The sequence below is a fragment of the Engystomops pustulosus genome, chromosome 3, assembly GCF_040894005.1.
Source record: "Engystomops pustulosus chromosome 3, aEngPut4.maternal, whole genome shotgun sequence".
In the NCBI taxonomy this organism is placed as follows: Eukaryota; Metazoa; Chordata; class Amphibia; order Anura; family Leptodactylidae; genus Engystomops; species Engystomops pustulosus.
This window is the reverse complement of record NC_092413.1, coordinates 195626103-195861197: the sequence shown is the minus strand read 5'-3', so window position 1 is coordinate 195861197 and position 235095 is coordinate 195626103. Positions and strand designations below refer to the sequence as shown.

The 235095-nt window shown below is 43.0% G+C and overlaps 2 protein-coding genes across 5 annotated transcripts; one reads left to right on the top strand and one right to left on the bottom strand.

Annotated features, from left to right (window-relative positions):
• Window positions 1-693: 693 nt before the first annotated feature.
• TRAPPC12 (trafficking protein particle complex subunit 12) lies at window positions 694-75289 on the bottom strand. Of its 3 annotated transcripts, none has more exons than XM_072143506.1 (12): window positions 75132-75289; window positions 72297-73474; window positions 63730-63846; window positions 53154-53267; window positions 50592-50730; window positions 34957-35069; window positions 34263-34335; window positions 18114-18187; window positions 9784-9882; window positions 3851-3960; window positions 3461-3548; window positions 694-1104 (listed from the first exon to the last, which is right to left on the bottom strand). In XM_072143506.1, the coding sequence occupies exons 2-12, from the start codon at window positions 73467-73469 to the stop codon at window positions 862-864; spliced, it is 2343 nt and encodes a 780-aa protein (XP_071999607.1). In that variant the 5' UTR covers window positions 73470-73474; window positions 75132-75289; the 3' UTR covers window positions 694-861. The 3 variants fall into 3 exon arrangements, with proteins under 3 accessions (XP_071999607.1, XP_071999606.1, XP_071999608.1); XM_072143505.1 differs by lacking the exon at window positions 75132-75289 and adding an exon at window positions 75040-75126; XM_072143507.1 differs by lacking the exon at window positions 75132-75289 and adding an exon at window positions 74917-75042.
• On the top strand, window positions 75214-207178 carry EIPR1 (EARP complex and GARP complex interacting protein 1). 2 transcript variants are annotated; one of them, XM_072143508.1, is made up of 10 exons: window positions 75214-75483; window positions 89827-90013; window positions 110284-110367; window positions 113825-113957; window positions 144825-144981; window positions 171620-171719; window positions 187904-188040; window positions 199620-199787; window positions 202315-202482; window positions 206769-207178. In XM_072143508.1, exons 1-10 carry the CDS (start codon window positions 75452-75454, stop codon window positions 206941-206943), a joined length of 1341 nt encoding a protein of 446 aa, XP_071999609.1. In that variant the 5' UTR covers window positions 75214-75451; the 3' UTR covers window positions 206944-207178. The 2 variants fall into 2 exon arrangements, with proteins under 2 accessions (XP_071999609.1, XP_071999610.1); XM_072143509.1 differs by lacking the exon at window positions 89827-90013 and having other exon boundaries at window positions 75226-75483.
• Window positions 207179-235095: the final 27917 nt, after the last annotated feature.

The following is a 235095-nucleotide window of genomic DNA, read 5'->3' as shown; positions in this document are numbered from 1 at the left end:
GTATGCGTGATTACGCCAAGTGTGAAGGTGTTTTCTTGCTGAGAGGGGAATAAGCCTCTTCAAAAATCCTTATATTTGCAAACACATGTCGGAATCTATCATTCCTGATCTTTCTCTCCCAGACTTCTGCTGTAGATTTCTGTTTTAGGTCAGTGGGGAAGATTTATCAGATGTTCTGAGGTGAAACTGTTCTAGTTGCCTGTGGAAACCAATCAGAGCTCAGCTTTAAGATTATTAACAGCTTTGAGAAAATGAAAGCTGAGCTCTGATTGGGGGAGATTTATCAGAAGTGTTTGAGGTAAAACTGTTGTAGTTGTGCATCGAAACCAATCAGAGATCATCTTTAATATTAACAGCTGTGGGAAAGTGAAAGCTTAGCTGTGATTGATGGAGATTTATCAGAAGTGTCTGAGGTAAAACTGTTCTAGTTGCCCAAGGAAACCAATCAGAGCTCAGCTATCATTTTCCCACAGCCATTAATAATATTAAAGCTCAGCTCTAATTGGTTTCCATGGGCAACTAGAACAGTTTTACCTCAGACACGTCTAATAAATCTCCCCCAATGTTTTCATTCTGTGTTTGGGGTCCGATTCTAGAATTTTTATCACACTATAGGCTGCTACATGACCCCTTAACCCTCACCCAGAGGGGTTACAAGACAAACACAGGACACCCAGTAACACACGCGGCGTGTGAACATACAAAGACGGCATTGCCTAATATTTATTGAGATTCGGAAGCTTCAAATTCCATTCTTGTATTTAACCTGGGAATAACATTTACATTTTCCAGCAGAAATATGTACAGGGGGAGGGTTGTGCAGTGTCTCCTCGCTGTGCCGAGATGTAGCGGGTAAAGGAATTATAGCAGCTTCAGACACTGAGTGTTAAAGCTGTCACCTTCCTTGACAGCTACCGCCTCCAGCAGCGCCTGCTTCTTCTGCATACTGCGCGAGGACTCCAGCTCATACATAGTTGTCAGATTGAAGAGAACGCTCTCGTGGAGATAGTGTTTGGGGTCCTGCTGCACCAATCCTTCCAGATGCCGGAGGGAATCCTTTAATTTGCCCAAATAAAGCAGGCAGACTGCGGCATTGTTATTAGCCTGGAAAATAACAGTTTGGGAGTGAGACGGAACAATAAGGCAAAGATCGATATCCTCATCGATGATGCTGACTGCAGCACGCGGCTACGTGTCCTCCCCTGGATTCTCCATCCGCAGGAGGAATTTTTTAACCATTGTTTATCAGAGCGAAGGGGGGGGGGGGATGTGATAAATTATCTCACAAACAATAGATCTGTAGGTAATTAAAACTGAACCCAGAACAATATAAGCTGGGATATGTCTGGGCTGCAATACCACTCACAGCCTGTAGTAGTGGTGGCGCTACATACCATCCTGTAATACGCTGTAAACATTTTACTGCTGTCTAGAGACAATGTGAGACTCTACATTACATTTCTATTCTGCAGGGGATGAGAAGTAGAGGCCTTTAGGACTCCATCTATTAGCCGGAAGGTGTCCGGTGCTACAAGATCTAAGTCTTACATTATAGTCAGGGCTACCAATCAGGATTTATGTTCTTTCTTAACAGGGTTGTGCCAAATTTTCAGGTTATATAACCTGATTGATGCTGGTCTGTCTGCTGGTACCCCCTCCCCTACACTGATTAGAAAAATGCCCCCATGCAATCCAAAAAACAGGAATTTCATTCTCACTTAATGAATAAAGAGGCAGGTTGAGCAGGTGTCCTGTCATTCCATTTAATGCCACTGGAGCTTCAGAAATTGACAAGGAAAAGCAATAGAGAGTGAATGGGAGTGCTGGAGATATCAGAACGCTTTGCTCAGCAATTTTTAACACTGCCATAACATTGAATAGAGCGACAGGACACATGGGACCCCTGTTCTCCTCCTTGGTGGGGGTCTATTCCCATCAGTTGGGGTCCCAGCATTATACCCCCACCATTCAGATTAACCCCTTATTTGTAGACAGTAGATAAAACTCTTGTCATTCTTAAAGGGGTTTTCCCACAAAGACAAGTTAGGCCCTATCCACGGTGATCAGCACTGAGACCCCCACAGATCGTGAAAATGAGTCCGACCGACCCCTCGCCGCTCCTCAGACTAATGGAGCAGACGGCCGCGCTTGGCAATTTCTGTCTGCTCCATAGAGATTAATGGAGCAGAACGGTCATGAGCGGACGCCTGCTCCATTACCCTACGGAGCAACGAGGGGTCGGTCGGAAACTTGGTTCTCACGATCTGTGGGAGTCTTGGCACTGACGACCCCACTGATCAGCAGTTTGTCTTCGTTGGAAAAACCCTTTAAAGGGGTGTCCCAAATATGTTGACACAACTGACCCAGGTTTTATAGATGGGTAGCCATCTATGTTATGGTTAAAGAGAACCCGTCATGCAAAATAACCCCCTTAACTAAATATTATTTTCATAAACTGCCATTAGAGAGCATTGCTTCTATCCCTTCATTGTCCCTCTACATGCCTGTAACCCTAAGCAATGAGATCCTAAAGCTGTATGCAAATGACCTGTGAAATGTCCAATGAGTCATTAGCATATTCAAGCTGTCCACACCCCCAGTGCATGACTGACAGCCTGCATAATGGAGTGAGGCTGTATAATGATGTGCTTCCTGGTGCTGCTGGCCCCTGCAGCCTGGGTGTGCATGTGTGTGTGTATGTGAAAGATACAACAGTTCCAGGCAGCCATGTTATAGCAGAACATGTCAGGTACTTGTGTAGCTGATGTCTGTGTCTCTCACCTGTATATTAGGAGGATGCAGCATGTCAGCAGATGCAGCATAGACACTAGAAATGTTTTACTATACATTACACACAGACATGAGCAGGGGGAGGAGAGGGGAGGGGTAACAGGGGTGACATCACTGCCTCTGACCATGTGACCAGCCTCATTTACATGATAAAGAATAGATGATTTTACAATGAATAATGTATGAAATAACTAGATAAAGGCTGGGATGGGATCCTTGTGAGCTGCTCCAACAGATAATAGTGACAGGACAAGTGACACAGACCTGATGACAGGTGTCCTTTAAATGGGTTTTATCTGCAAAATGTAAGCTTCCATAGCTGCAGATAGACGGCTGCTGCATGACTATTACTGGAGAGGACTCATTACCGCCGGCAGTTGGGGGCGCTCTCCCTTACAAGTCTAACTTTACTCAGCCCCCCACATTGTGCACGTCCTGTACCAAGCTACTAGTAAACTAGTGAAGGAAATGGGGTGACTGCAGAGGGACGTGCTGTGCGGACATGTGGGGAAAGTGCAAACACTACTCTTACCCTATACAGTGTTTACCAGGTAAATCTTATAGGACTTTTCCAAAGATAGTTGTGCCTGGCCCCTGGGTACTCTAGTGTTATCCACACATTCATAACCCATCTACTGTACCAACAGTTTAGACAAAGCCTTCAGCTTACCACAGTATTTGTAGGGTCCAACGTCAGGACCTCGGTGAAGAACTTATGAGCCTCTGAAAAGTTATTCTGGCCAAGATGTAGAAAAGCCCTGGAGGGGAAACAGTGAGAACATCAGTCACCCTGGGGCTGGGTGCAAGTCAAATCATTCAAAAATGACAAATAGTCCCATAAAAACAAGCCCTCATGCTCTTTTGTGTTATGCTAGAGGGAAGCAAGATTCACCATTTTCCTTACCTGCCCGGCATGAGAACACCTTACATGCTTTATGGTTATATGAACATTCAAGAGGGACCCCCAGAGCCCAATACCCATGTATGACCCCACCACTGACCACCCTAAAGGATGAATTTTGTTCCACACACTTCCCTTTTAGCCTCACGCATCCCATACCTGTTCATCAGAACCATGATCTTTTTGTCTGGGTCGTCTTTATTTGTAAGATTCTGGATGACTTTCTCTACGTCCTGGAAATACTTCTCCGCGGTTTTAATGTCTCCGATCTGTAAGATAAGGGAAACCTATTAGGACATTTAGGATTGTGTAACAAAGAAAAATCTAACCCCTCACCACTCTGGAGGACCCGTACATACACAAAACACTCATTTCTATGGGGGGAGTGTAATACTCCACATCCCCTCATGTGGCGCTAGAGGTAACGTGAACAATTGGGAAATAAATCTTCCCACATATTATAGTTGAGAGCTGGAGGTCTCATAACCCCAATTAGTGGATCTCAGTATCATCTGACCCTTAGCCAAGGGATTACCTATCATTATTGATGGGGTATTGGACAGACACCCAAAACATGTAACATGATAAACCTTGTGTAAACCAATAGTACAGTTTTTGTAGATGAGGAATAACAACATTAAATTCTATATTTTCTGACTACCTTCATCAGGGTCTTTCTAATTCTCAGTTATCTGGGAGCTGGTGGCTGGAGAGCGGCTGCTATGTAGTCTCCCATACACTGCATTCATAGCTCTCTCACCTACACGGATCAGCAGGATTGTATAGCATAGTATAGAGAAGTGATGACAATAAAAAGGTCTGTGCTTGTGTCTCTCCGATCACCATACTCCGGCTCATTCCTCCCCTCCCCCTCTCCATAGACTGTTATGTAATTTGATAACTTTACCAGCTTACAGTAGAGGCGCTATTGATTGGAAGTTTGTGTAATGAATGTAAGTTTTGCCAGGTGTCAGACCCAAACCAATTTGATCTGAAAGATCAGTCATCAATATTTATAGCAAAGAAAACCCCTTTAAAAAGACATGAAAAGATATTTTTTAGATCATCCTGTTCCTCCTGGTTCATGAATATAATAATATTCATAAAGGACAAAAAAAAAAAAAATCAGTCTTGCATGAGGAGAGGAAAGCAATCTGAAGTGAAGAGTCGACCCGAAGTTGGGTGTCCGGTCGCAAGACCCAGACGTATTCTCGGGTTAGTGGCCGAACAAGGTGGGATCCCGTGGCCAATCATAGCCATAGCTAGTCGCTAGTGCCAGATTGGCCACCGATCTGTCAATATGTCTGGCCAAACCCCATCATGAACATTGGATCGTAACAAAATACAGTAAATATGTGCATTTTGGATCTGAGATCGGTGAATTGTGTCATTCCCGTTATTCCTCCTGAATATGTGGATGGTAACAAAGATGAACCAAAATTTGTAAAGTGTCAAGGTAAATCTTAGCTATAACCAGCAGGTGAGGAGTGGGTGATGTGCAGAGCCCGGGGAGCCTGTGCCCTGTACACACATTGGTACATGTCTTTGCCCGGATTGCATGATGTATGGGCTTGTCTGTTCAGTGATTTCGGGTAACCGTCTCTTTAATATGCGGGCGCAGAGATTGCCTTTATCTGCTAGCAACCAAATGAGAGGAGGAATCAGCAAAGCCGTTCTCACTTTCAATCATTTCGCTGTGAATTAGAGAGCAGCGGGAGGGAGAGAGCACAACATCCACGATTAATGAGCCAATATAACGGCTGCACAAACTTCTCCTCTTCTACAGTTTTTAGAAAAAGACGAAAGCCCAGGACAAGAAAACGCGGCTACTAATGACCGGCACAACGCCGCCAGCGGGTGGCGCAATATGCCCAGATGATTTGGTCTATCCACCGCATTTGGCTGACCCCAGGTACACACGGTAACAAATGCTGCCGCTTACCATCAAGGTTTCTTTGTGGAAAATTCGGTTTTACTAATTTTTGTTATATTACCAACAGATTTTTTCCGTATACAAGTCCTATTTGCTTATACACCGTGCAGATGGCACATATGTACACGTTGGTGTCGCACATCAAATGGTCGTATCTCCTGAAACCTGGCGCAACTCTGGTGTTATATTAAAGAGAACAGTCTCCCCTTTAAAATAAAATCAAGATTGTGTTTCTAGGTGAAACAGAACCAGAGATATCCACTGTTAAATTTACAGTACAAAAATTTGATTTTTACCATAAAAATCCATTATGATAAACCAGGGACATTACTCATAGATCCAGGCACCGGGACTGCGGTAATCTCCTTATATTTCTTATCCATGGCCTCCTTCCTTCTAAATCTTATGAGCCTTCGGATCTACCGTGGGCCCTCAGTGTTCTGCCATTATACTCACCCTCCCCCCTGCTCCCTCAGCAGGAAGTGCACAAATGTTGAGGAAGCAGGGAGGTACCAATGAGGCTCAGTCAGAGATAGTCAGTTATAGAAAAATCTGATTGTTTTTAAGTGGGTGACTATGCCACTTGTTTCCTTTAGAAGTTGAATTTTTTTAAAAGCAATAAGATTACCATATATACTCGTGTATAAACTGAGTTTTTCAGCACAAAAAAATGTGCTGAAAAACGTCCCCTCGGCTTATACACGAGTCAATATAAAGTAAAAAAAAAAAAATACTTTAAAAAAAAAAAAAAACTTATATACTCGCCCTTCGGTGGCCCCGTCTTCAGGCTTCTGTGCCGTCTTCTTTCTTCTGCTGGGCGCCGCCATGTCTTTCCCCCGTGCGGCGCCTAGTATGACGTCAGCAGCGGCGCGTCATACTAGGCGCCTGCCGGGGAAGATCAATGGCGGGGCCCAGCAGAAGAAAGAAGACGGTGCGGAAGCCTGAAGACGAGCCGCGCGGACATCGGGGGAGCAGCGGTGCACAACGGGGCCACCGGAGGGTGAGTATATAAGTTGTTTTTTTTTTAATGCTGGGCTGAGCTGTATACTACTGGGGGCAGGCTGTATACTACTGGGTGCAAGCTTGGCTGGCTGTATACTATAGGGGGCTGGTTGGCTATATACTAGGGGGGGGGGGGTCTGTGACCAATGCATTTCCCACCCTCGGCTTATACTCGAGTCAATAGGTTTTCCCAGTTTTTGGTGGTAAAATTAGGGGTCTCGGCTTATACTCGAGTATATACGGTACAATTTCAATTTAGATTTTGGACAATAACCATGATCACATGACTTCAAGAGAGCAGTCGCTGAACCCTTGAAGTCATGTGACCTGTGTTGTCAAATCCAAAAATGGGGGTTGGGTTTCTGTGCAATCCCTAACCCATCCCCTTGCAATCACATGCCTGGAACTAGACAGGAAAGGGATGGAGGCAGTGATGCAGAAGGAACCGGAGGCAGAGCAAAGCAAGAGAGAGATGGATCAAATATGGCTACACTAATCCCCACCCCCCCTTAGATGACCCCTTTAAGACCCTTAGAAGAAGTCAGGAAAGAAGCATAAGCAACGTCCCTCATCCTGTTGGCATTAGTGCAGACACACTGAGCGGTTGAAAATGGGCTGATCCTCATCTGCAGCAGGATGGTTATTTGTAATGCAGATGAGCATGTGCTGGGAATTCCTACTGTGAGAGAGGAATAAAGATCTGCCTCTCATTCTGGTATAGAAATCTTTCAAAATTATTTTTATTATTCTGTCCTGCAACTAACATTAGTTTAAAAAAACAAACAAAACAAAAACTTATATTTGGGGACTGGTGGTGAATGTTTACAACCCCACTTTTTTTTGGTAACTACATCTAATTCATTACGAGAGCGGAATAAAAGACAACAAGTGATGATATCTATTGAGTGAAAATAAAGCATTGCTCCGCTGTATCCATCTCATCAGGTCCGGTGTGATAGTGCTGACTGGATGACAAGCCGGTGACATATTGCAGCTCCCGCCTGCCAGGATGAGAGATGTGCCCATTGCATTGCAGCGCTTGTCAGCGGTGAAATCTCACAATCTTGTCAGCCCGGACCTGACCACATGTACAGATAACATCCACAACCACATCGCACTTCTTTTCTTTTTATACAATCCTGATTTCACGTGTTCCATCTTATAATATTTCTCCATCATTATGTTAGTTTATGGTTCTAAAAACTCAGTTTCCCCCTTGGGCTTTTTAATGTCTCCTTAGAGAAGAAGTAACTTTCGGCACGGATATACATTTGGGAAAAACAACGACCCTACCCCAAAACACACAGCAGTAAAAGACAGACGGGAGCAGAGGCGCCCCCTCCTGGGGAGATAGCCTTATATGAAGGGACTAGTGCTATTGAATATTAATGTCTGTATATACAAAACAGGAAAACACATGCGTTAGTGTGTATGAAGCCTTAGGATGTATACGCCATGACATGAGGTGTTCAGAAGTACAGCCAGGAGGAGAAGAGGTGGAGTGACCTTTGTGGTGCTGGGGTAAGGTCACCTGATAACCATCATGTGCCATAGTCTCATCAGTAGAGCCATGTATGGAGCAGACTGGTCCATAAGTCACCACAACCTGACTACATGCAGGAGGAGAAGAGGTGGAGTGACCTGTGGTCCTTTGTTGTGATGGGGTGGGGGTGGGTGGGGGGAAGTAATCAATTAACCCCTGATAAACCATCATAATATAAGATTAATGTGCCACAGTCTAATCAGTGGAGCTGTTCCTGGGGGAAGACTAGTCGGTAAGTCACCATGACTTGAGTACAGCTAGGAGGAGGAGAAGAAGAGTGGGAAAACTATGGTCTTTGAGGTAATGGAGACAAGGTCATCTGATAACCTCCATGACCATCATGACAGAAGATAAATGTGTCGGAGGATCCATTCCAGGAGGAGTCTAGTCAGTGAGTTAGCACAACATGACTACATGCAGGAGGAGAAGAGGTGGAGTGACTGTAGGACCTTTGGTCCTGTGTGGTGATGGCCGAGGGGGGTCATCAGATATGTCATGATGGTTATTGGGTTAAGATAAACGTGTCATAGTTTTGGAGCGTTTCTGGTGGAGACTAGTCGGTAAATCACTACGACAAGCCAGGAGAAGAAGTGATCCTATGAGGTGATGGAGGTTAAGGTCACCCGATAACCCAAATTACCATCAGTACCAACACCCAGCCTGACAAGGTAACCCCAACACCAAGAACACAGCAGTACCCATCAGCCAGGGGTAGCAGGTGTGAGGAGTCCTCCATCACGTCCTCAGGCTTATAGTACGTAACAGTATTCAGCCCCTACTCATACCCTGGTGGGATCCTTCTCTCTCCCGTGCTCCCTACCTACAAACATCCTGACATCCTACCGTCATTCTGGACCCACTGGAGCCTCCTCATCATTACCTGATAATTCTAATGTCAGATTAATGAGGTCTCCTGTGGTTTTCCCTGTTCTTGCCCAATATTTCATTCCTTCTCTGCTGCAGCCATTACACAGGTTGTGGGGTGAGCGTTGCACTTTTCCCAGCTTTGTCATTTCCATTGCACCTTTAAGGAACATGGATCGGCTCTTCTAATAACCGAGTAGTGAATGAATAATGTGAGTAACTTAGCATGGACCCGAGTCAGGGCTGATCCAGACCAGCGCACACAGCCCGGACTCCATGGCCTCGTATGGCCCGCTGCAGCCAAGAAGAAGGTCACAGTCAGCTGAAGGCCTCCAGCATTCACACAGTAATACATGATATTCTGGACACCTGTCATGACCGATATGCCAACCAGTGTAAGGACGGAGAGCGGCTCTGACAAGGGGATTACAGCAGAGATTCCTAAGCCCTGGGCTTACACTTCCCTGTAAGACGCCAGCGCTCGCCCCCTCCTCATACTCCGGTGGGAACCTTCTCTCTCCTGTGCTTCCTACCTACAACCATCCCGACATCCACCCGTCATTCTGGACGCGCTCCCGGACCCCCCTCATCATTGCCTGATAATTCTAATGTCCAATTTACAGCGTGAACACTAAAACAAATGAGGTCTCCTGTGGTTTTTCCCTTTTCTTGCCGAATATTTCATTCTATTTAATGACCACATGACTAAAGGGAAGGAGGAAGCGTCTTGGTCGGCTCGTCGGCAATTACCTGAAGAAAAATCCTGCCGATGCCGCTCAGCAGCTGCGGCTCCTGCTTGGGATAATACTCCATAACCGTGTGATAGGCGTCTACAGCCAAAACGTAGTCCTGGAAGAGCAAACAGAGCATTAGTCCATAACCGGCAACATAGAGGCCATCATACACCAGACGTGGAGGGCCATCATACACCAGACGTGGAGAGCCATCATACACCAGACGTGGAGAGCCATCATACACCAGACGTGGAGGGCCATCATACACCAGACGTGGAGGGCCATCATACACCAGCCGTGGAGGGCCATCATACACCAGCCGTGGAGGGCCATAATACACCAGCCGTGGAGGGCCATCATACACCAGCCGTGGAGGGCCATCATACACCAGCCGTGGAGGGCCATCATACACCAGACGTGGAGGGCCATCATACACCAGCCGTGGAGGGCCATCATACACCAGCCGTGGAGGGCCATCATACACCAGCCGTGGAGGGCCATCATACACCAGCCGTGGAGGCCATCATACACCAGACGTGGAGGCCATCGTACACCAGACGTGGAGGGCCATCATACACCAGACGTGGAGGGCCATCATACACCAGACGTGGAGGGCCATCATACACCAGACGTGGAGGGCCATCATACACCAGACGTGGAGGGCCATCATACACCAGACGTGGAGGTCATCATACACTAGACGTGGAGGCCATCATACACTAGACACGGAGGTCAAGCTACAACCTTCTCAAGATGGGGAGGTTGATCAGCAATGGAGCAAAAGTAACCAAGAGCAACCAATCACATCTCACAATTAACGAGCAGCTAAAATAAATAATTAAATGGAGTGTACAATCTGCTGATAATGTTAGATAATGTCCCTGGAGATCTGTGTAACCTGTGTGTCTGTTAGTAGCAGCAGAACTGTCAAAAATGCATTTATATTCCAGGTCTGCACCATAATTGTTATTTCATGGTGAATACAAGCACCTTATATACTAAGGCAGACGTGATACCTGGACAGGAAAATAAAAGTCTGGCTCCTCATCATCTGGCGATGAATTTTTCATCTTTCTTATGTTTTCCTTTCTATTGCACTAATGTCCTTAAAGTCTTAAATCTACATAGTTTGTAAAATTGTGTTATTTGATTTAATTAGAAATTCTGCATTTTTCCTTCTTGATAAATCCTCTCATTTAACATCAGACGATGATTTATTTTAGAAAGAGATTAAGGCCCTGGGAGATGCGGCACATTGTGTGATTACAGGAGAAGGAAGAAGAGCGGCTCCGTCTTAGCACCCAGCATCTTCTCTGGGACATGCATGTTATATAGGGATAATGGACCCTCTCCTATGTGCCATATGGGGCCAGTGTATAGAGAGTGAGATGATAGATCTAATCTATTATGTCCAATCCTGTATTGGGGTAAAGTTGGTGTCCCAATGATTTGAATGGGTGCCCCCTTCTTGGCGACACCAATGCATGCCACTATTATCCCGTCATCTCATTTCTGTATGTTCTATAAAGAAGTCCCATACACTGCACAGGGGTCCCAGCTGGTTTTAGTACCACCGTGACCCCACAATACAGTACAGATGAGCGGATCCAAACTTTAAGTCCAGGTGCATGTCCCAGACATACTGCCAAAGTGGTGGCTGTGTAGACAAACTGGCAAATTTACGCCCCTGCCTACTAGTCATCATGGCTGTGATTGGCAAGGGTTGACCACTCTGACCAATCACAGCCATGGTAAGTAGGTAGGGGCATCAAAAGGGTGATCATAATAAAACAGCCTGTAATTAGAGATGAGCCGGATTCCTTCGGGTGCATTCGGCAGTATGTCCGGGACGTGCCCGAAGCAATCCCGCTCATCTCTTATTATAAGCCTTTTTATTATGATCACCCTTCCTGCTCTTGTCCACCAGGGATGTAGACTTTAACCTCTTCACGCCCATAGACCATTCACTCGACACTAGACTAGGACTATCCAGGTCTTTCACAGAGAAAATTAATCTGTATGAATATGCAAAGATGTTATTTGCAGGTATCCTGACAGTAGGGGGAGGGGGACACATGTACATACACAGGGTCCCACAGGTATTTTGCCTTCAGAATATGATTAAAAAGGCATCATCTCATCACAGACGACACCGATAATCTCAGGTCTGGCTCCTGGGAGTCCCGGGAAACATCTGGGTATGTCAGTTTTATGTATGAAATATATGTCCTGTAATATGTATGCATTCAAGACCTGCTGCTAGTTAGCGAGTCTGAACTAGGGTTTATACATGGAAGTCCAGATCATATAGAGCTCCTTATAGAGCAGCTAGAAGCTCGATTACCACCTAAAGCCTGCATATGTTCTCATGGGAATACCACTTTTCAGCTAATTTCCAAATCTAGGCAAACCAATAGCGTAACATGAAGCGGATGGGTCCCAGTGCAAGGTCTGTGCCAGGCTCCGGACTATATTGTATGGTTTATAGTACTAGTCTTCTCATATAGGAAAGCGACACCTTATGGGCCCCCTAAACCTCTTTGCCCCATTTGTGACTGCACCCTTTGCATCCCCTCAAGTAACGCCCTTGTATCAAACCTATCACCCGCTATGAAATCCCTATTCCAGAGCAAGTAAAAATACAAGGACTGCAAAACCGCAATCCAACTAAATGCCTCTAGATGGCGACAAAGCGCACAAGTTCAGCAGCCATGTGTGCGGAGACAATGAAACCCCCCTCGTAGAGCCGCAGCAATTGTCACCACAGACTTTCATGTAAACCCACCTTGACTATCACATTACACCAGGTCTGTGCTGAAAACACACACAAGTCACGTCCCAGACAGGGATTAACGGGACCAATTATTAACTCCTGAGGCATCCACTGCAATTTTGCATAGCAAAACCGTCCGCGGAGGTGGTGATAGGGGTACTGAGAAGCCGAAAATAACAGGTCATGGGGGTCACAGAGCAAATAAAGATAATAATGTCTCTGAACAAGTTGTCTATAGAGAGAAAAAAAATACATGTACTTCACCGTGGGCAGGGTTATAGTTATGGCAGTGCAAAAAAGGAGGGACATTGTATGTTATTTATAGTCCTCAATTTGAGATTAGATTAGGAAGAAAACTGTATGTTTATGGCTGGCGTTACTTCATCACAAAATACTATTATCAATCCCAGGATGCCTCTAGAGCAGTGGTGGCGAACCTATGGCACGGGTGCCAGAGGTGGCACTCAGAGCCCACTATATGGGCACCCAGGCCATCACCCCAGGGCAGGGTTTGCCAGACAGGACTCAACTTCTCTTGCAGTAACAGGAAGCCCAGGTCACCTAAAGGAAACTACAATGATAATCCCAAACTACTTCTTCTTTCTATCGTACTGGTGTCCTCGGGTGCCTTTACAATTTAAACCTGTGACACAGCAGGGAGTAATAAGTTACTGCATAATTTGTCGCATTGGTACTTTGCAAAAAAAATGTGGGTTTTGGTTGTAGTTTGGGCACTCGGTGTAAAAAAGGTTTGCCATCACTGCTCTAGAGAATGAGTACATAGGGGCCCTCTGTCATGGATACCATACTATGGCAATGCCAGGTAAAACACGCAGACACAATAGACTAGTAGCCAAAAGACCAGGAACCCACTCCTGTAGGTGCAACAGGGGATCTATAGGTATGTAACATTAGAGGAAGCAATGTATAGATTGGAGGATACCATCCTAACTATTCATACCCGTAGTGGATTATAATATAGGTGGTTTGGGTGGTAGCCCTGGGACCAAGCTTTATAGGGGACCCATAGGAACCTAAACCCCCCACCAAATTTTATACCCAGAATTTTATACCGCCACCCATGAAATCCTCGTACATCTGTTCCTGTTCTCAATACACATGTACACAAGAGCCATTTCAGGACCTTTTAAGGTCCTCCAAAGGTCCTGAAACTGCAAGTAGAAAGGAAACATGCTCCATTCTCTGAGAATCTTGATGCTAGAACCAGATGTGGGAAGTGATTCCAGACTTGTAGGGGCTATAATATTCATACAGCCGAGGAACCACGGCAGGCTTATTCTGCCCCCGATTGATACTTATTCCCTATCCACAGGATTGCTGGGAAGTCCTGAATGTGTAAGAAAGTAGGATTGCAAGTGCCCCATATGAATGATGTGCTAGTGTATTGGGTAACCATAAATTATTATTTCTTTGCAGCATCTTTTGTGTTGTCAGTGCAGAGGGATGGAGAGACAGTGTAACAGTCTGTAAAGCCAAAATCAGAGAGGGGCTAGGGTAGCCCCTCAGGATCATTAGCATACTTTTAAAAGTAGGATATTAGGTAATTTACCCAATATCTTTCTTGGTATGTAAGGTGAAGCCTCCTGTCTTTTACCTCATCTGCCGGACATTCCTAATCATAAAATGGCCGCAGATGGAGGGTCATGTGATCTTATCTGTCCATGAACAATCGCCAGTTAGAGATCACATGACCCTCCATCTGCGGCCATTTTATGATCAGGAATGTCCGGCTGATGAGATAAAAGACAGGAGGCTTCACTTTACATATCAATAAAGCGGAGCAGAACTATTACTAGATGTATATTGTCAAATGACCTCATATCCTACTATTAAAAGTATGCTAATGATCCTGAGGGGCTACCCTAGCCCCTCTCTCTCGTTTGGCTTTACAGACTGTTACACTGTCTCTCCATCCCCCCTGCTCCCTCTGCACTGACAACACAAAATATGCTGCATGGAAATAATATTTAAAGGTTATCCAATTGAGGTTTTGTAGAAAACAGGGGATGTGGATGTTGTTATGGTTGCATTTCAGCATCTCTACTCTAGGGCCCATTTCCCACTGCAGTATATTCAGTAAATGTAGAAAAATAGAGAAAGAAAACTCGGCACTCTCAACCACGTTGGATAGAAAATATTTTTCCTCTTGCTTTATTCCATTAAAACGCATGGCGATACAGAGCGGGTACTTATGAAACGTCTAGATCGACGCGTTTCGACAAACAAATGTCTTATGTCCGACTAATGAGACAGTTGTTTATCGCCGTGCGTTTTAATGGAATAAAGCAAGAGGAAAAGCACATTTGTATCCGACGTGGCCGAGAGTCACAAGTTTTCTTTCTCTATATTTCTACAAGTTTGGTCCATGGACTTTGGGCGATTTCTCGTGCACGTGGCGTAGACTGGATAGGAAAGGGTGAGCTGGCTACATTTCAAATAACTTCCTGGTGTATAATACAGTAAATGTGGTATATGCAGGTTCCCCAGGAGGAGATAGACCCCTCTAATAATATTATTAGTAATTAGGCTTAGATCCTACGACCCCCAGCTGCTTGAGATATACTAGCTCATGTACTTGTATAGAGATATATATATCTATATATATCAGAGCCCAGCATATCCTGATCACCAGGGAGATGAGATTCCAGCGCTTAACCTCAGATTCTGAGGCCTAAACCTTATAAAATGTGAGACAATGCAATCATCACTACATTTAGAGCAGGTTTTCGCCATCCTCCCCACCACATCCCCGGCCACCTGACTCCACGTTACCACAGACCGGAGGGAGACGCTTCCTTGTCCTCTCCTAACCACCGGCACATTAGACTTTTTTTCCGAGAATACAAACTAGAAATCGGTTTATTATTAGTAGAGGGCGATGGTTTCTTATAGTGGATTCAAGGTAGATATCCAATATATCATTATATAGCGGGATGGGGGTATCAGTGGGAGACTGATATAATACTGGATGTAGCTATAATACTGTATTATTGATCCATAATAGACAAAGAACTAAATTTTATGCAGTTTATATGTGCCAAAACCTCATTACTGCACACTAAGTAATATGCTTTGAGCCAAATAGAGTGCTTTTTGAAATGAGTCACTTTTAGAGGCTATGATATGCACTTATCTGAACCATAGTTCTGTTGTCATTTTAAAGACGAGAAATTTAATCTTTCAAAGTGAATCAGGATTGTGGTTCTTTCTTACACAGGAAAAACCAATACAAACAGTAGGAAACACAGTTGGAAATGCAACTAAAGATCTATTTCTCTCCCTAAGTTTTTGACGGCCTGTATCTACAGGTCAGTAGATCAAGCCTGATGTGATTGGACATATGAGATTCTTATCCTTAATATGATCTCTAACATGGTTCTAGCAGATGACCTGACACAGCTTTCATTTTGTATGATGCTCCTAAAAATGTAATTTTTCTTGTGATTGGTTGCTTCGGTCTTTAATCTTAGAAAATTTTCACAATTATAATATCACACTGGAAGTGAATTTAGGAAGATCCCCCTCACCCTTTAATATACATTTAGCATTTTCAAATGACACTTGCTTTATATTTCATAAAATCTATTGGGAGCACAGCATTATGGAAGCTGTGACATACACGTGGCATTACCACAGATGACCATTAGGGGTCAGGACTGGCTGCAGGTTTACTATCTGTCAGCAGACCACCAGTGTGTATTCCAGTATAGGGAAGATATATGTGACATTATATACGGAGCATCCCTATACACAACGGAGACTGTATAACAAATGCATAAAAAAACATATTAAATCAGTGTCATAAAGGAGTATTAATTGCTATAAAATTCCATAAATTCAGGTAATGCATAAAATAACCAGATACATGCAATTCCATACTCTACAGAAATCAAAAATAGAAAAAAAAAACCCTTTAAAATGTGGATGACTATTAATGAATTTATTTTCTTAACAGAGTCCAGTGTCCCTGGGGTTAAAGGGGCCGGCCACAATTTTATCAAAATAAGTACAATGCCATATTAACCAGGTGACCCTAGTAGGGCATTATACTTACCCTGGTAGACTTTGGAAATTGTGGACAACCCCTTTAATCTGTTTTTGGTCAACCTCTGTTGCAACTAAAGTCCCACAATTAAAAAGCCTGTTTTTTCATATAAAGATTCGGGATTATTTCATCCGGTAAAAAAATAGACTCATTTGAAGTCAATAGGATTTACTGACAGCCTTCATTTCAAAGGGAAAATGTCAGCAGAAATTGACCTAACAAGCCGCTACAAGTATGTTATCCAGCAACAAAACACCTTCCAGGTCATCAATGAGACAACCAATTTGAAATTGGATGAAAATTGGTTGTATAAAGTCACGGAAGTGGAGAGTGTATTACTCAAGTCAAGCTCTCTTGCCTCAGAATATACCCCTTTCATTGTTATCAATGTCCCTTTTATTCAGAAAAATCAAACTTGGCTCTCTAGAATTCTGACAAATAATGTCAAGTAGAGCAGACAGGACACTCTGAGGTGAGGAGAGCTTGACTTCAGTGCTAAACACTCCACCCACATGACTTTACACAACAAATTTACCTCTCACTTCAAAGTAGTTTTTTTTTGATGATGCCACCACACTGGGCCGTGAAGGAAACAGGTTCTGAAATGTGTTAACATGCTCGATAACAAAGTAGTAGTGGTTTATTGGGTCAATTTCTGCTGACAGGTTCCCTGTAAGGGAAATCTACTATCAAAATCCATCATGATAAACCAGGGGCATAGATTCCATAGAAACCTTACTCATAGATCCAGGCACAGTGACTGTGGTAATCATCTTATATTTGTAATCCGTGGTCTCCTTCCTTCTAAAATGAAGTTTTTAAATTATGCTAATTAGCCTAAAGGGTTTATGTAGGCGTTTCCAGTTCCCCAACATACTGTAGCTTCACATGCTGTTATAGTGTGCAGGAAGCACACTTTGAGTTTACATCAGGCAGATGGAGGGAGAAATGCTAATGGAACAGGGGGAGGGTGGGGCCAGAGCATGGAGGGGCTTTGGTAATGACCACAGAGCCCTTCTTTATGGATAACAAATATAAGACGATTACTACAGTCACGGTGCCTGGATCTATGAGTAATGTCCCTGGTTTATTATGATGGATTTTGATGGTAGATTATCCTGAATCGTTCTGCTGCTATATCAGAAATAACACAGCTCTGCACGTGGCCTAAGGCCGGTGTCACACGTGTGGCTGTTGATGCAAATTTCCAAGACAAAACCAGAAATCAGTCTCTTCAATTTGCAATTTTTAGAGCCAATCCATGGATTTGGTTTAAAAATACAACTACATGTGTGTGTGAAATCCGCCTATAGGGAGCATTTTGGAATTGCCACCTGAAATTTAGTCTTAACTTGTAAAGTCTAGAAACCCTAAAGAAGTCATAGGAATAGTAGAGCAGGTGATTCCACAATAGACATAAGTGATAGGGAGCGCTGCATGGAGAGGGTGCCGGGCCGCTCTTCTCCCGTATATACGGTAGCTCTGCAGTTTGCTGCCGCCCACGTACCTTCATCATTAGCAGACAGTTTGCCATGGAGTACATCAACCGGCCCAGACGTGACCTCCACAGCTGAACAGAGGCTGCAAAATAAGATCAGCTCGTGAATGTGCACAAATAAATTACAGCTCCTTTCTAGCCATCAATCATTGCCTCCTATGAATTCTGATTTAAAAGATCCCCCCCCTTGTTAACACCGCTGGGTTTCAGGCTAGAATTTTTTAATACTCTGTAGGCTGCGAGTCAAGACAAAAGGAGAGAGAGAGAGGGTGGGAAAAAATAAATTATAAAAAAAAATAAAAATAAAAACCTCAAATTTAAATTTTTTTTTCACCCTGGGTTTTTCCACTAAGGGACTGCCTGGGATAGTTCACGGATTAGGAATCCTGCATAAATGATGTAGCCGTGCAAAACATTCCCCCCCGCTCCTGGCACTAATTCTAATCACAAAAATTTGGAAAAAAAAAAAAAAAAGGATTAACATGCGTACAAGGAAGAGGCGAATCAGGATGTGTGGATGCTGGTGGCATTTGTGAGGTATTGTAATGGCGCTGCAGACAGGGATGGGGGCGTCTGAGCCATATAGTTGTCACCTCCTGGCAGCGTGAAACCCAAGAGAAACCGCTGAGCTCCACTACATCCCCCCATTGTTCTGTAGCTGGCAGCCTGCGTACAGCTAAGCATCTGCCAATGTTACAGGATCAAAGAGGCTCAATAATCTCCCCCGCGCTGAGGGGACCAGCAACAAACTGCTGCACAAGATTACAGCACGTCCTGCAGACCAGTCATCTGCACACAGCGGCACCCAGTGCTGCGGGGGCGCTCACTAGACTGCAAGCTCTGGGGGCAAGACACCTCCCTATGTGTCATCCCGTTTCTAACACTAATCAGGAGGGCTTAGATTTCATATATACAGTTACATAAATTTCAGTATATACATACATCAGCTTATCTCCTCCTCCTCCCTGTACAATGACCTCTATATAGATAACACTGACCCATCATTACATCACTACTGACAATAGATGATGTCACAGCTTATCTCCTCCTCCCTGTACAATGACCTCTATATAGATAACACTGACCCATCATTACATCACTACTGACAATAGATGATGTCACAGCTTATCTCCTCCTCCTCCCTGTACAATGACCTCTATATAGATAACACTGACCCATAATTACATCACTACTGACAATAGATGATGTCACAGCTTATCTCCTCCCCCTCCCTGTACAATGACCTCTATATACATAACACTGACCCATCATTACATCACTACTGACAATAGATGATGTCACAGCTTATCTCCTCCCTGTCCCTGTACAATGACCTCTATATAGATAACACTGACCCATCATTACATCACTACTGACAATAGATGATGTCACAGCTTATCTCCTCCTCCTCCCTGTACAATGACCTCTATATAGATAACACTGACCCATCATTACATCACTACTGACAATAGATGACGTCACAGCTTATCCCTTCCCCCTCCCCGTACAATGACCTCTATATAGATAACACTGACCCATCATTACATCACTACTGACAATAGATGATGTCACAGCTTATCTCCCCCTCCCTGTACAATGACCTCTATATAGATAACACTGACCCATCATTACATCACTACTGACAATAGATGAGGTCACAGCTTATCTCCTCCTCCTCCCCGTACAATGACCTCTATATAGATAACACTGACCCATCATTACATCACTACTGACAATAGATGATGTCACAGCTTATCCCTTCCCCCTCCCCGTACAATGACCTCTATATAGATAACACTGACCCGTCATTACATCACTACTGACAATAGATGATGTCACAGCTTATCCCTTCCCCCTCCCCGTACAATGACCTCTATATAGATAACACTGACCCGTCATTACATCACTACTGACAATAGATGATGTCACAGCTTATCCCTTCCCCCTCCCTGTACAATGACCTCTATATAGATAACACTGACCCATCATTACATCACTACTGACAATAGATGATGTCACAGCTTATCCCCTCCCCCTCCCTGTACAATGACCTCTATATAGATAACACTGACCCATAATTACATCACTACTGACAATAGATGATGTCACAGCTTATCTCCTCCCCCTCCCTGTACAATGACCTCTATATACATAACACTGACCCATCATTACATCACTACTGACAATAGATGATGTCACAGCTTATCTCCTCCCTGTCCCTGTACAATGACCTCTATATAGATAACACTGACCCATCATTACATCACTACTGACAATAGATGATGTCACAGCTTATCTCCTCCTCCTCCCTGTACAATGACCTCTATATAGATAACACTGACCCATCATTACATCACTACTGACAATAGATGACGTCACAGCTTATCCCTTCCCCCTCCCCGTACAATGACCTCTATATAGATAACACTGACCCATCATTACATCACTACTGACAATAGATGATGTCACAGCTTATCTCCCCCTCCCTGTACAATGACCTCTATATAGATAACACTGACCCATCATTACATCACTACTGACAATAGATGAGGTCACAGCTTATCTCCTCCTCCTCCCCGTACAATGACCTCTATATAGATAACACTGACCCATCATTACATCACTACTGACAATAGATGATGTCACAGCTTATCCCTTCCCCCTCCCCGTACAATGACCTCTATATAGATAACACTGACCCATCATTACATCACTACTGACAATAGATGATGTCACAGCTTATCTCCCCCTCCCTGTACAATGACCTCTATATAGATAACACTGACCCATCATTACATCACTACTGACAATAGATGAGGTCACAGCTTATCTCCTCCTCCTCCCCGTACAATGACCTCTATATAGATAACACTGACCCATCATTACATCACTACTGACAATAGATGATGTCACAGCTTATCCCTTCCCCCTCCCCGTACAATGACCTCTATATAGATAACACTGACCCGTCATTACATCACTACTGACAATAGATGATGTCACAGCTTATCCCTTCCCCCTCCCCGTACAATGACCTCTATATAGATAACACTGACCCGTCATTACATCACTACTGACAATAGATGATGTCACAGCTTATCCCTTCCCCCTCCCTGTACAATGACCTCTATATAGATAACACTGACCCATCATTACATCACTACTGACAATAGATGATGTCACAGCTTATCCCCTCCCCCTCCCTGTACAATGACCTCTATATAGATAACATGTTCTCTTTAATATTTCTCAAGCACCAACATTTTTATCAATTTAGAAAAAATCCAATCAAAGTTATAAAAGTTTATTTATTGTATGTACATCCAGTATTTTTTTCCCACTACTTTTAGCTTCCTCCTTCACCCACTGTCTCTGGTAGGATTCACCATCTGGATTGTGAGTGTGTCGAGGTTCTGAGCTCTGAACTGCACTTCCCACAATCACTTTGTGTACTAGGTCTTTCATGCTGTGCTCATCTTCATGAGAGGAGGTTTATATTGCATTTTGGGATCTGTTCACACAAGCGTTACTGTTACTACAAGAATCACAACCAATATCAGAAATCTGTAGAATAATACAAGCAGTCCCCAGGTTACATACAAGATATGTTCTGTAGGTTTGTACTTAAGTTGAATTTGTATGCAAGTCGGAACTGTATATTTTATAAATGTAATCCCAGCCAGAACTTTTTTGGTCTCTGTGACAATTGGATTTTAAAAATGTTGGGTTGCCATAAGAACCAGGAATAACACTAAAGCTTCATTACAGACACCTGTGATAACCGTTATAGCTGATTATTGTAGCCAAGGACCAAAGTAAAATAAAATTACCAATATCCAGAGGTCCGTTTGTAACTAGGGGTCGTATGTAAGTCGAGTGCTCTTAAGTAGGGGACCGCCTGTTATCTATATTGATCTGGGAAAGAATATCACAAACGCCTAGCTTTACTAATCAGGGGTGGGTTCCCATCTATGAGACAATGCCATCAGATAACTAGCATTCAGTAAGTTATTGGTTTGGATCCAATCCGGAATTCCTTGCTAGAAAGCACAATGCCAGGACCACAGTACCATGTATGTCCATGTCCCCATCACTCCTTACGTGGGCACACAAGTCTCAACGTACAGGCAGCAATGGCCGCGACATCTTTACAATTGGGCAATTACGGTACCATTCAACAGAACCCCCCAACCCCAGCAGTTCACCAGTAAATTCCACTATATAATTACTACAGTCATGGCCAAAAGTTTTGAGAATGATACAAGTGTTAATTTTTACAAAGTCTACTGCATCAGGTTTTATAATGGCAATTTGCATATACTCCAGAATGTTATAAAGAGTGATCAGCTTAACAGCATTTAAGTCAATATTTGCCTAGAAAATCAACTTTTTCCCCAAAAACACATTTCAACTTCATTGCAGGCGCCTTAAAAGGAGCAGCCAACATCGTTTCAGTAATTGCGCCAGTAACACAGGTGTGGGAGTTGATGAGGACAGGGCTGGAGATCAATCTGTCATGATCAAGTAAGAATCACACCACCGGACACTTTAACCCCTTAAGGACGCAGGGTTTTTCCGCTCATTTCTCGCTCTCCAACTTCAAAAATCCATAACTTTTTCATTTTTACGTGTACAGACCTGTGTGAGGGCTTATTTTGTGCGTAACAAATTTTACTTTCCCGTATTGATATTTATTTTAACATGCCGTGTACTGCGAAGCTGAAAAAAAATTCCAAATGTGGAAAAACTGAAAAAAAAACGCACGTTCTTGTGGGCTCAGTTTTTTCGACTTTGACTGTGCACTCAAAATAACACCTCAGCTTTATTCTTTGCTTTGGTGGGATCGCGGTGATACCAAATTTATATAGGTTTTATTGTGTTTTAATACATTTTCAAAAATTAAACGAATGTGTGATGTAAAAAGGTGTAAAAGTCGCATTTCGGACATTTGGGCGCCATTTCCCGGCTCGGAGGTCACCGCTGGCCGTAATCGATTTTATATTTTGATAGATCGGGCATTTTGGGAAGCGGCGATACCTAATATGTTTGTGATTTTTACTGTTTATTATGTTTTATATCCATTCTAGGGAAAGGGGGGTGATTTGAACTTTTAATATTTTATTAATTTTTTTTATTTTTTAAACTTTTTTTTTTTCTTTTCTTTTCCACTATATTTTAGACCATCATGGGTACATTAACCCTAGATGGTCAGATCGTTCCTACCATATACTGCAATACTTCTGTATCGCAATATATGGCATTTTTGCAGCACATTCATTACAGTGAGCCACTGGCTCATTGTAACGAATCTGCAGAAGCCGTGTAGCCTCGTGTCAAAAGAAGACCCGAGGCTACCATGGCAACCGATCGCCGCCCCCGATGACGTTCGGGGGCGCGGCGATCGCAATAAAGATGCCGGCGGCATCGACATGGTTAATAGCCGTGATCGGTGCAAGCGCCGACCGCGGTTATTAGCGGTGGGGGTTTTCTGCAAAATGCAAAAACCCCCACCTTTGTATGAAGAGGACTCAGCCCGTGAGCCCTCTTCATACACTCCTTATACCAGAGCGTTAAGGGGTTAAAAGGAGTCTGGTGCTTGGCATCATTGTTTCTCTTCTGTTAACCATGGTTATCTCTAAAGAAACACGTGCAGTCATCATTGCACTGCACAAAACTGGCCTAACAGGGAAGAGTATCGCAGCTAGAAAGATTGCACCTCAGGCAACAATCTATCGCATCATCAAGGAATTCAAGGAGAGAGGTTCCAAAAAGGCTCCAGGGCGCCCAAGAAGGACCAGCAAGCGCCAGGACCGTCTCTTAAAAGTGTATCAGCGTGGGGATGGGGCTACCAGCAGTGCAGAGCTTGCTCAGGAATGGCAGCAGACAGGTGTGAGTGCATCTGCATGCACTGTGAGACTGCGGAGACTCTTGGAGCAAGGCCTGGTGTCAAGGAGGGCAGCAAAGAAGCCACTTCTCTCCAGAAAAACATCAGGGACAGACTGATATTCTGCAAAAGGTACAGGGAGTGGACGGCTGAGGACTGGGGGAAAGTCATTTTCTCTGATGAATCCCCTTTCTGATTGTTTGGAACATCTGGAAAACAGCTTGTTGGGAGAAGACAAGGTGAACGATACCACCAGTCTTGTCTCATGTCACCTGTAAAGCATCCTGCAACCATTCATGTGTGGGGCGGCTTCTCAGCCAAGGGAATCGGCTCTCTCACAGTCTTGCCTAAAACACATCCATGAATAAAGAATGTACCAGAATGTCCTCCAAGAGCAACTTCTCCCAACCACCCAAGAGCAGTTTGGTGATCAACAATGCCTTTTCCAGCATGATGGAGCACCTTGCCATAAAGCAAAGGTGAGAACTAAATGGCTCAGGGAACAAAACATAGAGATTTTGGGTCCATGGCCTGGAAACTCCCCAGATCTTAATCCTATTGAGAACTTGTGGTCAATCATCAAGAGACGGGAGGACAACAAAAACCAACAAATTGTGACAAAATGCAGCAGTGATTGTGCAGGAATGGACGGCTATCAGTCAGGATTTGGTCCAGAAGGTGATTGAGAGCTGCCAGGGAGAATTGCAGAGGTCCTGAAGAAGAAGGGACAACACTGCAAATATTGACCTGCTGCAGTAACTCATTCTGTCAATAAAAGCTTTTGTTACTCAGAATATGATTGCACTTGTATTTCTGTATGTGATACAAACATCTGACAAACCAGAGGGCAACAGATCATGTGAAAATATAATATTTGGGTCATTCTCAAAACTTATGGCCATGACTGTGTATGTTGCCTATAGGAATGTGTGAATGCACTCTAATAGACAGAATCAAGACCGGAAACACAGGTCCAACTGAACTTTAACCAGCTAATAATTCTAAAATGTACAAAATATTTCATCATCTGCTCCAAAAACGTAATTTCCATTCTATAAACGTCTCCGCTGGTGACCCAGTGCAAATAAGGGAGCGTTTACCAACATATCCCAGATCCATATCCACCATAGCAACCAGATATTCCCATTCTCTGCCTGACGAGCTTCCTGTCAATCAGCGCTAATTACTGGGAGCACATGTGCAGTGCAGCGTGGTCCTTCCTCAGGCCGGCACGGAGCGGTCAGGAGGCGCCCGCCACCGGCTATGTCTAGACACCGGCTTATATCTAGAGTCAGGGCCGCGCACATTGCAGGTGCAGGTGTCTACAAGTAATTGCCAGTGCGACTCTTATCAAATGTTCTCAGGCAACGCTGTCACTTCGCTTTTTCCTCTATTTCTACCTTCCCGTAAGGATGCAGGCAGCGGCTTAACTCCTGCGCTGCCTGATAAAAAAAAAAAAACACGGACACAAGGCCGAACAATGGCACAAATGGCCTCAATTCACTGCGCTGTTGGAGAGGCGCGGATATAGCATTAGCGAAGAAGAATCACATCTATTCATGGCTGCGTTGGGTTAATGTGTCGCTCATTAGACCAGTGCAGAGTAGACGTAGGCAGATCTATCATCGTGTCTGATGCTGGATGATTAATCTGGTGCAGTATAAAGACTGGCGGGGCCTCCTCTGCGCCTCCTATTAGTTGTATTCGTAATATTTGTACTCACAATAATGAGGTTTTTTTGGTGCACAGATTTAAAGGAAACGCACCATCAAAATCCATCATGATAAACCAGGGACACTTACTCATAGATCCAGGCACCGAGACTGTGGTATCTTCTTATATTTGTTACCCATGGCCTCCCTCCTCCTAAAATCAACTTTTAGAATCATGCTAATTAGCCAGAAGGGCTCTGTGGGATGTAACCAGAGCCCCACAGCTTCAAAAGCTATTACATTGCAGGAGTATAACCCCTTCACACTTAGTGTTATAACATCAGACAGAGGAAGGTGGTGGTGGGGGAGTGTAGGAGTCGGTGAAGCTGCAAAATGGAGGGTCTCTGGCAACACACCCCAGAGTACTTCTGGCTCAGAAGCATAATTATAAAAAGAAGAATGTGGTTTAGGATAACACATCTAAGAAGTATAATAAGGATGTGGTCACCAGCACCCGATGTCTTGCATTTAAACAATACAAGACGCTTAGTGCCGGTTACCGATCACATGTCCCTTCACAGAAATCGTGCGCTTTGATCCGGGGAGTAACTAGAAGAGGCTGGGCCCCATAGCAGATTTCTACATGGGGACCCCCGTCCCCCCCCAAAAATATATACATATTTAGGCAGCATTCACATAAACGTGTGCCCGCCAGGCTTTAGCGTGGCAGACACATGTCTGGCGCGCTGGAGAGGAGGAGAGGCGATAGCGGCTCACCCCTCCCCTCTCCATAGAGAATAGAGCCACATGGTCGTTCTTACAGCCATAGATACACTCTCTTTCTTTTGCAGCCACGGCTTGAAACAGTGAGTACTCGTTGTGCTCACCGTACCGAGCCCAGGCGCTATAGACACCGATGAGGGAATTATATCCAGCAGCAAATTTGCAGCCAGATATACGTCCCTCACACGTTCTTGTGAATGTACTCTTATACAGACATGTTTATACAATTAGACACATTTCTACACTCATATATACATACATTTATATACACACATAAATTTCTACACTCATATACTCGCCCCTATATACATACAAGTATACACTTATACACACACATGCACTCTGTTACACTGTATATACAAACTCAAAGTATATACACACATACTGTATATATACATCACACATACTGCATACACATTATATACTATATATTAAACACACATACAGTATACACTGACTATACATACATGTAGTATAAAAACGCCATATACACACATGCTGCATATACATATAGAATATACACACATACAGCAAATACACACACATTCAATATATACAGCATATACACACACATGGGAAATAGACACACACACATTCAGTATATAGAGCATATACATACATACCATATACACAGCATATGCAAAAACACACATACATCATATATGTGCATTTATATATGTTTATATAAATATGTGCGTGTAGAAATACAGTAGATGCATATATACACAGTATATACTCAAGGAAAATACAAACAGCACACGCAATATATAATCAGGTATACAGACAGCACTCCAAGACGTCCAGCATTAGGTGAAAAAAACATTCTTTATTCCATGCTTGAAAAAGGCTCCTAGCGAGACGAAATGTCGCTGTACTTTGTTGTACTTTTTAAACATGGAATAAAGAAGAAAATTTTTTTCACCTAATGCTGGACGTCTTGGAGTGCTGTCTGTATACCTGATTATACACAGTATATACACACAGTATATACATACATAGACACACTATATACATACACACACATACTATATACATACACACACATACTATATACATACACACACATACTATATACATACACACACATACTATATACATACACACACATACTATATATATACATATATGTATGTATATACTGTGTATATATAAAGATTGGGTTGTCGGGCGGCAGCTTGTTCGGTCGTGCGGGGTTTTTTCGGGCGGGCGCTTGTTCAGTCGCCGGGGTGGGGGGTTTGGTTAGTAGGATGACTGCTCGTTTTGCCGCGGTGGTGGGCTGTAGAGTGGGGAGGAGGGGCATCCGTCCGCTCTGTCAGCGGCCGGCTCCAGCATGCAGGGGGATGGGCGGGAGGTCACCTGTGCAGGGGGGGCGGGCGTGCGGCTCACAGAGGGAGGGGGTGGGTTTACGAGTGGACACAGAGGTAGGGGCCCGGGGGCACAATCCGGCAGGCACCGACACTACAGGGACACACGGAGTCCGTGCATCCCTGGGCCCCTTAACCTCACGGGCCCCGTAGCAACCGTTTCGGCTGCTACGGTGGTTGTTACGCCACTGGCTTTGATTCAGTTTTAAAAAGTTAAAGCGCTACGGTTGACCTCACCTTAAAGGAAACCTACCATTTGATTTGATGCATTATGAAGCAAACATACCTTGAGAATGCTGTAGCTACACTGATGCAGGATCATATCTTTGTCGATCGGTGTGCCGAGTGGTTTTTCTGATAAAACAGATATAACATTATGATAATGAAGCTCTGTCCCTTGTATGGCTACTTCAGCACTTCTGCTAGCATCTACGTTTTTCTCTGCAGGTGAGGATGATACAATCACTTTTCTCTCTGCCAGACAGAATAATCAATTGCTGCACCATCCCCCAGCTGCTGTGTATGAGTGATACAGCTCAGTTCGACTAACCTCTATTTGTTATTACAAGCGCAGTGTCTAATGTGTTGCTCGTGGCAGCCATATTGACCCAGCTTTTCCAAGTTCCTGAATGGTATAACTGTTTTTACAGCAGCACCACTCAGCTCAGGGATTAACCAAGATATGATCCTGCATCAGTGTAGCTACAGCATTCTCAAGGTATGTTTGCTTCATAATGTATCCAATCAAATGGTAGGTTTCCTATTTGTATTTTGCTATATTTCTTTTAACTTTGTGGTGCACAGACTTTTTTTCCCCCGAGACCACTCCCTTTTTTTGTGCGAGTCCGAGAAGGGTCTAAAAATGGTCAAACCCTTAATGTATGAAGTGCAAGGAGTTTTAGACAGTCGTTTGCTTCAGAATCCTCGCACAGGCAGCTTGATACATCTCCATTGTGTTTACAGCGTGGTTATGTATATAGATAGACTCAAGAATACAAAGAGTTACACTGCTGTTAGGCTATCCTAGTAAATACTCGTGTACCCCACGAAGTGACAATTTTGAGAAGATTAAGGGGGGGGGGGGTTGTTCATATTCTTTTGCCTTCCCTGTCAAAATCTTGTCACATTGACATAACATTCGCCCTCTCTCCAGCTCGATTGGAATGAAAAACGTAGTTTTAGACTACTCTACACATAACAAGAAGTTGACCACCACCAAGTTCATTTCCGTTCAGGTCTCACTCCGGCAACACTTCTTTACCGCGTTTACACTACAGTACAATACCGCAACGATGCTACAAGCTCATGATCAAAGGAAATTGAAAAGACGGAGTGAAAAGTGGCAGATTATTTCATAATGTAAAATTAAAAAAAAAAAACTAAATAAAAAAAATGACATCATTAACAGCCCCCAGCTTTAATCGGAGGAAATCTCGAGTGTGCACCCGACAGCGAGGAGGAAGAACTCTAATAACATTGATTGTAAATCTATGGAGAGAGGAGAGTATTATGCTGCCATCAGCTCGGAGGCAGCCAGCTGTGCCGTGATGTGTCTGAGAGGTGCTGCCCTCAGCTGCCCCCTCCTTCAGCATGACCTTCCCATCACAATGTCCCCGTCTCTCCAGAAGACGCTCCACCACTTCAAGCATCGCTCCTAATGAGGTCTGGAGCGGAGCACAGTGCACGCCAGCCACACATCAGCAGCTGCTATTCCTATTGTTCTGCAAAATAGCACATAGACCGCACTGCGGGCACTAACCACACCAAAGCTAAAACACCCGAAGAAACCACAACCCGGGTAAAATCCAGGGCCAGGGGGCATCACACACTCATAAGGGACCAGGGTTACCACCTCCATACAGCTTATTTGGATTATCTGGAAATATTTTTAATGGAATTTTCTTTTCTTGGAATTATTTTTGATTTTCCAGGATAGGACAAGGAAAACAAACGCCTCTTAGCTACCTTGTAAGGCATCCCCCCCCAGCCATCAAGCATGACTTTGAGGAAGCCTAATGACATGATGCCGGATTAACATTTATCCCACATCATGCTATTAGGCTTCCTAAAAGTCATGCTTGATGGTAAGGGGGGCTGCCTTACAAGGCGTGGTTTTCCTTGTGCCATTCTGGAAAACTTATTTGTATATTTCCCAGAATCCCCTAGTCTAGAAATCAATGGCTATAAGTCTCCACATGCCTACAAGGCCTCCATACCAAAATATCTTACTCCATGACCTCCTAGATATTCTAGTGTTTACCTAAAGCAAAAAAACAGATGAAGCTTCTTAATGGGATATTCTGGTTATATCATACAGTCATCCACTATCCACAGGACATAGAAGTTGGATGATCATAATAATGTGGGGTCCCCTGGGCGTCTAAATGATTGGGACAGCATGTTGCAGAAACACCTGGACACTCCAGGCTCATGACCTAATCTGCATTCTGCAAGGGCTGTGGGCGGGTCTTTCAACCTGTAGAGCTTTCTGCTCTCTGCATAGCTACACAGCCACGCCCCTCTGCTTTGAGTAGGAGCTGTATCAGGCTTTTGGGAGTCACTCAGAGCAGAGGGGAGGGGCTGTGGAAAAATCATTGCAAAAAGCAGAAAGCTCTTCAGGCTGAAAGTACTGCCCAGGGCACCTGCAGAAACTCCAAACCTGGATTAAAAATTCCCTTTTCATTGCTTCTTCTTTCCAAACTTAATAATGTGTGGTTACACAGCTCTCCAGGGACAATACCTAGTACTGTCTGTAGTTTATTATGGTCAAAACGGTTGACTGATTCCCTTTCATTTATATTATAAGCAGGAGTTGGCAGTAACCTATTGGGGTTTCTGAATTGTACATGCATCCCGCTTGCTCCGGCTTCCCCTCCTCTGCCCGTCATTTGTATGCAGATGGAGTCCTGTACTCTGCTGTATGATTTACCATCCGGCCCAGTCGCTAATGCTCATGTTTCATTCAATAAATCACAAATAAATTAAAATATCTTTTAGGAAACCTTCCAACCATCTAATGTGCAGGAGGCAATTTTCCCAATTAGATAGAAGAGAGATATTTGGAAGCAGCGAACCCCAACCCCTCCCCCCCTCCACTCCCCACCTCCCACCATCCCCGATCCTGCCATTTAAACTTTACTATGTTCTTAAGGGATGCGTTGTGCGGGATGATTTAAGTGACGGCTGGCCAAACCGGACCTCGGATGGAAGGATGTTTCATAATTTATAACCAAACATCGGAGATATATGCACCGCAGATTTCAATTTTGAAGCTCCGCTAAGCCTCTGGTTTACAAGGGGAATACTTGCCTAGAGAATTTATTGACCTTCCATACTTGGCTGACCCAGAACTCATTTTCGGAATCCACAAGTCTTCCAAAATGACTTCCAATCTATTTTGTGACTCTCAGTGGGTGAGACTGTTATTGTAGTTGGCTCTCCGATCTATCATTCTGCGTGCCCTCTCCGGCTCCCCGCAGTCCATCTGTATTACGCGCTCGTACGGGGGCACGGCACCATATTATAAATGGTTAATTTTTACCATCTTGTAATCTGCGAAACTACCTAAGAGTAAATGCATTAACAGCTCAGATGGGATTTTGGGGCTTTTGGAGAAACAGAAACAGAAAAAAGTTAATCACAAAAAGGAACATTAAGGTCCTTGTGCTGAAATAACTTAAATGGTCGGAAACGGTAGTAGAAAAATAAGTCTAAAACAAACGGCTTAGCCGTGGCCTCGTCGTGTCCAAAGGGCTAGTAATAAAGATTTCTGCATCGGAGAAACACAAACTTTAAAACGGGGGAACATAGGTTTTGGTTAGCAACAAAAATAGGGTTTAAAGGGAATATTCATTAGTCACCGAAAACGAAGGGAGGAAAAAGGTCTGAAGCCGTTTGAAAAGACAAAATGTACAAAACAATGTAATATTATCAAGACCACCAAAAGAAGGAACGGACTCCGCAAGACAAGGGTCTGATACCCAAAGTGATCATGAGGGATTAAAGTTCTCTTAAAGGGGTTCCCTAAATTATCAGGTTATTCGGTGGATAGGGATTAACAAGATGACGCCTCATGCCAACTGTGAAGCCTCCTGCAAACATTCATGTGTGGGGCGGCTTCTCAGCCAAGGGAATCGGCTCTCTCACAGTTTTGCCTAAAAACACATCCATGAATAAAGAATGGGACCAGAATGTTCTCCAAGTACAACTTCTCCCAACCCTCCAAGAGCAGTTTGGTGATGAACAATGCCTTTTCCAGCATGATGGAGCATCTGCCATAAAGCAAAGGTGATAACTAAATGGCTCAGGAAACAAAACATTGAGATTTTGGGTCCGTGGCCTGGATACTCCCCAGATCTTAATCCCATTGAGAACTTGTGGTCAATCATCAAGAGACGGGTGGACAAACAAAAACCAACAAATTGTGACAAAATGCAGCAGTGATTGTGCAAGAATGGACGGCTATCAGTCAGGATTTGGTCCAGAAGGTGATTGAGAGCTGCCAGGGAGAATTGCAGAGGTCCTGAAGAAGAAGGGGCAACACTGCAAATACTGACCTGCTGCAGTAACTCATTCTCGCTGACAATAAAAGCTTTTGTTACTCATAATATGATTGCACTTGTATTTCTGTATGTGATAAAAACATCTGACAAACCAGAGGGCAACAGATCATGTGAAAATATAATATTTGGGTCATTCTCAAAACTTATGGCCATGACTGTACAGGTAAGCAACAATCGGGCTTCAGATAAGCCCAGCCTTCTCCAAAGCTAGCTATCATGACCAAGTGGGCACTGTTACTTACTGGGACACACTTTTTTGTTAGACATTCTTTTATACGCAAACTGCTTGCACATGTATTCAAGAAGTGTCCGCGCCACATGTCGCACGAGACTCATTTGTGGCGCGGCTGCACTAAATCCGACGCAACACAAATTTCTGCACATAGAGAGGCGTTTCGGTGCTCAGTCTGCCCGTGCGCCACATTTATCATGCACAGATAGACAGAAGTAGACAGACAAAAAAAAGAGCACGAAGAACAGGAGCCGCAAATCATGAATCTGGCGCCCCCTGCACACTACACAGGCAAACTGCACATAGTACACACTGTACTGGTTGTAGTAAATGTGCCCCATTATGTCTGCAGCTGTAGACCCCCATAAGTAGTAGGATAGCATGCATAAAATCCTATGCTTCAATGATCCAAAGGGTTATATAAACGTCCCTAGAGAACATTTGTTCTTCTCTTATTTCCAGAAGCCAATCTCCAGATGGGAGGCAGGTTGCTAAATCAGTAATGGTAGACCACCCAAGATGGACCCTCCATACTGTGCACACTGACATAATAATATATTTTCTTTATTTTCTGTTGTAGTGTTTCTTTAAAGGAGTTCTTCAAGGATTTTACCATGGATGGCTTATCCTTAGAAAACCTCTCTCTCTGCTCAGTCATAGGTAGATGGTGTCTGCCATCAATACACACAGTGAAGGTTGGGATCTATCAATTTATTGCTCAGAGGAAGAAAAAAAAAATTTCTCTGCAGGGTCAACGAGCGAGCGATGAATTATCCTCCAGAGAATCCATTGTACTAGGGAAATAAATTCACCTGCTGTAGCCCCATGTTACACACCAAGGAGCGTCTTGATATGGACACTGAAGATCCTTACACGTGGCAGCCCAGACCTCAGCTTCCTACATACATGCGAGCAGGACTTGCAGTGAAGGGCAGTAAAACCTCATTTTGGGTGGAGTTGGCCTTAAAGTGCACCTCATGTTTAAATAATCAGCAGTGCATACATCAGGAGTGACCCTGTTTGCGGCTATTATGTGCCATGTGTATATATTTTCCAGCAGCTCAGGCTCCATATCTTATCTGCTGTGCAGACCCAAACTTTTGGATTGTTGTCCACCATACGGCAGCTCCGCCAAACCTGGACGTGTTGTTTGATATGCTCCAGAGCAGCCAATCAGGCAGCTTTATGCCCCGATCAACTAGGCTGGACACCCTGTAGACACACCTGGCCAATCACAGCCATGCTTAGTTGCTAGGAACGAAAAGCTGCCCGATTGGCTACTCTGCAGCCCATCAAACAACGTGTCCAGGTTAGCCGGAGCTGCCGTATGGAGGACGCCAAATTTATAGTTCGGATCCGCTCATCTATAAATTTTGAGTTAAGATCTAGATGCGGTAAGATAATAATAAATATGAAATGTATTTATATCTATTCATATATTTGAGATTTCTTTGTATTGTTGAAAAATAATAATAATACATTTTGTTAAAAAAAAAAAAAAAAAGTTCCTCTTCTCCTGTATGACTGACTCATGGAAAGTTTGGTGAAAAGTTAGAGACCATTTAAGGCTACAGATAACTCACAGAAGCACCGCGGTGTCACAATCATATAAACCCACTCTAGACTCCAGGACCACTAACCCCTGGCGTTACGATACATGTACAGGACGGAACACACTTACCCTGCCGGTTACTGCTCGTCATGGTGATCATGCTTCCATCTTCTGCAAAACCCTTTTCTAAATTGTCTAGAATCTGCAAGAATCATACACAAGTAAATCAACAACTAAAAGGGAACAGTCTTTAAACTTTAGTAACCTGTATATAGTTTTAACCTCTTAAAGGGGTTGGCCACTTAAAGGAAACTCTTGAAGGGTAAGTCCGTATCATCCTTACCCTGATAGTTTCCTGTTCGCCTTCCATTGGAGGTTTTACATCGGCTCCAGCAGGCTATGTTAGTAAGAACCAGCCGCCATGCCAAGGCGAGGACAGCAACCTCAAACTCTATGGAGAGCTGCGGCTATTAACTACACAGAGATTACTGTGCTAATCAACTTGTGCAGAGTTATTCTAAATGTTGTGGCAGGGAGCAGGGACTGATATAAAGCAACGCTTACTGCTGTCCTCCTCTGCGGTCCAGTATGGTGCCCTCCGTCACTGCATGTAACCCCTGCAGTCCAAAACCAGTCTCAGCCGAGTGAGGTCAGTATTAGATTGGACCAGGGGAGCGCTGTAGCCTGTGTTACCAATGGCAAGAGGCCCAACGTTGGACCAGAGGTTCTGTGGCTACAGATCAGTCCATGCAGCCTACCACAAGACTGATAGTCAGCAGTATAGGAGATAATTTGTAAAAAAAAATTTCTTTTTTTGTTTTACCTTTAAACAAATAGTCTTCATACTGTGTAGTCGGTCAAGAGTCTCCTGAGGACAACCAAGGTACTGGCGCAGCTCTGCGTGTAAAATACGCATGGAGAAAGGAACCATCGAGCCTAGAAGAAGCATGGAACTGTCAAAATATATTTCACTTATTTATTATCCTTCAGTGCTTCCCATATACTGTACTATGGAAATAAGCATAATGACAGGGACACAACATGAAAACTATGAAGAAAAAGCATGGCCCTCATCCCCAAATGGTTCCTTTCCATGGAAAAATGTTAAAAAAAAAACAACAGTATGGAATTGCTGGAAGGGAGAGAGGGAGAGGGGTTGTGTGTGACACTGCACTGCTACATCATTAACCACTCCCTCAAGAAGGAGGGGCTGAGAAAGACCTGGCTAAATGAAGAAATATCAACCTCACCCTGCCCTCTGGAATTCTCTTTAGAAAGTTACATGTCTCTCTCATGGATAAGAGGAGGTGGGAGTGCCATCAGGGATTAAGGCTTTAGTGAAACATGTATAAAGACATCTAAAAGGGATTGGGGGGGCTTGCCCTATTATGAGCACATAAACAGAAGATGGCGGCATTTGTGTGCATTACCTAGGGTATGGATAATGCATAATAATAATAATAATTCTTTATTTATATAGCGCACACAGATTACGCAGCATTGCACAGAGCTTGCCATATGTATGATGGTGTTACGTTAACACATACCACCTGCCTAATCACTGCATATTTGGTAACACAAAGGTGATTTTATGTCCGATCTGTTTATGTTAGGCTATATTCACATGACCGTTGGGGAACTTATATACGGCCCCAAGCTTGTGGCCATACATACGTCCCCCATAGGCGCATGGAGCGATATGGTGCAGCACACGTGCGGCATCGTACCGCTCCGTACATGGGGAAAAGATAGGGCATGTCCTATCTTTCCCCGTGTTATGGCACAGTGCATCTCTATGGAGAGGGGAATGATCAACCCTCTTCCTCTTCATGGCTGCGGACATACGTTCGTGTGAATGCAGCCTTAGAAAGTAGATGACAGACATGAGAAGGAGGATCAGACAGCGCATGGATAGTTTGTAGTCTGTTACCATGGAGACACAGATCTAAAGTCGACATTGGAAACAAAACAAAAAAAGTAGAATGAATATTGTCTAGAGTACGGTGTCTGCAAATATCTTTTCTCTTTGGCCTATTTTATCTATACCTGTGCTTTACTATTGGAAAGTTTGGAAAGTAATATAAATAATTTTTAAACAGAACTAACAGCACAAGATATTCCACCTGCTGCTAATCTAGAAATCTTCTAAAAATAGCGTCACACTTGTCTACGTATTGTGTGGTATTGCAGCTTGCTTCAAAAAAGCTGAGCTGCAATAACACACACAGCCTGCAGACAAGTTTGGCGCTATTCTTTATAATACAGGAGGCCCCCGACTTAAAGGGGCTGTCCACTTTAAGTACATTCCAGCAAATAATTAATATTGCTTGTGTAAAGAAAAGTTATTCAATTTTCTATTATACAGGCAGTCCCCGGGTTATGAACAAGATAGATTCCATAGGTTTTTTCTTAAGTTGAATTTGTATTCAAGTTGGAACTGTATATTTTATAATTGTAGCTCCAGACAAAATCTTTTTTTATTTTGTCAAATTTTTTCTTGCAGCTGATCATTGCAGCCTGGGACTGAAGTAACATCCAGGGAGCTTCAGCAGAGGTCACAGGGGACAGATGGGTCAGTCTTTAACTTGGGGTCGTTTGTAGGTCAGGTGTTCTTAAGTAGGGGACCACCTGTACTTTCTGTATCAATTCTTAAATTGGGGACAGGGACTGAATTGACAAGGTCTGTGTGCCGCAGCATAATCTGTGTGCGCTATATAAATAAAGGAATTTATTATTTGGTTTTCTCGATCTCTTCTTCCTGTACATAAACACCAGTCCATGGTCATGTGATATCACACAGGTGCATGTCTAATTAGCATCACATAGCTTTGATTAAACTGTGTGTTATAAAGAGCCGTGCACCTGTGTGACATCACATGACCGTGGACAGGTCTTTATTTACAGGAAGTAAAGAATGAAGCTTCCTGTTGCACGACAGCAAGAAGAGATCTACAAAACCATGAAGAATTGAAACAGAAAGTACATTGTATAACTTTGCATTACACAAACAATTCCAATTTTTTGCTGGAATGTGCTTAAAGTGGGTAACCCTTTTAAGGGCACCCGACTTACAGACGGACCTCTCTGCCCCCTGTGACCTCTGGTGACCTCTCTGGATGCTATACTTTATTCCTGCAATGCTCAGCTGTAAGGTGTCTGTAATCAAGCTTTATAGATAATCTTTGTTCATATGGACAGCACAAAATTTTGACACTGGGACTACAAATTATAAAATATACCAGATCCGACTTACATACAAATTGATTTTAAGAACAAACCTATCTTGTACGTAACCCAGGCTCTGGTAACCCTGCCTGTTTATGATGCCCCTGAAAAAGAATGTAGATGTCGGCATTGGGGGAATGAGGTAATGTAATATCTTGTAGCTTCCACTAAATCGGGATGAAGCACTTCAGCGCCCCTAGGTGTGATAATAGCGGATGACTTCACAATTCAGACAAGTCATGTATAAAATATGAATACGCTCAGCTCAGCCTTTTGTCTTACTCCGCGTCAGAGAGGCAATTTTGTTTCTTTCTATTACAAAATACACAGAAAAAGGGGCATCTTTCCCCTATAATATATTTGGAGGCTGCAGGACAATGTAGTGGGGTCAGGACACGTCTCACCCAGGTACATGGCCGATGATAAAACGCTACAAAACACAAGGGGCTTTGTAAGAAAACTGAAGAGGCAGCCCTAACCCCTGCCATAACCTCGGCACAGCTCATCTTAATGAGTGCCCGCAGTGACGATCCGGCCATCCAAAACGCAGAGAGATGTGTCATGACAGCTCTGCCATAAGAGCTCATGGGGACAAAGGTCAGGCGTACATGTCCACACACGGGCGCCCAACACAGAAAGGCTACATTCACACACATGTATGGGGGACTTATGTATGGCCGATATACGTCCCCCGTACACTTCTATGGGCTCACGGCCCTGTACGGGAGGGGTACGGTGCAGCATCACACAGGTGATGCGGCGCCGTATCTTCCTATGGAGAGGGGCGGGGGTGAGCAGCGCTAATCCCCTGCTCCTCTCCGCAGCGCCGATGTATGCCCGCCCTAATACGGTACGGCGGGCATACATCGTGTGAATGTAGCCAAAACACAGAAAATTGCACAGAAAAGCAAAAAAAAAAAAACCACACGGTTTTCTAGATCTCTGCTTGCTGTCGTATAGAAAGCTTCATTGATTGCTTCCTATGGATAAAAACCGGTCCCTGGTCGTGTCATGTCAGACAGGTGCACGGTTCGTTATACCCCTGGTGATGTGATGTCACACAGATGCACGGCTCCTTATATCCCTGATCATGTGATCTCACACAGGTGTGCGGCTCGTTATATCCCTGGTCATGTGATGTCACACAAGTGCACGGCTCGTTATGTCCCTGGTCATGCGATGTCACACAGGTGCATGTAAAAAGGTACCTGCTGTCAACCTGATTCCCGGCTTACCTCCACTTACAATAGTCTCCCATATTAGATAGTGGAGATGGCAATGGGATCTTTGATCAATAAAATGTATACATAGATTCATGGGCAACCTTCATTATCCTTAGACATTCGGAGGTAACTTCGCTGGATGCCCCGCAATCAGCCCATTTTGTTTATCTCCACCGCCAGGGGCAACACAGAACAAAGTAGAAGAACAGCTCCGTCCTCTGTGTAGTGGTCGAACTATGTTACTGCAGCTCAGCTTCTATTTACTTGCATGGCAGCTGAGCCGCAGTGACCCAGCCCCAATCCATATTGAGCACATATCTGCAAGTACGACATTTTTTTTAATAGTTTCTTTAAAAATAATTTCTAGGTACAATTCCAGCTTCAGTTAAGACAAGTACCTTCAAGACGCAACATAAATACTAATTCAGCCCCTAATCAATGTCACGTCAGAGGCGCTGCCAATAGTCATTGGTCCATCCTAGATTCTTATCCATAATGAATGTGGCTGTCAGTCATCCATCTTATTCCCCACTACTGCTATACACATCCCATCCATATATCGACTCCCTATCTCAGACAGAATTCGATGCTAAGCTCTGCGCCCGACACTGATGTCACCTGATGGAAAAGTCTAGATACAAAGCACTTTTCTACTATTCTGTTCTCCGATGGACATATTCCACCATTCTCCTATCACTCTCAGGACACAGAAGAAGCAATGGCAGAGGACTGAGTGTGAGGACTACTTTTTGCCAATCAGCCAATATCAGGGGTGTAAATGTCACATTGTAGGACCCTTTTAAAGTTTTAGAATTGGGGCCATGTGGAACTTTAAGTTACCCTTCTGTGTCTCTTGGGTAATGAAAGTCTACCGATCATCATTTAATGATTTAGAAAACAATTATATAAATTCGACCTGTTTTGCTCAACAGTGCCATATTTTTCTACAGGCCATGTTCCTGAATGCAAGTCCCCCACCTCCCACTGCGTGTCAGATCACCAGGCTGTGACCTTTGTGAAGGAGCAGGAGGGAGGAGCTGTACAGGAGCACAGAGGTGGGGGCTGAGAGCTGAGCAGTCTGCAGCACAGACAAGTCATGGGTTGTTTTTTGAAATGAAACCAAACCAAAGCCCAACCCCTGGGACTACACAAAGGATTCTGTCAGGATGGAGGGTAAGTTATAACACACAATTAAATTGTAAAGCAAATGCTTAGAGAAGGTAGAAAGACTTTCAGTGAAGGTGTAATGGGCTACTGTATCCTGTCTTTAGTGAAAAGGATGTCCCTGCTGACAGGTTCCCTTTAAAGGTACCATGACTGTATGTAACTCTAATCCCCATTGGATAGGGTATGAAATATCCTTTCTAGAATTCCCTCTTACGGGCTACTGGTGTTGGACATTTCATCAGTGAGGGGAGGCAGCGGCTGCTGGACAGTACATACAGGCGGGTTATGTATTAGATAAGAACAAACCTATGGAACCTAAGTTGAATTTGTCGAAACTGTATATTTTATAATTGTAGTTCTATACAATTTTTTTTTTTTGCCCCACTGACAATTGTAGACAAATTTTTTTGTTGTAATGGGACCAAGGATTATAAATAAAGCTTCATTACAGGGACATTAAAGCTGATCATTGCAGCCTGGGACTATAGTAAAGCATCCAGAGAGCTTCGCTAGAGGTCTCCTTAAATGTGTGTGTCTGTGTGTCAATAAGGGTACATTCACACGCGGTTTGCCCGCCGTGCGAGCATACCACCGTGTGCTGGAGAGGAGGAGGTGGTGACCTCTCTTCCCTCCATAGAGAATAGCGGCGCACGGCCGCACACACGCCGAAAGATAGAGCATGCTCTATCTTTTTGCAGTGTGCGGCCCGGATTGGTGGCATACATGTGTGGCACCGGATCCCGGCTGTGCCGCTATTGCCGTCTATGGGGACGTACATGCAGCCGCAAATTTGCGGTCGCATGGACGGCCCCGCAGACGGCAGTGTGACAAAGCCCATATATATATATATATTACGGGGGCGTGGTTTGGCCATGGAAGCGTGAGGCTGTGTCTCCTGAGAGCTCCCACGCTGGGCCCAGAGAAATCGGCTCAAAATCAGCATTTCCACCCACATCTTACCTCCTGCATGGGTGCCAAGAAGAGGAGAGGTGCCAGGGCTGCTTCCACCCCAATATCCAGGCCAGCGACCCGCCACATCGCAACATATATGACGGGCCGCTCTTCCCCTGCAGCTGCGGCCGGCACTCCGGCAATGGCGGCGGACCTCATTGTCCTGGGCACATCGGAGGCGGGGACCGCTGCGCGGCCAGGAGCTCCGGAGGCCCCGCAACCGGAAGGCTCCATCCTGGACTCCCCTAACCCGGGCCGGGGAGAACAGCCACTAATGCCAGCTACCCCGGGCACTTCGGGGTCACCACGTGGCGCGGCCAAGATGGCGCCGCGGGGCGCGGAGGAGCGCGAAAGTCTGGCGCATCAGGACCGGACCGGGAGTGCAGGCGCACGATCCCCTGCGCCACAAAGAGATGGAGGGACCCTGACCAGCAGCTGGGTAAGCGACTCAGCCCTGGCTGAAACCGAGGCTGCAACCTCAGACAGGCCCCATAAGCACACAGTGCAGGCCGTCAAGTCACCTGCTACAATATGCCCCCCTCAGGCAGCTGAGCAGCTACCCTCACCATGCCAATCATTGGCGTTATCGCCCCACTGGGGTTCCTCACAAGACTCACTCTCTCCCCCTGTGGACGCGGTGCCCTCGACTCTTTGGTCCATGTCACCTCAGGGACTGAATCCGATGGCTCCTGAGTGGTCGGGACAACAAGCCAATTTTGAGGTGTCCTTGCCCTCTCCAGCATCGTGCCCCTCCTCAACGCATGCTGCTGGCTCTATTTCAACTACCTTAGTACAATGTGGCGTTCCTGTAATAGATCAAGCGTCCCAACATCATATGTATCCTCAGAGAATCTCATTGGATATGGAAGTGTTGGCGGACATCAGAGCCCTGCGAGCACACATCCACACAATACCCACTAGAGAGGACATGGAGTCCTACGTCTCCAGGCTCGAACAATCCTACAGATCTGAAATATCTACCCTCAGAGACGAAGTACATCATATTGAAGAGAGAGTGTCCACAGCAGAGACCTACCAACGCAATGTTGAAGAAAGGCTGGCGGCTCAATCGGCGCAGTTGGCTTCGCATTCCTCCCAGCTTCTGGCGTTATCTGACCACCTCGACGATCTGGAAAATCGTGGCCGGAGGAATATTATTAGGGTCAGGGGTCTCCCCGAATCCATTGACCCTTCTGCTATACATTCAAGCCTGCAAGAGCTCTTTAATGTGGTCCTGGGCGTCCCGGCAGATACACCATTAGAGCTGGACCGTGCCCACAGGTCCCTTGGTCCTAAATCCCCTGATCCGAACAGACCACGGGACATAATTTGCAGGGTCCATCGGTACCAACTTAAGGAATCCATTATGAACTGTGCCAGGGAACAAGGGGAAATACGCTTTAGGGGTTCTGTGGTGCAATTCCTCCCAGACCTATCCAGGCTAACCTTGATGAAGCGCAAAGCATTGCGTCCTGTGTTGGATTCCCTCCGGCAGAGAGCACTTCAATACTCATGGGGATTCCCCTTTCGCCTACAAGTGCGTCAGAATGGCCAGACGCATGTTCTTCGCCATCCTAGCGATATCCCGGCTTTCACTGAGGCCCTGGGTCTCCCTCCCGTCAATATTTCAGATTGGCCGGTTGAAACCTTGGGGGCACCACCCCCGAGACCACAGAGGAACCCACGGCGAAGGCAACGCAGGCGATCCGTGGATCACCGGGATAACCATCGGATGGGCCCAGACCCGCAGCCCCCAAGATAAGGCTTCTTCTGGTGAGAGTCAAAGTTTCCTTCTTCTGGCCTCTTGACCTCCACATCCCGATGACCCGGCCTGCCTCAGCTATGGACGTTGTAAGTTATTTCACAGGGTTGTTAATACCTGATTTATCTAATGTTCTTTAATTTCATAGCGGGCTTCAGGCCTTGGACTGTCATTGATGATACCGTCTCGAGAGGTCTCGCCGTCGTTCTGGTGTTTGAGGATGTTTATTTTGTTTAAATGTCTTTGTGTTTTGCATTTGTACTAACGGATGTTGGGTATAGATACCTGGTTACCTTTGGGTGATGACTAGTTCAAAATATGTTCTTTCAAAATATACGGGCTGGTGGCTTCTGGGCCCCGGGAGCGCCTTCCGTGGAAACTCACCGTCCCTTTGGGGTGTTACACAGGTTGGCATCACAGTGCCAATCCAGATGCTCGCTCTAAAGGCGTTTCTATTGGCCTTCACAGGTCCCTTCAGCACACAGTCATGGACACTAGAATGGACCCCAACGGAAGGTACATTTTTATTAAATTGGATATTCATAATACAATTTTCACAGTGGCCAATTGGTATTTGCCAAATACCCAGGCCATACCTGCCTGTCGATCTATCCTGCGCTGTCTGTCAGAGTTTGCTGAGGGCACACTCATTACAGGGGGGGACTTTAATTTCCCAATGAATCCCACCTTAGATACCTCATCGGGACGTAGCAATGTCTCTGCTAGGCACATGCACTCCTTAAAACGCGACCTTCATGCTCTACGCCTCATAGATGTGTGGCGTATTCTACACCCTGTAGACAGAAACTACTCTTTTTATTCTTCTGCCCATGGCTCCTATAGCAGAATCGATGCATTTTTAGTCAGTCACAGGACGTTGGAATGGCAGCCCACGGCAACAATAGGCAACATAGTTCTCTCCGACCACGCTCCTATCTTCTTCACGGTGTCACTGCCTAACTCAATGCGCCGGTCTTGGAACTGGCAACTTAATGATAATCTGCTAAAAGACCCTTTATGTGTCGCCGAACTTAAGTCCTCTATGGATAATTTCCTAGCAACACACTCGGGTGAATCAATACCTCTTCCCTTGGTGTGGGAAACTCTTAAAAGGGGAGTTTCGCGGTGTAATCATTAGGCATGGCACCCGTTTGAAGAGGGAGAAGGCGGCGAAAATTACGTCCCTAGCACGGGAGATTAGTGATTTGGAGTCCCGCCATAAATCCTCCTTGGCCCCTGACCTCTTGGCGCAACTTACGGGGAAAAGGGAGACATTGAGGGGATTACTCGACCAGGCCCATCTTCATCACAGAACTCAATTTTCCCGCTATTTGTATGAATATGCCGATAAATGTGGAAGGCCACTAGCAAGGCTTCTACACCCGCGCAGTGCGGCAACGTTCCTGCCTAAAATAAAGACAGCCAATGGGGGGCTTACGCATAACCCAAGGGAGATTGTAGAGACCTTTCGCAGTTATTATGATGCGTTATATAACATCCGGCCACAGTTTGCAGATATGGGTGAGGGGGCCCTTCTAGATCGCATGCGGGAGTATATTTCTGACACCGCGTTACCGGGGATCACTAGCGATTCTAATGAATCATTGGAGCAACCAATAGGAGAGGGGGAGGTGCATCATGCTATCAGGGAAACCCCTTCAGGCAAGAGTCCGGGACCTGATGGGTTCACGCCCGCTTTTTATAAACTCATGAGAGAATCCCTCACCCCATTTCTCACCAGGGTGTTTAACTCTATATCTACTGGCACCCCATTTGCCCCTCAATCATTGGAGGCCCATATAAGTGTATTACCGAAGCCGGGCAAAGACCCTACGGCTCCTAGTAGCTACAGGCCAATCTCTTTGATAAACGTGGACATCAAACTATACTCCAAAATCCTGGCCAACAGATTAGGCCCACTTCTGCCATCAGTGATACATAACGACCAAGTCGGCTTTGTGCCTGGACGGGAAGCACGGGATAATCTTAATAAAACAGCCTTGCTGATCTCTTGGGCCAAATCATCTAAAACCCCATTATGCCTCCTGTCTATTGATGCGGAGAAGGCATTTGATAGGGTCCACTGGGGGTTCATGAAAGAGGCGCTGAAGCAAATGGGTCTAGGACCGGGATTTGTGGACAAGGTAGCAGCTCTTTATACTAGTCCATCGGCTAGAGTGAGGGTTAATGGATCTCTTTCGGACCCTCTGTTGATTAACAATGGCACTAGACAGGGGTGCCCATTATCCCCTTTGTTATACGCTATCGTGATGGAACATCTGGCGGTAGCAATTAGAAAGAACCCGAACATCCATGGAGCATGCATAGGGGACACGCAATACAAGGCGGCCCTATACGCTGATGATTTATTATTGTACGTCTCACAGCCCCGAATTTCTCTTCCGGCCCTACTCCATGAGTTCGAAAGGTACGGTCACCTGAGTAGTTTCAAGATAAACTACACTAAATCAGAAGCACTAAATATCTCTCTGCCGCCAGATGAAGCACAGCACGTGGCTGATAACTTCCCATTTCGATGGCGTACCGATCACATTACATATTTGGGAATAAAGATCTCCCCTTCCTGTGATGAGATATATACTCTTAACTACGCCCCTCTATTGGAGCGCACTCTGAGAGATCTTAACAGCTATGATAAAAAGAGGCTTTCCTGGTTTGGAAGGATAAATGTGCTCAAAATGGATATTCTTCCTAGATTTTTGTATCTCTTCCAAGGCGCTCCAATAGCACCCCCCCCCCCTTCCTTTTTTAAGAAGTTAAGATCAGCAATGACTCGGTTTGTGTGGGGATCCAGCAGGCCAAGGATAGGGTGGCGGGTACTTACTAGGCCTAAATCAGCTGGGGGGGGGCAGGTCTCCCGGATCTTCAGATATACCACTGGGCTGTTACTCTTCAACGTCTTGTAGATTGGCAATCTCATTCCAAGACAAAGCAGTGGGTTGCTTTGGAACAGAAATTCTCCTCAGTCCCCTTGGGATATCTTCCCTGGATAGGCAAGCATGCACTTCAATCCCTAGCAAAACATGCAAGGTTCTCCCGTGTAGCAATTGAAGCCTGGCACAAAATTTTGCGCAAGGGCCTTTTGTCCCGTAATCGTGGTCCCCTCACGCCACTTCTTCACAATCCCGCGTTCGCCCCGGGGAAGGACAGGGACTCCTTCTTGATTTGGCACTATACAAACGATCCTCGTATGGGTAGCATAGTTGAGAATGGGTCCCTTCCCACATTTGAGGCTCTGCAGCTCCAATGTCCGGATGTTCGGTTATCCTGGTTCGAATATACTCAACTGCGATCATTTGTCGACAGCGAACGGGCTGCATTCGATTCGAGCAGGACGCCCTTTGAGGATCTTCTCAGTTCACGATCTCCCCAACCCCATGTCATCTCACAAATCTATTCCCTATTACAGTCGGAGAGACTCACAGGCGACCCGGGATACATCGGCAGGTGGGAACAGGAGCTGAATACGGAATTTACTCCCCAAGATTTGGTAAAGATGTACACCTTCACACATAAACTGTCCATTGCCTGTGCTGCACAAGAAAAAAACTACAAAATTCTCACCCGATGGTACCGTGTACCCGAGATGCTGCATAGGTACTATCCTGGCGTTCCGGATGTGTGCTGGCGCTGTGGGAGTGATGGTGGATCCATGCTTCATGTGTGGTGGGAATGTGATAAAATTAAGCCTTTTTGGGAGAAAGTATCTAGCACTTACACTGCGGTCACCAGACGTAAGGTCACATTCACTCCTAAGATCGGCCTATTGTCCGTTCTTCCGGGAACTATCCGTTCCCAAAAAAAGGGGCTTCTGCGCTTTTTCCTAACCGCGGCCCGCTCAGTTATTCCACGCTACTGGAGGTCCCCCCTTACCCCGCCATTCGTTGATTGGGTGCGGGAGATGAGTCACATATGCCGTATGGAGGAACTTACCGCAGAAGTCAACCAGACAACGGGGAAGTTCGGGGAATTATGGCAGCCGTGGATCCTCTTCAAAGAGACCCCGGAGTATAACAGCTTATTTGTTTAAGGACCGGGTCGATTCGTAGTTCATGTCTTCTGGGAATTTGTCTGTGTCAATCCTTAGCCCTGGATGTGTGTCCCTGCCCCCCCCCCTCCTATCCACTCCTTTTCCCCCTTTTTTCTGAACCTTTCCTTTATCCTTCTTTTCTCCCCCCCCTTTTTTTTTTCCTCTTCTCTCTTTTTCTTTTTTCTCTCTTTTTTCTTTTTCTCAAAACTGTTCTTATTGTGTTATAGTAGTTCCTATATATTTGTTGGATTATCAAAGCCATATGGGATGATGTTATTAGAGAGCAGCATAATGAATGGAGCCTTATACGTGGGCCTCCGTCGCTGCCATCCACACCTTCGACAACAATGTTACTTCCCTATTATGGCTTCAGCAATAAACAATGTTACATTTTCCGCATAATTTGTGGGGCGGAAGTTATGCTTGACCTCCTATGTATGATTATACTATCCACAAACATCTCAGGACGGACCTTCGGGCCCGAAACAGGATATATTTCTAATGTCTATATACTGTGTGGTCCTGCGTGACCCCTGCCTCAGGGTTGTGTATTCTCTTTTCTTACATGCTGAGTACTTTTATCTGTATAACTGTCTATTTTTTCTGTGTTGTTATAATCAAAAGAAAAACCTAATAAAAATATTTTGAATATATATATATATTACAAGTATGGTCCTGTGAGTATATGGGTACGAGTCTTCATGGAGGAAGCCACAGCACCTCAAGATTAAATCCCAAAAAGTTTTATTCACAAGTTATCCAAGCATGATAAGCGCAACGTTAAGATCCTCCATGAAGATTGTCTGCTCTTGGGTTTTGGCATCAGAACCTCTGGCTGCAAGCACCACCATTTAGAAATCGTTACTCAAGACTGGAGATTGCTGCCCTACTACTCTGTTTATATGGGTATGAATATTATCAGGCGTGACGTGCAGGATGGTGGTTTTTTACAAGACTGTTGGAAGGTATCTCCCGTATAATACAGTAGACACCCACAGGTAAAGAGATGGTTCATCTCATTGTTATAGTACGGTGCATAACAAGCGAGTGAGTGAGTGAGCTAGCAGGGCTTTGTGCACTAGGTAGGTTTTTATCTTTGGGGTGCAGGGTGTTCCTTGTGGGCCCGATAAGGTTATTATCAGCTGAAGTCATGATGTAAGAATATGCAGGTAGAATTGCTACCAGATAATTCCCTCTAACAGGAGAAAATGCAGTCAGAAGTGAGAAGAGAGACGACTTGCAGGATGCGGAGACTTTGTATTGTCAGGAAGAGGAATCGCTGGAGGTTGCACATGAATGGGGGAGAGAGCGGAAAATCAAATGATTCCTGCGCAGCCCTCGGAAGAAAGCAGACAGGGAAAACTAGTAATTATAAGGGAAGGAAGATGCAAATGAAAAGGCAATGGCTCCCAGACGGGCACTTTAGGTGAAGGAGATTTTCCCCCGCAGTATCAGAGTGACAGAAAGAGGTCTCCTGCCATTATCCAGACTCTCACCTATCACTGCGAGCCTGAGTAATGCACAACAACTCCGCCATGAAAAATCACTTCCAGCCATCAAGGAGGATAGAAAGCACAGCATACACTGCTATACCACCCTCCTGTATATACACACACCTATACACCAAACCTATGAAATATGGAAATCAGAGATAAACCTCTGCCCCAGCATTAAGGGGAACCTGTCTCCAGGTATTACCCCACTAAACCAGCAGCCCCCTCAGGTTGGGTATGACATGTCTTTTCTAGAATTACCTCTTTTATGTGAATCTCACGATTTACCTATAAAAAGTCTCCCCCAAATATGTCAGGCAAATATGACTTATCCCATTTTCACACGAGGTGAGTCAAGTTTAGTGGTTGCGGAGGGCAGGGGGGAGTACTGTCCCTTCAGGCACTTTTATCTTTGGTATTTTAATACCTAGAAACCTATGACACCTTTTTATGCCATATAAAAGATAAGAATCTCATCTTTCAGATTCTATCAAGCTTATGGTTCTGGAAGATACGGAAATGGACCTACAGGCAGCTAAAAAAAATAGTTAGGAAATGCCAGCTGCACATTAAGATCCAGTTCCCACCTATGTCCTTAGCTGTCTGTATCTTTGGTCCTTTCGGTCACAGAGCCTTATGTGAAAAAGATGGGTCAGATTTCACATAAAAGAGTGAATTCTACAAAGGACATTTCATCCCCTACCTGAAGGGGCTACTAGTTTAGAGGGGTAAAACCTGGTGACTGATTCTCTTTAACAACCTGTATACCCGGTTCTGAAAGATTAAATTCTCATCTTTAATATGACACCAGCAGCAAGTTTCTAGCGGGAATTCTAGAAAGACAATTCATCCCCTACCTTAGGGGGCTAGTAGCTTAAAGGGGTTTTCCCACAGGATAGGGCCTAACTTTCTGATGGGACCCCCTACAGATCACTAGTACGAGGGGTCGGATGTACCCCAGTCAGAGCCCTCATCGCTCCCCCAGATGAGTATGGCGCTGAGCAATTTCTGCCATGTCCATAGAGATAAATAAGGCAGCCTGGCCATGGGCAGCTGGCTGCTCCGCTCATCAACAAGGGTTCCAACTGGGGTACATCGGCCCACAACTTCTCGTGAGGTATTGTAGTCTACTGAGAGCTACGGCATCTGATGGAAGCTTTTCAAAAGCAACGATAAGAAGATATTCAGGCTGTACATATGAAATCCTATGTTCAAGAACACCCAGAACAAATAAATTGAGGAGAAGTCATTTCTTTATCCTGGATCACACCCTCACTTTCTGCCTGTGATATTCTAAGTGATTAGATTAAAAAGAATTGTCAAAAGAAGAAAAACTTTACTACACTTTTTCCTTTCGGCATGTCTTTTTTTTTAGAGTTTAAAGTGTAAACTGTAAAGTTACTTAACAAAAAATGGTTTGAGCACAGCTGGAGAGAGCCTTTGACAATTCCAACGATACCAGAATCAAGCTGTGGGCTTCTTCCTATCCTGAGATATAGCCTCATATATCAGCTGAATCTGTAAAATCCTCTCAGCTTCTCCTGAAGTGGGTGGGGACTTTTTTGGTATATCACCTAAGGACAGTGAGGCCAGAGCACTGAGGGCATTCCATGCACAAACAACCTGGCCAATCAGGACACAGAATCAGTGTTACTGCTTGTACAGAGATCTAATGAAGAGCAAGGCACGGGAGACAGAGCACTGGATCTCTGCATCATACAGTAATCTAAAACATGTCCAACTACACTATGAAACACCTACACAGGAATAAAAAGATGAACACATGGCAGTATCACAGTATGTGTACACTAATATACACATATATTATAACCTCTCCAGAAGACCACCTCTCAAAGAGGACCCCCTCCATAAAATATATTTTTTTCTTTCAATCACAGATTTTTTTATATTTTTCTTCCATTATACTGTATGGACACTGCCCCCTATCTGCAGATCACCACTTTCCTGTGTAAAGAGGTTTCCCTGTATCTACACTGTGTGCAGGATCTGATACCATTCATAAGAACTGATGGGGAGCCTGAGCTCTGGCTTTATTTGTGCATTCAAACTTTCGAAGACAACCGGCTCGGCTGCATACCATTGGTCAGTATGCTATGCAGAGACTTCCATTCAGACTGCAGCAGGTCCTGGAATTTTTTTTTTTTTTACATGCTGCCAGCAATAGTTGGGACTTGTATTCTCTCCTATTGCCCCTCCCAACAAGATCCACCCTCTACTCCTCTCCAGAGTACAACCTGATTCCCACGGCAACCCGGCAAGGTAAAACCCCTGCTAGCAGGCAAACCACTGCAGATAGCTAATAGTAAGATAGCAGATAGTAAATTCGAGAAATGTTCATTTAAGCTTAGTGCAGAGTTAGGCAAACGTTTTTAACTCTATCGATTGTTTGTCTTGCCAGCAAGATGGAATTCAGCAGAAATTTTAGGATTTGATTGTAGAATAATTTTATGTTCTCCATGTCAACACCCGAACAGCGAATATGAATCTGACTTCTTTTCAATATCGTTATGTTCAAGACTAGCGATCCAACCTATGTAACTGATTGCATGCACTTAGGCCTCTTACCTCTGCGCCCCGGATAGACATGAGGGTAATATTCATAGTACAGATCCGGCTGGTCAAGGTTTTTGAATGGTTCGAACTCCACTTCAGCATTCTGGAAAAGTCCAAGCTTCACCAGCAAGGAGAGCCGGAGAAACCAGAGCTGGAAAACACATCAATGTCTGGTTACATGATGTATAGAATAATATTTAGTAATTTATCAATGTGATCTTTTACAGAATTCACTATATAAGGCACCACAGTCTATAGGCTCAAGCCACGAATAAAAACATCAGATTACAAATATTCCCAAGTCTCTGTAATGTGTAACATTAGTCCTGGGGAATGGGAACTGTAGTGCATGGGCGCTAAATAACCCAATATAACAGGAGCCCTAACTTCTCTCCCTACCCATGTGTCACTTGTTATACGAGTGTCAGCAGGTGGCGCCAATGTCACTTTACCTATAGAGTCTAGCACAAAATAAAGAAAATTTACCACTAATCCATATATTTTAGCAGAGCAGAAAATAAAAAGACAATAAACATCTAGTTGGTATGTTTCAACATATGATTGATTGAAAGAGGGATGGGGGACAAGTCTGGTGGAGTGGGGTCCTGCTGCCCATCTCTATCAGTCCCTAACAAATACAGATGAAGCAGCAATACATATACAGGTAGTCGCCGACTTACAGACGACCCCTAGTTACAGACGGACCTCTCTGGATGCTTTACTATAGTCCCAGACTGCAATGATCAGCTGTAAGGTGTCTGTATTGAAGCTTTATTAATAATCCTTCTTTCCAGGGCAGCACAAAAAAAATTTAAAAATCCAATTTTCACAGGGACCAAAAAAAAAATAAAATTTTGTCTGGAGCTACAATTATAAAAATTACCAGATCCGACTTACATACAAAGTCAACTTAAAGAGGACCTGTCACCTAAAATTTCGGCACTAGCTCCTAATGCTATATAACACTGTGGTGGGGTACAGTGTAATTGTCGTACCGCTCGCAAAACGGTCCCATGTATTCATGAGGGGGCGGGATTGGGGTGTGGTTAGGGGCGGTGACTGCCGCGTGGGAGTCACTGCCGGCCTATGGAGCGAGCAGGGCGGTCCAGGGTAGAGGCAGCGCCTCGGACCGCCCCCTCATGAATACAGCGGACCTATTTGCGAGCTGTCCGATGATAACATTGTACCCCGCCGCAGTGTTAGATAACGTTACCGGAGGTTTCCGGTAACGCTACCCTTCTAACACTGCAGCATTTGTTAAAGCACTGGCTCCTAGTGCCGAAATTTTGGGTGACAGGTCCTCTATAAGTACCAACCTATAGAACCTATCTTTTATGTAAACTGGGGACAGCCTGTACTTGATCTGCTGTTTCACAAAAAAAAAAAAAAAGGAATTCTGAATGAATTCATATGAAAAGGAGCTGAGAAGAGTCATATTTCCCCCCTCAAATGAGTCAACTTGAGAGGCTGCATTGGGAAAGTCAGAAGTCCCCATCTTCAGTTCTATACCACTTAAAAATATGGTAAAGCTGTCATAAAAGGAAAGCAACCACAATCCTGATGTGATTTCAAAGAACAGATTCTTTTCTTTGATAGAACACAAAATTAACGGTTCTAGGTACAAAAGGACCAAGGATTCCGAAGTAACTCTCCCCCGGCAGCCTCTACACTTGACTCGTTGAAGGCAAATGTGACTCTTCCCATGATTTTGGAAGACATTTTTGTATAATTAAACAGGCAAAATTTCACATAAAATAGGTAATTCTATAAAAAACAAAAAAACAAAAACAAAACACATTTCATACTCTAGCTGACGGGGCTGGTAATTTAAAGGATGAAAGACTGTATTCAAATGAGCCCGAGGGGCTCCAGGCACCATTAACATCTATGGAGCCTGGAGCCCCTCAGGCTCATTTGCATACAATCCTTCCGCCTGGTGGTAGATACCCTATAAAGGAAATCTCCCTTGGTAAAACAGGGACACTCATAGATCCAGGTGCTGTAACTATGGTAATCTCATTATATTTGATATCCATGGCTTTCTTCCTTCTAAAATCAATTTTTGTAGCTAATGAGCCTGAAGGACTCAGGTGGGAGCGTTACCAGAGCTCCTCACGGCTGCAGCTTTACAGGCTGCTACAGTGTCTCCCCTTCCCTCTGCCTGCTGTAATCTCACACAGTGGGATTAGGGAAGTGTTCCTGCAGTGTAACAGCCAGTGAAGCTACAGCACAGAGGGGCTCTGGTAACACCCTTAGAACCCTTCAGCATCATTACAATAATTATAAAAGTTGATTTTAGAAGGAAGGAGGCCATGGATAACAAATATAAGAAGATTCCCACAGTCATGGGGCCTGGATCTATGAGTAAGTGTCTCTGGATGATTGGGTTTGTATGGTAGATTTCCTTTAAAGGGGTAAAATCTGGAGACAGGTTGCAAGACAATAGAGCTGCGGCTTCTGCTCTACATTCAGATCCCCGCATACTACAACAATATGACATCTAGTCTCCAGAACGTCTCCAATTATTCTTTGCACAATTAGCGTTGCACTTGGAGCCATAAGCAGCGCCCTCACCTGCAGGGAGTCGGTGGTGTGGTTAGTCGGCTGACCGCTCTTGCCATACCCTTGCCCGTGGGCACTGAGCAGCCTCCCACTCAGGTCGACGGCCGCCCGCCAGTTCTTACTATTCTGTGGGAAGAGAAGAGGAGATGGTTACTAATAAATGACGCCAATAAAACGCTCAGCTGCTTCATTTGCTTGAAGCGCCGGGATCTAGTCATCAGTAATGATGACAAGGTCAGGAAAGATGGCCAGAAAAGCCGGGGATGTCATTTGTCAAAGCCGTCCGTATAATTAGGCGGTAAGTGAAGCCAAGCGTGAGGCGCTGCTTAGACACCAACAATATTACAAACACCGCACCCCCCCCCTTCATTTGCGGAGATGTTAATGGCCTAAATTTTACCGAGGGTGAAAGCCGCCGCACGCTGCATTTATAATGGAGGGCGAGGCGGCTTCGTTTTGTCATACGCTCGCAAAGTAATTTAATAACAGAATTGAAAAGAACTTGAGAATTTTCAGACTTAATAAAACACTCAAAGTATATAAATCATTGATGGAGGCCATTACAGGGAGCCTGTCAGCAGTCCTGACCGAGCAGGGTTAGGAAGACGCCATGGAGATCTATTTATTCCCACCTTAATGGACTTCTTATCAACAGGAAAACTGCTAAGTGCACTGGGGGAGTGTCCTCACACTGCTGTGCTCTGTGCCTTATACTACTGCACAGCTCCTTCCCTCTGCTCTAAGTGACTGTAGCAGGTTTCTTGTTGAATACTACAACAGAGTGAGCTCAATGTATAGAGGTCAGCTACATATACAGCTCCTTCCCTCTGGTCTAAGTGACTGCTGTAGTATTCAACAAGGAAACCTGCTACAGCGTGTGAGGACACTCCCCCAGTGCACTTAGTATTACCAGGAAAACTGATTGCAGCATTTTAAAAGTACACGCTGTAACAGGTTTCTTGTTGAATACTACAGCAGTCACTTAGACCAGAGGTAAGGAGCTGCGCAGCAGTATAAGGCACAGAGCACAGCAGTGTGAGGACACACTCACAGTGCATTCGGAAAAGCCACAATCCTGAAGTATGAATGCATTTTTTTACTGTTCTGCTGTTTTTTTTTTTTTTAAACTGCGGCGGTTTTTCCCGACTCCATCAGGTTTTTGTTTTTTTTGTTTCTTTTTGTTTTTTTTTTACGGCCACGCCCCCCGATTTCCGTCGCGTGCATGCCAGCGCATGCGCCAAAAACCCGGGGCAATACAGGGAAAATCTGCGCAAATCGGAAATATTCGGGTAACACTTCGGGAAAACGTGAATCGGGCCCTTAGTAAATGACCCCCTATATGTCACTTTCAATGGCCAAGTCTGTGTATATTCACCCTTTAAAAGAAATCTGTCAACAGTTTTGACCATAAGAAGCTGCAGACAGTGTTAGGTATTGGCCCTAGAGATATGAGTAATCATACCTTTATGTGTGTTTATGTAAGGCTGTGAAAAATGCATTTCTATTCCAAGATTGTAGCTTGATGCACTCGTGTGTGACATCTGCTCCTCACACTGCTGTGCAGGGCTGTGCTCAGTGAAGAGATCTTACACCCCAGTGCATCACTGTGTCATCGCTACAAGATTACTCCTTGCTTTTTGTCTTTATTATCAGCCAAACATCATTATTTTACAACCCATGCTCTATGTATAAGTCTCATTATTTGATGTTGTGATTTATTGTAAGGCATTGGGCTGTGTGCTCTACATTAATGTGTAATTAGACTAATACCACTATTGGCTTTGCATTGAAGTTACTGCTTTATTTTATTATGTAAGGGGTTAATTTGGTTTAGGCCAATACACGATACGTTACTCACATCTCCTCTTATTTTAAATTTTGTGCGTTTGTGTGTGTGTGTGTTTAATGTTTCAATCAGACCACGGATAAGACCGTACCTGTCGAAACTTGTTGGTTTTATCACTATTTCTGTATGTTTCAGTAACAATGAAATAAAAGTGACGCCAGTTTTAGAATTATATTCGGTCCCTGAGAGCTGGATAAATTTTTCCTACTTCTTGGTCCAGCTACAATCCTGGAATATAAATGCATTTTTTTTTTCCACACTCCTGCATTCTACTAACACACCGAATGATTACACAAAGCTCCAGGGCCTATACCCAACACTGCAGAATAGTATGGTCAAAACTGCTGACAGATTCCCTTTAGGATTGTAGTAGATTTACCACCCACCAAAGGTTCCACCCTTGTATTATTATCATTACAATTCCTTTATTCATTTATTTATATAGCGACTGATTTGGCAAACTCTGTGCAGCACTATGGAATCTGTGTGCGCTGTACAAGAATTATTATTATTATAGCGCACACAGATTCCGCAGCGCTGTACAGAGCTTGCCAAATTAGTCCCTGTCCCCAATGGGGCTCACATTCTAATCAACCTACCAGTATGTTTTGTAGTGTGGAAGGACCCGGAGGAAACCCACGCAAACACGAAGAGAACATACAAAACTCTTTGCAGATGTTGACCTGGGTGGGATTTGAATTCAGGAGACCAGCGCTGCAAGGCTGTAGTGCTAACCACCGAGCCACCAAGAATATCAATATTAAATATACTGGACAGTAGATAACACCACAGCGGCTTCTATTTCCTATGCCCTAGTAAAGCTAGATCACAGCACAGGAATGCAGGAATACAATCCCACCTTCCACCCCTGTGTAGATCCGCTATCTAGTAATATACTGTGTCTACTAATGGGAGAAGTTATTGCGGAGGCAAGAAAAGTTTTCCAAGACTGAATTTAGGAAATTCTTTATTTGGAGGAAGCAGCGCATCTCTGCGCTCTTTACATGGCTGCGGAGGAGGGGGCGATTACCCGGCTGTAACGGAGATGCGTCCCAGCAGCTGCTGTGTTACCAGTCACTCCAGGACACGGGAGCGCTGATCAGTAGCAATACGGGAATGAAGACCCATCCCAAACCAATAACAGTGCTATCATAGGAGCAGGAACACCCATCAACACCCACCTACCCATAAAGCGAGAGAATCATCATATCATGCACATGCAAGTGCAACAGAGGCGGGCTCAATTGGCTTACCTTATGGAACTAGAAGCCCCCTTAGATGGGGGATTAAATGTCTTTTATAAAATTCCCTCATGTATTGATATCTCATCTATTTACCTATGGGAAGAAAATAAAATCTCGCCGAAAGTTATGTGAAAATGAGCAGAAAAAGAGTCACATTTAGCCTGGAATGAGTCAAGTTCAGAGGCTGCAGAAGTAGTGTCACTACTTCCATCTTCAGTTCTATAGTACCTAGACAACATAATGCTGGTGCCATATTAAAGACAAGAATCTCCTCTTTCAGATGACATCAGGTCCATGGTTCTGTGATCTACAGGCAATTAAAGACATTGGGAATATGAGCTGCAGATAAAATTCCAATTCCTGCCTCTCTCATCTGTTTGGATCTCTGGTTCTGTAGCTCACAGACCCACACACCGGATGTTAAATGAAAGACAAGTTTCTTATTTTTACTACGACAACACAAATGTACTGTATAACCGAAGATAGTAGCATCTGAAGCGACACTTCCCCTGCAGCCTCTAAACTTGACTCATCCCTGGCTAAAATGTGACTCTTCTCTGCTCATTTTAATCTCATGTGAAAATGGAATGAGAAGAGTCATATTTGTCTGACATTGGGGGTAGAGATTTCACATTAAAAAGGGACTTCTAGAAAGGACATTTCATCCCCTACCTAAGGGGCGAGTAGTTTAATGGGGTAAAATCTGGTAGGAGCTTGTGCTGTGTGCACAGACCCTGTACAAAATAACAATGAAGCATGCTCCGATCTTTGCTTATTCTTTACTGATCTTTTCTGAAACTAAATTTGTTGACGCGGAAAAATTATTAAAAATAATGTCCTTTTATTTAAAAAAAAAATCAAAATATAAAAAATTTCACGGAAACAAAAACCTCATTCCCCCTCGACAGATGAAAGGTAGAAATACAGTAGGGCTCGTCTCCTCGTGCACAGGAGTGGCGCACTCTCCGCGGCTAATAGTACCTGTGCCCAATCCCTCCTCAGAAACAAAGACTCAAAGGGGGCCATTAACTCCACGTGTGACACCATTAAGGTGATTAAAATGTCCTCCTCCAGCAGCCATGACATTCTTCTCCATCATAAATTACGCTGCTACAGCACATTGGCGCGGCGCGGGAAAATGCATTTATTAACCCTTCCCGGGGACGTACCTCCAGAAACGAGAGTGCGGAGCTTCTCCATTATTACCATTAAAAGCTTTTTAGCAGTCTGCGGCAGTCGTCTATTCCCCGCTCAGCTCCAACCCCACAATTGACCCTTCTAAGCCTGACAGATGCGTCTGCGGGTGATTAACACGTGATATGCACAAGCGCGCTCCATGGAGAGAGCTTCATCGTCAGGCTCCTCTGTGTATGTAATAAAGTATGGCGGCCCCAACCGCAAGCCGCTGCGGGGCCTGACGTGACCGTCGCCAGGCTGCCACGTTTTGATTACTGTGGGATCAGTGGTTTCATAAGCCACCACCTCCTGCCCAACCAAGGGAGCCTCACAAGGTCCTCAGCTAAATATTCTGGAATTATCCAGTCTATCTTAACCCCTTAACGACTTGGCCTTTTTTTTAGTTTTTTCACTTCCATTTTTCACTCACCAACTTCAAAAATCTATAACTTTTTTATTTTTCCACATAAAGAGCTGTGTTATGGCTTATTTTCTGCGGAACAAATTGCACTTCATAGTGACGGTATTTAATATTCTATGGCGTGTACTGGGAAGCGGGAAAAAAATTCCAAATGCAGTGAAAATGGTGAAAAACCACATTTGCGCCATTTTCTTGTGGGCTTGGATTTTACAGCTTTCACTCTGCGTCCCAAATGACATGTCTACTTTATTCTTTGGGTCGGTACGATCATGTGGATACCAGATTTGTATAGGTTTTATAATGTTTTCATAAATTTAAAAAAATTAAAACCTCCTGTACAAAATAGTTTTTTTTTTTATTTTGCCATCTTCTGGGGCCAATAACTTTTTCATACTTTGGTGTACGGAGCTGTGGATAGTGTCATTTTTTGCGAATTTTGATGCCGTTTTCATTACTATAATTTTTGGGACTGTGCGACCTTTTGATCACTTTTTATTAATTTTTTTATATTTTTCAAAATGGCAAAAAAATGCCATTTTCGACTTTGGACGCTATTTTCCATTACGGGTTAAACATAGTGAAAAAACATTATCATATTTTGATAGATCGGGCATTTTCGGACGCGGCGATACCTAATGTGTTTATGATTTTTACTGTTTATTTATTTTTATATCAGTTCTAGGGAAAGGGGGGTGATTTGAATTTTTAGGGTTTTTTTATTATAATTTTTTTTTTTTTTTAACTTTTTTTTATTTTTACTTTTAGTATTTTTCAGACTCCCTAGGGTACTCTAACCCTAGGTAGTCTGATCGATCCTATCATATACTGCCATACTACAGTATGGCAGTATATGTGGATTTTACTCCCCATGCATTACAATGTGCAATTAGCACATTGTAATGCATGGGTTAAAACGAAGTAGCCTCGGGTGTTCGGAACACCCGAGGTTACCATCGCGACGGATCGCCGCTCCCCGTGACGTCATCGGGGAGCAGCGATCCACAACAAGATGACGGCGCCCATGCGGCGCCATCTCTTTGAAGCCGCCGGCAGCATTGCTGGCGGCGATCGCGGAGAAAACACCCGCGATCGGTGCTCGCACCGATCGCGGGTGTTACCGGTAAGCCTTTGCTGCAATATGCAGCAAAGACTTACCGGCTATGGAGAGGGCTCGGCCCGCGAGCCCTCTCCATGCACTGGGACCCATGCACCGGGAAGGGGTTAGAGGAAATCTACCATCAAAATCCATCATGATAAACCAGGGACATTACTCATACATCCAGACACCCTGACTGTGGTGATCTTCTTATATGTGTTATTCTTGGCCTCTTCCCTTCTAACATCGACTTTTAAAATTATGCTAATGAGACTTTAGGAGCTGTGTGTTTTCAAAGAACCCTTAGTCCTGTTGCTTCACAGGAAGTTACAATAAGCAGAGCAGTGCTCAAAAATTGTCACCATTTTTACCTGATACAGATACAGATTTTATTACGAGAGCAGACACCTGTGAATCCGCAGCACTGAGGGGTTCTGGAAACAACCCACAGAGCCCCTCAGACTCATTAACATAATTTTAAAAGATGACTTTTGAAGGAAAGAGGCCATGGATCACAGATATTAGAAGTAGATTAGATATTAGGGTAAGGCAGGACAATTTCAATACTGCACAAGAATTCTCCCCCCCCCAATAAGTTTCCTTTAAAGGGAACCTGCACCAGGGACATAATTTTCACTAAACACAGGTTGTAGAAGCCCATTACAGCTGGATTGCAAATATGTTTTTCTGCCTTCTCAAAGCATCTACATTACAATATAATTGTGTGTTATAACTTACCTTGCACCCTGACAGAACCCCCTGTGTAGTCACAGGGGCTGGGCTTTCGTTTGTATGCATTTCAAAAAACAACGTGACTTGTCTCTGCTGCTCACTCCTCAGCTTTCATCCCCCACCATTGTGCTCCTGTACAGCTCCTCCCTCCTGCTCCTTCACAGAGCTCACAGCCTGGTGAGATGACATCAGTGGTAGAGGGAAGAGCTGTACAGGAGCACAAAAGGTGGGGGCTGAGAGCTGAGCAGTCTGCAGCACAGACAAGTCACATGTTTTTTTGAAATGCATCCAAACAAAAGCCCAGCCCCTGGGACTACACAGAGGATTCTGTCAGGGTACAAGGTAAGTTATAACAATTATATTTTCATGCAAATGCTTAGAGAAGACATATTTGCACTGCAGCTGTAATGGGCTTCTGTAACCTGTCTTAAATGAAAATTATGTCCCTGGTGACAGGTTCCCTTTAAGAAATTCTCCTGAAAAGAGCCAAAAACCTTCTTATAGTTAATCATTACAATACTAACAAGAAAAATGAGACAGCAAAGAAAAGTCAAAGTAGCACACGAGCAGTAATTATGTCTGTATTTCAATCCGTAACGCAGAAAACGCGGCAGCTGCCTGCGGATTATGAATGAGCGCATAAAACGCAGCGGGGCTCAGAGCACACAGGCAAGAGGAGGAGAGAAAATAGGGCAGAGAACAAATAAATGGATGATGTTTATACACAGCGGTGAGCCCCGCACTAATACAGCAAATCCAGGTCACTGTATACCCAGACGCACTCACAACTCACTGCTTAATATTTAACGGCTCTCCTTATTACATACTGGAGGTTTCTAGCCCTCTGCAGAAGAGCTCATCTCCACACTCGTCTGTGGCAAAAAAAGCAAAACAAAAAAAACCTTGGGGTATAAAAGAAATAAACAAATAAAAAGCCACCAAAAATATACCTACAATAAATAAATAAAAATATATATGTAAAAAAAAAAAAAAAAAAAAAACACAACACACACTGCAATCCCTTCTTCGTTTTACTGAATGTATAGGTATATTGCTCTCCTTCTATTCTTCAAACTGCATTACTTCTGGAATCCTGACAAATACTTAAAGTGTAACTCTAAAGGTACTAACAAAAAATAGTTTTGGCACAGCTGGAGAGACTGACAACAATTCCAACGATACCTGTATCCTGCTGCTGGCTCATTCCTAGCCTGAGATACAGCCTGGTATATCAATCATCCCTTCTTATAAAATTATATTCAGCTATTCCTAAAAGATGGCAGCATTTCCTTGTTGTGACCAGGGCACTGAGGTCAGAGCATTGAAGGCATTCACATGAATCAGAACACTCATGATCCAATTTTCGTGCACTCCTCTACTACAGCCACTGCCAACAAGCCTTCTCTTGTCTTGCTAGCTAATCTATATGATTTCCCATGGTTACCAGGAGGCATGGCAAATAGAGTTTAGCCTGGAGGGACAAGTTCAAACCTCTTCTAGCAGCTAAATACCTGCAGATAGCTAATTAGAGTAGATTACTTGCTTATTTTTGTTTAGTGCAAAGTTAGGCAAAAGTTTTTCTACTTTACAGTTGAACTTTAAAAAGTGTAACTTCTCTTTCATAAGGATTTATACCAAATTGACATATGTGATTCCTCTTTTGAAAAAGAAACCGAACAATGTTCACATTGTATCGCTCGCCCTTTTCTTTACACTTAGGCTATATTCACACTGCCGTTGCCCGCCCGTACCGTACCGTACCGGGCAACGGCAGTGTACGGGGAGAGGAGGAGGAGGTGAGCGCAGCTCACCCCCGCCCCTCTCCATAGCAACCTATGGCGCACGGCCCCGTATTACGGGAAAAGATAGGACAGGTCCTATCTTATTCCCGGGTACGGAACGGTACGGTGCCGCACCGTACCGCTCCCGTAGGGTGCCGTGCGCCCATAGGAGTGTATGGGGGACGTATATCGGCCGTATATACGTCGGCCGTATATACGTCCCCCATACGTTCGTGTGAATGTAGCCTTATGGCATTTTTCTGTTCTATGCTACTTGTCAGAAATTCTCCTCAGTAGCAAAGTGGGCGGAGACTAAACACTTCCTGTCTTTGCCATCAAGCCAAGCAGAGTCTGTTATAAGCTGCCCTCATATTGCAAAGTTGTGCTTTAAAGGGGTTTTCCAGTAATCTAGATGGGAAAAGGGTAGGGTATGAAATGTCCTTTCTACAATTCCATCTTTGATGTGCAATCTTGCGGTGCTCCGCAATCTCCGATTTCTTGCCTTATAAACGGTGTTGGGACCATCATTTATGTTGTGCAGACGTCAGGTGGATACACGGCTGATAGTCCTACTGAATAGACTGGTAGAATTTGTATTATGGCTAGAAAAAAAAGCAGCTAATTAAAGGAAAATGAGCGGCCATAATTTCCTTAAGAAATGAAGGTCAGTCAGTCCGAAAAATTGGGAAACCTTTGAAAGTGTCCCCAAGTGAAGGCAAAAACCATGAAGCACTACAAAGAAACTGGCTGACATGATGACCACCCCAGGAGAGGAAGACCAAGAGTCACCTCTGCTGCGGAGGATATGTTCATCCGATTCACCAGCCTCAGAAATCGCAGGGTAACAGCAGCTCAGATTAGAGACCAGTCACTGCCGCACAGAGGTCTAGCAGCAGCAGGGGGGTTGGGGATTAATTCAAAATTGCATGGTTACCACAGAATATTTCAGCAGCTGCTATTCCATAAAGTGGGTTGTGTTTAGTGGGACCATCATTTATTTTTCAAAAATATTCCAAAACGCACTCCTCAGACCATTGCGGGTGCACAGAATCAGAATCCTACTCCAACGTACAACTAATAAATTCTGGCACACCAATAGTAGAATGCAAGATGAGTAGGTTTTATTGCAACAAACTGTGAACGTTTTTTCGGCTGTACCACAGCCTTTTTCAAATGCATGGAGCCGCTGGTAGACAGGAGCGAGTAGATGAGAGGACGGCACAACAGTGCCTGCAGAAGACAGACCCAAGTCCTCAGCTGTAAGAAAACGGCACCCTGGGATGACCAGGTACGTACAATGCTGTGACCACGGGATCTAACGGGTTAACAGTTAGAACGGATGTCATTTTGATCGGGATGGTTAGAGCAGGGGCCTGGCTGTCATATGACAGTTGGAGCACTGCGCTTTCCTGCACTGGGGGCCTGTCCTAGCTTAAGGCCCCTTAGTGACTGTCGCAAAAACCTGTATGGGTTGTCACTAAGGAGTTTAAAAAAATTATGGAAATTAACCTGAGGGGCATGATTTTTAAGCGTTTTTTTTTTTTTTTTTTTTAAGCTAAAAGTCGAGCAGATTCTCCAAGAGGGATCTGCCAGAGTGCTTGGCTTACAATCCTTCATCCTGGTGTCAGATGTCCTATAGAAATATATAACTTACTGTAGTATTCCTGTAAATTCAGAATAAAAATCCACTTATTAAAAAAAAAAAATATATATATCACTAAGTAGTAATGAAACCTTATATGTATGTGACGATACATGTAAGTAATGATAATATTAAAAGAAGAAGTTATTGGAGAAAACTGTATGACTAGAGGGAGGCTCTAGGACCCTGTTGGGCCTCAGCTAGCTTGGATACAAGATGAAATATGATTGGGCATGGAGAGGGGCGGGGTTCTGCATGAAATCCTGTATGTCTGTAAGTTGCTGCTGTCCCTGTAATTGCTGAAATGGTGATAAATCTGACAACCGTGTAGGCCAAAAGCAGCACCGCTGTCTCGTAGAGACCCAGGGACATCCTAGGCAAGAATTATTATGTGAAACATACCCAGTAGGGGGCAACGTGTGGCTCCACAGCGAGGATGGATCACCATTAGAACCTAACCATCCGCAGTTTCGACATAGAAATCTGATCCGTCACTGCACACATCCGCAAGATGATTCTTGCCGCAATACAACTCGTATCTTCTTATCTGTTGTACACATATACTAATAGATAGACCTATAGATTTACTATGTATGGTAACTATTGACCCAGCAAGCCCTGCGCTGCTGTATACCCCCACCTCTACTTACCAGGAGCTGCTTGAGGCCCAGGAAGGTCTGCTCTACAGAGTTGGCGGTGAGGACCTGTCTTTTCATGGCGGCTTGTTCTCCCAGGAAGCGCAGCATCAGTTCCCTCACTGCATCCCCCTAGAAAGAGGAAATCACACTATTCATATCATCATGGCGGCCACTTACCTGAGTTTCTACAGATATAAAGCATGGCATACATGGCACAACTCTAGAATACAGGCGTCATATGCGAAATGGCGCTGACCAAGGCGACCTTCAACAAAAAGGAAATGTATGAATGTGCAAAGGGGGAAACCAAAAGAAGGACAACCAAGAACGAGACATCCACAGCAGAAGTAGCCGGGGAGAAGCCCGTGACGGCATACATAGTGTTAACATATTTTGGTAAAGTTTTTTTCAATTATACAGCTTAAAAAACTGCTAATGGAAAAAAAAAAAAGAAGATTGTGCAGAAGCACCGCCCCCGTGTCCATGGATTGTGTCAGGTACCACATTTCAACTGCAATACTAGATAGGAATACGGACACATTGGGCGGGTGGTTTTTAACTATGCCGATACTTGTGGGGATGGGCAGGACTTTTGACTACAGTCTTATAGTATCAAGCAGAATACTGTTAGGCCCCTTTCACACTTGCGTTTTTCACGCGCTTTTTCTGCGTGTGCTTTTGACGCGCAGAACTTGCATTGCACTCTGACCCATTGGAATCAATGGGTCTTTTCAGACTTGCATTTTTTTTAACGCGTGTTTAAATCTCGACATGCTCTACTTTTGCAAGTCACGCGCGTGAAAAACGCACCATACAAGTCTATGGAGATGCATCAAAAACGCATCGCACTCTGAGACACATGCAAGTGCAATGCGTTTTTCACGCATCAATTGCCATAGAAAAGATAGCATTACCTGCGCGTGAAAAACGCATTGAAATTGCATTGAAAACGCGCGTGCACGCGCACGTGCGTTTTTCACTGACCAAACACTGATCGCACCCTGATCAGACTCTGACGTGATCTGCAACGCAAGTGTGGAAGGGGCCTTAGAGACCAAAACCAAAATATCCGCCAGGTCAGCCCGAGGGAATATTAGACTAGCTTCTTTTGGGGTTGGCACATTTTAGAAAACTTTAACAAGGCAAGTATAACACCCTAATAGGGTCACTGATATTAAATTTACTGTTCATTGCTTGGATGTGCAGGTCACATGACTCCCAAGGCAGCAGGACTCTGGACTTCCTGTGTCCTGCGGACTTATGGAGGAGGCCATGCAGTCATTACTGTATGCACGCCCCCTCTGTGGTAACCACTCCCATATCAGTGGTTGGAGGGGCGTGGGGAAACATTGGCACACCCATCTAACCACTGATATTGGAATGGTCACCATAGAGGCGGCGTGCATACCGTAACGACTGCTAGTCCTCTCCATCTGCCAGAAAGCAGCAGGACACCAGACCTCACAGGAAGTCCTGAGTCCTGCAGCCTGGGAGACATGTGACCTGAGGCTCTTAGTCACAAACAGGAATGTATGTATAATATGGGCGACCCTATTAGGGTGTAATACTTGCGCTGTTAAAGGCATTGGCCACTTGTACAAAACTTCAAGTTCCCCTAGGGCAAAATAAACCTGAGCCTTCCCCATTAAACATACATATATGGATTTTCAGCGACTTCTTCCTAAATAAAGCTTCCCCTGAAAGTATCTTTATGCTGAACTTCCAGCTTAGTAGAAGTTTTCCTGTGAAAGGTAGAATTTGTGCCGTCTCCGTGACAGGTTGTATAGGAAATTTTGCTGACAGAAACTTTCCCGGCGCTATATAAAGACTTGGAGTAGTGTATCCCAGTGACAGTAGAAGACAGAGCTGCTGAATTTCTATAGGAACAGCTTGGGAAGTGCCAGACAGTGTCTGCCCCCATCACTTTATCACTGTCACTCATAATATTACACTTCATTACTCACAGGAAGCCTGAAAAACCCAGCCACCAAAATTATCATTCTTAAAGAGACCTTCCCCCTAAATGTAACATTCACAAAAACATCATTCAATTAACTCTGCGCTTTGTCAAGATTCACCAAATCAGACGTCACATGTTACAGAGAGTCTATCTGCTCCGAGATTCACCCCACAGATAAAACCAGCATTGTGCAGTAATAATAATTCCCTTATTTATACAGATTACACAGCGCTACACAGAGCTTACCAAATCGGTCCCTGTCCCCAATGGGCCTCACAATCTAATCATCCTACCAGTATGTTTTTGGAGTGTGGTAGGAAACTGGAGGACCCGGAGGAAACCCACTCAAATTTGGAAAGAACATACAAACTCTTTGCAGGTGTTGAGCCTGGGACTTGGACCCAGGACCACAAGCCCTTTATTATATTTCTTGATATACCAGTCACCAGGTATAATAGGAAAATTCAGTATTTTTGCCCAAAAAATTTATAAAAATTCTCAATGCCACACGTTGCACATGTACTGTGGAACCTGTTTATGTCTATGCTCCCCGGTTTTGCCAATATCCTGCATAGAAAGAAGGAAGTGAGTGCACCATGTGACATGGCTCCGCCCCCTGATGCGCAAAAATATACAAATATATTTGCCCGACTTGGCAGTTGGTAAAAGAGAAAGTGTACCCCTCCATCACACATAAACCTACCATAGTGCAGGGCACTTTACAGGCTTTCCAGACTTATCTTTCCTGATTCCCCGTGATTGTCATTGTAGAGAAAATCGTGGATTTTATCTTTATGCATATTAGCTTCTCCGTGCACCAGGGGCGGAGCTTTATCTGAAGCTAATTTGCATTAGAAGAAAAACAAAATTTTCTCTAAAATGGCAGGTAGCGTGGAACCAAGAAAGGGAACTCTACAAATCTTATAACCTGCACAATGCTGGTTTATTTTTCGGACTGTAAAGCGCACAAAAAATCTTATGATTTTCTCAGAAATCAAAGGTGCGCCTTATAGTCCAGTGCGCCTTATATATGAACCGCACTTACAGACAAGAGCTGCCTTGAACTGTGCACAGGTCTGCCACCTGCTGGTCATTCATCCTTATCAGGTGCGCCTTATATATGAACCTAGACGTTTTAGCATGCATTTATTGATGGTGTGCCTTATAGTCCGAAAAAAATACTGTACTTATCAGGTGATTTGGGAGGTGGCTGACCTGCCAGCTAGGATTTCCATCACCCATAAAATACCAACTCCAAAAAAGTTAAGTTCTGCTGTTCGACCTTGCGGAAATAAATGAATACACTTTAAAATGTCCCCTCCCTGTAACCTGTCGTGTCCATGCACGTTCTATGCCGATTGGATAATGGCAGACTTTTACAACTTTGAGGGATGCGCCCTACACGTTCAGTTTCTCAGATGCAGTTTTTGATTCCCAAACCAGGAGTGGAGTAGAAATGGAGGAGGAGCAGCAATTCTTAAAGATAATCCTCACCCATTATGATCCATACCCATGTTTGGCTTCCAAAACGGTACAGATGACCCTCCATCTGCGGCCATTTTATGGTCATGATTTACTGGCTGATAAGGTAAATGACAGGAGGCTTCACTTTATGTATGAAAAAAGCGGAGCAGAACTATCAATAGATGTATATTGGTAAAATTACCTAATATCCTGCCCCGCACACATTACAAAAAACATAATGGTATAATGGCCAACGCCTTTAACCACGGCCTCCTGTACCGCCTGCCTCTGTTTGGGCAGCGGGACAGGAGGCAGTGGATGAATGGGCTCTTTATTTTTTAATCACAAAACCTTGAGACACAGTATGTGTAGAAAAAGTGCCTAATAAGAAGAGAAGGGCTATTTGTTCTATTGCATAGTTATTTATCAAAGGCTCATTAGGGCCAGGAGAACACTCAGAGCAGGAGCAAGTCTTTCCAATGGGTGTGCAGAAGTAGGGTATAATAGAAAGTCCTGTTATGGGTGATCCACCACTCCTGGTTTTGGCTTATAACTGGAAATGGGCCAATAAAATATATATATATATATATATATATATATATACACACACATTATATATAGTACAAGATTCACACCTTTAGACCTCGAAAAGATTAAACATTCCTTAGGATTGTCCTAAAATGTCAGGTCTATCAGCACCACCACTATATAGCAATGATTCGACAATTGCGGTGCTCTCCACTTATAGCGGGACACACACATATTACTTGTACCCTTTCCCCTCCATGGGACTGAACTGCTATAAACCACAGAACCAGGTATGGGCCTACAAAGTGTACAGAGAATGAATCAGCAGAAGTGGTTGTGATGTTGTTATATGTGTTCTGCTAATATGTTTACTGTTAATGTGTTTTGCATGTTCTGCCCAGCAACAGTGATGTACTGAGGAGGAGGAGCAGTCTAAGTTAGGGCAGTTGTTACAGACAGAGCAAGGAGAAGCATGGAATAAAGTTGTCTCTGAGTCTGCAGTCCAGTGATCCGGTGTTGGTTCCTTCTGCATCATACGGGTTCCTACCACGACATTACAACTGGCGACGAGGATAAACTATTATCAAGTAAAGGTATTTCAGTAACTCAGAAGAGCCACCCAGACTGTGATATAAGCATCCACCATGGCCTGTCTACCTGCATTCCCTTCCTTTGATGTGCACCAGTCCCAGGCAAACTTAGGAGCATGCTGGAATAAGTGGCTGAAACGCTTTGAGATATTTTTGCAAGCTATGAACATTACTGACAATGCAAGAAAGAAAGCCATGCTGCTGCACTATGCTGGAGAGCAGGTCTATGATATTTACACCACTCTGCCTCACACAGGAGATAACACTGACTATGAGCCATGTAAAGCAGCAATAAGCAAGCACTTCTCTCCATATACAAATCCAGCTTTTGAGGTTTTCAAGTTTAGACAGTGCAAACAGTCCCCATCAGAAAGCATTGCTGAATATCATGTCAGGCTCAGACATCTTGCTACATACTGTGAATTTGCAGACATTGACAATGAAATTCAAATGCAAATCATACAGGGCTGCATCTCTTCTAAACTAAGGAAGCAGGCACTGAGAGATCCCACTATGACTCTTACAAAGCTACTGGAGACTGCACATATAAATGATGCTGCAGAGAATCAGGCTAAACTCATAGAGACCAGGGCAGGGCCAGAGCAGCCATCGTATGTAGCAAAGCTCACCCAGAAACCGCACATGCCTCCTACACAGGGTACAACATGCTACAACTGTGGTGGTGCATATCCTCACCAGAAAACCTGCCCAGCAAAGGGAGCAGACTGCCATAACTGTGGGAAACAGAATCACTTTGCTAAAGTCTGCAGATCCTCAGCTAAACCACAAGGTCCTGTCCCTTATAAACAGCCAGTGTCACAGAGAGTCCATGCAGTGCAGCCAGTGCTACCTACTGATGAATCCAGCAGTACTTACCTATTCTCTGTCACAGAAGAGGGCTCTCATACTGTGCATGCAGTTACTAATCCCAAACAGGTCATCTTCATAAATGGCAGTCCTGTGGAAATGCTTGTGGATACAGGGGCATCTGTTAATGTCATTAGTCAAGGTGTCTATGATTGTCTTAAGAACAAACCTGCTCTGCAAAGTGCCAATCTGAAAATATTTCCTTATGGTTCAGCTACTGCCTTACCCCTGTGTGGTAAATTTCAGTCAGAACTGGCAATTGATGGGAAGTCCATAAGAGACACGTTCTATGTAGTGGACTGCACCGCAGACACGCTTCTCAGCTGCAGTAGTGCAGTGGCTATAGTTTTAGTAAAGCTGGTGAACAATGTCAACAATTCAAATGTTTCACAAGTTGTAAAAGCTAAGCAACTACTTAGAGACAAAGTATGGTCTCCAGGAATTGACAATAAGGGGGAGTCCCTCATCAAAGCATGCATTCCTTGTCAAGCAGCGACAGGGGTCCATACACAAGCTCCACTACAAATGACAACTCTGCCTGAAAGTCCATGGACCACAGTTAGCGTTGATTTCTGTTCATTGCCTGATCATTCTCACCTTCTAGTAGTCATGGATGATTTTTCTAGATTTCCAGTTGTTGAGCCTGTGTCCACAACCTCGGCAAGGGCAGTTATACCTACATTGGACAAGATCTTTTCTGCATATGGCATACCAGAAACAGTAAAAACTTATAAGGGGCCACCCTTCAATAGTGCAGACTTCAAATCTTTTGCCACTTATCTTGGGTTTACACACAGGAAAACAGCTCCATACTGGCCTCAGGCCAATGGCGAAATGGAACGTTTCATGCAATCTATTAGCAAAACTCTCAGGATTGCCACCATGGAACACAGGGATCTGCAACAAGAATTGTACAAATTCCTTAGAGAGTACAGAGCCACACCGCACCCCTCTACGGGCACACCGCCAGCAACTGCACTTTTTAACAGGACTTTGCGCATCAAACTCCCAAATGGCCCTTCAACTCCCATTGAGTCCCCAATGGCTCTCAAGGATTCCTTATCAAAAGAAAGGATGAAGAGATATGCTGATAGAGGCAAGGATCGCTACAAAAAGGTAGTAATAAATGTGGGAGACTGGGTCCTAGTTAAGAGGTTGAGATCTAGTGACAAACTGTCTTCCACATATTATCCTGAACCCTTTCAAGTGACTCAAGTCAAAGGTACCAGGATCACTGCGCAACACCATGGTCATCAGGTTACACGGAATGTGTCCCATTTCAAAAAGCTTGAAGGATATGATCCAGGAGTAGCTAGTCCAGAGTTGGACGAAGAGGAGTTTATTCCAGATAAAAGTGTGGTCCATAGTCCATCACCGGATTTGAGATTGGTTCCTGCTTTAACAACTCCACCAACATCTAGCTCAGAAAACTCTCCAAGTAGCCCTGACAGTGGCATAGCTCAACGCTATCCTAGACGAGAAAACCAGACTACATTCTTCAGTGAATCTTCTAACCACTTCTTCTAAGTTCTTCTAAGAACTCTAAACATTTTTTGCGGAATTGGACTGTTGTATTTATGGTCAATATAAGTGCCATGTTTATGTTTTTCTAAATTTTTGTAAGGAGGGGAGGGATGTGATGTTGTTATATGTGTTCTGCTAATATGTTTACTGTTAATGTGTTTTGCATGTTCTGCCCAGCAACAGTGATGTACTGAGGAGGAGGAGCAGTCTAAGTTAGGGCAGTTGTTACAGACAGAGCAAGGAGAAGCATGGAATAAAGTTGTCTCTGAGTCTGCAGTCCAGTGATCCAGTGTCGGTTCCTTCTGCATCATACGGGTTCCTACCACGACATTACAGTGGTCACATAAATAAAGATGAGCTGGTCACGCTAACAGCACATCCGCCAATATCCAATTGCTCCATCTCTGTATGTAGGCTGCTCAACTTACAGGGAACCTGTCATCAGCCCTTTTTCTGGCTCCCCCATGTCCCCATAGAAAATAGAGTGCACATTGCCAAAGAGTTTTTATAGTGTCCCTGGTCCCATGGGAGTGGCCAGTGAGGAGCACCCCCCCCCCCCACCCTCGGAAAACTGCTCCGTCATGCATCGATCGCTGATCACGCTCACTAGCGCAATGCTTGGTACCCAACTCTGTAGCACACCAAGCGTAGTGTGGTGCATGCGCAGATGGATGCGGAGACGGGGTGGCTGGCTGCACTTCATCTGCATATGTTCACACACAGGCAAAAAAAAAAAAAGCATTCAACAAGAAGAGGACGAAGCAGCATGTATAAACGTATGATCTCTTGACTGGGGGAATCAAAGGAGGGGGAGATATGAGGGACATGGGAGGTTTTTTATATTTGGAACAGACCCATGGCAGAACGGTTTCCCCGAGGGTGGGGGGACCGCTCCTCACTGGCCACTCCCATGGGACACTCGCTCCAGCCAGCTAGGTAAACGGTCAGCAAAAATTAACCTAATAAACCACTACCAGTATGTTATCAAACAGCTTAACATATTCCGGATCAGGGTTCTTCCATGGCCTAATGCGATGGCATCACCAAGAAAACCAACTTTGATGTAAGATGTAAACTGGCTGTATAAAGTAAAGGAGATGGAGAGTTTAACACTGAAGCCAAGGTCTCTCCATCCCAGAATGTCCCCCTCTGCTGTGATACACATTATACACTAGGCTTTAGGAGAGCCAACTAGAGATGTCCCTGGATGCAAAAGCTTCAATTATAATGGAGGGGACTTTCTTAGGTGGGGGGAGCTTGACTTCAGTGCAAAATTCTCTGCCTCTGTGACTTAATGCAACAAATTTACATATGATATGTAAAGGTGATTTTCTGGATGATGCCATTGTGCTGGAACATAACTGAAACTTGATCTGGGTGGTGGATGGTTAAGCTGCTTGACAAAATTTTGCTCATATTTTATTTATGTCAAATTCTTGCTAACAGGTTCCCTTTAACAACAGTAAAAGGGGTTGTCAAAAATAAGAAAAACATGGCTGCCTCCTAAGAACAGCGTCTCACTAGTCCTCTGGGTGTGTGTGATATTCACACTCGGTCCCCGTCACTTTGAGGAGGTAAGGAGCTGTTGTATATTATCGCTAATCCTAAGCAGCACAATTATCCCCACTATTCGGTAGAAGACGTACCTGAATGTTATCAAACTGCAAGCCTGGCATTGTCAGTTTCTCCTTATCGATAAACACAGGGTTGTACTGTTGAGTAGCTACAGAGATGAGTATGTTCCTGGTCTCCTCTGAGGGCAGCCAGGCGTCATTTCTCCTGTCCATCTCACTCATGTTAAGAGCCGTGGCAAAGGGGTCATCACTTCCAGCAAACACACTGTGAATTTGGGAGAATGGCTTAGGGGATTGGGGCACTTCCACTGAGGCTTGCGCTCCACTGGAATCAAGGTGCTTGTTCCCCATAAAGAAGCTGACAGCAGCGGGATCCTGGGTGGTGCCAGTATCTGGAGTTATGGGAGCAGGGCTCCGTTCAGGGGCGCTTGGTGCTGCATTTGGGTTACTAACAGAGATGAATGTGGATGAAGTGGTGAAGGAATCAAAAAAGTCTGCGGCTGGAGAATTGGTATTGCCGTTATCCGAGAAGAAGTTGCTCAAGCTGGGACTTGGCTGGACAACTTGTGTTTGAGACTTAGCAGCATTTCTCATCTCCATTCCGAAACTGGGAGATTTGACCATCTGAGATTCAAAGCCGTCATGGACCAAAAACGACTGCTGGGAATTAGACTGGCTGAAGATGGTGCAGACTGGGATGGTCTCCTCTGCTGGAGAGGACTTGGTGGCCGGAGTGACCAGTTCTTCCTTGTGTTCTCCTTGGGCCGTCACATCCACAATCTGCTTTTCTACCTGAGGCTGGATAAAGTCACTGCTGACAGTCAATGTCTCTGCTCCAGAGGCCTCAGGGCTGACGTCAAGCTCCGTATTATTCTTACTGTCTACATGGTCACTGGTTTCTCTTCCTAAAGTATCGCTGCTTTCTATTTCATCCACAATGTCCTGTAAGCAGCCAACGTCTCCAGCGTCATCTTCGCTGATGTTGGGAGAGTCAGAGATGATGACGCTCTCCATCATTTGCTCATTAATTCTGTCCAGCAAGTTGCCCGACTCTTCGGAGAGGGTGACATTTTCCTCCAATCCAAAAGTGTCGGCATCAAGATCAATGGTTTCATCCTGCAGGAGAATTTCCTCTTGCTCTCCAGAGGGATTGGTCTGTGGGAGCCCAACAACGGTGGAGTCTGATTCCGTTACATTGCCGGAGGACGACAGCTCATTTTCAGGGCTGGTATCAGGGTTTTCCATAGTTCCTGTTTATAAACAAAGAGCAGAACATGTGACTAAACAGATGTTAGAGGCAGAGCACATCTAACAAAGAGGGAGCAGAACATATGATCATACTGTGTCCTATGATCCCCATATCATCAATAAAGGAAATATACATTCAAAATCCATCATGATAAACCAGGGACACTTACTCATAGATCCAGGCACCATGACTGTGGTAAACTGCTTATATTTGTTATCCAAGGTCTCCTTCCTTCTAAAAACTACTTTTAGAATGATGCCAATGAGCCCGAAGGATCCCATTGCCCATCCATGCTGCCAATTCACAGGCTGTTGCACTGTGCAAGGAGCACTTCCCCCTCCCACTGTATACTGAAACTACCTGTTTTGCGAGAGATTGCATCAGGCACAGGGTGAGGGGAAAGTGCTGAGCATGAGCAGAGGGGGAGACAGTGTAACAGCCTTTGAAGCTGCAGCACAGAGGAGCTCGGATAACACCCCCAGGAGCCCTTCGGCTTCATCAGGATAATTGTAAAAGTTGATTCAAGAAAGAAACAGCATAACAATCACAGCGCCTGCATCTACAGTGAAGGAAATAATTATTCCATCCTTGGCTGATTTTGTAAGTTTGCCCACTGACAAAAAGAGAGATAGAATATCAAAAATAAAATCCAGTAAATCACATTGTATAAATTATACGGGGGAAATTTATCACTGCCTCTTTGCCAGTTTTCTGGCAGTGAAATAATTGAAACATTTTTGCAGTGCAAGAATTTGCAATTAAAGTTGTGAATAAGCAAGGGGGCGTAGAGGGGAGTAACGGCCGGTGGAGCGGGCAGGCATGGGGGGGGGGGGGTGTTCCCTCCCCATGCCTGGTATCTTATGAAAACTACACCTCATCAGACCTGGTGTAGTTTTACTTGCCACCCGCCAGATACATCAAGAGAGACCTAAGCCTATTGATGTATGGGACGCAACAAAGGGGACGTGGCCGCTATCATACACCAAAGCAGGAGTGCCAGCATATGATAAATCACTTTCTATATATTTATTTGCATACAATGTCAGCACATACAATATCAGTGCTGCTACTCAACTGGCAGACAGGGAGTCCTTGCATCATACATGTGTATGCACTGCGCTAGATCCAGCACATTGGCACAAGGCTACATGTACATGAACATTGTGTATGTGACCTCATGTATTTCAATGGGCTCATACACACAGGTGTGTGTGCGTGGGTCAACTGCTCTGTCTCCAAGTCCCATTCCTCACTGATTTGTGGACAGTTTTCCTACTGTCATTGGCGCGGGAATGGACCTCACACATTGACAATGTACATGTTCATATGCAGGTTACCCTTTATAGTGGCATCAGGATTATCTATTGATCCTATGTGTCTCAGTATTCCCTACTGGAAGCAATGGCAACTGGAAAGAGCAGGGTAATGTGTATGGAGCCTTACTCAATTATCAGCCTCACAGGCGGATTCCATTCACTGACAGAAAGCAGAGATGTTCACAATGGAGAAGACGTTGCATTGAAAGTAAATCATACCACAGTAGCATTGCTATGCAATTATACTAACCGGACTGACGTACACAGAACCATAAACCATATACATCATACAGCATACGTGACAACAAGGGTGACGTGTACAAACCCCCACAACAGACCTACCTGACACCCTGCACCGGGCTCGCCCACCTCAGATGATACCGGCACCCACTGCGCAGGCGCAAATTCTTGCCGAGCCCTAGGGCAGCAGCACGCAGGCGTCAATTTTTAGACAGACGTGTATACGCATGCGTGACTTGCAGTGCGCAAGTGCAGTAGTTGCTCTGTGGAGCGCAACCAACTTTATTTACAAAGATCGTCAGCTTGGAAACCAGGAAGAAGAGCTTGTACGGGAGCCGTAGTGAGTCAAAATAGATCATTGAATGTAACGCATAAGGGAGTTATTGACAGTGCAGTGACTAGTAGGATCGTGATGGAGGACGATGCACCTGTTATCTATGGGCTGGAGTTTCAGGTAGGTACTGCTACTTACCTTAGGTGGATATGTTTATATTATAGCAGCAGTGATGCGGTGGTTGGAGAATTTGCCATCTTGCAGACATAAAGGACCCGGACCTTCTGTTACTTTGTATTAAAAATCTTTATCAAATTGTTATACAATAATCCATGAATCAATTTCTTCTGTTGGGTCTATATTCTGCATTGTCCTCAAGAGCTGTAATCATAATTCTGCAGGGGATTCTGTAATTTTCCTATGATGGAGGAGACACTTATTTCTTCCTACACATTGCTGTACAGTCCCTTATATATAAACTACAACTCCCAGAATGCAAATCGTCAAAGCAGAAAATGGGAAAGTGGGGCAGAAAATGGGATAGCAAGGAATTCTGGGAGATGTTGGCTCTGAAATCAGTTCTGCAAGTTCTGTGATTTAATTCTCCAACCAATTAGCCAGTTGGGCAGGGAGAGGGCAGTGCTGTATCGTGCAGTGGGGCATTGCTGCTCAGCACCTTTGAGCTGTCTATAGTCTGCACCCATTTAGGCGCAGGATATGGTGCACTTCTGCTCCAGGTCAGACCTGGCGTAGAAGAGCCCCAGCGGCGTTGAGCATTAATGCTCTTCTCTGACGGCCAATGGGATTTATCAGGAGACCAGAGCCTCCTGATAAATCTGGTGCGTGCCAGGACAGAATCATACGTTGGCACAATTAGAGCCAGTGTATGATAAATCTGCCCCATGGAGTTTTTTATTTGACTGTACAGTATATGATCTTTATTACAGTCCAGGTCAATACCGTGCATACAATGTTCTGAGACGCAATGAAGACTGAAGTACCGCCCACAATGATTAAGATGCATTCATAGTATTACAAGGAAACACAAATTACGGGCTAATATACCAGCAATTCTGCTCATGTAACACAGCAAAGCATACAATACAAGTCACGTGGGAAGAAGGCGATAGGGAGGGGAGATCACAGGCCCCAAGCTTTATTGAAAGACAGACACAACAAGAGGGAGAGGGGCTTAAATTAACACTCAAGTCATAACTAATTCATTGAATTATACCTTGTTCAGGACCTGAAGGGGGGACCATGACTCTAGGTTCCAGCAAGGATCTAGGAATAGAATAAAAATGTGTCATGCTCCTCCCTTCAGGCCCTGCACCATGTATTATTCAATGAATTAGCTGAGTTCCTTTTCTTCACTGACATACTGGCTGTCACGGATGTTGTAGTCCATCCGCATGACATGGACTAACCTACTGCAATTCCTGGACAGACGTTTCCATCGTATAAATAAGACGATAAGTTCATAAAGATCCAGGCTTTCTGCATAGCCATAACATTGTCCCATCCTGGAGTAGACTATAGAACACAATATAACACAGCATGGTTGTTCCAGGGGATCCAATGGACATTGTGTAAATTGGCACCCCCAAGGTGTAAAGTAGTCTCCTCCTCCTTGTAGGTTAGTGTGGGGGAAGTAATGGGTTTGACACAAGTTGCAGGTGTACATGAATGACTGGAAAGGCAAGCCCCTGATGGCTTTCCATGACAAGTACTTGTGCCTGGTCAACCCGTTGCATGACACCTCCTTATAGAGTTCATAGTGACTGCAATGAGCACAGGAACATACTCAACAACAACTTTAATGACTTTGTGGATTGTCTTAGACTTCCACAAATCGGGGTTAAGGCCCCCCAGATGGTGCACCTTGATAATCTTGCCAGAGTACCAGGGGTTGTCCCAATTGTAGGGGAAGGAGCTGTCCCAATTGTAGGGGAAGGAGCTGTCTCACATGTCCCTTCTGAGACCTCACCAGAGGAGCAGGAGCATAAACATTCCATAAATCAGATAGGGGAGGGTTCCACTTCTGGGGTCCTTCCCTCCGATTCTAACTAACAGGATCCATGCACAGTACTCACTTGGGCACCACATACTTACCTGTAGGCCACCTAAAGTATGGCATGTTTTGCTGTGGCTCACCTGTAAGAATTAGCATACAAATTTTGTTGCAAAATCTCATTCACGCTTGTTGTATATTGCATCCACCAGCGATCTCACATGAGAAAATCAGCGAAAATCAACAAGGGGGATCTTCTTAGAAACCATTCTGTGTAGGAGACTTCTGCATCCACAGATGTGCACAGACAAAGCTCTCCTAGTAGCTACACACAGAGAGTTTCACATGACCTCACCCATCCAGGGTAACAATTTATGTTCTTACAGAGGTAAGCCAGGGGAGACAGCTACTGCTGGGACAGGCTAAACTGAGCAAAGAAACTGGTGGACATCGGTAATGAAAGTAGTTGTTTTGCATCCCATGAGCTATTGATTTAGAACAGAAGAGTATGGGCCATACAGATTGTAGCGCCATCTGGTCAAAGCCATTGAAGTCCTCTCTGCACTCAGAACACTGATTTTCTTGGTTGTGGGTGTTGTACTTCAGTCATTACCTACATGGTGCACTGACTCTTTATGGTGATGTATAAACCTTTCAGATTGTTTGTAGCCTGTTACATTTCACACATGGTCTGGCAACAATGCATTGTCCAACCTTAGGCCAGGGATGTCAAACTCATTTTCTCAGGGGGGCTACATCAGCCTTCTGGTTGCCTTAGGGCAGTGATGGCAAACCTTTTAGACAACGAGTGCCCAAACTACAACCAAAACCCATGTATTTTTTGCAGAGTGCCGATGCGACAATTTAAGCAGTAACTTATTACTCCCTGCTCTGTCACATGTTTAAATTGTATAGGCACCTGAGGACACAATACAGTAGAAGGAAGGAGAAGAAGTTTGGATTATCATTGTAGCTTCCTTCTAGGGTCCTCGGCTGCCTGGGACTGCAAGAGGCCTTGAGTCCTGTCTGGCGAACTCTCCACTGGGGTGATGGGGCGGGTGCCCATAGAGAGGGCTCTGAGTGCCACCTCTGGCACCCGTGCCATAGGTTCGCCACCACTGCCTTAGGGTGATGGCACACATGGCGTTTTTGGTCTGTTTTTAAGCAGTCCGTCAAAAGATGCATGTGTTAAAAAAACAATTTATCTGACCATGTGACCAGTCTCATTTACATAATAAAGAAAAGATGATTTTACAATGATTAATGTATGAATTGACTAGATAAAGGCTGGGATGGGATCCTTGTGAGCTGCTTCAACAGGTAGAGGTGACAGGACTAGTGACAGAGACCTGGTCGACTGCCATTTTAATTACAATCAGCCATTTGAGGGCAACCATAAAGCTGAACTCTCCCAGCAGCCACACTGTCTCCCCCCCAGAAGTCTTATTTCTACCAGTAGCCACACAGTCCCACAGTAGCCGCTGCACCCAGCAATCACAGTAACCCCCCCCCCCCCAGCAGTCACAGGCCCACTAACAACACTGCTCTCCAGTAGCCACTGTCCCCCTAGTAGCCACACTGACCCTCAGTAGTCACACTTCCCCCCCAGTAGCCACTGCCACCAGCATTCACAGTACTCCATTAGCAACAGTGCTCCCCCAGGAGCCCCACTACCCCCCCAGGAGCCCCACTGCCCCCACCAGCAGTAACAGTGCCCCACTAGGCACACTTCCCCTGCAGGACTCGCTATGCCCCCAGCACCCACTGCCCCTTCCGTGTCCCAGTGTGAGAAAAAACACACTCCCACGAAGCAGTGCCTGCAGCCATCTTCTTTTGTCCACTGCACAAGCCGGGTCTGAAACCGGCACACATTATGTGATGAAAGCTCAGTGAATAAAAGCTCAAGGAAGAAGATCAGGGTCAGAGACACAAGATCTGGGCCAGATAACACAAGGCCATGGGTTGGAAATGGCCCGTGGGCCTTGTCTGCAAACTGTGCCCTAGGCTTATACGCGAGTCAATAGGTTTCCCAGTTTTTGTTTTTTTTTGTAAAATTAGGTACCTCTGCTTATGTTCTGGTCCACTTATACTCGAGTATAAATGCTAAGCAGAACTTTTTGTGTCCCAAGAAGGAAAATATCATGGGGGAATAGGCATGGGGCATTTCATTCATTCACTGTCTGGGTTTCTGTCTGCATATGACTTCTACCTCCTCTTCCCCTCTCCCTTAGGCTGCATTCACACGACCGCAAGGGGGACGTATATACGGCCGACATACGTCCCCCATAGACGGCAATGGGCGTGCGGTGCCCTACGGGAGCGGTACTGTGCCGCACACGTGCGGCACCGTACTGCACCGTGCCCCGTGAAAAAATAGGACATGTCCTATTTTTCCAGGGCATACAGCGCCGTGCGCCATATATCCATATGGAGAGGGGCGGGGGTGAGCAGCGCTCTCCCCCTCCTCCTCTCCCCGCACGCTGCCGTGTGCCCGCCGTGCTACGGTACGGCGGGCACCAGTCGTGTGAATGCAGCCTTATTCCTATATCCCCCCCCATCTACAGTAATTATGTTTCCTTCACTGAACTGTATTAACTATTACTGTTCTGGCTTGGCTGTTTGACCAGTAGACGGGACATCCTTTGTGTGATCGAGCCACCGTTCATGTGAAAGAGCCCTTAACGCAATTAGAATTAAAAGTGATCAAAGGGTTGTACGGTCCAAAAAAATTTACCAACGAAAACATCTTACCCCACAAAAGTTGACACCTTACATCATGTAATAGATTTAAATTCTATTACAACCTAATAAAACCTATAAATATGGTATTACCGTATTTTCCGGACTATAAGGCGCACATAAAAACCTAGGATTTCCTTAGAAATCCAAACTGCACCTTATAGTCCGGTGCGCCCTATGTATGGAGGAGGGCAGCGGACCCTACTTACATAGGTCCCCGCTACCGGAGACAGCAGATCTCCAGCGGGAACTGCAGACCACGCGGCACGAACAACAGACGCCATAGCGCAAACCAACTTCTGCCGCGTGGTCTGCAGTTCCCGCTGGAGATCTGCTGTCTCCGGTAGCGGGGACCTATGTAAGTAGGGTCCGCTGCCCTCCTCCACCTGAAGGGACCCCCTTCCCCGCTCACCTCTCCAGTCTCCGCTCCGGTCGGTCTCCACTCCGGTCGGTCTCCGCTCTGCCACGCCCCCGGACCCTGCGCCTTATAGTCCGGTGCGCCTTATATATGGAATTATTCCATATATAAGGCGTTTAGTACTGATGCGCCTTATAGTCCGGTGCGCCTTATATATGGAATTATTCCATATATAAAGCGTTTAGTACTGATGCGCCTTATAGTCCGGTGCGCCTAATGGCCTGGAAAATACGGTACTGTGATCATACAGATGCAAAGAAGAAAGTAGAGGTGTTCTTTGGAGTGCATAGTGAAAGTCATAAAAACAGAGCCCAGCATTGAATATTAAATACTGTTACTAGGGAGTACAATTTGTTACACAGAAAACTAGCAGCTATAAAGCTGTGTATATGGAAATATATCTAAATCTATCAAATCAGTACGGAAAAACCAACTAAATCAAGCATGAACAACCAGGGACCCTTTCTCATAGATCCTGGCACCATGACTGTGATAATCTTATATTTGTTATCCATGGCCTCCTTCCTTTTAATCACCTTATTCTAATGAGCCTAAAAGGCTCTGTGGGCATTATCAGAGCCTCTCTGTGCTGTAGCTTCACAGTTTGTCTCCTCTGCTCCCTCAGCACCTCCCCCCTCCCTCACAGCAGCAGAGAAGGTTTCAGCACCCCCAGTGGGTGGGGGAAGTTCTCACTGCACAACCTGTGAATCTGCAGCATCGAGAGGCTCTGGGAACACCCCCAGGAACCCTCTAGGCCAGTGGTGGCGAACCTATGGCACGGGTGCCAGAGGTGGCACTTCGAGCCCTTTCTGCGGGCACTAAGGCCATCGTCCAAGGACGAAGTTCACCAAACACTGAATCTTCCTGCAGTCCCAAGAAACTTAAGAGATGCTGCTCTCAGCGCTATCTTAAAGCGACACTTCATTGGCTGTTTGGAACTGCAGGGAAAGTAAAAAGGTGTTGACAGAACTGCCTTATCTTTGGAGGTCATCCTGCTGGACCCATCGTTCTTCCTGTACAGAGAGTCCCTGGAGAGAAGCTACAATGATAGTTTGAATTTGCCCTCCTTCTGTCAACTGTATTGGTGGCCTCAGGCGGCCGATACAATTGAAAGATGTGGAAGAACAGGGAGTAATAAGTTACTGTATAAAAGTCCATGCTGGCACTTCACGGTCAGTAAGTGATTTTGGTTGTAGTTTGGGCACTCGGTCTGTAAAAGGTTCGCCATCCCTGCTCTAGGCTAATTAGCATCATTTAAAAACTTGATTTTAGAAGTAAGAATGCGGTGGATAAGATTACCTTTGACACATCTTTGTATATGGAAAAATAAACCAAGGGGTTAAAACATTATTATTGGAGGAGGTCTTTAGAGACTGTGGGGGAGATTTATCAGGAGTGTCTGAGGTAAAACTGTTCTAGTTGCCCATGAAAACCAATCAGAGCTCAGCTTTCATTTTAAAAACAACTGCTTGAAAAAGGAAGATAACCTCAGATTGGTTGCCATGGGCAACTGGAACAGTTTTACCTCAGACGCTTCTAATAAATCTCCCTCTGTGTATGTATATACAGAGATATAAATCTCCCCTGTGTATGTACACTCACCGGCCACTTTATTAGGTACACCATGCTAGTAACAGGTTGGACCCCCTTTTGCCTTCAGAACTGCCTCAATTCTTCGTGGCATAGATACAACAAGGTGCTGGAAGCTCCTCAGAGATTTTGGTCCATATTGACATGATGGCATCACACAGTTGCCGCAGATTTGTCGGCTGCACATCCATGATGCGAATCTCTCATTCCACCACATCCCAAAGATGCTCTATTGGATTGAGATCTGGTGACTGTGGAGGCCATTTGAGTCCAGTGACCTCATTGTCATGTTCAAGAAACCAGTCTGAGGTGATTCCAGCTTTATGACATGGCGCATTATCCTGCTGAAAGTAGCCATCAGATGTTACAGGGTACATTGTGCTCATAAAGGGATGGACATGGTCAGCAACAATACTCAGGTAGGCTGTGGCGTTGCAACGATGCTCAATTGGTACCAAGGCGCCCAAAGAGTGCCAAGAAAATATTCCCCACACCATGACACCACCACCACCAGCCTGAACCGTTGATACAAGGCAGGATGGATCCATGCTTTCATGTTGTTGACGCCAAATTCTGACCCTACCATCCGAATGTCGCAGCAGAAATCGAGACTCATCAGACCAGGCAACGTTTTTCCAATCTTCTACTGTCCAATTTCGATGAGCTTGTGCAAATTGTAGCCTCAGTTTCCTGTTCTTAGCTGAAAGGAGTGGCACCCGGTGTGGTCTTCTGCTGCTGTAGCCCATCTGCCTCAAAGTTGGACGTACTGTGCGTTCAGAGATGCTCTTCTGCCTACCTTGGTTGTAACGGGTGACGATTTGAGTCACTGTTGCCTTTCTATCAGCTCGAACCAGTCTGTCCATTCTCCTCTGACCTCTGGCATCAACAAGGCATTTCCGCCCACAGAACTGCCGCTCACTGGATGTTTTTTCTTTTTCGGACCATTCTCTGTAAACCCTAGAGATGGTTGTGCGTGAAAATCCCAGTAGATCAGCAGTTTCTGAAATACTCAGACCAGCCCTTCTGGCACCAACAACCATGCCACGTTCAAAGGCCTCAAATCACCTTTCTTCCCCATACTGATGCTCGGTTTGAACTGCAGGAGATTGTCTTGACCATGTCTACATGCCTAAATGCACTGAGTTGCCGCCATGTGATTGGCTGATTAGAAATTAAGTGTTAACGAGCAGTTGGACAGGTGTACCTAATAAAGTGGCCGGTGAGTGTATATGTGCTATATGTAACCTGCACGCTGTCTGCCTTTGCTCTGTCTTTGTGGCAGACGCTCTCCTCATCCTATTCATGTCACATTGCTCTCCCGATGCTTCACCAGGACTAATTACCTCCAGATTATGAGACCTGCTTGTTAGGCGTCTCGCTATATCAAAATACACAGCTCAATGTGGATCAGCTGCTTTCTAAGCAATTATTTTCCCTGGATTCATGTAGGGAAAGCTAAATTATTTCAGGTGGTTTATTACCATCTTCATTTTTACCTATGAGATTAATTCTATAACACCTAGGGTGTAATTTTATCAGTCCCATAACTAAGCCTGTAATAAAATACCCCGCTACACGCCATGATTTGAGTGTGGCGTCGGAGTGGAGCTGTAAAGATGCCAGACGCTTCTATGCATTAGAGTCGGGGATGGCGGCTTTTTTTAGATTCACAATTTCATTGTTTTCAATGTCTTGTTTACTCCCGATTCCCACCGGACCCGTATCTATGGGACTAAAATTTGGATGGGTTTCTTATCTAGTAAAGTCAAACTTTTCAGGAAAGTTTTGGGTGATTAAATGTCGGCACCAGATTCCCTAATTGCAGGCTTTGCGTTCTCTTTGGAAAGATAAACTATGAAATTTTCTGTCATTTTGTGCCCCACTTGTGGGGTTTGCGTTGCTATATTTTTTCAGTGTCTCCTCTGTGACGGTAAGGGATGGGTTTTGACGCCCGAGGCTGTATATTTTGTTATTGATTTTATCCAGGTCGTAGTTACTATAATTTAATGCTCGAGTTGAGGGACTGAAAATTTTATATTATCATACTACTATCTATACTGTATAGATGAAAACAGGGAGTCGTGCCTTGGCTAGGCTCTGGGGATGGCCACCAATTTACAGTTAATAAAAAATGCTTATCTAATAAATGCCCTGTGTACGCTTATCTTGTCACAGTATGAGTACACAGATCCTGTGAACTTCAACCCTTCAGCCCTAAGGGGCACATTTACTAAAAACACTGCAGTCTGTACTACGTGCAGTTTCCATGTGTAGTGTGCAGGGGGCGCCAGATTCAGGATTTCTAATGTCCGTTCTTCATGAATCTGGCGCCCCCTGCACTGCTCCGACACAGTGCACCATTTTTTTTTTTTGGAGGGCTTGTGACACACTTCTGTAGGACTTTGCATATTAAATCTGGTGCACGGTCCGACTGTTCACCGGAACGCACCCTTCAGTGCAGAAATTTCTGTCTCATGAAGAATACAGCTGCCGCAAAGGGAGACACAAATGTGGCACGGACATTTTTTAAATACCTGTGCAAGCAGTTTGCACTAGTAAATGTGCCCCTAAAGGTGGTGGCACACGTGCCGTTTGCGTTAATTTAATGCAAAACACCGGCGGTTCCTGTAGAAACGCCGATGCGATCGGGCCGCGGGCCGCCCCGGTGGGTGCGGCTTTGTCTGCATTTGCAAACTCAGACAAAGCAGCACGTCTGACATCACCCTCAGCATCTTGTTAAAGGACCCAGGCCTGAATCCAAAGAATTTGGAAGAACCAGTAAATTGGAGAAGAGGAAAAGACACTGGTGGGCCATTGTCCCATTCCGGATGAAATGAATGTATCTGAAGATGTTAGTGGATCTATGATAGGAATTTATTAGTCTGACATTGATGTGTTTTGGCCAAGGCTACGGTTTCGCTGTGTGCACTTTGTCCCTTCTTGCTGCGTTCTCAGTTCGTAAGTTTACATTTTCACAGCAGCTTACACTTCCAGAAATAACGAAAAATGGATTCAAAGCAGCTAAACACATGGTAAACCTGTAAAAGTGCATGCCTTTTCAATATATTTAAAAACGCATCATGAACGGCACCATGTGACCGCACCCTTAAAGCCATTCTGCAAATAAGATCTACTGAAAAAAAACCATAGAAGTCTACGTCTTTCCATCCCCCGAATATGCCACTGTCCATATGAGGACAGCGACATCACGGGGTAAACCCCCCAACCACTGGCTGCTGCTGTTCACTCCTCTCCCTACATTCAGGGGAGAGGATGAGTCCTTACCACGTATGGCAAAAATTTTGAACCCAGCCTTAGCATAGCTTGGAGCAGTGTGAGAATGGAAATTTTTTATATATGCAGAGGGCAGCATGGTGATAATGGGTAAAGGCTGGAGCTCTCAAAGGAGGCAAAGACACAGGTCCATATACACACATATACACGCAGAGACATGTCTGATGGAACAAATTTAGTGAAAAGTGGCCAACCCCTTTAAGGATAAGGATTTTTTTTTTCCCTGACCATGGGGGGAAAAAAATTGACTTTGATGTTAGCTACCTATAGGTGGCACTACAGACATACTGGGGCACATTTACATATATTCCTGCAGGAGTTCACCGAAAGTGTGTTGTCCGACGATAATGTACTGTGCTGCTATTCACTAAGATTGTGCGCCCGATATCCTGCATGTGTCGCTTCCCCGCTCAGGTCCAACAGAGCTCAACTGCTTCTTCCTGGTGTATGTAAGTGCTTGATCTTGAAACACAATTTGAAAGTTAAATCCCGCGTTCAGTCCGAATCAGTCGGATCATCTGACGGCACACACCCTAATTTTTTTTTTGCAGCTGTGCCAAAAAAAAACCGATTGTGCGCCACAATCCCAGCGCAGACACTTAAAATAAATACCTGTGCAAGCCGTGTAATCCCCAAAAAATGCAAAGTCTAACAAAAGTGAGCAGATGGTTGTGATAACTCCTGTCAATCTAAGATTTCGTTTTCAGTTACTGAACACCCAAAACTTAAATCGATGGTGGTCCATTAGGGGTTGCGGCTCAAAAAGCGGACCCACGTAGCTGTGACATCTCTATTCTATATGAAGACCATGGTGCTAGCTTGCACAGAGTATTAGTTATTACTTTTTGATGTGAAGACATCTCTGTAGCTTTAAAATAGGCAATTCCACAAAAAAAAAAAAAAACCCCTACAAAGGCGGCTTGTGATCAATATTGAAGCAGCCAGCAGTGTGCGGGACCCCTCGCCGCGTCTGTGTGTGGTGTCTGCTGGAGATGCGGAGCGAATAATAACGTGGAAATCAAGATTACTTGCACTCATCCTGCCCTTTGCCTCCAGCAGAAACCCAGTGACCCGTTAAAGAGAGCTTGCTCATGTTATTTGTCAGAGAAGCATCTATCTATTTTTCTATGGTGAAAACACTTGTTGATTAAGTAGATTTGATACGGTCGTGATTGTGCGGCTGGCGGAGAGGTCAGGGATGTGCCGGCGAATTGATTGAATGGCTTCTTTCCTTGATTAAATTGCATAACAGACTAATATTTGAGATGCTTGTAGGGTTATTGCGATCCCAAATAAAGTTTCATGTTGATGGTTTTTCAATGTTATTCTTTAATGATGTTTTCTCAGCTCTCCGCTACTTCATATTTGCCTCGTCGGATCACTTTGCCATTTATCTTATTTTAATTTTTCTTGTGTTTTATAGACGCACAGGGAAGCGCTGAGATGAAGGAGAAGGAGTAGATTAAAAGCACATTTTTGTGTAACGCTGAAAAAATGTTCAGAATAGAGGAGACGATTTTAAAGTGTGTGGAAACTTTTGAAAAGCATTTGTATGTCCTTAGTGCAGATGATCCTAGTAAACTTTGTAAGGTTCTTTATTATTTTACCTCTTCCTGTCTTCCTTATTTAAGCAGTTTGTGTATATTAGCTTTCTGTCCCGTAACCACACAGCTCCCTATAATTACCATATACACCCCCTATAATAACTATATTAACTATATACAGCCCCTATAACAACTATATACACCACCTATAATAACTATATACAGTCCCCTACAATAACTATATACACCACCTATAATAACTATATACAGTCCCCTACAATAACTATATACAGTCCCCTATAATGACTATATACACCACCTATAATAACTATATACAGTCCCCTACAATAACTATATACAGTCCCCTATAATGACTATATACACCACCTATAATAACTATATACAGTCCCCTATAATGACTATATACACCACCTATAATAACTATATACAGTCCCCTACAATAACTATATACAGTCCCCTATAATGACTATATACGTCCCCTACAATAACTATATACAGTCCCCTATAATGACTATATACACCACCTATAATAACTATATACAGTCCCCTATAACAACTATATACACCCCCTAAAATTTTTATTTTTCGGACTATAAGGCGCACCGGATTATAAGACGCACCGTCAATAAATGCCTGCTAAAACGCCTAGGCTCATATATTTATATATAAGGCGCATTGGGTAATAAGGCGCACCTGATTATAAGGATGAATGACCAGCAGGTGGCAGACCTGTGCACAGTTCAAGGCAGCTGTTGTCTGTAAGTATAAAATGCGCACTGAACTATTAGGCGCACCTTTGATTTCTGAGAAAATCAAAGGATTTTTTGTGCGCCTAATAGTCTGAAAAATATGGCAACTAACTATATAGAGACTCCTATTATAACTATATATACACACACACACACCCATAATAACTATATACAATCCTAGGTTAAATTATAAAATTGTACTCACCTTCCATCGTTCCCCCAATGCGCGCCAACCTCCTTCCCTTCCCTTGGTGTCAGGGTGGATATTGGAGGTGTACCAAGATGGCGGCGCTCTGCTGCAGGCGGTGCCGTGACATCACACGCTGCACCACCAGTGGCAGGGCGGCGCCATCTTGTTGAAACTCTGATCGTTTTGGGCAGTGAAGGAAACTTATTGTTCCCTCACTGCCATAGACTGTATTCGGGGCAGGTCTTTTGGGTATGGCCTGGGCAGCCCGGACCCACTGCGGGCAATTCTTGCGGTTGCATAACGCCCACATTTGGTGGGGGTCCCTTCAAGGGCAAAGTGGTGGGGGCCGCGAGGCCCCCCCCTATAATCCGGCCCTGAAAATATGCTAATGAGCCGGAGGCTTTGAAGGATAATTATATATGCACACCTCTGCTATTTGAAGTTGAGCTGCACACTGCGGGTGATGTCACAGGGACAGGACCAGGCTAAACCTCAGAGAGTGGGGTCGTTGGGGTCGTGCATATTTCATTATTCTTCGTAGCCAAGAGGCGCTCCGGTGACAGACTGGGGCGCTTCCAGCTCATTGGCGTGTCCTAGCTTGTTTGTGCAATGCTATGGAGTTCCCAAAAGGCTGCTCACCTTAGGACTATATTGAATAAATGCACGTCTTCAATCATGGGTTTCAGATTCTCAGGGGAAAATTGGTACATATGGGCTTGCTCTTATTAAGGGGGTTGGGTTAAGGTTTGCATGCAGGTTTGAGCATGCGTCTTGCTGCTCCATTCAATAGAAGTGGAGTGTCGAAAATTGCAGAGTACATAGACACTGAATGGAAGTGCTGGCACCGGCCTCTTAGTAGATTGGGCTCAATCTATGCGAGTTCGGACCATAGATCCCGCTTCCCATCTGACAAGTGATGTGAGGCTCAGGGAAACTGGTGGGGATGGGGAGATGTATGTGACTTCTCCACCAGAAAACTAAAAGAGAAGGTATAATGAATTTCTGCCGATGTCTGTTGATGGGGGTAAGCCCCTCAAATCTTTTAAATAGAAGTGAGAATACAGCAGGAAGTGCTCACACCAAAAGTGCTAAGGGAGCAGGAGGAGGGTGATCTGTAAAGCCAGATGACAGAGGGGCTAGGGGAGCCCTTTGGACTTTTTAGCATAATTTTAAAAGTTGATATGAGATGGAAGGAGGCCATGGATGAAAAATATTACCATATGATTACCACAGTCACGGTGCAGGGATCTATGAGTAAGTGCCCCTGGTTTATCATGATGGATTTGATGGTGGATCCTTAGAAGATCTCATGGCCTTGACAGTGGTTATAGTTGCATGGACCCAAAGTCTATGCTAGATATGAAATCATCTATCGGTGAATAAGTGTTACTGCACAGGACAGGTGCCTTCATCAGGATCATATATATAGATAGAGAGAGAGTTAGATATATATACAGGCGGTCCCCTACTTACGGACACCTGACTTACTGACAACAGATAGTTACAGACAGACCCCTCTGACCTCTGGTGAAGCTCTCTGGATGTTACTGTAGTCCCAGACTGCAATGATCAGCTGTAAGGTGTCTGTAATGAAGCTTTATTGATAATCCTTGGTCCCATTACAGTAAAAAATTTTGAAACTCCAATTGTCACTGGGGCCAAAATTTTTTTTTGTCTGGATCTACAATTCTAAAATATACAGTTTCGACTTACATACAAATTCAACTTAAGAACAAACCTCCGGACCCTATCTTGTACGTAACCCGGGGACTGCCTGTATATATATATATATATACCTAGTAATGCTAGTAGTAGAACATCGGCGGTTACCTGTGTTTCCCCACGCGGTGTACACTATGCAGGGCCATGGTTTTCTCTCTGCAGTGACTGATAATAATGGGATCCATGATGCTAATGTGACCGGAGTCTACTAGATTGCATTTTAGCTTATTTTTTTTCCCTCCTAGTCTGCATTCCTGCCAAAAGATCCGAATTTCTCTGACGACCGCGGTGATTAACATGCAAATGAAAGAACTCAATCACATCTGCTTAAAGTCTTTAGATGTCACACTTGACTTGGTAAACTGTTGTATGAGCCGGTATGGGAAGTCTCATGTGATCGCCCAGAGACTGAGTCTCTTCATATTTTTCAAGGTATTAGCGCATATGTTTTTCTGAGGCCTAATGAAAGGAACAAATAAACCCTGCTGGGTTATCCGTTGGTTTAGTCAACGTTATATCCATTGCCTACTTTCTTCTGATTTATTTTTGTTGGGTCATTGTGTATTGAATATATTATTAGTTCTTCTGGGACCCCATTAAAGGAAACCTACCATCGGAATCCATCATGATAAACCAGGGACAGTTACTCCTAGATCTAGGCACCGGGACTGTGGTAATCTTCTTATATTCGTTATCATTCTTCTAAAATCAGCTTTTAAAATTATGCTAATGAGCCCTTTGCCTGATTACTCTCTTGATGCGCATGAACTAAGGCATTTAGCTTTTTATAGTGTCACCCCCTTGCCCGAGTACTTGCCCCTGGACATTCATGAGAATATAAAATTGTAGCTTTTCTATCCCATTTTGTATCCCATAAGTTCATTTGGTCTATTATTAAATTATTTATTCATTGACATTGACCTATCTTGTCCCCCGATCTCTGCTTTAGGCAGGACCGCTTGCCCATCTGTTGTAGTTCCTGAACTCCTTCCCTGATCTTAGCCTTTCTACTGTTGCACATGGATTCAACCAACCCTGATTATCGTCCCACTATGATTACTGCTGATTATATGATATATATGATGCATGATATCTACTGTATTTTTAGTACCCTCTATCTCTAATTTCTTGAAAAATCATGAACAAAAATCATGGGCATATTGTACAAATTGCCCCAAAAATCCTATTTCAAATCCAATAATAATGGTCTATCAGGATCTACTTGTGTCCATCATATAATGGCCCATCAAGGTCTACTGTTGTTCATCATATAAAGGTCCATCAGGATTTTCTTGTGTCCATCATATGAGGATCCATCAGTATACTTGTGTCCATTATATGAGGGTCAGTCACAATCTACTTAAAGGGAACCTGTCACCAGGGACCTCATTTTCTCTAAAGACAGATTGTAAAAGTCTATGACACTTGCAGTGCACAGATGCCTCTCTGCCTTTTCTATGAATTTGCATTACAATATTGTGTGTTATAACTTGCTCTTGCATCCTGACAAAATCCTGGGGTAGTCACAGGGGCTGGACTTTGGTTTGGATGCATTTCAAAAAAACAACATGTGACTTGTCTGAGCTGCAGGCTGTCTCCATGTTTGTGCTCCTGTACAGCTCTGTCCCTCCCCCACTGTTGTCAGTCTGACCAGGCTGTGACCTCTGAGAAAGAGCAGGAGGAGGAGCTGTAAAGGAGCACAAATGTGGGGGCCAAGCTCTGAGGAGTGAGTAACACAGACAAGTGTTGTTTTTTGAAATGCACCCAAACCAAAGTCCAGCCCCTGTGACTACCCCAGGATTTTGTCAGGGTGCTAGGTAAATTATAACACACAATTACACTCACCGGCCACTTTATTAGGTACACCAGGCTAGTAACGGGTTGGACCCCGTTTTGCCTTCAGAACTGCCTCAATTCTTCGTGGCATAGATACAACAAGGTGCTGGAAGCATTCCTCAGAGATTTTGGTCCATATTGACATGATGGCATCACACAGTTGCCGCAGATTTGTCGGCTGCACATCCATGATGCGAATCTCCCGCTCCACCACATCCCAAAGATGCTCTATTGGATTGAGATCTGGTGACTGTGGAGGCCATTTGAGTACAGTGAACTCATTGTCATGTTCAAGAAACCAGTCTGAGATGATTCCAGCTTTATGACATGGCGCATTATCCTGCTGAAAGTAGCCATCAGATGTTGGGTACATTGTGGTCATAAAGGGATGGACATGGTCAGCAACAATACTCAGGTAGGCTGTGGTGTTGCAACGATGCTCAATTGGTACCAAGGGACCCAAAGAGTGCCAAGAAAATATTCCCCACACCATGACACCACCTCCACCAGCCTGAACTGTTGATACAAGGCAGGATGGATCCATGCTTTCATGTTGTTAACGCCAAATTCTGACCCTACCATCCGAATGTCGCAGCAGAAATCGAGACCCATCAGACCAGGCAACGTTTTTCCAATCTTCTACTGTCCAATTTCGATGAGCTTGTGCAAATTGTAGCCTCAGTTTCCTGTTCTTAGCTGAAAGGAGTGGCACCCGGTGTGGTCTTCTGCTGCTGTAGCCCATCTGCCTCAAAGTTCGACGTACTGTGCGTTCAGAGATGCTCTTCTGCCTACCTTGGTTGTAACGGGTGGTGATTTGAGTCACTGTTGCCTTTCTATCAGCTCGAACCAGTCTGCCCATTCTTCTCTGAACTGTGGCATCAACAAGGCATTTCCGCCCACAGAACTGCCGCTCACTGGATGTTTTTTCTTTTTCGGACCATTCTCTGTAAACCCTAGAGATGGTTGTGCGTGAAAATCCCCGTAGATCAGCAGTTTCTGAAATACTCAGACCAGCCCTTCTGGCACCAACAACCATGCCACGTTCAAAGGCCTCAAATCACCTTTCTTCCCCATACTGATGCTCGGTTTGAACTGCAGGAGATTGTCTTGACCATGTCTACATGCCTAAATGCACTGAGTTGCCGCCATGTGATTGGCTGATTAGAAATTAAGTGTTAACGAGCAGTTGGACAGGTGTACCTAATAAAGTGGCCGGTGAGTGTATTTTGTAATGCAAATGCATAGAAAAGGCAGAGAGGCAGATTTGCACTGCTGGTGTAATAAGCTTCTGCAACCTGTCTTTAGTGAAAAATGAGGTCCCTGGTGACAGGTTCCCTTAAAGTCTGTGATACGAAGAACCATAAGGATCTACTTGTCTGAATTACATGAGGTCCATCAGGGTCTTCATTTGTCTATTATATGAGGGTCCATCAGAATATACTTTTGGGATTCATATTTGGGTCAGTCCCAATCTACTTGTGTCCCTCATATCAGGGTCCATCAGTATCTCCTTTTAGGAATCATATGAGGCTCAGTCCCAGTCTTCTTTTGTCCGTCATATGATGGTCCATCAGGATCTACTTTTGGGAAGCATATTGGGGTCAGTACCAATCTACTTGTGTCCATTATATGAGGGTCCAACAGGATCTCCCTTTGTCTATTGTATGAGGGTCCATCAGGATCTCCCTTCATCAATTATTTGAGGGTCCATCAGGATTCACTCGTCTTAATCCTATGATGTAGTGATCTGAGGCTTCCCTATGTAAAATCCATGGTTTGTTGTGGGGTTTCCCGTCAAAAGGGTTCTAGTTTATTATCTGTAATCGATTTCCATCAAATATGACGAAATCTCTAATGGTGGCGTCAACGTGGCCTTTGTAATAGGCAAGTGTTTTTGGTTTATTTTTTAACCGTTGAATATGTTTGTATGTTGAATTATATTTTTTTATATTAATGTGTTTTATTCCTGGGTACTTGGGCTCCCATAGAAATATGCTCTGCAATAGTTTCCCAGGACATTGAGTGTTCTGTGGGTTTCTTTGCCTTTTGACTGTGGATGTTTTCCACCATTTGCATTGTTATATCTACAGTGAATGGCGGTGAGTTTCTGTATACATATAATTGTTATTTGAGTTTTTTTTTAACTTTTTTTTTTATTATAAGTAGAATTCTAAGTCATTGACCTTGAGTCCCTTTGTTATCTGTGTACTAGTTGTTTTTCTCTGGCCTTGTCTCACTAGACATGTCTAGCTGTGTCAATAATATAGTCAAATTATTGCTAGTTCCTATTGTTGACCTTGATACTATCACGTTATTTGTATACTGTATTTGCACTTCCTAAGTTGTATCGGATTATAATAATTACCGCATATACTCGTGTATAAGCCGGGTTTTTTTTTGTGCTGAAAAACCCCACCGTGGCTTATACACGACTTTTATAAAAAGAATAATCTTACATACTCACCTACCATGTTCCCTGCATCTCCTCTTCCTTTCTTTCTGCACAAGTAACAGAGCATGGACGCGCTCTGCCTGCTGGGGCACACTGTGATGCGGATGTGTCGCTGCTGCCGTTATAGTGTGCAGGGGCGGGCAGAGTGCTTGGACGCTTCTCTGCCCACTCTGTTACTAGTGAATAGAAGAAGGAAGGTGAGTATGTAAGTTTTACACACTAAGGGGCTGCAGGGTATTCATGAATGGGGGGGCTGCAGGGCATTTCATGAATGGGGGGGGCTGCAGAGCATTTCATGAATTGGGGGGCTGCAGGGCATTTTATGAATGGGAGGCTGCATGGCATTTCATGAATAGGGGGGCTGCATTGCATTTCATGAATTGGGGGTCTGCATGGCATTTCATGAATGTAGGGGCTTCAGGGCATTTCATAAATGGGGGGCTGCAAGGCATTTCATGAATAGGGGGGCTGCATGGCATTTCATGAATAGGGGGCTGCAGGGCTTTTCATGAATATGGGGCTGCAGGGCATTTCATGAATGTGGGGGCTTCAGGGCATTTCATGAATGTGGGGGCTTCAGGGCATTTCATGAATTGGGGGGCTGCAGGACATTTCATGAATAGGGGGGCTGCAGGGCTTTTCATGAATATGGGGCTGCAGGGCATTTCATGAATGTGGGGGCTTCAGGGCATTTCATGAATTGGGGGGCTGCAGGGCTTTTCATGAATAGGGGGGCTGCAGGGCTTTTCATGAATGTGGGGGCTTCAGGGCATTTCATGAATTGGGGGGCTTCAGGGCATTTCATGAATTGGGGGGCTTCAGGGCATTTCATGAATTGGGGGGCTGCAGGGCATTTCATGAATTGGGGGGCTTCAGGGCATTTCATGAATGGGGGGGCTGCAGGGCATTTCATGAATGGGGGGCTGCAGGGCATTTCATGAATGGGGGGCTGCAGGGCATTTCATGAATGGGGGGCTGCAGGGCATTTCATGAATTGGGGGGCTGCTGCAGGTTATTTCATTACAGGGTTGGTGCATGGAGCATTTTTTTTTTAATTGGAGGAGGGCTGCATGGGGCATTTTAGAGGGGAAGGGCTGAATGGGGCATTACATTACTTGGGGAGGCAGTGACCAATGCATTTCCCACCCTAGGCTTATACTCGAGTACAGGTGGTCCCCTACTTAAGGACACCCGACTTACAGACAACCCATAGTTACAGACAGACCCCTCTGACCTCTGGTGAAGCTTTCTGAATGCTTTACTATAGTCCCAGGCTGCAATGATCAGCTGTAAGGTGTCTGTAATGAAGCTTTATTGATAATCCTTGGTCCCATTACAGCAAAAAATGTTTAAACTCCAATTGTCACTGGGGCCAAATTTTTTTTTGTCTGGATCTACAATTATAAAATATACAGTTTCGACTTACATACAAATTCAACTTAAGAACAAACCTCCAGGCCCTATCTTGTATGTAACCCGGGGAATGCCTGTATATATAAATTATCTGATTATTATAAGAAGCACTTCAGTTTTTCATTCTGCTGGTCTAGCAAGAGCACATGAAAATTTACAGCCACCAATAGTGACTGCAGCATACGGGAGGCTCCACCTCTCAGCCCATCACACTAGGTTGTGAATATGGCTTTGGTCTTAATGATGACATTCTCTCCCAGCCCTGATTATTTAGTTCACTTTAGGGACCTAATAAGATTCCAGTTTTGCTGTCTTATGTAGAAAATATAAATACAGACAGGCCTCGACCTAAGGACACCCGACTTACAGACTATCCCTAGTTACAGACGGACCCCTCTGTCCACTGTGATCTCTCTGGATGTTACTATAGTCCCAGACTGCAATGATCAGCTGTAAGGTGTCTGTAATGAAGCTTTATTCATAATCCTTGGCCCCATTACAGCAAAATAAATCCAAATGTCACTGGGACAAAAAAAAAATCTGAACAATCATTAACTATACAGTTCTAACTTACATACAAATACAAACGAATGGAACCTTTACTGTACGTACTGTCTGTAAAAAGACAGAAGGGCTGATAAATGTCCCCCTGTGGGAAAAACTGGTGTAGAAGCCCTGGCGAACCACCAGCAATTATAATTATTATCACCGCGCGGGCCCCCGTGGCGGGCCACGAGTGCGCAAGTGGATTCATCGGGGGAAAGTCCGTTTGACGAATAGAGGTGCAGAATCTTTTCTCAAAATCCTTAAATAAAAACCCAAATCCAATTTCCTAAGTAAATTTTATCCTTTTACAAAATCCTCCGTGTGAACCGGACCTTACATATTTGTAGGGTTATGAAATGAATGTCTTTGAATTAAAAAATAAACTAAAACTTTTGGCTGATTTGACACTAAGAAACTTTAGAAAAGTATCTGGAAACCAAAGTGTTCTGAACCAAGAAGACGAACATTCAACCTGTGGAGCGCTAAATCACAAAACAGAAAGGTAAGCATCCGTGTGCACAGCCTCCATATGTTTGTTAGGGGTTTTTTTTTAGCACTGGGCCTTTGAGGGCTATATAATTCTGCAGAGAACATTTAATTTGTAGTAAAATAGTAGAGCTGGATTTGACTTTCATCCGTGCAGGCGTTCCCTCTCATGGATTCTGCGGTTATCAGCAAATCTGTTGTATTATAAGTAACTTGGCCTTTTCTGTAATCTACTATCTTGTTCTAACAGGCTAAAATTTGGGATTTATTTTTTTTCATAAATAAAACTTTTTGCACTCGGTTGACTTGAGATAATTGATGTAATTTATGAATGTAGAAGTAGAGAATATTGAGAAATTAAAGGAACAGTAAAAATAGAACATGCCCCTCCTACAACCCCAAGAAGAAGACGAGTCCCTTATTCTCTTGAATTGTTTGTATTTTGTCTCGTATTCAAAATGTTAAAATTTTTTGTAGGTGAACTATAATTTCTGCCAACACTCCCCATCTTATATTCACAGTTTCCGAGCGCATGGGGCCGTGCCTTTCCAAGCGCATGGGGCCGTGCCTTTCCAAGCGCATGGGGCCGTGCCTTTCCAAGCGCATGGGGCCGTGCCTTTCCAAGCGCATGGGGCCGTGCCTTTCCAAGCGCATGGGGCCGTGCCTTTCCAAGCGCATGGGGCCGTACCTTTCCAAGCACATGCAATTTCACTGCAAATGTATTAGGCCCGAGGCACGCACGTGTGACCGTGCCTTAAAGAGGGTTTCCTATGAAACAGGATCAGATTCCGGCAATTTAAAGGGTATATAGTAGGTACGGAAAATTTTCATTTATTGTTTCATTGCAGCCAATTGGTAAGATTAAAAAAAAAATCCTTTTTTTTGCTCGTTACTGTACTTCTATAGCCCAGAAGAGAAACAGAAATGTAGATATTTTTGCTAATTTATTAATCAATAAAAAATAAAATATCACTTGGTCATAAGTATTCAGACTATTTGCTGTGACACATACTGGTATTTAACGCACATGCTGTCCATTTTTTTCTGATCCTCCTTTAGATGATTCTACTCCTTCATTGGAGTCCATCTGTTTTTAATTAAACTGGTTGGACTTGATTAGGAAAGGCACACACCTGTCTGTCTAAGACCTCACTGCTCACAGTGCATGTCAGAGCACATGAGAATCATGAGGTTTAAGGAACTGCCCAAGGAGCTCAGAGACAAAATTGTGGCAAGGCACATATCTGGCTAAGGTCACAAAAGAAATTCTACAGCACTCAAGGTTCCTAAGAGCACAGTGGCCTCCATAATCCTTAAATGGAAGAAGTGTGGGATGACCATAACTCTTCCTCGACCTGGCCCTCCAACCAAAGTAAGCAATTGTGGGGGAAGAACCTTGGTGAGAGCGGTAAAGAAGAACCCCAAGATCACTGTAGATGAGCTCCGAGATGCAGTAGGGAGATGGAAGTCACTATCACCGCCGCCTCCACCAGTTGGGGCTTTATGGAAGAGTGTGCAGACAAAAGCCTCTCCTCAGTGCAAGCTGTATATAAGAAAAGACATGAAGGAATCCCAGACTATGAGAAATAAGATTCTCTGGTTTGAAGAGACAAAGATTGAACTTTTTGGTGTTAATTCTAAGCGGTATATGTAGAGAAAACCAGACGCTGCTCATCACCTCCCAAATACAATCCTAGCAGTGAGATGTGGTTGCAGCATCATGTTATGGGGGCAGATACAGGACCACTGGTTGTAATTGAAGGAAAGATGAATGCGGCCAAGTACAGAGATATCCTGGATGAATACCTCTTCTAGAGTGCTCTAGACCTCACACTTGGCCCAAGATTCATCTTCCAACAACTCTGTGCCCATTCCCGTCATCCAGACAGAGCCCTGAGCTCAACCCAATTGTGCATCTCTAGAGAGACTTGAAAATGGTTTGCACCAATTTGGTTTACTACTCTTCTGAATGCCTTAATACTTTAAAGCTGGGAGCATGAGGTATGAATTCGTGCCTGTCGCGTGACGTCATCTCCTGCTCCAAGCTCGGGAGGGAGACGAGCAGGGACTTGCATAATTAGCAGCCTGGAGCTCTGGACATCTTGTTCCCGCACTCCATGCTGCTAATTAAAAGTTTCTTTTCTAGGTTGTCCCGCGTGTCAAGTTGTAGAGTGCCGGAATCAAGATGAAGTGTAGCAGGGGTGAGTATTAATAGGCTGCTAGCTTTATACTAGGGGCATGGTCTGGCTAGCTATATACTAGGGGGCATGGGCTGGCTAGCTATATACTAGGGGGCATGGGCTGCTAGCTATATACTAGGGGGGATTATCTAGCTAGCTTTATACTAGGGGCATGGTCTGGCTAGCTATATACTAGAGGGCATGGTCTGGCTAGCTATATACTAGGGGGCATGGTCTGGCAGCTATATACTAGGGGGCATGGTCTGGCAGCTATATACTAGGGGGCATGGTTTGGCTAGCTATATACTAGGGGCATGGTCTGGCTAGCTATATAGTAGGGGGCATGGGCTGGCTAGCTATATACTAGGGGGCATGGGCTGGCTAGCTATATACTAGGGGGCATGGGCTGGCTAGCTTTATACTAGGGGGAATGGGCTGGCTAGCTTTATACTAGGGGGCATGGGCTGGCTAGCTTTATACTAGGGAGCATGGGCTGGCTAGCTTTATACTAGGGGGCATGGGCTGGCTAGCTATATACTAGGGGGCATGGGCTGGCTAGCTATATACTAGGGGGCATGGGCTGGCTAGCTATATACTCGGCGGGGGGGGCATGGGCTGGCTAGCTATATACTCGGCGGGGGGGGCATGGGCTGGCTAGCTATATACTCGGCGGGGGGGCATGGGCTGGCTAGCTATATACTCGGCGGGGGGGGCATGGGCTGGCTAGCTATATACTCGGCGGGGGGGCATGGTCTGGCTAGCTATATACTAGGGGGCATGGTCTGGCAGCTATATACTAGGGGGCATGGTCTGGCAGCTATATACTAGGGGGCATGGTTTGGCTAGCTATATACTAGGGGCATGGTCTGGCTAGCTATATAGTAGGGGGCATGGGCTGGCTAGCTATATACTAGGGGGCATGGGCTGGCTAGCTATATACTAGGGGGCATGGGCTGGCTAGCTATATACTAGGGGGCATGGGCTGGCTAGCTTTATACTAGGGGGAATGGGCTGGCTAGCTTTATACTAGGGGGCATGGGCTGGCTAGCTTTATACTAGGGGGCATGGGCTGGCTAGCTATATACTAGGGGGCATGGGCTGGCTAGCTTTATACTAGGGGGAATGGGCTGGCTAGCTTTATACTAGGGGGCATGGGCTGGCTAGCTTTATACTAGGGGGAATGGGCTGGCTAGCTATATACTAGGGGGCATGGGCTGGCTAGCTATATACTAGGGGGCATGGGCTGGCTAGCTATATACTAGGGGGCATGGGCTGGCTAGCTTTATACTAGGGGGAATGGGCTGGCTAGCTTTATACTAGGGGGCATGGGCTGGCTAGCTTTATACTAGGGGGCATGGGCTGGCTAGCTTTATACTAGGGGGCATGGGCTGGCTAGCTATATACTAGGGGGCATGGGCTGGCTAGCTATATACTAGGGGGCATGGGCTGGCTAGCTATATACTCGGCGGGGGGGGCATGGGCTGGCTAGCTATATACTCGGCGGGGGGGGCATGGGCTGGCTAGCTATATACTCGGCGGGGGGGGCATGGGCTGGCTAGCTATATACTCGGCGGGGGGGCATGGGCTGGCTAGCTATATACTCGGCGGGGGGGCATGGGCTGGCTAGCTATATACTCGGCGGGGGGGCATGGGCTGGCTAGCTATATACTCAGGGGGGGCATGGGCTGGCTAGCTATATACTCGGCGGGGGGGCATGGGCTGGCTAGCTATATACTCGGCGGGGGGGCATGGGCTGGCTAGCTATATACTCGGCGGGGGGGCATGGGCTGGCTAGCTATATACTCAGGGGGGGCATGGGCTGGCTAGCTATATACTCGGGGGGGGGCATGGGCTGGCTAGCTATATACTCGGGGGGGGGGGGCATGGGCTGGCTAGCTATATACTCGGGGTATGGGTTGTAGTAAGGCAATGCAGGTAAGCTTAGGGTGACATACATAAATTATTGTAGGGTATTTGCTGTGTGTATGGGGACGAGTTCCTCTTTATAATACTATAGGGACTTTCTGTTTTTTCGGTTTTGGGATTCTTTATGACTTGTGGCTTGTATAGACTGCAGCATTATTATTCCCTGCTCATGCCTGGAAGATGTCTAACCCACTCGCTGCAGCTGTGTGTGCACCAGCATGTGGCATCGGCCTCTGCGAGTTAATATTCTGCCAGCGTTTGCTCTTAGCGTGTCATGTTTTTGACGTGCAGTCTTAGGCTGTGCAGTAGGATTGCAGGCTGCTCCCCAATGCTTCAAGTCTGATACCACTTACGTGTCTCAGTAGGGTTCAGACAGCTTTTGTTTTTCTGATCAGAGGCTGATGTACAAGGAGTGGGAGGGTGAAAAAGTGTGAGGCTTTGACAAGCCGTGTTGTGAGACAGCCTGTGCTACCTCCTTTTCCCCATTTTATATATTTTTTAGCTGTAAATCTCTAAGGCCTGCCAGTTGAAAACCCACAGAATCCATTCCTTAAAGGATTAAAATCTTCCTGATCCCTGAATATTATGTATTTTATGTGTGGCCTTGGCTACAAAATTATAATATTTTATATTTAAGACAACCCTGTTCACATAAAGAGTAGGGATCAGGGATTCAATGTTCTAATCCAGTAATCTAGTCCATTGCATCCAAAAATGGTATTTTAGATTTTAGGACCGTTTCCCCATCGCTCACTGTGTTGGCCATATTTAAAGGGCTAAATCTAAATGAGCTTATCTAAACCTTGTAAGGCAGACTCCTTAACATCCAGGATGACTTATAGGAAGCCTAATGGCATGATGCGAGAAAAAGCCAACGCAGTATATCCATTCCCAAAGGAACAGATCCCCTATTGTAGGCAGCGCTGTTTTATTGTCTTTGCATCTCGTCAGTAGAGTGTAGGGAACTGGTTTAGATGAGTGAGGGGAGGATCAATGGCTGGAAGTCTCCACACACCCACAGGCTTTAATTAGAAAAGTTTCCGTAAGTTGCATTAATTTCCAATCACAGTGAAAAGTTTTTAACTCAGCTAAACCAGTTCCCTACACTATACTGACGAGATGGAAGGACATTGAAGCGGCACTGCCTAGAGTTGGGAATCTGTTCCTTTTGGAATAGATTAACAGGTTTGGCTTTAATCCCACATCATGCTATTAGGCTTCCTGAAAGTCATGCCTGATGTAAAGGGGGCTGCCTTACAAAGTACCTAAAAGAGGCATTGTCCATTCGCGATCCAGCGGCGCGTTCTCTGCGGTGGATTCGGGTCCGGCCGGGATTCATTAAGGCAGTTCCTCCGACATCCACCAGGTGGCGCTGCTGCGCTGAAGAGCATCGGAACGCCCTAAAGTTCACCGGCCTATTCCTAGTGAATAGGCTGCCTCATTCCAGTGACTGGCTGTCGCTGGCTGCCTCATTCCAGTGACTGGCTGTCGCTGGCTGCCTCGTTCCAGTAACTGGCTGTCGCTGGCTGCCTCGTTCCAGTAACTGGCTATCGCTGGCTGCCTCGTTCCAGTGACTGGCTGTCGCTGGCTGCCTCGTTCCAGTGACTGGCTGTCGCTGGCTGCCTCGTTCCAGTGACTGGCTGTCGCTGGCAGCCTCGTTCCAGTGACTGGCTGTCGCTGGCAGCCTCGTTCCAGTGACTGGCTGTCGCTGGCAGCCTCGTTCCAGTGACTGGCTGTCGCTGGCAGCCTCGTTCCAGTGACTGGCTGTCGCTGGCAGCCTCGTTCCAGTGACTGGCTGTCGCTGGCTGCCTCGTTCCAGTGACTATCTCTGTTCCCGACTGTCACTTTGTCTATGGGAGATTTATAAAAAATGTCTGAGAGCAGAACTGCTTTAGTTGCCCATGGCAACCATTCAGAGCTCAAGTTTCATTTTTGCAAAGCTGTTTATAAAATTACAGCTGATCTGTGATTGGTTTCTATGGGCAACTGGAACACCAGACAATGGCTCCTGTATATGGTGGGTAAAAAGTGGATTTTGGATAGTGCGGGGTGAAAATTTCGGCTCAAAACCATCATGGGGCAGATTTACTTACCCGGTCCATTCGCGATCCAGCGGCGCGTTCTCTGCGGTGGATTCGGGTCCGGCCGGGATTCATTAAGGCAGTTCCTCCGACATCCACCAGGTGGCGCTGCTGCGCTGAAGAGCATCGGAACGCCCTCAAGTTCACCGGCCTATTCCTAGTGAATAGGCTGCCTCATTCCAGTAACTGGCTGTCGCTGGCTGCCTCGTTCCAGTGACTGGCTGTCGCTGGCTGCCTCGTTCCAGTGACTGGCTGTCGCTGGCTGCCTCGTTCCAGTGACTGGCTGTCGCTGGCTGCCTCGTTCCAGTGACTGGCTGTCGCTGGCTGCCTCGTTCCAGTGACTGGCTGTCGCTGGCTGCCTCGTTCCAGTGACTGGCTGTCGCTGGCAGCCTCGTTCCAGTGACTGGCTGTCGCTGGCAGCCTCGTTCCAGTGACTGGCTGTCGCTGGCTGCCTCGTTCCAGTGACTATCTCTGTTCCCAACTGTCACTTTGTCTATGGGGAGATTTATAGAAAATGTCTGAGAACAGAACTGCTTTAGTTGCCCATGGCAACCATTCAGAGCTCAAGTTTCATTTTTGCAAAGCTGTTTATAAAATTACAGCTGATCTGTGATTGGTTTCTATGGGCAACTGGAACACCAGACAATGGCTCCTGTATATGGTGGGTAAAAAGTGGATTTTGGATAGTGCGGGGTGAAAATTTCGGCTCAAAACCTGGTCTGTTACGTTCCCTGAGTCACAAGCAACGACTGTGCAAAATTTGGTGATTGTAAATGCAACGGTAGCGGACATACATACATACATACATACATACACACTCACTCAGCTTTATATATAAGATGTTATTAGTAGAAGCAGGACTGTGAAAGATGATTTATATTCCATTACCGTATCTGGGGGAGTCTCCACTGACTGCTCTGTTCTTTGATCTCTGCATTCAAACTGCTCCTCAACCCTTCCCCTCTGCTGTAAATCCTAACCAGAAGCCTGATACTGAACTTACTATGGGAAGTACTGTGCTGTTTTCAGAGAAGAAATCTCAAATGGGATTGCACCTCAGTGCTTCAAGTCCCACTATATTCTTGGAATATAAATAAATTTTTCACAGTCCTGCTTCTAACAACACAAAGTTATGATTACACAGATTGCCTTAGGTGCGTCGCATATAAACCAAATATTTGGCCTTTAGTTGAAGTATCCTGCATCATAAGCAAGTCTTTTTCTTAAAAAAGCATTTCAGTGCGCTATGGGTGTGGCTATTAGGTTTTGGTAAATATGTCTTTTGCTATCTTGAAAGGCAACCCCCTTATGAAGCCCAATGTCATGGTGTGGTTTTAAAGACAAACCAGGATATCTATAGGAACAGAAGGAACAGATTTCCAACTCTAGACAGCACAGTTTTGACTTGGTTGCATCTCATCAGGACAGTGTAGGGAACTGGTTTAGCTGAGAGAGAGGCTCTTGCCTATGCTCAAGTAGTAAGAGTTCTCCTTACGAAGGCTTCTCCAATTAAGGCCACTTTGTAGGGATGTGGAAACTTGGAACCATTGATGCTCCACTAGGGTATTCTGGGAAATATGCAAATCAGATTTCGGAATCTGTTCATTTTGTAATGGATATACTGGTTTGGCTTTAATCCCGCATCATGCCATTAGGCTTTCTTAAAATCATGCTTGATGTTAAGGGAGCTGCCTTGCAAGGTTACTATAGGCAATGTTTTCCTTATCCCATCCTTGAAAATGTATTTACATGTCTCCCCAAAATTCCCTACTGGAGCATCAATTGCTATAAGCCTCCACATGCATACAAGGCCGCTTTAATTGGCAAAGTCTCCGTAAATGTAGCTATTACTCACTTAACATATTTAAGCCTCTTACTCAGCTAAACCAGTTCCCTACACTGTACTGAAGAGATGCAGCCACATCAAAACAGTGCTGTCTACAGTTGAGAATCTGTTCCTTCTAGAATAGATATACTGGTTTGGCTTTAATCCTGCTTCATGTTATTAGGCTTCCCAAAAGCCTCAAGGGGGCTGTCTTACAAGGTAGCTAAGAGGCAATGTTTACTTCTCCCATTCTGGACAATGTATTTGCACATTTCCCAGAATCCCCTTGTGGAGCATCAATGGCTAGAAGTCTCCACACACCTGCAAGGCGGCCTTAATTGGCTTAAGTGGACTCAAAGGCATCTGTAAGGAGAACCCTTATTTTCCAATTGTATTAAGTACTTTACTTAAGTTCAGTACCAAGTTATATAGAATACGGGCCAAATAAAGTTTCCAGTTCCGGATGGACTGGTGGTGTCTCCACTTTCTCTCTGATGAAACATGTTGAGTGAAGGAAGGATCAGTCATGTTGGTTGTTTCTCTCTCACAGAAAATACAACACTCACTTCCCTCTCCCTACTTGAACACATGCATACTTTACCATCATGTTATTGGATCAGAGGTCCAGAATAACTTTTGAGTGTTCAACATTTATAAATTGGATCTCAAGGTGGTCCCACCAGTGCATACACCTTTAATATAGATGACAAATGAGGGAAATGTAAATCGCTGAACTGGATGACACTGGACTAACTACGGAGGCCCATCACAGACTTGAGTGTAAACTCTTCTGTTTAGTGTTCCTTGAAGCCACACTTCCACTAAGGGCCCCCTGTCAATAGCAGCTGAACATGAGGACTCCCAACAGCAAGACAAAAACCCTCGAGATCAGCTCCTGGCAGACGGACCCACACACAAGTGCTTCTTCAATCAGGCAGAGGAATATGAAGCTATTTTGCTACAAGCTTCTCTTTATTTGCATTTTACATATGTTACTGTATTATCACTTCTTATGGAACCCTGGCTTATTTTTTAGGGAAATATACATCAGTTTTTTTCATTTATTTTTCTTTTGTCTAATAAAAGCTTAATTATACATTGCTAGAAAACGGAGACTGCTGTGATTTCATGTGATCAGATATATACATAGATGTTGCAAATGTAACAGGACCCTAGATGATGTCATCCTGGTCACAGAAGTGACCAATGAAGTAACATAGCTCTATTTACAGCAGAATATTATAGCCTGTCAATCAGGAACAAGGAGGCAGGGCAATGCAAGTATATTTTAATATGCAGGATTTAATTGGTGTGATTGTACATGTTCATCAATATGTTGCCATTAAAAGCTGTTTCTGCAGGTATGTGGAGATATGTTACATCCATTCCTGCTCCACTGGAGGATTCTGGGAAATATGCTAACCTATAAGGAAAACGTTGCCTCTTGTTTGCCTTGTAAGGCAGACCCCTTAACATCAAGCATTAAACCAAAAACTGTATGACTCCATTTGCTTTCATGTAATGCTTACGACCACCTTTAAGTGGTTGCCCATGTTGTTAATAAAACCCCCTGTTCCGTGCTTGTGTAGTTCATAGCCAGCTCCTATGGCTACCCTTAGTCTGTCTTGATATGAACACCAATAGGATTTTGTGACCGGTTGTCGGAAGTCATTGATTTTAAACCCTACCCCAGTGATGGCAAACCTTTTAGATCACGAGTGCCCAAACTTCAACCCAACGCCACTTATTTAAGGAAAAGTTCTATAGTGCCTCAGCAATTGAGGCAGCAATTTATTGCTGAGTAAACCATGACAGTTGAATGGAGGAGGGCACATTTGGACTATTGCAGCTTCTCTCCAGGGTCCCCATGTACAGGAAGAATTGTTGGGCCAGCATTCTTTGAGCCCTGTCTGGTGAACTCTATTCCGGGGTGATGGCTTGGGTGCCCACAGAGAGGGCTCCGAGTGCCGCCTCTGGCACCTGTGCCATAGGTTCGCCACCACTGCCCTACCCCTTTCCTGTGCTGGCACATCCCCTTGTGAATGACCTGGTAGACTCCCCTATAGTCTACTTGCCTCCTTTGCTCTATAACCTCAGCAGCGTTGCATTTACCAATAGAACTTGTATGAAGGAGGCGTATGATGGAGGAGGGGTGTCAGACTGGGGATGTTTGGAGAAATGTTTGTTAATTAAACCTAAAAAAGAAAACCCACTACAAAGGGAAATATTAAATTGGAAGTAACTCTCTGGAGAGCCGCGAAAATCCTGCATCCTGTGATTATGTTTTTCTATGCCGAAATCTTTAATTGTAGGAATAACATCAGTAATGGAGCGTATGTTTCTTCTTATATTGTTGCCAAGCTCTGTATATTTACATGAAGTAGCAATTAAAATGGGGTTAATCAGTTTTTAATAGAACGTTTTTTACTGCAGGAGAAGAAGTTTTCTTTATAAAATCCTTGTTTATAATGGGTGCGGCAGGTTTATAGGAAGTACAGTACTGAGCGGTGATGATGGTGATAGAGCTCACCCACTAGTGGTAGAGTCAAAATATACACGAAAAAGGGTATTCCCACAAAGACAAGATTCTTTAATATACGCAGTATAACAAAATAACACATTGGGGCAGATTTACTTACCCTGTCCATTCGTGATCCAGCGGCACGTTCTCTGTGGTGGATTCAGGTCTTCCGGCGATTTTCTAAGGCAGTTCCTCCAACGTCCACCAGGTGTCGCTGCTTCACTGAAGTCCGCCAGAGTTCACGATCCTACCCTGGGTGCAGGTAAGTGTGTGTCCAGCGACAATTCTTTTTTTAAAAATGCGGCGGTTTTTCCGAATCCGTCGTGTTTTCTTTCGGCCACGCCCCCCCCCCCCCCATTTCCGTCGCTTGCACGCCGGCGCCGATGTGCCACAATCCGATCGCGTGCGCCAAAAAACCTGGGGCAATTCAGGAAAAATCAGCGCAAATCGGAAATATTCGGGTAACACGTCGGGAAAATGCAAATAGGGCCCTTAGTAAATGACCCCCATTCTCTTATTCACTGTTATTAACCAAAATACAGCATTTCACAGATACCCTATAATCCCCGTTATCAGTCCCGCTATATACAATTTCGGTTGCCACTGGATCCGACCGTAAATCTTCTGATTTTTATGGTCAAGCAGAATAGATTCTTCTCATGAATTGCTTCTCCTGTCTGCTCGATGCTGTGTGATCTGTGTGCCCCTCCCCCTCCATTATAAGACAAGCTCACACATAGATACTTACAGACACTTCCTGCCGGCAAGCAGCAGTTTGCAGAGATTTACTCTACAATCCACAAGATTATAGCAGAACTCACTGTGTGTTATAACGGAGTTAGCAGAGTGTCACTGTGGGTTATATCCATCTCATGGATCTCATCTCTGATCTGTCTCCTCTCTCTTTTTCTATGTGTCAAATACTAGTACAATGTTCAGAAGCTAAAACAAATTTTTATTTACTTATTTTTTTTAAAATCGGTAAAATGTGACATTGATTAGTCCTGTCACTCCACAGTAATAAAGGTACACGGAACTACGCCCCAAAGCAGGTGCCCAAAACGCAAACTTGGAAAAGCACTCCATTAGATAGTAAAAATCTGCATTTATTTTGTATAGATTTTTTTGAAGAGTTTTTATTTTTTGCAATTTTATTTATTTCGTATAGATAAAAATCATAGTGCTTAACCCACTTAAAAAGTGACACTTGTATGGATTCCTCTACAGATTCTGCATTGCTGTTGCACTATGGACAGTGGTCCTAAAACCATTATCCAAACCTAATTCAAAAACCTTGTGGAAAATTCAAACTAAGTTTCAACATGATTCCTCACCATCTGTGGATTTATTAACAATACAGTCAGTCCCCGGGTTACATACAAGATAGGGTCTGTTGGTATGTTCTTAAGTTGAGTTTGTATGTAAGTCGGAACTGTATATTTTATCATTGTAATCCCAGCCAGAACTTTTTTGGTCTCTGAGACAATTGGATTTTAAAAATTTTGGATTGTTATAAGAACCAGGATTAACAATAAGGCTTCATTACAGACACCTGTGATAACTGTTGCAGCTGATTATTGTAGCCTAGGACTAAAGTACAGTAAATTACTAATATCCAGAGGTCCATTTGTAACTAGGGGTCGTATGTAAGTCGAGTGTTCTTAAGTAGGGGACCGCCTGTAGTTTTAACTTAAAGGGGTTGACTACTATTGAAAACTATTACTATGGTATATGGTCACCCACATAGTACTTACCCTGCTAAAGTTTCTGTAAAGCTGCTGGACTTCCTGTGACATCCAGTTTCCTGGTGCCTTCCGGTGGATGGGGGGTCCAACCAATGCTATGAGAATTGTTATAATAGAGAGGGCGTACGGACAGTAATGACTGAATGGCCCTCTCCATCCTCCGGAGGGCAGCAGGACACAAGACGTCAGAGGAAGTCCTGAAACTCACCAGTTTTGGCAGCTTTATACATTCTTTACCATGATATGTACAATATGTGTGTCTTGTACATGCCTTAGTAAAGTTTTTTTTAATAATGGCCAACCCCTTTTAACCGTTTGTATGAGTTAAAAGATTGGGATAGATGTCAGAATGTCGATGGTCCAACACCAAGCACCATCATAGATGTTTTTTAGCTGCTGATGAATAGAGAATGAAACAGGAACCAGACTGCGCCATTCACTGTGTAGTGGTCAAATCAAATCCTTATCTTACACCAAGGATGGCACCGGCACCAAATGGAACTCATAGGCTTAAAATGTTGTCTTTTTGGTTCCGACAAGATGTCCTTAATTTTCGCAGCAAAAGTTTGCATTAAAAGCCGCAATATCAAGTGGAATGCCAACACAGACCAGATTATTTCAAGCAGTCAGCTCAAGGATACCCTTCTTCTTTGACACCGAAGACGTAACATCCTCCTCACTGCAAGAAAAACCCATCTCAGCATTGCCCACCCAACGTCGTCCTCCCCCCCCCCGAACCTCCCTTCCCCCTTTTACCCCTCCACCCAACTGTTAATAATCGTCTATGCGGTGCGATTATATATATGCCGTATATTTAGCTCATGTGTGAGCAAATTCATGCACGAGCCTACTCGACCTGTCCGAGTGATGTAAGGCTATATAATGTATTTATCCCTGTTATAAATAAAACAATAAAAAGATTAAAACCAAAAAAAAGCCGCAATATCAGGTTGTCTGTGGCAATGTGAATATATGCCACTGGGTTTGTGTTTCAGGGTGCTTTAAATCATTTGAAAATCACGAATCCAAGCACACATTTAGATAATTTCTGATTAAAAAAATGTTATTTACCTTTTTCTATGATCCCTGCTGTGTTTACATGCTAAAACTACATTTCCCATGAAGAATTGCAGAGCAGGCTGTGTGCAGCCAAGCTTCTCTGTCAGTATCACTGCATCATTCCTCTGTACCAGCAGGAGCTGTACGTCTACTCACTCCAACTCACCCCAATTCATATGTGGATCAAGCAGATACTGCCAAAGCTGCACATTGATGCCAGACAGCCTGAAGTATCATCATGTCAGCTTCTTCCTTTCTCATGGCCTTGTTGCATTATGACACTGGGAAAAATTGACATGCTACTTGCTCCAGTTCAACCCCACCCAGCCGGCAGCCTTGAGTGCAAGGAGGACCTTCCTCCCCAAATCATTAGCATCTATCCTTGCACAGCTGTGGACATGACATCACAGGAAGTAGTCTAATCTGGTCCAGAAGAGGTCACATGACCAATCAAACTATCCAGAATCTGAACAGAATTATATAAAGTGTCCTATGACATGCATAAACCACGCATTATATGTGTTTATGGTATGCACATAATATGGATTATTGTCTGCAAAAAAAACCCTTATATGCATTGTGCATTTTCTGTCCTTTACTTGTTATATTGACTATTTCTTTCCTGTTTTTAGGCCCGAGCTCTTACTGCACAGACGGCAGAAACAGATGCTATCCGATTTCTCGTTGGGACACAATCTCTCCGATTCGATAACCAGGTCAGCTGACTAAACACAGAACTTAAAGGGAACCTTTCACCACTTCTTCACAAATATAGCTAGAGACAGGTTCCCATGGAGCCCTATTAACTAATTGACACCATTCTTATAGCTAAAAATGGTTTCCCTCTCTATTATAACCACTCCCATAAATCGAATTTATCTTAAATACCTGTAATCAGAGGGGGCATGGCCTGCTCGGTCGGCCCCTCCCATCTACTCCACATGCCTCATGTCTCCTTACTATCCAGCAGTTCATGTCATGTCACCAGGGTGATGTCATCTAAGGTCCGATGTATGTATCTGATCACGTGAAATCACAGCAGCCTCTATGGACTTTACTTTGCTTCATCCCTCCATGGAGACATGGTGTGATTTCATGTGATCAGATATAAACATGGGGTACATTTTGCAAATGTAAAGGGTATAGGACCTTAGATGATGTCACATCACAGGAATGTAACAGAAGGCACTGTGTAAACAAATAGACACAACATTTCCTACAAGTAAATAGAGCTTTATATGTATAAGAGACGCTGAGCTGTCAGTCAAAATAAGGGGGAGAGGTTCACTGACAGCCTGGGAGAGGAAAAGAGTAAAACGCAGGAGATAAGAGTCAAGAATGCTCATTTATATTTAGGAACAATGGCTGTAATTAAGGTACAGTGTCTCACTGACAGCAAATTTTAGGTGATATGGGAAGGAATTGTAATCCTTAATTAGGCATTAGTTTGGGGGCGTAAAATTCTGGTGACAGAAATTCTTTAATTGTGACATTTTTTTTAAATCTAGAGCTTCCTGATCAATTCTGTCAAAATCATTGGCCATACACAGATTTTAGAACTTTTATTGTCACATGGCCCTGGCTCAGTTAAACTCCAATTAAACGAATAGCATTACCATAGCTGCAATACCAAATACAGCGCTCTACATGGTTTGCACCGAAACAGTTGTAATAATCCTCTAATGCTTTGGCCTCTTCAATCAAATGATTAACAATGACGGAAGACCCCCTTTGCTTATCATTATTTATTAAACATGCGCCATTTAGACCTGCCATTTAAAAATGCCCTTTCTGACCCACAAATACCTTTAGACAGGTCAGGATGAGCTGATGCAGGAAGATGGCTTGAATAGTGCCAGAAACCGCTCTTTTTGTTGTAAAAGCGATTCTTATATTATGCTAATTAGCCATCAATGCTTCTGTGTCCCTCACACAGCATGCACCCCAATCCGGCTGTAGCATAACTGTGCACGCACTTTGCGTGCATCATCGCCGCTCTCTTCACTGATTTTCGCGTGCCTGAGAGCCAGTGACGTCACCGAGCTCTCGGACACACTAACGCATATATTTAAAACATTGGTGTCAGGGGTTCAAGTGAAATAAAAGATTTATTAACATTGGTGTCGTTGGTGGGAGTGGCGAGCATAGGTATTTTTATGTAAACTCAACCTCAACGATCTACTGTAGGAAGCCTCGTGATACTAGGAGGCTTCGGCGGTAGTTTGCACATCCGCCCTGCAAGACTGCCGCTGTGCGATCTAAGATGAAGATGCACATGTGCTAGTGTGCGGCTCTCGAGTGCGCAAAAATTGGTGAAGGGAGCGGCGATGCCACAAGCAAAGTGCATGCAAAGTTATGCTACAGCCGGATCGCGGTGCGAGCTGTGTGAGGGACACCGCCGATGGCTACTTAGCATAAAATAAGAATTGCTGTAACAACGAGCGGTTTCTGGCACTATTCAAGCCATTTTCCTCCATCAGCTCATCCTGACCAGTCTAAGGGTATTTGTGGGTCAGAATGGGCATTTTTAAATGGTTGGTTTCCTTTAAGAGAATCTGTGGCCAGAATGTAGAGACATTTCCATTTTTATCTGTATGCAAATGAGCAACTTTGTGCTCCATGTGAGTGGCTTCAAGATGTACCGTTCCATGCCTATTCTCATCACCCACAACTTCCCACTAGAGATGAGCGGACCTGCCGTTCCCGTTCAGGTACTCCCTCTGGCCAATTATAGCCATTGCTAATTGCTTTGAGCATTAACTTGCTGTTTGGCCACCAATCCGGCAATATGTCTAGGTCACGCCACCTATCGGGAACAGCAGATCCGCTCATCTCTACCTCCCACTCAACCTTCATTGGCAATGATATTCTATCCCTGTGAAAGTGGACAACAGGGAGTGCTCCGTCTTGGGACCTGCTTTGGCCAATCCTTTATGCCTTCAGACCACAGGACACTAATTTCTCTATTGTTCTGTGGAGGCCATGGACTGACAGAGGCGGGTCCCCCGCGCAGGTGCCAAAAATGGTAGTCACACAGCCCCTTTAGAGTCAGAGCAGAGTAAGAATTTTTTGCTCTTGTTTTCTCTTTTGCCACCACTACCCTAAGAGATTTTCCACATTTCCTGATGATACAGAACATCATGGGGCAGATTTACTTCCCCGGTCCAGTCGTGATCCAGCCGTGATCCAGCGGCGTGTTCTCCGACACTGATTCGGGTTCTGCCGGTATTCACTAAGGTTGTGCGCCCGATGTCCAACAGGTGTCGGTGCTGCGCTTCAGTCCGTTGGAGTTCACCTGCTTCGATCCGGTGTATGTGAGTGATATTCTTGTGACACATTTTTTTTTGAAATGCCGCGGTTTTTCCGAATTCGTCGGGTTTTCCGGCGGCCACGTCCCCCCGATTTCTGTCGCGTGAAAGCCGGCACCGATGCGTCACAATCCGATCGCGTGTGCCAAAATCCCGGGGCAAATTGGAAAAATTCCGGAAACCCGACGAAAATGAGAGATTGGGACCCTTAGTAAATGAGCCCCAATGTGTTCATTCGAATAAAAAAAAAAAAGTGAGATGTTTGCATTTATTCTTTTATCAGCACCTTTACAAATTCAATAAATGTACAATATTTTGTTCTACTCGTCAGATGATTTGTTGTACAGGCAGTCCCCGGGTTACGTACAAGATCGGTTCTGTAGGTTTGTTCTTAAGTTGAATTATGTATGTATGTAAGTCGGAACTGTATATTTTATATTGTAACTCCAGACAAACTTTATTTTGGTCTCTGTGACAATTGAATTTTAATAATGTTGGGTTGTCATAAGAACCAGGATTAATAATAAAGCTTCATTACAGACGCCTGTAATAACCGTTCTAGCTGATTATTGTAGCCTAGGGCTAAAGTACAGTAAATTACCAACATCCAGAGTTCCGTTTGTAACTAGGGGTCGTCTGTAAGTCGGGTATTCTTAAGTAGCGAACCGCCTGTATTTGACTTTTTTTTTTCTCTCTTTAATTCTTATGTATTGTTAGACGTTATTTCTTTTATGCATTTTCATCACTTTCCCAGTTGGTACAAATTAATGAATTCACTTTCTATGTTCATCTGTTTTGTTTTTTTGCTTTGTGTTTTTTTTTTCTGATGGGGGAGGCTCATAAATTTATTCTTCCATATGTCTAGATTCACGTTATAGACTTTGACGATGAGAATAATATCATCAATAAGAATGTGCTACTGCACCATGCGGGGGAAATCTGGCAAATCTGCGCCAGCCCAGCAGACAAAAACGTGCTCGCAACCTGCTACAGCAAGAGTAAGTCGATCTAATTTACATTGTAATGAAACTGCAGATGATGAATTGTATTAATTTGGATTATTCCTAAACTGTATACATGAGCGAATTGTGGAACTCTAAAAAAAAATGGCTGTATAATAAATAGAAAAATAATAATCATGATAATAATGAGAAATTAGCAATTCATCTGCCCCTAGTGGTGGTAGATTGCTTGTATGCATATTTAGACCTATGGATCAGTCAGTTGACAAATTATTGTTAAGATTTATGTCTGTACAGTATTATTTAACCCCTTTAAGGTGTATTCATGTGAAGACAAGTTCCTTAAATGTAGTCAGGATAACAAAATAACACATTCTCTTATTCAGTGTCATTAACAAAAATACAGCATTTCACAGATATAATCCCAAACTGTCTCTCTCAGTCCTGGTGTTTATAATTTGGTTGCCCCTAGATATGACCATAAATGTTCTGACTATAGTCAGATTCTTCTCATAAATACTTGTATATACTCGAGTATAAGCCGACCCAAGTATAAGCCGAGCCCCTAATTTTACCACAAAAAACTGGGATAACCTATTGACCCGAATATAGGCCAAGGGTGTGAAATGCATTGGTCACAGCCCCCCAGTATATAGCCAGAAAGCCCCCAGTAGTATATAGCCAGCCGATAGTAGTATATAGCCAGCCTGACCCCTGTAGTATGTAGCCAGCAGCCCCCCAGTAGTATATAGCCAGCCCCTGTAGTATGTAGCCACCTGCCCCCAGTAGAATATAGCGAGCCTGCCCCCAGTAGTATATAGCGAGCCTGCCCCCAGTAGTATATAGTGAGCCTGCCCCCAGTAGTATATAGCGAGCCTGCCCCCAGTAGTATATAGCCAGCAGCCCCTGAGCCCCAGTATATAGGCAACCCCCCGCCCCGTTATGGAAGTTATGGAGCCAGACCCCCGCCCCCTTATGGAGCCGGACCCCCGCTTTGTTACTCTAAACTTAACTTTCCAGCTGTCGGTCAGAAGCAGGACCGTGCGGCGCACAGCTCTGTCGGCTTCTGCAGCTGCTGACATCAGAGTGTGTCCCGGCTGCCGGCACACACAATACTATTGCAGCGGCGATGACTGACACCAGTGCCTGTGACAGGGTTTAGCTACACTTTCATGAAGATTCTACTAGAAAAAGAGTCATGAGATGGATATCAGACACAATGACACACTCTGCTCTGCTATCTGAAGAGGTGCTGCTGTCTCCTCTACACGCTGCTGCTGGACAGAAAGTGCCTGTGGACGCAGGCATGCAGAGCAACAAAAATGATAAGGGGTATGGAGGGCCTCGGTTATGAGGAAAGATTAAAACAACTAGATTTATTTAGTCTCAGAAAGAGACCACTAAGATGGGGTATAATTATTTTCTATAAATATATGAATGGCCCACACAAAAAAATATTGTGGAAAGTTGTTCCAATTGAAATCAAATCTGTATTGGGAGAAAGCAAGGCTTAGTCACCAGAAGCGATAAGGCTTCTTCTACTGTAAGAACTGTCAATCTGTGGAATAGTCTGCCTCAGGCGCTGGTCACAGCAGGGACAGCAGAGAGCTTCAAGAAGGGTCTAGATGCCCTTTTACACCTAAATAACATTGATGGTTATTTTATATAGAATTGTTTCCCCTAAATCCCTTCCTCTTCCAATCCCTTCCCTTCCTTGGTTGAACTTGATGGACAAGTGTCATTTTTCAACCATATAAACTACCGTATATACTCGTGTATAAGCCGAGTTTTTCAGCACAAAAAAAGTGCTGAAAAACGTCCCCTCGGCTTATACACGAGTCAATACACACATACATATGCTCCCCCGCGGGTCCTCTTCTGGCTTCCGTGTCCGTCTTCTGTCTTCTCTAACTTCGTGCCGGGCACCGCCATGTTTTTCGCCCGGGGGGTGCATAGTATGACGTCAGCAGCAGCGCATCATACTAAGCGCCATCGGGGGAAGAACAATGGCGGCGCCCGGCACGGAGTATATAAGTTTTTTTTTTTTGTTTTTTTTTTTATGCTGAGCAGGCTGTATACTACTGGGGGCTGTGCTGTATACTACTGGCGGCAGGCTGTATACTGCTGGGGGCAGTGCTGTATACTACTGGGGGCAGGCTGTATACTACTGGCGGCAGTGCTGTATACTACTGGCGGCAGACTGTATACTACTGGGGGGCAGGCTGTATACTACTGGGGGGCAGGCTGTATACTACTGGGGGGCAGGCTGTATACTACTGGGGGCAGTGCTGTATACTACTGGGAGCAGTGCTGTATACTACTGGGGGCAGGCTGTATACTACTGGGGGCAGTGCTGTATACTACTGGGGGCAGGCTGTATACTACTGACGGCAGTGCTGTATACTACTGGCGGCAGGCTGTATACTACTGGGGGCAGTGCTGTATACTACTGGGGGCAGTGCTGTATACTACTGGGGGCAGTGCTGTATACTACTGGTAGCAGTGCTGTATACTGCTGGGGGCAAGCTGTATACTACTGGGGGCAAGCTGTATACTACTGGGGGCAGTGCTGTATACTACTGGGGGCAGGCTGTATACTACTGGGGGCAAGTTGTATACTACTGGGGGCAAGTTGTATACTACTGGGGGCAGGCTGTATACTACTGGGGGCAGGCTGGCTACATACTGGAGGGTCTGTGACCAATGCATTTCCCACCCTTGGCTTATACTCGAGTCAATAGGTTTTCCCAGTTTTTGATGGTAAAATTAGGGGTCTCGGCTTATACTCGAGTATATATGTAACTATATGTACAGATTTACCAATTTAAGTATTATTTAGGCAAAGTTTACACTTCAATCATTTCTTATTTCTTATTTTTGCGTTATTTAATACGTCGGCAAGCTTTTTAATATAAGGAATTCTCTTTGAGCTTTTAATGGGTTTGTATCCGTTCCTTTCCAATAAGGTTATATGAGAGCCTCGAATAGCCACTGAATAATGACGAGGAAACTCTTGGTGTAGACAAGGAGCGAGATGGCCCTAGCGAGTGCCGAAGAAGTTTTGTGACAGATGAGGTCAATTTTGCCAACAGCCTGAAAGAATATTTCACCTAGGTATTCATGAGGCAGGCTGGATTTAATATCCCACTGACTAGGATAAATTATTCAGTTGAGGAAGGTGAAATGCCAAAAGGACTGTAGATCATTCCAGAACGGAGTATTTAGGAAATTAAACAATGAGAATCAGACGACGCCTCAAACCAGGAGAAACAAAAAAAGTGCTTCTGTAAGACTGTACATGTAATATTGGGGGGTTACCAGGAAGCACAATATTCACAATATGTAGTAACGCATTCCTTCACCGGCCAAATTCATGTCTTCATTTATTTTTTATGTTTCTTTGATGCAATATTATTTCAGATTTTAAATATTTAATTCATTTTTTGTTAACATTTGTATGGATTTATTATAACTACTATACAGCATTTGTTCAATATTCATGTCCTCTGATGGCAATATCTTGAAGTTGCTAATACAAATATTTAAAGGGGTTGGCCACTTTACCGCATGATTTTTGTAATGTGTGGGGGGCAAGATATAAGGTAATTGACCAATATGACTTATATACTGGAATATAAGCCGACCCGAGTATAAGCTGAGGCCCCCAATTTTACTGCCAAAAACTGGAAAAATCTATTGACTCGAGTATAAGCCGAGGGTGGGAAATGCATTGGTCACAGCCTCCCAGTATATAGCTAGCAAGCCCCCAGTAGTATATAGCCAGCACCCTGTAGTATACAGCCAACCTTCCCCCAGTAGTATACAGCCATCACCTTTATTATATAGCCAGCCAGCCCCCTATAGTATACAGGCAGCCAGCCCCCTTTAGTATACAGCCAGCCAGCCCCCACTAGTATACAGCCATCCAGCCCCCTTTAGTATACAGCCTACCCCTGTAGTATACAGCCATTCCCCGTAGTACACAGCCAGCCAGCCCCCTTAGTATAAAGCCAGCCAGAGTATATACGGTACATCTATTAAAAGTTTTTCTCCTCTTTCTTGATATGTAAAATTAAGCCTCCTGTCTTTTACCTTATCAGCCAGATATTCCTGTCCATAAAATGGCTGCAGATGAAGGGTCATTTGATCTCTAACTGTCCATGAACAATCGCCCTGCCAGGACCTTATGATAGTGTTCATGAATATAAGATTATATCGTCATGGCAATTTTGGACACTAAACCACCCACAAGTCCTTAGGACTGGTGGTTTAGTGTCCCATTATGATTTTTTTTTCCTTGTGAACGAAAAAAAACATACTTAATACTCCCCTTGTCCCTCGGTGCTTGTACTTTTTAGCAAGTGCATTACACCGCAGCTTCACTGTGCAAACACCATAGGTACAGCTCATGCGCAGTAAAGCTGGGATACTGTCCCAATCACAAGAGGTGGCTTTGGCGCAAGATCTTCTCATGAGAGTCCGATGTGCCTTATCAGACTCGCATCTAGTTAAAGGGAACCTGTCAGAAGAAATTGACCTATTAAACCACTACCAGGATGTTGTCAAGCAGCTAAACACCTTCCAGATCCTGTTTCTATAATGGTCCAGTGTGGTGGCATCATCATCCAGAAAATCAACTTTGAAGTGAGATGTAAATTGGTTGTATAAAGTCATGGAGGGGGAGACTTGAACACTGAATTCAAGCTTTCCCTGTCTCAGAAATCCCCCTTCACTGTAATTAATGGTCCTGCACCCGGAGACATCACTAACCAGATCTCCAGAAGTCCGGTGCAAAGTGCAAAATCAAGGGGACAAGCCGTTCAGAGTCAGGGAGAGATTGAAATCGGTGATAAACTCTCCGCCTCCTTGACTTTATGCAACCGATATACATTTCAATTCAAAGTTGATTTTTAATTTTGGGTTGATAGAGACACTATGATGGCCTTTCAATATGGTGTGGAAAGTGTAAAGCTTCTAGACAACATATTGGTACTGGTTTATTAGGTCAATTTCTGATGACAGGTTCCCTTTAAGTTTGAAAGTTTATTTATTTTTAATTTTTTTTTTTTTGACATGTAAAAGACTAAAAAAGTCAATTTGGGACCCTCAACCATAGTTGGTTTGGGGTCCCAAACAGGTTTTGGTTGGGTGATTGTTCATGGACATATAGAAATCACATGACCCTCCATCTGCAGCCATCTTATGGTCAGGAATGTCTGGCTGATGAGGTAAAAGACAGGAGGCTTCACTTCACACATCAAGAAATATACGGTACTTGATATACTAATAGATGTATATTGGTACTGTTACTTACCTAATATCCAGGATGTGGTGTCATTTGCGTTGGAGCACAATACTATACAGCACCAACAATTATAAACTGTATATTATGACCCATTTTTATGTGACTTATCCAACCTATTATTCATACTAGGTCCCAAAAGGTAAAAGAAGAACATTTCATTGATTTTCCGGCCTAGGTAGAGGCCTCTGTTTTTCTGTTCAGTCATTTGACACACATAATACTGTGGACCTGTACAATAGATACGGATTTTACTCCAGACTTGGCCCCAAAACCCCTATTATTAAAATATTGTAGGCTTCTCCCAGGCCTTCATAAACGTGTCCTGAGCTGGTGGCTTAATAGTGGGCTGTCACAGGTATGAGATTTTACAGATCGGTTAGATATCATATTGTTTCTTTACTACTTGGTTCATATTCTCTGTGATAGCAAAATCTTTTGTTAAACTGATATATTATAGTTTTCACAATGTTTGCATGATGATGGCAAGGTAAACCTTCAGACGTCTAGCTGTCCTTCTAGAGTTTGTTGTCAGCTTATTCTATACTCTAGGAACAAAAAAAAATACGATGAAGCATTCCCATCTCTTGTTACAGAAGATGTCAAAAACTTAATCTATTTATTAAGCAATCCTGCCATATTAGATGGTTCCCATGATTCCAGGTGTTAAAGTAAATCTACCACCAGGATGAAGGATTGTAAACCTCAGGTTTTTACAAAAAAAGGGCTTTAAAAGGCATGCAAATGAGCTTGAAGGGCACCAGGCTTCATAGGTGTTTACTGAGCTCATTTGCATCATTTTGAAGCATTTTTTATATAAAAACAAGGGCAGAAGAAGCTAAAAGAAGGACCTCATTTTCACTAAAGACAGGTTGCAGAAGCCCATGACACCTGCATTGCATATATGTCTTATGTAAGCATTTGCATTACAATATAATTGTAATCCCAGTCCCAGGATTTGCTTTGGTTTGGATGTATTTAAAAGAAAAACAGGTGAGTGTGCTCCTCACTCTTTAGATCCTGTACAATTCTTCCTCCCCCACTGATGTCATCTCATCAGGCTGTGAGCTCTGTTCCTGCGTGAGTAAAGGAGCAGGTGGGAAGAGTTATACAGGAGCAGAAGGGAGGGGGCTGAGAGCTGAAGAGTGAGCAGCACAGACAAGTCACATGTTGTTTTTTAAAGTACATACAAACCAAAGCCCAACCCCTGGGACTCACCAGAGGATTCTGTCAGGATGCAAGGTAAGTTAGAACATACAATTATATTGCAATGCAAATACCTAGAAAAGGCAGAATGACATATTTGCAATCCAGCTGTAATGTGCTTCTGCAACCTGTCTTTAGTGAAAATGAGGTCCCTGGTGAAATGTTCCCTTTAAGAACCTGTGAGTTATATGACTGTAAATGTTATTGGATTTTAATGCACGTAAGTGGTTAGTCAGTGGGATGGGCTTTATTTTCCACATTCTGTTTTAATCTTCCAGTCCTTCATCCTTTATCTTCTTTTCTTTTTTTTGTAATTTTTAGAGGGTGTGCTCAGTATTTGTTGTATTTTCCGTACAACAAATTTATTGTTTTGATTCACTTCAACTAGGAAAATGGAACACAAAAAAGTGTAAAAAGGACAATCTTAGTGTTGTAGACTTGGGTTCTTTCTATATTTTACCACTCTGAACTGCTGATGGCGCTACATAGATGATATATTACATCTGTAGTGGGCCAGTAAAAATATCCAGGGACATTTTCGATGTCTACACAACTTCCGATTTCAGTTATGCTACAAGAAACTATCGGAGGGGTAGAAGTTTCGTTTTTTAAATAGTTTTTAAAGTTTTATAGGTTTTTTTCTTCTTATCCTGATGTGGTAGTGCTTGTAGCTTGCACTCTCACCACTTACAGTATATTTGAATCGACTAACACTGCATTCAAGGTTACTTATGTTAGAGATCTGTTGTTTTTAAACCCTGTCCTCTGTCAAGCCATTACGTAGTATGCTATTACTCGTTACATACAGTATCCTTGACTCTTCTTCCTATTGTATACATAGAACTTGTATAGATGCCTGTATCCAACTGTGGATTTTTACTGTTTCTACTGCACTTTTCTGTAGCATTAAAAAGAAAAATCAATAAAAGCAGAACAAAAAGATTGTCCTCAATGACATTACCTATAGTCTGGCTTGGCGTTGCAGTTAACTAAGGTTCCACATGATAACAGGATTTCAAATGCACTTTGGTGTGTCATAACTTGTAAAAGCCGAGCATAACTCGGGTGGTGTCACTTCAAGAATAATTCATATTTTTGTGAGCTATAATAACAAAAAGTCCCCCCCCCCCCCATATATATCTGAGGCATATCTGTGGTGGGTACACTGGCGGCAGGTGAGATTTTGGTAACTGCGATAAAGGGAACCTGTCATGAAGGAGGTCCTTTTTACATGATGACAGATTCTAAAAGCCTCTGGCATGTTGATTTAAAAAAAATCCTTTTTCGTGCATCTAAACAAATACACTAATTGACAAACATCAACTGGCTCCCTGCCAGCAGTGTGTGGTGAGTCCCAGGGGTGGGCAGTTCAAACGGCACAAGTCGACTTCTCCTCAAAACCTCTTCCTCACTCAATGCCCTCCTTCATCCTCTCTCCGGTTCATCCTCCATCTTACATCAGCTCTCCTCTGCAAGCAATTCAAAGCAATGCAAACAAAGGCATTTTTAAATCGATGTACCAGTAACTATTGGAAACTGTCTTCATGTAAAAAATACCTTCCTGACCGGTACCCTTTAAAGGGGAACTTGTCAGGCACGCATTTTTTAGCCTCCCCGATGCCCCCACAGACAATTAATAGCACATCCACAAAGTTTTTTTTTTTTAAAGTCCATTTTGGATGAAATTATAACTTCTATAAAGTTTACCTGGCTCCCTGCCAGCTGTGTCTCTGGGGCGTGTTCATTATAGAACCCCATCCCACGCCCTTTCTCTGTAAACACCCTGCCTTCACCCTCCTCCTAGTCACTTCTTTCCCTGCCTACTTCTTTGTCTCGCAGATAGTAGTGGTGACAGCTGGAACTTCCCCACTGCTATCTACACATGCGCCGTATTGTTAGACAGTGAGCCATGCACGCGACCTCCATAGCACGTTGCATACACTTCTCACTGCCAAGCAACCTTGCACTATCCTGCTTGTAGGACTGCTAGGCATTGAGCCAGGTATGCAGCCCACTATGGAGGTTGCATGTCTGGCTCACTGTTGGGCGATGCAGCGCATGCGCAGATAGCAGTGGTGGCATCCGGCTTTCTTCACTGCTATCTGCAAGATGAGGAAAGCAGTGACTGGAAGGAGGAAAGATTTTATTTTCAAACTGAACGAAGAAGAGTGTTTTACAGAGAAGGGGCTCCGTGATAAACATGCCCCAGGGACACAGCTGGCAGGGAGCCAGGTAAATTTTAATATAAGTTATAATTTGAGGACATAATTTTTATAAAAACTGTTTGGGGATGTGCTATTAATTGTCTGTAGGGGGCATGAGGGAGGGTAAACAAAGATTCCTGGTTACAGGTTCCCTTTAAGATAATGGCCTTGGTGTGAGGAGCACACTTGCCTTCTTTAGTCCGCTTCTTACACAGCAACTGTGGGACACCGTTGTCTGGGTGCAAGTCCGCAATCAATTTAGGGGGAACTCTTGTTTTACTGGTAAGTTGGCCGCCATTCTGATCGCACCGTCAGCAGGATAGTTGCCCTGCCTCCGGATGCCGTCAGCTTGTTGTGTTTCAGCAAAAACATCTCAGCGTGTCATAGGTTATCCATCACCGACATTGGTGTTAGGGGTCATTGTCATTTGATCTTCTTCTTTTTTGGGAAGTCTCAACAAAAATAAAAGAAATCTTTCGAGCCTCGTTTTAGGATCTCTATCACGTACACTCATTCTCTGCCTACTAGTGAGACCTGCCAGGTATGAGCTCAGTAATATCATGCGTCAGGGAGGGAAGACGGGACAGACCTTGACAGGGATCAAAATTTTGAAACACCTAGAAATGTACAAGTTAGAATTTCTGAAAGCGAGATCACGACTGACATATCCACTGGAGATCTTTGAACATATTGTCAAGCCGATAGACAAAGGAGAACCCACGGATATAATTTAAGTGGATTTTTTGAAAAGCATTTGATATAATGAGCTGCACAAAGGGCTCATCTACAAAGTCAATGGTTGAAATGGAGAAAATTTGGCTCGAGACAAAGAGTTATTGAAACGGAGAAGGGGTGCTAATGCTGAGTATAGGGTTTTGTGCATTTTTTTGTATTATTATTTTTACCTACCTGCTGTGCCAAGTTATGTAGAGGTAGCAAGCCATAGGAGCAGCAGTTAGCAATATGGATGATCTTGGATGACTAAATTTAGCCAACGTGTCAGATACATTGGGATTTTTGAAGTCACGTAATTCCCACATCGGAATATATTGTACAGCGCCCGTGTAATTTCATCTTCAAATCTAGCAGTATGTAATTATATCGCAGTGTTAGAATTTGCTCTCCAGAAAAACAATGTCAGGAATTCATTCAGACCTGTTCCCCAATTAATGGGAATCCAGATTGCCTGGATCATAGAGATGGCATCTCCTGTTGAGAAGCAGAAATTAATTATAGCAGGAGAGGAGAATATTTTAGTAAGACTTGGATTTCAAGGGCTGTCATTGGGGGCTAATATGTATCGGTCCTATGTTTTCCCCTTGTTTCGGGTTGATTGAACATCATTCATTAAAGGTTCACACACTTTTTAAGATTTAATCAAAGAATAGCTGTTCGCCCTCTGAAGTCGTGTTATGCCTCTCAGCAATCTGCTCAAGCACATACCTAGACTCTGTGGGTTGTCATAGGATTCCTATTATTGTTCTTATCCTTACACTTGTTAGTATGTCCGTAATTATATTATTTCACACTAAATATTCGGGCGGATTGTGGATGTGTGTAGTAGACCTGGACATGTAGACTATACCTCCCATTCGTTGTATATATTTTCCTCAATTGCCAAAAGACAGCAGTGGGTACTATTATCTCTTTGAACCATCACGCACCATCTCAGCGTCATGTTTACCACCTGCCGCACCATCTTCTCCAGTCCTGACAGGCTGCCATTTGTTTCAAGTCTTTTCAGAAAATCCTTCACTGCTCTGCTACTTTTCATTAATGTGCATTACTCAACCATTCCTAGCTGTTGCAAGTTGTGCCTTTGTGTACCTTTTGTGCCATGCTCCCTGTGGATATGCAACACCAGGCTGCCTCTGTTGATGATGACATCAAGTCTTGCTATTTAAGGATAATAGTTCCTTAGTAATAGTTCCTGATGTTGTATTTCAGTCCGCTGCTACCTTGACCTTCTGTTTGATCTCTATGTAATGCTTCCGAAACAATAGGTTCCTTGATATTCACTTGGCTTGGCCCCAATGTCTTCTGCTTCCCTGACCTGTTTGATCTTTATGTTGCACTGCCGGAGCAATAGGTTACCTGATATTCATTTGGCTTGGACATAATGTCTAATGCTTCCCTGACCTGCTTGACCTGTTGCACTGCCTTGAGCAATAGGTTCCCCGATATTCACTTGACTTTGCTCTAGTGTCCGCTGCTTCCCTGACCTGCTTGATCTTTATGTTGCACTACCTTGAGCAAAAGGTTCCCTGATATTCACTTGGCTTGGTTCTAATGTCCTTTGCTTTCCTGACCTGCTTGATTTTTATGTTGAGCTGCCTTGAGCAATAGGTTCCCTGATATTCACTTGGATTATTCCTGATGTTGTACTTCAGTCCACTGGTTTCCTGACCTTTCGTCTTGATCTTTATGTTGCTTTGCCTGAGCAATAGGTTCCCTGATATTCACGTGGCTTATTGTGGCTGATGGACATTATTCTTGGAGAAGCAGCCAGTGGACACACTGTGGGATAGACTATACTTTCTCATTGTGGTACGAAAAGCAATATGTCCCAGATTTCACAGTTTAGTTGAGCCATCCACCACTGTTCCTGAGCTAGACTATCTGATGGCAGGCTATTTAGCATATTGGGTTCTGAAGCTACCCTAAAGCTATGCTAATAAGGCTCTCTACTGGAAAATGGGTGGTCTTAGGCTGGAGTATTGGGGTTGGGAAACGGTGGTGAAATGTTGTTTACAGCTGTATGATGGGAGGTGCACCACCCAACATACGGCTGTTCCATTGTGCACAGCTCTTCTAGAAGTGAATAAGAGTTGCACCTCTAGTACGTCTTGATGTCCTACTTTTGAAAAGTTGCAGCATTGGCCATGTAATTCAAATTGGGGATACAGGAGCCTTATTGAGATTAAGGTTGGGGTACCAACAGCTGAAACCCCACCGATCAGGTACTTTTCACTACTAGCCCCTTCGGGTTTGGCAATCCTGAGAAGCAACTATACCAGCCGAATTTTCATCCAAGTCATGTATCACAAAAGTTTTGATGTAAGAGTTAAAATTGGTGCCATATAAATGTAGTGTTTACAAACTTCTGTGAATCGTGGGCATGGATTTTGGACATAGGTGGCGTTCTGATGGTGAATGACTATCAAATAGGAGTCATAGTGTCACCCCTGAGGCTAATGTCTCCTTACTCTCTCTATAATCTGTCCCTCTAACATGTAATCTCTGACAAGACATCATTCCTCAGCGGTAGAATCTGACCTACAAGCCCATAGTTATAAAGATTTTACCAGTATCATAATGGTTACCTATAGTCTCTGACACATGTCAAGTAATACTACAATGTAGCGAAAAGTGAAATTGTCTCTGACTTCTTGACTTACAGACTGGGAATACCTGGGTGACAAACTTCTTCTGGGAATACTTATATAAGAAAGTCTTACTTATAATAAAATGTTACACTTATGTTATGGCTTAAGTTGTACTGTTTTAAATATTTGAATCAAGGGTTCATCTTTGGTTTGGCTGCACTTAAAAAAAAAAAAAAGTGAATTGTCTGTGCTTTTCACTCTTTAGAGCTCAGCCCCCACCTTTGTGCTCCTTCAAAGGAAAAGAGCTCACAGCCTGGTGAGCTGACATCTGTGTGGAGGGAGGAGCTGTACATGGGCACAAAGGGGCTGAGAGCTGAGGAGTGAGCAGCACAGACAAGCCATGAGTTGTATTTTGAAATGCATCCAAACCAAATCCCAACCCCTGTAACTACACAGAGGATTTGTGTCAGGAAGTCTGATTAGTTAAAACACATAATCAGAAAGGCATATTTACAATGCAGGTGTTATAAGCTTCTGCAACTTGTCTTTAGTGAAAATAAGGTCCCTCTCCTCTAGTGGCTCTCCATCATCTCCCTGCACCACACTGAAGCTTCTACTCTCCTCCATCTGCCGCTTTGTTCTGCCTCCTGTGCTGGTTGTATGTGGCAGCATCAGGACCCAGAGCAGAACTGCGCAGGCGCAGGAGAGGACCTGGGAGAGGTGCAGTACAGCTCACAAGTACTTACCACTCCTGGGTCCCCTCCTGCAGGCGCTGCGCTCTGGGTTCTGGTCTCGACCAGAATCAGGACACAGAGTTGACCTGGGAGCAATAAGAACTTCTCAGCTGCACTCACTGCTACCCAACCTCCTGCACCAATGTATTCTTCCATCAGTAATGTTACATCAGTTATGAAATTGTTCATTGGACTCTGTCAGCACAGTGCGGACCACAACTCATGGCTTGACAGGCTACTTGTGGCCTGTCGGCTTGGCTTGTGCACCCCAACCCCTCTTTTAGTTGAAATGCTCAGGAGTGAAGCTCCTCTGCTACAAATTAGTGGTATAACCACTGAAAACGAATGCCCACATTCAGACATGTCTAGAGTGACTAGGAAAAATGGGGGCGTGGCCTAATGTCATGTGACCAGGGTGACATCATCAAAGGTCCTTGAGCTACTTAATATGAAAACTATACCCCATGTACATATCTGACCACATAAAACAATCACAGCAGCCTCCATGGACTTCTACTCCTCTGCATGCAGCCTGCTGTGATTTCATGTGATAAAATATGCTGTGATTTCATAAAAAATATGCGCTTGTGTACAGTTCCTAATGCTACAAAAGCTATAGGACCGGCGATGATGTCACCCTGGTCACATGACATTATAACAGCAAACAGCAATAGGGATGGAGAGGAGCTGCTGGATTCAGCCCGAGGAGGCCACACCCACCTGGACTCCATGTAGCCATGCTTAGTTACCAGATAAAACTATAAAGTTGAATATATGGGAATCTCAGGGGCATAATTTTTAGCTACAAGCAGGATGTCAAATAGTTATTAGAGCTCTATAGGAACCTGTCACTACCTGTATTTGTGAAAATAGTGGTGACGGGTTCCCTTTAAGGACACCCGACTTACAGACAACTCATAGTTACAGACAGACCCCAAAAATTTTTTTGTCTGGATCTACAATTATAAAATATACAGTTTCGACTTGCATACATACAAATTCAACTTAAGAACAAACCTCAAGACCCTATCTTGTATGCAACCCGGGGACTGCCTGTATATAGAAAAGAGTAGGGTTAGTTGGACATAAAGTTTGGTCCACAAATCGGTGCAATAGTATTCAACAAACAAAAGGAGAAGATGATGTGTATGAAGGACAACATTTTATAAATGGAAAAATTACATCACAAAATACATTAAAAGCATTAAAATGCTTAAAGCTTTTAATGTATTTTGTGATGTAATTTTTCCATTAATAAAATTTTGTCCTTCGTACACATCATCTCTTTTTATTTGTTGAAATTTTGTATTGGTAATATGGGAGAAAAAAAAGAACAAACCTGGCAGCTATACTTTTTCTACTTGGTTTTGACATGGTTTTAAACAGTTTTTTTTTTTTTTTTACATTGAATATCATCCAATCTTCAAATCTGACCTGTGTCACTATAAGTGGTTATAGTTTTGGAACGCTATGAGATATCCATGGGATTTTTAGATTGTTTTCTCGTGACACATTGTACTTCAAATTAGTTTAAAAATTTGGATGATATCTTTTGTGTTTAGTTATGAAAAAAAACAAAATTTGGAAAAAATTTGGAAAAATTCTTTATTTTCAACGTTCTAAATTCTCTACTTTTGATGCAGATAGTCATAGCACCCAAATAAATTCATAACTTACATTTCCCAAATGTCTGCTTTATGGCATGGTTTTTTAAGATTCCACATATTTTACTAGAATGTTATGAGGCTCAGAATTTAGGTATCATTTTTCACATTTTTTGTAAAATCACCAAAACCTGTATTAGATGGACCTGCTCAACTTCTAATTGACACTGAGAGGCCTAAATAATAGCGAGACTCGTAAATTACCCCATTGTGGAAACTACACACCTCAACGTATGAAAAACCACTTTTAAGAAGTTTGTTAACCCTTTACGTGTTTTATAGGGGTTAAAACAAAATGGAGGTGCAGTCTGCAAATTGTAATATTTTTTCACAATACACCCATTTTGGGTGGAAAATTAAACATTTACAATGGATTAAATAAAAAAAGGCTCCACAAAGTTTGTTACCCAATTCCTCCCGAATGCACCGATACCCCGTATGTGGTGGTAACCTGTTGTATGGGCGCACGGCCGGGCATAGAAGGGAAGGAGACGCCATCCAGATCAGATTTTCTATGTCACATTGTACAGGCTATAATTTTTTTCTTTTTTTTAATGTGGACCTATAGGGGCTTATTTCTTTTGCCACATGAGATGCACTTTTCTGGTACGTAATTTAGGGGAATCTATAGGCTAATTGGTGAGATTTTATTAACTCTTTGTTGGTGGAGGAAATGAAAATCATCACTTTTCAGGAAGATTTTTATGGGTTTTTTTTTTTGCCCGTTTACCATACCATAAAAATAGTATATTATTTTTATTCTATGGGTCGCCACGATTACAAAAAGACCTCATTTATATAGATTTTTTATTTTTTTCACATTTTTACTGCATAAAAAGTAATTTGGCAAAAATGTTGTTAATTTTAGCATCACCGTCTTTCATATGCATAACTTTTTTATTTTTTGCCTCACAAATCTGTTTAAGGGCTTATTTTTTGCGAGAAGGATTGTTCTTTTTAGTGGTCTTATTTTAGAGTGCATAACATTTTTTAAATCCCTTTTTAGAGCATTTTTATAGGGTATTAATTGAAAATGATCTTTTTTATGGAGCTTTTTTTTGTTTTGTTTTTTACGGGGTTCACTTTGCGGAACTAATAACGATTCTGTTTTATTATGCAGATTGTTACGGACGCAGGGATACCAAATATGTGGGGGTTTTGTGTATTTTATTCAATTGTACTGAATAAAAACCAATTTGGAGAAAATCTTGTTCATTTTAGCATCACCATCTTTTCATATGCATAACTTTTTTATTTTTCGGCTGACAAATCTGGTTAGGGGCTTATTTTTTGCGAGAAGAGTTGTTCTTTTTAGTGGGCTTATTTTGGAGTGCATAACATTTTTTAAATTACTTTTTAGAGCATTTTTTGATAAGGTATTAATTAAAAATTATCTTTTTTCGGAACGTTTTTGCGTTTTTTTTCTACGGCGTGTACCGTGCGGGTCCAGTAACGATTCTGTTTTATTATACAGATTGTTACGGACGCGGCAATACCAAATATGCGGGGTTTTTTGTGTTTTTGTGTTTTTTATACTTTATTAAGTGTTTTTATGGGAAAGTGACATTTTAGGGGCTTATATTTTTATGTATTTATTTTTTATTTATTATAATGTGTAGTGTTAAGTGTTTTTGCATATTTTTACTTATACATACTTGAACTTGAACCAGTGATGCTCTGATCACTGGTTTAAGTTCAATACACTGCTCTACAATACTATTTTATTGTAGAGCAGTGTAAACTGTCTGAGCAAGCTTGCGCATGCTCAGACAGTTTACAGCCAGACCCGGAAGGGGTCTGGCTGCCATGGAGACCGGGCAGCTCCGGGGCACATGCCAGTCCTCGGAGCTGCCCAGAAGTGGATCGGATCCCCCGGTAAGCGGCACGGGGGATCCGATCCACAGCGCAAACACCCTTACACGCCGCGGTCATGTTTGACCGCGGCGAGTAAGGGGTTAACACCCGCGATCGGAGCCGGCTCCGATCGCGGGTGTTAGCGCAGGCTGTCAGCTGTACTAGACAGCTGACAGCCGCTGCTTCTGGTACCGGCTCAGTTCGTGAGCCGGTGCCAGAAGCAGGACGTTATAGAACGTCCCCGTGCGCTAAGCATCTAGCGCCGGGGACGTACTATAACGTCCTGGTGCGCCTAGGGGTTAAAGGAAATCTACCACCAGGATCCAGCAATATAAGGCAAATACGCTTACATATTGGGGTGTGCCCCCTTGGTCAGGATCCGCTTGACTTTAAGTTTCTTTTATGTCCTCATTTTGCCGAAGAACAACTTTTAAAATAATCCTGTGGAGCTCTGGGGAGCGTCAACAGAGCCCCTCTGGGCTCTGACGTCTCTTAATCATGCTCTCCTCTTAGCCGGCTGATTGCCCCTCTCCCCTCCCCTGCCCCTCGTGTGCGTCATCACTGGCTCTCTGGCTGTGGCGGGCAGTAAGTGCCCCTCAGGCTCATTTTCTCACTTTTAAAAGAAGTTTTTTCCCAAAATGAGATCCTAAAAAACTTAAAAAAAAGGGGGCACACATCAGCATGTAAGTGTACTTTGTTTATATTACTGAATCCTGGTGGTAGATTTCCATTAATTCGATAAAACTTTGCCAGATTCGGTTTGTGTTCGAATCTAGTCTGCCAAAACTAATGTTGCAATTTTTCTCAAACCTTCTTGTTTTGTTATTTTTTCTTTTGTTTTTTTTTTATCCTTGGGGATTTTACTAAAGCAAAGCAGAAAAGTATTGACTTCTATTCGGTGGCTGAAAAAGGGCAGATTTGTACCGAGTATCCAAATCTCCAAATAGATCTGCTCAACTAATGAAAAAGACATACAAGAAACTAGCCAATGAGCGAGTTTTTGAAGTTAGAAACACCAAAAATTGGTTAAGTTATGAGTATATCCAAAAACAGCAGATCTTGTAGTCAGCAGTATTCAGTGGTTCTTACTGACTATTGGATGGTAGCCCATGACTACCCAAACAACCCACCAAATTTTATACTGAGAAGGGCCTTCACCCGTGAAACCCTTGTACATCTGTTCCTTCTCTTAATACACATGTACACAAGAGTCATTTCAGGACCTACTCAGGACCTACTCTATTCTCCATCAATCTTGATCCTAGTACCATATGATAAAGGGATTCCTGACTTGAAGGGGCAATAATATTCGTACAGCCCAGGACCCACGGCAGTCTTAATCCGCCCCTGACTTTCTAATTCTATACATTCGGTAAACGTTAATGGATTTGATATTTTGTTGATGGATCTGGACATGTTGACTTCTTGCCTTTTGTAGTGCTGGTGCCATCTTGTCATTGTCAGGATTGGGTACGGTGGAGGTCAAGCTTTCGAAGTATCGGTATGTCTGGCAGCCAACTGTTGGTAGATTTTAGCTCTAGATATGGCTGAAGAGTGTGTCATATTTTCAACATTCTAAATGCTCCAAAAATATTTTGAAAGATTTTTTGGTAGATCACTGCCCTCGTAGCAGTTACCTAGAGATGCTGCACGGAAAGTTTCCTTCACTTTTTTCAGTGTGTCAGCAGAAAACCGAGCTTGTTGACTTCGGGGGTCTCTTTTTACAGAAATGTAGCTGAAGCAGGTTCCTATATAACTCATTAAATTGCAACTTTTACAAGTCCTGGTTTTTATTTTTCGAGACCCATAAAACTTCTACAGTAAAAGAGACTCTTAATAGCCACATATCTCCGCATTATAACTTACCCTACAAGGGCAAATGTCTTATAAAATCTAATAATTTGCTGCTGCTAGTTTCATGGATATTAGACTTTGTGCTGGCAATGCTGAAAATGTTCTATTTAATGTGCATGCGACAGAGAGATATAACCATATATTAATGACATATAATAATCTATTTTTGATGATTTTGGCTGCTGAAGTAAGTAAGAAGTGATTAGACCACAAGGATACAAAAAGGAAATAACATAGCTACAACATAGTGAATGGAGCTATGTACTTCCTACAGGCCTGGGATCCAAAGCTTTTGGGATCGGCTAATCAGCGGGTTCAGAATTTTGGACTCCAGACGATCTGATATTTTAATAATAATAATTCCTTTACGCAGAGCTGCACAGAGCTTCCCAAATCGGTCCCTGTCCCCAAGAGGCTCACAATCTAATCGACCTACCAGTATGTATTTGGAGTGTGGGAGGAAACTGGAGGACCCGGAGGAAACCCATGTAAACACGGAGAGAACATACAAACTCTTTGCAGATGTTGACCCTGGGACTTGAACCCAGATCCCCAGCGCTGCAAGGCTGTAATGCTAACCACTGATTCACAGTGCTACCCGGTATTTATATATTGGTAACCTATACAGTACTAGAGGAAGGTCTTCTTTATAAAAGAAAATCAACCGCTCAAAAAAAAACAAAAAAAATAGAATAGAAACACTTACTTACACTTACTTCTTCATCTTGATCCCGGCACTGTCAATCAATAGTCCTAACATGCCGAGATCACCTAGAAAAGAAAGTTATAATTAGCAGCACGGAGCATGGGGCAAGATGTCCGGCTCTCCGGGCTTCTAATTCTGCACGTCCCCGCAGGGGCAGGGGTGTGCATAATTAGCAGCCCATAGCGATGGACACCTTTCTTAACTAGGTGATCAGACCAAAATCTCAGCCATTGACCTACAAAACCTGTTGTGTTGATATTCTACAGCCTTTACGGGTTCTTTGTTCAAATTTTTCTGGTCCTTGAAAGCAACGCTAGAAATATCTTGAAACAGAATGGATCAGGCACAGGATCAGATTCCAGTGATTTAAAGGGGTGTGTGAACCTGTTTGACTACCCTTCTGAAAGCTGTAATATTTTAATGGAAAATCAAGCTAAACCAGGGACACTTACTCATAGATCCAGCGTGGATGACTGTGGTAATCTTTTTATATTTCTTATCCCTGGCCTTCTTCTAAAATCAACTTGTAAAATTATTCTATTGATCCAGAAGGGATCTGGGGTTGTTACCAGAGCATCACTGTGCTGTAGTTAGACCGTCCAAAATGTATCTTAAAATTAGGGTATAATCAACTGTAATAAAATCTGAGCCTTTCCTTGTTTTGTGCTCATAGAATTTGGTATTTACCATACTGAGGCGTAAAATAGAGTTATTAGAATTAATAGTTATCGCCCTGATATCTTTCTTTTCCTTCTCTTCTACCACTTGACGTGTGATGCACAGGAAATGCACAGTTGGCCGATCATTGGTCTAGGATGTGTACTTCCTGTCGGGAATCGGTAAAGGAAGAAGCAGCTGTCGGTGGGGAATCAGTGGAGCTTATTATTTTATGATGCCCTGTTTAGTGTGGTTTTATAACAACCCCCTTAAACTATAGTGGATTACAATGCTCTTTTTAAGACCAACATACATGTCTTTCAAGACTTTGCACAGAAATTTTATAGGCTGGTCTGGAAGGATCGATTTATCTTATTTAGTGTCGGAGCGCCAAGCGAGGCTGCCATTTTTATGAAGAAGCGCCCCCTGTGTTCCAGGTTCATTTTGGCTCATGCCTGGGGAGGTGGCAGCATCCTGAGACGAGGTGTTTTAATTCCTGCGCAGACTGGAGGTATGAATCTCATGCTTGGAAGAGGCCTGATGATGTGAATTAGCAGCAGTGCGTAAATAATGGTCCCCTTGCACTACACATAATCCACATTAAATCCCGGTTACCAAATTTCCTCTGCTATAAATTCTTCCACATCTCATTTTAGTGATTGTTGTGTTTTGCTGATGAGAACGGGGGAAAAAAAAATTCAAGCAATCACGAAATCCTTTGCATTTCGCTATTTCAATCCGCCAGGCGTGGGGTTTGCTGCTCATTACAAGGAAAGAAGGGGGGTCTTGGGGGGGGGGGGGGGGATAATAAGCCCCTTGGTTTGTCAATGGAAAAGAATGAGCTTTTTAAAGCTGGCTGCCTGTTCCAGTCACACAGGGAGCATTAATGGGCACCAGCTGTGCTGCAGCTATAGCAGTTCCAGCACTTGAGCTCCTCACAGCGAGATGCCGTGTGGCGATGGCGCGGGAGGGCCTCCTGTGCTGTATCAGGAAGTATACACTTCACTTGTCGTTCCCTGGGCAACAGATTAACCGCAGCCAGCTGGCCACGCACCGCCATAGCACATCAAAGACTCGCCTCTGCTCCTTACGGCTCCAGTGTGGATGTCTGCAGGCACTGGGATGTAGGATGCATTGCAAGTCGAAATTTCAAGGTTACAGACGGGTGGGTGAAGAGATGTTGGGGAAGAGGGGGGAGGGCATAGCCACATAAGGAAAGGTCGCCTGATATACATTGAGCGTAAGTATTTTCCATCATAACAATGCTTTCATCTTCCCCAGCTGATGCACAGTCGCAACGTACAGCTGGAGTCGCAATTACACATACCTGTACGTAAGACGCTCCCACTAGGATCAACGCTCGAGATGCCCATAAATTACCAGCTACGGCTCATGACCTTGTCTCGAGCACGAAGACGACCGTCCTTAATAACAAGCTATCCTATGGTGAAAATATCCACTCTACACACGTGCTACGCATCCCGCGATGAGTCTGGTCCTTGGCTCCGTGTAATTGTGCAGGTTTCATCCAGGGCGGCCGCACGGAGACGTTAATGAGAGCGCACACAATAGAGGTTTTCTTCACGTTATTATATAGCAATATACATCTGCACACTGCTTAATACCCTAGAGGGAAAGCAAAGGTGCCTAAGGATTGGAGTGAGGGAACATGCAAATTACCGAGTACAATGGGTTCCTGGGAAGTTTAGGGTTTATCGTGTTCTTTTTTCTCTAAAGCTGGTGGATGGGAGAACATGTGGCTTCTTGGAATTAGAAATGTATTGTACTTTACTGGAAGAGGCCATAAAACATCATCAAGCCTATACTTACCTTCCCCTCCAATTCAGCAGGGAACCTCCCATTAATACCATTGTATTCAAAGCTGCAGTAGTGACCTCATGTCTACAGCAGGTGCCCAATTTGGCCTCACCCTGCTATGGCCAGTAATAGGCTGCAGCAGTGACCTCATGTCTACAGCAGGTTACACTCCGACCTCACCCCACTATGATCAATAATAGGCTGCAGCAGTGACCTCATGTCTACAGCAGGGCACACTCCGGCCTCATCCCTCTGTGATCAAAAATAGGCTGCAGCAGTGACCTCATGTCTACAGCAGGTGCCCACTTTGGCCTCACCCCGCTATGGCCAGTAATAGGCTGCAGCAGTGACCTCATGTCTACAGCAGGTTACACTCCGGCCTCACCCCACTGTGATCAATAATAGGCTGCAGCAGTGACCTCATGTCTACAGCAGGGCATACTCCGGCCTCATCCCTCTGTGATCAATAATAGGCTGCAGCAGTGACCTCATGTCTACAGCAGGTGCCCACTTTGGCCTCACCCCGCTATGGCCAGTAATAGGCTGCAGCAGTGACCTCATGTCTACAGCAGGTTACACTCCGGCCTCACCCCACTGTGATCAATAATAGGCTGCAGCAGTGACCTCATGTCTACAGCAGGGCACACTCCGGCCTCATCCCTCTGTGATCAATAATAGGCTGCAGCAGTGACCTCATGTCTACAGCAGGTGCCCTTTTTGGCTAACCCCTCTCTAGCCAGTAATAGGCCACAGCAGCAGGGCACACTCTAGCCTCACCCGGCTATGATCAATAATATTCTGCAGCAGTGATCTCATGTCTACAGCAGGTGCCCACTTTGGCCTCACCCCGCTATGGCCAGTAATAGGCTGCAGCAGTGACCTCATGTCTACAGCAGGTTACACTCCGGCCTCACCCCACTGTGATCAATAATAGGCTGCAGCAGTGACCTCATGTCTACCGCAGGGCACACTCCGGCCTCATCCCTCTGTGATCAATAATAGGCTGCAGCAGTGACCTCATGTCTACAGCAGGTGCCCTTTTTGGCTAACCCCTCTCTAGCCAGTAATAGGCCACAGCAGCAGGGCACACTCTAGCCTCACCCGGCTATGATCAATAATATTCTGCAGCAGTGATCTCATGTCTACAGCAGGTGCCCACTTTGGCCTCACCCCGCTATGGCCAGTAATAGGCTGCAGCAGTGACCTCATGTCTACAGCAGGTTACACTCCGGCCTCACCCCACTGTGATCAATAATAGGCTGCAGCAGTGACCTCATGTCTACCGCAGGGCACACTCCGGCCTCATCCCTCTGTGATCAATAATAGGCTGCAGCAGTGACCTCATGTCTACAGCAGGTGCCCTTTTTGGCTAACCCCTCTCTAGCCAGTAATAGGCCACAGCAGCAGGGCACACTCTAGCCTCACCCGGCTATGATCAATAATATTCTGCAGCAGTGATCTCATGTCTACAGTGGGTGCCCACTTTGGCTAACCCCGCTATGGCCATTAATGGCCTTTAGCAGTGACCTCATGTCTACAGCAGGTGCCCACTTTGGCCTCACCCTGCTATGGCCAGTAATAGGCCGCAGCAGTGACCTCATGTCTACAGCAGGGCACACTCCAGCCTTCCCTGCTATGATCAATAATAGGCTGCAGCAGTGACCTCATGTCTACAGCAGGTGCCCACTTTGGCTTACCCCGCTATGGCCATTAATGGGCTTCGGCAGTGACCTCATGTCTACAGCAGGTGCCCACTTTGGCCTAACCCTGCTCTAGCCAGTAATAGACCGCAGCAGTGACCTCATGTCTATAGCAGGTGCCCACTTTGGTCTAACCCCGCTATGGCCAGTAATAGGTCGCAGCAGTTGCACATAAAATTAGTTTGTCGTGAAGTTAATCTTCTGAAGTACACACAAGTATGGATAAAATACAAATAAGGAAGAAAGGGCTAAAAAAAGTATTTTGTTGGTTAAACTAGAACCTGACTAATAAAACGTCTTGGTTCTGTATATAAGGTACCCCAATCTATAAATATATATACATCCTATGAGTGGCCTCTTTTTGGTTAGTACCTATGGATACTGTTTTACCAATCTAAGTTGGCTTCATGAATCTTGGTCCAGGATACCTCCTCCCACTTATTTTGGTTTTCCTATCAGGTAAGTGGCTGTGACTCAACGATAGGGTAAACTACTGGACCATCGTTGATGACCTCAAAAATGTGTTACTGTTAGGTAACCCGTTGTGACATCATGAGTAGATTTCATTCTGATGAGCTGCTATGACATCACTACTGGTTTTAGTCTAGTAACTCAACTGTGATATCATAACACTATTTAGGTCATACAAGTGTCTGTGACCTCATTACTAGATTTTTATTAAGGAAAGCTGCTGTGACATCACAACTATATTTCTATAAGGTAAACTGCCATGACATCATAATAGGGTAACAGACAGATTATGTGCTGTGATATTCCATAACTAGATATAGTAAAGTACACAATTGTAATATGATGAGTAGGTTAAAGGACATCCACCACCAGGATGAGAGACTGTATACAAATAAGCCTGTTGGGCTCCAGGCTCCATAGGTGTTAATGAAGCCTGGAGCCCATCAGGCTTATTTGCACACAGTCCTTCATCCTGGTGGTTGTAACCATTGAAGAGCTTTTCCTAGAATTTATAGGTTGTTAATAGTATCTTTGGATTATTCTGTCTTTGGACAACCCAGCAGATCAACTGATGGCAAGGCACGTCCTTCAATGGGTCCAACTATGCAGTGTGCCGTCTACAAATACAGAGGCATAAATATAGTCTAATCACTGCTGCTCAGTCCTTATCCCTGCAATCAACTGATTAATGATGATGCTTGGAGAAAGACCCCCACCCGTCAATGACCCATCAACCATGTTAAAAGTTGTTAATCAAAGAGCCTTCTCTATAGGTTGGCACTGACACATGCAGTTTCTAGTAAATAATTTAAGCAGTTTTTGAGCCCCATACACAGTAAATAAATTATTTATTATTTGGTTGGACACAAAAAAAATGTGTCAAAATCGGCTTGTAGAATTCCAGCCACATATGGTTCTTGCATAGGGACCTCTGTTGTTGGTGTATTAGCCATTTGTGGGGAAGAAGGGTGACCTGGGTGGTTGATGGTTGAGTCTCCAAGAAGAGGGGTCAAGGCGAGTGTCCACCGTAATTAAATCGGCTGCAGTAAGTGGGTATTCCAGGAACAAGCTTATTTAATATTTAAATGGGTGATTAAAATATAAACTATTATGTAATAAGTTATTCGAAATTTTGCAAACACCCATACATTTCAAGCTCACATCTCATTACTTGACCCAATTCTGTTGCATCTCTCTCATCCCCTATCTCACCACTGTACCCATCACAGCGCTAACTCATTGTTTCATCTTTCTTTAAACACACAACTGTTACAACCATCCTAAAGAAACCATCTCTGGTTCTAGTGAGAGAAGCGTGTAGTTTATCATCTGCCATTAGTGTGGACAGTCTGTTAGATCATCACTGGGAACAGGGTGTGAGAGGGAGGAGCTTTTTCTGAGAACTGAGGGCTCATGAGAGTTGTTGTATCCTGTGGTGGCCATATTGGAGATAACTCCATGTACTTTAGAAGTCCCATAGAATTTTGTGAATCATAAAAACAAACTATTTAAGCTCCATTTTGTGGTTAATGACATTAAGTTTTGTTGCACTCATTTATTCATATCTTTATGGGTTTTTGTATCAGACTTTCATATTCCCAGAATACCCCTTTAATATATTCGAAATAGTAAGCAGAAGGAATGACTTTTCTTTGTCATTGACACCCCCATACTACGACAGTGGGGTGCCAATAGTTGCCATGGTGATTGGGGCTTTCAAAAAGACCCCCTGGGCTTCTATAAAGTTTGGAAAACCAACACTGTAGCAACAAAATAAAACCATTTTTTTTAATGAAAATGTTATAAAACAGAAAAATCTATATGTAGTTGGTATCTCCATAATCATTGCAACACCTTAAATAAGGTAAAGAACAACAGTATGAAAATAAAACTGCAGATTTTTCAATCCTCCTACGTCCCCCATAGACGGAAATGGCCGCACGATACACATGTGCGGCACCGTACCGCTGCATACACGAGGAAAAGATACAACATGTCCTATCTTTCCCCTTGTGCACAGCTGTACGCTGTGCATCTCAATGGAGAAGGAAGGAGTCACCCCTCCTCCTCTCCAGCGTATCCAGACGTATGCCCGCCTGGCTACATGCTTAATCTTTTTATATTTTCTCTCAATTTCCCTCTTCATCTTATAATAAACTATGTATATATGATGGTGGCCATAGAATCAGTGATAAATCGTCTACAAGGGTGAGTGTCCTTATTACCCCACCCACACACACTGATTCACAGTAAGAGTCCTGATTACTCTGCCCAAACAGAGTGATGACAGTGAGGGTCCTGATTACTGCTTGTGGGTGGCATATCCGGACTCTTACGATCTCTCCTAGGAGTCCTCTCAGTTCCTTCTGCAACTCCTATAAACCTCTATATCACTGAGCAGAGCTTTTTCTCATATCTATCCCTTTATAGCCCAAATTATTGTTATAGGGCAGTGGTGGCGAACCTATGGCACGGGTGCCAGAGGTGGCACTCGGAGCTCTCTGAGGGCACTGAGGCTGTTGCCCCAGCACAGAATTCACCAGACAGGACTTGAGGGATCCTCCTGCAGGTCCATGTAGCCCAGGACGTGAAGCATTTGGGTCTACCTGAGACTGAAGGAAGAGAACGTGTGGAATATCATTGGAGCCATTGAAGCCCACAATTCTTCCTGTTCAGGGAAGCTCCAATGGCAATCTGAATTTCAATGGTGTCCTCAGGACCGTTGAAAGCTGTGGTATAGCATAGAGCAAGAGGATTTTAATAATTTAATGCTAGTATTGCTGTGTTGGCACTTTGCAATAAATAAGTGGGTCTAGTTTGGGCATTTTGGACACTCGGTCTCTTAAAGGTTCGCCATCACTGTTATAGGGGAAAAAATGTCTAACATGACATATAAAAAGCAAATATGTGAATGAGATTGAAGCTTCAATATTTGGCGATTTTATGGGTCCAGTCATTTTGGAGGTATCTCTGACACAAAAATGTGCCCATATTACTATTGTTTCTCGTCCTACGCCCCTCTACAGTGACCTTTCTATTCTCTGTGATAAATAGGGGATCCGGTGGTTAACCCTTTTAGATCTTCTGTTGTAGATGTCGATGATTTCCTCACCCATCCGATAAATCATTGACAAGCAACAATCATTTCGTAAATCGTTTTCACACCAGTATTGAAATCCTTTGCTTTCGGCCATTATAATATATCCTTCTTTTTTTTTTTTTCCTTTACCGGCACCAGTCTAGACGCAGTAACTAGGAATGTGCTGTATGTTGTACCTGCTCTTTGTATAGAGCGGAGTGGCGCTCCGCCATCCACCCCTCACTGCTGTAATGTGGATAAGATTAGACAGCATTGACAGAAAATTGCTTAGCTCTTGCATTCCGCCACCCCCGCCGGCTCGGCAAGAGCTCCAGACCACGAATGCATTGAGTGGAGCGGCGTCTGGCAGTCATAGGGTTACCCAGCATGAGGGGCTGTAAGGAACAAAAGGCGGATGATTGAACAGCTGTGAGTGGTAATGCCAGCTAACGAGTCCCCGCACAGCTATAATCAGAATCCAGGCCGGTTATCCAGCATATTCTTCATGTAGAATATTCAACACAAAACCCTTTAATCCTTTCTGCCGGAGCGAGAGAAATAAAGAGGGGGGGGGGGTGGCAGCCTACCACTGTATGTTTGTCCAAATCTTCCACTTCCTATTCCTAATTCATGGTGGGAGCCAGCAATAAGCATTTTTCATAATTATAATTTTCAGCATTATTATAACGTACGTGACTGGAGCGCTCAACGCCGGCCACGGATGGAGCGTAGTCGGCGGCTCGCCACACAAGGGGATTTTTTATGACGGATAAATCGCTACATGTAGGCCGGTGATGAATGAAGAAGAAAAGTCACATATTGATAGTTCGAGGAAAGATGGGTGGAACATGGGCGACAAGAGATCGAATACGGAGCAGATGTATGATTGGGGGAGTGGGGGACGTGCATCATGCTCATCACCGCTGTGATACTTGTTAGTGACTCTGGGGACACTATGGAAGTTGTGTTGTTTTTTTTTTTTTTTTTTGAAAGGTGCATTACATGAGAGAAAGGGACTGCTAGAGCATTCTGGGAAATATCTATATGGAAATGACCCCCGCAGCATATAAACCCAACATAGATTTTCCAATATTTACTTGTGGGGAACTGGGAAACGCTGCTTTGTGTTCCCATAGGGGACATGTTAGATGTGCTGACGTGTGCGCATTGGGCCACATTCAAATGTGGCGTTTGAATTGTGTCTTGAAATGCAATTCAAAGCTACAGGGAGGAGTTAATCCTGATTGCATACGCTTTCAGACCTACATTTGTGCGATCAGGATAAGCAACACATGCGTTGAGTTAGTTACATACGAAACACTTGCTCCCGATCGCATACGTTTTTGTGTAATCTGGAATTAGAAGTGTGTTTCAAAATGCAAATCCAACTCCACGTGTGAACAAAGCCTCAGTAGGTACTTGAATTAGCAAGAAATAATCATTTACACTTTTAGCTCTGCGTTATACTGTTCCTCCGGTATTCCTTTAAGAAGTATATGAAAAAATTGTCTACTATGTGTTAATGTTCCCCTTCACTGAGGGTGTGCATCCACATCAGGTTTTCAGATGCAGTTTTTGAAGCCAAAAGCAGGGGTGGATCATAATGGGTGAGGACTTATAATTAAGAAGTGCCTCCTCCTCCTGTATTTGTACTCTACTCCTGGTTTGGGCATGAAAAACTGCATCTGAAACACGTGTGGACGCCCCCTCAAGGGTGGGTCCTTACACTATCTCGTAATGAAGAATTAGCATATATAGATGAAAAGATGTGATGTAGGCATTGAAAGACTGCAGCAGCACATGGGATAATGTCCGCTCTTAACGGACTGATAGATCCACCCTCTAAATACCCTGCAAGGAATGTGGGAAAACCACTTTAGGGTCAACTCGATGATAAAGTGCATTGCGCTACCAGATTTCCCGGATACTAGAGGGTGCACAGTGTTGGGTGGAGGTTGTCTAATGGATGTGTCTCATCACCCAACATGAGAGACTGGTAGCTGAGAAGAAGACTTTGCTGATGAGGTTTGTGGCTCACCCGAATGATAAATGAAATATGCGAAGTCCTTATGACTTTATACAATTACATTGGTCATGTTCCCATTTCCAAAATGTACATAAAGCACAGAAGTCCTTAAAATTATTAACATTAAAGCAAACTGATCACTAGGTTTTACATCACTTAAAGGTCATCTACTACCAGGATGAAGGATTGTAAACCAAGCACTGACATACTGGTGTATGCCCCCTTTGGCAGGATTTGCTCTTCTTTAAGCTTCATAAGCCTTTGTTTTTGTTTTTTTTTGCAAATGAGCCTGAGAGGCTCCAGGCTGCATTAACATCTCCCTCTGACTCATTTGCATAATTTTAAAAGCCTTTTATAGTAAAAACAAGGGGCAGACACCAGTATATTAGGGTGCTTGGTTTACAATCCTTCAGCCTGGTGATAGATGTTCTTTAAATGGCGACCACAAATTTTCGCCCGAGAACAATAATGTCATTCGGGAAGGGGGAGTGCTGAAGGATGAGGTAGGTGGGTTAGAAGTGCTTCTGGGGCGGAAGCTGGACCTGCAATCCCTGGGATGAAATGTACAAGGGAGTAGTAATGTTACTACAGGTTATATGAGATGATGGATTTCCCTTAAAGGAAATCTTTCAGCAGTTCGGACCAAAGAAAACAGCAGACAGTACTAGGTATTGTCCCTTGAGTTGTGTGTAACCATACCTTTGTATGTTTTGTATTCCAAGATTGTAGCTGGATTCAGAGAACTCTGGTGCACTGGTGTGTGAGATCTCTTCACTGATCACAACACTTCTTCTCTGCTTTGAGTGACCACTTTAGTATACAAACAGAATCCTGCTATAGCAGTGACTCCTTGTTGAGGGGAGATCTCACACTCCAGTGCACAAGAGTGCTCCAAGTCCAGCTACAATCTGGGAATATAAACTGCTGACAAGTGCCCTTTAAATATATTCAATTTAATGATTGAGGGCAGCACGGTGGCTTAGTGGTTAGCATTACAGCCTTGCAGCACCAGAGTCCCAGGGTCGAGATCTGCAAAGAGTTTATGTGTTCTCTCTGTGTTTGTGTGGGTTTCCTCCAGGTCCTCCGGTTTCCTCCAACACTCCAAACCATAGTGGTAGGTTGATTAGACTGTGAGCCCCATTGGGGACAGGGAGTGATTTGACAAGCTCTGTGCAGCGCTGCGTAATCTGTGTGCACTCTATAAATAAAGGAATTATTATTATTATTGTCATTTAAAAAATGATTCCAAAGTCAAATGCAAATGAGTTTTGAAGAATCACTTTTTAATCCGAGAAGGGTTAAATGCCCCATATGTTTTGTTCTATAGTACCTAGAACCATGCTTCTGGTATCATATTAATGATTAGAATCTTATCTTTGGAACTGCATTCACAGACAGTTAAAGACCTGTGAGCTGCATGTAAAGATCATGACCTAAACAGGCTGTGTTTCATGTTCTGTAGCATTCAACTTGAAAGTTTAGATTTTTATCTTTTATATAACACCAATTCATGTTTCTAGGCGTTATAGAAGTGACTCATTACCACTGTTTTCTAAAAGTGACTTGTCTGTGGCAAAAAGTGACTCCTCTCAACTCATTTGCATATGACATTTGAGGTTTTTTTTATTTTTTATTGGTGAACTTTAACAAAAATGAGAAAATTCTCGAAAGAACCTTCCATATACCGATTGAAGGGGCTAGTAGTTTAGTGAGTTTAATATCTGTGTTGGCCCCAGGGCTTTACAGAGTTCTGAAACTTCTTGTTCTATGGAGATCACTTTTCATCATGTGCTGTGTCAGTACACCTCTGAGCACAGGGTCATGCGCTGTATTACAGTGAGTGTATATGCTTTTTCATTTCTTTTACTGCACAGGTAGTAATTGAGTTATAAGTCTTCTCCAAACCATTTGCTTGACAAGAGCCAATTTAGCATCCGGGTTCATTTGCATAACAAAAATGAGGATGATGGTTGGGAATTCTGTTTCCCGATCACCCCCCCCCCCCATAAGAATTAAATTTTCATCAAGACATGAGCACTGGTTTCAGAACATGGAGAAACTGGGTTAAACATATGCAAATTACGAGTTCTGCTCAGAAGTGATTGGCGACTCCAGGCTTTTCCTCTCTATCTCCTCTCTGCATTCTGCGCTTATTAAAAAAATAAGGCCTTAAATATTTCAAGCAACAGCTGTGCCCGGCTCCTGCGCTTTGTGCGAGCGCGGCCGTTCCAAGTGTGCGCTACATCTACTGATCTGCGATTTTTTTTTTAATTAATTTATTTTTTTACTTTCTCGTTTTCAGCTTCAGACAGCAAAGTCACGTCTTGTGCGGCGGTGTGGAGGATACCAAAGGAACTACAGGCGGGTAGTCATGAAGTCCCCGATGATTCATCAAACAACACCCAAACCTTGGAGCTTCTGTGTCACCTTGACAATGACGCCCAAAGCAATATGGCCTGGTAATGTTCTGCTCTCGCATCAAACAGCATAGCACTTGAAGAGTTCTACAAGGATGATCTGAGAATCAAGTGGAAGATAGGGAACATCCAAATGGGTTACTTCTCCCGTAGTCTGAAGAAAGGTTCTTGTTTCCTTTCTTGTTAAGTGGTTGTCACTCGTGCGAGTTGAACTTTTTTTTTTTATAGCTATTTTCTTAAAAATAGCTCAGGGCTAGAGGGAGGACATGGGGATTCTCCATTTGGTGCTCTTTGATCACCATTGTCGTTCTAAACACTTTACAAAAAAATTGCATAGATATTTTATGATTAGTATTATTATATAATATATTTGTTATTTTCCATGCACAAAGACATGATATGACCCTGACATATTCTCTGTAAATTGAATAGGGGAAGCATATTCCGAATGCATTGACCTATAATGCCCTACAGCCTGGAAAGGTGTACTAGTTACTAAGGATAATAAGCTTAGATATTCAGTTAGTACTGGAAAGTTCCATGTCATTGTCATTGCCCTGGCCACAAAGTGTCCAACTTACCAGTTACTTTAGTCGAAAACATGTCCTAATTAACATGTCCAACCAAAAAGTGTCCTACTAAACTGTCACCTCAGTCAAAAAGTGTCCTACTTTAATAGAACCACGGTCAAAAAGTGGCCTACTTAAGTAGGCCACTTTTTGGCCAGGGTGACAATTAAGTAAGATACTTTTTTGGCTGGGTTGACCGTTAAATAGGCCTACATAACTGTCACCCCACAGAAAAGGTGGCCTACTTAGCTGTCATCCCAGACAAAAAGTGCCCTACTTACAAGTTGGCCAAGTCAGGAAGTGTCTCCCTAACAATTACTCCAGCCCTAACTTGTCCCTATTGATGCAGTCCCTATTAAACGCTGGTTAACCCAACAGAATGTGCCCCTTTAACCATTGCCCCATCCAAATATGGAACATATTTTGGTTAAGCTTATAGTCTGGCTTGCAAAGCGCACCCTCGGGCTCACAGGGCGGCTGCGTGTACTATTACAGAAGTCTGTGGGTGCACTTTGCAAGCCAGCGATGCACATGCCCTAATGATCCTGAGGGCTCGGTGACGTCACCGGCTCTCAGGAGCGAGGAAGGGAGGGTGGGGATAAGCGGGGACAGCACGCTACATGCCTGCCCTATTATGCTAATGCCCAAGCACTATGACACACAGAGCGTTGAGTGGTTGATGAGGAAATATTAGAATCTATTTTTATAACGAAACGGCTGGATTATATGTTCCTGCATCACCTCAGCCACACTTATGTGCAGGTATGTGTGGTTCAGAACGACCCCAAATGGTAGGTTTCATTGATGGGGGTTTTCCCCACAAACTAAAGTTAGGCCCTATACACGGGATAGGGCATAGCAAGAACGGATGTGTCCAGGTATTAGTGCATACCACAGGGGACAATACACAGGGGGAGATTTATCATGAAGATTTTGAGGTAAAACTGTTCTAAATGCCCATGGAAACCAATCAGAGCTCAGCTTTAATTTTATAAACAGCTGTGGGAAAATGAAAGCTGAGTTCAGATTGGTTGCCATAGGTTACTAGAATAGGCCTGCTCTAAGAGACTTATGATAAATCTCCTCCACAGACTATAAAAAAAAAAAGTTTCTTCTTATATAAGAATATTTGCTAATTCATTGGTATATATGTGAACTATCACTACCAAATAAACAATCAATTTTAGGGTGTTGTAAACCAGAATAATGGACTGGTGTAAGGATCTAAGCAGCATTATCAATGGATAAATTGTGATAGCTAGGGAACTAGGTCAGAGCATTTCCTTTATGGTAGGTCTTTTGAATCTCATTGGCTACCAAAAGTGGTGCAGGTAACAACAGTTGATCAGAAGTTGATCAAGTAGAAAGTGAAGACCGCTCTTTCTTCTGCTTTCTGCCCATGTTTATAGGTCCTGCCATCTTGCCACAGCATGTAGGGATATGTTTTACAGCAGCACCATAGCGATAAAAATAAACTGTGACATTAACACAGTGGGTCAGTATTATTTCTATATAGAGGTCATTGTACAGGGAGGGGGAGGGGATAAGCTGTGACATCATCTATTGCCAGTAGTGATGTAATGATGGGTCAGTGTTATCTATGTAGAGGTCATTGTACAGGGAGGGGGAGGAGATAAGCTGTGACATCATCTATTGTCAGTAGTGATGTAATGATGGGTCAGTGTTATCTATATAGAGGTCATTGTACAGGGAGGGGGAGGAGATAAGCTGTGACATCTATTGTCAGTAGTGATGTAATGATGGTCAGTGTTATCTATATAGAGGTCATTGTACAGGGAGGGGAGGAGATAAGCTGTGGCATCATCTATTGTCAGTAGTGATGTAATAATGGGTCAGTGTTATCTATATAGAGGTCATTGTACTGGGAGGGGGAGGAGATAAGCTGTGACTTCATCTATTGTCAGTAGTGATGTAAGGATGGGTCAGTGTTATCTATATAGAGGTCATTGTACAGGGAGGAGGAGGAGATAAGCTGTGACATCATCTATTGTCAGTAGTGATGTAAGGATGGGTCAGTGTTATCTATATAGAGGTCATTGTACAGGGTGGGGGAGGAGATAAGCTGTGACATCATCTATTGTCAGTAGTGATGTAATGATGGGTCAGTGTTATCTATATAGAGGTCATTGTACAGGGAGGGGGAGGAGATAAGCTGTGACATCATCTATTGTCAGTAGTGATGTAATGATGGGTCAGTGTTATCTATATAGAGGTCATTGTACAGGGACAGGGAGGAGATAAGCTGTGACATAATCTATTGTCAGTAGTGATGTAATGATGGGTCAGTGTTATCTATATAGAGGTCATTGTACAGGGAGGAGGAGGAGATAAGCTGTGACATCATCTATTGTCAATAGTAATGTAATGATGGGTCAGTGTTATGTATTTAGAGGTCATTGTACAGGGAGGAGGAGGAGATAAGCTGTGACATCATCTATTGTCAGTGATGTAATGATGGGTCAGTGTTATCTATATAGAGGTCATTGTACAGGGAGGAGGAGATAAGATGTGACATCATCTATTGTCAGTAGTGATGTAATGATGGTCAGTGTTATCTATATAGAGGTCATTGTGCAGGGAGGAAGAGGAGATAAGCTGTGGCATCATCTATGGCCAGTAGTGATGTAATGATGGGTTAGTGTTATCTATATAGAGGTCATTGTACAGGGAGGGGGATGAGATAAGCTGTGGCATCATCTATGGCCAGTAGTGATGTAATGATGGGTTAGTGTTATCTATATAGAGGTCATTGTACAGGGAGGAGGAGATAAGCTGTGACATCATCTATTGTGAGTAGTGATGTAATGATGGGTCAGTGTTATCTATATAGAGGACATTGTACAGGGAGGGGGGAGGAGATAAGCTGTGACATCATCTATTGTCAGTAGTGATGTAATGATGGGTCAGTGTTATCTATATAGAGGTCATTGTACAGGGAGGGGGAGGAGATAAGCTGTGACATCATCTATTGTCAGTAGTGATGTAATGATGGGTTAGTGTTATCTATATAGAGGTCATTGTACAGGGAGGAGGAGGAGATAAGCTGTGACATCATCTATTGTGAGTAGTGATGTAATGATGGGTCAGTGTTATCTATATAGAGGTCATTGTACAGGGACGGGGAGGAGATAAGCTGTGACATCATCTATTGTCAATAGTGATGTAATGATGGGTCAGTGTTATCTATATAGAGGAGGCGCAAAGCACTTAGTAAAAGTGCCGCAATGTCATTAATCACTAAATGGAGTTTAAATAGTTTACTTTTATGATTCACAAAAAATTACATATTGGCTTATATTGTAATGGCCCATTATACTATGAATTATTTTTATTCCTGGAATACCCCTTTAAAGGACACCTGTCATAAGGTCTCTGCCACTAGTCCTGTCACCTCTACCTGTTGGAGCAGCTCACAAGGATCCCATCCCAGCCTTTATCTAGTTATTTCATACATTAATCATTGTAAAATCATCTTTTCTCTATTATGTAAATGAGGCTGGTCACATGGTCAGAGACAGTGATGTCACACTTGTTCCCCCTCTTCTGTCCTCCCCCTGCTCATGTCTGTGTGTAATGTATAGTAAAGCATTGCTGGTGTGTGTGATGCATCTGCTGACATGCTGCTAATACTAAGAGACAGACATCAGCTACACAAGTACCTGACATGTTCTCTATAACATGGCTGCATCCTGGAGCTCTTGTATCTTTCACATATACACACACACACATGCACACACAGGCTGCAGGGGGCGTGGCCACCAGCAAGCACATGGAGAAGCCATTACATGGAGCAGCTGTCAGTCAAGCACTGGGGGTGTGACTGTGCCTCCCACTCATGAATAAGCTGGACAGCTTGAATATGCTAATGACTCATTGGACATCTCACAAGTCATTTGCATACAGCTTTAGGACCTCATTCCTTAGGTTTACAGGAATGTAGAGGGACAATGAGGGGATAGAGGCAATGCTCTCTAATGGCAGTTTATGAAAATATATTTAGTTTAGGGGGGTATTTTGCCTGATGGGTTCTCTTTAAAGGACACCTGTCATCAGATCTCTGCCACTAGTCCTGTCACTACTACCTGTTGAAGCAGCTCACAGGGATCCCATCCCAGCCTTTATCTAGTCATTTCATACTTTTTTTAAATCAGAAAAGTCATTTTCATCATTGCAAAATCATCTTTTCTTTATTATGTTAATGAGGCTGTTCACATGCTCAGAGGCAGTGATGTCACCCCTGTTACCCCTCCCCTCTCCTCCCCCTGCTTATGTCTGTGTGTAATGTATAGTAAAGCATAGTTAGTGCATCTGCTGACATGCTGCCTCCTCCTAATACATATGTGTGATACACAGACATCAGCTACACAAGTACCTGACATGTTCTGCTATAACATGGCTGCCTGGAGCTGTTGTATCTCTCCTATACACACACAGGCTGCAGGGGGCGCCAGCACCAGGAAGCACATCATTATACAGGCTGTCAGTCAAGCATTGGGGGTGTGGCTGTGCCTCCCACTCATGAATAAGCCGGACAGCTTGAATATGGTCATGACTCATTGGACATTTCACAGGTCATTTGCATACAGCTTTATGACCTCATTGCTTAGGTTTACAGGTATGTAGAGGGACAATGAAGGGATAGAGGCAATGCTCTCTAATGGCAGTTTATGAAAATCTATTTAGATTAGAGTTGTTATTTTGCATGACAGGTTCTCTTTAAGTCCATATTGTATCCGTTTATTTTTTCACTTCTGTACGTCATCCGTTTTTTGTCACATATGCCAATAAAGCTGATGGGTTTCCAATCTACTTCTTGTCCCGTCCAGTTGGTTGCTTAGCAACATTTGAAGAAAAAACACTCTGCATACGGATGTCATGCATGTGGCATACATTTTTTTTCGGTTCCATTGACTTCTATGGATGTACTTGGTCTTCATGCTGCTATTTTTTTTCTCAGTGTCTGCCTATCCATGAAAATAACAAACCTGTGATCGGGCCCATAGGAAAAATATAGGTCCTTTTAAAAAGGATAGCACACGGACATCAAAAACGCCCCTCTACATGAGTCTTAAAGGAAACCTACCATTTGATTTGATGCATTATGAAGCAAACATACCTTGAGAATGCTGTAGCTACACTGATGCAGGATCATATCTTGGTTAATGCCTGTGTGAGTGGTTTTGCTGATAAAACAGATATAACATTATGATAATTAAGCTGTCTCGTCTCTAAGGCTCCTTCAGCGCTTCTCCTAGCCTGTGAGTTTTTCTCTGCAGTAGAATATGATGCAATCACTCCTCTCCCTGGCAGACAGAATAATCAATTGCTGCACCATCCCCCAGATGCTGAGTATGAGTGATCCAGCTCAGGTTGATTAGTCATTCTTAGTCATGCCGGACTAACCTCCATTTGTAATAACAAGTTCCCGTGTGTAATGTGTTTATGTCAGCCAGTCTTACCCAGCTTTTCCAAGGTCCTGAATGTTAGAATTGTTTTTTCAGCACAACCACTCAGGGATTAACCAAGATATGATCCTGCATCAGTGTAGCTACAGCATTCTCAAGGTATGTTTGCTTCATAATGCATCAAATCAAATGGTAGACTTCCTTTAAATTATACAATTTAGTATACGATTTTATACATTACCAGACCAACCTTTACAACACATATACTACACATTCATAAAGCACTAAAGCTTCTCCTCGTAAATCACTGGCTTGACTGTTACTGATTGCATGTGTTTCAAAGGAAATGCAAATGCGATCAGGCTGAGCCTCGCAACGAGACGTTTGCATTGCATTTCTAAACTCAATGTAAACGCCCCATGTGACCGCACCCTTAACATTCAGAAAATACTTTTTGTTTCTTTTCTTGAAAGTATCGTATCGGTATCGAGTATCGTGATACTTTTCTGGGTATCGCACTCAAAATTCTAGTATCGGTGCAAACCTAATGGAGTCATTGAATTGTTCAAAATGTTGTATTTCGTAACAAATAGGTTATTTTGATTTGCGGATGTGTTGTAGCTGCCTTTTGTTGTGTCTTGTATACTGAATGTCCTTTATTCATTCTGTAGTACATAAAGCTTTATAGATGAGTAAACCCTACAATGCAGTGAGCGGGAATCGTTCATCAGAGTTTTGAGGGGGGGGGGGGGGCTGTGTGTGTCACCCAGCATTTTTAATAATTTTCTAATTACATTTGGGTGGCTGGTGCTGGCTTGACCTGCGGAGGCCTCCACATGATGAGCTGTCCCCTCCCTGCAGACTAATGCTCTGTGTGGCCTGGTTTCCAATGCGTCTGATCTCCGCTGGCCCTTGCACCATTGCTGGAGCAGAGAAGAATAATGACACAAGAATTGTGCTCGGAGTCCCAGGTGTATTGTCACATCATGCAGACACCGACCTGGCGGGGACAGGTTTTTTTTTTTTACCTGCTCTGTTTGAATTTCCAAAAAAAAAAGAAAATGACAAAAAAACCTGCACAGCAGGAAACAGGAAAAGACCCGGCAGCAAAGTAATTGTGGAGAACACATCGCTGTTCCTATGGTTTCCCTTTATTGCTGTCCTATTTTATTTTTAAAATATCTCATTCTCTTGTCACTGTTAATGGCCAGGACTAGGAAGGAGCGCGTCCTGTTTACAGCCGTCCTTCCCATCGGGAACCCTTAACCCTTTCCACATGGAACTCGACGCACAATTTACTATTAATAAAGCACTGTTCGTAAATTTCATACTTATAATTGTATCACTGAAACCTAAATAGATATTACCGTAAAAACTCGAGTATAAGCCGACTTGAATATAAGCTGAGGCCCCTAATTTTACCACAAAAAAACGCGAGTATAAGTTAACCCTAGGGTGGGAAATGCGTTGGTCACAGCCAGTATATAGGTAGTCAGCCCCTTTCCCCCTAGTATATAGCCATTCAGCCTCTGCCCAAGTATATAGCAAGCCCCTGCACTCAGTATATAGCCAGCCAGCATTCCCCCAGCATATAGCCAGCCCCCTGCCTCCATAGAAAGCCATCCCCTGCCCCCATAAATAGCCAGCCAGCATTCCCCCAATATAACCATCCCCTGCTCCATAAAATAGCCAGCCCCAGTTTGCCCAATTCCTAAAAAAAAGTAATCTCAAAATTCGCCTTCCGACGCAGGTCTTTCTTCTTTGGACCGACCTGCTTCTGCCAATGGAAGAAGAGAAGACCTGTGGGGCGTCCGAAAGGTGAGTTTTGACTTTATTTTTTTTTCTTGACTCTAGTATAAGCCGAGTTTGAGTTTTTCAGCACATCTCTCGAGTATATACGGTAATTCAGTATTATTATATTTTTTTATTTTGTTGCTTTTTCTATCTATCTATCTATCTTTTAAATATAGGATAATTATTCCGTCCTTTAAATGGGTTATGATGACTCATAACCCAGGGAAAAAGGCCTGTCTTTTGTCTCAAGTGGGTCACTGTTTCAGGCTTCACGATCACTCTTAACACTGCACAATACTGCTTTTATGATTAGTGCTGCCTTTCACTTTTAAAAGTTATCTGGCTACCTCCCAGAAAACTGCATCAAGTCTCAGGGAACCCTGTTACAAGGTTGCAATCATCATCATCATTATCTGCTCTCTGCTCTCATAGATCTTCCTCTTTTGATGGTGCTCCAATGCTCCTTAATCTGTGGAGCTGAAAGTGGACAGAAGGAACTTAAAGTATCTTTATTCCGGTACCATATGTAGGAAGTAAATCTTGGGGGGGACGGGGAGGTTTACAATTTTCATACAGCCCCGGGCCGTCCTAATCTGCATCTGATGTTCACTCACACTCTGAATACTATTGTACACACTCCAATCAGGTAGGTGGTGCAAGGTTGAAAACATGTTTAAAGGGAACCTGTCTTCAGAGATTGGCCTAATAACCTAATAGCAGTATGTTGTCAAGCATCTGAGCAGCTTCTAGATGATGTTTCTTTCATGGCCCAGTGTGGTGGCATCATCCAGAAAGTCACATTTGAAGTGAGATGTAAAATGATTTTATAAAGTCAAGGAGGTGGAAAGTTAAACACTAGAGTTAAGTTTAGAACACCCCTCTTTAATGTAATTGAAGGTCCAGGGACATCATTGATCAGATCTCCTGAAGTCCAGCGCATAATGTCAATCACATGGTTGGAGGAAGGGAGAGCTTGACTTGAGTGTTAAACTCTCCACCTCTCTGACTTTATACATATAACTTACATCTTACTCCAAAGTTAATTTTCTGGATGATGTTACCAATTTGGGCCATGAAAGAAACATGATCTAGAAGCTGTTCAACCTCTTCACAACATATTGCTAGTGGTTTATTAGGTGAATTTCTGATGACAGGTTACCTTTAATCTTTTATGTTTCAAATCGTATGTTTTATTTAATTTTCATTGCTTATGGGAGTGTAAACCTATATCAGACTTGTGCTGCAGTTTGGAGCAGGTTATGTAGGGAGTCTTGTGGTTTAATGTTAGACATTACAGTAAGGTTTCCCAAAGCTGCCATTTTCAGGACCAGACTACTATCTTATTTGCATGGGACCTTCCAGAATTAGTGGAATTAAGGATTAGGCTTAGTGAATGTCCGATCATTCAGCATGCCAGGCAGCAGCTTGCTTCCTTTTCTGCACATGCATGCTCAGCCAACTTTCAGCTGAATAGGAAAACCAGGTGTCGCCATACTGTGTATATTTACTTTGTATATCGGTGTGTTTGTTATAATTCCTTTATTTATATAGCGTACAGAGCTTGTCAAATCAGTCCCTGTCCCCAATGGGGGTCACAATCTATTCAACCTACCAGTATGTTTTGGAGAGTCGCAGGAAACTGGTGGACCCGGGGAAACCCACACAACCATGGAGAGAACATACAAACTCTTTGCAGATGTTGACCTGGATGCTCCAAAACTGTAGTGCTAACTACGGAGCCACCATTCTGCTATTTGTTGAATGTCACTTAGCTGAAGACTGGTCATGTGTTGGCTCCAGACCTCTACTAATCTGATATTGATGACCTATACTTTTGGCGGACTCCATATACAAACATTTGTTGTAGCGATATGGGGGTGAGGTGGGGGGCAGCCTTCTGCTTTCTCTTGGTTACGGTATTTCTACATCCACGCTTTGTGATGATCATTTGCAGGCAGAAGTTTCCCAGGAGTGAGCTTGTGCCTTTGTTCTTCATTGTCATTTGGCATTTGAGTGTGGAGACATCTCCCTCTCCCCCACAGGTTTTCTGAGAGAACAGAGCACTTGGCTATTTTAAGAGACTATGTAATTCCACAGAAATACAATCCAGGCACGAGGGATCTACATAGAAACCATTTGCACCGGTGGCTCGTAGGAAACTTGAGACAATGGTGGAGATTTATCATATGCTGGCGCTTGTGTGCCGGAGTATGATGGAAGTCCTGCCCCTCCGGTGCCGCCGGATACATCAAGAGGCTTAACCCTCCTGATGTATCCTGTAGGTAGCTGCGTCACCCTTGATAAATGCCCCTCAATATTTCCATTGTATTCTAATAGCACCAGAATGAAGGAAGGAGGATTGTCCCTATGTGATGTGAACTCTATTACAATTCACATGTATCTAGATACAAGGGAGTTCATTTTAAAAACAATATAGTAACTTTTGCGCTGATTCTAAAATGCGGAAGGAATTAGTGACAATGTGGGTTTTTTTGATGTATAGGACTATCATCATGGGTCCCTAACTTTTCAACAAGCCACAGTAAGGTAACATTCACTTCACATACAGTCATGGCCAAAAGTTTTGAGAATGGTACAAATGTTAATTTATACAAATTCTACTGCTTCAGGTTTTATAATGGCAATTTGCATATACTCCAGAATGTTATAAAGAGTGATCAGCTTAACAGCAATTAATTGCAAAGTCAATATTTGCCTAGAAAACACATTTCAACTTCATTGCAGGCGCCGTAAAAAGAGCAGCTAACATCGTTTCAGTGATTGCTCCAGTAACACAGGTGCGGGTGCTGATGAGGACAGGGCTGGAGATCAGTCTGTCATGATTAAATAAGAATCACACCACCGGACACTTTAAAAGGAGGCTGGTGCTTGGCATCATTGTTTCTCTTCTGTTAACCATGGTTATCTCTAAAGAAACACGTGCAGTCATCATTGCACTGCACAAAACTGCCTAACAGGGAAGAGTATCCCAGCTAGAAAGATTACACCTCAGTCACCAATCTATCGCATCATCAAGGAATTCAAGGAGAGAGGTTCCATTGTTGCCAAAAAGGCTCCAGGGCGCCCAAGAAGGACCAGCAAGCGCCAGGACCGTCTCTTAAAAGTGTTTCAGCTTCGGGATCGGGCCACCAGCAGTGCAGAGCTTGCTCAGGAATGGCAGCAGGCAGGTGTGAGGGCATCTGCACGCACTGTGAGACTGCGGAGACTCTTGGAGCAAGGCCTGGTGTCCAGGAGGGCAGCAAAGAAGCCACTTCTCTCCAGAAAAACATCAGGGACAGACTGATATTCTGCAAAAGGTACAGGGAGTGGACGGCTGAGGACTGGGGTAAAGTCATTTTCTCTGATGAATCCCCTTTCTGATTGTTTGGAACATCTGGAAAACAGCTTGTTCGTAGAAGACAAGGTGAGTGATACCACCAGTCTTGTCTCATGCCACCTATAAAGCATCCGGCAAACATTCATGTGTGGGGCGGCTTCTCAGCCAAGGGAATAGGCTCTCTCACAGTCTTGTCTAAAAACACATCCATGAATAAAGAATGGGACCAGAATGTCCTCCAAGAGCAACTTCTCCCAACCGTCCAAGAGCAGTTTGGTGATGAACAATGCCTTTTCCAGCATGATGGAGCACCTGCCATAAAGCAAAGGGGATAACTAATCTCCATAGAGATTTTGGGTCCATGGCCTGGAAACTCCCCAGATCTTAATCCCATTGAGAACTTGTGGTCAATCATCAAGAGACGGGTGGACAAACAAAAACCAACAAATTGTGACAAAATGCAAGCATTGATTGTGCAAGAATGGACTGCTATCAGTCAGGATTTGGTCCTCATTCTGTCAATAAAAGCTTTTGTTACTCATAATATGATTGCACTTGTATTTCTGTGTGTGATAAAAACATCTGACAAACCAGAGGGCGACAGATCATGTGAAAATATAATATTTGTGTAATTCTCAAAACTTATGGCCATGACTGTACATAGACAAATCTTGGCATAGGCAAATACATTCATCCTTCTCCATAATCTCAGCAGATGGCATTGGAGGCAATGGTGGACGGATGTAAAGTATGCATCCACCCCCGGCCTCCGCTGAGCTTGCGCTCATAAAGATCCATAAAGGACATTCACATCACTGAGGGAAACACCCGGAACATTGTCCATAGCAAGGGGTAGGAACAGGACGACAGATTCCACTGTATATGTATACAGTGATATATACGTATTAGCCCTTCCCTGTAAGGATACCTCAAGAATCCTCATGACTTATCTCTCTGTATGAGCATACAGTGGGATCCGTCCCAGCCCTCCATTGTAAAGATATGTTGGGAGTCCTGCTGGTGTATCCTTAGGCCATATTCACATGGACGTATGCCAGGCATATGTCCTACGCGCTGGAGAGTGACACCTCCCCTCTCCATATTGATGGATGCTGCATTTCCAATGTGTACTGAGCAGTATGTGTAGCACCGTATCGCTCTGTGAGCCTATTGCCGTCTATGGGGACGTATATACGGCTGCAAGCTTGCTTCCCTGTATCTGACCCCAGTATGGTTGTGTGAATGCCTTACATGAACTGCAAAACGTTTTTGGTCCTTTTTTAAGGATGCGTTTTCAAAACGCATCCGTTTTTGAAAACGCCTCTGTCTTTGACCGTTTTGGATCGGTTACCATGCATGTTGCTGCTCACAACCTGTTTATCTATTAAGATAACTGGGAAATATGGACAAAAACGGTCAAAAACAGATGTGTTTTAAGAGAAATATTAATATTAATATTTTAAAGCAAAATACAGCAGTATTATCCTGCATGTAGCGGTTTCTATAGTAAATCCTTTTGTTCAGTACATGAGCACATCGAGGCTGAGTACTAGTGAAGCCGCAGGAGCAGGTGTCGCTGGAGTCATTAACCCTGAATGCAGGTTACTTCATACGTATCCATATTTACCATTCTGCATCAGTGCCATTCAGCACAAGATTGTCACAATTTAGTGAATTTCTGCTATCGGGGGTTGATGGCAGCGTTACTAATAGCCCAAGTCTCTGATTCTCCTTGAACGGCATTGTTCAGACTCTGCCATTTAAATCATCATGTGGAAGGAAGTGGAAAAACAGGTTTTCTGCTGATTTTAAGTAAAAAAAAAAAAAAAAATAGTCCTAGAAATTGATTTCTTCTCTTTTTGATTTCAAAATAGTCAAGCGAGATAAATCCATTGTGTCTTCCTCCCGTCTCCTGGGGTTTTATTCTACTATGTATTGTTACATTGGAGAGAGAACCCCATATGAAATAAAGGGCCCCCCCAAAGGCAAGTTGATCTTAGGGGGGGGTTCCGTTCCACTACTGGCAGTCAGCCCTTTTTAGCTGCTGACTCCTAGGAAAGCGCAGTTAAAGTCCTCACCAAAATGCAGTGTTTTAATGTCCCTCATGAACAAGGGACATCAATCAATGTTCTTACTAATGGATGGGGCTCCCTTTTTAAGTATTTCATTGTTGTGCCGATATTTTTTTTTTCCACTAAACTTGCACCACAAACAACAAATTTGTGTATTTGGTGTGTGAGGTCCAGTTGTGCCACAATGACAACAGTAAAGACTATTCTAGCCGAAAAGCAGGCAGGAATAGGACCCTCTCTAAGTTTTGTGAAGCCGGATTTATATGTAGATCTTGTACTTTTTCGGTTGTTAGCTATTATCATTTATAAAGCAACATCAATTTAATGGTGATGCTCATTGATTGGTTTACATACATTAAATAAAGACAAGAAATAATAAGTACAAAAGACACAAAACTAGAGTAAACCGGTAGAAATAGAAGAAAGTCCCGGCCCATAAGGGCTTACAATATTTATGGGTGGGTAGATGGAGACAATAGGTGAGAAGAAGATTGCTAGGGATTTGGGAAACAAAATTGTGAAAGTTCAGTCCTGGTACTTGAACCAAAGCACTCACCCCCACCGGTAACTATGTGTATGGTGACAGCCTGGCAGCTTCCATCACATGGAGAAGCAGGGAACATGTAATAAGTGGAAGAAATCATAAGTAAACCAGTTACATGCAGTCTATATATAGTCTGTGCTGTGTGAGCACTAAGGATACTGCCATTGACGAGTTGGGGGAAGGGAGCAGCATAAGGCGCAGAGAGAGACAGAGAAAGTTCTATAGAATTACAGATTGGGATGGAGGGACTGATAGGGTACAGGGGAGATCTTGTACCTCACTATTCTATGCAAGAGAAATCTGCATTCACACATCCAGCTCTACTGCATTCACTGTCACATGACCTGCTCCCTTGTGATCAGGGAGCAGCAGATCCTTCCCTCCCATGAAACCGACCAAGAAACTTAGTGTAAACAAAGTAGGGATTCATAGGGCTTATCAGCACATGTAGAGAAAGCAGCCATTGCAGCAAAGAGGTGATCTGAGGGGGATAGCAAAGAAACTACTGCATATAGGTAACAAAGATAATAGGCAAAGTTGGTTCACATCCTAAGGGCTATTTATTTGTGGGATAAAAAAACCTTTACAGTTACTCTTTAAGACAAAGTCTTCAGGTTACTTCAAGGCAGAAGACATTTTGGACTCTTGAGAGCCATTCATTGGAAGTAACGGGGTCCAGGTTCAACTATATTCCATTTTTAGGTCTATTGTCCTCTTGTTGACTACAGTTGACTCCTGACTTGATGCTAGCTACATCCTGTTTTGATACTGTGATACAACAGCCAATCCATAGCTGTTTCAGGGTATGTGACCCAGCCCTCTCTGTAGCACATTTTAGAAAGATGGGAAACCCCCCTGAGGTGTGGTAAGTCATTGTATTGTAACTTACTACGAAACGAGTTTGGTCCACAGGGCTGTGGTTGTATCGGGGAAATTCACATGACACATGAATGGTTTTTTTAGGGTGGTAAAACCTTCCTTACTCCGTTAAAAGTAAAAGTAGGGAGATTTCTCATAATTCTCATAGAGCAGAACTGTTCTAGTTTCTCATGGCAACCAATCAGAGCTCAGCTTTCATCTCCCCACAGCTGTTTCTAAAATTAAAGCTGAGCCCTGATTGGTTTCCATGAGCAATGGAAAACTTGAACAGTTTTACCTCAAAAATGTGATAATAAATCTCCTCCATAACTTCTATATTTATTTCTTGCCTTTGATGGGGGTCGAAAGAGGCTTTTTTTTGGAAAAAGTTTTTGGGAACAACCCTTTAATGGTCCAGTTTGCAGCTAGAATAACATAAAAGATGATAAATCTGTATACATTTTGACACCACAACATGTGATATGACTTTGTAGGTTACTTGAGTTGAGATTTAATGAATAGATTGGATGTAACTCTTTTATGAAGAAGATATTCTCCCCACTGTCACGGTAATTGAAGGCTACATAAGCCTTTAGAATACAAGAAGATTGGTCTTGCACTGATTGGTCCCAGGATAAATGACATCTTAATAGGCAGCCGTGATGTTACATGCATCGACCGCACAAGGATTTTCCTCAGGACACTTAAAAAAAAAAAATTGGGCTAGCTGATTTCTAGGGCTATCTGCAGGAAAATATCAAGAGGAGTTCTATGAACAGACTGAAGGCTGTGAAATAAAAGGTGATAATTTACGCATCTGGATACGAAATGAAAGAGAAGAGGTGAAAATGGTATGGACTTCAGCAGATGGCGAATAGAGCTCGGAAATAAAATAGAAATTCAGAACCGATTTTCGTTTACGTGTCACGTTCCTTCCCATGGGGTGTTCCTGTATAGGGCGGCACACCTGCAGGGACCCCGGATGGAGTGATCAACGCCATGTGTAAAGACACATGTACGAGTTACGTCTCTCTATTTCCATATTTATTGGCAACGTGTTATGTCCTAAAAAGCAAACTGTTCATTACCAATTAAGTGTAAAAAACAACAGTGTTAAATTCTGTTGTCGAGACACCTCGTGAAATGTACGTGTTAATAGGCTTAAAACGAGAAATACGTAGAAAATGTGGTTTCTAGACTGTCTGGAGCAGAAATTTCACAATTCTACATTGCTTAACCCTTTAAGGACCAGGCCCTTTTTCATTTTTGCGGTTTCATTTTTCACCCCATCCCCCCTTCAAAAATCTATAACTTTTTTATTTTTCCGTGTAAAGAGCTGTGTGAGGGCTTGTTTTCTGCATAACAAATTGCAATCCGTAGTGACTGTGCTTAATATTCCATGCCGTGTACTGGAAAGCGGGAAAAAAAATTCTGAATGCAGTGAAAATAATTAAAAAACTGCAAATGACTAATTTTTTTTTTTATATATATTTTTCAAAATGGCAAAAAAGGTGCCATTTTCGACTATGGGTGCTATTTTCCATTGTGGGGTTAAACGCAGTGAAAAACAATTATTATAATTTGATAGCTTGGGCATTTTTGGTTGGGAATACCTAATGTGTTTATGATTTTACTGTTTATATTTATATGACTTCTAGGAAAAGGGGGGTGATTTAAATGTTTAGGTTTTTTTAATATAATTTTTTTTTACTTTTTAAAATTTTTACTATTTCCAGACTCCCTATTGCACGTCCCAAATTGCACATCGTAATAGATAGCCTAAAGCCCTAAAACATGACAGCCTTGGATCTTTGTGTGACCCAAGACTGTCATGGCAACAGATCGCTGCTCCCCAATGACGTCACGGGGGGTGGATGCGATGATCTGAGTCGAGATGACGCCGATGGCCATCAAAGTGTTAACATCCGCGATTGGTGCAAGCGTCGGGTGTCTGCTCCTTTGTGAAGCAAACACTTGGTGAGTATGAAGAGGGCTCAGCCCGTGAGCCCGCTTCATACTCCCCCCTACACAACAGAACCTACAGGAACGTCTTTTTGCATTAAGGGGTTTAAGAGACATAGAGCTCTGTAGGAGGTTACGTTCTGTAATCCAAGGACTATAGTAACAAATCTGGACATTGGAGAAGTTTTATAAAAAAGTGTCCTAAGGTCAGACAGTGCAGAGTTAGACTAGACAGTCTAACTCTGCACTGTGATAGTGGTACAAACCAGCACAAACTTAGCACTAACGTTTGACACCAGTTTTGTTTGATTCAATTAATGTGGGGGGGGGGGCTGGTTGACCTTTTGACCTTTAATTTTTTTGTTCATATATTCAAAACAAAAGCAGCACAAACTAAAATTTGAGCAGCACAAATGTAGCAGAATTGTTCTGGGGGGGGGGGGCAACTTCACTCAGGTTCTCCCCCATTGTCTTCTTTAAATCTGTGTTTTGGTATATCGATGTGTGACCAGTAATCTGTAAATGGCGGTGATCTGACAGACATCATTTCGTCTGGACAACACCATTGAACATTTTGTTGATGGTTTTTTTTCCCCTCTCCTTTGTACTGCATATTTTTCCCATGAATGGGGTGGAAATGGGATCTATATCCATGGCAGGTTCCATGCAGCAGTCACATTAACAGGACTGTCCACTTTTAATAAATAATTGAATTGTTTGTATTAGGAAAACTTATAAAACTTCAGAATATACTTTCTCTATTATAATAATAATTCTTTATTTATATAGTGCACACAGATTTCGCAGCGCTGCACAGAACTTGTCACATCAGTCCCTGTCCCCAATGGGGCTCACAATCTAATCAACCTACAAGTATGTTTTGGAGTGTGGTAGGAAACCGGAGGAAGCCCACGCAAAGACGGAGAGAACATACAAACTCTTTGCAGATGTTGACCCTATGACTTGAATCCAAGACCCAAGCGCTGCAAGGCTGTAATGCATCACTAAGACTAATGCTTTTTAAACTAAGCTATACTTTACCTAATATGCAAGTTTCCTGCAGAGGCTATTGGGGGTGGAGTAACCTCTCCGGACAATAGAAGCAAAAGTTACTCCACACCTCAGTAGCCTCTGTGATCCCTACCTGTGCATTCACGGCTCGCTCTTCACCCTGCTCCTGCTGTTCGCAGCTCCATCGGAGCTCTGCGTATGCATATAGCTCCGGCATCAGTTCCAAAGCGCATGTGTATAGCAGTGCTCCCATTGGTACTGACGCAAAATACAAGCCCTCATCTTATTAATGAAAAATATAAGAATTAGGGTTGTTAAAATAGTGACTTTGCATCTAGGTGGTTCACCTGTGGAGATTGGAGGGGAGGGAAGCACGAAAATGGGCCACAAACCCAAGGTTTGCTGCCTGTTTTTGTATATTGCTGCCTACTTTTGTTTATCAAAAGTGGTATGGACTTTCGTGATAGGGATGTAATATTACCACTGTACAAGGCATTGGTTCGGCCACACCTGGAATATGCTGTTCAGTTCTGGGCTCCGGTCCATAAAAAGGATTCCCTGGAGCTGGAGAGGGTTCAACGAAGAGCCTGCCTTTGGCGCTGGTCACAGCAGGGACAGCAGAGAGCTTCAAGAAGGGTCTAGATGCCTTTTTACACCTAAATAACATTGATGGTTATGTTATATAGAATTGTTTCCCCTAAATCCCTTCCTCATCCAATCCCTTCCCTTCATTGGTTGAACTTGATAGACAAGTGTCTTTTTTCAACCGTATAAACTATGAAACTATGATATGGTCGTAAGTTTTAGCACAGTCCATAGGGGACATCCGTTACTTGTATGCAACTAATTGTATGCAGTGACTGGGAAACACATTGCTCCCTGGTCTATATTATGTATTATTCTATTTTCATACAATTAATGTGTATAATAAATATATATGTAAAGTTCTCACCAAAAAAAACTGATGAAATTGTGTGAACTTTGAGAAGGTAAGACATAAGTTCTAATTTTGTGATTTAGACTTCTATTTGAAAAGTGGTTTTAGACTTTTTCTCAGTTTATAGATAAATGATGTCTAAGAACAGGTGCTAAAGTAAACTGGACCATTATGTTCACCACTTTATGTTCTCACATTACAGCAACGTACCAAGTGCGAGTTACCATAAAGTATAGTGTACAGCCATGTTTAATTGCCAAGAGCCATACAGGAAACTTTGTAATGACTTGCACCTGGTTCACTGATGAGGCGTTCTTAAAATAAATCCAGCCAGAAAATATCCCGTAAACAGGGTGATAATGCACATTCCCTCTCATTGACCTCATTTCAATGTTTAGTTTGTTGAACCACATCTGTATTGATCAAACTCTATGGTAGTAGACCAGTCTGCGGTTTAGAACTTGCCTTTAGTACAAGATATGAGCAAAAGTTTGAAACTGGTTTACAATGAGTCTTCTTGCGGCATTAAACATTTTGATAGCATATGGCCTGCCGGACCTGTGGCTCAGGACTTTAGACTTCCCTCTCATTTTGGTGGTCTTAACACCCTCTGCCTCCACCACTAACAATGTTCCTGCATCTACATTATTTGGTTCACTCAACCCCTTGTACCCATAGGAGGAGGACCACTCCTTTGCAAACTGGAAAGATTCAATGCAACCAAAACTTCCCAAACAGTCCTTAGGACCCCCCCATCCCCCTACAGGGTGGTGCCCGAGCAGTAAATTCTTAATATACTCGTTCGTTGTAAAGGATTTCTGTGTTCCTGAACTCTGGCTTTGATTCAAGATCTGACACCAAATCTTTGCCGTCCCCTCTGACTTTGACCCATATCTCAGCATGCACCCATCTCCCCTTGTTCCTGATCAGTCTTAGCCTGAGCCTCTGTTGTTTCACAGGGGGGGTCTGTTATTCCCACCCTGGGTCAGGACTCAAACACAAATTGGTTAGATGGATAAAGACATCTTTGACATGGAAAGCGGAAAGAGGAGATTTTTCATAAGAAGAATTGCACCTGTTTTATTATATGCCAAATGATTGTATACCAACAGAGACCAGGGGTGATGGAAAGTCATATGGCGAATTTATCGTATACCAACAGAGACCAGGGGTGATGGAAAGTCATATGGCGAATTTATCGTATACCAACCTATACCATGGGTGATGGAAAGTCATATGGTGAATTTATCGTATACCAACCGAGACCAGGGGTGATGGAAAGTCATATGACGGATTTATCGTATACCAACCCAGACCATGGGTGATGGAAAGTCATATGGCAAATTTATCGTATACCAACCGATCCCAGGGGTGATGGAAAGTCATATGGCGAATATATTGTATACCAACCCAGACCAGGGGTGATGGAAAGTCATATGGCGAATTTATCATATACCAACCCAGACCAGGGGTGATGGAAAGTCATATGGCGAATTTATCGTATACCAACCTTGACCATGGGTGATGGAAAGTCATATGGCGAATTTATCGTATACCAACAGAGACCAGGGGTGATGGAAAGTCATATGACGGATTTATAGTATACCAACCGAGAGTAGGGGTGATGGAAAGTACCTTTGATGGATGTGAATAAAGAACCGATATCCTATGTCCGATCCTAGACAACCTGTTTAACTTGCTAAGGGATTAGAAATAGTTTGCTGATGACATCCCATACCCACATACCCATTTGGTGGTCATCCTCCTAGAAACTTGCATGATTGTAAGATGGTCTGTACTCGCATTTACTATAAGGTTGCAAAAAAAACCCCCAAAAAACTGAAATTTGTGAACGTATACAATACTAGTTATACTCATAAAATCCTAGAATGGATATTGTAAAAGTGGAAATCCGGAAGGACTTTCTCGCTTTGCACCTTTTGTACTATATTTGTTTGGGAGCACGAGTTTCTCCAGACTGGTAGACTTGTTTTGTAATTTTCGGTAAAGTTAACGATGAAAGGAATATGTGTGACAGAGGAATACGTGTGCCGGATCCAATCAGTATGCTTTTCATTCAGTCCTGAGGAGCAAATGGAACGGAGGGGTTTTAAAGCTCCGTCTGAGGAAGGAACAGCTGGGAACCTGGTAAATTGCAGGTCTCCTGATAGGAGCCGTGCGAGCGGAGAAACTACCGCAAAATAATGTGTGCTGATGGCCAGACACTGATACAAGGTGACCTCCGAGGGGATGTCTGGCTTTCTACACTCCTTCCTATGTGTGTACCAGGGACATTACAATAAAAATAATGTACAGCACATAAACATCAGTTTAACTCTTTAGCTGGTTGGGTGTTTTTTGGTTTCTAGAGAAGACTTTACAGCTTTTCTTATGTGTCTGATGTAGTGAATATAATATTTATACAGTATTCCCTATAAAATAGCAAGTCTAGTCCTCTTATTAGAGTATCATGCTTCACATTGTACAGGAAGTACCATTCCTCTTGTTGGTGGTAATAATAATTTATATAGCGCACACAGATTACACAGCGCTGCACAGGCATGTCAAATTAGTCCCTGTCCCCATGGGGCTCACAATCTAAACAACCTACCAGTATGTTTTGGGGTGTGGGAGGAAACCGGAGGACCCGGAGAAAACCCACGCAAACATGGAGAGAACATACAAACTCTTTGCAGATGTTGACCTGGGTGGTAATCGAACCCAGGACCCCAGCGCTGCAAGGCACAAGTGCTACTCACTCAGCCACACTTTTAGGCTGTACAGAAAATATTGACGTCACTAGAATGATGGGGCACAATCCATTAACAAGCATTTGATTAACCTTAAGATTGATGGCATCTAAACTGATGAGCGATCGCCCTCCTCCGATCTGAGCCTCTTTAAAACCGTTCTGTCACCTTGATAACCTTATTTTATGTATTAATTTATTTCACTTTAAAACTTTCCCTTCCTATTATGTTCATCCATTTCCCTTGGGACAGTTTCAGACTACCGTGTTTCAGGGTCCTGTTTTACGTATCCACCACACTGCCTGGGACAGCATCAACGGACTGTAATATTGATGCTTGGAGTCCCATCCCCGACATACTGGTGTTTGCCCCCTCTTGCGGGATCTGATCTTCTTTTAGTTTCTTTTTTCCTGTTGTTTTTTTTTTTTTTTTAAGAAGATTTTAAAATTATGCAAATGAGGCTGAGTGGCTCCAGGCTCCATAGGTTTTAATGAAGCCTGGAGGTCCTCAGACTCATTTGCATACTGTTTAAAGCCTTTTATTCTTAAAAGCATAAACAAAAAGTGGATGCTGGCAGAGGGAGCACACACCGGTATGTCAGTAGGCTTGGCTTTACAATCTTTGATCCTGGTGGTAGATGTCCTTTAAGGTCTACCACCATGGTACGGTAGCTAATGTATGTCACATATCTCTATCCTTATGAACATAAATGTAAATGGTATTGGCCTATGTATTTTTTGCTGCATTTGTACTAACAAGATACTTTTTGGAAATCTACCAAGGAAACCTACCATAATGGATCTACCTAATATAATACCTCCGGGGCAGGTATTATAGCTCCATGCTTTTTTTTTTTTTTTTTTTTTTTTAAATAAAACTGTTCATGGCCCGGAACTTTATAAAACTATAATCTAATCTATATGCAAATTTTGTTTAAAGGCTACTGAGGCGTAAGTAGGTGCCCCGTGGAGTGGGAACCACGGCTACTCCACGTCCCAGAGGCCTCTTCCAATCCCTCCTTCCAAGAAGTCTTCAGCATGCAGCTTGTGGTACCTGTGCACACAGATTACGCAGCGCTGCACAGAGTTTGCCAAAACAGTCCCTGTCCCCAATGGGGCTCACAATCTAATCATCCTACCAGTATGTTTTGGAGTGTGGGAAGAAACCAGAGGACCCGGCGGAAACCCCACGCAAAAACACGGAGAGAACATACAAACTCAGATGTTTGCAGATGTTGCACATGGGACTTTAATCCAGATCCCCAGTGTTGCAAGGTTCTAATGCTAACCACTAAGCCACTGTACTGCCCCATAGTCTATGTGGAGCCAGAGCCACTGCACATGCGCAGAACTCCGGCTTCGCAGACGGGTGCGCACAGCTATGACGAGCTACGCCCTGGAGACTTCTTGGTAGGAGGGATCGAAAGAGGCTACTGGGGCGTGGAGTAGCCGTAGCTCCCACTCCACAGCACGCCTATTCCACGCCTCAGTAGCCTCTAAACAAAAAAAATTTGATTATTGCTTTATAAACTTCTGGGCCACTAATAGTTTAAATTAAAAAAAAAAAAAGCATGGAGCTATAATACATTAAAGGAACCAGCCACCAGATCTAACTTATTGGGTAGATCCGTGATGGTAGGTTTCCTTTAAGCCTCCCCCCAGTTCCCTCCGCCAGACATCCGTACACACAGTGCTGGTGACCTATATAGGATTAGGGGGTGTCAGGGATAAGTATTAGTTTCCTGGCTGGGTGCACCCTGGTAAAGTGAGCCAGTACATCAGCACGGCTTTTCGTGCTGTGCCGTGTGGTAAAACCGAGGCTGTTAAGGACAGAAGAAAGATGAAGCGGCGTTCTGGTTATATGCACGGTGTAAGCACAGCAAGACAGAGAGAGACAGCAGGCACTAAAATCCTTTGCAGGAAGATAAATTAGAGCAAGAAAGCACTCAGTGGAAATCCTGTGAACAGCATCAGCAGCATTTTCAGGAGAAAACAGCGGCAGCGAGAACAGCCTGGCGGGTTTTAAAGGTCACATCATCTTTCGGAAATTATAAATCAGTCAGAGAGAATTAGCCATCCAGGATGCTCTTGTCTTTCCACAAGAGTGCTTTCCTGCTGCAGTGCATTAAATTAAGGGGAAAAAAAAAAAAATCTCCCCCGGTTGGCTGGATAGTCATCTGAAACGCTGACAGGAAGCGAGCCGCGAGGAGGAAAATATGGATTGTGCTATCTCCAGAGCGTACAGGTGGAGCTCAAGCGTTAGCAGGCGACCACCCATTAACCGCGGACCTGCCCACCGCTGGAGCATGTCATATTGTATATTTCATCCTATTTTACCGCTCTGATGTACTCGTCTGATGTCATAAACATTAGGAAATTACTTCCTCCGTGATAAATTGGCTCCGTTGCAAGATCGCGTCAATTTTCGCGACCGAGTGTAAAAATTAGGGGTTCCTTTTTTTTTTTTTTTTTGAAAGAATGAGAGTCTGATAAAATATTGAGTTCTGGTGTTTGAATAACATTACAAGTCTGCCCGCGATAGTTGGGGAAAAAATAAATGAATGTACAGTTCTGTGCAAAAGTTTTAAGCAGGCGTGGAAATGTTTTCTTCGGGCGTGTTACTGCTTGTCACAGAGTTTGCGCCACATTTATTACTGACGTGCACAACAATTATGCAGCATGAACAAAGTGCACCAAAAAAAAAAAAAAACAATGGTGCCCACTTCCCCAATGGTGCCCACAGCCTGGACTATGTGCAGTTTACCTGTGGAGTGTACAGGGGGCGCCAGATTCATTGCAAAGTGGTGCCCCCTGCACACTCCACAGGTAAACTGCACATAGTCCAGGCTGCACCAGTTTTGATAAATGTGGGCCTGTTAAGTCTTATTTTGATCCTCTTGATGGCAGCTAAATGTCTTATTGCAAACATTGGTGGCAGGTTCCCCCTCCCTCCACACCCTCTTTTCCTCCCTCCTTTTTTTTTTTATAATAAAGGCTTCAATAACTTTCAATAAAAATGACAATTACCGAAAGAAATGATTGTAAGACTTAATATACTTCAGAAAAAAAAGAAGAAAAAAAAAATATATATATATTATAGGTGACCCTTAAATAAATGTTTTATAAAGTAATTACTTATGGTGGACTATAAGTACAAGTCTCACAAAAATAACTTTTATTGTTCGGAGTTTTGCTTCTCTGTGACCCATCCACACAGTTGGTAAATTAATAGGAGTACCGTTACCTGCCTCTCCTGTACCGTAGATTTGTATCACATCTTTCTCAGCCTCGTGTGAGAGCGGTGACCTGTGCACTTGGCTTATTCTTTAAAGGGAACAGAACTACAGGCAGTCCCCGGGTTACATACAAGATAGGGTCTGTGGGTTTGTTCTTAAGTTAAATTTGTATGTAAGTCGGAACTGTATATTTTATCATTGTAATCCCAGCCAGAACTTTTTTGGTCTCTGTGACAATTGGATTTTAAAAATGTTGGGTTGTCATAAGAATCAATATTAACACTAAAGCTTCATTACAGACGCCTGTGATAACTGTTATAGCTGATTATTGTAGCCTGGGACTAAAGTACAATAAATTACCAATATCCAGAGGTCCGTTTGTAACTAGGGGTCGTATGTAAGTCGAGTGTTCTTAAGTAGGGGACCGCCTGTATATGTGATGGGAGTGCTGCAATTATGGGGCTGGTAGCCTGGAGAACGTTGGGGAGCAGGGTCACCCAGGAGCCGGGTCCCCAATCACTTCACTGTATGGATGTGTGAGGCTCCACGGCTGGTTCATGAAGATCGTGATAGATCACACTCTGTAGTAAACGTCGTCCATATATTATCTTCCTTCCCATGGAAATGTTAGGGTTACTGAAACTTCCAAAAAAAAAAAAGTCATACTCCGCACTGTTATTGCCTAAAGAGAGTTTTACTTTTCCTTGGCCTAGATTTGATGAAAAGAGAAAAAGTCTGTGACTTGGAACATATAAAGCTGCTGAAATGTAGTTTTTATTTCAAAGGGTTTTCTGAGATTATACCATTGATTTAGTGGGTGGTCTTAATCACAACACCCTACTTTCACCAGGATAGAGGGGCGATGGCATTGGGTTACTTTATGGTACAGACAGTCCCCCGGGTTACGTACAAGATTGGTTCTGTAGGTTTGTTCTTAAGTTGAATTTGTATGTTAGTCATATATTGTATATTTTATAATTGTAACCCCAGACAAATTTTTTTTTGGTGACAATTGGATTTTAAAAATGTTGGATTGTTATAAGAACCAGGATTAACAGTAAAGCTTAATAGCAGACCTCTTTAATAACAGTTATAGCTATTTATTGTAGCCTAAGGCTAAAATCCAGAGGTCGGTTTGTAAATAGGTTTCGTCTGTAAGTCAGGTGTTCTTAAGTAGGGGACCACCTGTATACATTTGTGCTATACTCCAGAATACTGTACATTGATCGGTGTGATTTACTCAAATGGAACACAGAACAGCCACAGCTAAGTGTCGCTGTGTATAAATTGGAAGAGGCTGTAGCATCGATTTTTTTTAAAACAATTGAACTCAATTTTGTCTAAAAACCGGTCTAAATTTCCGATCGATAAAATCGATTTTACTGGAAATTTTTTGTTGTTCCTATACTAATCTCATAAAACTCATATCCCTGTGAAGATGTAGTTTTCAACTAAAGAAACAATATTGACTATAAGCTCTGAATCGTGTTAAGAAATCCGAATACTCTGCCAAGTTGCACAGGAATTGTAGGCCGGTGATTGGCCGAGAGAATTGAGAAGAACAAAACGATGACTGATTGGTCTCATCCCAATGCCTATTTCATCTGATCATGTCTCCAATTTCCTCTGATCAAGTTTTCTGCTTGGTTGTTTAAAGGGCATCTCCCACCAGGATGAAAGACTGTATGCAAATGAGCCTGAAGGGCTCCAGGCTCCATTAACACCTGTAGAGTCTGGAGCCCCTCAGGCTCATTTGCATACAGTCCTTCATCCTGGTCGTAGATGCCCTTTAAAATCTGTCCACCTGTGTAAATGGTATTGCCCTCTATAATTTTATATACGAGTAGGCACATACAGACCAAGCGGACGATGACCATTTATTTTCATCACCTAAAGACACATCCCAAGATAGAATAAATCTAATTTCCTTACATTTACATTTACATATAAAAAGTTGAATAGGTGGACGTGTAAGTAAAAAAAACAAAACTCAAAAACAAGGACATATGGGTAAAGAAATGAGCATGTTCTGCTTTAAATGACATTTTTAACTCTGTAACATAAAACCTGAGACTGATTTTAAAAAACATAACAATAACCTTTTTCAATTATTGAAATAAAATACTTAATTTCTCAGTTTTTGCAATGTTTCTGTGCCTTATTTTTTGATCTTTGTTTCCTCTAGTGTCACTTGGGAACCATTGGGCAATGGAAAAAAAATGATGTCTCTGGCCGACAACTATTTGATGATCTGGGATTTACAAGAAAGCTCTACAACAGCTGTGGTAAATAAGCATTATAAAGCTGGACTTCCAGTTTCTATTTGTGTTGCACTTGTCGTGTTTCTTGAACAAGGATGGAGGAAGGGAGGGAAGGTCTTAAAGGAAATCTAGCACCAGGATGAAGTGTTGTAAACCAAGCACACTTACATGCTGGTGTGTGCCCCCTCTGGCAGTATCCACTTTTCTTGCTGTTCCAATGCCCTTATTTTCAAGAAAAATAGGTTTTATAAATTATGCAAATGAGCCTGGAGCCCAGAGCCCTTCATTATTTGATATGGTTTGTGGAAGGAAAAGTTATCCAATTCACCAATATACTTTCTGTATCAATTCCTCACAGTTAGATCTCTGCTTGCTGTCCTGCTATAGAAAGCTTCATTGTTTACTTCCAGTGAATAGAAATCTGTCCATGTGATGTGATGGACTTGCATGAGCACAAACCGTTTTTATCACAGAGAGTAATAGGAGCCATGTGATAGTAACGGCTCGCACACCCGATTCTCCATCACATCACATGGGAAGATTTCTATCCACTGGAAGTAAACATAGAAGCTCTCTATAGCAGGACAGCAAGCAGAGATCTAGAAAACCATAGGGAGTTGATACAGAAAGTATATTGGAAAATTGTATAACTTTCCCTTACACAATCCATATAAAATATTTGCTGAAAGTGGACAATCCCTTTTGATGACCAACACCTTTAAGGACTAAAATGATGCTTTACTGTCTATAGTCTTATTTTAACACCTTGCCGACCGAGGACGAACTATATCGTCCTTGCGCGGCAAGGGGTGTATGGAGAGAGCTCACGAGCTGAGCTCTCTCCATACACAGCGGGTAACGGCTGTATAAAACAACCAACACCCGCCTGTCACTGCCGCGGTCAGTGCTGGCACTGATCGTGGCATTTAACCTGTTAAGCGCCGTGGTCGAACCCGACCGCGGCACATAACATACCGTTATATGGGCGCCGCCATCTTGGATGGACGATCGCCGTCCCCTGGAATGTCATCGGAGGGCGGCGATCGGTTGCTATGGCAGCCTAGAGTCTCAATGAGAGACTAAAAATCATTGTAAAATTGTACAGTAGTATTGCAGTATATAGAATTAGAAATCGGACCCTGCAGGGTTAAATTACCCTGGAGGATCTTAAATAATGGTAAAAAAAAAATTTTAAAAAATATGAAAAAATAGTAAAAAAAGTAAAAGTTTAAATCACCCCCCTTTCCCTAGAACTGATATAAATATAAATAAACAGTGAAAATCATAAACACATTAGGTATCATCGCGTCCCAAAATGTCCGATCTATCAAAATATATTAGCAAATTTTTCCGCCGTTTAACCCTGTAACGGAAATTTGCGCCCAAAGTCAAAAATGCCACTTTTTTGCCATTTTGAAAAATATAAAAAAATTCTATAAAAAGTGATCAAAAGCCCATACAGTCCTCAAAATGATAGCATTAAAAATGTCATCAAAAGTCGCAAAAAATGACACCACCCACAGCTCCGTGCACTGAAGTATGAAAAAGTTATTAGTGCCAGAACATGGCAAAATGAAAAATTTTTTTTGGACAGAAGGTTTTAATTTTTTTAAATGTATGAAAACATTATAAAACCTGTACAAATTTGGTATCCTCGTGATCGCACCGAACCAAAGAATAAAATAGACATGTGATTTGGGGCGCTCAGTGAAAGCTGTAAAATCCAAGCCCACAAGAAAACAGCGCGAATGTGTTTTTTCATCATTTTCACTGCATTCTGAATTTTTTTCCCGCTTCCCAGTACACGGCATGGAATAAAAAATACCATCACTATGAAGTGCAATTTGTTACGCAGAAAACAAGCCCAAACAGAGATCTTTACATGGAGAAATAAAAAAGTTACAGATTTTTGAAGGTGGGGAGTGAAAAATTAAAATGCAAAAACGAAAAAGGGCCACGTCCCTAAGGGGTTAATGGCTTTAAGAGGTCAAATAGGTCCTTTTTAGTGTACAATATTGATAATTCTTAGAAAAGATCAGCAGTTAAAGATTTGTGAGAGTCTGACTCGGGCTGACTGTAGCACTGTGCATTACATAGTAGGTTTGCCTGTTGTTGCAGCTCAATCCTATTCACTTAATAGGGCTTGTCCCTAATCGGTGATGGTCCGACAACTGTGCTTCCTACCAATCATGAGAAAGGGGATCCCTTTCTCACAAATGTGGGGAGTGGCTTGCCAAGCCTGCCACTACATGGGATCGGTCGGAGATAGGGAAGTCCTGTCACTCTCATAGAGTTCCAGCTTTTGGAACTTCACAGAATGTCTTCCATTTTATGGTTTGGGGATAACTTCTGAAGTTGGGACAACCCCTTTAAAATAGAAAAAATTGTGATAAATCTGGTGCAGTACCTGATGCCGAATGATAAATCCAACAGACTGTTGTCCAGTGTCGGACTGGCCCACCAGAGAATCGGAGGATCCTCCGGTTGGCCCAGACTTAATAGTGAACTTCAGTGATACAGTAGAATCCGTCTTTCTCACAAATGTGGGGAGTGGCTTGCCAAGCATGCACCCTGCCACTCCATGGGTTTGGCCTGAGATAGGGACGTCCTGTCACTCTCATAGAGTTCAAGGGAGCGGCATAGCGCATGCCTGGCCTGCCGCTTCACCTATTACTGATCCCACAGAATGTCCTCCATTCTATGGTTTGGGGATAACTTCTGAGGCTGGGACAACCCCTTTTAAAACAGAAATGGCTTCTTAGAAGAGGCAATATCCACAGCAGTGCACCCCATCAATCAGCTGATCAACAGGGGTGCTGCCTATTACATCCCCAGTAATCTGCTACTAATGAGCTATTATTAAAATAGGTCATCGTAATTGAGGCCTTAGAAAATCCCTTTAAATGAGGGAACTTGATCTGCATTCAACAACATTAATCCTTTGCACCCATCTACACATATGTTTAGAAGAGACGGACTGAGAGCGATTCAATGAAGCTTGGCAAGTCCTGAGAAAAGACAATAATATCCTTACATATGTAAATCGAGGAAGGATTTTTTCCCGTGCATCTGAAATGATTTTTTTGGGTGAGAATTTCTCATTAATTTTTCAAACAGACAAAAAATACTTTCATAGCAGAAGTGGAAACAGATTGAAATAAAATTAGCATTTTATAGCAGTCTGTCTGCGAGATGAGTGAAATGTGTTTCCCCAGAGATGATGGAGCAGTCAGCTGGTCTGCGGTGTGACAGTCACCACACTTTCCAAATACAATTGTGCTACTAATGCTGGAAGCCGCGATATCAATCAAAACACTGAGACTCCTGCATGTTAATTAGATTGCTGATCATTTTTCTCAAACTAAGGACATGTTCACACACTAAAGAATTTCATGGTGGATTTTGCACTGCAAATCCCGAATTTATAGTACAGTAGAGGTCAACGAGGATATCAAAAGGCTTCTGTCCAGTAAAACAATGCACGAAATCCGAACACACTGGGGCTGATTTATCAAAACGCCTAAAACTTAGGCAGTGCACAGCTAGACCAGTCTTGCGCTGTGATGAATCTGGTGCAGTATCTGATGCCGAATAATAAATCCAACAAAGAACAAGACTATGTTCTCCAGTGTCGGACTGGCCCACCAGAGAATCGGAGGATCCTCCGGTTGACCCAGACTTTATAATGAACTTCAGCGATACAGTAAATCCCGTCCTTTTTGCAGACTGTTAGGGTCTATTACCTGGGAAGTGATAAAGGATGGACCCCCAGAATAATTTAATCTATTGGGCTCAAGGAACCCCAGTCCTATACTGAGAAGTGAAGTCTAACTTTGCATCTAGTATATTTTGACTTAGTTTAGACCAGAGACATTTTTTGGGCGCTTGTGCATAATTTTTGGTGTATACTGCTTTTCTGTGAAGTCCTTCCCCTTTTCATTAAGTCACACCCCTTTTTCATACTAGTAGTAAAAATGTCTAAAACGTTTGATAAATGTGGTTCCGTGCAATTTAGACACTTTAGAGAACCTGTCTTAGCAATTTGGGACTCTAAACCACCCACAGGTCCTTTGGTTCCCACTTAAAATAAAAACCTTCATATTGAGGCTCTTCAGATCCATCTTTGGTGCTTCCTGCACCTGCGCAGTAATTTAATGAAACCGGAGCCGTACGCCACAACTGTGCATGGGGGGCACCAGATTGAGGTGAGTATAAATATATACCGTATATGCCGGCGTATAAGACGACTGGGCGTATAAGACGACCCCCAACTTCTGCCCTAAAAATATAGAATTTGGTATATACTCACTGTATAAGACTACCCCTCTCCCAAATGAAAAAAAGTCTGCTTAAAACTTTGCAAAACAAACAAGAGAGCAAGTGCCTGGTGATCATAACTGTAAGCTGCGATATTAATGAAGATCCGACATGCTTCTGTAAGTGCCGCCTGTGACCCCCAGCTCTGTGACGCCGACCGCTGTGACAGGGCGGCTGCATTAGCATACAGCGCGCCGCCCCGTCAGCGCATACTAAGCCTCTTCTAATGACTGTGAGAGGCGGACTGCCGCGCATGCGCGGCGGTCCCAGGAAGCGGCTCTCTGCGCGCTGACGGGGAAAAAAAACACCTCACACAGTGCGGCCCCCGTATATCCGGCGTATAAGACGACCCCCCACTGTAGCCATTATTTTAAGGGGTTAAAAAGTAGTCTTATACGCCAGTATATACAGTATATATTTTTAATATGGGCCACAGAGGGACTTACAGAACGACATGGGACACTAAACCACTGGTCAATAAGGACCTGTGGGTGGTTTTAGTGTCCCAAAGAATCCTGATAGGTGCCCTTTAAGATAGGTTACTGTCAGAAGCCAGCTGAAAAATGTAGCCCATTTTTGTACTAAAAAGTTCCAATTTTTAAGGTCAATTTCTGACAAATTCAGGTTGGAATCTATATGCACATTTTCCTGTAGAATTGAGGATTATTCTCGTCTTCAAAATGATGGAAACCTCGAGAGACCCGATTATATATCAGTCAGTCTATCTGTTCAAATTCAGCCAATTACACATCCAGCACAAAGTGATTTATTAAAGGGGATACTCTGTGGACGCTGTTCACACTGGCATCATGGGACATGGCCTTACAGGGTGTCCTTCTTTTGACTATTATTTGCAAAATTATTTGAAATACTCACAAAGCTAAAAGCTTCACAAGCAGCCACAGAATCACATCTGCAATCCACACTATGAGAAGACGAAGTATGCTTGTAGTTTCCCAAAAATAAATGATGGCGATTATTATAAAGAAAAGGTGAAAAGGAGATGAAAAAGATAACATGATACAAGACAAGGTGGAGGTGACTTGTCAGTATTCATGTCCACAGCTACTCTGCTGTTAAAGGAACCTGTCAAAATAGTTAAAAACCTAAAGGAACCTGTTACAAATTAAAGTCAGAACTTTGGGGTAGCTTGTTACAGGAGGAGCTAAGAAAATTTTAGATGTTTTCCTATTTACAGGTAGTATGTTATAGAGCAGACCTGAGCAAATTGTGTTTGTGTCCTATCTACTAGCAGCATATTGTAGAACAGGAGGAGCTCATCAGATCATATATAGGGGTTAACTGCAGGCAGCATATTGTAGAGCACAAAGAAATAATCAGATCGAGCTTAGTAGCCTATCTATAGGCAGCATGTAATAGAGCAGTAGGAGTGGAGCAATTTGTACTCAATCTGCTTGCCCCCTTCTGTTGTGTAAGATGCTGCCTGTAAATAGGACACTTGTATCCTAGTAGATAAGGTTGGAAAAAGACTCTGGTCCAACTATATGCACAATCTACTCAGCTCCTCCTGCTCTATAACATTCTGCCTGTAGATAGGACACTATATACAATCTGCTCAGCTCCACCTGCTCTATAACATGCTGCCTGCAAATAGGACACTATATACAATCTGCTCAGCTCCTCCTGCTCTATAACATTCTTTAAGCACGGAATGAAGTCCAGCGTGTTACATCCGGGAGTATTAAGAAATCTTGTGCTTTATTGTGCATACATAATCCCAAATATGAAATCACTGTCGTAGTCACAGCATGGTATATCACAGGATGCGGTAGTTAGCCTACTCCGGCCAATGCGTTTCTAGTGTCATCCAACACTCTTAGTCATGGCTGCCACATAAATATATTATCTTTTTCTCTCTAACATACTGCCTGTATATAGAACACTGTATATAATCTGTTCAACTCCTTCTGCTCTATAATATGCTGCCTGCAAATAGGACACTACATACAATCTGCTCAGCTCCTCATGCTCTATAACATGCTGCCTACAGATAGGACACTATGTACAAGCTGCTCAGGTCCTCCTCCTCTATAACATGCGGCCTGCAGATATTACATTGCAATCAATCTCCTCGGCTCTTTCTGCTCTATAACATGCCACCTGCAAATAGGACACTATATACGATCCTGTGGTGGACAAGAGGTAGGCAACAATTTAGGATTTAAAAGAAATACCGAATTTTCCATAGTAGATGCTAAAAAGACGCCTGCAATGATAGTTCTTGAAGTGGACCATTTACAGAAACATCCCGGCTCCTTCCCGCTTGATCTCCATAAACAGTGTGGCAGGAATTTCATCTTGGTGAATCCGGCTCTCTGCAGGGGTGACAGCATCTAGAGACCTGCCATCAGGACCTGTGATGTGGTGTCTATGTATAACACTATATATCCCAGCAATTCTTCAGGCAAGATTCAGCCTCCTACAATGTTCCTCCTCAGGGGTGGTAGCGGCCATGCCACAAAGTTATAGGGTACATTTACACCTATTCCAGGGCCTCCGGACGCTGATACAACACATGATGGACGTCTTATTTCCACAGACTAGGAAACCAATAGGTGTAAGTTCATACTTGTTAGTTTCCCAGCATTAGGTGAAAGAAGATGTCATCTGAATCCTGCTGAGGACACAATGGGTTCATCTTTATGTCACATTGTTGTAAAGCACATTTCCCTTCATACTCACTCATAGATCCAGGCACCGGGACTGTGGTAATCTTCTTATATTTGTTCTATATTTGTTTCTTCCTACTAAAATCAACTTTTGTTATGATACTGAATGGGCTCCTGGGGGTGTTACCAGAGCCCCTCTGTGTTTTAGCTTCACAGGCTGTTACACTGCAGCAGCACTCCCCCCCCCCCCCCACTGTGTACTGAAACTTCCTCAGCTGCAGTGAGATTACACCAGGCAGAAGAGACTTAAGGATCTTTAAAGGAAATCTACCATCAAAATTGAAGCATGATAAACCAGGGACACTTACTCATAGATCTAGCATTGATTCTAGAAGGAAGGAGGCCATGGATAATAGATATAAGAGGATTACCACAGTCACGGTGCCTGGATCTATGAGTAAGTGTCCCTGGTTTATCAGGAGTTATTCTGTGGTAGATTTCCTTTAACCATTTGCTATGATTTCTAGATAGCAGCCATCAACTTCTAGTTATCAAAAGGGCAAATGCTTTGTACAAGTGGTCCGAGCATGAAATGACAGTAATGTAATAAGTTACATTAGCATTGAAGAGGTGTCACGCGTGCACCCTCAAACCCGGGTCACAGGCCCACCCGTGCCCCTCTCCGCTCTCCCAGGACCACATGTCGGTCATTACCTTCCCTCATTCCAGCGCTGGCTCCGCTGGTCTGGCGCACACATCCCTGTCTTCTAGGGCGCTGGCTGGCTGCCAGTTAAATAGCCAGCCCCTTCCTGTGTTCCCAAGGATCTTTGTGCCTCACAGCCTTAAAGAAAGCTTTCTCTGATACCCTTTGCTTGTATTCCGAATTCCCTTAGTAACCCCGGTTCCATTATTGACTCTGATCCTGTGCTGCCTGTCCTGATCTTCTGCTTTGTCCCAGACTCTGATCCTGTGCTGCCTGTCCTGACCTTCTGCTTTGTCCCAGACTCTGATCCTGTGCTGCCTGTCCTGATCTTCTGCTTTGTCCCAGACTCTGATCCTGTGCTGTCTGTCCTGACCTTCTGCTTTGTCCTACACTTTGATCCTGTTCTGCCTGTCTCAACCTCCTGCCTGTCCCTGACCACGCTTCTGCCTTGCGACTTTGTACTACGCCTTGGCTGCCTGTGGAGTGATGTGGTGGTACCGTGCTACACCCGTGGTGTGGTGAGCTCTGGTGAAAATCGGTTGCCACTTAGACTCCCCTCCCAGTTGTCAGCTTACGTCATCATTCACGGAGGTCCTGTGGGTCCACTACCCCTGGTGCCTGACAAGAGGAACTGTCAGGACAATTTGGGATCCTTGTAGACCAGTGGTTACCTGTCAAAAATTGCCCTTTACCAGGTCCCTCTGTGGGCGCCATCAAAAGAGGAAAAAAAACCTTTATACTTATCTAATGGTGAGTCCAATGAGGTCTATTAGACCCATCTTTTGTGTTCGCTGTGCCTGCGCAGTTCTCCAATGAAGCCGGAGCAGCACACCCCATGCTTCCTTACACAAGTGCCGTAACTACAGGCATGCGCCATGAAGCCGGGGTGTAGTACGCCAGCTTCACTATGGAACTGCCCAGACGCGGGGAGAACTGGAAGGAGGTAAGTATAAACATTTTTTGTTTTGATAGCGCTCACATAGAGACTTGCTGAAGGGCAATTTGGGACCCTAAACCATCTTTGGGTGGTTTAGAGTCCCAGATTGCCCTGACTGGTCCTTTGTACCCCAACACAAAGCTTCCTTGAGCTCGCAGTAGGTGACAAACTTCTCACCAGTGTGAAAAATTGTTCATAGATTTCCCCATAATTATGGAACTGGAAATAACTGGTGTGTTTCCTATGTAGATTAGATAATTACAAACCATGTAGCACAGTAATATATGATTAATTAATGAAGGGTCCAGACCCGGCCATTAAACACACAAATGCAAAAAACAAAAACTGGTGCTAAGACGTATATAGAATTAAAGCATTTTTCAGGATTGTGTGCATTTCCGTTTTTTATTCATCCATTTTTTCATTGATTATGTCCATCCAATTAGTATCAATTATTCTTTTTACTACATTTATGACCTGGCCTGTGGATCCCATACGTACTTGAAATGATGATTATCTTGGTAAACCACCACACTAAACTGCTACATTGTCAAGTTCATATGTCAGATCCCTATGAATGGATTCTGGTTGCAGAGTCCGAAACTTGTTAACAACATCCTCAAGTTCCACTGCTTGAGCTGTGATTGACAGCCGCCATGCAGAGTTTATTCTCTTGGCCGAGCTTGGTGGTATCATCTTGCTTCTGAGTTTGGGGTTTGCACCTGTGGGTTTAATGATGGACGAGTGAACCAGTCAGCTGGTGTCCATGAATGCCTTAAAGGTCCAATCCCGATTCACTCAGGGCTTCTGATACTTTACCCTCTGATTGTAGTACTACTGTCTGTCCATGACCTGGATCGTGCCTGATCCAGAACCTTTAACCTCAGGCTGATCTGGAATCCTGAATCTGGATCCTGCCTGATCCAGAACCTTGAACTCTAAACTGATCCAGAACCTGGAATTTGTATCTGAGCCTTTTTACTGCCTCATTGGGAACCCTGAACCTGAGCCTGATTCTAGTCTGAACCTTGACCTACCATCAGATTCAAGCTTGATGGGCCAGGGGCAGTTACTCATGGATCCGGGCACAGTGACTGTGGCAATCTTATTGTTTGTTATTATACGGCCTTTTCCTTTCTAAAAATCAACCTTTAAAATGATGCTTATCCAGTGCCGTTCCCTGATTCTCTTGTGTCTGTACTTAGAGGGGTATTCTTGTCTGGGCATTCACATTCAGTTTAATTAATCTGCCATATATATGCATTTCTTCAATTAGATGTTATTAAAAAAAATGTTCCTGTGTGAAGATAATTTCTCATAAATGAAATCATATGGTCCCTTAGAAACAAGACTGTGTCCTTGGATACGACCACCTCTGCTGGAGTGATTGCACAAAGAGACAAATAGTTTTGTATATGAAATGGCCGGGAGTTACTGTATATCCCACAGCCGTCCTGTTGTAATGAACGCTGAATTCAGGTGGTCCGGCAGGACTCAATAGCGCATGTCTGGCCACCGCTGCCAGAGTGTGAGGTGGTCGTATCCGAGGAAGCTATGGCTACATTTATGAGAAATTATCTTCACACAGGAACATTTTTTTAAATAACATCCAATTGAAGAAATGTTTGACAAATGGATTAAATTAAATGTAAATGCCCAGATGGGAAAACCCCTTTTACTGTATCTGTCTGTCTCTGTTCATTTTTCCTCTGTTCTGTACACATACTTCCTTACCAATAGGGTTTACGAAGCTATTGAGTAGGGAATGGGGTTGTGGGAGAGTCCAGGGCCTGCAACCCCCTTCCTCTCCCTTTAAAACATGATGATTTTATTTGCCCCACTAAATAATAAAATCTTGAAGTAATATCGCCTGTAAATCACAGAAAATGGGGAGGTCTGTCACATCTGTCAAATTCCAAAGGTGTCCAATGTGTGAGGAATCAAGATTATTTTTTCACCTTTGGAATAAGTAACATGATTGTTGTACTATGGGTCATTACTGAGACTGCAATACCAATAACTTTTATATGTATGAATTTTTTTTGTTAGTGGAATGGTCAATAATTTTGCAATTTTTTTATTTAATTTTTTCATAAAAATACACAGACATTCCTTTGTTAGGTTTTTGTTTGCCATGTAACACTATTGGCACCTATGGGATATTCCCATTACAGCAAATTAATGTTATTGTCTGTGTAATGGAAAGTTATACAGATTTCCAAAATACTTTCTGCATCAATTCCTGTTGGTTTTCTAGATCTCTGCTTGCTGTCAATCTATAGAAAGCTTTTATGTGTTACTTCCAGTGGACTCAAAGGTCCATTATATCAAACAGCTCTGATTACTCTCCGTGATATAACGAGCCGTGCACCTATGAAACAAATGGTCAAAGTTTTGTCCACTGGAAGTAAACATAGACGTTTTCTATAGAATGACAGCAAGCAGAGATCTAGAAAACCGCAAGGAATTGATAAAGTATATTGGAAAATTGTAAACATTTTTATCATAAAAACAATAACCTAAATTTGCTGTATTGAGAATGCCTCTTTAAGTTACTACTGTAGGTTCCACTCCAAAACCCCTTAGATGCCGTAGTTAATATTAACCACGGCACCTGAGAGGTTCCATGCCCAGATAAGTTTTTTTAATCTTGGACAGTAACAGCTGGTGTCTGGCTATATGTTAGCACACATAGGTATTTACGTCGGGCACCATTTTCTGTAAAAGTCATATACTGTATATGGTTTTGTCTACTGTTTCTCTGGCCAGGTTTCATGATAAATTCGGTGGTCCATCATAGAAATGTATTCCTGATAGTCAGCTATGTTAATGAACTCCGTAGCCTTTGGATTGATCTGTGGTTACTATGTGTGGGCCATATGAATACTCATGAGGATCCCCGCTCCTCAACTCATTTAGAACCAATTATGTAAACATTTCTTAAAGGCTTCCTTAACACATGTAAACAGCGAGTCTTACAGCAAGCATTGCTCTCATTTATTTTCCCAGAGCTTCTGGTTTCTGGAGGAAAAACAAAATCTCACACTTCAAGCACTGATGATCTTGACACCAGCACATAATTCACAGTACATCCAAGTCAGGCTCCTTGTTAGGCACATGCGCTATTGTTATTATCACCTACTGGCAATACACTATGACAACGTGCCAGGCTTATGGCACCTCCAATGATTTATAATGATAATAATTAAATAAAAAATGTAAAATTAAAATATATATATAGAATTATTATTTAAATTATTAAAATTATTTTTTAATTATTATTATTTTAAATCATAGGAGCCTGACCATATAATGTCTGCGTGGCGTGTCTTCGTTAATTGTGACAGCTTCTCGTCTGACAAGGATTACAAATTTTTTTTATTATTATTTTTTTGAATAATTGCCCCACTTAAAAATATTTTTTTTAAATTATACATTTTATATATAAATATATATATATATATATATTTTTTTTTTTTTTTAAATTATTATTATTATTTTTTTTTACATTTTTTTTTTTTTTTAAGTGGGGCGATTATTAAACACAACAAAATTTAAAAAATTGAACTCCTTGTCAGACAAGAAGCTGTCACAATTAACGAAGACGCGGCGCGCAGACATTATATGGTCAGGCTCCTATGTGAGAGCGTCTAACCCATCTCCTCCTGGACACGTTTACAGCTCAGACGTCTAGTAATGAAGAGGGTGGGCAGTGTCAGAGCAAGTTGCATTTAATTAAGGCACAATGAATGCACTGGAAGCTAAATCCATTTAAACTAATGTCACATTATGTCAATTTACTTGATGAGGCATGGCAATCCTTCTCTGTAATGGCAGGTTGCAATGCTGCTTTGTATTATTAATGATAGACTGCAAGTCGTCAGTGTTCTGGATGGGGAGGGAGAAGAAATCGGTTCTGGCTGAAGCTCGGGGAGAAGGAGAAGAACATGTAGGCACGCGTGCCTGGTTTTTGAAGGAAGGCATATTTGTGCCTCGTAGATTGTTCAAGAACAGTTCATCCTTGTGAAAACATTACCCGGGTAACTCTGCCAAGATCACTGAATGCATGGGTTATCTGCCCGATGAGATTTGTGTTCATAAATCATTGTGACTAGCTCTTTTTTTTGTGCTTTAATTTGTTTTTGGCCCTTTGACTTATTCTGTATCTTTACATGCTGCGGTGCAGTCCACTCAGTGGGATATTTTTATTTTTATTACTATTATTTTTTTTATAACAATTACTTATATTTGTTATTATTATATATGTATCTTTGTATAATTTGTGTTGGACCGCTATAATTTAACAGTATAACGTTTTTATTTTATCATATTACTGTATTTTTACTATATCATTACTATTGTTTTTTTATCATTATTATCAATTTATTATTTTTTTTATTTTTAGCATTATTTTTACTATTGTGTTTTTTTTTCATCCAGATGCTTATTGAAAGTAAACATAATAGGTAGAATACAAGAGTCTACAACAAGAGTTAGGCCCCTTTCACATTTGCGTTGCAGATCACGTCAGAGTTTGATCAGGGTGCGATCAGGGTTTGGTCAGTGAAAAACTGACACTTTGCATCCGAGTTCAGTTCTCAGTCAGAGTTTGTTCAGTGTCTCAGTTTTTCATATATGTTTTAAATGTAATTTCAATGCATTTTTCACGCACAGATAACGCACGTGAAATGGACTCAGGGCTGAGCTCTATCTTTTCTATGGCAATTGATGCGTGAAAAACGCATTGCACTTGCATTGCACTTGCAAGTGTCTCAGAGTGCAATGCGTTTTTGATGCATCTCCATTGACTTGTATGGTGTGTGGTGCAAAAGTAGAGCATGCTGAGATTTAAACGTGGGTAAAAAAAAACGTGCGTGTGTGTGTGCGTGAAAAAAAAAATGCATGTCTGAAAAAGCCCATTGATTACAATGGGTCAGAGTGCAATACAAGTTCTGCGCGTCAAAAGCACGCGCAGAACACGCGCATTAAAAAACACAATTGTAGAAGGGGCCTAAGACAAGTAAAAAAAAGAAAACAAGTACAAGGTCAAAATGCAATAATGGGCATTTGTGCTATAAGGTACAGAAAAGAAAGCAGCGACAAAGTTACTAAACGTGATGCAGCAGTCACTTATAGCGTTATATAACATAAAAATGTGCACATACTCAGTAACTATAGGTTTTTAATTTATAATTTATTTTTTTATATTAATTTATTACATTTATTACTTAGAATATTAGTATTGCATTTTTTATTATAATTTAAGTGCTGCTAAAAATTAAAAAAAAAAATAGTGCAAATTGTTAAATCTCAAATCTTCTGTGTCTACAACGGGGGAGATTTATTAAATATTCTGGTGTAATTTGTCCTTAAAACTGTCTAAAATGCCTTGAGATACAATTATTAACGGTTTTAGACCATTTTTAGGCACTTTTCCGGATTAGTATTAAAAAGGGGTGGGACTTTGCTGCAAAAAATGGTTTAATTAACTTTTCCTCATGCACATTAGTATCTTTTAGCAGGTCAAAAAGCAAAATGTAAAACTTCACTTTAACACAAGTGTGAACAGGACCAAAGTATCGATAGATGGCACTCAATGTATCCTCTATTGGTACTCTGGCCCTGTTCACACTTGTGCTAATGTGAGGTTTTTCCTTTCTCTTTTTGAGCTTTGTATTACATTTCAGTACCAGGGGACCAGTGGTATTTAGAAAAAATTTTCAGATTGTCTGGTGTATATTACTTTAAAAGATGTCTTTCTGTGTTTCGTTTTTTTGTTGTAGCCTTTTGGAAGCTCACCTAACACATGATGCAGGACTAGCAAGCAGGTTTAGTACCAGGTCTTAAAACATTAGGGGCAGAGGCCAAAATATATGTTTTCCCTTTTTATCACCAAAATTTTTTTGGGAAACATATTAACAATAAATATCTTTTAGCAAGGCAGCTTAGATACAGCGGATGAGCTCTATGTAAGACAGATGACAATATAATGACAAGTTAGATAAATCAGGTCAGCTCTATGTATAGAAGATATCTCTACCAACTATACACAGTGAGAAGTGACTACACTGCAGTTACATCCCTGTGGTGTCTTTTCTAAATGTAGTGAGAATGGAGTAAAAAGAGAACATTGCAACCTGCCTGTGCAGGTGCATATTTCTCTTTAGCTGCAGTTGCTTGCTATATGCTGCCTTATCGAGAACCCGTCAAGCAAATTAACCCCTAAACTAAATATATTTTCATAAACTGCCATAGGGAAGCATTGCCTCTATCCCTTCATTGTCCCTCTACATGCCTGTAAACCTAACCAAAGAGGTCCTAAAGCTGTATGCAAATTACCTGTGAGATGTCCAATGAGTCATTATCATATTCAATTGTCCAGCTTATTCATGAGTGGGAGGCACAGCCACACCCCCAGTGCTTGACTGACAGCCTGTATAATGATGTGAGGTGTAATGGTGTAATGGCTCCTTCATGTGCTTCCTGGTGCTGGAGCCCCCTGCAGCCTGTGTGTCTATGAGATACTCCTATACACATGACTGACAGTCTGTATAATGATGTAAGGTATAATGGTGTAATGGCTCCTCCATGTGCTTCCTGGTGCTGGTGGCCCACCCACTGCAGCCTGTGTGTATGAGATACTCCTATACACATGACTGACAGTCTGTATAATGATGTGAGGTATAATGGTGTAATGGCTCCTCCATGTGCTTCCTGGTGCAGGGGCCCCTGCAGCCTGTATGTGTATGAGATACTCCTATACACATAACTGACAGCCTGTATAATGGTGTGAGGTATAATGGTGTAATGGCTCCTCCATGTGCTTCCTGGTGCTGGCGCCCCCTGCAGCCTATGTGTGTATAGGAGATACTCCTATACACATGACTGACAGCCTGTATAACAATGTGAGGTATAATGATGTGAGTTATAATGATGTGAGGCTGTATAATGATGTGCTTCCTGGTGCTGATGCCCCCTGCAGCCTGTGTGTGTATAGGAGAGATACAACAGCTCCAGGCAGCCATGTTATAGCAGAATATGTCAGGTACTTGTGTAGCTGATGTCTGTGTCTCACACATGTGTATTAGGAGGGACAGCATGTCAGCAGATAAAGCACAGACACCAGCAATGCTTTACTATACATTACACACAGACATGAGCAGGGGGAGGAGAGGGGAGGGGTAACAGGGGTGACATTACTGCCTCTGACCATGTGACCAGCCTCATTTACATAATAAAGAATAGATGATTTTACAATGATTAATGTATGAATTGTCTAGATAAAGGCTGTGATGGGATCCTTGTGAGCTGTTCCAACAGGTAGAGGTTACTGAAATAGTGACCTGATGACAGGTGTCCTTTAATGCAGAGTAGTTGTGCAGAGTAGGTTAGAAGGGTTTACGATTTCTTAAATTCCTAAAAGACAAAGGACCACCATGTGGTCACTGCAATCTACATGACCAGGACCACTGACCAGGATGAAGAGACCAAATCAAGAACAGTGGATTGTTGAGGTTTTTTTTTTAAGTTTATGTTTTTGAGGTTAACCTACTTTGATCTTTGAAGGTTCCCTTTATTCTTCAGCTTGATTTAACACAATGTCTTGATTTTTCATCTACAGCTCTCAAGTTCTGCTACGTTGGAAGGTAAAGGGCAGCTGAAATTTACTTCAGGACGATGGAGCCCTCACCACAACTGTACCCAGGTCGCCACTGCCAGCGACACCGCCATCCGCGGCTGGGACCTAAGAAGTATGAGGTAATAAATGACCTTGATGCTTATAGAAGGTTGCCAGGACATAAACTTGATAATGAAAGAGCTCACGATCGCATATACCTTTACCTTCTTACCTTTACCTAGCTTTTCCTTCTTTCTGATGTCCTGGCCAGGAATGTGGGGATCAGATTGAACTGGATGCTGAAGCAGATAGGTGTATATACATACTAGCTGTAGCGCCCGCTGTCTGTCTCTGGCAGGCTCTTTCAGTGACTGTCTATCTTGGGCACTCTCATTCCAGTGACTGTCTGTCTTGGGCACTCTCATTCCAGTCACTGTCTGCGTCTGGCACTCTCTTTCCAGTGACCGACTGTCGCTGGCACTTTCATTCCAGTGACTGTCTGTGTCTCGTGCACTCTCATTCCAGTGACTGTCTGTGTCTCGAGCACTCTCAATTCCAGTGACTGTCTGTGTCTCTGGCACTCTCATTCCAGTGACTGTCTGTGTCCCTGGCATTCTCATTCCAGTGACTGTCTGTGTCTCTGGCACTATCATTCCAGTGACTGTTTGTGTCTCGGGCACTCTCATTCCAGTGACTGTCTGTGTGTCCCGGGCAATATCATTCCAGTGACTGTCTGTGTCTCTGGCAGTCTCTTTCCAGTGACTGTGTCTTGGGCATTATCATTCCAGTGACTGTCTGTGTCTCTGGCAGTCTCTTTCAATGACTGCCTGTCTCGGGCACTCTTATTCCCGTAACTGTCTGTGTCTCGGGCACTCTCATTCCAGTGACGGTCTCGGGCACTCTCATTCCAGTGACTGTATGTGTCTCGCCAACTCTCATTCCAGTGACTGTCTCTGTCCGTCACTTTGTCTATATGGAGAGATTTATCAGAAGAGAGCAGAACTGCTCTAGTTGCCCATGGCAACCAATCAGAGCTCAAGTTTTGTTTTTGAACAGCTGTTTATAAAATTATAGGTGATCTCTGGTTTCCAAGGGCAACTGGAACAGTTTTACCTCAGATACTTCTGATAAATCTCCCCCTATCTCTGTATCCCTATACATCTTACCACACACATAAGTGTCTTATACTCATTGCCTTTAGTAACCAATCACAGCTCAGAGCTCATATTAATGACCCGAGGCAAAATATCAACCAATCACGGCTCAGCTGCCAACTGCCACAGCAGCAGCAGACAATGGCTCCTGTATATGGTGGGTAGTAAGTGGATTTTGGAAAGTGTGGGGTGAAAATGTCGGCACAAAACTTGGTCTAAAACGTTCCCTGGGTCACAGGGAAAATTTGGTGATTGTAAACGCGATGGTACAGATTCCTTTAGCGGACATACAATTTATACATCCAGCTTTATATATTACATATAATTATTATTTATTTTATTTCTATTAGCCGGGTGCAGTGGGGCTTTCCAGGATTCATGGAAGACTCTTTTAGGGTTAATAAACACAATCAGGATTGTCTGCATCCCAATCTGCGACAAAATCTTCATCAAAATCTGCATAATTTTGATGCTTGTTATTCTGTGCTTAATCTGTGTCTAATCCATACTCTGGGCCTTATTGTTTTGTGCTCCCAAAATTTTATATGGCCGGTTACACCTACGTAGTTATGACCATCTAGTCATAATTGTCATTTTTGTTCCGGTATGGATTGCTGATAGCATGTTGAATCTCATTTTAAGCTTTACCTATTATTACGGCACTTTTTTGAAATTCTGTCTATAATTGGTAGGTGCTCTAGCCTTGGATCTTTATACAGTTTTGGAGAACCATGACTACCTGACTGATATTCTAAACCGTATTTTCATATTTGATGGAGTTTAATCGTATTTTAATATTCATTGAAATTTGTGACGGCTATAACTGCTTTATATACACACATGTACATGGGCATTTTGGCTACTACCGTATTTTTCAGGCTATAAGGCGCACCGGATTATAAGGCGCAACTGATTATAAGGACGAATGACCAGCAGGTGGCAGACCTGTGCACAGTTGTCAGTTGTTGTCTGTCAGTACGGTTCATATATAAGGCGCACTGGACTATAAGGCGCACCTTTGATTTCTGAGAAAATCAAAGGCTTTTTTGTGCGCCTTATAGTCCGAAAAATACGGTACTTTAATTACACATATGGATAAGGCAATGTATTTTTTTTATTATTTTATGAAACACACAAAAGAGCGGCTAATTCATAAAAACTGGAAACTTGCAATGGACACCACAAAAAGCAAAAAATTCTTTGTTTAATTGCCCATATAATACAATAGGTGAATATACAACAAAAAAAGAAATTTCCCTGTGCAAATAAGATCATAAAAACCGTAAAAGTCAGAATGAATATCAACATGACAAAGAAAGACAAAGATCAACTATCAGATTTCTAGGAAAAAATGCTCCACACAAGCACAGCAAGCAGATAACCAAAAGCAGAAGGATGACATCTCCAACGTTGCCAATTAAAATCAGCCTTGTAAGGGATATTTTCTTTACCTTCGTCTGGATCAACACTGTAGGATTTATAGGTTGGGCTTGATGGGCCAACATCTTTTTTTCAAGCTTAATTACTATTACACTATAAGACCTAAGGTTACTGATGGTGACCTGAGCTTATGACCCCTTTGACACATTATTCATCATTATCTGTAGATATAGTCACATCTCTGCATAGATGTGGAGTAATTATGTTGGTATGGGACACATCCTTACTGTAGCAATGTAAGTTATTATCTAATATATAAAGCTGAGTGTGTATGTATGCATGCATGTCCGTTAAAGGAATCTGCACCGTTGAGTTTACAGTCACCAAATTTTGCACAGCTGCTTTCTGTGACTCGGAAGGTCATAGACTCAGTTTTGACCCGAAAGTTTCACCCTGCGCTTTCCATAATCCACTTATTACAGGAGCACCATATACAGGAGCCATTGTTTGGTGCTGCTGCTGTGGCAGTTGGAAGCTGAGCCGTGATTGGTTGCGGTTTTGCCACAGGTCATTAATCTGAGCTTTGATTGGTTACTATACACAATGGGCATAAGGGAGAGATACTAACAGAGAGACAGGCAGGAAGAGTGAGTGACAGAGAGACGGGCAGGGAGAGTGAGTGACAGAGAGACCGACAGGGAGAGTGAGTGAAAGCAGAGAGGCAGGCAGTGAGAATGAATGAGTGACAGAGAGACAGGGAGAGTAACTGAAAGACAAACAGGAAGAGAAAGTGAGTGAAAGACAGAGAGAGAGACAGGCAGGCACGGGTGTTCCTGTCCCAGCACCTGCGCAATCCCTGCAGGCTGGCTGCATTTATTTCTATGCCAGGCCCTGCCCAGGACCCCGCCTCTTGATATATCTGGCTTAGACGGAGCAGCAGCGGGGCTGTGATAATCCGGTGAACGAGTGCCCGCGTAGGATAAATGACCCCCTATGTGTGTATAAGTTGTGTTTATACTGCATGTATGTGTAAAAACAGTGAGTGTATACTGTATGTATTAGAATATGGTGTATATATACTATATGGATATATATAATGTGTATGTACTTTACAGTATGGGTGCAAATTTGATGTATATGGATGTGTACATGCTGTATGTGTGTATATACTGTATATATTAGTGTATAAATGTGTGTATATAAGTGTATACGATTATATAACAATTAGTGTATGAGTTAAGAACTTTATTTGTGTGTATACAATATAAATGTGTGTACATGAGTGCGTAAATGTGTGCGATTGTATAAACGTGTCTGTATCAATATGTATATATTTTTTATGCGGCCCAAGCTCTCTTAGTTACGCCCCTGCCGCTAACTCAACTTTTCAGAGAGTAGGGGGGGAAAGTGGGTGTTGTTATCCTGATCAGGTGGGTGGGATCAGATTGCTCCAGTAGTGGGTGGTATATAGAGAGGAGTAAAATTGTGAGGTTAATAATACGTGTGACATCAGTTAAACATTATTCGGCTTCGGCTCTTTTTACACCTGAGTACAGCAGGTTCTATACCCCCTTTGTTATTAGATAGTTATCAAATGGAAAAATTGTGAGTATTTTTCTGCTATTAATAACAAAAGCTTAATGGAAGGCAATCTTCCTTACATTGAAGTCAATGTGGAACAAAGGTGCAACGCAGGTATGAACTGAGCCTCAAATGGGCGCAAACAAAGATGACTCTGACTAAAACCCCCTCTTAATCTTCATTAATAATCTACATCATCATAGTATAATTTACAAAAACTATTCTAAGGCTGCATTCACATGAACGTGTGCCCACCCAGCGACGGGCGTGCAACCAAATCCGGCGCGCTGTAGAGGAGAGCACTGCTCACCCCTCCCCTCTCCATAGAAAATAGAGACACACGGCCGTTCTCACACCCAAAGATAGAGCATGTTCTATCTTTTTTATGGGCATGGTGCGAAGAGTACACGTTTTGCTCACCGTACCAAGCCCAGACGCCATAGCACCTTAATTACGTCCCCATATGTTTGTGTGAATGCAGCCTAAGAAGAATGATCAAATCCACATAATTTAGATTTCATTTACCGAATTTTTCGTACTATAAGGCGCACAAAAAGTCCTTTGATTTTCTCAGAAATCAAAGGTGCGCCTTATAGTCCAGTGCGCCTTATATATGAACCGTACTTACAGACAACAGCTGCCTTGTACTGTGCACAGGTCTGCCACCTGCTGGTCATTCATACTTATAATCTGGTGCGCTTTATAATCTGGTGCGCCTTATACATGAACCTAGACGTTTTAGCAGGCATTTATTGACGGTGCGCCTTATTAATCCGGTGCGCCTTATAGTCCGAAAAATGCTGTAATAACATTTTACTTAAAATTTTCTAGAATCCTAAAGTTATTTCCAAAAATACAGATTTTTAAAAAAAAGATATAATGACAATACCAGCGTAATTATTTCATGTTTTTTTTTTTCCTTCAATTTTTTGCAATTAATTTTTCAGGTTTCTCTATTGTCACGCTGTAACCTGGCAGCAGATGTTCTCATTTCTTTGTATTATATGTGTACGCCGTCATAAGACAATATTCTTAGAGCCTCTAATAAGGAAGTTTTTTTTTTTTTTCTTCTTTCCAGTCCTGGTTGTGATTTTGATAAGCGCCGGAGTGATGTTATACACACGCGTTGCTATAGCAACAGAGGTCTGCGCAAGCTTTTTTAAGATACCGATTATCCCCTTTGCACACAGTAATTTATCACTAAACTGAGGAGACAGATCTTTGCTATAGCGGCTGTTGCCTTAGCAGTGGGGGGAGATTTTTATATTCAGATATGTATGTCCTGCTTTAACCTGAAATCCTGAATTGCAGATATATTTGTCTTTGTACATTATCTACTCCAATGTATTTGCTTTTCAGTGTTCTTGTAGAACACATGGAAGTATCATCTGTATAGGATCGTATAAGGTATTTTATTCAGCTAAACCCTACATTTATTTCCTGGCTTATTTCAAAAAGATGGGTGTGAAATTTGTATAAAATAACAAAAAATGTTTTTATAAAAATCTGCCTTGAAATGTCCCTCTTCCAGTGCCTCTAGTCCTGTCCCTACATTTTCTGACCAATTTCTACTTGCCAGGCTAAAAGAGATGTTGTTCTATTTGTGGTCATGTGCCCAATCAGTGAAGTGCACTAACAGCATGTGACCAAATGGCCTCAGTAATTATGTGCAGTTCTTGAACCAGGTTTATTTGGTAAAAATTTACTAGTGCCGGAATGTAAGAGCTCTCCTTACCGAGACTTTGCCCATAGGGGGCATTGCAGGCGTGTGGAGACTTACAGGGGATTCTGGGAAATATGCAAATACATTTTCCAGGATGGGGTAAAGAAAACATTGCCTCTTTAGCAACCTTATAAGGCAGCCCCCTTACCATCAAGCATGACTTTCAGGAAGCCTAATGACGTCAAGTGGGATTAACCCAAACCAGTATATTCCAAAAGGAACAATTTCCCAACTGTAGACAGCACTGTTTCGATGTCTTTGCATCTCATCAGTACAGTGTAGGGAACTGTTTAGATTAGTGAGAGGCTTTTGACTAGGGTCAGGATGTAAGAGTTCTCCTTACACTAGAAATGTTTATATTCGTACCCCACCAGACATAATCAGTGTTATTCTACATTCACATGAACGTAGGAGAACGTGTGCTCACCCAGCCGTGGCCCAAACGAGCTGGACAGAAGGAGGGAATGAGCACTACTCACCCCTCCCCTCTCAATAGGAAATAGCACCGCTTGGCCGTAGACATGGGGAAAGATAGAGCATGCTCTATATTTTCCCCATGTACAGTACGGTACGGTACCGGTCTATGGGGGCGTATATCTGGCCGCAAAATTGTGGTTGTATGTACACCCCCACAACGGTCGTCTGAATGAGGCCTTTGTTTTATGAACAGATGTGGGCTCTCTACGGTCAGTAGGGCAGTCTAATTTATTGATGGATTCATTTAATCTGCCTGGCTCCTCCCATCTAGTTTATACAGTGCTTAAGTATCATGCGAGGTTAAAGAGTACATCTCAGGTTGATTTAGGACCCTAAGCCAACTACAGCTTCTTTTTGACCTGTGGTTTAGGCTAAATTGACCTGTATGACATCTGTCCAACAAGGCACATCTGAGTATCTCAATGTCGGCTCCTCCTTTTGCGTTGCTTCAATGGATCTGGCAACATTACATCGGTTTTATTGCACATGCGCCATATATACAGCGCTTGCTCTGTGAAGTTAGGGTGTACTACACCACCTTCACTTGTCTCAACGTGCAGGCACCAAGTGCTCCGAACCAAGGTGAGTATAAATGTTTGGTTTTAATGTTCCCACAGAGAGAACTCATACATGGTGATAAGGATCGATATGGACCAGTGAGTCGTATATTGTTTCAAATTGCCCTGACATGTTCCCTTTAAGTTCACACCTGCATTTGGCAGTTTCCGTACCCCTCTAATTCATGAAATTGCAAATAAATTAACCGCAATTTAATTCCGCTAGAAGCGTAATGGCAGGTAGCCTTCCAGACATTGAAGTCAATGGGAAACAGATGGTGAAGGGAAGACCTTGAAATCAGTAGAACATATAACGGATAGATAGATACTTCAAACTCCATAAACAAAACCTAAATGTGCAAAGACTTTCTTATAATACATCAACCCGTGGTATAGAACAAACCATTCGTGTTTAGCTCACAGCATAATTTCATTTTTTCTTTCCATTTTGCTTCACTTGAAGGATTTTTCCTGAGTCTTTTGCTCGGTGTCCTTTTGACCTCTTTGCTTGCGTAGTCTACTTTAAAGGGTTGTACAAGGACATCTCCCCCGCAATCTGACATTAGGGTGCCAAGAGACGCGACTCCATGCTGGACTGTCAGGTTGTTGAGGCAACCATCCAATGCCCGGCGAGTATTATCTGTGCATCTTCTTCTAATTACTAGATGCGTGCACAACTCTCGCTGGACATCAGATGGTTGCCTCAGCAACCCAAACGCACAGCAAGCGATGGTGCCTCTCGGTGCCCAATGTCGGATAAGGTAAAAGAGTATACCACCAGCACTGCCCAGTCATTATGTTGTAATACAAAATTGAACTTGCATATACAGGCAGTCCCCAACTTGGACACCCGATTTACAGACTACCCCTAGTTACAGACGGACCTCTATGTCCACTGTGACCTCTGGTGAAATTCTTTGGATGCTTTACTTCAGTCCCAGTCTGCATTGATGAGCTGTAAGGTGTCTGTAATGAAGTTTTATTGATAATCCTTGATCCCTTGGCAGCACAAAATGATAAAAATCCAATTGCCATTGGGACAAAAAAATTGGTCTGGAGCTACAATTATAAAATATACCATTTCCAACTTCTGACTTCAACTTAAGAACAAACCTAAAGAACCTATCTTGGTACACGGGGACCGCCTGTATATGCATTGTGAAACATGATCAAAGTTGCCAGATGACAACTTAAAATAAAGGATATTGTGAAATTTCCACTAATAAAAATTGAAAGGTAATAACAATGTGTAAAGAAAGCAGGTAAAGCAAGGGAAAAGTAGTACCGGACAGATGGGCAGAACATACAGGAAGGTTAGGCTACAACCCTAGTGTCAATGCAGAACAGAACTTAACAAAAAATTTTAGAATTATATGGTTTGACCTAAGGCATCACTCCATCCACCTAAGGTTCAAAGCCCTGAAAGCATCTATAAGATATCAAGGAAGGTCGACAGTGAAAAATATATGTTCTTGGTTTTTTGTCTTGGTCATTTGTTCCATCCTCATGATATTATTCATTGCCTCAACTGTTTAGGCCCTAGAAGGAGCTACATCAGACCTCTTTCTAAGACCACATGCACACGACCATATTGGGGGCTGCCATCTGGCCAGAACATGGCCCTCAGTGCACATTTATTAAGGGTCTGAACACCGCATTTTCGTCTGGTTTCCTGACTTTTTACCGTTTTTCTCTGATTTGCCCCGGGTTTTTGGCACACACGATCGGATTGTGGCGCATCGGCGCCGGCTTGCATACGACACAAATCGGGTAGCGTGGACGTTGGACAACCCGACTGATTCGGACAAACCCTGGAATTTAAAAACGAAATTGTGTCACAAGAACAGCACTCACATGCACCGGGAAGAAGAAGGTGAACTCCGGCGGACCTCAGCGGGGGAAGCGAGGGATGCAGGAAATTGGGCGCACGAGCTAGGAAAATCGCGGAAGATCCGAATCCTCGTTGGACAACGCACTTTAGGGAGGCGCGACGGGACGGGTAAGTAAATGTGCCCCAGTGTCTCTATCACACTGTGACCAAGCAAGGCAGCCACAGTATAGAGAAGGTCATTATTCTGGGCTGCTGTTTGCGGCACGGGTGCTCAAGCACCATGTACTTCACCCAGGTTCTGGCCCGGTCGTGTGCATGAGGCCTTAGGAGAGAAATTTCTGGGGAGATGTGTGAGGAAACCAATACATGTAGCTTTTAACCCCATTCCCTCAAGAACTGCCAACACCTATCAGGCACCAATGGGAAGACCTGGTGAAGTCTCACAGGAGGCAGATACCACCACAACATAATTTAAAAACGTGTTTAATGAACCTGAGAAGAAATAAAGAGTCTGCTGGTTATTACTGTGACCTTGTGCCAGAGGGAGAACATTTTACCCGTTTTACCCAGGAAGAAGACATTCTCTTTCTGGGTTGTAAGATAGGGGTGGACTGTTTTGCTGAACGAAAAAGTGGAAGAGAGACACAAGTCGCAAAGACTCAAGTGTAGCGTTTCGGAAAAGCCAAAAGTATTAGGATAACAAGGGTGCTCACCTTAAGAGTGTCTTGATCTGGATGCCTGTAGTATAATATCTGCTGCTATGTGGAGAGTCGTAGCCACGAGGAGTCAGCGTCCACCGATCAATCCCGTGGTGATAAATGCTTCAAAGTTGCAAGACATAGTAATCCACAGCGAGAGCGCGTCTTCACTTCTATAGAGTTTCTACAATGACTATGCGTCTTCACAATGACTATGCGTTTCAGCGCCAAAACGCGCAGTCATTGTTCTTGTTTTTATAACTTTTAAAAAATAAAGACTCTAAAGAAGTGAAGACGCGCTCTCGCTGTGGATTACTATCTCTTGCAACTTTAAAGCATCTTTCTGGGTTGTGTCCACCATAAACGATCCAAAACTTGGATCTCATTATATGGGAAAAAAAAAAAGGAAAATAAAAAAACTTAAAATCTTCAAGTGTTGATCCAGAGCAAACACTCCTATGGGAATATCTGGTTCCACTAACTTTCCAAATAATATATTTCAGGAAATAATGATTGGCGCTTTAGGCTGTACTTGCGCTCCTTACGGGTTTAGTGTTCCTTTAAGGCTTTCGTAGTGAAGGCTGAGAGCTCCGTTCTTTAGTTGACTGAGGGTTTATGTTTCCTTTATTTCATTCAAAGCACAGGTTTGACCTTGTCTGGGAAATTCTGTCTGTGCTCACACTGAGCCGGGAATAGCCGAAATTCTTAAATATATTTCACTCGTTTTATTTTCAGAGTTTGAAAGGGGAAACACTATGCAGTTAACCGATTCCTGCCCACGATAGATGAATATAGCGGCTGTTGTTATTCTCCCGATTCCATTGGATAGTAAATCTAGATTTTATGATTGATGGCAGTTTAAGTAGTACAGGCAGTCGCCGGGTTACATATAAGATAGGTTCTGTAGGTTTGTTCTTCAGTTGAATTTGTGTGTAAGTCGGAACTGTATATTTTACAGTTGTAACCCCAACCAAATTTTTTTTAGTCTCGGTGACAATTGGATTTTAAAAATGTTGGATTGTCATAAGAACCAGAATTAACAATAAAGCTTAAAAGCAAACACCTTTGACAACTATTATAGCTGTTTATTATAGCCTGAGGTTAAAGTACATCCAGACGTCTGTTTGTAACTAGAGGTCATCTGTAAGTCAGGTGTTCTTAAGTAGCATACCGCCTGTACCATCATTGGATCAATGTGGATAAGGACTGTCATGGGCCCCTGGCTGTATGAATATTATAGCCCCTACAAGTCTGGACTCACTTCATATTGAACTAGAATCAAGCTTCTTCGGGAATGGAGCTTTGAAGAATCTTTTGAAGACACCTATGAGCCAGAACCCAGACGAAGCCCATGTTTGGGTGGAGAAGGGGGTGAGAATTACTCACCTCTCCCCTCTCCATAGGAGGCTAAACAGCCCAGCTGCAAATCTTGTCACATATGACCTCATTCCTTAAGGATTTATACTTTTGCTTTTGTGCTATTGACTGGAAGCTCCATCCTCCCCCATCTTCTGTTCTTGGTGGACAAGCTCTGGTCCATTAGCTACCATCTCATACACTGCTGATGCATGACTAGAGAAAGGAACATTTCCAACTGGATCATGCCTGATAGCTGGCTTTTATACATCTTGACACTGAAACAGGATTGGGTACAATTGACTGGAGATGAAGGCAATGATGGTTTGATGTCCAAATCTCCTTGGACAGCCTCCATTAAATTGAGTAGCCACATCTCATGACTTGTCTGTTTTAGCAACTAAATTTATCCTCCATGAAAAAACCATTGTGGATCTTTTTTGAGGTACCTTGGATGTGGCCTTGGAACTTCAGGCAGTCATCCAAATAGTTCAAATTGGAAACCACTATTAAACAGGACATGGGGCTGTTGTCCTCTTCTAGCTACACTGCTAGTGTTGCCTCCTTGGTTTGTAGAGTGCTGTGGTTTTAGACTATTCCATAGTGGCCCACGGGAACACATCTCCAAATGGACAATTGATATTGTCCATTTATAATTTTATATTAGGGACTGAAGAAGGGCATGCCAGAGATGTGTGAGCCTACTCCCTGTACATGAATTACATAACAGTCCCCGGCAGCATGCACTGTTGCATTTGTGGTTGCATTGGTGGGTTTCACTGCATTTCCCTATCCAAAATAATTAAAATGTAACAGTGATCTTCCAAAAAGACGGTTCTGCATTGTTTACCCCTGGCTTCATTTCATCTGGCAGTGCGAGATATGCTTCCTGGAGAAATTTCTTTGTGTATTGTTAGCGATGGCACAGGTTACACAAAGTGATTTGTTTGTTTTTTTCCCAGACAGGTCTACTGCATAGACAATGCCCATGGACAGCTGGTTCGGGACCTCGACTTCAATCCCAACAAACAGTACTACTTGGCCAGTTGTGGAGATGATTGCAAAGTGAAGTTCTGGGATACCAGGAATGTTAATGAGCCGGTGAAAACACTAGAGGAACATTCTCATTGGTACGTCTTGCAGGGCTTCTGTTTCACAGTGTTTATTTCTGTTGTATGCAAAGCAAGCTGTTCCATTTACATCATGCCGCTTAGATACTGGCACAGATGGCGGCGCGGCAAACTCTACACGTATGTGTTTAAGCAAACAATAGACTAAACATACAACGAGACGGGTAAGCAGAAGGAGACCCAGTGTGTGGACATGTCTCCTCTACTTGTGTGTTACATGCTACATTTCGCTAATAGGCTTTCAGTATTAACATATTAACTGAAATCTGCACCAATTATGTTGTATCCTTAGAGAAAGAACACATTAATGATGGTGGTTTCCATCTTCTTTATTTGTCCTATTCTTTTTTTCTCTCAGACTTCCATGAAGTATGCCTTAAAATTTTGCCCATTGGCCATGGGCCCTAACTAACACTCATGGGTTTTGAAGATAGGGTTATGAAGTAACATACATTAGTTTAAGGTGTCTGCCCTAGGGGAGCAGGGGTGTGAAAATAAACAAATCACACCTGCCCTACTTTGGCTACCTACATCACAATCTGGTACATTTTCAGTTCTCAGTACTCTGGAAGGAAGTTCGGTGCTGGGGGCCAAGTTAACTGTTCTGGCCAATGAGTTGCCTCCTCAAACTTTGGGACTTCTCTTCCTTTGTTGTCCAAGAGGTTACTCATTGTTTGAAATGGGTCCCATTACCCCCTGGGTTTAGTGAAAACTGGAACCACAAGAGCAACGTGGGTACAATGAGTACTAGATCCCTGGAAAACCATCTTAAAGAGGACTGTTCACCATCTTTACCACCCCCACTATTCCTAAGCAATCATTGTCATTATTCACAGCTCTCTATTCTCTTCACTAAGTTGGGTGTGTTAGCCTTTGAGCTCCAGCCCAAGACCTTCCATCTGACAGTACCTCCAGAGAGCTTGATCATCTTAACCAGATTCAGTGTAGGCTCTCTACAGGCAGGTGGTTGGCCTGGGACTGGAGCACAGTCTGGCTCCACATATTCGACAGTAGAGATGTGAAAATAAAGACAACGGTTGCTGAAATGGCTGGGGATAAAGAGAAAATTCAAGCTAAGCAAGAATCGGTGGAGTGCTATAAAGAAATGGAAAAATTGAGGATGTGAAAGGTCCTCTTTAAGAAAGTTAATCATCTTGTAAACAAAAACTGGTTCAGAAAAGGAAACTCAGAGAATTTTAAAAAATGGTCTTACAAGGCTCTCTGCTGGCCTTGCCATTTCCATTCCTATTGGTTGAGATAGGAGAGCATACGAGAGCAAATGAAAACGGTGCAGCATAACCATAGACTAATGTATGGACCCACTAACATCCCATGGCGCCCTTCCAGTCATACCTACTGGTACCTATATTATTGATGAAACCAAGAGCTTTTCATCCAACTGTTGGGCAGCCCTAACATGGGTTTCTTATAAGGCTACAATATAAGGTTAACCTTAACAGTATACCCTACATATAGGTTGGTCTACCTTAGAGGGTGCTAGACTAAACAACCTGGCACTAAACCCAGATTTATCAGTGTTAGATGCTGAGTGATAGATCGGACTCAACATTTGACCATTTCCTAGGCTTCTTAACGCTTCCCATTCGCATGATGGTTTACATGAAATCCATTACTTCCAGAAAGGATCCAAAAAGATTATTTTTGCTTTTTCAAATAAGATAAGGATTCAGTGCTTTATTTCGGTAGTTAACGTTAGCAGATGATATGTCTGTCTTGAAGGTCAAAATGGACGACTCCCCAGAGCCCGGTACAGCCAGGGGTTTCTATGGAAACCACACACACTTGAGTGTAAGAAAAATATTTTTAACACATGTCATACTATGGATTTTTTTTTAATCGTTAGTTTTATCGTGTATATTTGAAGAATCGGGTTGCTATGAAGCAATACCCTTATGAATTTAGATTAAAAAATATTTTCCATATTTTTTTTTTTATATAATTAATTATTATAACATTTAAGTTACTATTTTTTGTCATGATCATTCCACCAGGTATCCCCCAGTGGGGCTCATATACTCCTATCCCTATGTCAAGAACTAAACATTTTGAACAATGCGTGTGGAATGAACCAGGAGAATGTGATAGAACCTAAATGTGCAGAATTCATGAAAATGTATTTTTGTTTTTTTTTAATTAACTATATAAAATAAAACTTCAGACATATATATATATATATGTCTGTAAATGTGTAATAGATGCGGGTCCAACCTCTGGACACCCCTAATCTTACAACACCCATCAATTGTTTCAGGAAAACCACAATATGGAGATAGGTGGTACACTGCGGAAATATATAAATATCTTAGATGGGAAAAGTCCCATGTGAAAGTCGCCATCAGAGTCACCAATTATGGGGTCACCTAGTGCCTCCATTAGTCTTTGTGGCCACCATATTTGGACTCGTCCGTGACCTGACCATTGGAGGTTTTCCATTTTGACTGCTATTGCTGCTACTTTATAATATTTTGAGAGTTCTTTTCTTTCTTCATTATTATTGGAATTTCAGGGTTTGGAGCGTCAGGTACAACCATTCCCATGATCAGCTGGTCTTGACGGGAAGCAGTGACAGTCGGGTAATCCTGTCAAATATGGTCTCCATTTCTTCTGAGCCGTTTGGACACCTTGTCGATGATGAAGACTTAAGTGATCAAGAAGACAATCAACATGAAGAGAAGTAAGTAATAAGAAATTGTGACTTTCAAACTAAGTTCCTTCTTGGCTTGCAGTCTCTTCAATACAGATCATCATCAACACGTCTACACTTACAGTTCATCCTGACAACTGATCAATATGACATCTGACAGATTTGTCCCAGCCAGTCAATTGTTCCAGAGTTATCTTGAATGGAACAAAATTGCAATGCCTAGAACAAGCCCCAGTAAGTGTACAGTGTTTCTTTTTTGTGTAGACCAATGCAAACAACGAAGAGACCAGAGACTCCTCCATCATCTCCAATGCCATATAGTCATTGTTAGAGGCTGCAGTTTAGATGACAATATTTAGATGACAATCCGATCGTGTGCGCCAAAAACATGGGGCAATTCAGGGAAAAAACGGCGCAAATCGGTAATATTCGGGAAACCCGGCGATTCGGACCCTTAGTAAATGAGCCCCAATGTCTGTCTGTTCCCCTTTTATTTCCATAGACTTTTAGTGCAAAACCTGTACCACGATTCCTTAATAAAGATAAACATATTTTCCTCTCTTCATTTTTTAGAAACAATTTCACCTGTAAATTAAGAAAAGGGTAATTAGTGGAGAAATGATGTTTTATAAAGTATCTGTGCTATTGATATATACAAATAACGGTCAATCCCCTTTAACCAGCTCTATTTTTTTTTTTCAAGATTTGGCTTTATTTTTTAGTTTTTTAACTTCTTTCAGAAACTATGGTGTCAGTAAATCTGAATAAATGTGGCCTCCGGCATGAGGTAAATCCTGACACGTACGGGATTTGGTAAAACGTGCTTTAAAAGATTCAAACTCTCTTAATGTCAGGAGAAGCTGAGATTTAGGTAGAGACCTAAGAGGTGGTGGGTCTAGGAGCCTGCCTATTTCACAGAGTTTTAATATCAGGAGAGCGTTAAGCCGCTGTTAAACCCGACAACCGAGATGTTCTCACAAAGGCTCGCACAGGAAAGCATCGGAGACAAAGTCTTTGCAATAATTTCACACTGTATTAAACATGTGCATGTTACCATAATACCAAGAACCCAAATTAAATCATTGCCTGCACGTTATACATGTGTTATGTAACTTTCCTCAACTACTTCTAATACTGAGGGCTTCTTGGCCTTCTTCATCTATGATGGGCAGCCATTTTGTATCAGCCATACAAAATTTCCATGTAGTTCCATGGGATAAAGATATGGAATACAAGACTGTCTCCTACTTAAGAACATATGACTTACAGATGGCCCCTAGTTACAGAAGGACCTCTGGATGTTGGTAATTTACAGCATTTTAGCCTTAGGCCACAATGATCAACTGTAACAGTTATCAAAGGTGTCTGTAATTAAGCTTTAGTGTTAAGTGTTAATCCTGGTTGTTATGACAACCCAATATTTTTAAAATCCTATTGTCACAGAGACCCAAAAAATTCTGGGTGGGGTTACAATGATAAAATATACCGTTCCAACTTAAATACAAATTTTGAAAATTGTATTACTTCAGTATTCTAGGTTTATAATTTGATTTTACTACTGGACAAATTATTTGAAAATACTTTTGAGCACTTCTCAAACACAAAATTGGGGTCATTTACTAAGGGCCCGATTCGCGTTTTCCTGATGTGTTACCCAAATATTTCCGATTTGCGCTGATTTCCCCTGAATTGCCCCGGGATTTTGGCGCACGCGATCGGATTGTGGCGCATCGGCGCTGGCATGCACGCTACCGAAATCGGGGGCGTGGCCAAACGAAAACCTGACGGATTCGGAAAAACCGCCGCATTAAAAAATAATTTGTCGCGGAGCTTGCACTTACCTTCACTCAGCCCGGCTCGTTGAACTCCAGCGCCTTCCGATGCTTTTCAGGTGGACGGCGGAGGAACTACCTTAATAAATCCCGGCTGGACCTGAATCCAGCGCAGAGAACGCGCCGCTGGATCGCAAATGGACCGGGTAAGTAAATCTGCCTCAATGTGTTTTATTTGGCTGTCCAAAGACCCATACTCATCATCTATCTACAGAATGGCTGGAAAGTATCGGTACATGGAACCCTCCCACCAGCTGTAATTGCACATGTTAATATCGTAGCCTTTGCCCGAAGTCGAAGGGCGTATAAGTCAGTGCATTCAAGCGTGAAACGTGGGCCCCTGTGCTCTTGATTGTTGGGGTTCCCAATTACATATCCAGCTGATCCAGTTGGGTGTAGGTGACTATTTTGTGACTGTCCCTAAATAATTTTTACCACAGATCAATAAAAAGAACCGATTACAGGCAATCCCCAGGTTATGAACAAGTCTACAATACAGGTGGTTTCCTACTTAAGAACAACCGACTTACAGATGACCCCTAGTTACAAACGAACCTCCTGAATGTTGGTAATTTACTGTACTTTAGCCTTAGGCTACAGTAAACATCTATAACAGTTATCACAGGTGTCTGTCATTAAGCTTTATTGTGAATCCTGGTTCTTATGACAACCCAAATGTCACAGAGACCGAAAAAAAAAAATTGTCTGGGATTACAATGATAAAATATACAAGTTCTGACTTACATACAAATTCAGCTTAAGAACCAACCTACAGAACCTATCTTGTACATAACCAGGGGACTGCCTGTACTTGTCTTTAGAAAATATCACAACCCCTATACTCCTGCTTTTAAGTTCAGTTCAGTTATCTTTGGTTAATGTAGTAGCATCCCCATGGTTGGCGCATCATCTTTTTGGCAGGAGACTTGCCAACCTACTTGCCACAGGCATGAAAACATAGGCATATAATATTTTATTTTGTACTGTATGGGATTGGCACCAAAGTTGATACCTATCTTCATGACCTTTTTAACACAGATGTCCAATGTACAAGGCCATTAACTGCTACGGCTCTGTTCTGTTTTTATGTGAGTTAATCCTCACAGGAGAGACAGAGCAGAGTCCCGGTTACTCCGTTCACACACTGTGCTTGACAGTGAGAGTCCTGATTACTCTACCGACACACAGTGATTGACAGTGAAAGACCTGATTACCCCGCCCACACACAGTTATTAGCAGTGAGAATCCTGATGACCCCGCCCACACACAGTGATTGACAGTGAGAGTCCTGATTACCCCACCCACACACTGTGCTTGACATTGAGAGTCCTGATTACTCTGCCCACACACAATGATTAGCAGTTAGAATCCTGATGACCCCGGCCACAAACTGTGATTGACAGTAAGAGTCCTGATTACTCTGCCCACACACAGTGGTTGACAGTGAGAGACCTGATTACCCCACCCATACACAGTCATTGTTAGTTAGATGTGATTACCCCACTCACACACAGTGATGGACTGCGATCGTCCTGATTGCTTCATCCACACAAGGTTGTGCTTACTGTTGGCATTTTAATGATGTGTTTAACATGTTACCAATGCGTTTGGCTGCTTTGAAAGGTGTTTTTTTTTTTTTTAATTTGGCATCTTTGAGTTATCTCCAAGATGGCTGACATTGGAAACTACAAGTCCCATGATCCCGCAGTTTGGAGTAACAGCTCCTACCTCTTAAGCTCTGCTCCCAGTGTTGACGTTTCAGACTGTCCTGCTATGTTACCACATCACCGGTCATATACTGGATGCACTGCAACCAACTGACCACAGCCAAACATAGTGGGGATCACATGACCTGCCCAGGCAGGTGCAGGATATGGACATGGGACTTGCGACCATCTTCTCTCCTGTGTCTCCTCCACAGGGACACAGGACTGATTAAAGGGCCAGTAGCATTTTAATTCTCCATTATAGTGTATGACCACAGCATTTTTCTGCTAAGGGGAACAAAATAATAAATGACAACTAATTACATATTCGCTTATATTTTAATGATCCATTTAAATATGAATTATACTTATTCCTTTAATACCACTTTAAATGCATAACATGAGAATCAGACTGGGCTCTTCTTAGGAGGTATTGTCTAAGAATTTTTGATGTTTCCCATAGTCTATTATAATATTTTTTAATAGTGTAGATTTATATTATTTTTTAAAACTTTTTTTAACACCATTAGTCATTCATTCTTCCATTGAATAGGTTAAAGGGCCTTAACTAATAAAAACATGTTGCTCATGAATGCCAGACAATGGATATAAAGCCTCTACATGATCTCTGACCGCAGAATGTCCCGAAAATGTTTGTCACTTTGTCAGTTTTTTTTTTGTTCCATGTTATAATTACACATTCAACGAATATGTGACATTGTGGGTTTTTTTTTTCCTTTTGGGTAATTGTATTTTTTTTTTTTTGTTTCCCTCTTAGAACAAAAGAGCCACTCCAGGACAGTATAATAGCTACCTATGAAGAGCATGAAGACAGTGTGTATGCCGTGGAGTGGTCCTCCGCAGACCCCTGGCTCTTCGCTTCCTTAAGTTATGATGGAAGGCTGGTTATTAACCGAGTCCCGAGAGCACTCAAATATAACATACTGCTGTAATTTGTTGGTTTGTTTGAGCTGAAGTGATTGCGTGTCACTGACAGCTTATTTCCTGTAATTTGGAGATTCGAGAGACGACCGATCTGTAATGTGTTATTATATTTGTTTATTGTGGAGCTTTGTAATAAATGACCACATCTTGGGCAGGGCCTGACCTTTTTTAGATTGTTGTGTTCAGACTCGCTGGGACACTGTCTACTAATGAAATAGATGTCATCTAAGACTGTCATCTGGATATTTGTGTGGATGTCATTGGAAAGTGGACAGCGGGATTATCTCTGTATGTAGCCAATCACATGTTAAATATACATGTTACATATTATAAATGGTAATATTATAAATATATTATAAATAGGCAGATGACATGGTAATATACAATATTTAAAGGGAATGTCCTGCCCACATGGACTGTATTTTCTGAGGATGGGAGTATGTGATCTGTTTTGGACCGACTTCCCAATCTAGTACCAGTCATCTTTTTTGGCTTCTTCCGGACTCTAAAGCTTCTACACTAGAAAAGGTTTCCATCTACTCTAAAGCCAAGCAACGCTCCCCTTAACTTGATTGATAGTTAAGTACAGTAGCCAAGCTACCCACCGATCAAGACTTAGGGTAGCTCGTTTTTACCAAAAATACTTTTTTTAAAGAGAATCTTTCTCCACCTCACACATATGGTGATGGACATACCCGTAGAGGTAGCTACAGAGATTCAGGGGCACTTTGAATTTTCTTTCTAACCCTCACAGTTGCTGAGATATCAGCCACAGTATCTGAACTTTATAAATCCTCTCTACTGTCAGAGTGGAGATGCTGGGAGGGGGCGTGTGTTATGATGTTATCTGACAAGTAGAATATTATCATAACACACGCCCCCCTCCTCTGCTCCTCCTCCTCCTCTCTGATAGTAGAGAGTATTATAATGATCAGATATCTTTACTGATAGCTCAGCAACTGCGGGAGCTAGAAAAACAATTCAAAGTGCCCCTGAATCTGTGTAGCAGCCCCTATAGAATGGTATATGTGTGGGAAAAGGTCCTCTAGTGCCCCATAGGGGTCTTTGATAACAACAAAAACATAAATTTGTGATCACCAATTGATGAAGCAATGCAGAGATGATAATTATGTTTTTATGAATATGCAAATCAGCCAGCAATTGCCAATTATAAATCAGTCCTTTTCCCAAGTGCACTTTTTTTTTTTGTAGGGAAACAATATTATTTCTTTATTGCTTCACCAATTTCTCTCAAAAGGTGTGTTTTTGCTCCTCATTAATGCCCCTACATATTATTATTATTATTATTATTGGCTCAGGAGGCATTTTTTTTACTTAAAAGACCCTTACAGTGATTTTTTTTTTCTTTCAGAATAAATAGGTGTTTATAATTTTTTAATGGGGGTATTATGATTTGGGCAGATATACTACTTCTTCTTATGGTATGTCCCAGAGTTTCCACCATCAAACTTAATGGCAAAATGGCAGACAACATAATAAGACCCAACAGAACTCCTAAAGTAAATAGATGCATTAGGTTCTCTCTGTGTCTAACAAATGATGGATTAGTTATCAGTTACAGTTATTAGTTTGGGAGACATTGGGACAGATTTACTTACCCGGTCCATTCGCGATCCAGCAGCGCGTTCTCCGCGGTGGATTCGGGTCCGGCTGGGATCCATTAAGGCAGTTCCTCCGACGTCCACCAGGTGGCGCTGCTGCGCTGAAGAGCATCGGAACGCACTCAAGTTCACCAGCCTATTCCTAGTGAAGGTAAGTGCAAGCTCCGCGACATTTTTTTTTTTTAAATGCTGCGTTTTTTCCGAATCCGTCGGGTTTTTGTTCGGCCACGGCCCCCTATTTCCGTTGTGTGCATGCCAGCGCCGATGCGCCACAATCTGATCGCGTGCGCCAAAATCCCAGGGCAATTCAGGGGAAATCGCCGCAAATCGGAAATATTCGGGTAACACGTCGGGAAAACGTGAATTGGGCCCTTAGTAAATGACCCTCATTATATTTATTTGACATATAGAGCCAGATTAGCACAGCAAAACTTTAAAACACAATCTGCCGCCTGCCCATGGCCGCCACTAGGGGGAGCTTTGGAGCTTCCTGCATACATTATAGCTTTTGCATTGAAGCTCAATGCCTACTAATGGACGATGGAGGCATCTTGCTTGTGGAGGCACTGCACCTGTAAAGCTTTGTAAAACATCATGGTTTTGTTATAATATGTATATACAAAGAATAAACTACTGGAAGATGTATGATTACAGAAATGTCTCTCTTTTCTGAAGAAGTTAAAAAAAAGTTTTTGTATAAGAAAAATGTCATTCTTTCTATACTATTATATATGTCCCCGGATTCCAAACAAAAAATAAACCCTTCTGTACACATTAGGGGAATGGCTGTGGGATTTATCACAGGGGAAACCCCAAACATCAGAAACCAGCCATAATCAACTGCTTTCTGGTGTGTAAAATGGTGCGATTTTGCTGTAGTCAGAGGGGGGTGGGAGGGGGGGGGGTTGGCATGTCAATTATTTGAAGATCTGCAGAATTAAAGGAAATCTAACATCAAAATCCATAAGGATACACCAGTGACACTCCATAGATCCAGGCACCGGGACTGTAGTAATCTTCTTATATTTGTTATTCACGGCCATTCTACTAAAATAAACTTTTTAAATTATGTTAATTAGCCAGAAAGGTGGGGGAGGCCTTACCAGAGCACTTTCTTCTCCCACTGTGTGAGTGTACATCAGATAGAGGGAACTGTTGAGGGAGCAGTGGGATAAGACAGTGTAACAGACTGTGAAAAGCCCATTGAAAAGAATGGTTCAGTAAGACATCGGTGAGAAATCACCGAAGCCAAGAAAAGAAAACCAATCTGTACATGTCCATAAGACACAATGGTGGACATATGGTGTTTCCGCCAGTTTTGTGGCGCTCCCACATATTTTTTAGCTGGCGGCGCCAGAAAAAAAAATTACTTTTTCCGACTCTGCTCCAAAAAGGGGCTCGCCACATTAGGATGTCTGCGGCCCGTCCTTCTAGTGTCCAATTCAGACTGGACGAGCTGTTTGATGAGGTCAGCCAATGAGGCAGTGGCCATTGCTCCACTCTAGGCAGTGCTCAGCTTGTTCTTCAGACTGCTTCATGTTTCTGGAGCTCGGGACAGATTTTTGTCCCATGGACAGAAAGTGGTCTTGGCGAGCAAGTCGGTAACCAAGCCAGTGCAGACACTGACACATTGGGAAACATTTACTTACCTGTCCTGTTGCGATCCCTGCCATGCGTTGTCCGACGAGGATTCGGGTTTGCCGTGATTCTCTAAATTTGTGCGTCCAATTTCCTGCATGTGTTGCTTCCCCTGCTGAGGTCCGCCGATTCACCTTCTTCTTCCCGGTGCATGTGAGTGCTGATCTTTTTAAATTCCGTGGTTTGTCCCAATCAGTCAGAGTGTCCGACGTCCACGCCCCCCGATTTGTGTTGCATGCAAGCCAGCGCCGATGCGTCAAAATCCGATCGCGTGTGCCAAAAACCTGGGGCAATTCAGGGCAAAACGGAAAAAAAAAACATGAAACCCGACGTAAGTGCATCCAACAGACCCTTAGTAAATGTGTCCCAATGGGTTCAGTGAAAAATCACTGATGTGAATAAAATACCAATGTGAAACGGCCCTTACACACACAGAGGTAAAGTGGCCAACCCCTTTCAAGCCGCAAAAGGCTCTGTGCGTTCTATTGCTATAGTGCCAAACAACTATTCGGTTTTGGGTCTGAATGTTGCCCTGTCTTTTTACTTTCGATAGACCATCAACAATAATTCCTGGCCAAAGCCTTCTTATATTATAATTTTTTTAATAACTTTTTTTTGCTTGAATACATGACCCACTTAAATGCTAATATTTAGAGAATTGTATTTTCTAATATATATCTCACGACTAAATCTATATAACATGTGAAAAAATGTACAGTATACCTATGTGTCTTTACCACTAGAACATAATCTGCTTCTCTACGACCTTGCTGATGTGCGAGAAGATGAGCTGTAGGTAATGCAGATCAATAAGCCCTAGGAACAAATTCATTCCAGGCCAGACCACTACAGGCGATCCAATAATCCATTAATGGTGCAGAACACTACTGGCGTGCATGAGAACCCTTACAGACTTGGACTTAGTCCCTTGTGATGTTTAGCTTCACTGTGTTGTGTTGACTTGAATACAATCAGCATAGTAAACAGCAAAACGCAAATATTAAACCGCTGAAGAAGGTCGGAACTGAAATTCTACAAATGAGGCTTTGCTATCGTTGAGCACATACTCCCAGTCAGATATACGGGGTCTTCACAGCAGGTCATACTCTGTTCTTCCTAAACTAAACACCAAGATGTATGTTATTACCATAGCTACTAGATCTAAACATATAATAAAAGTCAATACTAAAAGAGGAGAAACAGAATGGAGTTTGATAGAATAAAAAAAAACTAAAACAAACTGGAGAAGATTTATTAAAATCAGCTAAAACTTACACATAGTTAGACTAGACAGCCCCATAGTGTGCCAGGCTTCTCATAGTGGTAAAGGGAACCTGTCATCAGAAATTGGCCTAATAAACCACTACTAGTATGTTGTGAAGCAGCTGAGCAGCTTCTAGATCATGTTTCTTGGTCCAGCTTGATGGTGTCATCCAGAAAATCAACTTTGAATTGAGATGTAAGTTAGATGTATAAAGTCAGGGAGGCAGAGAGTTAAACACTGAAGTCAAGCTCTCCCTTCCTCCTAACACCTCCTTCCATGTTATTGACATTATGCGCTGGGCTTCAGAAGATCTGATCAATGATGTCCCTGGACCATAATTACAGTGTAGCGTTCTAAGGCAGGGAAATCTTGACTTCACTGTTGAACTCTCCACCTCCTTGACTTCATAAAACCTATTTACAGCTCACTTCAAAGTAGATTTTCTGGATGATGCCAACACACTAGGCCATGGAAGAAACATCATCAAGAATATGCTCAGCTGCTTGACAACATACTGCTATTAGTTTATTAGGCCAATTTCTGATGACAGGTTCCCTTTAAATGCTGAATGATAAATCTGATGTAGTATAAGGCAGTCCCGTCTTACATTGCTCTTCCTGTTTGCTGGCTTAGAAAATGGACCAAAATTTTGATTTATTTTAATTTTTTGCACAGCTGTTTCCCAAGCCATAAAAATTGTAAAGGTGACTAGAAAACCACCTAAGCCCTTGATAAATCAAAGCTTAAAGTGTTTTACTGACTGACTTGGCTAAGTAGCACTTTGGGAATGGCGCTACACAGTTATTCAGTGACTACATATTTAATCAGGCACAAGTAAAAGTGGCATCTTCCAACTCGCAGGTTATATCTGTTCCATCAAATTAATGGTTACTTCTCCCATTTGTGAATTATCACTGCAGATTTTGCTCCGCAGATGGGTTAAACTTTCACTTACAGTATAGAGTTTTTTGGATTGAAATTATGTTCCACACTATGCTCCCAAATATTATATTCCCATCACCACCAACCATATTGTACCCCCACATATATCAAGAATACACTGTACCTCCTAAATAAACCCCACTGAATAAACATATACAGGCAGTCCCCGGGTTACCTACAATATAGGTTCTGTAGGTTTGTTCTTAAGTTGAATTTGTATGTAAGTTGGAACTATAATTATAACACCAGCCAAAATTTTTTTGGTCTCTGCAACAATTGGATTTTAAAAATGTTGGATTGTTATATGAACCAGGATTAACAATAAATCTTCATTACAGACACATTTGATAAATCTTATAGATGTTTATTGTAGCCTTGGGCTAAAGTACAATAAATAACCAACATCCAGAGGTCCGTTTGTAAGTCGGGTGTTCTTAAGTATACCACCTGTATTACCCACCTGCTAAATACATACAGGGCCTACTAAAGCATCTCTCTGTATTAATTACATTGGGGAACACTCATTTTAGTGTCTTAAAAGTTGGACCTGTCTTTAAGTACCCCGGAATTATCTGGTCTTAAAAACATCTGTTTTTTTTTTTTATTAAATACTGTGCAAAGTTTAAAAAGCCATATATCTCAAAAAATAAAATTGATCAGGAATATGACTCCAAATAGTTGTGTTACTTACATTCAGAGGAGGTTATATGTAAATTCATAAATGCGTAGTATTAATTCTCAAAGAGGGCAGTGGAACTGGGGAACAATAATTAACCATAAATCATACAGTATAAGGACCAGGCAAAGAGAGTGGCAGGGACCGGGCAATACAATCTTTGAGTATAAATTAGGGCAAAACCCACTATCAAGATAAAAAGTACTCATATTATTAGATAGCACCACCGAACACAATTATAATATACATATTACTGTAAAGGGGCATCAGTAAATCAAAAATAACACCATAGTTTCCACATTGGTGTAACAGAACACGTCAATATTACTGCACTAATTCATTATTTGTCCATGCCAATAAACATACTTAATGATGAATATAAAAAACTAAATTAATATTTATAGTGAGTGAGTGAAACAATATACCTGATAAGATTTGTAAAAAAAAAAACAAAATACATGTTTATGAAAAGTGAAACTACCGGTAATTAAGAGATAAGACATGATAAGGTCATAATATAAAATAATATACACAATAATCCTAGGAGCCCAAGGTCTGTGGCAGAGTATCTCCTTCCCAGCTTCTTGTTCTGCTTGTTTAGGTAAACTAGCAGTCTTCGCCTCCAAGCTCTTTTTCCTAACTACAAGGCACTAGGGTTTTGGACTGTTCTCTGTGTATACATTCTATTTTCGCAAAACAATGACAAAGAGTTCTCCTATAGACTTAAAGTGGTAAACAACTTTCCATACAGCACCTGTCATTCAAAAGGTCAGACTGTCTTCTTTTCTGGTAAACAAGTCTGTTTTTCTCCTGCAAAACAATTTCTTCTATAGCTGTGAAAAATTATTGGCTTCCCTTTATATAAAGATAACTCGCTTGGTGCTGTCTCTTGGTGCTTATTAACCCTTTCTACAGGTCTATACAGATACAGTACTAATAAACAGAATTTATATAACAAACCTCTATAGATTCATGTGAATTAACTCAATGTAAAATAAAGTAAGAAGTGCTGACTTCGTACAGGGGAAATATTGAAATAACCAAAGTTCAATGCTCCTCTGATCTGGGTAACTACACCACATAAAAGGTTCCATTATGTATCATGCCCCCCTAAATGAATTATAATCCAATGTCACACTATTTTACTTCCTATACCTATCACTATTTTACCCATATAGGCTGGATTCACATCACGTTACTTATATATGCTAAGCATATGTATACGCCCGATGTATACGCTTAGAGTATACATTGACAAATAGTGGCAGACGTTGTTGCCTCCATCTGGTCACTAAACGTTCTGTCCGTCAAAATATGGAGAATGGGAAGACGTATTGCTATCACTGTCCATATTAGAGAGAAAAGGAAAGGCAAACAAGAAGAGACCGAATAGCGCTCATAGGGTAGTATTAAAGTATAATATAATGGTATTAGAAATATACGATTGGAGGCTCACCGGATCCGGTTGAGCTGAATTAGGCACAATGCTATTTTTCACTTGTTCAGATCTGGTGAGGGTATCTTAGGTGCTTCCTTAAGACAGTCGTTGTTGAAACGCCGTTTCCAAGACGGTCTGGATCAGAATCAAGTGGAGAGCGTGGGGGACTGTTAGGGAGGGCGCACACAGTAAATCAAAAGCTTCACATCGTAAGGTTTGGTGAAACGTCTATTTAATATCTCGGGTCACAACGCGTTTCGGAGTCAAAAACTCCTTTATCAAGTGAAATGAGACTGCAGCGTGGGAGATGGGGACTACTCTCATCTCCCACGCACTCCACTGTCTATATTAGGACAGTGACATCACTGGGGGCACACCTATTCATCGGCAGCAGCCAGTGATTGGCTCCCCTCCCCCCTTGTATTCAGGTGGGAGGGGGTCCTTGGGCGAATATCCCATTGTATAGGCATTAGGATACATCAGAATCCTCCCGCAGTGTCCTTACAACCTGCACAAAAATGAGGTCTGAACCCAGTCTTACTTCGACATTCTCCTATAGAAATTATCATATGGACATGGTCCAAGATGAGGCATCCCGGTGATCAGTTGACCATGAGGAGAACCGGATCGGCCTAATCATGATGCATACATTGTCTCTCATTTCCAGCACATTGTTTATTATCCTTCCACGCGGGGTTGACTTCCCCTTGATGCTTTGTATAGCGCATACATTAGATGTTTTTCATTGATCATGCTCCAGAGGAGGCAGAATCGGCGTCTGTTTCATCCCAGAAGCTTAAAGGTGCTTGTACTCTAACATTCCCTCCTATCTGGGACATGTGTCTTGTTCTTGCCTCTTCATGTGTCATATATTATTTCATGCCTAATTTCTCAGGTTTTGTCTGAGAGCTGAATGTGCTTTAGAGGCTACACACGTATAATTGAAGCGAATGTGATGGCTTCTTTGTGCTTTGACAGTCTTTCTTATCTGTTATCTTCAGAAAAGCGACACATCTAAAGTAATTCTTCATATCCTCCAAAGTATACATTTAATTTGGGTACATTTGTCTCATATGTGCAATTTCCAAATAGCTCCTGAGTACGTATGTGACACTGCTTTTATCTTCCTGATTGCCTCGTAGCAATGGATTGTTTACTGCTATCTCTTCCCGGCTCAGTATATTCACGTTCTAATTTATATCACTTAACACTCAAGAAAAATGTTGGCACCTATAAGAAGCGGAGGCAAAACATTGGGTTCCATCTTGTGTTTCATCGTAGATCTCTGCTTCAGTAGTTTCTGCAAAAGTCGTCAGATTTTCAAAAAATTTGGCCTATCCTTTTAAAAATATCCTGAGACATTAGTGGGTTCTAACTTCTAGCCACTCCATTGTTTAGAAGATATAGCAAAGGAGTTAACCAGTTACTACTTAATCCGTTATCACTGTGTAGGTTGCCGTTGAGTCCAGTGGATTGAGGCAGGGGTGACTTGAACACAAAAAAGTGTCACCACTTCCAGTAGACAACATGGACGGGACATCAAGCCCTGGAGCAGGACACATCTGTTGGGAAAACCAGAAGCATAAAGTCACTACTACTGAGGCCAGTTAATAAAGATTAATGATGAGACCAGTGGTGATCTGGACACAAAAGAAGTGTCACCACTTCCAGTCTAGCTTGGACCATAAACAGCATCTTGAAGAAGACTGCAAGATTTGTATGACAGCAAGATATACAGATGTGAGAAGAAGGAATGGTGCACTGCAAATGGGTGTAGCCTCTAGATCTGGAGAACCCTCTTACCCCTTGTCACAGAGGGAGCAGATCATTGTCTATCCGTGCTGATTAAAGGAAATCTACCTTCAGAATCCATCATAATAAACTAGGAACACTTACTTGTACTGTGACTGGTAATACTCTTATATTTGTTATCCTCCTTTCTTCTAAAATCAACTTTTTAAGTTATGCTAATTAACCAGAAGGGTTCTGGGGACATTACCAGAGCCCTTTTATGCTGTATCTCCACAGGCTACACCCTCCCACTGTTAACTTTGAACAAAGGGTTGGATACAGGTATAGGGGTTATGTTTGGGGAGACCAAAATCTTCACCCAATGTAAACAAAGGCCAAGTATGTGGCCCCAACGGTAATGCCCCTTGTATATTTACGCACCTAGTTTTAAAGGTCCCTGAAATACAGACAGGAGAAACATTTACCCTCCAGCTGGAGAGAGAAAAAGGGACAAACTAGAAAGATGCATACAAAAAATGGTTCTTTATTGATAACACACATGCAAGAATGACAAAGGCGATGTCACCACCGGGTGGCACCGTCATGGAAATAACAACTGAATGCAATAAAATTGTGTTGAAAACATGAGTGGTGTGGTACAGAACAGAAGGAGCGGCCAAGCCCCAGGACAAGTGGCAAAATCAGGTGAGTAAAAACCCTTTCGGTTTAAACAATGGACTGGGCTTATATGAAACTGAGATCTGCTACAAGGTCAGTCATATACCTTTAAGCAGAACAAATGTCAGCGATAGCGTGAAAGAAAATGTATCTTTTGTAAACAATAGTAACGCTATATTGTAGAAGGCTCGTTTAGAGCCAAAACGTACGTCGGGGACACGGCCTCTCCTGGACAGTGGATCTACAGTTGACTGGGTAAGACCTTGCCTCTATGCACTTTAGCCATTTTGGCTATACAGCCTACAATATAGCGTTACTATTGTTTACAAAAGATACATTTTCTTTCACGCTATCGCTGACATTTGTTCTGCTTAAAGGTATATGACTGACCTTGTAGCAGATCTCAGTTTCATATAAGCCCAGTCCATTGTTTAAGCCGAAAGGGTTTTTACTCACCTGATTTTGCCACTTGTCCTGGGGCTTGGCCGCTCCTTCTGTTCTGTACCACACCACTCATGTTTTCAACACAATTTTATTGCATTCAGTTTTTATTTCCATGACGGTGCCACCCGGTGGTGACATCGCCTTTGTCATGTGTGTTATCAATAAAGAACCATTTTTTGTATGCATCTTTCTAGTTTGTCCCTTTTTCTCTCTCCAGCTGGAGGGTAAATGTTTCTCCTACCCTCCCACTGTTCAAGATTACAGAAGGCAGATGGAGTAGGAGGAGAGAGTAGGACAGTGTAACAGCCTCTGAAGAAAGAGCACTGAGGGGCTCTGGTTACACCACCATTAAACTTGTAGATCATTTTAAAAGTTGATTTTAGAAGGAAGGAGGCCGTGGGTAACAAATATAAGACGATTGCCACAGTCACTGTGCCTGGATCTATGAGTAATGTCCCTGGTTTATCAGGAGGGATTTTGATGGTAAATTTCCTTTAAGTGTATTAATTGGCATATACAGTACACTAAATAAAAAGCAGGATTTTATACCATGCCAATGGTGTAGGGCACATTACCTACAATGCAATGTGTTTAAATGGCCCCCAGAAACTTATAGGGGCAGATTTACTGTCACGATCCTGCGAAGCGTTGTTCAACGTTTGTCCGAATCCGTCGGGTTGTCTGACGGCCACGGCCCCCGTTTTCTGTTTCATGCATGCCGGCGCCGATGCACCACAATCCGATTGTGTGTGCCAAAAACCCAGGGCAATTCAGAGCAAAACGCAAATAATCGCAAAACCAGACGAAAGTGCTGCATTTGGACCCTTAGTAAATGTTCCCCACAGTATCCCAGTATATTGTGTGTATTTATGGATAAATGATATTTGTAATTACATTGTAAACCTTTTTTCTATCGTTAATCACAATGGGGGTCATTTACTAAGGGCCCAATTCGCGTTTTCCTGACTTGTTACCCGAATATGTCCGATTTGCGCCGATTCTCCATGAATTGCCCCGGGATTTTGGCGCATACGACCGGATTGTGGCGCAACGGCGCTGGCATGCACGCAACGGAAATCGGGGGGCGTAGCCGAACCAAAACCCGACGGATTCGGAAAAACAGCCGCATTTTTAAAAAAAAAATGTGTCGCGGAGCTTGCACTTACCTTCACAAGGAATAGGCCGGTGAACATGAGTGCGTTCCGATGCTCTTCAGCGCAGCAGTGCCACCTGGTGGACGTTGGAGGAACTACCTTAATGAATCCCGGCCAGACCCGAATCTACCGCAGAGAACGCGCCGCTGGATCGCGAATGGACCAGGTAAGTAAATCTGCCTCAATATGTCACCTTTATATTCTTATACGAATCCCATCTTCTGCCTAACGTGGATTCTCTGCACACAGCTAATGGACACTTGTATATAGCGCTATAGGATATGTAGTATTGCAAACCTTGTAATAAAGAATCCTTATACTTTTTACTTTCATTGAAAATACAAAATCAATTTTTTGTGAAAAACAAAAACAGAAGACAAAAGCTGTAAATTACTTTGCCCTTTTCCTTGCTTTGGCTAATTGATAAAATGTAACAATTTTTTTTATTGCTGATGATGTCAATTCTGGAAGATCATAGGTAACGCTGTGGAGAGTGCGGAGTGTTATACGTATATATTTTTAGGAGACGTCTGTCTGCTGTGAGTTTTCTCAGCATTTGCCCTTTTGCATGCTGAAGGCAATAAAAATGAAGACATAGATTAGATAAAGATAACCAGGCACCTCTGTTCTGCCAATTATTTACTGGCAGAGGGAATATTTTGTAGTTTCCATTTATTGTTCTCCTGTAATTGATTTTCCCCATGTAGCCTGGATACAGTTACACTTACATTCCATTATTTTTCTGCAGTTCGTAAAGTTTACTTAAAGTAGGACTCCAGCAGCTAAAAGTTGCCATCCCTGTAACGTATACAATCATAATAATAATAATTCTTTACTTATATAGCGCACACAGATTACGCAGCGCTGCACAGAGTTGCCAAATCAGTCCCTGCCCCCAATGGGGCTCCCAATCTAATCAACCGACCAGTATGTTTTGGAGTGTGGGAGGAAACCAGAGGACCCAGAGGTAACCCACATAAACACACAAAGAATAAACAAACTCTTTGCAGATGTTGACCCTGGGACATGAACGTGAACAAGTGCAGACTATATGAGAATCTCCTTTCTCCGTTGTTTAGTCTTTTAACTATTCAGATCTAACATAGTTAGATCCCTGGCTGCTATGCGAGGACACAGTGCTGAGATGATACAGTGTTCTAAAAATATAAGACTCTATGGCCCACATTTATCAAAATAAGTGCAAACTGCACGATGTGTGTGTAGTGTGCAGAGTGCACCAAATCAATCAAAAGTAGCGCACAGTCTTCATTAATATGATGCAACTTTCTTTGTTTGGGAAGCGTGCACAACCTTTTTTTTGGTGCACCATTAACATAGACTATGTAATACAATTCTTTCGAGACGCTATGATAAATGAATCGGAACCGGAACTCCTCCTTTAGATACAGATTTCGTTGGCGCGGCGGAAACAATGGACACTCTAGACCCCAACCTGATAGTAAAAAAAACACAAATGTAGATATCTTTGCTAATTTATTAAATAAGAAAACTGAAATATCACATGGTCATAAGTATTCAGCCCCTTTGCTTTGACATTCATATTCAACTCACGTGCTATCCATTTACTTCTGATCCTCCTTGAGATGGACTTGATTAGGAAAGTCACACACCTGTCTATATAAGACCTCACAGCTCACATTGCGTGTCAGAGCACATGAGAATCATGAGGAACTGTCCAAAGACAGAATTATGGTAAGGCATAGATCCGGCCAAGGTTGCAATATAATTGCAGCAGGACTCAAGGTCCCTAAGAGCACAGTGGCCTCCATAATCTTTAAAGAAAATAAACCTCTGAAAAAACATTAAAAAACCTATAAATACTCAACTCTGCTCCTCTTCATGTTGATCCTGCTGCTTTTTTGCCGCCAGTCTTGACATGCCTTGATTACCTAGAAAAGAAAGTTATAATTAGCAACACGGAGTGTAGCGACAAGATGTCCAGCATTCCGGGCTGCTAACTAAGCACACGCCCACACCTCCCTCTCCCAGAATGGGAGAAGTCTCCACGCTCTATGCCATAATTCTAACTTTTTTCTCTAGGTGATCTCCCCCATCATGGGAGAAGAGCCTTGGTGAGAGAGCTAAAGAATAATCCCAACATCACTGTGGCTGAGCTCCAGAGATGCAGTAGGGAGATGGTAGAAAGTTCCACAAAGTCACCTATCACCACCGCCTCCACCAGTCAGGCAAGGGGACAGGACCGCTCCAGGTCAGCCCACTCCCCAACATCCGTGACCACCCCCGGCTGGCCATGCCACCTCTCCACGCCCCTTCATGACCCCCTGGCTTGAAGGTGGTGGATTGGGGAAAATAAATGCAAGTGCTAGTAATAAGCGATTATTTCTGGGCTTCTATGGCCACAAACGCGGTGCAGAAGCTCTGATAAATATCCCTAATGAGCCTTAGCACACAGCTAAAATAACAAAGCAGTGGCTTCAGAACATCTCTGTGACCATTCCTGACTGTCCTACCCAGAGCCCGGACCTAAACCCATTCAGCATCTCTGGAGAGACTGGAAAATGGCTTCCACCAACGTTCACCATCCAACCTGAGGGAACTGGAGAGGATCTGCAAGGAAGAGGCAGAGAATTCCCAAATCCAGGTGTGAGAAACTTGTAGCATCTTCCCAAGAAGACTCCTGACTGTACCAGCTCCAAAGCTGCTTCTACTCAATACTGAGCAAAGGGGCTGAATACTTATCATCATGTGATATTCCAGTTTTTCTTGTTCAATAAATTAGCAATAATATCTACATTTCTGTTTTTTTTCTGTCAAGATGGGGGCAGGGTGTACGTACATTACTGAGCAAAAAAGAACTTTATTTGATTTTACCAGTTGGCTGCAATGAAATAAAGAGTGAAAAATGTAAATGTGTTTGAATACTCTCTTTACCCACTATATAATGTTTTTCCCTCAATAAATGTGTGCTCCCATCAATATATGCATTGCACGTTTATGAAATTTACACCCTGTTCTTGTAGTTTTTGTGCATTTCTTTTAATGCTGTGTTTTGTATGCAGTAATTGTCTTTTGTTATAAAGTTTTGTTATGACATTGTTGTCCATTTTTTGACACTTTAGGTCTATATAGGTACTAACAGTGACTGGCATAACCTGGAGATATATATGCAGGGTCGGCGTTAGGAGGTTGCAAATTTTTTCCAAGGCCCCCTGTCCTAAAGGGCCCCCTGCATGTGGGCCTTTGGGAGCAGAGGATGTATTGCTCATTTAATACTCCTTGGTTGAATGCTCTGGTGAAGATGCTGATCATCTATCTGTCTAGTTATTTATCTCCTATCATTTGTCTATTTCCTATGTATATATCTAATTATTTATCTATCTAGCTTTTTGTGTATATAATTATCTATACATCTTCTATCTATCCAGCTATCTCATATATATATAATCTATCATAATATCTCTATTCCACTGTATCTATCTCCTATTATCTCACAGTCTATATACAATTCATTTTATATTGCTATATCTAGGAATCTATCATCTTTATCTTTCATATTTATCCCCACTTTTAGTTTAGCCCATGGCCCCACTTTGTCTAAAACTGACCCTGCATATGTGTAATGTATGAACTGAAAGATAAGTCTGGCTTTTAGAATAAATTGTAGATTTAGTAAATGTAAGATCCCTTTGAGATCAAATGACCAGACTGAAAACTGAAGAGAAGGATATTCTTCAAATGGTTTGTTCCCTAGTCATTTCCTTCATGGCATCTTATCCTTAGAGTTACATGTGAAAGATGGGTTGTTAGGGCATTGACATATTTGACAATGTCATGTCTGGGCACTTAACAATAGTGAGTTTGCCAACACCAAGTCCAGGCTCCTTTTCACAGATTTGAAGATTGTACATGTTATAGGGCCAGCGCTAGCACTGGGCATACCTGGGCAAGTGCCGGGGGCCCAGAGCTGCTGGGGGGCCCACATAAATCTGTACATAAGGAATCCATGCGGGTGACGGGGGCTGTATCTAATGAATGCATATGGTGTGAGGGGGCCTTATATAAAATGTTCTTAAGTGGGCTGTATATAAAATATCCATGAGGGGGCTGTATATAAAATATCCATGAGGGGGCTGTTTGGTATGATAAACTGGGGAATATTTTAGGGAGCAGGAGACTGTTTTGGTTTCTGAATTTTTAATGCAGCAACGTGAGTTCACTGCAAAGGGGCCCACTGAGGATCTGTCACCCAGGGGCCTACTGAAACCTGGAGCCGACCCTGATCTGGATGATACTGTTCTCAAAATGGGGGTTTGTTTTATATACTAAGTGCATGAACAAGTTCTGAATTACTCAAAAATGTATAAGAAAAAGCAAAATCCCTCTCACACACTTTCCCTCCTCGGCTTACTACATATTGCTTGAAAGACATTGCTATTGTTTGGTAGAAGTAACACTTTAATCCACAAAGGTGAATTCTTCCTTATCTCGTCTGCCAAGGACAGATTTTCACAGCGCTGGTCCAATGAGTAATGTGTTTGAGGTTTAGCTCCACTGATTTCTTCTACACCTGATAAAACTCAGACTTCACTATGTGGTTCTCACCTTATAAGAAACGTCTACATAAATACTTATAACACACAGCATGATAAAAACTTCTCTATCCCAGGAACAAAGAGGAGACGTCAAGATACTGCACGGAGCATGTATTCCATAGGCAAAATGTAACAGTCCGTGCAAATGTGTTAAAAAATGAACAAATATTAAATATAGGGGCTTATTTACTGAGGGTCCGCGGATCGCACTTTTGTTGGATTTTCTGACGTTTTCGGGGATTGTGCGGCTGTGACAGATATTTAACTGGGGATTGTGTCGCACGCTATCGGATTGTGGCTGCGCTGGCTTTCATGCGGCAGAAATTAGGGGGCGGGTCGTCGGACGATCCGACTGATTCGGACTGAGCTCGGGATTAAACTTTCAATTTGTGTCGCATGACAATGCACTTACATGCACCGGGAAGAAGAAGGTGAACTCCGGCGGACCTGAGTGACGAAGCGACACATGCAAGATATCGGGTGCACTATCTTAGTGAATTGCGTGCCAGTCAGACAATGCACTTTTTGGGGAAAGTAAGTAAATCTCCCCCATAATGTTTGGCTTTTATTGTGACTTTTTGTACTTTTTTGATTTTTTTTTTGTGGTTTTAATATTGGGAATACCAAATTTTCAGTATTTTCTATTTGGAATAGTCCAGCAGGGTGGATACTTAATAGAAACTGAATTGAATGTTAGTTCATTGATGTAGACATGTCCAATCTTTTTACAAATTTTCAGGATGATATGGATTTCCCCTCTAGGTAAATTAAGGTAAAGCGCTGTATTTGTGTGTACTTGAGTGTAACTATGTAAAGCTCCAACTGTACCATAGACCTGTCATTGATCACCTCTAATACAAATGATGTGACACCTTCCCAGTGCATATAGCAAAGTGGAACATCCTCCATGATCTTGTAACTATTCATGTAACTAAAATTTGAAAGCACCACCGGAGAGAAGAAACTACTACCATGGCAGCCATAGCGACTGCTATTGGGCCAGTGGTGAAAGGGGGCCTTGGCTGAAAGGTTGATGCAGTAATGATTATGCTTAACCACTTTCTTAAAGCATAATTGTCATTTGAGATAATCTTTTAGATTTTGTGTGGGGATGTGGTGAACATTCTAATATACCTCATTAACAAATTCTGCTTAGTTGGTAAATAAAATCAAGCCACTCCCTTCCATAGAGATTGTGTCTATGGAGGCTGCATGAGCTCACATCTAATCTCCCTGTGTTTGATTAAACAGCTATGAGAAGGGAGGATTCACCCGTCAACTTTCAGCTTGATATTTGTAAAAAAAAAATGTTCATCGCATACTACAGACAGGGAGAGAGGAGAAAGGGTTAACACTCTCAGAGAGAAGACAGATTTGCCATAGCATTTCATTTGTGCTGCTATCATTTTTAAGGTATGTCTAGGTTTTTGGATAAGTTAAGGTGTTTTGGATGATGGTAAAAAACAAACCTAGTGACATTTCTCTGGTTTGATCACTAGGGGAAGCTAGAAAACACGTTGGAAGAAATAAACTCTGATGACCTTTGGTCAATATATTAAAAATGATAGCATCACAAACGAAAATTTTTGCTGCACAAACAACCACAAACGTAGCACAAACATTTTACACCAAATTTGTTGTATTCAGTTAATGTGGGGGGGGGGGGGGGGGGCGCAGGGAGACTGGAACCAGTGGGAGGGGCATTCTGTCAGCCAGCCAATAGTCAGCCATTAATCAGCAGGCCCACTGTATTTTATACGGATATGGTTATATGGTTTGGATAAAGTGACATACGGATGAAAAACGTAACATATATACAGATTCATACAGCACAGAAATACGGGACTGGAGAAATCATACATTTGTGGGAAAGGGGCCTAAAATATAGACAGTACAGAACCTATACTGATTCATCAAAGTGTCTCATGCTATGTGTCTAAATCTCCCCCAGCTTAAGACTGTGGGGGATATATCAACCAATTACAGCTCAGCTTTCATTTTACCAGTGCTTATGAATATTTTAAAGGGGAGCTGTAATTGGTTTCCATGGGCAACTAAGCACATTCTTACTCTTAGTCAGCTTGATAAATCTCCCCCTGCCTCTTTCTTTACACTTTGGGGGGTATTTATAGCCCCGCCGCTGCAAATTCGCAGCCCGATTCATGATGAGGCTTCTGCCTCTTCATGTATCGGGCTGCCAGCCGCGCAGCGTTTTTCCTACACCAGGCAGGGCCTGGCGTAGAAACAAACGCAACCGGTGACTTTTCACGTATGAAAAGTCGCCGGCAGCAGCGAGTGCGCAGGCGCGGGGACAGTAACGCCCCGTGCCGGCCCACTCCAGTCCGGCCGCACCTCCCGCTCGGCCGGCCGCGCCCCCCCTTCACGCCCCTTCACGCCCCACTGGCGTGAAGGTGGCGGATAGTGAAAAATAATCGCAAAAGCTAGCAATAAGCTAGCATTTGCGATTATTTCAGGGCCTCTGCGCCACTGGCGGTGCGCAGAGGTCCTGATAAATATGCCCCTTTCTCTCTATTGGCTTAGTTCATGCCAGGACACAGAGACAACATTTTGGGTCATAGGCATATTTTTATTAATCACACCCTTTTCCTACAAGTCTTAAACTTAGACTTAGAATTATCCAAAACACTTGTTAAATGTGATACAATGCATTGTAGACAGTTTTACAGGTCACATTAAACCAGAATTTTGGTGCATTTTGGTAATATATCTCCGCTTATCGTGCCTGACCGAGTAGATTCTACAATGTCTATATACAGGCAGTCCCCGGGTTACATACAGGGTAGGTTCCATAGGTTTGTTCTTAAGTTGAATTTGTATGTAAGTCGAAAGTCGTATGAAGTAGTTCATGACAAAAAATTTTTTTGGCCCAGTGACAATTGGAGTTTCAAAATTTTTTGCTGTAATGGGATCAAGGATTATTTATAAAGCTTCATTACAGACAACTTACAGCTGATCATTGCAGCATCCAGAGAGCTTCACCAGAGGTCATAGTGGGAAGAAAGGGCCATCTGTAACTAGGGGTTGTCTGTAAGTTGGGTGTCCTTAAGTAGGGGACCACCTGTATGAGATACCGGTAGTTTAGTGCTCTTCTGTAGGTGACAGGACCGGCTGTTCTCTGGTATATGTACTCATACCTTTAGTAAAGTAACATACATGCAATATGATAACTTGATATGTAGATTATACATAGATATAAACTTCATTTCTGTACTTTTTTTCCTCTCTCCTATTTTATGCATCTAGAACAATTCATAATTCTGTCTACCATAACCATAGCAACCTCTGATGTCCTATTAGGTGTGAATGGCGAATTCCATTTTCACATTGCAAGGATATATGCAGGAGTTGTAATAAGAATGTTAAATTCACCCAGATTGGATGAGGATAGGAATGTCAGAGACGACAAAGAGAGAAAAGCCTGCAGGGAAGGCACCGAATGTCCTGGAAGATTTTCTACAATAGTAACAGGATGTGAAAAGGTAAAAAAAAAGTTAGATTTTTTTTGCTACAATGTAGTTAGTCATTCGTCAGCTAAAGACATATTCCTCTCCTGTTTGTATAGATCCATCAAATGGCACCACATTAGTAAAACACAATTTCAATATAAGTAGAAAGTAATAACAGGCACAAATGCTATGGGTGATAACAAAACAAAAATTGCCAAATTAAATAAACTTTAAAGGAACTTATCAGCAGGAGGATGCTGCCCTTAAGATGGATATGATGAAATCCAGACAGTATGTATGTGTCAGCGTCATCTTCGGTCAATATTACATGGTATTTGCTTGTGTGAACCCGGACTTAGCTTTCTGGTTTAGAGTTGATTGCACAACACTCTTCACCTCTTGCAATCTGCTCTGGTCCAGCTATCGTTAACTGTTGTGACCTTGGAGCAGAGACTCTGGCTTCCCATGATGTACTTTGTTAATATTCAGTTCCCTGCTGGTTATAGTTTATCTTAACCAGCACAGTATCTTTGCTGTATTTCTGGCATTTCAATCTCAGCTCCTGTTCAGACTACTCTTCTGCTTTTATGATTTTGTACTTCATTTCTTTCTCTGTTGTGACCCAGCTTGTTGACAATTCTCTGTGTTGTTTTTCTGTTATGCATTTGCACTTAGGGAGCACTGTTGGGAGGGACCAATGCTCAGTTTCTGGCCACCGTTTATGGTGGTTCTAGTAGCAGTCAGGGCTTGTTTGGGAGGCTCAGTATCAGGGATCATTGTTCGCATCCGTCATCCTCCAATTACAGTGTCCCACATAAAAGAGGGTGATGTCTTCCTTCTCTCTACCCAGCTCTATTGATTGATGATTGGTTGTTCTGTATATTTAAAGAGAAAGACTTGTCCATGACTTTGAACAAGATTTGGAGGTATGGTTCCCCTCTTGAAACACATTTAAAGAGGACCTGTCACCCAATTTATCGGCACTAGAAGCTGCTTACTAAAGTAAGCAGCTCCTAGTGCTTGAACAAACGCTGCAGTGTTAGAGTGATAGCGTTACCGGAAACCTCCGGTAACACTATCAAACACTGCGGCGGGGTACAATGTAATTGGCGGACAGCTCGCAAAGCTGTCCGACGTATTCATGAGAGGGCGGGGTTGGGGCATGGCTATGGGCGGTGACTGCCGCCTAGCGCTGCCTCTTTGCAAGCTGTCCGATGATTACACTATACCCCGCCGCAGTGTTAGATAACGTTACCGGAGGTTTCTGATAACGCTATCACTCTAACACTGCGGCGTTTGATCAAGCACTAGGAGCTGCTTACTTTAGTAAGCAGCTCCTAGTGCCAAAAATTTAGGTGACAGGTCCTCTTTAAAGATAAAGTAACTATTCCATCTGATTTTGGTTAATATCAATCACAGACTGTGAACTGAAACTTCTCTGTTGGATTGAGATCTATCAGAAGATCTTAAAGGAAATCTACCACTTCCAATAGGGCTTCTAAGCCGTGCACCAGCTCAGGGTGCTTTAGTAATCTTTATATACGAAGTAGATTCACCGCAGCGTGGTACGTGCACGAAGCACCATGCGCGCGACCATGCGTACTCCTGAATAGGAAGTGGTCACGCGCATGGTGCGCCGAGCGGACCTCGGTGCGGTGAATCGACTTCGTATATAAAGATTACTAAAGCGTTTAAATGCTTTACATCTGTTTAAAAACATAACGAAAATAACCCTGAGCTGGTGCACGGCATTTGCAGCTAAGAAGCACGATTGGAAGTGGTAGGTTACCTTTAACTTGGTGGTTTCCTACCAAAGACCTAAATGGTCACCGACATTTTGCAAAATAATAGCCCGAGACTAAGACATTATATCATTATATTCTCTCTACACTTATCAGGCTCTTCCCTGCTGATAATCCACAGTCTAAGGTGAGCGCTGGAAACGGACTGCGCACATTGCACAGGACAGGAGTCCTTGCACCATACAGAAATATGATGCAAGGACTACCTGTCTGCCAGCTGAACTGTAGCACCAGTAACCTAAGAACTGTTACAGTGCTGGCACTGCAGTTTGGCTGGTAGACAGGGGGATCCTTTTACCATATTTCTGTATGACACAAGGAGTCCCGTCCTGTGCAATGTGTGTAGTCTGTGGAATCGGTCCACCGACTTCACAAATTTATGTGCAGGTAGCCTAACTGAAATCCTAACCTAAAGGCGCTTTCCTATCTAGGCTTTTTCTGACTTATCTACTTGATATTTCATAAATGGATGAAAGATGCGAGTCTTAACTCTGGGACCGTCACCTATCGCAGGAACAGGGATCCGCTAGCCCCTTTCTGCACCCAGGTTGAAGGGAAATAACGAAAATAGTTGACACTATATGCTTGGCTTTCCCACATAGTTAAAAGGAAAGCGGACACGTATGCTGTCTCAGATGAGATCGCTTTGAATCCTTGACCCGAGATAGGATCTATAATCTATTTATGACCTTTACTGTCTAGATGAGAAAAGCCCTTCAAGGAAACCTGTCATCAGAAATTGGTCTAATAAACCAATACCGGTTTGTTGTGAAGCAGCTCAATACCTTTCAGATCATGTTCTTTTCTTGACTTAGTGTGGTGGCCTTATGCAGAAAATCATTATTGAAGTTAGATGTAAAATGGTTGCATAGTCATGGAGGTGGAGTGTTTAGTACTGAAGTCAAGACCTCTCCACCTCAAAACGTCTCCTCTTCTGTGATGGATATCATATCATACACCCAACTTCTGGAGGTTTAGTGATGTCTTCGGATGCAGGACCATCAATTATAGTGAAGGGGGTGTAGTGAGGCAGGAAGAGCTTGACTTCAGTGTTAATCTCTCCACCTCCTTGACTTTTTACAATCCTTTTTACATTTCAATTCAAAGTTGATTTTCTTAATGATAGAAGGTCATATCAGGTCATGAATGTAACACGATCTGGAAGGTGTTCAGCTGCTTAGCAACATACTGGTAGGTGTTTATTAGGTCAATGTCTGCTGTCAGGTTCCCTTTAAATCTATTTTGCAAGATCAAAGTGAATTTAAACTTACACAAATCAGTTTACATAAAACTCTTTGTAGAGGGGAGAGGGTGTGAGCATATTATTGGAAGGCTTGGTGTAAAAGTTAACGTTAGGGTAAGTTATACTTTCTATAAGTTCTCTTTGTGCAAAGTAGCCAAGTCCACGGCCTGTCTTAGAGCATAAAGTCAATGCAGTGCAATACCTTTGACTGGTAAACAGGGATAAAGTAGTGTGATGGTCAAACGTGATCTGAACAAAGCCTAAAGCCGTACAACTGGCTTTGTAAGCGTTAATCACAGCTGAGGAGACATTGACTGTGTTTGTTGGCGCTAATGCATCACATAGAAGGCTGCTTGTCATAGCTGTAATGATAAAAGATATGACTAAGCCAATATTTCTTGCCTTTCCCTGTACAGCAGAAGCAATTTTATAGATGTGAACAGAAACATTATTTGCTAAGCCTTGGGGAAGGTGAAACCAGCTGGGATGCTTGAGTTACATGCAAATAGTAAAGCAATGCTTCCAGAGGATGCGGGAGAATATATCAGACCCTTATTGATCCCTTGGAGGCCGAATCTAAGCTTCGGACATATATTCTTCTGCTTCTACTGGCAATGCAGGTTTTAAATCATGACTGGGTGACTTGCAAGGCTCGCTCAGTGCCAGTGCTTGTAGTAATGTACAATGGGACATGTACGGATATCACTCACCACTGCAATACATTACGGTAGTGGCGAGAGGGCACAGCGATGAAGGATGTGTCTGGGAGGGTTAAGGGAATGATAATGATCCCGTGGAAAATAGGATATTCTATAACCCCAGAAACAAGATATTTTAGCTTCTTTATGGCTGATGTCAAGTTCTGCTATAAAGCGAAGCTAACAACAAACTTTTGGCCACAATAAGTGTCCTTGGGATGTGTTATATATGTTATATTACTGCCCTTCTTATATACAGATGCCACATACACTACAACACTATAACTCGAGGGAATTGTCAAGTAGTTTGATTACAGGGAACTCTGTACATAACATAAAAACCATAATGTCCATGGATTCTCCATCATCATTAAGTGCCATCAAGTTAATTTCCATTCCTGGTGACCACATGACGAATGTTCCTCGGCAATGTCCCGTCTTCATTTGGCACTTTAGGCTCCTCAATGACATCTTGACGATTGCTTTGATTGAAGCATCCATCTTATTGCTGGTTGTCCACCTCTTTCTCCATCCATTCTTCAAGTCTTTGTTGTCCTTGTTGACTGCTAGATCCATCTTTTGTGGCCAATGGCTGTCTACTACTTTTACGTCTTCACTGTCAACTGTAATGTATTTATTTGTTTTTTCTGTTGTCACAACTTATGCTTCCTTCACTTCCCAACTGATCAGTCTACTTTTTTTATTTTTAGAATATAAGGGTTGTAACTTTCAGCTGGGCTCTGTTTGTCTTACGCCTGCTAAAATGGTTGTCGGTGTCTCTTCTTCCATCTTGGCCAACAGATTCTTCAGTCGCAGGTTATACGATATCATCCCATTCATTTCTGTAGTTTTTGGTATGTTAATAAGCATATTAAGGAAATCTGACAATATTAGATGTCCTTTGTTGTTATGGTAGTGATAAATGGAAAAGGAGTCCAATAGTTGAAAACCACTGGGAATGAGGTGTAGAAGATTTCCAACGCCAAATCCAGATCCTTTTGGAAGTTTCTTGAGGAAGGTTTTTCTACAGCGCACATTCTACGGCAAACTGTCAGTTTGCTTATTCATGCGGAGGTGTCCATTCCATGTCTTCATCCTTATTTAGTCCGTGTTCTGTCTCTATTGTGCCTGCGTGTTTTTTTGGGGGGTCATAGAGCATCCTTTTTTTCATGCAAAAAACCCCCCAGTAAATTAAGATAACTATGCTGTAACGCATCGGCATCATTCCAGTTATAACGGATTCAATTCTTGGCTAAAGTGTTGCTGAAATACAAACACTGCTCTATAAATGCAATGCACCTGGACTAAGGGTATAACTCAAACCTAGGAATTAGAACTGGATTTTACTACTACTGTATAATACAAGTACATGCATCGGAAGGTGGTCACATTGGTTCACTAAACATATTATTATTATCTGCTTTATATTTTTTTTTACATATATTGCAATTTCAACATTGTTGACGAGTTTTGATCCTCATTAGGTCATATTGGTTACACCAACACTATATAATATAGAGTATTTTACACTGTCTCACGACTATGTATAGGTAATATGGTCATAACATCTATATGAAACAAATTACATATAGCATATTGCATGCTCTATATTGGATTCTGGGACAAAATCTGTAACATTTTTATGATATGGTTGTATATGTTGAATTCTTTTCATTCCTTATATAGTATTTAATGCTCATATACAGTGATTTTAATAAATGTTCATTAGTTTGAGTAGAGAAAAGTGCTCAGCATTATTTTTTACATTACTTTAATCTCTTGACACACTGACACCGGCTTGCAGCACTCAATGTTCACATTTTGCTTAACATATCTCTCAATTTTCCCTCTTTATTTAAAATTCATATCTGCTTCTATTTTTCTGATTTACAGCTTTTTTAAAATTCTAGTTTGTTTTAGGGAGTGGCCAACGTTTTAATGTTATATAATACCAAAAAAGATATATAGGGCAACAAAGTACTCAATTACATATTACTCATAGTCACTAAGTAGTGAAAAATATTAGATACACTTTATTAAATATGGCCATCAAAAAACATTAAAAACATCAATTAAAATTCCACAGAGACAAGAGTGTGGCAATGGTCAACAGTATTTTAGACACATCACAAGCATTATCCAATGCATATCGATCAAAACAAATAACTGTATATTCAATTTTGGTTATAATCAGTATACTACCCACCCGGGTGTTGCATAATACCAAAATTGGTCAGCCACTAAGTTAATGACCACCGCCACAGCACCCCGACGCACGTTTCGCCGTCGCTTCCTCCAGGGGGTGTGTGCTGTGGTGTGGCAGCTGCCCGGACTAAATACCAAATTTTGTGGGTCAGATGGTGTATTAAAGCCAATGAGGTGGTGAATTACCTGATTACCAGGTGAGCGACAGATGTATATCGGCGCATCGCCGTGGTCAGCATGCTCCCAGACAGGGGGCGGAGCCGGGTTCACCACCAAGTCTGGCGCACGCGCGCCACTTCGATGCGCGCCACTGCGCCATTTTAAGTAAGGGCAAAAGTGTGGGCTGATCCATTAATAGTTGTAAGTCAGGATTTGTACCTGCACTTAAACACATATTACAATGGGTCAAACCAGGATTTACTGGTTCATAACAAATAGCGCCGCATCCTAAATAAGAGGTACAAAAGGTTAAATTACAATACATAATACATTAAGAGTATAAAAGAATATAATGCAAATAGTGCATGCTACAGTGTATGAGGTGCAATGGATAAGGTGCAAGATTGATGAAATATCTAAAGTGCAATAGTGCATTAGATGAAAAAGGAATCATATCCCGGTGGAAAAACTGGATCCAAAGATTGTAGGAACCAGTTGCACCGGTAAATGTGGAAGCTTAGGTGATGACTGGGTGAAGGGGATGTGAAAGTACCATGTGTATCCGTAACGTGTGTGTATGTATAAATGGTAAACACTATTTTAGAAAAAGGGGAAGTGCCTTTAATGGAATAAAGTGCTATAGTGCCTAAGTGCTATTGACATGATACAGTGAGAAGAGAGTGTGAAAAGCAAATCAGAAGATGTGCATAATTGGGTGCAAATCGTGAGCTCAGTGCCAAAAGACCACAATACCACTAAATAAAAAGTGTCTAAACCTGTGAGCTGTGCACTAATTAAGTAACCCCCAACCATAGGAAGTACAAAAATGGCATAACAGTAGGGGTAATTGTGCAAAATTACAATCAGAGTAATCACTCTATTAAAAATTAGCGTGCCTCCATAAGATGAAGGAAGAAAGGAGAACACCCCAAAAAGGAAGCGATGCGCATAAAAATATAATCACACCACATAAGTCATAAATGGGCCCACCTCAATTATGTGCTTTAAAGGGTATATTATGACAAAAAGTCAAAGGAACATAAAGGTAAATACCCATTATATGCATTTGGATGACCTCAAATCAAAATTGCACATACACCATGATATTACCAAAAGGTAAATCCGAGCAGCAGACCACTGAAATACAATATAGAGTATAAAAACAACAATAATAAACCTGTTAAAAATATCGACCAGAAGCCATTATCAAATGAATGGAGAGAAAGAAAGTTTCTCATTTAGTCCTTGGGGAGATGTTGTGGCCAGCTTGACAATCCATTTAAGTTCAATCCTCTCCAATTTCTTGAAGGTATTTCCGCCTCGTCCCCCTAGGATGATTTTGTCAATGCCATATACCCGCAGGTCACGCCACCTGCAGTCATGGCTTTCTAGGAAATGTCTGGGGATTGGTTTCAACTTCATTATTTGTTCTTGATCCGTAGGGAGGAGTTTGGCGGCTGCTCTTATGTCCTTCATATGTTCCTGAATCCGGACCCTTAACTCTCGCGTGGTCATGCCCACATACTTCAAACCACAAGGGCAACACGCGACGTAGACTACACCAGTGGAACTGCAATTTATAAAATGTACAATATTAAAATCACATCTACCCTCAGAGTCCTGAAAAGTTTTTGTTTTAACAATCTGGGGGCATACTTTGCAATGTCCACAAGGATAAGAACCCCAATCCGGGCCTTTTGATCCAAAAATATAATTCTTAGACTTGGGGGGTGCATAGTGGCTCCTCACCAACATATTACCAATGGTGTCCGCCCGCTTTGAGACCACCTGTGGTGTATTGGTAATGTGTTTTTTTATTTCTGGATCCGATTGGAGTATGGGCCAAAACCGCTCAAAAATCATACGCATCTCCCTCCATTGAGAGTTGTAAGGTGTAATAATCCTTACCTTATTCTCTTTTGCACATCTTGGTTTCTGAGTAAGTAGGGTTCTGCGGTCGGATGATTTGGCCCGTAAATATCCCTTCTGTATGTCTACATCACGATAGCCCCTTTGTCTGAAGCGGGACTTAAGGATTGTTGATTCTTCTTCGAAATTGGATTGGGTGTCACAGATACGTCTTGCTCTCAGGAACTGGCCTGTTGGGATGGAACGTATTGTGTGATTTGGATGGAAGGAAGTGGCATGCAACAAAGCATTTACTGAGGTTTCCTTGCGGTAAACCGATGTACTTAATTGGCCAGTTGGATCAACATCAATCTGAATGTCTAGAAACTCCAAATGTTCTTGGCTAATGTTACTGGTTAGCTTGATATTTAAGTTGTTGGAGTTCAGATCATCCAGAAATTGGGCCAGGCCCTCCTTTGATCCCTGCCATATGAACAGGACATCATCGATAAAACGCATCCAGGAGATGACCTGTCCCGATGTCCTGTCCATGGCTTCCTGGACCTCATTTCTCTCC

Coding starts and splice junctions, on each gene's coding strand:
- EIPR1 (XM_072143508.1), top strand. CDS start 75,452: ATGCACCTGTTATCTATGGGCTGGAGTTTCAG. Junction 75,484..89,826: donor TCTATGGGCTGGAGTTTCAG/GTAGGTACTGCT, acceptor TTTCCCTCCTAG/TCTGCATTCCTGCCAAAAGA. Junction 171,720..187,903: donor AAAGCTCTACAACAGCTGTG/GTAAATAAGCAT, acceptor TTTCATCTACAG/CTCTCAAGTTCTGCTACGTT.
- TRAPPC12 (XM_072143505.1), bottom strand. CDS start 75,085: ATGCTGTATGATGTATATGGTTTATGGTTCTGTGTACGTCAGTCCG. Junction 18,188..34,262: donor GACGAGCAGTAACCGGCAGG/GTAAGTGTGTTC, acceptor CTTATTTTGCAG/CCTCTGTTCAGCTGTGGAGG. Junction 3,961..9,783: donor TCGGCAGGATTTTTCTTCAG/GTAATTGCCGAC, acceptor CTTATCTTACAG/ATCGGAGACATTAAAACCGC.